General features: G+C 46.0%; 8 protein-coding genes across 34 annotated transcripts; 3 read left to right on the forward strand and 5 right to left on the reverse strand.

Annotated features, from left to right (window-relative positions):
- Positions 1-19,669: 19,669 nt before the first annotated feature.
- CAVIN3 (caveolae associated protein 3) lies at positions 19,670-22,098 on the reverse strand. Its single transcript, XM_069469445.1, has 2 exons — positions 21,669-22,098; positions 19,670-21,109 (listed from the first exon to the last, which is right to left on the reverse strand). The coding sequence occupies exons 1-2, from the start codon at positions 22,050-22,052 to the stop codon at positions 20,684-20,686; spliced, it is 810 nt and encodes a 269-aa protein (XP_069325546.1). The 5' UTR covers positions 22,053-22,098; the 3' UTR covers positions 19,670-20,683.
- Positions 22,099-76,348: 54,250 nt separating this feature from the next.
- SMPD1 (sphingomyelin phosphodiesterase 1) lies at positions 76,349-80,398 on the forward strand. 5 transcript variants are annotated; one of them, XM_069469451.1, is made up of 6 exons: positions 76,349-76,830; positions 77,310-78,122; positions 78,603-78,774; positions 79,008-79,084; positions 79,296-79,441; positions 79,603-80,398. In XM_069469451.1, the coding sequence occupies exons 2-6, from the start codon at positions 77,953-77,955 to the stop codon at positions 80,010-80,012; spliced, it is 975 nt and encodes a 324-aa protein (XP_069325552.1). In that variant the 5' UTR covers positions 76,349-76,830; positions 77,310-77,952; the 3' UTR covers positions 80,013-80,398. The 5 variants fall into 5 exon arrangements, with proteins under 5 accessions (XP_069325552.1, XP_069325550.1, XP_069325547.1 ...); XM_069469449.1 differs by having other exon boundaries at positions 77,310-78,082; positions 79,583-80,398; XM_069469446.1 differs by having other exon boundaries at positions 77,310-78,082.
- A 129-nt stretch (positions 80,399-80,527) lies between these two features.
- APBB1 (amyloid beta precursor protein binding family B member 1) lies at positions 80,528-102,519 on the reverse strand. Of its 7 annotated transcripts, none has more exons than XM_069469452.1 (15): positions 102,410-102,519; positions 94,794-95,525; positions 88,998-89,173; positions 88,844-88,900; positions 88,673-88,758; positions 88,500-88,563; positions 87,927-88,076; positions 87,431-87,558; positions 87,326-87,331; positions 86,918-87,032; positions 86,687-86,771; positions 86,331-86,414; positions 81,522-81,637; positions 81,193-81,369; positions 80,528-81,110 (listed from the first exon to the last, which is right to left on the reverse strand). In XM_069469452.1, exons 2-15 carry the CDS (start codon positions 95,509-95,511, stop codon positions 80,943-80,945), a joined length of 2,130 nt encoding a protein of 709 aa, XP_069325553.1. In that variant the 5' UTR covers positions 95,512-95,525; positions 102,410-102,519; the 3' UTR covers positions 80,528-80,942. The 7 variants fall into 7 exon arrangements, with proteins under 7 accessions (XP_069325553.1, XP_069325555.1, XP_069325554.1 ...); XM_069469454.1 differs by lacking the exons at positions 94,794-95,525; positions 102,410-102,519 and adding exons at positions 90,060-90,099; positions 90,446-90,728; XM_069469453.1 differs by lacking the exon at positions 87,326-87,331 and having other exon boundaries at positions 102,410-102,466.
- A 7,804-nt stretch (positions 102,520-110,323) lies between these two features.
- HPX (hemopexin) lies at positions 110,324-117,857 on the reverse strand. The gene is made up of 10 exons (XM_069471115.1): positions 117,714-117,857; positions 117,506-117,564; positions 117,335-117,406; positions 117,034-117,155; positions 115,236-115,389; positions 114,754-114,966; positions 114,363-114,494; positions 111,044-111,174; positions 110,798-110,960; positions 110,324-110,661 (listed from the first exon to the last, which is right to left on the reverse strand). Exons 1-10 carry the CDS (start codon positions 117,794-117,796, stop codon positions 110,402-110,404), a joined length of 1,389 nt encoding a protein of 462 aa, XP_069327216.1. The 5' UTR covers positions 117,797-117,857; the 3' UTR covers positions 110,324-110,401.
- A 7,784-nt stretch (positions 117,858-125,641) lies between these two features.
- Positions 125,642-149,314, reverse strand: TRIM3 (tripartite motif containing 3). Of its 3 annotated transcripts, XM_069469461.1 has the most exons (13): positions 149,147-149,314; positions 148,454-148,619; positions 140,887-141,054; positions 134,627-134,858; positions 134,245-134,396; positions 133,829-134,009; positions 132,846-133,578; positions 132,641-132,744; positions 128,216-128,383; positions 127,847-128,015; positions 127,577-127,647; positions 126,340-126,480; positions 125,642-126,215 (listed from the first exon to the last, which is right to left on the reverse strand). In XM_069469461.1, the coding sequence occupies exons 3-13, from the start codon at positions 141,015-141,017 to the stop codon at positions 126,063-126,065; spliced, it is 2,235 nt and encodes a 744-aa protein (XP_069325562.1). In that variant the 5' UTR covers positions 141,018-141,054; positions 148,454-148,619; positions 149,147-149,314; the 3' UTR covers positions 125,642-126,062. The 3 variants fall into 3 exon arrangements, with proteins under 3 accessions (XP_069325562.1, XP_069325560.1, XP_069325563.1); XM_069469459.1 differs by lacking the exon at positions 148,454-148,619; XM_069469462.1 differs by lacking the exons at positions 140,887-141,054; positions 148,454-148,619; positions 149,147-149,314 and having other exon boundaries at positions 125,776-126,215; positions 134,632-134,697.
- A 2,243-nt stretch (positions 149,315-151,557) lies between these two features.
- ARFIP2 (ARF interacting protein 2) lies at positions 151,558-156,355 on the reverse strand. Of its 15 annotated transcripts, none has more exons than XM_069469472.1 (8): positions 156,257-156,355; positions 155,318-155,418; positions 154,964-155,060; positions 154,165-154,235; positions 153,766-153,987; positions 153,079-153,236; positions 152,756-152,930; positions 151,558-152,311 (listed from the first exon to the last, which is right to left on the reverse strand). In XM_069469472.1, exons 2-8 carry the CDS (start codon positions 155,414-155,416, stop codon positions 152,156-152,158), a joined length of 978 nt encoding a protein of 325 aa, XP_069325573.1. In that variant the 5' UTR covers positions 155,417-155,418; positions 156,257-156,355; the 3' UTR covers positions 151,558-152,155. The 15 variants fall into 15 exon arrangements, with proteins under 15 accessions (XP_069325573.1, XP_069325567.1, XP_069325570.1 ...); XM_069469466.1 differs by having other exon boundaries at positions 153,079-153,233; positions 154,165-154,283; XM_069469469.1 differs by having other exon boundaries at positions 153,094-153,236; positions 154,165-154,283.
- Positions 156,356-156,513: 158 nt separating this feature from the next.
- On the forward strand, positions 156,514-157,923 carry TIMM10B (translocase of inner mitochondrial membrane 10B). Its single transcript, XM_069469479.1, has 3 exons — positions 156,514-156,590; positions 156,791-156,886; positions 157,080-157,923. The coding sequence occupies exons 1-3, from the start codon at positions 156,555-156,557 to the stop codon at positions 157,254-157,256; spliced, it is 309 nt and encodes a 102-aa protein (XP_069325580.1). The 5' UTR covers positions 156,514-156,554; the 3' UTR covers positions 157,257-157,923.
- Positions 157,924-169,611: 11,688 nt separating this feature from the next.
- DNHD1 (dynein heavy chain domain 1) lies at positions 169,612-240,435 on the forward strand. The gene is made up of 43 exons (XM_069471116.1): positions 169,612-169,859; positions 170,103-170,949; positions 174,843-175,016; positions 179,292-179,495; positions 179,572-179,682; positions 180,497-180,653; positions 190,539-190,793; positions 190,901-191,038; positions 191,150-191,201; positions 195,419-195,681; positions 195,771-196,014; positions 199,953-200,110; positions 200,614-200,739; positions 200,830-201,106; positions 205,542-205,669; positions 205,771-205,969; positions 206,438-206,532; positions 207,121-207,328; positions 211,834-211,959; positions 212,286-212,383; positions 212,506-215,380; positions 215,572-215,749; positions 215,917-216,109; positions 216,344-216,632; positions 224,124-225,729; positions 225,917-226,125; positions 226,330-226,534; positions 226,610-226,712; positions 230,556-230,705; positions 230,936-231,118; positions 231,248-231,679; positions 231,887-232,349; positions 234,412-234,732; positions 234,978-235,130; positions 235,311-235,489; positions 235,618-236,583; positions 236,778-236,964; positions 237,174-237,296; positions 237,383-237,584; positions 238,434-238,525; positions 238,685-238,834; positions 239,058-239,854; positions 240,060-240,435. Exons 1-43 carry the CDS (start codon positions 169,796-169,798, stop codon positions 240,408-240,410), a joined length of 14,331 nt encoding a protein of 4,776 aa, XP_069327217.1. The 5' UTR covers positions 169,612-169,795; the 3' UTR covers positions 240,411-240,435.
- Positions 240,436-250,535: the final 10,100 nt, after the last annotated feature.

Below are 250,535 nucleotides of genomic sequence, written 5' to 3' on the forward strand. Positions count from 1 at the left end.
TGTAAATTGCAGATAACTGACAGCAATGCTAAATCATTCTTGCCCACAGACATGCAAATAAATTCTGTCCAGTGGAGAAGCAACCAAAAAAACCAATTCTGGCTCTATTTATATAGTCATTGCAATATTCCTGATCTATAAATGTGTATGTTCTTGGGATTTTTCTTTGATTTGGTTGTAACACTTCACTAGTTTCTTCATGAATTAGTTAAATAAAGTCTTTAACTCATGTTTATTCTAATCTGTTTAAGTGTCTTGGTTTTACCTGTTCCCCAAAATTATCTTTTAATGCCTACTTGGAACTAAACCATCATTTAATGGCTTACTGGGTGTGCCCTGTCTTCACCTAGCCACAGAGGGCCTAAAGGCTTTAAAACAACAGTGTCAAAGAGACTTTTGAGGCAGCCCAGTTTGGTGACCTTACCAGCAACCTAACACAGGAATTTTCTAGAATCTTTATGGTGGCAGTCCTATTCAGAAGCCACTTGATATTTTTTTCTGTTCTACTGATTAAGGTGGCCTGACATTTCTTGGCAGACATTGTCCTGTCATTCAGCTCCTCTTAAAGTATACTTTATACTTTAGTGTACTTAAAGTATACCCCAAAATATACTCCAGAGTAATAATACAAATTTAAGAGCCTCGTGTTCTTATTAACTCTCACAGACAAGTTTGATATAATGCCGAAGTGCTGCCACATAGAGTTTTATGAGCTTGTTTAAATCAAGCCCATGCAAAGCTTCATGTTTGTGTCCAGATGGCAGATAGGAGGGGTGGTCATGTTCTCCTCAAGGACGGCCAACATACTCTTTAGTAGTTTTTGGTGAGAAGTGAGTGGTAAGGGAGGTCACCTGACCAAAGGGAACTATGTGTTTCTCTTTTGACACACCAGTCTAGCATTTTATAAAGAAAGCAAGAGTCGATTTTTAAAAAAGAAATCTGGAAAATAAGACAGTTGCCTTTACAATCAAGAGGCAACTAAGCAAAGCAGAGTTTCTTGGGGGCCCTGCTGAGTTTGGCTGCAGCCTAGGCCACAAGTCTTTTGACCAGTCACTAATACAATGTGAAAAGAAGTAGTCCCAGGAACTCCATCAACAAAATAGAAATTTTTAAAAGGCTGTCCTTAGTAACCCCTGAGATTATGGACCCAACTTTAGAGATGGCTAATGCAGCCTGTTGTCAATGCCTAGGTGATAATGGCTCGCTGAAAGAATGCTGAGGACGCCTGCCTAGCTCACCTGCATCTTTCACCATCACGTATGCCCTTCTGGGTCTTTATGACTTGCTTGAACGTGTATAGGACCATTACCATTACCAAAATATTAATTTCTAACAGCAGAGAGTAGGACCCTCTAGGGCCATCCCTTAGGACAATACTAAGCAAACCCAGAAGACAATGCTTCCTTGGGAGCTCTGAGTCATAAAGCCCCAAGTCAGCAGATGGCAAGTCCATCATCAAGATTAAGGGCATTACCCAGAAAGCCAGAATAATTTTGACAATTTGAAAAACTTTGTTTAATTATCGCTCAGGGACAAATCACCCACAAGAATCTCAGTTTAGCAGAAGGCTTCTGTGACAGGTGAGTCACAGTAAGTTAAAAAAAAAAAAGGAGAGAAAGAAAGAAAGTAAAGCAAGGAGTTGTACCACAAGCCTGTCATATACAACCTATCAGGACTGAGTCCCTTGTTTCGGAATCATCTAATTTGGGACAAAGCTATTTTGTACTGGGAAAAAGAATCTTCTAGAAAATTGAGAAAAGATACTGTTAGTAGGGGAAGTCTCCTTTCTAGTGCCTATGGTTTTCATTAGGATTTTTTCCCCTAACCCTCTAACCCTGGGTCTTACTCCTCCTCTCAAGTGAGTTGCCTGAGTTTGGTAGGGGAACTGCACACATAGGGTCCAGCCCTGCCCTCCTGCTCTCCTCTTTCATTCTGGGAATTTTCCTATTTGCAGAGAGCAGGAGCCCTGATGGCTGCTAGACCCTGTGGTTTTATTTTAGGTCAGACTATAACTAGGTAAAAGTGCCTGATACTGAAGGAGTTCAGGATTGGGAAGCCTACTGTTGCCACATACCATAGCAACGTACTTCTACCTGAGCTTTATCAATGAAAATGGATTTTCACCTCCGTCTTTTTTATCCCTTCAGAAGTCAGGCAGGGAAAAGAGATGCTATTTACTGGGTCATCTAACATCCATATGCTTATTACCAAAGTTTCTTTATAAAATTGCCTGGGAGATTTACCTTCTGGCAGTCATTGTATAGAGAGTTGCAATATCATTTACCTGATGTCCAAATTAGAAAATAGCCATGGAAAATCATGTGGAAAACCAATTGCTATAGATACCGTGGACATGGTGACTGTGGGTATACAATGGACAGAGCCCATGGTGAAAGTGTAATTGAACGATGCTTTTCCATGTCCAGAATGTTCAGAGTTTCAGAATCCCTCACATCATTCAGAATATATCCTGCCAGGGCAAGAGAAACAACACCACAAATATGAATTCTGAATACCTAACTCTTGTTTAAAAAACTACCACAGCTGGGTGCAGTGGCTCACACCTATAATCCTAGCACTCTGGGAGGCCGAGGTGGGCGGATGGTTTGAGCTCAGGAGCTCAAGACCAGCCTGAGCAAGAGCCAGACCCTGTCTCTACTAAAAATAGAAAGAAATTATATGGACAACTAAAAATGTATATAGAAAAAATTAGCCGGGCATGGTGGCGCATGCCTGTAGTCCCAGCTACTCGGGAGGCTGAGGCAGAAGGATTGCTTGAGCCCAGGAGTTTGAGGTTGCTGTGAGCTAGGTTGATGCCACAGCACTCTAGCCTGGGCAACAGAGTAAGACTCTGTCTCACAAAAAAAAAAAAAAAAAAAAAAAAAAAAAAACCTACCACAACTAGGCTGGGCGTGGTGGCTCATGCCTGTAATCCTAGCAGTCTGGGAGGTCAAAGCAGGAGGATTGTTTGAACTCAGGAGTTCAAGAGCAGCCTGAGCAAGAACAAGACCCTGTCTTTACTAAAAATAGAAAAATTAGCCAAGTGCAGTGGCATGCCTGTAGTCCCAGCTACACAGGAGGCTGAGGCAGGAGGATTGCTTGAGCCCAGGAGTTTGAGGTTGCTGTGAGCTAAGAAGACATCACTGCACTCTAGCCAGGGTGACAGAGCAAGACTGTCTCATTCCATCACCTTTCTTTCTAGAAGAAGAATACCACTAAGAGCCGCTTTAAGATATCCTCTTGGTAGATTTAAAAAGTCCCTATGCTGACAAGTACTGCCCAAGAATCAGTCTCACACACCTGCTTGGCAGGCTGTGCACACTCAAAAACTCAGGGGAACATGAAGGAAGGGGTGTGATCCTCCAAGATGCTGCTGTCAAGCATACAGCAGAGTAAACTGGAATTACTTGTAAAACCATCCCCACAACAGCCACAATCCTTACCATGTGTTGCTTCTTGTGGTTCTAGAAGTGATGGGTAAATGGCACACCTATAAAAGACCTCAGCCAGGGGATGTCCCTTCCTGATCATTTTTGTTCTTGTATGTAACTGTGCCACCCAAATTAACAATATACCAGAAACCTGAGGCTGTCCACATGGCAAGATCTGACCTACGTTCTGTTGTAATGTTGCTTTAAGGTGATTTGTTTTGCAGGGTTGTAGTCTCTTACAGCCATAGGAGGGTCAGAGAGCGCAACCATTGAATTCAAAGGCAGCCCTGGTTCCTCTGATCATTGCAAATCCATCCTGCAAAGCCAAAGTAGCTCCTGACAGACCCTTCCCTCCTTGGCAGCCCAGGCTGCTAGATAGCCCCTCCTCAACTGTGGGCCAAATGGCACAGTCTCTGGATGAAGAGGAGGAGCCATGAGGGGTAATAGAGTCAGTTTTTAAATTTTCTGGTGAAAATTAAGATGTATATAGGGCCATGAGGATGGACAGCAGAATAACATACTGAAAGGAGTCAGTGTCTTATGTTTTATTCTCCTCATCTGCCCAGGGCTGTCATTTTGAGAGTTGGCTCAGGACGCACATAATGGTGACTCAGAGCCATATTAAAAGATGTGAGAAGTTCTCCCTTATTCTCCAGAAAGACCTTGGCTTCCATAAGCTTCAGGGAAGATTAAAGAGTCCATAAAGTAGCTGCTTAAGGTCTTGCCTGTGTGTTCAACAGCTTCCCACCATAGATCACGTCAACTGCCCCTCATCCTCCACCCCAGATAATTATAGTTCACAGGATGTGTTGGTGCACATTACCTGACGAAAAATGCTTTCTCTGTCCTCTGTTCACCCCTTTTTTTTCTAATAGTCACTGTTAATTTGGACAACACGTCGGCAACAAGTTCCAAATTACTGTCATATGTTTGAAATGTGCACCGGGACAGTTCCTACATATAACTCAACTGCCATCCACACCACGAGAACAATGATTTGTTTGACCCTCTCCAATTTATGGGAGCTGAATGCAATATTCAGCACTTATTTACTTCTGGGTTTTATTCAGAAATCTCTGCATATCCCTCTTGGCCACCTTTTAGGATGTTAAATTAAACAGAAACAAAATTTAAGAAATATTTAGCAACTTCAATGTGATCCGTAAGCCTTTTCTAGTACTTAATGTTTTCCAGAAATATATTATCTACGTCCCAACACGATTCTTAAGGGCCCCAGGTACCATTCAGCTTCCCCTAAGCATATCAGCATTTTCCCGTCTCAGAAGCCCTCTCTGCTCCCTCCGCAGGGGCCTGGCTAGGTTGGACAATCCACCACGCCAGGCACCATGGACAGTGATGCAGCTGCCATGACAGGCTGTGCAGGTGGCCTTTACACAATAACAATGTTTGTGAGAGGCCTGATTTGCAGGCATGAGGCTGTAATTTACTTGTTACTTTCAGACAAACTGCTGACAAGCCTGGTCAGCAAACACTGGCCTGAATGCCCTTCTCTACACCATTAAGCGCCTTTGTAACTTCCTGCTCTGGCGATGTGATGACACGTGTCTGTACTGGATCCACATTATGTCTCTTCCCCCTTTCTGTGTAATCACACCTAAATTATAATCAGAAAATAATATTTAAAATTAATTTTAAAAATGCACACACATATACATCTACCTATCCTTTTGTATCTTGCCCTAAAAATTACTTCTTTAATCTTATATGTTTTCACTCCCTTTTGTTTTGCTTTGCTGGTGGCTCTGATATTGTGGGTTCACTGGTATCTTTTTGTGGGAACACTCCAACACCCTGCTCTATTACACTACAAACATACACAGGTGTCCTCATAATAGGTACAGGTATTTCTGAAAATAAAACAAAGAACAAAATTGCCCCACATCCCTATGAAAATATTTTCTCACATTCCTGGGATTTTTCTGGTGTAATATCATTGGCAGCAGGGTCGCCCCAAGTTAATTCTGCATCTTTTTCCATTATGCACCACAAGCAGAAGCCTACATTGTAGAGTCTTCACAGCTGAGATAGCTTGTTCTCTATTGCAAGATGCCAGATTGAGAGAGAGATTCATCTTGACTGACAATAAATATTGTTAAATTAATGCTTTAACAGTCCCACATTGAGTACTGTGGGAAAATAGGTATAGGATAAGTTTATTACTAGCTAAGAAAAAAAATAAACCCAACTTCACCAATTTATCTGAATTACAACCTTCTCATTGCAGTGTTTTTATGAATTCTAGGCAATGTCTTCTAACTTAAAGAACAAGTAAAACTTAAAGCTCACCCTTCTTACCCTTCATCACATGCCAGCAGAATATTTTTCACCCAATTCTTAATTATATTAATAGATGCTTAAATAATAAATAGATGATGTAAGGCTCATACCAGGGATCAATCAAATGTGAGGTTTACCAACCTCTGCACTACTGACATTTGAGACAGGCTAATTATTTGTTGTGAGGGAATGTCCAGTGCATTGTAAGATGTTCAACAGCATTCCTGACTCTACCTACTAGATGCCAGCTGTGACACTCAAAAGTGTCTCCAGACATTGCCAAATGTCTCATGGAGGAGGAAGTTGCCTACAGTTGGAACAACTTGTCTAGAGAAAGGCCTACAATAGACCCAGCTTGGACGGAGTGCATAGTCCTGGGCCAGTCAGCTGTGACCAAGGAAAAGATATCAGTAAATTACAACATAACTCGAGCCAAATCTATGTGACAGCTACTTTAGGAGGTGCTGAAAAGTCAATCCACTAAGTGTTTACCACATTGAAGAGATTTCCTCTAGAGTTTGGCTTTTGTAGCTTTGCTCTTTGCAGAAGCTGTGGTATGGTCAGAATGTTTGTGTCCTCCTAAAACTCCTATGTTGAAATCTTAACAGCCAAGGCGATAGTAATAGGGGATGGAGCCTTTGGGAGGTGATAAGCTCATGAAAATGGAACCTTCATGAATGGGATTAGTGCCCTTATAAAAGAGGCCTGAGAGAGACCTCTCATCCATTCTACCATGTGAAGACACGGAGAAAAGGCACCATCTGTGAACCAGAGAGCAAACTCTCACCATACACCAAATCTGCCAGCACCTTGATTTTGGACTTCCCAGTTCCAGAACGGTGAGAAGTAAGCTACCCAGTTTATGGTATTTTGTTATAGCAGCCTAAATAGACTAAGACATGTTGTTAAAGTTTTTAATTTATTGTATTTGGTTTTTATTTTTATATGTAGTTATTTAAATCTTTTGTCTTGTTTTTGAAGTTTTTCCTCTGTTTTTAGGTATGCATATTATCCTTATAGTTTCGGTAGTCTACTATCTTCAAATAAGCCTTAATTTGATTTTTGTTTAATCTAAGTCAGAACCTTGTTTTCAATTCTGTCTCATTAGTATAACCTAAAAGCTACTAGGCAAAACTTATGAGTCTTATTGTGTCTATCTTTCAGGGAAAAAAAGGTAGGTGTCATCATGACCAAATATTTGTGGTTATTTTCTTATAAACCTTGGAAGTCTGAGGCTATGTTAGTAACCAATAACAAAGGCTTAGAGGAACAAAACCCCCCACTCTCATAAGGTTCAGTGTATTTAATGGTCTGGCTGGGCAATATGCTTAAAATAAAAGGACCACGAATCTGGGTAAGGTATTGTCTCAGATCCTCCAACCCAATGACCTGGAGAAAAGACCAAGATTCCAGCCCTTTCCTTGAGACAAAGGTTGCGAGCTGAGTTTTTAGTAGGGCAGGAGAGAAATCCCATAACACGGAACTTCCTTTTGAAACAAGAATGCTTGAAAGAGCTGGGCTTCCAGGGACATGGTGAGATCAGTAAGATTTGCCTTTGAAATCATTCAACCCCAACCCTGGTTGGAGAAAGGGCAAGGGGGTTCAACTCTATAGGAGAATATTGGAGTACTGGCAGTGGTAGAGTGGAAGAGAGTTTGAGGAACAGAGATTCCTAGTGAGAGCAAATAGCTTCCAGGAATGTAAGCAGAGCATCCTGTGTGGTGGTGACAGTGTGACAGCAGTCATTCCAGAGTTGGGTGCAGTCAAGAGCTGTTGTCTATCAAAGTACAGCAGCTGCATCTACTTGTGCCAAGTAGAAAGAACTTCGTGTGCATTGGTCCCCAAAAAAGATGGAGGTGCTAACACCTACCAGCAAACAGACAGTTATGAAAAAGGGATGATAACCTCAGCCTATTTTGGATGAGCTTAGCATTAATGTATTTCCATCATTGATTGGTGATTTGGGGGAAAACAAGTGCTCAGATGGTAGATTTTATGATTCAGGGACTACACATCAGCTCCATTTCTCTTACCTAAGGTATGATTTTGGAAGGAGCTTCATAACACTTGGGGAAGAGAGGAGAGAAGCTAAGTTAATAATTACATATCAAGGGCCCACTATGAAATGGAACAAGCATTTTATGACTTCTAAATATACATGTAGCATCATTAAGTTCTGAAAGATAAATTCAATATATCCTTACCCTCAGGGAGCTTACAGGAGAGTGAGGAGTGGAACAATTACACAAACAGAAAATCACAAATGTCATACAAGAATGCTACCTTGACTAAGAGGAAGAAAAGATCACAAGTTTTTGAGAAAATCAAGAATAGTGTTCTGACAAACAGTATATAAAATACATTCAAGTACAAACATTTAAGAGATGACTTTAGGAGCCCATGTGAGAGGCAATGAGATTCTGTACTAGAATAGTGGCAATGAAACAGAAATGAGGGAATGGATTTGTGAAATGCTACATAGCGAGCTTCTGCAAGATCTGTTGACTAATTGCATATGGGAAATGATTGAGAGGGAGGAGACAAAGTGTTCGAGCATTGGAATTGGGACAATAGAGGTAGGCTAACAGAAGTAAAGAAGAAAAAGGAAATAGGGCAGAACATGGAAAGCTTACTTTTTGAGATCCTGCTTTAAATACGGTATGCTGAATATACAAAAAGTTAGTGATTATATGGGATGGTACATTGAGTATACAAGAAGTTAGTGATTGTATAGGGTTTTGCCCTCTTGTCTTATTTTCCCCCAGTGAAAACTCCTGTCTTTTAATTCTGTCTATTCACAGACAGTACCCCTGGTTTAAAGATACTCCGAGAAACTAAATATTTATGCCTTGAAAGCCACTGCTTAGGATTCATGCCATCACCATTGCCTCCACTCTGTCACACCTTTATTTGGGTTTAGTTTCCTATGAGTAACCCAGATGCCTGCAGTTTTATTTTCCTATATGTGCCGGGTGATTTTCCTGTATGATAGGGACAAACCAGCTCAGCTGCAATGTAGGAGTGCTCCATTATTAAAGCTCTGTTAGGGAGGAATGACTGACTGCAGCAACTCAGGATCTGCATTTGTTTTGTCTTTTCAGCACAATCTGAGCTTACCTGACGAGGATGTCCGAAAAATAAAACTTACAGTCTCAAGACACCATTCTCTATAAATCAAACAAGACACTCTTACTAACTTGAGTCTCTTCAACTTTTCTGTGAATTCTCCACGTCAGCACCAAATTGCCTCAATCTTCCTTCCTCTACTTTATGCTCATAAATTTCATTCTCACTTCTGACAGGCATTATTTACTTGGGTCTATCTTTTAGTGTTGCTTAATGTTTTTAAATTTTTTTTCCTGTTTGTAAAAGTAATATGTACTCATTGTAAATATAACTTGATTTGAAAACTGAGAAAAAAGTATAAACAAAAAACTGTGTGACCTGAACTTCCTTCACTATTAACATATGGATTGAGTCTTTTTCCTCTCATGCACATTTTAATTTTAAAACATAATTGAACCCAGGCACAGTGGTTCACACCTGTAGTCCTAGCACTCTGGGAGGCCAAGGTGGGAGGATGCCTTGAGCTCAGGTGTTCAAGGCCAGCCTGAGCAACAGCGAGACCCAATCTCTACTGAAAAATTTTCTGGGTGTTGTGGCATACACCTGTAGTCCCAGCTGCTCAGGAGGCTGAGGCAAGAGGATCACTTGAGCCCCAGAGTTTGAGGTTGCAGTGAGCTACAATGACAACACTACACTCTACCCAGGGTGACAGAGCAAGACTGTGTCTCAAAATATAAATAAATAAATAAATAGAAATAAAACATAATTGAGATCATACTGTGTAAATGATTTGGTTTTCTGATATTTTTAACCATTATATTCTGAAAATTTTCTCATATTATTAATATTACTTTGAATCATTTTTGATAGCTGCATGAAACTTCATTATTGTAGATGTATTTTTCTTTGTGGTATTAGCTTCTGTGCTGATTGCCTAACTCTTTATAATAAAATTTTCCTGGACTATGCATTTGTCTATATATAGCTACAAGAGGAAAAGGAAAGAATAAAAGTCAAAATTTATGTAAAGAAAAAAATGACATAATTCTTAATTGAAAATTTCTGTTTATACTTCTGCTATGAAAGATATATACAGTTTGGTTAAGAAATGAACAGTTATATTTTGACAATGAGTATGTGAAGTATTTATATATGCCTTGAAACTTAGAAAGAAATAGAAAGCCATTTTACTTATAGCCTAGGGGCTTATGAGTTAGGTTTAAGTAAAGCTTTCTCTTTTTTATTGCCAAAATTAATACATACTCGTAAGTACAAACAATTGGAAAAGTATAGCAAATGAAAAATGTAAGTGTATCTTTCCCCATCCCATCACAAAGTATTTTTCTGTTGCATATATATTATATATTATACTTCATATAATATATGTACATATATATTTGATGGAATCACACAATTCATATGGTTCTACATTTGCTAAGTTAACAATATATTAATATCTTTTCATATATTTATACCTTTTTCTTGTCTTATTATATTGGCTAAAATTCCCAGAATAATAATGTTAAATAATAATAATTATAGTGGACATCCTTGTCTAGACATATAGAGGGCCTTTTCCATTAACCATGTGCTATAAGCAGTTCACCTGTTCACTGAACAGACAGGAGGCTGCTTTGGTAGTGGGGAACAGTTTTTCACATCTCTACAAATGTATCACATGCCTGCCACAGTTTTCATTATGGCATCTGGTGACTCTGTACCATCATCGAGGGATTAGCAATTCCCCATACCAATACCTGTTCTCAAATGAGGTTAACAGGTGGTGACATGGTCTTTTAAGGGCTTTCCCTGATGGATACCATTTGGGGTTTTTTCCCTTTGTCATGTTATCTCTAACCCTCTGATCACTTTGTGTATTCTTGGGCACATCAACTCCCTGAAAGCCACGTTATGTTCTGCAAATTTTAAAGACAAATCTCTCTCAATTAAAGAAGTAATGATTCCTAATTTATGTAAAATGTCCCTCCACGTGTCAACTTTAAATTAGAAAGGATCTGAAATACTGAAGAATCCCAAATTAAAAAAGGAAATTGGATAAGTCAAGGTTTTGGGTGTGACAGTGGAGATATGTACGTATTCTCCAAATTCACCGACCATTTCTAGATGAACGGCAAAGAAAAGACTGGAAGCAAGCTAAAACATGGAAATTGTAGGTATTTATGCCTGTGCTGGTTGTAAATTGATACTTTTAACTCTAAATTACTCTGTTTGGAATGTGTATGTTCAATCTTTCCACCCGTGGAGGAAAGGAATGTCTGACAGGAGTTGGGGGGAGCAGGGCGAGGAGACGCGTGCTGGCCTTGAAATTACATGACAGCATCTCCAAAATGCGTTTGCTTGCATAGACGCCTTCTAAGCAAATGTTTTAAAATACTTAATTGGGAATAAGAAAATTCCATTTATAAATATAAGAAACTTATTTTTGAAACTTTTTAAAAATTATAGACATGGGATCTCTCACTGTCACCCAGGCTAGAGTGCAGTGGTGGGATCACAGCTCACTGCAGCCTCAAACTCCTGGGTTCAAGCTATCCTCCTGCTTCAGCCTCCATGAAACTTATTTTTTGAAGAGTATGTTTTGGCCAGAATAAATGTGTGATTTATATGTGTGAGAAACTGAGAAATTGTGAATCTTACCAGTTTTGGGTTAAATATGTGGTTTGTCTGTGAAAACTTTAAAAAAAAAAACTATTAGCTTTGTCTATTCTGGAATGATGTATGGCTCTCAAGCATGCTGAAGTAAGATGGACTCTATTCAAGGAAAGTAAAATGCCACCATGAGTTAAATCATGTCTAAAGCCATAACTTTTTTTTCAGAATGGTTTTCTCCATGAATCCTCTCTTTTAAGGATAAGAAAGATCTTGATAGGCTGAATCAAGCAACATATCAGGGAGAAAAAAAAAAGAAGATACTTAAAGTGAAACATACCCTAGCAATTAACAAGAAGTTTCTCCCATATATAGATTCTAATGGGAGAAATGACAGGACAGTGGAGGGAGTTTTTTGAGACAGTTAAAAATTCTGCCTTGAGATGGTGCTTCAGAATCAAGAAGGGGAAAGAATCTATCACAATTCTCATTTTAGCAAAATTTCTATGTGACATTTCTTAAATCAATTTGTATAATTTCAAGTTTGGTGACTTTTATACTAAATGTTTTGTTTTAAACCCAAAAATATGGTCATAAAAGTGTATAATATAATTAGAAAACATAATACCTCTCAATTTGGACATTTCCTCATTAGATGTTGTTAATTGTAATAGAAAAACATTTAGTGGTGAAATAAGTTGTGTAGGGACCTTAATTCTTAAAGATGGCCACAGGTTTTATCTCTGACATAATCATGCAAATTATTACAGAAAATGCATCTGGGGAATATAAAAATGACATAATTTAATCTACGCAAAAAGTCAGTTATTTTTATATTAAAGCTGAAATGACAGAAATTTCTTGTAACTAAGGTTTTCAAATTCTCTATTTGCTTTTGTATTTTTATTTATTTTTTGTTTATTGAGACAGGGTCTCACTGTGTTGCCCAGGCTAGAATACAGTGGCATCATCATAGCTCACTGCAACCTCAAACTCCTGGACCAAAGCAATCCTCCTGCCTCAGCCTCCCAAGTAGCTGGAACTACAGGTATGCACCACCACGCCTAGCTAATTTTTTAAATTTTTTGTAGAGATGAAGGTCTTGCTGTTGCCCAGGCTCATCTCAAATTCCTGAGCTCAAGTGATCCTCCCACCTCAGGCCTCCAAAAGTGCTAGGATTACAGGCATGAGCCACTGTGCCCAACCTGTATTTGCTTTTATTTAAAAAAATTATAACATCTGGCTTGATATTTGTGAGAACTAAATGTAAATGAGAACATGACTGACTTATCTTTTGTGAATTGATTTTGTGAAAACTGCCCGGATCTATAGATATTATTCTATACAGATTTGCCCATAAGTTTTCAGAAATGTAATTTTATTCATTTTTCTAATAATTTTAGTATTGATTTGATTGTATTTTAATGTTACATTAATTGTAACTTGACATTCTTAATTGGTTTTGGGAAATTTATGAACTATAACACTGAGGTATATATGTGTGGGTATGTATATATAATATGTAAGTGTATATATGTGTGTGTATTCTTACATATGTATATGGTTATACATACCTGTGTATGTATATAAAGATATAGATAGAAAGGTCTCCAAAGGTCTTCCAATAAATTGGAATTTAACTAAGGTACATATTGAAATGTTTTAAAATCTATCTCCCTATGTGTGTGTATTAAAAAAGTAAGCAGTTTGAAGTTGTGACTCAAAGAAAAAGTTGAGTCTGTATTTTAAACCCCCAAAATTATAAGCCCTAAAGAGTTTTAACTAAAACTCCATTAACATGTGTCTGACTGTAGTATCTATTCATCCCTATTCTCCATTAACTGTACATGAATCCTGCATGAGAAACTAGGTGCTCTGGCTTTATGTCCTCCAGCGTTCCCCTAGATGAGCTTGTATTTTTCTTTAATTTTCAGAGAGATTTGTATTAAGTTCAGATGATGCTGACACCTGTTTGGATATATAGTCTATAAAATCAATTTTATACAATTGTATCAATTTATTACACTATGCCCCATATTTGCTCTACCAGTGCATTTTTACCTTGTTACAGAGTATATTAGTTCTTCTGAAAGCCCAAAATGAGTATTCTTTTATAATATGCTTGGATAAAGTGAAATTGTGTTTTAAAAAATAAATATCAGGTTTCTAATGTTTTAAATAAGCGTATTACAAGCAAATGATTTTGATCTGAGGATGTATAATATTAACTCACCAAAGTTTGTGAAAGTATATTGTATTCGAGTAAAAAACTAGTTGTTCTGAAAAAAATAAATTGAAAATGTTAGACTAAAGTAAGGAATAATTTGAAGTTAAATCAAAACATCAGAATAAACTCATGACTCTAAAAGACTTCCATTGTCATAAGAACACTTAAGGCAGCCTTTGGTGTCACCCTGACTGCAGCCAGGAGTCATGGGAAACAATCCACTGGGTACTCTGACTTGAGTCTCTTATGCTGATTTGCAACAGAAGAAACTAGGGGATAATTGGGGCCAAATATTAGAACAAAGAAAATCAAGATAAGTCTGGAATAGACTGTTGTTACAAGAAAACAAGAATGTCTTCATATATGACTCTCAAGTATTTAAGGAAAAAAAAAAAAAGACAACGAAGCTATCTTAGTCTGTTTTGTGCTCCTATAACAGCCCAGGACTGGGTAATTTATAAAGAACATAAATTTATTTCTTATAGTTCTGGAAGCTCAGAAGTCCAAGATCAAGGTGCTGCCATTTGGTGAGGGTCTTCTTGCTGCCCCCTCCCATAGTGGAAGGTAGAAAGGGGTGAAGCCACTCCTACAAGCCCTTTTCATAGCAGCATTAACCCATTCATGAGCCAGGAAGTAGAGCTAGTGACCAAGGGCAGGGTGGAGTAGGGCTCTGTGGATCAAGGAAAGACATAAAATGGGCCCTGTGCATTTTTAATAGAAATATTTAAGGCTAACTCTTAATAGTAGCCAAAAAACATAGAAATAATAAGTGTTAGACCAAGGGGAAAATTATTATAGAATCAAATTCAGGGACCAGATATGTGAGGATGAGTGTAAGAGGAAGAAAACATGAAAACTCCATGGAGGACGAGGACAGAGGACAGGCAGAGGAAACCCTGTGCATTTTGGCCCTCATGGGCTCCATCCTCCATTAAAAACAAAAATTATATTTTACAATTGTGTTGGTATAAAGATAATGCATTAATATTATATATTAACACATTTTCTCTTACCAAAAAGTTCATTTTTTTTCTTCTGACTTAAAAAAACTTAAAACAATTTCCTGAGCCCATAGTATTGTGGACCCTAGGCACTATGCCTACCAGGTCAGCCCTGAGAGAAAGCAACAGAGATTCGGAGAAGAACAACAAATAGTGCTAAAGTGTGAGGGGCTCCTTCAGGGCTCTTGTTCGTCCTTATACCCCTAGCACCTCTCTAGAATAAACATGTATTCTCCAAGTATTCAGTGAGCACCTACTCTGTGCCAGGCACTGCTCTAGGTGCTGGAAATACAAAAATAACTAAGATGCTGCCCTTGCCTTCAAATTGTTTCCAGTGTCAAGGGGGCTGTATCTATTAGGACTCTCAGTTGCAAAGAAAAAACAAATACTAAAAAAACTGAAATTGGGGTTAAGCAAAAAGCATATTTTTTTAGCTCACATAAATGAAAATGTTTGTGGTAAGAGCTGGTTTCCTGCATGACTGAATTTAGGCATCAAATGATCATAACAAAAAAACAATAAACAGTGAGCTCTCACATGCTTGGCACAGTCCTGCACATTTTACACACATTCACTCGTACAACTCACAACCAACCTACTAGGTAGGCAGTATCACTAGCTCCATTTTACCAATGAGAAAAGTTCGATACGCGACTTCTCTCCATTTCTCAGGTCTGCCCTTCAGTATGTGTGTTTTCCTCTTGGGTCCCCACAGTAGCCCCAAATTTATTAGAGTTATTTATGAGAGAAAAATTCTGTTGATAACAGGAGTTGTCAACAAAGAATCTGCAGGGCTTGGTGACTCACTGGATGTGGGGTTTGGAGCAGAGGTGCCAGTAAAGGGTCAAGTCTTTGTTACACTTTATAAGGTGAATACAGAGGAGAATCTTGACTTTGGAGAAAAGATGAGTACAGTTTTGGATATGTTGAATTTAACATGTCAATGGGATACTCAAATGAGTGTAATTTTTTTTATTATACCTCGAGTCATTCTAAAAGTCACTTGAGAAATTTACACAAAAAGAAATAATACAACAGGATAAAAAATAAATAGAAGAGGAAATCAGGTTGCAAAAGATTATTTCTCCTTGGGAGACCTCCTCTATATTGCTACCACCCCTGCTGGGTTAGAAGACCCATCTGCATGCTTCTATAGCACCCATATTTCTCTGATCATAGCACTTATTCAAAACTGTATTGCAACTGCCAGTTTAAGGTGAGTTATATAAAGGCAACATTCTTGTCTATATAACGTAATACACCATCGATCTCCATCACCTAGAACAAAATATCAAATAAATGAATGAGTGAATAAAGAGTCTTATTTAATTCTCATAGTTGGCCTGGGAAAAGGGAATTGTCATTCACCAGCAATCAAGCTCAGATATCACTGACTATGAAAGCCATGCTTTGTCCACCGCACCTTGCCACCTTCCTATTTAAAACAGATACAGGATCGCATGCAGTACTGCATACCTATAATCCTAGCACTTTGGGAAGCTAAGGAGGGAGCATTGCTTGAGCCCAGGAGTTCAAGACCAGCCTGGGCAAGAGAACAAGACTCCATCTCTACAAAATAACTTTTTTTTAATTAGCTGGGCTCCTATAAATAAAAAAAAGTTTTTAAATAGTGCACCTATATAGCCCCAGCTACTGGAGAGACTGAGGTGGAAAGATCGCTTTAGCCCAGGAGTTCGAGGTTGCAGTGAGCTATGATTGCGCCAATGCAATCTGGCCTGGATAACAGAGCGAGACTCTATCTCAGAAAAAAATTAAATAAAACAAACACAGGTGAACCAAAACAATTAAAAAAAAAAAAAAAAAGGATGGCCAAGACTTGAAGGAACAGGAACATACCGTGAGGAATAGCTGTATAAACCAGCAATGCCTGGACTGAAAAGAGATGGTGGAGCAAATGCTAGATGAGTCTGTCTTGTGTGCCTGGCTGGAGTTAGACTCTAAGGATATAAACACATAGAAATAAAGGACTCTTATTTTAGAGATGTTGCTGAAGGAGGACCACATATCGGAAATCATAGAGACAGAGTTTGCTCTCAGTATAAAGAAAAGGTTTCTATCAGTCAAAGTTGTCCCAAAACAGAGTTGCCGAGATATAGTGAGTTCCTTGTCGCTGGAGTTTTTCAAGTCTTGGTCAGTTACGGATAGACAGCAAGATGGTAGAGGACACTTTCGTGCTGGCAATGCTAGTGGACTAGTACCCTAGCCTGGGCTTTTGAGTTAGTTCTCTTCAATGCTGGGGTTATATTATTCCTCCACTCGCAACAAAGGAAAGTCGAAAGGATCTCCAGCACTTAACTAAGGAAGAAATTTCCTACCAGGAATGTATATATTTTTACCCATGTTAGAGGACTATCACAGCAGAAAATGGGCATACTGTGTTAAATAAATCCTGCCCATTATCTTTACCCAGTTTCCACTACTGCATTTCCTTATGCTTTAAGATCGTATCTTGGCTTCCCATGTAGACTTTGTTGCAGGATGAAAAATGTTCCGACTAGCTAGACTATTCTAGCCACTTGGCAGTTAGATTTCTAAGGGAAATTAATGAATCCAGCACTCAAATTAGTGTTTTCTGAGTTTGGTTATTGCAGATCAGCCTGATCGTGCTGGATTGCATAATAAATTTGTACTTCTGGCCTGATAAGCTGAGAACCAAACTCTGAATTTTAGTAATCCACCAGCATCCCCTTCACTTGCTCAAAGCAGCTTCCTAAATGCTACACATGCTGGATAACAAGTAGGTACTCTGTGTCAGTGTCTTAACTCCCTTTAATTTATAATAATATTAGTAAAAATAACTAGCAGCGACAATGGAGAGCATCATGTAACAAAATGAGCTATTAATAAATTGAACTAATTTTGTTTTAACTTGATTTTATTATTTGCTACTGTAGACAATAAAATATACCATTCCTCTTCCTCCCAAAATTAGCCAAGCCTTCCGGTTTCTAGGGGTCGAGACATTTTATATGGGAAATGTACAGTTAAATTCTTAATTTTGTTTGGTGGTTGAAATGGGAAAATCAGGTAGATTGCCAGGGATTTGGAAAAACAAGAATTTATTTTTCCTTGAGGATAGAGAACTGAGCCTGTTCATACCACCCCCTCTGAGACGGCAGAGCCTTGAAAGGGGTGGCTGCTGGGAAGCTGGTGCATTTTCAGCACGAGTCTTGGAAGACTTCAGGAGGATCCCGAATTTTCCCATATGGAGCCATTGCAGACCCATTTCCCCGACATCCCCTCTACCCCGCAGAGCTGGACAGGCAGACCTCGCGGTAGTTAGATGAGGCATCAACCAGCACACTGGCTCCCCAACAGTGACATCGTGTGGTCAAAAGGAGCAAGAGCAGCAGAGAGATGCAAAAGCTTAGAGATGGTGAGAAGCCCTTGGTATAAACTGTACAATCTAGGAAACGGGAGGATAACTAAAATAACTGATAACAGACTTCCCATCAATTGTGGCAGGTAGGGGCTTAAACTCCTCTTATTGAATTAACGAAACTAAAAATGTGACACTACTTGAACTCAAGTGTTGAGGAGTAATTTATCCATGTAACTCTGGTCCCAATTTTAATCCCCAATGTCTTTATCTAAACTATACCCCTCTCAGTCATTATCTGTATTCTTAATCTGTTTTCTTTTCTTCGGAGGCCTTTGTGGTTCATATGATTACTTGTTTATTATCTGTCTCCTCCTGCTAGAATTTAACTCTATGAAGGCAGGGATCTTGTCTTTCTTATGTGCCACTGTAACCTCAGGTTTTAAACTAGTGCCTGGAGTTGGGATGGTGGCTCACACCTGTAACCCAAGCACTTTGGGAGGCCGAGGCAAGAGGATCACTTGAGGCCAGGAGTTCAAGACCAGCCTGGGTAACATAGCAAGACTCTATCTCTACAAAAAAATTTAAAAATTAGACATGGTGCATGCCTGTAGTCCTAGCTACTTGGGAGGATGAGGCAGGAGGATAGCTTGAGCCCAGGAGTTAGAGGTTACAGTGAGCCATAATCACAACCACTGTACTCTAGCCTGGGCAACAGAGCAAGACCCCATCTCAAAAAAAAAATTAAAATTAAAAGAAATGTTTTTAAAAAATAAAATAGTGCCTTTTATACACTGAGTTCAGTAAATGTTTGTTGAATGAGTGGACAAATGAATTGTGTACCTGAAATTTGTGGAGCAGAAAATGTGCTCCACACACTGTGTTAGGCAGTTTGACTCATGTCACTTAATCTTTGCAATATTCCCATAGGGGCTATTATTATCCCATTTTATAGATAAAGGAACTGAGAACCCAAACTAATGACCACTTGTCCCTCACCATTCCTGTTTTCCATCTCACTATTGATCATTTCCAAAAACACTTCCAAAACATCCCCCACTTACCCTCCTTCGGGTTGGGTCATGCTCCTTCCCTGTGTGCTCTCAAAATAACCTACACATAACTTTTGCTGCGTGTATGTCATTCATTAAAATTGTTGGTGTCTGTATCTCCCACATAACTCTGAACTCCCTGAAGGCAGATATGGTCCCATCTTGGTGTTCACAAGCCCCAGCATAGGACACGGAACACAGTAGGTACTCAAAAATGTTTTTATATGACAGTGACTGAAGGGCAGGTGATCATGCTCCCCCATCCTTAGCCACCCCTCTCTCGCTTCTCACTTGTCTTCTTCTGTGATGTTCTTGCTTTACTGCTCGTGGGAACAATCCCCAGCCCCTCACAAGCGTCTGCTGTGTGCCAGGCACAGTATTTGGAGTGGAAAATACAGAAATGAATAAAAGAGTCCCTTAATGCAAGGGAGCCGTGGTCTAGTGGAGTGGGGTGGGGGAGTAACCACAAAGAATCACAATCAGTGCAGTTAGCACTCGGAGTGCAAGTGGTGCTTTGGGAGCAAGGAAGAGAAACACCTCGTCCTGAGACAGGTGTGGCTACAAAAATGGGTAGGGACCAGATAACAAAGGGCTTTGAATATAACGTTAAAAAGTTTGGTCTTTATTCTGAAGATGGTGGAGAGACATTGAAAGGTCTAAATCAGGACATTGATGAGATCAGATTGGCAGTTCAAATACCAATTGGGCAAAAGACAAGGCCTTAAATGGGTCAGTGGCCATGGGTATTAAGAAAATCGAGCAGATGGCAGAGGTCAAATCAACAGGATAACTGTTTCCACATAGGGGGATGAGAGAGCATCCTTGAGCCAACGAGGACTCCCAGGTTTCTGTGCGGATGAACGTGCCATTCATTGGTAAATAAAACACAGGAGGGGGAGAAATTCTGAACCTTGCATAGAAAGGCCTGTCACATATTGAGTAGGTGCTCAATAAATAGCTGTTGAAGGGAACTTAAAGGCAGTAGACTTCTGCTTTTGAAGTACATTTCAACTGCTACTCAAGACAGTGGTGCAGGGTGTATGTGGCTGGTGGGAGGGGCCAGGAGTGAATGTCAACCTCAAAGTACCCAGAGTGAAAGGAGGGCTGAGAAGGGAATTCTGGAAAACTCAACTTTTAAGAGGTGATAGAAGAAAAGACTAAGAGGAAATCCATTGGCTGCCATTTATTGAGCACCTACAGCAAGGGACTGTACTGAATGCTTTAAAAATTGCAACTAGGTATCCCAAAGAGAAACGTGTTTACGGAGCAAGTGCCCAGCAGGATACTTCTATGTACCGTTAGAGTAGAGCCCAGGATTCCGTGGAAACTGGAGAAATCGTACAATGATCTATTAATATTTGACATTAAACCCACATTCCAGGTTCCAACACTTACCTTAGTCCCCCACCTCCCCCACCCCTTCACATGGAGTCTGGATACGGTGAAATTACTTTTATTCATGGCGAGTGCAAGCAGGTGTGAGTAGCTGCACCTCTTTTAGAGGACACAGGGTACTGAGCTTAAGGAACTGGGCAGGGAGAGCCCGAAAGGGGCTGCAGATGCAGGACTCGCTCCTTATTAGGGCGCGAGTGCTACATTCTCAAAGGATTTATTTTGGGACAAGGCATAGGCACAGAGGAGGCGGGCAGCACCAGCCATCAGGCTGCACCCTCTATTTGTTGCAGAGCCTCTTTGGCAGCCCCAGGTCTCCCGGGATCTTCCTCGGTGTCCTGCGAAGGCTCTGGCTCCAGCGGGGATTCCAGCGCAGGCTGGGCTGCAGGCTGGGCTGCAGGCTGGGCTGCAGGCTGGCCTTCAGCGCTCCGGCCAGGCCCGAGGCGAGGCGGCTTGACTGGCGTGGGCGGTGGCGCTGCAGGGCCTTTCCGGCCCGAAAGAGCTCTTCGCAGGCTCTGTACCTTCTGCAAGCCGGTGCGCCGCAGCCGCCGAGCCCGGGACTCCACCGGCTCCTCGTCGGAGCTCTCTCCAACTTCGGCCTCTGGCTGCTCTGGGCCCAGCTCGGACTGGTCTCCCGGGCCCAAGGGCTCTGGTGCTTTCTGGAAGGCGCTTGCTGGGATTTCAGCCTCCTCCTGCATGTGACGGACAAGGCACTGACCCTGGCGGCCCCTTAGCCCAGAGCAGCCTGAGACTCACTGCTTAATTACACAAGGGGAACCCGCCCCACCCTCTACTCCCCAACTGGAGAGGGAAAGAAAAGGCGGGCCCGGAAAGGTAGGGGGCGGGGGAGAAGGGAGGGAGGGAGAGCTGCGGCCGAACTGCAGAAATTTGTCAAGTGGGTGAGACCCGGTGAGGGACGCGAGACGACGACGGTGGCCGCAGTCATGGAATGTGCTTGCACCACCGTTACTTTGGGGACGCTCTGGGACTTAGACCAAATTGTGCGGACGTGGCCTGAGCTAGAGCTGGGCGGGCGTGGATTGGCCAGGCTGGGCTCAGGCGTGCGAGGGAGGGATGGGGCTGGGGATGTGGGAAGTGGGTGCGGCTCCTGACGTCTGTTTCCACGGCAACCAAGGGCGGGTGGGGACAGGAATGTGCCTGTGGTGGGCGGATGGGAAGAGGGATCCCCGACACGGTGGCCCAGAGGCTTGGACAGGCCCCGGATTGGGGGGGACGCTGGAGGTCACTGACCTTGAAGAGCAGAACGTGGAGCTTCCCGCGCGCCACCAGCAGCCCGTGGTTGGCCTCCAGCCGCCGCACCTGGGCCGCGCGGCGCACCGCACGCTCCTGGGCAGCGTCGGCGTGCGAGCCCACGCGCTCGGCCTTGGCCAGCAGCTGCGCCAGGGTGTTGCTGGTGGTGTCGTGGCTGCGACTCAGCGCGCCCAGGCTGCTCTGGATGCGGTGCACCGAGCCCGCCAGGCCGCCCTGCCTCTGAGCCAGGCCGCCCTGCCGCTCCCGCAGCGTCTCCAGCATGGTGGCCAGCTTCTCCAGCAGGGTCACCACCGTCACGGCGTGCACGGGGCCCCCCACCGGCACCTCGGGCACAGGCCCCGGCTCCAGCGCGCTCTCCCCCATGATCTCTGACCGCCTTGCCCGCTCAGCCTGCAGCCACTGGCTACACTGTGGGCTGGGGCCGCCTTTCCCGGGCTCCTCCCCAGCTCCAGCCGTGACTCAGGCAGGCGGAGTTGGCCAGGCGGGGGCGGGGGCCGTTGGTGGGATGTGGGCAGCGGGGTCCTTCGGAGGCACTCCCCCTTCTGCTGCCCAGCCCCGGGGACCCGCTGGGAAGCAAGGAGACCCCAGTCCGCTCCCCACAAACCCTCTCACTCTGAGTTTGAGTTCCCCTCCTCCTCTCCAGGGTGCCTCTTTCTGGGACGTACGCTCCCTACCCGCAAAGGGCGAGTCACGGAAAATTTTATTTCATGCATCGAATGGGCACAGAAAGGGCTGGAAAGAGATAACCAGAGGGGCTTCTGCTGCCGCCCACCCTTGGCCTCCCACACTGCTGACGAATGTAGCTTCGCGCCCGCAGGCTGGGCACGACAGACAGGGAGGCCCTGGAATGTTCCGCTACTGATCTAGGAGGCCCCGCTTTGTGACTGAGCTGGCTGCACAATGTGGGCTGGCGGGCGGGGCATCCTCTGGTATTTTCATAACAGTCATTGCCAAGGTTTAGCTGCAGGCTGCAGGCTTCGTTAACTGCTTCTCTATTTCTTTTCTTGGGTAACATCCTGTTGTCTTTCTCTAGTTCTCTGCCCTCTCTTTCTTTAGGTTTAAGGGTAAGCTCAGCAGCATCTAGCTCCTGCACCCAAGCTTGGGTGACAGGCAGGACACCTCTTCCTTTGAAACCCTTAGAAGGGTTAGGGTAGGTACTGGTATGTCTTTGTTTTGATGGAGGTTGGTTGCAGCTCCTGCCTAATGTCTTTTGTTTCTCGTTTTTTGTTCTCTCTGGAAATAGGTGATAATATCTGCTAAAAGTTTGAAGTTGCTGCTATAGACAGGGATGAGCATGGAGGGTCCAGTTAATGATGTGGATCATGAATTTGTAATGTCATCAGTTGGGGAAACCCCGTGCCTTGTCTTTGGCTATACTTTGCAAGCCGTTTGTAGTCTCACAAGTTCAAGCAATCTGTTGATCCTGATACCTCTCTTCCTCTTCCTCTCCTCACCCAACCCGTGAGGGCCACTTGATAACAACTGTGGAAGAAACTTGTGTCACTCAGGAAATAGTTATGTGGGCCTCAAAGGACCCAAGATCAAAAGTACAGCAGACAGTGGGCAACTTATACCAGAAATCTGGTGATGCTAAGTTGATGCCTGACTTCTGCAAATACAAGGTCAAGGAGCCTGGTCTCCCTGCTTACCACAAGAGAAAATGGATTCCCTTGAGAGCCTGGTGGAATCACCATCTCTTCCAGTGAAACTACATTTGCCCAGAGAAATCCATCGAGGATGTGCCAGTTAAAATGTTTTCAGACTGAGGGGACAAAAACCGAATTCAAACAGTTCTTAGTAACAGGAAACCCAATCCAAGCATAATTGGAAAAGACCATTAGTAGAGTGATGATTAAGTGTGAGTCACTCATAGCTCCAAAGCTGGTTCTTTACAGTTCTCTCAACTGCTCAACCCTGAGCCGCATCCCCCACCCCCACACCCCCCACACACAGGTTTCAGCTTCATTCTCAGATTGGGAGTAAGGTAGCCACAGCTGCTCCAGGCCTCACAACTCTGCACAAGATCTAAAAGAAAGAGAAGGCCATCTTAAAATTTAGAACACTTATTTCCCAGAAGCCCCCTCTAATTTTTCTACTTGCCTTCCACTGGGATACATGGTCATTCCAAATTCTGTGGCTACGAAAGTGTCATACATTGATGGGTTTAGGCCTGAGTTCCTGAACCAATCACTGACAAGAGAGCTAATAGTTACCTTTTGACAAATTAGCTCCACTTCTAGAGCAGGGTAGGTTCAGCTTCCCCAGGAGCGTATAAGTGGTATGGGAGGAAAAGAGGATATCTGTACAAGAATTGGATAGTGCTAGGAATGGGTAGTCAATCATAAATACCTGCTTCAGAAAGCCTGTGAAAGAATCACCAGCCTTGAGGAGGGGAGCTAAGGGAGTCCAGTGCATTTGGAAGCAAGAACTCCTTAGATAGGTTTTTGTCTTTTCACAAGACAGCCTACCATTGAATGGATAGATCTTTTTTAAAGACCTGCTAAATCTCTCTCTAGATAGGTAGGACCTTAAAACCTAGGAATAGAGCCAATGATGGTTCTGACAGCCTCCCCGAAACCTCAAGTATAAAAGCCATAGGAACTGGCTGATATTGGGAAATGGAAGCCCGTGCAAGGTGTATAAAAATAACATGGGACATCCCAGAAGAATGCTGAGTCAACAAAGCCCGGATTGACAGAAATTGTAGTACAGTGACCTTGATCATCCAGGAGTATGCAAGGAAAAATCATGTTGCGGTTTCCAATAAATGTGGGAAAAGAAGAAAGAAAACAAGGATGCAGTATCCTGTGTTAAAAGAAAAATTTAGGCACATTAAAATTTTAAAGAGTTTATTTGAGCTTTTGAGTTTTTTCATAACTTGGGCAGTGCTCAAAACCAAAACAGGTTCAGAGAACTCTGCTGCAATAGCATGGGCAGTGAATGTTTATACATGGAAGTAATACAAAATATATTTGATTCATTAGAGTGGAAAGTCCCTAGTTAGAGGTTAGTTGGTGGGTTTTGATTGGTAAAGTCTCTAGTTTTGCTTTACTGTTTACATTAGGCTTTGGTTTGCTTATGTAGAAACCCGAAGTGCTGGAGCTGTCTCAGCCTGATGGCCTCCCAGTTGAAAAAAAATTTTAACACCCCTAAGACAGTGATCATAGTTTAAAGATTTCTAAACCAAAGTTGTGGCTAGAATCCACTCCCTCAAACCCCTTAATATGGACATGAAACGTGGAAACCTATTGTTGTCGGTTGGTTCTGTCCCCAAAATGATACGTTCAAGTCTTAATCCCTGGTATCTATGAATATGACCTTATTCAGAAATAGAGTCTTTGCAATGTAATCAAATTAAGATAAGGTCATAATGGAGTAGGATGGGCCTTTCATCCACTATGACTAGTGTCCTTACAAGAGGGAAAGAGACACATAGGGAGAACACCATGTGACAACACAGGCAGAGATTGGACCTTTGCTGCCACAAACCAAGGAACACCTGGGAGCAACCAGAAACTGAAAGAGGCAAGGAAGGATTCTCCCCTGGAAGCTTTGAAGGAACATGGCCCTGCCCACACCTTGATTTCAGACTTCTAGCAACCAGTACCGTGAGAGAATAAGTATCTGTTGTTTTTAGCCACCTGGTTTATCATAATTTTTGTTTTAGTATCTCTGGGAAACTAATATACCCACTGATTAATCACAATCAGTATCACAGTATCCCTTTGCCCAGGATATCCCCCCAGAAGGCCTCTCCAGTTAATTCTCCAGAAGTATGAAATTCTCTGTAAGAAAAGTTAATAGAACCTGAAGACTCCCAGTAGAACATAGACAGTTAAACTAATAATTGCACAGGTAGAATGGGTCTTGCAAAAATTAGTGGAATGTTATGGTAGTTGATGCTTTAAAAAATCAAAACAAAGGTATTTCCCACCCTGCTTGTCAAGAGTTCCTTTTATATACTGGTCCATCTCCTCTCCAGAGCACAGCATACTATGAGGAAGAGTTGCTTCTATTAAGAAAAAAAATTCACTACACCTTTCATCAGGGCTGGGCCTACCTGGAATATATCTGCCTAACAAAGACTTGCTCAAAGTGGCCCTCTGTCTCTACCTCTGTTAAGAACAGCTAGGTGCTTCTTTTACTTTAAGGAAACCACTGAAAGAGACAGATTGGTGAAACACGTGTGATACCTCCCACTGCAACAAAGAACAACAGTTAATGGATGTTTGGATTTTAGAGTCAGCACATGGTCAACCTTGGAATTTTTACACACTATATACCTCGGGTCATCCAAAAGGGTATATACTTTCAGTAGAATTGAGAGGAGCCTCAGTGGCTGACCCTGGCAAGTTACAAGTTACAGTCTAGTCAGTTCTACCCCTTGAACCCAGTAAGTCAGAAAGATGAGACCTGAGGCTCTGTGATTTCTGCCTCTCCCACCAAGGTGGTTTGGGGGTAGAAAAGGAGAGCAGATCCTATAAGGGGAAACATAGCAGAAGTATTTAGGATTTTGGACTAAGGTAATGCTTTAGCAGCTTTTGAAAAACAATTGCTGCCTTATTACTGGATGCTAGTGTAGAGATTCACCAGATGTTGCTGGATGGTTTTATGTATTGGAACCCTATGTCTCACATAGCAATATATTCTAAAAGTCTTTGATTATTAAAGAGAAAAATCAAAATCTAAGAAGGGATGAGAGCTATCTATGTGAGTTCATTACACAAGAAATATCCCTGACCCTGAGCCTACTTTTAGCTGCCGAGACAAACTGGACATCCTCCAGGGACTTAACCTTTGACTCAAAAGTAACAATGTTGGTGGGGAGTAATGGCTCACACCTGTAATCCCAGCACTTTGGAAGGCCAAGGCAGAGGAATCACTTGAGGCCAGGAGTTTGAGACCAGCCTGAGCAAAATTGTGAAATCCTGTTTCTACAAAAAATAGAAAAATTAGCTGGACATGATGGTGCACACCTGTAGTACTAGCTACTCAGGAGGCTGAGGCAGGAGGATTGCATGAGCCTGAGAGAGTTTGAGGTTGCAGGGAGCTATGATGACACTAGTACTCTCTAGCCCAGGCAACACGACCCTGTCTAATAAAAATAAATAAATAACAATGTGAGGCACAAACATAGCCACCCATTTAACAGGGAATGAGCCTCAGTAGACACGCACCACCTTCCACCCTTTGTCATAGACATCCTGTCTACGGAAGGGATAAGCCGTTCCACACAATGAGAGAGTTCTGTGTCACTAGCAATTAAAAAAGCTGTAAATTTGAGGCAGCAGGAAGTGAATTTGTATTGACTCCAGAAATCAAAATATCCAAATGGAGGGAAGATCTGGAAAGGTATATTATAACCAATAGGTTTGGGGATATTTTTTATGGCAAGAATCAGGCATATTATTCACTCAAATGACTACTTTATATTTCATATTTTAGTGGGTCAAATGGTGTCTTAGTCCATTTTCTATTGCTATACCTGAAAACCACAGACTGGGAAGTTTATAATTAATAGAGGTTTATTTAGCTCATGGTTCTGGAGAGTGGGAAATCCAAGAGCATGGTGCCAGCATCTGGTGAGGGCCTTCCTGCTGCATCTGCACATGGTGAAGGACATCACATGGTGAGAGGGCAAGAGCATGTGTGTCAGAGATTTCTCTTCCTCTTCTTATAAAGCCACCAGTCCTATCATGGGAACCCCACCCTGATGACCTTATCTAATCTTAAGTACCTCCCAAAGGCCCACCTCCCATTAACATATGATTAGGTTTCCAACACATGAAATTTGGGGAACACATTAAAACCATAGCAAATAGCATCCCCCCAAAAGATATGTTCAAGTCTTATCCCCTAGTCCTGTGAATGTAATCTTATTTGAAAATACGGTCTTTGCAGATATAATTAGTTTAGGAATCATGAAATGAGATCATTCTAAATTTAGTGTATACCCTAAATCCAATGACTGGTACCCTTATAAGTAGAGGAGAAGCTACAGAAACACAGAAAAGACAGTGATAAAGGCAGAGATTAGAGGGCAGCCACAAGCCAAGGAATGCAAGAATTAATATCCACCAGAAGCTGAAAGAGGTATAGAGTGGACTCTCCCTGAGAGCATTCTAAGGATGCGTGGCTCTGCCAGCACTGATGTTGTATTTCCACCCTCTTGAACCTTGAAGGAATACATTTCTGTTTTTTTAAACTACTAAATTTGTGGCAATTTGTTACAGCAGACCTAGGAAACTAGTACACATATAGACACCTACCAAACAGATTAAGAGCAGAAAAAACAATTTAACAACAAGTAAATCAATCAATATGTTGTGGAGGTATGTTGTGGCCAAGGCACACTGGGTGCAGCAGAGCACCATGTACCTGAGATGAAACCAAAGTTGGCAGAAGCCCAGAATTGTGAGGATATAATTGCTGCTTAGAGCCCATTGTCAGGGCTCCTCCCACAAAAATGCCCTGGCACATTCCAAAAGGCAAAAAGACTGGAAGCAGTTACTAACAGCCTCTATTGAACCTCTTTCAGAAATCTGAGGAATTCAGTGGGCTCTGACAGCAGGGAGGGCTCACCTGGGTTTGAGCTTGCATTCTTAGACAAATCACTGAGTAGCTGCCATCAGCCCCAAGGGACTACAGCCCTCCACTTTGAGCTAATATGGCATTTCTCAACTACAGCCTTTGATCCAGGGTTATATTTTACTACCCGCATGGTAAAGGGTGGGGCAGGTCACTGGGGAATGTTGTGCCCTACTTTGCACAGGCAGTCTTCTAGACTGAGAGATAGAATGGACCACTGAAGAGGGGCCTACCCATGCCATGGGCAGAAACTCCAGATGAGTTGTGACTTACAGAAGATTGTATACAGCTGTAGTCTTACAACTACTTTTATCTTAGTACAAACATGCCCCTGTGTATCTGGGGATGGGCCTAGGGAACGAGAAGTCATTATGAGCCACCCAGTATCTTCCATAACTGGGAAATAATCTGATTTAAGATTTAGCACTACAGTAGTTGGTGTATAGTTGTGATATTTTGTTTGAAAAATAGCTATCATTTGTTTGGTGTCTGTTCAACTTGCCCGTTTACTCATATATACTTCCACACTAAAATTTGTAAAAGATATGGAGGAGACTTTTTACCTACTAGGCTCCATCTAGAATGGGAACATTTATGGAGACAGAAAAATGTAATGTTCCAATGGTATTGTACTTAGGAAAGTTGTGAAATTGAAATGTGAATCTTCAAAGGACAAATGGAAACTACTCTTTGCACGTGTTAGGACTTGGAGTTTCCTCAGGAAATCAGATTAGAGTGCCACTTGGTGAAGCCTGGAAGACCTACCAAGAAAAGCAAACTTGGATCCCTGCACAGTTAGAAGGATGAATTGGGATCCAGGAAAAAGATGGTCGTGTTCTATGGCTAAGACCACCGGAGAAAGCCTGTGGAGTCTCGATAGGTCAGGTATGTGACTTGTGAGTAGTCATTCTGTGTCTCTACTGGTGCCATAATTACAAAGAATATGTGAGAAGGAGCAAATAAGGTTCTAGTTCAGCATTTCCAATATAAATATAATGTATGTAATTTTAAGATTTCCAGCCACGTTAAAAAATAAAAAGAAACAAGCAAAATTAATTTTAATAAAATATGTTATTTAACTCACTATATCTAACATATTGCCATTTCAACATGTAATAGTATTTTAAAAACATTAATTAGATATTTTAACATTCTTTTCAGTCTTTGATATCTGGTGTATACTTACACTCACAGAACATCTCTATTTGGATACTAAATTTTCGTTGGAAATAATTGGTCTATATTTAGACTTTATAAAATTTGTAGTTGAAAAAGTAGATTTACATACCCAAGTTGTTCTAAATATACTTAAAAGTTTTCAATAACTGAATCAAGTATTTGTTTTTAAATTTAAATTAGTTAAAATTAAATTACACGGGAAGAGAAAGGAAAATCAAGAATCAATCTCTGCAGGGGACTGGGCCTAAGGTTCTCTTATATGATTGATATTCTTATTTTTCTCAATTTTGGTAAAAATTGACCCCTATATATTATAGATTGTAGAGTGACAAATGAGGAGCCCAATCCTACACAGAAAATAAATGGTGGAATCAATGTCCCAAGGCTCTAAATTTCTTTAGAAAAAAACAGTGCTTCATCAGCTGAGCACACTGCTGACTCAGGCAACTGGGCACCAAGAATGTGCTCTCTAGTCTAGAGTTACAGACTCATGTTACAGAGCTTTGGACCAGTCACTAGTTCTTGAAGGTTGTGGGGGAGACAAAAGGTGAACCCCCGGCCCTCCCCAACCCAGCTGACCGATTGCTCCATGCTTCCTGGGCCTCTAGATCTTTCCACCCTCCTATGGGCCTCCTATTTGCTGATTCTATCCTTTTATACATACAGTTGCTCCTCATTATTTGTGGATTCAGTATGTACAAATTCATCTACTTGCTAAAATTTATTTGTAAGCCCAAAATCAATACTCAAGGGCTTTCGTGGTCACTTGCAGACATACACAAAGTGGCCAAAAATTTGAGTTGCCTAATAGGGCATGTTCCCAACTGAGATCCAACAAGGCAAGCTTTGCCTTCTTGTTTCAGCTCTGGTATTGTAAACAAGTGTCCTTCTCAGGGTCTGTTTAGTGCCACATTTTTCACATTTTTGTGCTTTTTATTGGTGATTTCACTGTTTACAGTGGCCCCCAAGCATAGTGCTGAAATACTATCTGGCTGTGCTGTGCCTTACAGGGAAAATGACATGGGTTACATAAGCTTTGTTCAGGCATGAGTTATGGTGCTGTCAGCCATGAGTTCAATGTTAAAGAATCAACAATATTTATTAAACAAGGTGTTTTTAAGCAGAAATACACATAAAATAAGATTATGTATTGATCAGTTAATGAAAATTTTATGATCAAAGGCTTGCAGGAACCTAACCCTGTATTTCCCCTAGAAGCAATGGTTCAATACTCACTAATTCAGTGTTCACAGAAACTTCACAGGTCGTAACTGCAGCAAATAATGAGAATTGACTATATATACACATATAGTTATATATATAGTTATATATGTATAGAGAGTTATAGATATGTGTCTATAACCATATAACTATATATTAATGTATATTATATATGGATCAAATATTAGTGCTCTTTTCCACATAGTCCACTTATAACCCAGGTATTAGCTGGGGCCCCCATTGTCCCTTGGAAATCTCAGCTTGGACCCTCCCCATTCCACAGCCTTTGAAAGCTTAAAGTTCTCTCAGAAATATTTGCTAATTCCCAAGCTCTATTTAAATGAAAAATCAACTGCCTTCTACTTCCTTCCCCCCAGCCCTGGAGGGTAGCGACTTCTAACAATTGATTTTTGTTAGGCATAGTTTTAAGCCTTTTGTGTGTATTAATTCAATTAATCCTCACAATAACCCTCTGAGATACACAATGTTACTGTGCCATTTCACAGTGAGGAGATGGGGAAACACAGAGGTTAGATTACTTGCCAAGATCACACTACTAATAAATAGCAGAGCTGGGATCTGTCCCAGACATCTGCTCCTTAGACAAATAAACTTGCTACCAAAAATAGCACAGCAGCTAGAGAAGTAGTCTAAAGTCCAATAAAATTAGATTTGTTGAAAAAGAAATACTAACCACCACATGACTCTGCATATAGCTTCACGTACACTCTTTCAGTTTCTCTCTTCTCACTTGCCACCCAGTGAGGGAGTCAAGGGGATCAGAGAGGGGAAGGGACATGCCCAAAGGTCACAGCTGTAAGTGGCAGCGTCAGGGTTTGAGCCCAGTCCAGATTAAATTTCCTCTCCATTTCCCATAGGAAGAAACCCAGGCCAGGAGGGGCTAAGCAAGTTACAGTCCCTCCAGAGGGCCCAGCACAGTGCTCTGCATGAAGTTGATGTTAAACATGTATGTCCTGCCTCTGTACTGAATGATTAGATGCTACTCAACTCCTCAGATGACTAGAGGGAGCCCAGAACCTTGACTGCATTAATGCTGATGAAAGAGGATTTGCAGGTAGTTAGGGCTGCCAGATCTAGCAAAGAATATTTGAGTTTCAAATAAACAATGAATTTTTTTGTAGTAGTAAATCCCATGCAATAAACTTTAAAAAAAAAGTTGTTCATTGTTTATGTGAAATTCAATTTTAGCTGGGCATCTTATATTTTATCTGTCAACCCAACCCATGACCTAGGCAGACACTGTAGGAAAGCAAAAGGAGAAATAAGGTGATGAGTGAAACACAAGGTGAGCTGGAAAGAGTATTCTGTGAATTTGAGGATCCAGCAGAGGCTGACCTGTGGGTACTTGGTCTGTCCTGATACCCACAACAACCTTGGGGAAGGGGCAAAACGGCCGCCATGCTGTTCTGCAGAATTTGAGGGCTTCCATCAGCAAACCTGGATTCAAATCTTAGCTGTGCACTACCTGGTAGTGTACCCTGGATAGGTCACTTAATCTAAATCTTGCTACATTTATAAAACTGAGTTGATAGTGATACTGATCACACTGATAGCACATAATGAATTTTCAATACATTTCTGCTTCCCATCTGTATGTTCTCTCTCTCTGTTGAATTCTGTTCTTTTTGATACTAATCTAGAGTAAGCATTACACCCTTGCAAGAGTGGAATGAATTTTTTTTAAATAATTTTTTAATGTTTTCTGAATGCTGGGTATTTTCAATGATTGTACATGACTGACAGCAAGGAGGAGCTAAGATGGATTCAACAAGGAGGAATAATCCCTGGATACAATGGAGAACTGGCTATGAATCCTACCTCTGCCACTCACCACTTACTTGCTGGGTAACCCTAGCCATATCACTTACCCTCTCTGATCTTCAGACCATTCCTCATATCCCCCCCACAAAGAGATGATGGGTGAGAGAGAACTTTGCAAAATGCTGCCAAAGGATGAATAGGTATTATGACTAGGTAGTGGAGAAATGAAACTTCAAAGAGGAGAGAAACCTGCAAGGTGGAGGATTACTGGCATTCTCTGAGTAGCAGCTGAAAATATATCTCAAAACTGTCCCCATCTGGTCAGGGTGCCCCACAGCCTTTTACTGAGATGATGTCTTCATCTAGCCTCAGCTCAGCTGCAGTACCTTTCTGAGATTCAGAAAGAGCAAGAGGAGAGTATAAGCTTGAGAGGGATGAGCTCTCTGCCCACCCGTTCATCCACAGCCCCTCAGACAAGCTTGCAGATACTTCATAAGCACATTGACAAACACAATCCAGCTGCCTGAAACAAGCAGTGTGACCCAAAACCCATTTTCCTAAATTCATCCAAGGGTTTCTCAAGCCCTGCACTGTCTAATATGATAGCTACTAGCCACATGTGGCTGTTTCATTTTAAATTTTAATTAATTAAAATTAAATAAAATGTAAAACTCAGTTCTCAGTCATGCTACCCATACTTCAAGTGCTTATCAGCCACATGGGGCAAGTGGCTACCATATCGGACTTCATCACTCTCATTAATACAACCCACGGGGTGAGTGTGCTGCCCCAGACTTCCAAGTTTCCAATAATAACACCATGGGCTTCTGTTTCTGAAACAAAGAAACAAAGAAATCTTCCATTTAGCCTAAAAGCCATGTCTTGACAAGAGATAATGAATAAGAATGAAATTACAGAACAATTAATGGAGAAGTGATTTTTTTCCATCAGCATTTGGGACCATTTAAAATTGGTAGAAAATGATATAGGATAGCAGTTTCTGAAATTGTCCCAGGCTTTAGAACCTAGATCAGCACTCTCAAATATATCTGCCCTCCAACATGGATTACCTCGATTACGGAAGTATTATTGTTATTGATTTTATCCTTTTTGAAGAAGTATAACAAAAATTGTGTCTGGGAAAGTAACAAGATTCTTTTCTGTCTATATAGTAAAAATGCTCAGAATGTTCACTGTAATCCTGCCTCACCCTGGAAAAGGGACATGAAGGTAATGAAAAAAAACGAGTATGTTTAGTTTGGAGCATGCAATTTTGCATTAAAAAAAGTAAATGTAAATGTAACCTCGCACTTATCTGCAACTGGTTGCCACAGACATTTTAACTCTTCATTTTGATAACAAGTGACCAGTACAGAAGATCCTAGACTGTAAAAGGGCCTGATATAAATTTATTGACTGAAAAAAATAATGTTTACTTTGCTAAGCAAGGTAAATCACCAATAAGAAGTGAATCCTGCTTGCAACAATCCTTAGTGTAAACATGTTAATAAGAATTAAACCTCTGCTTGTGATGTGACAACATTGAGAGAACTAGACCAGTGAGAATCTATGACTGGAGTGCGGGGAACACAGTAAATATACTGAGCCTGGTCACAGGGCAGGGCTGCAGTGTTTGGAATAGATTCTGCTTATTTAATTGCTGTTCCTTGGCTTTTGCTGAAACTGTCACCCTTGTAAGGACACAAGCAACAACCAGTCCAAGGAAAGTCATCAGTCGCATTCATTGCCAAACATACCCACCCCTGCCCCCCAGAACAAGAGTCTTCACACCATGGGGATATTCTGGCAACAGAGGTTGAGAAATGAGAAGAATTAATGCACTGCTTTGGTTTGTGTCTATTTCATCTTCTGGAAATAACCAACTGTCTGCTCTAGGCTCCTCAAAGATTAATTTGTTTTATTTATACTAATAAGTTAGGGGAGGAGGCAAAAATAAGCTTTTTCTACAGCTGAAATATCTACCCCTGCCCCAATCCCAGGCTAGATCTGAGACTTAGGCCTCTATAGGGTTCCCCCAAGAAGCCAAAGCATTAGTTTCTTGGTTGAAACTGGAAGCAAATACGACAAGAGAGACTGCACTTCCCTGTATCATATACGAACCTTGCTGGACCAAGATTTGAGGAGGGGCTGTGCAGAAAGACCTCCGGACTCTCTCATGTGGTCGTCCTCTCAGGCAGTAACCTGTGCTGCTTAGTCCTTGACTGAATTTTGTGTTCTCCAAGTCAAGGACTCCCTCTCTCATTCTTTTAATCAATCTGGGGCCATTAGAATGGGGTGAGGGGAGTGGGGAGAAACAAGATATTTTTTTTTTTTTTTTTTTGGAGACAGAGTCTCACTCTGTTGCCCAGGCTAGAGTGAGTGCCGTGGCGTCAGCTTAGCTCACAGCAACCTCAAACTCCTGAGCTCAAGCGATCCTCCTGTCTCAGCCTCCCGAGTAGCTGGGACTACAGGCATGCACCACCATGCCCGGCTAATTTTTTTTTTATGTATATTTTTAGCTGTCCATATCATTTCTTTCTATTTTTTAGTAGAGATGGGGTCTCGCTCTTGCTCAGGCTGGTCTCGAACTCCTGAGCTCAAACGATCCGCCCACCCCGGCCTCCCAGAGTGCTAGGATTACAGGCGTGAGCCACCGCGCCCGGCCTGAGAAACAAGATATTAAATGCCAAATATTATAAGAGAGAAAAGAGAGAAAGAGAAGGAAAGAAGTAGGTTAAGATGAATTAAAATCTCAGAAAACAGATTGGGTTAAATACACACACACACACACACACACACACACACAAAAGGGCTATCTGGAAAGTATCCACCATTGTTAATATAACGAGAACAGTTTGCTCAGCGTTGATGTAACCTGGCAACCAAGGAGAATGGATTGTAACATGAATGCGTGAACAATGATGGCTTCGCTGTACTAGTCAGTGGGCCGCTAGACGCCACTGAGTGAACATGTGTACTGTATGGCCACTGCATTCAAAATGACTGAGTGAGTAGAACAATGAATCTGCACCAAATTTTGTGTTAAGCTTGAACAATCCTCCCTGAAAACTATTCAGACAATTCAGAAGGCTTTCCGGGACTATGCAATGAGTGCAGTGCAAATGAAAGTGTAGCACAAACACTTCAAAGATGGCCAAGAATCTTTTGAAAGTGATCCACATTCTAGAAGGCCTGACACAAGCAGAACACCTGAGAGTGTTGAACGTGTATGGGTTAGGTTAACAGACTCTGGGAGAGCTGTATGAGGTCCCAAGGTGCCTACTTTAAAGGGGACTGAGACATCATTGTCCTATGTACAATGTTTCTTGTACCTTGTAACTTCTTGAATAAATGTCTCTATTTTTCATATTACATGGCTGGATACTTTCTGGACAGCCCTTGTATACCCACACACATATAAAATAACACAGTAAAAATAAGCTAAATTTAAAGTCAAGTAAAAGTCTGATACCAATTAGATAAGAAATAGATGTATCTAAGAAGTAAAGCTGGTCTTTATTTTATTTTATTTTTTTTTTGAGAGAGTCTTGCTCTGTTGCCCTGGGTAGTGTCGTGGCGTCAGCCTAGCTCACAGCAACCTCAAACTCCTGGGCTCAAGCCATCCTCCTGCCTCAGCCTCCTCAGTAGCCAGGACTACAGGTGTGCACCATTACATCCAGCTAATTTTTTTTCTATTTTTAGTAGAGATGGGGTCTCACTCTTGCTCAGGCTGGTCTCAAACTCCTAAGTGAGCTCAAGCAATCCTCCTACCTCGGCTTCCCAGAGTGCTAGGATTACAGGCATGAGCCACAGCACCTGGCCAGCTGGTCTTTATTTTGTCTGTCCTCCTTGATCCATTTCACATTTCTCATGCTTTTAACTAGTATCTACACTGGTTAGTGTTTCTTTACTGGGTGAACTGACTCAAACCTTTATACCTGAGGAGTCTGAATCCTTGATGAATTAGCCTAGAATTATGTTAATGTGTTAATTAATGTTTACCACCAGACATGGCAGTATAAAAAGTCATGCCAGGGACTCTCTCACATTCTGCTCATATTCCTCCAGGCTTCTATCATCACAGACCCTAGTCAGGCATCACTTTTTTGCAATGAACAGAAGTCTGCTTAAGCCAGAGAGGCCTTATTATTGAGCAAATGCGCTCACTGCCTGATGCATCTAGGAACCAATACTATGCGGCACCCGCTTTTGAGAAAAGAAAGGTTTTTATGGCAAAACTGATCAGTGAGGAGACAGGAACAGTCTCAAATCTGTCTCCCCAGTTTGGGGTCTGGGGTAAATTTATGGGCTGGGAGAGCAAGGGAAAGGATTTAGGAATGTTGATTTGCCAGGGTCTGATTGGAGGGCTTTAAATTGGACCATTTAGGGAAAGATATGTTGAGGTGGATTTTTGCCCCAGATCTTCTGGGCCAACGGATCCCGCTTCTAAAAGAGTTCCAGTGTTCAGGTTCTGGTCATGTCCAGCCTTTTTGGTTCCAAGGGGAGGATTTATTGATTCTGGGTGTTGTTAGAGATCAAAGCTTTTTCTATTGCACATGCCTGGGCTACATGACTTGCAGTTTGGGGCTCTGTTATACCAAGGTAATTTGACATTTTGTTATCAAGAAAGTAGTCCCAGTTTGGGCTGCTCCCATAGTTCCAGCCTCATCAAACTACTCTTCCTAGGATGAGAGAATCTTTACCACTCGGGACCATGCCAAGATGCTGGGGACAGGATCCACATTCTTTTGAGGCTCTATTGCTTGCAAACCTACTTGTCAGAACCCATTTGTCTTCTAGACAGAGATCAGGTCAATTGCATGAAACAGAAACTATCTTGGGTAATTCAAGTGAAGGTAGGTTTATTGTGAAATAATTGGTGGCCACCCCAGCCCCCAATGTAGACTGTTGAAACAATTTATTGAGTCTGGAGCCCTTCCTGAATAACAAAAAGGAGAAGCCATTAAAGGATAATATAGCTTATTTATTATTTCAATAGCTTCCCAGGCAGAGCAGGAAATAAACCAGACCTCTTTTCTACATAATAATAGGGCCCACTTACTCTGGGGAAAAGGCAAGACACCCTTCTAATTGAGGAAATATATCCTTTTTCAATATGAGTTTAGATTGTACTCTCTAAAAATTAATGTCTGTTCCTGAGAGGAGTGCATGCGCTAATATAACAATTCTATTAGTCAAATGAACTGACATGATTCCTGTTCACACATGTAGGAATATTGAAAAGGAAATACAGCCAGGGAGATCTAAATCCACAACTAATTGCAAACCTAGAGTCTCTTCCTCCTTTTCCACCCCCACCCCACCCCTTCACACACAATTCTGCAAGACTTGGATGGCAATAGGCATCATTTTTAATTGATTAAAGTCCTGAGAACCCTAATTCAAATTGGCACACTCAGGCCTAATAAACACCAATCAATAACTCAGCCATGGGCTTCCTTAAGACATTGTCTTTTCCTGACTTTTGAACAGTCTAGGCCTTGAATGGCAGTTCTTCCCACCACATGGAAATCTGTTTTTCTAACCTATTCCTCTAGGTTTTATTTTGTGGCTAATAATTAAGATATGAAACCAATAAATTCCAGTTATGCCAAAACCAGGACTCACTCTTCAAAAGTTCCCATCCAGAGTTGGGTAATCCCATCCAGGAGGTATTCTCACAACAGACCAGCAACCAACCAAAACCTACACCTAATTCATCATTTTTCCTCCTACTTCCATATTAACATGTCACATCTCTGCTATGCTTAGAACCCCAATTCATAAATAATTCAGGTGTGTTCTCTCAGGATATGGGGAGAAAACCTCCACATACAATAAGGTATATTATCTGGAAACTCCTAATGATGCTTTGAGTACTTTACTATGATCTTCCTGGTCTTCCTCTCAACTCCATTTAGTTTTTCTATAATCAGTGGGTGTCTCTATCCGCATCTTGAAAGGATGAGTCCCTATTTGCTCCAACTATTCTCTCTCTCTCCCTGTCTCTCTTTCATTTTGCGATGCTGCATCTTAATAGATTTCTAGATCTGGATGCCTTTTGAAGGAGTCATTCCAGCCAGCTCTGAAATCTAGGCTTCTTCATCTACTTAGATTTATTTAAGACCTAATCACTGTTTCTGAGCGAATAATAACTCAGGCAGCTCATCTTTTTCTGATATCCTCTTTGAGAGCAATTAAATCTAGTTGTATCTCCTTTCTCTGTTTTGATTCATCTATCTTTGTCTTCTCAACTTGTAATAAGAGATAGCACTTGAGCCTGAGATGAGGTTAATAATTCAAGGTTAGTCTCTCTGTGGGTTCCTTTCTCGGATTAAGTCATTTCAAAATATTTTAGCAGATCAGATTTGGAGCAGCCTATCTACACTGGTGAATACTACAACTAATAAATAATTGTTCTGTACCCCCAATGTCTAAAAGACTCAGACACAAAAGGACTCTCTTTTCTCTATGACAAAAGCCCTGTTTCAGCTGCCCCTGTTTACTAAGGTCTGCAGCTCACCAGCATTTCCAAGGCCCTCACGTGGCCCAAGCACATATGCTAACTCTCATGCTCGTGTAGTTCAAAGATAATCTGCAGCACATCATACCCAGTGCTCTTTGCTGAGACTAGTATGGCTGGCACATACTTGCTAGACCCTGTGTAGCAGACATCTGCTGAGGTGAGTGTCAGCTGAGTTATCCCCCCACCCTTGTGTCTGTCTAAGACCTGCCCTTATGAATAATAAGGCCACCCACAGGCACCTTGACAGAGGCATTTTGGCTAAAAGCAGGCAAGACCCACCTGTGGTTTCCCTAAGGTCAACCCACAACCCTGCCTCTACAAAAACAGATCTGCACCTGTGGGTAAAGTCTGAGAGTTGTAGGGACCCACCAAGGTGAAAATCCCACATGACTGACAATGAAAACTCAAAGCTTCCTGCTCGGTTACAACTGATAAAAACCAACTACATCCATTAAAAAAGCCAGCCTCATGGCTTAATGCAACCTTTCACAAAACCACTGCAATCTCAAACACATGCTTACTAAAGTCCAAACCAAAAGTCTCGGACCTTGACCTCACCAAAAGCCTCTTCACATGTTAATTGGGTCCCCAAATTCTACTCCCTATTTATTTCTTATGGCTCCTGGTCCAATGACTCAGAGGTTTTAAGTTCTGTGGACCTCAATAAATAGCACATCTTTCCCTCTCCTGAGTTCAAAACCAATTAAAAGTTAGAAACCAATATAGTACTTTTAATACTAATAAAGTTAATATTGGAAAAGGTGGCTTATATCATTGGATAAGTGAACTTTCTCATAGTGAATTCCAGAAATAGAGAGAGGTTCACCTACCCATTCATAGATCATCCTAGTAAACTGAAGTCTCCCCACTGGGGCAAACCCTGTACAACATCCCACAGAATGCATGCTTCCCTGGTCAGCTTGGCTCCCAAAGAGATAATTGGAGAAGCTGAACCAATATGCTTAGTCTGTTCTTCCCAAATTCATCATTCAACTAAGTCATTGACTTCTCTTCTGGGGAAAGAGGCCAGTATTGGTACACTAGAGGAGCTCCCTCAACACGAAATAAACCATTTAGAGTGTGAGAAAAACACTTTTCTCCAATAGTAGTCAAGATTAATCATGCTAATGGAAAAAGACAATGTGATATATATTCAGCCTTTATAAAGAAGGAAATCCTGTCTTTTGTGACAACATGGAGGACATTATGTCAAGTAAAAAAAGCCAGGCACAGAAAAGATAAATACAGCATGATTTCACTTATATATAGAATTTTTAAAAGGCTTACTCATAGAAGCAGAGAGTAGAATGGAGCTTACCAGGGGCTGGGGTTGGTGTGGGGGCAGCCATCAGAGCTGGGAGATTGGGGAGATGATGGTCAAAAGATACAAAATTTCCTCCAATTAGACAAGAGGAATAAGTGCAGGAGATTTATTGTGCATATAGTAACTATAGTTAATAACAATGTATTGTATACTTGAAAATTGCTAAAAGAGTAGATTATAAATTTTCTCACCACAAAAAAAGTATAAGTATGTGAGGTGATAGATATGTTAATTAGCTTGATTTAACCATTCCACAGTGTAGTCATGTATCAAGATACCATGTTGTACACTGAAAATCTATACGATTTGTATTTATCAATTAATAATTAATTAATTAAATCATTCTAGACAACATTAGGACACATTTTTTCCGTTTCTGCTGTGCATAATGAGAAATGTGAAATGACCAGTTTCCAGATTCCAATTTAGTGGAATCATTATATTACAGTCCTCTAGTGGAAATGTTCTTGACTGGGGAAGTAAAAGAGTCTTGGTGTCAGAAAGCCAACGTTTTAAGAATGATTACTAAAGTATAATTATGAGTGGTGATACTCCCATCTCCACCTCTTTATCTGTGGGCCTAAGTATTCTGACTTTGGGAAAGTGATGAGGATAAGACCACCAGGCCTTAGGGACCCCATTTCTGAGGCCGTGGGAGGAGAGGAGGTGAAGGAATGCTGCCTGAGCAGGCGCCAGAGATAAGGGCAGAAGTTAACTGCCTAGTTGGGGACATTCCAGCGATCTGGGAGTACAAAAAAGCAGACTCCCACCTTAAAGCCTGAGGGGCCTCATGCCTAAAAAGCTGCAGAGCGGCTTGACATGAAAGCCACCCATGGCTGTAAAGGAAGATTGCAAAATGTCAGCCCGGGTAAGGGATCCCAGACTCCAACTCTTAAAAAACACCAGGTTGAGCTCCTTCCCTCCCCTTTCTCAGTAGAACGCCTCAGTTAATGGGGAGCTAACCTCCCAGTAAGAAGTACTAATCTCTTTGTTCTTCAATCGAATGGGCCACAGCTGCTGAGTTCAGAGATACTATTTGTATAGGCGTAGTTGTGCTTAGTAACGAGCTATGTGTTCCCGCTTCTATAGATAAAAGAGTAATTAGCTAAGACATCTTGTGACTACTAGGGGAGACTTGAAACTTCTACATAGTGTAACCCACGAGCTTTCCACGTGAAATCATTGTAATCTATAGCATGAAAAAGAGAATAAAAACGGGTACTAGATTTCAGTCAGTGCCACCGGGCTCACGGAAATGCTGGTGGTCCCCTGATCTTCCCTGCACCTTTTCACCTTACTTTTTGTGCTCGTGTCTTTGTCTCTCCCATCTCTTGCAGCGCACACTGCCTGGGGACCCGGATATAACGGGGGCGTCACGAACCCCCGATAGGAAAGAACACTGGAGACACAGATATATTAATCTAGCAGAGAACATAAATCAGCAGCAGCAAGACAAGGTGTCAAACTCAGGAGAAATCGTCCCCCAGCTAGTGTCAAAGCGGAACACCCATTTCTCTACAATGCTAGCAACTTGTGCTGCGTGGGGTCTATATTAGCTTCGTAGGGCTGTAGTAACAAAGTGCCACAAAGTTGATGGCTTAAAAAAACAGAAGTTTATTCATTTATCCTCTCATAGGTCTGGAGGCTAGAAGCCCAAAATTAAGGTCTTAGCAGGGAACTCTCTCTGGAGGCTCTGGAAAAGATTCCTCTTTGCCTCTGGTGGCTTCCAGCAATCCTTGGAATTCCTTGCCTTATAGCTGTATCACTCCAATTTCTGCCTCCATCGTCACATGCCCTTCTTCCCTCCATATGTGTGTCTCCACATTCCTGTCTCCTTATAAAGACACTAATCATTGGATTTTAGGGTCCTCCCTAATCTAGTATGACCTTATCTTAACCTGACTGCATCTGCAAAGACCCTATTTCTAAATAAGGGCACCTTCACAGTTACCAGGGGTAGGATTTCAACATCTTTTTGAGAGACACAGTTTAACCCACTGTAGGTCCCATAATGAAATCAGTGAATGGCATAGACACTGGTCCATTGTCTTACGTCTTTTTCTGTGAAATAAATTTCTTGATAGAGGTGTGATATATTAGTTACAAAAGTGGACCCTATATTTCCCCCCTCGCCATATTCACACCCTTTGAAATATGACTTTTCAGTCCTTCCCATCAAGAAGTAGAGTCTATTTCCTCACCTGATGGATAAGGCTTGCTTTGGCCAATAGAATGCAGCAGAAATGGCATTGTGCCAGTTCTGAACCTAAGCTTCAACGTTTCGATCTCTCTTTTGGGACCCTGACCCTGCCATGTAAACAAGGCCAGGCTAGCCTGATGCTTGATTAGAGACACATGACCCAGTCTCCCATATCACCCCAGCTATCAGCCAGCCAACTGCCAGGCAAGTATGACACATGTGTGACATGTGGCCCAGTCTCCCATGTCAGCCCAGCTATCAGCCAGCCAACTGCGAGACATGTATGAGTGAGACCAACATAAACTAGTCAATCTCCAGCTGACCAACCACTTGACCCATAGATTCATGGGCAAAAAACATACGGTTGCTGTTTTAAGCCACTAAGTGTTGGGATGGTTTGTTATATAGCATTAGATAATTGATAACAAGAGGTAACAGTGTATGTGATTCATGACAATACATAAGGCTTTCAGTAAGTTCACAGATGTCTGCTGGCAGAAGCATGACAAATAGAGAAGAAAGGCCAGGCACAGTGGCTCACATCTGTAATCCCAGCGCTCTGAAAGGCCGAGGGGGGAGGATCACCTGAGGCCAGTTCAAGACCAGCCTGGGCAACATAGCCAGACCCTATCTCTACAAAAGATTTTTTTTAAAAAATTAGCCAGGCATGGTGGCACATGACTACAGGGAGGCTGATGCAAGAGAATCATTTGAGCCCAGGAGATCAAGGCTACAGTGAGCTGCGATCATGCCACTGTACTCCAGCCTGGGTGACAGAGCAAGACCCTCTCTCTAAATAAAAAGATCTTTTAAGTTCTACTCTGAGACAGTGTAAAGAAGACATTTATGAAAAAAAAATTTAATTTAAAAAAGAAACAGAGAAAAAGTAGCCAAATCCAGAATACCTGTCTATCCCTATGAAGACAAATCTCTGCCACTTGTGTAATATAGAGCATATCTGAAAAAAAAAATCTAGCTGGTACAAATAGCTGGTTGATCCCCTTGTAATATAGTCCCATAATATGGACTAAGAGTTTGTCACTGTTAACTGGCAATTTGGGTTCTTGGCCATGGCAGTGGCCAAATAAGACTTGGCCAAGATAATCCCACTGTGAGCCCAAACCTAGATGACAACCCGAATCCCATTGCCAATTTATTCATGCATCCACTGGGCAAGAACTGGAAAGTTTAGGGAAGCAGACTCGATAGATGTGTCAGATACATCGTGTGGTCCCAAACTACATCTTCCTGGCTCACCTTTTTCTCCAGCCATTGGAGAGGCTCCAGCTACATATGAATGGAGTCTGTCAGCAGTTTGACTCTGCTATACTTTTGGCCCAGGGCACAAAGTGTGAGGCAGCTAACACTCAGGGTCAACCCTTGACCAAGGAGGGATGGAGCCAGTGGATAAGCATGTGCAGGAGTATCTTATACCTATTCTCAGAAAATCCTGGCAGATGGAGCTCAGCTGCTCACAACAGTGATTAACTCAACTATACACCTCGAGTTAGCTCTCCCTCCTGCTTCGCTGCTCTCTGCCCTCATTCCTGCTCTCTGGATCATGTCCCAAATAAACCACCTACTCCAAAGCTCTTGTCTCAGGCTCTGCTTGGTGTATGTGATGCAGGGAGAGGTGGTGGGACTGAAGCGGGGAGGAGGATACTCAGGATCTGACAACTGACATCCACAGACTGAGTCATTCTGCCCACACAATCATTAAGAATGTCTTCTGCAGTGAGAATCTGCTGGTACGCGTTCATAAAACATGAATATTTTTAGTCTCTGGGCCCACTCTGAGAGGTTTATCCGCACAGCCCTTCTTCAAATCTTATCAACAATTCTCCAGTCTTGCCCATCCCAGTCTCTGACATCTGATAAAATCACCAGACACCACCCAGGAATTAGTGTAAATCTGTCTCTAGGAAATGTGTGGTAGGCAGGGGGAAAGATGGATTTTCCTTCCCCTACCCACTTCCTCCTGGTGGCTGTGTCTGTGCAGAGCTATCTGCACATCAGGTGTGAGTTTTCTCCTCCTCTATCCACAGGTCCTGGGAGGAATTTGAGGGAGGGTGGCATGAGTTCTTATTCATTTTAATGACTGCATTATATTCTATTATAAGGAATAGTTAACAACATTTTATTTAACCAATTCATGGTATTTCTGTTGTTACAACAAAACTGCAAGGAATACCCTCAAGTAGCTCCCCACCACCTCAAAGAATATATAGTCCAGTGAAAGAGACTGACATTGAGCCAGTAATTATGAAAATAATTACTTAATTATTATGGTGATAAATGCTATAAAAGTACTAAATGCTGTGACAGTATATTATACATACACCAAACCTCATGGAGGTGAGAGTGAGTCACAAAGCCTACCCTGAGGAAACAACATTTAAGGCAGGACTTGAACAATAAGTTCAGACAAGGGGGTGGGAGGCAGGTGCAGAGGAGGCAGAAGTGTGGAGGCTTCTGGATGGAGTGCACCTTCCAGCGGGCACATGCGCTGTGCACACAGGCAAGAAAGGTTGGCCTTTTAGGGAGTTGCCAGCAGCCCCGTCTGCCTGATCTTTGGAATGGGGTGGGGTGGGGAAAGGCTGAGGGTGGTAGGGAACGGAGGGCTGAGGACTCTGTGTGCAACTGTGAAGTACACAGTTGGGGGTCATTGGAGAATTTTAAGGAAGGATTTCCTAAATCTCACTCTGGAGGGTGGCCTAAGGAAGGATAAGGCTGAATACAGGGAAAACAGGAGGGGGACAGAACTAGCTGTGTGGCCTTGGATAAATCACATGGCCCCGCCATCCCCAAACCCAGGGCGGTGGACCGGTACTGATCCGTGATCTGTTAGGGACCCAGCCACAGAGCGCTGCCTCCCCTCCATCGTCCATCCCTGTCCCCCCACCCCCCGCCCCCGTCCATGGAAAAATTGTCTTGTATGAAACTTAGGAACCAGGGGGCTGCACAGCAGGAGGTAAGTGCGGTGAGCCAGTGAAATTAAATCTGTATTTACAGACACTCACATCACTGCCTGAGCTCCGCTTCCCTCCCCTCCACCCCCGTCCGTCCATGGAAAAATTGTCTTCCATGAAACAGGTCCCTGGTGCCAAAAAGATTGGGGATCACTGAAGCTTCTCTGAGCTCCGGTTTCCTCATCTGAAAATGTAATAATTCCTACCTTAGAAGGTGCTGTTATGATTTTGAGATGAAGTATTACAGATGTTAAATGCTAACATTTATTATTTTTCTAAATTCCTCATTCTCTCTTACTTTTCACATCTACTTTGACATGAAATCCTATTCATCCTCCCTCCTAAACACCCCTCAAATCTCTTTTCTTCTTCCTATCACCTTCTTTAACTCTCATCAATTCTAACTTGGTTGCCTAACTGGGTTCCTGCCTGCAGTCTGTCCCTCCTCTAGTCACAATTTTTCTACCAAAGTGATTAAACAGAAACCTGAGTATTTCATCTGCCTAACTGAAAATCTGCCTGATTCTTCACCTGTTTAAGGTCCATGACCAAAGCCCTAAATATGTATTACAAGCTTCTTAATGATCTTCCCCCATAGATATCTGTTGTTCCTACTCCTTGCCCTCCTCCCAGCCCACCCCTGTCCGGTTTCTTCTATCCTAGGCATCCTGGACTGCACTGAGATCCCTCAACACCCCAGGCTCTTGCACAAACCCCACGTCCTAGCTCACACCTTTGCTTCTGCCCCAGATACCTTCCCTCATTTGTGCCTCACAAACAAAATTCCTGTTCCTACTTTGAGATCCTGCTTCAATGTCACCTCTTTCTCCTCACGTGTTCACAACTGGTCAAACTGTGTATTCAGTCCTTCCCTGGGTTCCCAAATCATTACGTACATCCTTGCATTATAATCTTTATTATATTTATTATAATTATGTTATTTATATTAAATTGTCACCTCTAAGACTACGGGCTGCTCAAAAATAGTGACCTTGCTTAATCACCCTTGTATCCTCAGTGTCTAGCACAAATTCTGTTGTATATTGGATGTGCACTTGTGGAACAAATGAATGCACGACTGAATCAAACACAAAGTCACACTGCATTTGGAACTAGTTGGTATGGTGATAGCAGGACTTGGCCTCTAGGTGGCCTGTGCTTAGGGGATCTGCCTGAGGCTGTCAAGCCTGGTTCCTCTCTGCCTCCAAGGAGTCCGGTCAGAGGGGCAACTAATTTCCTCTCTGTCCCACGTCTCACCTGCCTGCACCTGGGCCCCACCTTGGGACTTAAGCCAGCTGCGCCCTCCACCTGTGGAGCTGCAGTGCCATCTACTGGTGTTGGGAAGACTCTGCAGGTCAGGCTGAAGGACGAAGAGGGAGGAGGAATTAAGGACCAGGATGGCTTAATCCTGTCCTGGAATCTCAGCTGTTGGGCCCCACTCTGGGCAGTTTGTCCCACCTATGTGAGCCCAAACCTGGTGGAGGGATCCCCTCACTTAGACTTCCTGTTGACCAAAGACCCTCAGTCATGTCTCAGTAAACCTCTCAGAATCAGGGTACCCACCGCACCCAGTCTTGTTAGAAGCTAGTGACCCTAACTCAGTGACCTGGGCATCCTCCTGGGTCCTCTCAGTGGCAGAGCATCTCACTCAGGACTCACTGACCACATGCAAGAATCTGTGACAGGAGCCTCTTTTTTGGGTTTGGTGACAAGATGCCTCCACCAAGTCCCTCAGTAAGTAGGGCCCCTGACTCAGACCCCTTAGTGAGTAGGGGTTTTTCCTCAGGTCCCCAATAACCACAGCATCTTTTTTCAGGTCCCTTGCTGACCAGAGCCCACCCTCAGTACTGTCAGTGACTAGGGACCCTCACTGAGACATCTCAATGACAGAGCCCCAGCTCAGCCCCCTCAGTGACCAAGGGGCATCTCAGGCCTCCCAGGGACCCTCCCTCAGGCCTCTCAGTGAACCAGAGACCCTCTCTCAGATCTTTGCCGTTTTCATTCGGGTTTCAGTGACAAGGACCCTCCCTCAGACCCCTCATGAGGGATGAATTGTTCAATAGGCTGATATGAAAGAGCTTATGGCATTACGAAAGCAGAAACACCAAAACAGAACAGGAAAAAAAGTATTTTTTAAAAGAATTCAGTATTTGCAGAAAAACATCAGTGTGGCCATCATGAGGTAAACCTGAACTTTATTGACCTTCTTTGCACTTATGTTATGGTTTATACTGTTTTATTTTGAATAACACATGGAAATCAACCAGACTCTTTAAAATGTTTACACTTTTCACAGTCTCTATCCAGCCCCATCCCTCAGGGACCTGGTGCCCTTCACTCAAGGCTGTGACCAAAGGTCTTTAATTAAAGTCTAGTGAGCATAACAAGAGGTAGGCAGGTCTCTTCAGGCCACCCAACAGCCATCTGCTTCCCTTGGTCCCCCAAGAAGCTGTCAGGGCCTCTTTCCTCCAGGGCTCTGCCTCCTGCTTTCTCCCTGGACCCTTTGTCCAGAGAGGGACCACAGCTGTGCTCGAGTCTCATGAGGAAGGTAGGCCCTGCTGGGCTAATTGGTGCAATCCCAGGGTTGTCCCCCAGAAGGCCGGCTCTGGCCACCCCGACTCCAGCCCATGTGATTAGCAATCAGAAGTGATTAGCAATAACCCTCTGAAATGTTTCTGCCATACACTAATCCACATGAACAAAGAATAACAAATAAACAAACCAATTTCCACTTTTACCCCGAAGCCTCTGGGAACCGTAGCACAGGGTCCAAAGTAAACATGAATTGTGGGAGAAATTGGTGGGTCAGATACAGGAAATTGTGACTCACCGTCCCCGTTCCCATGCTCAGCCCTCCCCGAGCCCTTTTTTCTCACTATTTTGGCCCATGCTGGGCTCCCCTACACTTGACTGAGCTGTCCATGGAGTCCCTTTAAACATTAACCATGGTTCTTGGTTGCCAACCGCCCCAAGGCCTGTTTCCCCTTTCACAAACAGAACCTTCAGCGTTAAGGCCTCTTTCCAGAGAGACAAAACCATCCCCAGTTTATCAAAGGCATAACAAGTCAATCACGCGGTCGATTCATTCATTCATGCTTTCTTACCACACATCTTTATTGAGCTCAGCTGGGTGTTGAGTCTTGTGCTGGGTGTTAGGGCTACAACAGTGAATGAAATAGAATGCTGTCCTTGTGAAACTTAACTCCAAATGAACTAGTCACACAGATCTTAGACGAACTACATGGTTATCTATTCAATAGAACATGTGATACATGCTACAAAGGAGATGGACCTAACTTGTTTCTAGGCCTGTGCTACATGCTCTGGGCAATATAAAAGAAATGGATAAGGCATAAATCCATTGTCAAGGATTCAAAATTGAGGTAGAGAGCCAACTTGGAGCTCCTGCTAGAGAATTTGAGAAACCTCTCACTCTAAGTTCTTGAGAATATCTCAGGGACTCCTGAGAACCAGAGAAAGACAAAAAGTGCTGGGTACGGAGGCCCAGGAAACAGGGCCAAGGGGTCTGGACCAGTATATTAGACTAACACAAACAGGCCAAACAAGAAAGCAAACTGCGGTTAGGAAACGTAGTGGAGAGAGCTGCTGGTGGGCTGGCCAGGGAGAGAGGATAAAAGGAAAGACAGGATTTCTTAGCGTCAGAGCAAGGGGCTTACAGGATTCACAGCAAAGTAGGATTGTTACTCAATCACTGTCTTTTTCTTTTAAGGTCTCACTCTGTCTCCCAGGCTGGAATGCGGTGGTACAATCATAGCTCCCTGCAGCCTCGATCTCCTGGCCTCAGGCAACTAGGAAAACAGGGAACACAGGTGTGCACTACCACACCCAGCTAATTTTCTATTTTTTATAGAGGTGGGCTCTCACTATATTGCCCAGACTGCTCTTGAGCTCCTGGCCTCAAGCAATCCTCCTGCCTTAGCCTCCCGAGTCTCTGGAATTACAGGTGTGAGCCTCCGTACCTGCCTAATTGTTGTCTGCTGATCAACGTCAGGCATTGTGCTGAGCACTAGAGATACATTAATTAACAGAAAAGTTTAATTGGGAAAACAGACATGTAAACAGACATACAATAAGGCACAATAACTGCTATTAAAAAATATATGCATGAGGTTTAGTGAGGTCTCACTACTAAGTTATCCCCTATAGCAATGTCCTCTGCATTAACTGGGGAAGGGAAGGAGTGGTGTCCCAGCCAGCGCTCAGGAGCTGCTTCTCCACAGCCTGGGCTCCAGGCGCAGCCAGCAACAGTGGGCAGATTGCTAACACACCAGTGGTCGTGCCAATTTCAAATCATCGTATTGCATTTGAATGTAATGGTTATTTTTGCCATTGGCTTTGATTTCCTGCCAAAATTCTTCCCGGGCTTAGATAAAATTGGGTTTAACCTTTGAAAGGGTATATGAATATGGATGTCATCCACCGCACATGGGAGAAGATTGAGAGTGGTCGGCGCACACAGCTGAGGATGAGTCACGATCCTTAGACCAGAAAGGGAGCTGAGTGGGAGGCGGAGCAGGAAGGAGCTGCAAGTATGAATCGGGGTTTGTGGATTGAAGGCAATAATGGTGTCAGGATGCCTCTCCAATGTGGCCTCCCAGTGTGACGCGGGGATTGAGCCAGCCCTGGAACCTAGCAGAGAGGTGCAGGGAAAGCCCAGAGGCCCAGCGGGGTCTCAGACCTTATTGTGAGGTCTGAATGCCCTGCTTTGGAAATTTAACTGTTGGGGAACTATTTGTATTTTCTGTTTCCTCTTCCTCTCTGTTGCTCAGAAAAACTTTCAAAAATGCCATCTACATCTGTACTTTCTCCAGTGAGTATGTATTGCTTCTTTAAATTTTTTTAAAAGATATGGATTCAAAGTAATACAGTATAAAGAAAAGACCCTCAAAATGAAAGTGCCACATCGAGCTGTGTTCAGAGGAATTGAAGCTGTGTCCACATTCCTGGGAGAGTTGTAAAAAAGGAACAGCCCAACCCCCATTAGGAGTTGGGGGTAGGCATGGGCAGGCAGTTAGTTCTGACATCAGAAAACTCTCAGGCTGCTGGGGAGGGTGGTGGGGATAGGGATGGGAAGGGTCGGGGGCCCTTGGCCAGCCACCTACCCCCATTGCCACAGAACTCTCCTTCTAGAACGCCCCTCCGCTGGACCTCCCTGAGGTTCCATGGAGGTATGCTTCTTTCTATGAGTAAAGTTGTTTCCATTACAGATGGGTTGTGGTAGCCAGAGAGACACTAAGGAGAGAGTCCAGCTCTAGTCCTCAGAAGCTCTGCAAAGTCAGAGGGGACCAGGAGAGCCTAGTGAACAGGGAAGACCACACAGACATGTAGCATCTCTTTCCTCCATCTCTTTAAAGTCTATGTCTTCAAGTAAAAGCCCACAATCCACCTGAGAAATTCTCCCTGACTCTTTGGCCACCACTGACCTCTCCTTCCTGGAGTTGTCTTTTAATTATTAAGATTAAGCACCACTTCGTGTCTTTTCTCTTTTGGAAACCATCTGACCATATGTTCTGCCTGTTTATTGGTGCCTCCGTGTATTCGTCTAACATCAATTTATGGGAGTTCTCTATGTAGCTGACTGCAAATATTTCCCTAGTTTGTTTGCCTTTTTATTTTGGTTACCTTTTATTTTTTGACACACTAAAGTTTAAAATACTTTTATAGCCAAGTCAGTTAATCTTTTCCTGTGTGACCATTTCTATTGCATCTAAAATGGAAACATTACTTCCTTCCAGAGACTTGATAAATATTTTAGCATTTCTGAGAAGTTTTTTTAAGCTCTTTAGTCCATCTGGAAAGACCTTGGTAAACAACGTGAGGAGAGGATCTAGATATTTTTTCTCTGATACTAACCAGTTTTCCCAGAACCATGTTTAGAATAAATTTATTTTTCAATGATTTCTAATGCCATCTTTATGGTGTATTGAATTCAGATATAGCAGGGCCATCTTTTTCCCAGCAACATATTCAGCTCCATGCAAAGATTATTTTAACACTTGACTGTACATTCTGTATTACTCTCTGTTAACTATACCCAAAATCGTTTAAAAGAAAAAACCACATACTTTACTCCCAATTATTTGTTCAATAAATATTTACTGAATTGTTGACTATGGGCCAGGCGCTTGCTGGGTGCTAGAAACAGAGTGGAGAGTAAGACAGGCACAGTTTCTGCCATGACTATGATCATAGTCAAATAAGCAACAATAACAAAGTGCAGAAAGTGTTTAGCGGCAAACCATACATCTTAGACATGATGGGAGGGAAGGGTTGGAGAAGGCCCCTGGAGGCTTCCATCTGACCCCTGAAGGATGAGTGGGCGCTAATGCAAAGAGGAGGGGGCTGGTGGAACCCAGGATGTGATGAGATCTGGGCCAGTCAACGCCTACTAAAACCTTGATTCCAGCTCCATGGAACCAATGCAGCCTGGAGGGAAAGAAACAGGTGAAGATGAGAAAACCGATAACCCCAAATGAGCAAGAGCAAGAAAGGGGAGCTCCCATGTAATTATCATTTCATTCTCAGAATCCTCCTGGAAGTTGTGTTATTTACCCCACTGCATAGATGGGGAGACTAAGGCCCAGTGTTTACATTACCCACTGCCTGAAGCCCAGGTCACAACATCAGCAGGATGAAGCCCTGAATCCCGAACACATCCACCTTGTCCTGCTCAATTCCTCCTTCCTTGGGGGAAGTGTGCTATCTCTGACCCTTTGTGCTCCCTGATCTCATGTCATTTGATCTCGGATGTAAGTCTTTATAAAATAATGTTGACTCACCAGAGTCCTTGGACTGGCCGGGGCCTGGATCACCCTTTGGAATCTCCAGGGCAAACTTTGTCTTTTTATTAACAAATTCTAAATTCTCCACCCAGACACCTTTATAGCTCAATGAGCTCATAAACAGTCATCAGGACCTACTGCTTGTTGCAGATATTTACACTAAAGCTTCAGCACAGTGCACACAAACGCACACCTGCAGGATCACAGCCTTACTGAATATCTTTTGGGATTTCACGCCCAAAACTCCCCATTTTCCTTACTCTGTTCCATGCAGGCCATGGCCAAGGCCTACCCATATTGGTCACTGTCTTTTCTTCCTCTGCACCCCGTGCTCTTGTAGTAAATGGCAGTTTGTTCCCACCCCTTCATTCCCCTGCCACATCGCCATAAGTGGGACAACTGGTCTTTATAGCAGCTCTGCTCAGCCAGTCCACAAACTGTTACCAGTCCATAATAAGTTCAGAAACTGAGAGTAAGAGCTTAGAAACTTTTATAGTAATTTGACAGAATAATTGTAAACTATTTGAATTGAATAATAAAAAGTGCACTTAATGCCATGTGGTGTCCTGGATTGGATCCTGAAATGGAAAAAGGACATTAGTGGAAAAACTGCTAAAATCTGAAGAGTGTAGTTTAATAATAGTACCGTACCACTGTTAATTTGTTAGTTTTGACAAATGTACCATAGTTACCTAATATGTTAACATTAAGGGAAGCTGGGAGAGGGTACACAGCTACCCTCTACTCTCTTTGAAACTTTTCTGTAAATCAAAAATTATTTTAAAATAAAAAGTTTATTTAAAACGTAGGTTTATATTTTGTGTCTTTATTTCAATTTTTTTTTTTTTTTTTTTTTTTTTTTTTGAGACAGAGTCTCATTCTGTTGCCTGGGCTAGAGTGAGTGCCGTGGCATCAGCCTAGCTCACAGCAACCTCAAACTCCTGGGCTCAAGTGATCTTCCTGCCTCGGCCTCCTGAGTAGCTGGGACTACAGGCATGTGCCACCATGCCCAGCTAATTTTTTCTATATATTTTTAGTTGTCTGGTTAATTTCTTTCTAGTTTTTTAGTAGAGACAGGCTCTCATTCTTGCTCAGGCTGGTCTCGAACTCCTGACCTCAAGCAATCCTCCCACCTCGGCCTCCCAGAGTGCTAGGATTACAGCCATGAGCCACCACGCCCGGCCTTTATTTCAATTTTGTTACTCACGTAATTTAATTGCATTTTACAAGTGTCAGTCTGCAACAGATTTGAAATGCAGATTTTAAAAATGAAACTGGTCTTGTCACCACAGATAGTTTGAGAAGCTGCATTATATCCTCTGTATCCCCCATAGTACTTGTCACCATAGTTGTTGTGGATGCTGATCATGAATACTTGTTGATGATGGCCAAGCCAACAGGTGTGAGTTTTGGAACCAGTTACTGTCCACTTTCAACAAAGTCACAGCCCGGGGGTCTGTCATCCCTCAAATACAGGCACATTTCAGGGCTCTGTCATCTACACAATGTCACACCCCAGGGCCTTGTCACATCCCAGCTGTCACACATCAGATACTGTCACAGCTTAGGGCCAAGCATAGGCTGTGACAGGACCCTAGGAAGTGCCAGTATATAAATATTGGCAGGTCAGGCCCTGGGTTGTTCTGTATATGAAAGGTCCTGGGATGTGCTGTGCTGTTATTTGAGGAATGACAGGGCCCTGCTTGGTGCTGCATCTAGGATAAGAACAGGCCATGGAATATAACGTGGTTCTGGAATGTGACCAGGCGCTGGGATGTGAGGTATTGATGAGTTCTAGGCTGTGACAAGTTCCTGCTGTGACAGGGTACAGACTCTAATTCCGCCCAGTTTCGCAGGGCCTGGAATACTGAGAGCTGTGGGAAAGGACAGCTCTAACGTTCAGGGTGCATCTAGTTTGTTTTGCATTTGAGGTGTAACAGGGACAGCTGAATCAATCCAGAGATGAAAGCATATTTGGGTAGGTTGGGCCACATTTGGAGTAAAGTTTGTTCTGATCTCCAGAGCTATTGACCAAGCCTGTCCTGCCTCCTGAGATGTGGACGACACACCCAGGCCTCCTAACCCACAGCACAGATTTCTGTGCTGCCCGGGGGTCTGGCTTGGGCATCTCCCCAGAGAGTTCGGTCAGGGTCTGTCTTACAACACTCCCCCCGCCCCCAAGGCTCTGCAGCTCCCAAAGCTGCTGGAGGCTGCACCTGAGCCTGTCTCAGCTGGGCTTGCTCAGCCCAAGGACAGCCTGCAGCTGCCCCCATCTGAGTGCAGACCTCATGCAGAGCCACAGTGCCATCTGCTGGCTATTGTGAGCCATGCCGGTCGGGCCCGGAACACGCAGAAAGCAGCACACTGGACTAATTGGGAACACGGAAAATCCGTCCCCCTCTCAGTTCCAGATTAGTAGCGGTGGCCTCTCCTTTAAGCCTCTAGTGACCAGGGCTCCTCACTCAGGCTTCAGTAACCACAGCCCCTTGCTCTAGTCCTTCAGTGACCATGGCCTCTAGGTCAGTTTCCTCACTCAGCCCCCAATGCCACCACCCAGTGACCAGGGCCTCAGAGATCAGGGTCCCTAGGTCATGGCCCCCAGTGACCAGGCCTCTTGCTCAGGCCCCATGGTAACCAGAACCCCTCTCTTAAGATCCACAGTAGTGAGGACACCTCACTCCAGCCCAGTTTAGTGACCTGGCCTCATACTCAGGCCACTCGATGACCAGGACCTATAGCTCATGACCCCTAGCCACCAGGGCCCCTCAATCAGCCCCCATGGCCAAGGTCCTTCAGTGACCTGGGCCCCTCCTATAGGACCCTCTGTGCCTAGGTAACTAGAGACCATTACTCAGGGACCAGTGGGCATTTGGAGTGGCATTTGTGGGGGCTCTCAGATCGCCTGGCAGGTCCCATCTATGTCCCCATCTATCACCCCCTCCCCCTGGTCTCCAGAGAAGCCAAAACAGAGGCCTCTGGTCACCAGAGCTTTCCATTTTGTTTTGCCTGGGCTCCTGGGTCCCTGCTTCAGATACGGCCACAGCTGTGCCCAGGTGTCATGAGGAGAGTGGTCTCTGCGAGGGTTATCAATCACATCCCAGGAACTCTGGCCTGAAAAGACCAGCTTTTGTGGCATGGCAGCCCACCCCCCACCACCTGGGCCTCACATCCACTGGCCCTCCAGCACCAGGCCACACACCTCTGTGCCGTCACACCCCCTCCCTCGTAGACCTAGTGCACAAAGGCCAGACGCTTTCAGACGCAGCACCTCACCTGTCCCCCACACCTGCCCCAGGCCCTAGTGCTGACTCTTCCCATTCTCCTTTCTTCCGGACCCCAGCACAACTCAGGCCCTGCCCTTCCCAGTGCCCATCCCACTTGGGTTCATTTATTTATTCAAACAAGCATCAAATGCATGCCTACGTGTGTTAGGAATCACCTAAATAGGGGGGTAGGGTCAACATACAGAGGACAGCAGCACAGAAGAGGCATTTAGGCGGAGATTGGAAGGATGAGTGGGAGTTTGCCAAAGGGGCAGAGGATAGGAAGGCATTTGAGAGAAAAGGAACTGCATATACAAATGCACAGAGGGCCGGAGTGTTCAGGAAACCAGACACCCACGAGGCTGGAGCACAAAGCGAAAAGTGGGAAGGGAGAGGGAAGAGAGACTTGAACAGGGAGGCAGGGGCCAAAGGAGGGATGACTTCGGGGCTGAGGAGGAGTGTGGATGTGTGCCTCCTTGGATGGAAAACCACCAAAGAACTCCACGTAGGAACTAATATGACTTTTTAAAAACTCTAATTAGAAAGATCAGACTAGTGGCATTATGGAAGATGGATTAGAGAGGGGCACAAAGAGATGCGGGGAGACTAGTCAGTCTAGCTGGTCAGCCAACAAACATTTGTTGAGTTCTGTAGTGGGCTGAACGGTGCCCCACCCACCCATCCACCCAAAACAGATGCCCATGTCCCAGAACCCATGAATGTGACCTTATTTGGAAAATGGAAATTTCAGATATAATTAAGGTAGGGATCTCAGGATAATCCTTGATTATCTGATGGGCCCTAAATCCAATGACAAGTGTGCTTATAAGAAACAGCTCCAGGAGAAGGTCACTGAGGACAGAGGTGGGAGTGATGAGCCACAAACCCAGGAATGCCTACAACTATTAGAAGCTGGAACAAGGAAGGATTCTCCTTTGAGGCCTTAGAGGAAGTATGGCCCTGCCAACAACTTGATTTCCAACCTTTGGCCTCCAGAACTATGAGAAAATAAATTTCTGTTGTTTTAAAGCACAAAGTTTATGATAATTTCTTACAATAGCCCTAGAAAACTAATACAAGTGCCAACCAGATACTATGGTAGGCATTGGACATACAATAATGAACACAATAGATGTATTTCCTGTCCTTGCAGATCTTAACAGTAAGCAAATTCACTTATTCATTCACTCAACAAATATTTATTTAGCATCTGTTATATGCCAACCACTGTTCTAGGGGCTCGGGCTACTTCAGAGAAAAGTCTGTACTCTCATGCAGTTTATTCCTAGGGAAAGAGACAGACAATAAACAAAGAATAGAAGAGAATAAAATAGAAACAAAAGAATAGAAATAGCAAAATGGAATAGAAGAGTAGAGTAAAAACACTAGAACAGGAAAAAACAAAACAGAACCTACTATTGCAGAATAGAATAGCACAGAACAGAATGGAATACACTGTGAGTAGGGGTAAGTGCCCTGAAGGAGAATAAAGCTGGGTAAAAGGACAGGGTGAGGCATGTGCTGATCCTCAGGTCCCCTTCCTGCTCTGCTATGAATTAATTGCGAAGGAGCCGATCTCTGAGGCTGCGTCTCCCAGGCTCCTGCGTTAGCCGGTGACTTTGACCAATGGGAGGAACTGGTAAGAGACCAGCAGTCAGGACCAAAGGAGCTGCCAGGATCTTTCTCCACATTTCCCTCTGCCTCGGCTGTCACTGGACAAGCCTACAATGGTTCTACCTTCTACAGAGTGACCTTGTTCCTCCTGGGAGAAACCTCCCCTCTTTGTCCCGTCGGCCTCAGGGGTGTAGTGATTCCCTGCTGTTGCTAGTCTCTGGGTCACCTCAGCTCTCCTGGTTGGAATCTAAGCCTTTTCAATCACCCATGTAGCCAGTTCCTTGTATTAAACTTTATCTTATTAAAAAACACAACATGGTTCCTGTTTTCCTGGTAGGACCCTAACTGTTACAGAAGGAAGGCGGGGTCCTATTTTCAAGCCTGTGGTCAGAGAAGACTCACTTGGCAGGGACCTGAATGATGCGAAGGGGCGGGCCATGGCATAAAGATCTCAGGGGAAGAGCGTTCCAGGGAGAAGGAAGAGCAGCGTGAAGTCCATAAAAGGGAAATATTTTAGTGTGTTTAAAGAACAGCATTACGCATGGATTCAGTGTAGTGAAAGAGGAAAGGAGCCAGAGTAGCTGAGGTTGGAGGGACAGGCAGGGGCCACCTCTCTGTTCAAATGGTTCCTGAGAATGTCCTCGAAAGCCCTGCATGATTTAGCCTCCCATTACCTCTCTGACTTTGGCCCTTAGGACTCCTTCCATTGCCTGAGCCTCTCCAGCCACTGTAGTTTTCCTGCTTGTTCTCAGCACTGCCCAGGCGTGTTCCCACCTCAGGACCTTTGCACTTGCTGTTCCTTCTGCCTGGAATGTTCCCCTCAAGATAGCCATATCACTTACTCTATTGTTTCCTTAAAATCTTCACCCAAATATAGTGAGACCTCCCCTAACCACTCTACTTCAAATTGCACACCCACCCCAGCTCTCCCTAATCCTTCCACAGCACTTGTCTTCTCTGTGGCATTATTTGCTTTTTTGTAAACTCCGTGACAGCTAGGATTTTTGAATGTTTAATTGACTGATGTATGCCCAACACCTGGAACAGTGCCTGATACACTGTGGGCCTCTGTACTAATTTATTGAATTAATTAATCAATTAATTTTCATCAAGGGAGTGAAGTGACCCAATATACGATGTCAAAAGAGAAGAGTAGGCTGTGGGAAATTGACCATGGGGTTAGGATAACTTGAAGGAATCTAAGCAAGAGAAAATAGCAGCTTAGGCTAAGACAGTGGCTGCAGAGATGGTCAGCAGAGGTAGGATTTAGGATAGATTTTGGAAGAGGAGTAGACAGGACTTGGTAAAGAATAAAATTTAGGGGTAAAAGGAGAGGAGATGTCAAAGATGACACCAAGTGCCTGGTATTTTGAGGTGCCTTACCCCCACATAGGGAAGACCGGAGAAGGGTCAAAATTAGGAAGAAAGATCAAAAGTTCCATTTGGACCTATTTGAGTTAGAGATGTCTAAGCTCAGAAGAGAGATGGGGACTGGAGATTTAAATCTGAAGCTCACGAACCTATAAAAAGCATATGGGGCTGGCAGTGGCTATGACCATCTGGCCCTCGGGGGACGTAGGGATGCCAGGTTCTGTGTCAAGCTGACTGAAAGAGATCCCAAAATATGCATCAGGTATGCTTTATCATTCTGTGGACAGCTAGATTCCCCTTATCTTAATTTTTCTCCCGTGGTCTGGAGTGAATCCCTGCATTCCAGTGTGGCTCTTAGACCCTGTAGGGGACAAGGCCCTTGGCTCCCTGAAGGTTTGCTGAAATTCAACTCTCGGAAGAAAAATTGGACAAAAGGCACACAAATTTATTTAATATGTATACACATGGCCCTTCGGAATGAAGACAGAAAGATAAAGGGAAATTGTTCATTTTTATGCTTAGGTTTAACGAAGTAAGGACAGCTGAGAAATATGATTGGACAAAAAGGACACGATCTAATGCTAATAGACTGAGTGGAGAAACCCAGCAAGGCCTGCGTGTCTAGATTCTTCTTGGCCCCTCTGAGCATGCATTCCTGTCACCAAAAGCTTGGCACTTGTCCCCAAGGCCACATCAGAAGAACGAGGACAAGTGGTTTGCCGGCAAATGAGGAGGTTGGCAGACTTCTCTCTTAAATTACCAATGTCCTGCCTCTGAGCAGAAATACAGAGCTTTTAAAGGGGAGGTTTTTAGCTTCAGGCTACTGCTGGTTCAACTCTAGTTGATGGCTTTTTTTTTCTCACTCTGTTGCCGGGGCTAGAGTGCTGTGGCGTCAGCCTAGCTCATAGCAACCTCAAACTCCTGGGCTCAAGCAATCCTCCTGCCTCAGCCTCCCGAGTAGCTGGGACTACAGGCATGCGCCACCATGCCCGGCTAATTTTTTCTATATATTTTTAGTCCTCCAGCTAATTTCTTTCTATTTTTTTAGCAGAGATGGGGTCTTGCTCTTGCTCAGGCTGGACTCAAACTCCTGAGCTCACATGATCCTCCCACCTTGGCCTCCCAGAGTTCTAGGATTACAGTAGTGAGTCACTGTGCCAGGCCATAGTTGATGATTTTAATTCATACCATCTTTTGCTAAGACAATCTCATGACCTCCACCTGGACAGTTCCCTTGAGCCATCTCCTATGGTACAAAGAACAAAGGATGGCCAGGGGCGGTGGCTCATGCCTGTAATCCTAGCACTCTGGGAGGGTGAGGTGGGAGGATTGCTTGAGGTCAGGAGTTCAAGACCAGCCTGAGCAGGAGCAAGACCCTGTGTCTACTAAAAACATAGAAAAACTAGCCAGGTGTCATGGTGCACCTGTAGTCCCAGCTACAGCCCAGCTAAGGCAGGAGACTCGCCTGAGCCCAGGTTTGCTGTGAGCTAGGCTGATGCCATGGCACTGTAGCTGGATGACAGAGCAAGATTCTGTCTCAAAAAATATTTTTTAAATAAATAAATAAAACCTTGGGGGAAAAAGAAACAAATGACACTCTCCTGCCCCTATGACCAATGGCCTGAGACAGGGAGGCAGGTTTCAATTCCCAAAGGGAGTAGGGGAGGTTTTAGAGAGACAGAAAACATTTTTACCCTTTTTCAGGCCATTCTCCCTATTACATTCCTTCATTCTGGGAGAGGAGCAGGACCCTTTTGGAATGGGGGGGGGTCTTATGACCTACAGTCATACAAGTCAGGTCAGATAATTTCTTTATGGTCAGTTTTCACATGGAAAGGTGGAGGGAAAGTTAGAGTAATAGAGCAATATTTTTAGGTTTTATGGCTGGCTTTGGGGAAAAGGAGTTCTGGTTTCTATGACCTGCCTTGAGGAAGAGGGATTCTAGTTTCCACGGCTAACCTAGGGGGAGACTGGAACTGAGAGACAGGAGGACAGAAGGTCAGAGAAAACTTTTGCTGCTGAGGCCTTCATTTGGGATATTATTTTCTGAGCCCAGCAACCCCTACAAGCAGAGATCCTGCCCAACCCTACATCTCAGAGGATCTCTGCTCTGGAGTGACTTCCTCTGGTGCTGGGGGCCAGCTGGTGCCAATAGTGCTGCCCCCATGGGGCAGACTGTGGGGGGACCTCCCAGTGGGTCCCCGCAGGTCTGCATGAGGATCCACGTGGCCACAATTCCTAGTTCTTCTCTTCAGGAGAAGAGAGTGGGCTGCTCCGATGGCAGTGGGTTATCAGAACTTACTAACATTAGTGTCCCTAAAGTTGGTATTCAACCCCCCACTGCTAAATTGGACTGGCTTTAAAAACAAAAAAAAAAAAAAAAGAAAGAAAGAAAGAAAGAAAAAAAAAAAGAACAGAAAAAGCAGCAGAAGAAAGTGTAACAGAGGTAAAGTTCAGGCAAAGGGCAACAAAATGTTTTACGAGTTGTTTCTCTGATACCACCACCCTTTTTGGGAATTAAAATGGAAGAGGAGAGAGGAGCACAGAAGCTGATCATTTTGTTAGATTATAAAGATGATTTTAAACGGATAGGAAGGACAGGAAGAGGCTCACGTCTGTAATCTTGATTAAGAGGAAGTGCCCCAATCCAACCCAACCCCCATCCCAGGGAAAATGCAAGTGTATCATGGGCTGGTTATGTCAGAGTGGAGCAGTCTGAGAGGAGACAGCATAAAGCCAGAAAGCCAACCTAAAGGGGGGCAAGACTGGGGACTGAGTATCAGAAACAGGACCCAGAGCCTTTGGTGCTCTTTGAAGCTGAGAGCCTGATTGTGTTTATCAGGCCAGATGACTTTCCTTGCAGCCTGACCCCTCTACTGACGCTAGGCTGGGGCTAGCAGGCAGCCAGTAAAACCAGGGTCCTGCTACCCACAAAGGGATATAGGTATATATAGGAAGGTGAAATAGACACTGTGTGAAGAGCACATGCCACCCTGTGATTGCCACACCTCTTCCACAGTGTGGCTTCCTGCAGGGCAGGCACAGGAAGTCAGAGTAGGGCTCTAGGGTGTAGTCAGGGGAGCTGAGAGGAAACAGGGGTGGGGGAAGAGAAGCCAAGACTGAGATGTCAGACACACCCAGAGAAAAGAATGTTGAAGACAGTGAGAGCAATCAAATGCGTCCAGTTCTGCTATCAGATGCAGGAGAGAGACTGAAAAACGTCTCTTAGATCTATTAACGGGGAGGTGGTTGGTGCCTTAGCCACTTTGGTCTCTTGGTGGGGGTCAAAATGATGAAGAGGTGAGTGGATGGAGACAGCATGTGGGGAGAGCTCTTTTGAGACGCTCCCTATTTTAGAGAGCAGAGAAACAGGGGTAGTGAAGGAGAGTGGGTTGGTCCAGAAAGAGGCTTGCGTTTGCTTTGTCTTGGTTTGTCTCATGTTGATTCTTAAAGATAGAATCATAATTGGATTTTTGAGTTGAGTAGGAGAGGTTGAAGATGTCAGAGAGGAAGAGTGTGGCTAGGAATGCCATTGTCCTCTAGTGGCCACTCTCCCATTGTCTAGGGTAGTAGAGTCTATGAATTTCAGCAGGGTAAATAGCCTCCTGGAACAAAAATGACATTTCTCCACCTCCCTTGCAGTTCTGTAAAATAATGTGACCAAGTTCTAGCCGTGGAAGTAAAGGGGAAAATGTTGTGTGCAACTTCTGGGAAGGTCCTCAAAGGGAAGGGCCCTGCCCTTCACCTGCCCATTTCCTCCTCCTGCTGGCCAGAATGTAGATGTGCTGGCTGGAGCGAGAGGGGGCCCTGGGATGAAAGCCACATTTTGAGGATGGCAGGCAAGATAAAAGCAGCCTGGGTCCCTCGTGATATATTATCATACAAGCCCTGGATGGGCTATGTCTACATGAGGGAGGAATATATGTTGACTTTGTTTAAAGCTGCTGTTATTTTCAGTTTTCTGTCACTCATTGCAGAATTTAATATTAACTAAGAGAGGAGAGATCCTAATATAGTCAGATTCCTGAGTAGAATGAACTGAGTGAGGCAGAGAGCGATATAAAGGTATCAGCCATTTGTAGGACGAACACTTCCTCTTTTGGAAACTGGCTCCACCACTTGCTAGCTGTGTGACCTTAGGCAAGTTCCTTACTGTCTCTGCACCTGTGTTTCATCATCTGTGAAATAAGGTAAGGAGGGATGCACGAAGTATGGAGCTATGGTATTTGCTATGGCTGTTAGGATAGAACACAAGGGAAAGGGGAGAGGATGGCTACAGATGCAAGTAGGTGTTAATTTGTTATCACAAAGACAAAGGAATTTCTGTCTGGGTGGCTCCTAAATTACCTAAAATAGGGGGGGAAATCATTAAATGAGAGTGGGTGGTATGGGGGCAGAGGAATCAGAGATATGAAAAGATCTGCAAAGTTATGGAATAATTATTGTAGAAATAGATAGAGCAAGCTGACTAGAGAAACAGAGAAATTGCCAGGCTGTGCCGAGGGCCCATGTGAAGCTGAGGATCATGCCTTTATCATCGAATCACTTTTTCCAGCTATGGAATTTTCCATAACAATTTTAGCCACTCAGATTCTGGAGTAGAAAAGGGAAGTGATTGGGATCATATGAGACTGGAGCTCTGCCAGATGAAAATGGAAGAGGAGAGAGGAGCACAGAAGCTGATCATTATAATGTTAGATTACAAAAGATGATTTAAAATGGATAGGAAGGCTAGGAAGTGAGTGGCTCACAGCTGTAATCTTAACCCTGTGGAAGCCTGAGGCAGGAGGATCACTTGAGGCCAGGAGTTCAAGACCAGCCTGAGTAACATGTAAAACCCTATCTCTACAACATGTTTTTAAAAAATTAGCCAGGGGCGGTGGGCCTGCCTGTAGTCCCAGCTACTCAGGAGGCTGAGGCAGGAGGATCGCTTGAGCCCAGGAGTGTGAGGCTGCAGTGAGCTATGATGATGCCACTGCACTCCAGCCTGGGAGATAGAGTGAGAATCTGTCTCTAAATAAATAAATAAATAAATAAAAAGAAAATGAACAGGAAGCCAGGAGTGGGTGGGTAAACAGCAAGAAAAAGGAAGAAAGCTGGATTGGCTGGCCTGATGGTGTCAGAGAGCTATCGAATTGTGGGTGGGTGCCCATCCGAGCCTACCCCTCATGCACTCATGCTCCCACAAACGTGCACACACAACCACATGTATTGGTTTTCTAGTTTAATTCCTATTTGGGGGCTGAAAAATGCCCGGATTGGCTTGCTCAAGGAATAGATATGGTAAGAAACGTAAAAACTCTCTAGGTTTCGGGACTGGATTGCACCCTTGTTCAAGCCCACCCAAGTACAGAGCTGAGGCATTTCCTTCCACATTACACTCCCACTCCTGTGTGTCAAAGATCTGACCATCTGGTTCAGTGGCACTTACAAGTATCCTGAGTCATTGTAAGTGGGGTGCCCGCGTGGGACAGTGTGGTTGGAGTGTAGCGATGCCTCAGGACACAGAGAGGTGACTTTCATCTTACGTAAAATGGAGGCTGCTGCGGCTAGAAAGCCTCCTCCCAGGAATGACTAGAAGATCACCTGTCAACACATGTGGAGGCGTGCAGGGGAGGGGACAGCTTCTGTGCAGTTTCCTCATACTGACTGACGGGGGTGGGGTGGCCGCTCAGTCATCTGGCATCACAGCCTGACCTCCCCACTCCAGACCTCCAACCCACCTCACCACCACCCTCCTTGCTATCAGAGCCCCAGGATCCAAGTTTCTCCAGGGCAAGGGTGGGGATTTGAATTACCTGCCTCTCCCTGTTCTGTTCCCAGCTATTGTAATGACATAAACTCTATTCTTTGATCCTCTTTCCTTTTTATTCCCAAAAACTTCTTTGGAAGTAAACATACACTCAGATACAAACACACACACATACACACACACACACACTACTCTAAACATTAGACCTTTCCTTCTATGTGCCTGCTACTAGAACAGTCTTAATATTCCTTGGGATAATGTGGCTATTTCCCCCTGTCTAAAGTAGGAATTGGCGAACTTTTCCTGTAAAGGGCCAGATCACAAAAACTTCAGGCTTTGCACATCATACCATCACTGCTGCAGGTAGATAAAATTATTAGATTAGATATAAGAAAAATGTATCTGGTTAAGGTTATTAGGCTCATCATATGACTAATGGGCAGCTGAGAGGGTTAAAGTTTAACTTCTCAAAGGAGCTTTTAATCAAATCAAAAACAAAGTTACTGGCTGGGCGCTGTGGCTCATGCCTGTAATCCTAGCACTCTGGGAAGCCGAGGTGGGAGGATCACTTGAGGTCAGGAGTTCAAGACCAGCCTGAGCAAGAGCAAGACCCCCATCTCCACTAAAAATAGAAAAAAATTAGCTGGGCAACTAAAAATAGAAAAAATTAGCTGGGCATGATGGTGCATGCCTGTAGTCCCAGCTACTCTGGAGGCTGAGGCAGGAAAATGGCTTGAGTCCAGGAGTTTGAGGTTGCTGTGAGCTACAATGACACACTGCACTCTAGCCCAGGCAAGAGAGTGAGACTCTGTCTCAAAAAAAAAAAAAAACTCAAAGTTATTTTCCATTTAGTCTATCATGATTGTTCAACTTTATTGTCAGTGCAATAGCATGTAATTTCCCCTTTTCTTGGTTCTTTTTTTTTTTACTTTCAACTATTAATATGTACTTCATTACCTATATTCTCACTATGGTGTAGACGCTTATGAATTACTTGCTGAATAAGGGAATAAATGGCTTCAGTTGCAATTTCTTGCACTTCTTATCATCATAAACAGGCAAATAAAGACAGTATGTGTGTGCATATATGTTAGCTAAATAGATAATAACACATTCAACTAATAATGTTATTTGTACCAAAACACTTTGTAGAAGTTAAATAATAGGTAACTTGACAGACTTGAGGAAAAGAAGTCCTCGACAAGGCACCAGAATAATAAACTCTTGTTGGTGCTTTTCAAATTTTAAGGTCCATGTAAATCACTTGAGGATCTTGTTAAAATACAAATTCTGATTCACTCAATATGGAGGTGGACTGAAAATTCTCAGGTGATGATGATGATGATGGTCTGTGAGCCACATTTTGAGTAGCAAGGCTCTAGTCCACCTGGATTTAGGTAACTTCATTTCCACAGCACCTAAACAGAGTTCTTTACTGTGGATGTACAGTTCATGAGCACTGCACGCCTCTGGGTGAAAGAAACCACATGAGCTGCCACTATCTTAGCCATCTATATGCTTTTGGAAACCTCATATATGTGGAAACATTCCGTATTTGTCCTTCTGTGGCTGTCTTATTTCACTTATCAGAATATCCTCAAGGTTCATCCATGTTGTGCATGTCACAGAATTTCCTTCCTTTTTAAGGCTGAATAATATTCCATTGTTATATATATTTATATATACACACACACTATATTTTCTTTATCCATTCATCTGTTGTTGGACATTTAGGTTTCTTCCACATCTTGGGAATAATGGGAATAACTGGGAATAATGCTGCCATGAACACAGATGTCCTAATATCTCTTTGAGATCCTAATTTCAATTCTTTTGGATAAATAACCATAAATGGATTGCTAGTCCATATGGTAGTACTATTTTTAATTTTTTGAGGAACCTATATATCGTTTTCCATAGTAGCTGCACCATTTTGCTTTCCTCCCAACGGTGTACAAGTGTTGCAATTTCTCCACATCCTTGTCAACATTACTGCCATTTGTTTTTTAATAGTAGCCATCCTGACAGGTGTGAAACGTTATCTCATTGTGGTTTGATTTGCATTTCTCTGATGATTAAGGACATTCAGTATCTTTTCAAACACCTGTTGGTCATTTATACATCTTCTTTGGAGAAATGTCTATTCAAGTCTTTAGCACGTTTTTAATTGGATTATTACCTTTTTACTATTGAGTTACAGGAGTCTTTATATATTTTGGCAATGAACCTCTTATCAGATATATGATTTGCAAGTATTTTCTCTCATTTTGTTGGCATATAATTGTTGATAGTAGTCTCTTATGATCCTTTGGACCAACTCTTTTCCTCCTTAGGGAGAAGCTGGAAGCTAGAGCTTTTGTCCACTTACTCTGTGTTGAGCCAGGGTAAGGGGTTATGGCAACTGCCAGCCCAAACCATTATCTTTGTTCCTCTCCAAGCAGCTAGAGGGGGAGATAGATCCTGTCATCACTCCAAGACAGATAAGACAGAAGCCAATTCACTGGGCAGACCCCAGAAAAGGTGGGACATAAAACACACGGTCCAATTTATTTGTTCCCCAAGAAGAATCTTGGAGCTGGGGTTTCCTCACAGTCATAAAGTGCTGTGCCAGGGCTGGGATTCTGGTGAAAAGGTATCTTGAATTTCCCTACTGGGTTCAATGTGTCTGGTTTCATGATCATCCAAGGTGCAGGAGCCTCTCAAGTGGTTTCTGGATTTCTTACAAAGAGCATTCATTCATGAAATGTTGTTGAATTTGGATGCTCGTGGGGGAAGGAGGGTCCAGGGCTTCCTATTCTGCCATCGTGCTGAGTATCTCAAAACAAAAACAGAACCAAAAAAGAAACAAAAAGAAAGAAAGAAAGAAACTCAGGATTTTAGAGATTGCATAGAGGAAGCAGGGGAAGAGACAGAGAGAGAGAGGCTTGGGAGAGGGAAACAGGTATTTAATGGAGAAATTTTCTGTGCTGTGTGTTGTAATCCTCCTTTTCCCTGTCTCCATAAAACCTGCAATAAAAGCTACATTACTCACCAAGGATTTGTTTGGAGAAACTGAATCTGTCCCCAGATTGAACATGGAGCAAAAGTAGAGGCTGCCCTAAAGTGATCAGTCACATATAGATTGTTCTTCACTGTCTCTCCCCTAGCTGGGGTCTCCTGTAGAGCAGGCCTTTCCTGCTAACAAATGTGTCCCCAGCTTCCTGGTCAGGACCTGACACAGAATAGTGTGTGTGTGTGTGTGTGTGTGTGTGTATTGAATGAATGATTAAAAGACTGCCTGGCAATAGAAGGAGCTGAGTTATTGTCTGTTAAGTAAAGGCTCCCTACATCTTCCACAGGAAGAGGGAAAGAAAGGACTTTTCAAAGTTTTCCCAAATTTTTTCCTTTGGCCTCCACCACATTGCAGCCACAGAGTTCCTCTCTCCTGACAATGGACAATGTGGGTGGGGCTTGGAAGGCTGGAGAGAGCTGGAAGCTGGACCTCGTTAAATCAATGACAGTCAATATAGATCTAGCACCTATTATGTGTAAGACAATGGTAGATACTGTACGGTTGGTGAGGAAATACAAGATGCAACTTAAAGAAGTTGCATCAGAAGAGACTTCCTCTGCCCTATATATTGCCCTGAGCACTCTCTGTCTCATTGAAGTCTCATAACCTTGTACTATTTATTATCTCCATGTCACACTGGAAGAAACTGAAGCTCAAATGTGATATGCTTTGTCCAGGGTCACACAGCTAGTGAGTGGCAGAACCAGGATTCTAACTCAGATAGCCTGAATTTATTCTTTTTTTTTTCTTTGACTCCCAGATCGAGAAGGTGGCCTGAATTTAAACCTCGGCCCCTACTCTTGGGGATTCTATATACATTACGTTGGAATTGCCTGTTAGAAGATAGATTTTCCTCTGCGTCTGTCCCCTTAAACTCATAGGTTACTAGCTCTGTGATACTTCCTAAAAATTCCACAAGAGGGAGAGCTTTCCTCACTAGCTCTAGGCTGCTGTCTCTGGAATTATGAATTTAATTTGCAGTTTTGTAGGCGGCTCAAGAGTTGGCTGGTTACCTGTACAGAATTGTATGGGTTTCCCGACACAATGGAACGTAGGCACTCTAAGGGGATACCTGATCAAATTACCCCAAAGCAACTAGGAAGTTCTCTGTCCCAAGCAGGCAGCCCATTTTATCCCTCTGCCAATCACTCTCCAAGCTTAGCACCTAATTTGACATGGTGGCAGGGACTGTATACACCTTAGATCTTTAAACACCAGCCTCCTCTTCCCTTGCCCAAGTTCTACTCATTGTTCGGTAGCCTGGGAATCTCCACAATAGGTTTCAGAGATTCTAAAACCCAGAGAAAGTCAAGAATAAAGTTGTTCTCACCACTCTCACTACCACCCTGCGGAACCTTGTTCATGATAACTCACTGGCCACAGGACAACCCAGTTATTGTGCTCTTTCCTGAGACAGACACTGAGAATAAGAGTGTGGTGGACACTGTGTGTGGCCCAGTTTTCCCTTTGGGAAGGACTTACTCCCCCAGCTGTTGGGCGGGGGTGGAGGGTGTGGGGGGGGCGGTCTGGAGTATGGCTCACAACTGTCAGCCCCTACAGGGGCCTCTACTGATGAAGGTCAGCTCACTCAAGGCCATATCCCCTTTCTGGGGCAGCCCATGTCCTATAACTAATCAATTTAGAGGTGAATAAAGTCTCAGTCCCTTTGCCTCAGCTTGGGACAATTAATTCTGTAGGGTCAGCGGAGGCCTCGGTAGGTACTGCATCAAAGCTCATCCTCTTCCTCTGCCCAATCCTATTTTCTTCCTTTCCTTCACAGGCGGTAATTCGGAGAGCACTCCCTAATAAGCCTCCTACAAGTTAATCACCCTCTTACCTTCCTGGGTGACCCAGCACAGTTGGAGTGTCCTGAGAAATCAGATGCTGTGTTAGGATTTAGGGGCTGATCACTCAGCACCAGCTGACAATGAAGACCCCATCCCCGGTTAGGTGGAGCCTGGGTAGTCACCAGTAAACGGGTGGAAAGGAACGCATTAGCTGGTTCAGAACTTTGAGAAATATGAGAAAAATACTAACTATAAGGATAGGAAAATTGAGCAGCTATTGCTAAGCTCAATGAACACCCTGGAAAAAAATAATAAAAGGTTGAAAGTAATTAATTGGCAATTCAAAGCACTTGAAAAAGTGATGTGAGGTAGAAATGCCATAACTGACAGGATTAAAAGCCTCATAAAAGGTGGCATTCAGAAGGTACACACTATATATGGCTGGAAAACCCACCAAACAACTGTGTTCCATGGGAAAGCCTGGAGGATACACAATTTACTGAAGAAATAAGGAATGTGTGGTGAGAGAATTAGCATCCCTAAGAAGCTTTGTAATGGCTTTCCTATTTGGGCCAAAGCCGACAGTAGGAAATGCCACCACTGAGCTGTACTCATTGACAGCAAGAGATGATAGGCTGTTCCCCCCAAAATAGATGCTAGGTGGCAGCACAGAACCAGCAGAAGCCCACTAGCATAGGCCCAATAGCACGGACTCCCACTTCCAAGGCACATATAGCTTTTGCCACTATCGAATGTCCAACCTGCCAACAACAAAAACAATAGCCAAATTTCCATTACTGCATCATACCTCAAGGAGACCAGCCAGCTTCTTGGTGGTGAGTTGATATTTAATACATTGGCCTCCTTCCACTGTAAGGATTGTGAAGCAATTTGTTTTGGTGGGAATGGAGACATATTCCAGCAAATTGGTAGAATACATATTTCAGAAAGGGGGTTGTGTTTTATGGCTTCCGGGCTTCAAACATCACCACTGTTCAAAGCCTTTCAAGGTGTTTGCAAACCAGTGTTTGAACAACAGTGTTTGATCCCATTGTGTCAGACCAGGAACCACTTCTCAGCAAAACAGGTGTAAAGCAGGCACATGGCTATAGTATCCACGGGTGCCCTTACATCACACCACCCAGAGACAGCCAGCATGATACAGGGAGGGAAACGAGCTGGTGAACATACAGTGGAAGCACAAGCTTGGAAGTTACAGACAGGGTACCATCTTCCAGCATGCAGTATACACTTTAAACCAACAACCTGATATGGTGCCGTGTTCCTGACAGGTAGAACATATGAGTCCAGAACCAAGAGGGGAAGGCAGGAGTGACCTTGCTTGCCATCACTCCCAGTGATCCACTTGGGAAATTTGTGCTTTCTGCCCCTACAACTCTAGGCTCTGCAGATTTAGAGGTTCTGGTTCCCACTGGGGAAATGTGTCTAGTAGGGGAAAGGGTTATAGCTGTTGCCTAGGAACTTTGGGCTCTTTGTGTGAAGGGGACAGCAGGCAAGAAGAGGCATGGCCATCATGGCTGTAGAGTTGCTCCTAATTGTCAGGAGCAGGTAAGGCAGCTGTCACACATGGAGACACGGGGGAATATGCTTGGCATCCAGCTGGTCTCCTTGGCTGCCTCTTAGTACTTCCCTGTCCCTGGTAAAAAAGACAAGTGCAGCAGCCATAGGTTGAGGAGCACACAGTTCCCAGGACTCAGACCCGCTAGGGGTGAAAGTCTGGGTCTCATCATCAGGTAAGCCACTGAGATGAGCAGAGATGCTAGCTAAGGGCAGAGGAAAGCCAGAATGGCCAGAGATCAGCTGCAATGAGCTGTAATCCTTCCCCCGACCTTTCTTCTTCTCAGTTTCCACCATGGAGGGACATTCATAAGTATGCTGGAGAGCTGCTTCCAGAACTTTTGGGGGTGGGGTCCCAGTGGCACAAGAGGTAGTCTGCTGTGATGTGCCCCCTGGATCAGGAATGAAGGACTTATTTCTCCATAGCTGCTTGGAGTGGTCTCAACAGAAAGTCCTCAGCTATCAGCCCTCTGCAGAGATTTCCTTAAGTGAAATAAGCCCTCTCACCTCATTTCAGGACAACCCTGAAGGGTTGTCCCAGCTTCGTAACTCCCATAGGGTCCAATGAGGCCTCTATGAGACAGCATCACAGATCAACTCCGCTTCCTTCCCTCTCCTTTCATAGTTGTTCTTTCCAAGAGCACCTTTGAATAAATTTCTCACTTGTTAATCGCTGTCTCAGAATCTGATTCCTGGAGAACAATATTATTCAGGTCAAAGGAAGAAGGGCTTTTGATCCTATATCCATGTCAACAGAAAAGAAGCCAAACTCTGTAAAATAATTTAAAGAGGCTTATTTTGAGCCAAATTTGAGGACCATTGTTGCCACCCAACCAGGTTCATTTGCCTGCTGCCCAAGAGGAAGCCAATATGCTGAGACAGCAGGGTTTATGGCAGAGAAAGGAGACAGGAGAAACCTCTCAAATCCACCTCCCCCAGTTTGGAAGACAGGGTTTTTAAAGACAGTTTGGCATAGGAAATGGAGTCTGCTAATTGGCTGGGTTCCGGGCGGAACCATAGGGTTGTAGAATTGTCTTCTTTGCTGACCAGGTTCTTGGGTGAAGATCACAAAACCAGTTGAGTCAGTTCCTCAGTATAGGATGCTGGTCTGTGTGGGTCACCTGTTCCACTGGAATGCAGCACCTGGAAGATATCTCAGAAACTAGCCCTAGGTTTCAAAAAGGTGATATTATTAATATCTATGGAGAAAGCTAAGAATCTTTATGACCATCAGCTATGTGGCTCCACAGTGGCAATTATAGGGAAGCAAACAGGGGACAGTGGCTAATTATTATCATTATTTTTAGCTAGGCCTGTGCCTTATTTTTAGCTAGGCCCTTACCACAGTTCTTGCCCTGCACCCCTTTTTATTAATTTGTAAGGGCAGTTTCACCATGACCTGGAGCCATGCCCAAGAAGCCTTGAGCAAGTGGACTCTTTGTGGCTGGGTTACAGTTTGGTTTTATACATTTCAGGGAGACAGGAATTACAGGTAAAGTCTTAAAATCACTACATGGAAGGCATACATTGGTTTGGCCCCAAAAGGAGGGGCATCTCAAAAGGAGGGGTGGGATATAGGTGGGTTTAAAGACTCTTTGACTTGTAATTGGTTAAAGAAATGAAGCTTTGTCTAAAGGCTTGGAATGTTTTATGTTAAGATAAGGAAGTCTGAGGCCTGGGGCGGTGACTCATGCCTATAATCCTAGCACTCTGGGAGGCCTCTTGAGCTCAGAAGTTCAAGACTAGCCTGAGCAAGAGCTAGAAAAAATTAGCCGGGAGTGGTGGCACAAGCCTGTAGTCCCAACAACTCAGGAGACTGAGGCACAAGGATCGCTTGAGCCCAGGAGTTTAAGGCTGCTGTGAGCTAGTCTGATGCCACGGGCACTCTAGCCTGGGCAACAGAGCAAGACTATCTCAAAAATTAAGAAGATAAGGAAATCTGTTAATCAGAGACAAGCTACCAGCCATATATATATATATATATATATATATATATATATTTTTTTTTTTTACATTCTTTTTTTTTCTTTTTTATTTCAGCATATGATGGGGGTACAAATGTTTAGGTCAGGCCGGGCTCGGTGGCTCACGCCTGTAATCCTAGCACTCTGGGAGGCCGAGGCGGGTGGATCACTCAGGTCAGGAGTTCAAGACCAGCCTGAGCAAGAGCAAGACCCCGTCTCTACTAAAAATAGAAAGAAATTATCTAGCCAACTAAAATATATATAGAAAAAAAATTAGCCAGGCATGGTGGCGCATGCCTGTAGTCCCAGCTACTCAGGAGGCTGAGGCAGTAGGATCGCTTAAGCCCAGGAGTTTGAGGTTGCTGTGAGCTAGGCTGATGCCACGGCACTCACTCTAGCCCGGGCAACAAAGCAAGATTCTGTCTCAAACAACAAAAAAAAAAGGTTTAGGTTATGTATATATTGGTTGTGTAAATTGAGGACCTGTAGGTTTGTCTTGTATAGCCTTAGGCCTGCTAATGAATTATAAAGGATATCTACAGGAAGGGAGGGGGACACGATGAGGAATGTCTGACCTCCCTTCTCATGGCCAGCAACTCAGTTTTAGGGTACCCCCTTGGCCAATAGGGGGTCCATTCAGTCAGCCAGTGGAGGGTAGCCTTATGATACGCAGCAATCAATAGTTCTATCAAGAGCAACAATATGTATAAAAACACTGTCAACCTAAAATAATCAAAAGGGGCAGAATATAGTTTAAAGAGAGTTTGTTCAAGGACAAAGTTTGAGGATGGGCTGCCCAGGAAGTACAGATTCCAAAGAATAAAAGTCGGTGTTCCAAAGGGTAGAAGTTTGTCATCACTTATATGGACAAAACTTAAGGGCATTTGATAGAATTTCAACATCTTTCTATGTAAGGCTTAATGCATAGTTACAAAGATCTGATTAGTTGAGGTGATTTTTTTTTTTTTCATTCAGGAAAGGTACATTTAACATTCCACACTGAAGCTGTAACTGTCATGGGGTCTTGGGCACCATCTGGTCTGAGTTGGGTACAGGACAATAAGGTAGACAGTTAACCTGTAACAAATATCAGTGATTGGAAGGGGGGAGGTCTGGTCTCACGTCCCTCCTAGTCATTTACAGAAGATGAACAATGAGGAAGAGTTAAACTATAATCTGAAAAGCAAACTTGCAAACATGCTACCTAACTCAGTCTCCAGAGCTTAACTTCTCCCTTGGTATAATAAATTTAGAGGGTCCTGAAATTTTATTTTCTTTTACAACACTATGTAAAAGAAGATTGGGCAAATGATAAAGAAGAAAATGGTCAAGAAAGATATTATGAAGGAGATGGGATATGAGCTAAAGTCTAGGAGAACAGGTAGAATTTGGACCCTGGGGTCATTGGCGTCCTCCAAAAGGAAAGACAGATTCAGAGCAGTAACAGTTAAGGGGAAATGAGGCTACTTGAAATCCCCGACAGTGAAATGGGAAAGGGGAGATTACGTTTCATAGCAAATGTACCAGGCTCTTTCATGCCTCGTGCTTTATACAGAAGTTCTTCCTCCCTTTCCTTCTGCCAGAATTTTAATCCTCGAAGATTATAGATGCAAGCCTACAGTTATAACAAAGAAGTAGTTGTCAAGGAGGAAAAACTTTTTCCTCTACCCTCTTAGGTTCAGTGCCCAGGCCTGTGAATTAGACTGAGAAAGACAAATTAACAGGAGAGAAGAGTTTATTTGTATGCACAGGGGAATCAACAAAAGAAGTAGCTGGCTCATTAAATGGTTGAAGTTAAAGGCTTATGCACGTATTTTAGCAGGGGAAAGGGGAGAGGGAGAAAACTAGGAAAAAAACAAATAGGTTTCTTTAGGAACTGCAAATGGGTTTTTAAGAGAACAAAGGGGAAATCAGAAAGTTTGTGATATTCTTCATCTCTACCAGTATGAGTGGGCTTTCTGTCCTCTTCAGGGCCATAAAACTCCCCTGGAGAGGGTACTTATGGTGAGTTTACCCACCTGCGAATAGAAGCCTCCCCAAAGAGGAGATTTATGACACTCCTCATTTCCCAGAAGTTTTTGCTTTTTAGTCAGAATAAGGGAAGCTCCAAAAAGGTTTCCTTTCTGCATCTATTGAATCTGAAATGTCTTCAGCTTAAAATAATCTGTATACCAACTCAGGAGTTCTGAGTGGATCCCCACATAGCAAAGCATAGAGCCAGAATGTTGCATTCAAATTCCAGCTCCAGCATTTACTGGCTAGCTGTGGGATGCTGAGCCAGTTACTTAATCCTACTTTCCTCCTCTGTAAAATGGGGAAAATTATAATACCTACCTCCTAAATTTGTTGTGAGGATTGAATTAATGCTAAGCCCTTAGAAAAATACCTAGTACATTATCTTTAAAATACATGCTAATTATTACCATGATTACTCTGAGATGATGCACACAGAACTGGGGGAAAAGAATTTTCTCACTCGGAGAAAATTCTCAAAGAAAAGAACTGACAGGACTTGATAGCTCTGTGGATCATGGTGAAGCACTAGGAAAATAGCTTAGGTTTTAACTGATCGTCTGCCACTTAACTTTTCCGTGCCTCGGTTTCCCCATCTGTAAAACAGGGGTAATAGTAATGTACGCACTTCTTAGGGCTGTTGTGAGAATTGAAGATTAGTAACTATAAAGTGCCTAGATCAGTGCTTGGCACTGGTAAAAAACGCAATAAATGTTAGCTTTTACCAGCGTGGATACACGGTGAGGGACCTAAGTTCTAGCCGATGTTCTTGGCCTTCATAACTGTATAGTCTTTATTGCTTAGTTACTTCATCATCTCTAAGCCTGAGTTTTCTCATCTGCATCAAAGGTGACTCGAGCTGGGCATGGTGGCTCACGCCTGTAATCCTAGCACTCTGGGATGCCGAGGGGGAGAATCGCTTGAGCTGAGGCCTTCGAGACCCCCTGAGTAAGAGCGAGATCCCCGTCTCTACAAAAAATACAAAAATTAGCCGGGCGTCGTGGTATGCGCCTGTAGTAGCAGCTACTGGGGAGGCTGAGGCAGGAGGATAGCTTGAACCCAGGATTTTGAGGTTGCAGTGAGCTGTGATGACGCCACTGCATTGTACCCGGGCGACAGAGCGAGACTGTCTCAAAAAAAAAAAAAAAAAAAAAAAAGTGACTCAAAGATCCTCAAGGGTGCTGGTGCCAGTGGCAGAGCATGGGAAACCAAGGGGAGGCGCTGCCTTAGCAGGGGCAACACATCCTGTGGAAGGATCCCTGCCCGGCCCTGCTCTCTCCACTACCCCGCCTCCCTTCGCGAATTAAATGCCCGAGTCGGCCTGGCAGTTATTGCAGGAATCTGAGTGCAGATTTGCACAGAGGGGGCGCCTAGGAGCCTCTGAAGGGCCTCCCACCAGCTGCCCTACATGGGGCCCCAGAGCACGAGCGCGGCGGCTGGTGCGGGCTGGTGCGGGCTGGTGCGGCCGTGACCGCAAGGCAGAGCCCCTGGTAACCGCAGGGACCGACCGTCCACACCAGCTGTCCCAGTGGCCTCGGTCCCGGCGGGGGCGGGGGTAGAGGGGCGGGAACGGGGCGGGAACCGGGGCGGAAACCAGGGCGGTCCCCGGCTAACCCCGCCAGCTCCGCCTCCGCGGCGTTGACAGGACTCGCTGCCGCCCCCAGGATCAGCTGCTGGGGACCAGAGGAAGAGGAAGGGGCGGAGCTGCTTTGCGGCTGGCCGCGGGACCATCAGCCGACCACAGCGAAGGGTAATCGGGTGTCCCCAGCGCCGCCCGGGTCCCTGAGGGCCAGCTGGGGCCTAGGCCGGGGGGCCTGGACAGTCGAACCGGCCCTGTCTAGGAAGCCCAGCAATGCACCGCCACAGAGTATCACTCTGCCAGAGCCACCCCAGGTCCGGCCGGGAGCAGGGACTGGACAGCTCCACGGGAGCCCTCCGACTCCTTTGGGTGGGCCTAGGCCTGGCGCTGATGCTGGCTCTGCCTGAGTCCCTGGTTCTATGGGCCCCGGCGGCAGCCCACCCTCTTCCTGCCCGAGGCCATCCTGCCACGTTCAATGCCATAGTGCCCCAGCTCCGGAATGCCTTCTTTGGGTGGCGGAATTTCACCTGCCCAGTCTGCAAAGTCCTATTCACCGCCATCAACTTCGGGCTGAAGGTGAGCTAAAAGGGCTGAGGGTGGAGCAGGCCAAAGGGGAGCCCTGGCGGTGGGGGCTGGGGCCAATGTGGGAGCCCTGGGGGGGTCCCATGGCATTCCCAATGGAGAGGGCAGCATCTACAAGCCTTTACTGAGTTTGCTCCCCTTTGGGGACACCCATGGCTATGTGCCACCACCATCCCACTGAGACCTTTGTGAAGTAGGAAAAGAATGCAGACAGTGCCTGAGAAAGCCAGTAGGTGAAGCAAAGGCCTGAAATGCCACTGGCCACTGAGCTAAAGAGGAAACGATGGCCTGGTGCTGCCTCAGTCACAAGACAAGGTCTGGGAGGCAGGGGGTGCACTGAAGTTCCTCACCACGGTGGCACTGAGTCCAACTCAGCCCCAGTTTGGATATGGAAGCCCAGGGGGTGGTGGCCAGGGGTTAGCCTGGTTCCCCGGCTCTCTCTGACATCTCACCACTCATTCCTCCCACCACAGAAGGAGCCCAACGTGGCCCGGGTGGGCTCCATGGCCATCAAGCTGTGCAAGCTGCTAAAGATAGCGCCACCCACTGTGTGCCAGTCAGCTGTCCAGCTTTTTGAGGATGACATGGTGGAGGTGTGGACACGCTCAGTGCTGAGCCCATCTGAGGCCTGTGGCCTGCTCCTGGGCTCCACCTGTGGACACTGGGACATCTTCTCATCTTGGAACATCTCTTTGCCAGCCACACCGAAGCCACCGCCCAAGCCACCCAACCCCCCAGCCCCAGGCGCCCCTGTCAGCCGGGTCCTCTTCCTCACTGACCTGCACTGGGATCATGACTACCTGGAGGGCACAGACCCTAACTGTGCGGACCCACTGTGCTGCCGCCAGGGCTCTGGCCTGCCGCCCACCTCCCAACCAGGTGCTGGATACTGGGGCGAGTACAGCAAGTGTGACCTGCCCCTGAGGACTCTGGAGAGCCTGCTGAGTGGGCTGGGCCCAGCTGGCCCTTTTGATATGGTGTACTGGACAGGAGACATCCCCGCCCATGACGTCTGGCAGCAGTCTCGACAGGACCAGCTGCGGGCCCTGACCACCATCACAGCCCTCGTGAGGAAGTTCTTGGGGCCAGTGCCAGTGTACCCTGCTGTGGGCAACCATGAAAGCACACCTGTCAATGGCTTCCCTCCCCCCTTCATTGAGGGCAACCATTCCTCCCGCTGGCTCTATGAGGCAATGGCCAAGGCATGGGCGCCCTGGCTGCCTGCTGAAGCCCTTCGCACCCTCAGGTACTCAAGGTCCATGGAAACCCAGGCAGGGAAAAGAAATGTGGATTGAAAGTGAAGGGAGGGAACCTGGGGCATTGTCTCTGACTGCTCTGGCATGAGTCCTCAGTGCTCTTCACTGGCGCCTCCTAATCCGACCCCACTTTCCCGGCCACCATCCTTCCAAGGGCTGGCAGCATACCCTCTCCATGCCCCAGTCTGTGTCTTTGCTCATCCCCATCTGCCCACCTTACCCCCACCCAGGTCCCAGGAAGATCCCTCTGCATGGCCTTTGCTTCCCACTCTAGTTCAGTCTTGCTTCTCCCCCGAATTCCTAGAGCCCTCGGCCCTCTGAGCCATTCTCTTCTGCCAGACAGGCCCTACAGTTAGCAGTGTTTGGTGTTCAGCTAGAATGTGAGCTCCTTGAGGATGGGGATGATGTCCTGCATGCCTCTGCCCCCCACCCAAATGCCCCGCACAGGACTGGGCAGGCAGGACCAGGATGATGAACGAGTGTTGACCCCTCGTGTTTACTTTGTTTCAGAATTGGGGGGTTCTACGCCCTTTCCCCGTGCCCTGGCCTCCGCCTCATCTCTCTCAATATGAATTTTTGTTCCCGTGAGAACTTCTGGCTCTTGATCAACTCCACAGATCCTGCGGGACAGCTTCAGTGGCTGGTGGGGGAGCTTCAGGCTGCTGAGGATCGAGGCGACAAAGTGAGGGAGAGTGGTGGGAACATGGTGGTGGAGGTGGTGTGGGGAGCTGGGGGAGAAGCAAGCTCGGTTGGGCTAGAGCACCTGTGGACAAACAAGCCTGATTTTCTGCTGCTGTTCCCTGGGACTTCAGCTCCTGGTTGCCCCTGGCAGCCCTTTCATTCACTTCTCCCCTCTCTGGCCAGGACTCTCTGGCCCCTTGATGCCCTGATAACCACCCTTAACTCTCCCTCCAGGTGCATATAATTGGCCACATTCCCCCAGGGCACTGCCTGAAGAGCTGGAGCTGGAATTATTACCGAATTGTAGCAAGGTAGGAGGGAGATGAGGGTGGGAGTGGGGTTGGGGTGAAGGGATGAAGTGTCTCAAGGTTGGAAATTCCCTTGAGCATCTCACCATCCCCGCCACCCCATGTGGTGGGGAGGCTACTTGAACAGGTTGGAGAAAGAAAGCACTCCATCTCCCCAGACCTCTTCCTCCCCCTCCCTAGAATCTTCTGGATATAATTAGTATCTTCTGGTCAGGTATGAGAACACCCTGGCCGGACAGTTCTTTGGCCACACTCATGTGGATGAATTTGAGGTCTTTTATGATGAGGAGACTCTGAGCCGGCCGCTAGCTGTAGCCTTCCTGGCGCCCAGTGCCACCACCTACATCGGCCTCAATCCTGGTGAGTGAGGCGGAAGGGAGCTTTCCTCATCCTGGAGTTGGTGGGATGGGGGGTACGGGGAGGGGGGTCCAGGGGGTCAGCAAAGGGTGGGCAGGATATGTGGCCCTTCCCTGGACTTGCCTTTGCTCCTTTCGTCTCCAGTCAGCCCTGCTTCCTTGCAGGTTACCGCATCTACCAAATAGATGGAAACTACCCCGGGAGCTCTCACGTGGTCCTGGACCACGAGACCTACATCCTGAACCTGACACAAGCAAATGTGCCCGGAGCCACGCCGCACTGGCAGCGCTTCTATAGGGCCCGAGAAACCTACGGGCTGCCCAACGCACTGCCTGCCGCCTGGCATGACCTGGTATATCGCATGCGGAGCGACACGCAACTCTTCCAGACCTTCTGGTTTCTCTACCATAAGGGCCACCCGCCCTCGGAGCCCTGCGGCGCACCCTGCCGCCTCGCTACTCTGTGCGCCCAGCTCTCCGCCCGCGCCGACAGCCCTGCTCTTTGCCGCCACCTGGTGCCGGATGGGAACTTCCTTGATGTTCAGAGCCTGTGGCAGCGGCAGCAGTTCTGCTAGGGCCCCAGGGCCCAGAGTTGGGACAGTTCTTTCAAGGAGGGGACGCCACGGAGCGCTGCAGTGGTTCAACCTGGCAATCATGTCTGGTGGAAGGGCCCATCCCTGGGCCCCTAGGTACGCTGGGAAGCAGGACCTTCTCCCTTCCTGGAGCTGGTGTAGCTGGACGTGGGAGGGGGTGGCTGCTCTGCCTGTGCCCAGTATCTAGACTGCCTGGGAGCTGCTGTCCTTCATGGCCCTGGAGCTGAGGAATAAGTGGACACTGCCCTGGGCAGACCAGACAGGAGCTGTTACCCGCCAGGCCTGTGCTCCCCAGCCAGGAACCCGGTACTGTGCTGCTGCCTGACCCTGCCAGGCTGTTAAAATAAAGATAAGAGACTTGGACTCCAGAGACCCCTCTGTGACTATCCCGATTTCTTCTTTCTAAGCAGGCAGGGCAAGGAGACCTTGGGAGCAAGATCATAACTGAGGTGCAGGGCGATGGGGCTGTGGCATGGTGTAGGCATAGGAAGGCACACAGCAGTGCAGACAGACTTTATTAGTGATATCAGTACAGCAGAAATGCCCACAGACCAGAGAGGAAGGGACCCATGACTAGACCAGTCCCCTCCCTTCTGTCCCTGCTGGGCCCTAGGAGGATGGGGCCTGGCCTGGACCAGTTCCTCCTGCTCCACCTGAAACACAGGGGGATGGAGAGCCCGGGGCTGGCCTTGCTTCCTGCTCCTCTTGTCATCACTCCAGTGTTACCACTTTCCTTGAAGGGATTAGATTTCTCCCTCTCCAGCCCCTAGGCAGGGAACCCCAGCTACTGGGGAGGGGCAGCTTTGGGGGGGCCCTGAGGCCTAGGAATAGCCTCTAGGGCCCCTCCCTGCCCCACACCCTTTAGTTCCCTGGGGCTCGACACAAGCAGGTGGAGGGAGGATGGGGGCTTCTTCATGGGGTATGGGTCCCCAACCGTTTGGGCTTAAGAGAGCCCCACAGCGACTGAACGCCCCTGCGGACAGTCCAGCCTACACGCCGGGCAACAGACTCAGCAGGGGGTGCTGGGAGGCAGGAGGTGGAGGCCTGTGAGCGGGCATCCAGACACTTCTGGTAGCGAAGCTGCAGGGAGGCAGGTGGCACAGTCACTCTCCAGCAGGTCCCACGCGGGGCACACCACCACCCCACCACCCTATGGGCTTACCATGCACGCAGCCTGCACAGCCTCTGAGAGGCTGGCAGCATTGGGCTCGCACCAGAACATGTGGCAGCAGAAGGAGGCTGGGCCGGCAGCCATGATGAATGCAAACGTGTGGACATCTCTGCCCACAGCCAGGAAGGAGAGGAAGCGCACCCGACATTCCCCCAGCACTGCCTCTGTCTGGAGGAGGGAACTCAGTAAACGGGAATACCCTCTGGCCCCCTGTGTTCCGCTGCGGCACATCCAACCTATTGGCAGCTCCTCCCCTCACCCCACTCCCCTCCCCTCCATGGCAAGGCACAGCTGTGCCTTCCCATTCGCCAGCTCTTTACCTGCTGGTGCAAGATGGTAAGGGTAGCAGGGGCCACGCTGACGTGACTTGGGGTCCACTGCTCACGGCTGCTGGAGGACAGGACTGACTCCAGGGCCCCATTAATGACGTCCACCCCTAGAAGATATGGACATAACATGACACCACTGAGGGCAGGGAGAAGCTACCCCAGCTCTACCCTAGACCTTCCAGTTCTGCTCAGTCAAACCCAGGGCCTTCGCTAATCCCCACTTCACCAGCCTACAGGACTGAGGATGATGCTATCCAGGTCGCCCTTCCTTGCGGCTCTCCTCCTTGGCTTCAGTGACTTGACACTTTGTTGCTTTTTTTCTATCTTGAATCCTAGGCTTGGTTTTCTTCACTGACTCTGCCTCTTCCTCCAGCCTCCTAAGCTGACTGACCCCTCAAAGTTCTGACCTCCCCAAATCTTGTGCTCATCACATTCAGACACCACACTGCTTCATGCCACAGCAATGATTCCCAAATCAACCCCTATAGGCTAGTCCTCTCCCAAGACCCCAGTTTTTTTTTTTAAAGATACCTACTTGCACTCTGCTAAGTTATTACAGCATATTATCTCATTTATGCCTGAACAATGTCACAATAGATTATTTAGTTGCCATTTTAAAGATAAGGAAACTGAAGCGTAGAGAGACCAGGTAATATGCTGTAGGCTACACTGAGAAATGGGGATCTGAACTCAGGCAGTCTGATTCCAGAGCCTGGGTTCTTAGCCATGCCTTTCTGCTACCTCCTCTATACTCCTAGTTTTTGGAACTATTAAAGAAGGGCTTTCAAAATCTTAATTCTAACCAAGAATGTCTATAATGTGCTCCAGGGCCAAGGAACCCAAGATTCCTTTTAGATCAATCAACTTTCCCTTATAACAGAAGTCTCCTCCACCTTGAACTGCTGTTAAATATTCTGCTCATGCATCCCATTTTTGCTTGCGCTCAGCAGCAAACCAAGACAGGAGCACATGGCATGGCAAAGGATGGGTTCTAGTCCCTGCTCTGCTCATAAACTGGCTGTGTCACCTACTGTGTCTTCACACAATGCCAACACAAAAGGCATATGCCTCTATTGTCCACTCCCAGACCCTCTACCCCTTCCAGTGCCTCTCAGCTCCCGAGAAGCAGACCATGTGGACCTTTTGTGGACAGGACAAAGCAGAAGACAAAGGTCTTCCTTGAAAGTCCTGCCCCATTTTGGCCTTGCTCATCTTACCTCTGGCTGGACCAAGGCCAAACTCCTCTCCCAGGCATGCAAGTCCTCCAAAAACTGGCCTCATCTGAGCTGTCAAGACTCATATTTTACTGCTCCCTGAGCTTCAAATGATTTTTGTAGCATTTATTAACATCTAATCTTGGCAAATGGCCTGCTAGGCAGATGGGGAATACAAAACAAGAAAAGAAGATGCCTTCAAGGGACACAGACTGCAGCTGAGGGAGAAGTCTCTGTCTGGAGTGCCTCCCAACCCCCCTTCCTGACTGTCTGAGAAACTCCGGATTCTCATCCTTCAGGGCTCCAGGGCTCCACTCAAGTGCTGCCTGGGAAGCCTTCCTGCTGCAGGGCAGGGAGCGGACAACTCTGAGACAACTCTTACCACAATATCTTGTAACTGCTGGAAAACCTTTATCCACACTGGACTGAGGCCATCTCAAGAACAGGGACCAAGTTTAATTCATCCCTATGTCCAAAGTCCTAACACAGGGTTTACCTGCTGAAGGAACTTCAGACACATGAGCCAGTCATCCTCAAGGCAGCATGGGCAAATGCACCCAAACTAATAAAACCAAATGACAAGGAGTCCACAGAAAGATGACAACACAGGCAGGAGTGGATGGGCCAGGTTAGATTGCTGAGGGCTTCAAAAGCAAGGCAGAGGGGTGTGATGTTTATGACATTTAGGCCAGGGCAATGGGAAGTTCAATGCTCATGGGTGTGGGAGGGACATCAAAGTCAAACTTCTGAATAGATGAGGCTGCGGGGGTGGAGCCGACCTCAGTGTCTTGGGAAGTTTCACAGAGAAGCAGCAAAAGCAGAACAACATGGTCTGGAAAAAGGCTGTTAGAAAGGCTGTCAGATTTGGTAACAATCCACGACTGAGAACTATACCCTGACCTCTACCCTCACACTCCCAATCCCCTTATCCTGATGTGCCTTTTTTTTTTTTTTTCATGTCAATTGTTGCCTTCTAACACATCAGCTTACTTATTTTATTGTCTGTCTCTCCTTGCTAGAATGTAAACTACACGAAGGCAGGGATCTTTGTCAGTTTTGTTCACTAATGTATGCCAAGAACCTGGAGTAGTGCCTGGCACAAGGCCGGCATTCAATCATTTGCTGAATGAATGAATGATTAATGAATGAATACTGCAGCTTCAGGAGGAGCCGGTGTTAAGAAACATTAAAAAGGGAACATGAGATAACTCAAACAGGGCAGACCCATGGAGCTGATGGGGTAGTCAGGGCCGCAGGCAGCTGATCTGGCACAGTGAGGACCAGTGTAAGGTGGCAGATGGAAAGGAGCAGATATGGGAGTATGAGTAACAACTAGAAGAGCCAACAAGGGTTTAGAAGTTCAGAGTGAGAAGGAGGGAACAAAACAAAGTTATGGGGGTCAGCCAAGCCTCCCTTCTCTCCCTGAGCATGCTTTTCTCACTTCCAGCTCTAAGGCTTTGGTGGCACTATCAAACCCAACTGGAATACCCACTCCTCTCTGCAAATCTGAGCCTTCCTTCAAAACCCCAATTCAATCCCCACCTTTTCTAAGAAGGGCTCTCTCTTTGAATATAATGTTTTGGTCATTAAAATCAGCATGTTATGAGGGAAAGAGAAGAGGATTGAAGATGACCAGGGTTTGAGCCCTAGGTCGACCTTTCCTGGCCATGTGATCTGAAGCAAGTCTCATTCATTCACTAGTTTGTTTGTTTCTTCATTCACCAAACATTTCTTGAGCTCTTCCTAAATGTCTTTTGACATGATACCCAAACACTCCTTGAAGCAAGCAGTCCTTTTCCTTCCTCCCACTGCTCTCCTGCTCTCACCGTCCTTGGCAATTTCACCCCCTCCCATCCATTAAATTTTGGAGGGCCTCAAGGCTAGGCCTACCCTCATTTTCCTTCTCACTTCAGGCTGCCCACACTTTCCGAGGTCAGGAGTCATGCTACTCCACACCCGTGGCTTTAATTACCTCTGCAACCCAATGATACCCACACTTCTATCTCTAGCCCAGATTTCTCCTCTCAGTTCTAGACCTGCAAATCCAGCTGCCAACTTGACTTTCCCACTCAGTTTTCCCAAAGGCACCTCAAATTCAGCAAATTTAGCATGTCCAAAACTGAACTCAATCTCTACATGAAAACTGGCCTCTTCCAGCGTCTGCCACCTTTGGAGAATGGCACCACTACCCAGGAACCCTAAAAGCTAGGAACACAGGAGTCATCCTTAATGCCTTGTTCCTCACCCCACATTCAACCTATCACCAAGACCTTTTGACTTTAATCATCTAATCCTCTCTTGAACTCACATACTCCTCTTCAGCTCTACTATTGTCCAAGGTACTCTCATTACTGGCCACACTACTGGAGATCCTCCTCACTGAGCTCCCCACATCCACCTCCACCCACTTAACATCCTCCTCCATGGTATAGCCAAAGTGAGCTTTACAAAATTCAAATCTGATTAAGTCAAATACACTCCTGAAGACCCTCTGATGCTCCTTGCTGCCCTTCGGATGAAGAACACATCATTAACGTAGCCTATGAGGTTCCTGAAAGTCTGACCACTGCCCAGATCTTAGCCTCATCTTGCACCACTGGCCTTCTCTCTGCCAAAGTACCAAAGTGCCTCCCACTATGACCCTCACACACACTGTTCACTCTGCCTGAAATGATCTTTCCCTGTCCTGCTTCTGCCTCCATCCCACTTTACCACATTCATTTCTGTTCATTATTTTTTTCACCTTAGTTCAAATGTCACTTTCACAGGGATGTCTTTTCTGACCACCCAGACCAGATGTTCCTCTTTTACATCTTACTACTTTCTTTCAGTGAATCACTCAGTTTATAATTATAGATTTATTTGTGTGATTATGTGATTAATTTCCTGTTTTTTCCTACTGTAACCTCTATGAAAGCAGGACTGTGGCCATTGTTCTCCCAGTCTTCCCAGTTCTCCCCAGCCTAGCACAGGTCCTGGCACACGGTAGGCTTCAAAGGTATTTGTTAAGTGAATGAACAAATCAATGACAGATACCATGAAAATGCTGGGAATATAACAGCTAACTAGATAGTCTCTACCTTTGTTTCCTTATCTATAAACAGGTGTTATCATAATCCCAACCTCGTTAGATTATCAAGAACTAAATGACATAATAAAAGGAAATACTTTGCGACAATAAAGCATGTGACAATTATGCTCACTGCTTCCTTCTCTAGACGCTCCCAGCCCACAGCTGGTGCTGTGATACTGAACCCAGCTCCAAGCTGCTGCCTGGTGTCTCCAGTTATCTAACACCTGCCCCCCAACCCAACCAAAGCTTTTCCGGGGGATGCAGGAGTGTTTCCCTCTGTGCCCGGCTCAGCACCAGTCACATGGCTGACACTGAGTACAGGCGTGCTGACTGCTGTTATAGGCAGGACACAGAGTGCAGCTGGGACAGAGGTACAGAAAGGTAGGATGCATTTTGAAGGACAGGGAGACACCAAATATGAGGAAAGTCTGGTAGAAGAAGCACTAGAAGGCAGAGGGTGAGGGCAGAGCTTTGGGATAGAGGTGGCGGTCCCCGGGTGAAGAACACACATACCAACAGGTTTAGCAACAGGCACATTCCCCAGGTAATAGACTTGGAACTTCTGTACCAACTCATTCTTAGGTGCTGGGAATTCCACTGTGGGAAGAAGAGGAGGGTCAATTGGGGTGGCAGACCTTGCTCACCCCCAGTCCCCACCAGCAGGGCGTAAGCTGGACACTTGCCCAGCCAAGGCGCCACCTCCTTCCTTCCCCCGGCCTCCCTTTAATCTAAGTCCTCCACTTATTTGAGTATTCAGTCTCCACGTGTTCATTTTTCTATCATATCTGTCCAGGAACTTGTGGCTCTTCTTGGGTCGCCCACCGCTGCTAACAAAGTTGGGCTGGACCTGGTGGAGTTTTGACACTGACCTTGGAAAGGGACATCCACAAGCTTAGAGTGGTCCAGAGAGAGTCCATTTACCAAGCAGCGGGCATTGCGCCGTTCAGCCATGATCTGAGGAAGGCGGGAATGGAGGGAGGAGTGAGGGAGGATCTATTAGAGCCTAATCACCCTGGAGCCCCCCACCCGCACTCAGTTACCCCACCCACACCCTTGTAGAGCAAAGGTGCAGCTAGTCCGGGGAGCAAAGGGGGCTGTGCCTTAGAGCAGATCTCATGCAGGCTGGTGGCGATGTTCTTGGCGGGTGCCTCACAGCGAAACACGTGGCACTTGAGCATCTGGGTCAGCTTATCTCGAGCTACGTAGGCAAAGTCCCTGTTGGGGGAGGGAAACCTCAGTGTCTCCCAGCGCCACCCAGTGCCGAGCCTGGCCCCCATCCCACCCACATCCTCCCGGCCCATCACAGCTCCTCCAGGGCTTCTGCCCCCAGATGGCGTCCTGTAGGCGCTGCCTTCCGGAGGGAGGGTGGACAAGCAGGCATGCTGAGGTGGGGGTAATGGTTGAGCACAGCGGGGAGTGGGGGCAGGGCAGAAGAGGGGAGCTTGGGTGCTTGGAGGCATCTGGTCCAGGTGTGGGAGGGGCACAGTGAAGCCAAACAGGCATAATACCTCTCTCTGGGTCCGGCAGCACAAGAGAGGTAAAGAACAGGGTTAGAGAGGAGGACTCTGACTGCGGATGAGCCCCCAGCCCCAAATCCCAGGCCCTGCTCCCACCTTCCACTGTCCCGCCCGACGCCCCACACGCGGATGCTGACGATGGGCTGGGCATGCAGCAGTGCCTGGCTCTGTGGCTCCACCAGCTTCAGCGTCTCGTCCTCCAGCTGTAGCAGCAGATCCTTTCCCTGCAGGCCCGGCAGGCACTCAGTGGCACCCCAGCTGAAAAGGCAGCTGATCTCCCCCACTTCCAGCTCAGGGGACATTAGCCACTGCTCTGGGACCCCTGCTCTAGCATCAGAGCACCCACCCTGTGGGCCTCAGCCTAGTCAAGGTTGCATGTCATCTCTCACTTGACGCCTTTTATTATCCTCCTCACTGTTGGGCTGCCATCACCCAAGGTCCCAGAGTCATTCATCCATCCCACAGGGCTGCCACTTGGGGTGGGCCCACACCCCTCGCCCCCAGCCCTCTCCTGGGCATGTCAGATCTCCCATCTCTCACGATCCCCTTCATGTTCCCAGGGCACCACCACCCCACTGGCTCAGGCCCTCACCTCCCCCCAGCCCCCAGACATGGGGTCATGCAGATTGTTTTTGTGGTAGGAGAGCTGACGGATGCAATTGTTGACTGCCACACTGCTACGTCCAGGGGCCAGCTCCTCCTCGGTCATCTCCACCCAGCCTAGGGAACGCACGGCGAAACACTGCCAGACACAGAAGAGGGGCAGGAGGTAGAAGGTCTGAGCTAAAACTGCAGGAGCCTCCAGCACAGGACACAGAGGAGTTCCCAGCTCAGAAGGTGGCGGGAGAGAGGGCATTCTGAACTTAGACTGAGAAGCTCCCCAAACAGAACGCGGTTAGGGAGAGGGAGATCCCAGAGAAAACCCCCATTAGGACAAGGAAGCCAAGCCTAGAAGGGCCTCCAACTAGGCTGCTAGGCTGGTTGAGTTAAAACTGAAGTGCCTCCAGCTCAGATACACGGGCTCTGTGCCGAGAATGGAAGAACTCCTAACTCAGGAACTGGGAGTAACACTGAGACCAGAGGCGTCCCCAGAGCACAACACAAGGGGCTGTCCTGCACACAGAGGGGCCCCAGCCTGCAGAACGGGTATTGGTCTTCAACAAACCTTGATCCCTGGGTTGACATTCCGTGGGGGAAGCTTCTCCTCCTCTTGGGGCAATGGCTCTGGGCTGAAGGCAGATGGTAACATTTGGTACAGGGCCCCCATACGTCGAGCTGTCCCCAGGCCCTTCCAAATAGATCCATCCCACTGCCAGCCCACTGCATCTGGTGACTCACCTGAGGCTCTGGGCCGGAAAGGGCAATGTCCCCTCCTCAGGGCCCTTCAGTCCCAACTCCATCGGGGCCTCCTCATTGGGTTCATCCTTGGGAAGGGCATTGAGGAATCAGGATCAAAATCATACCCCTTCTCCAGCTACTCCCATGGTAAAGCCAGATCCCCTCACCCACCTTCCAGAACTCTCCATCCTCAAAGCCTTCTCCATGGGCGAAGCCTGTCCAGGTGAGCTAGAAGGGATGGGGGAAGTGAGTGGATGGCTCATCCTGCTGTAGCAGCACACCCCCTCCACCCCTGGTCAAAAAACAACAGGCCTGGGAGCCTCACCTGGGACTCCTCTTGGGGGCTGCTCCCCTGTGAGGGGGAGGCCTGGCCAGGGGGCTCCCACTGGGTAGTTCCGGTCGGGATGTGCCAGTAGTAGGTCCCTGAGGTGTCCTGGACCCTCATCCATCCAGCCGGCAGGTCGGAATCCGTCTCGAAGGCGTTGGGGTTCCAGAAGGAATCTGCCAGGTGGGAGGCTTGGTGAGGGTCAGCGCCAACAAGCAGACACCAGGTGCCTGTGCCCAATCCCCTCCCTGAGACCCCATGGTTCAGAAGAAGGGCCAAGGGAAGGGCTACAGCACAACATGGTTCCTGCTTCCTCCTCGAGCCTACAGTCTGGAGTCACCACATGGGGGGCTACCAGTAGGGGACACGGCTCAGGTCTCCTCCTGGGCCCTGCTACTGACTAATGTGGCCACATGTGGGGAAGAAGAAAGGCAGGAAGGAAAGAAGGAAGGGAGGGAGGGAGGTTGGGTGACCCCAGTTAACCTCCTTATACATATCTGCATCTCAGCATACACGAAGGTGAACACACCAGCTCCATACATGTGCACACAGACACACAACATATATAAGCCTTACCACACACCTGTGCAGCCACAAACACCAGGGTGTGCAAAACACAGAAAATGCCAGCACAGATGGCAGGTATCACCTACAGGTGCACACGTGTGCTAGGGCAAACACACACGAAGTCCAGCCGTCCACTCATGCAGACACCACAGACAGAGGTATGTGCACATACAGCTATATATACAGCCCCTGCCACACAGATGTGCAGACACCACCCCACAATGACCCTGGACACATGTTTGGGTACCACACATACAGGTGAACATACACTCAGACACATGACATACGTCAACCCCTGCCACATGTGTGCAGACACCACAGATATTCACACCTTGACCCTTGCCACACAGATGCAGGCAAACATTTCATGTACATACACACGTACTGCACATCTGTGACATACACCCTTGTCTGCCGGCAAAGCTACACCACCCCATCCCTGTAACCCACTCTGCTCTCCCTGCCAGCCCCGCCCCACATCATGCCAAGCCTCACCTGGGCTGCTGTCCTGCAGGATGATGGCCAGGAAAAAGTCCTGGGAGAACATGGCGCTCATTCTCAGCCCCTCCTGCCTCTACCCTCCCTCCTCACAGCCCCTCCAGCCCAGCCAGCTGGGCTCACAGCCTGGTACTGGGCTGCAGAGAAAAGCTCATCCCGCCCCCTTCTCACCAGGGCAGAGCGTCTGCCAGGCAAGATCCTCCCCCGCCTGGAGCTCACTAGGGAGGGGCCAGGACCACCAAGCTGGGGAACCTCCTTGGGGTGGGATGGGAGGAGGAAGGGGGTGCTCATGAGACCCCAGCCCCTCCTGTTCATACCTCTTCTTCTTCACCCTGGCTCCCCTCCCCCAATCCTGAACCTCCATCCCACCCTCCAGAGGTCACGTTAGTGTTATAGTCAAGCCCAGTCTTAGGGACACGAGGAGGAGACTCAGCCCCTGGGAATACCCCAGCCGCGTGGGGCCCTGCCGAGCCTACAGCTCTCAGCATAAACAGGGTGTGGCTTCAAGGCCTTCAGGGATCCCTCCCCTGCCCAGAACCTGCCCAGCAGTTTGAACCCAAGGGTGGGCCCTGAGGGCCTGGGCCCCAGCAAGCTTCAGGCTGGGCTTGGGGCTTCCCAGCACCACCCCCCCTCACCTGCCAGGGCCCAGCTAGGCTGCAGCGTCTCCTCGGCAACCGCAGCACCAGGACCGGCTGGGAGCGCCCAGGCTGCTGACGTGCTTCCCGTTGCCAGGGAAACCAGGAATCCTGACTGGTCCAAGAGGCAGCACTGAGGGACAGGCAGTCCCAAGACCCAGGCTGCTGGGCAACCAGACACAGAGGGGCTGGGAGTGGGCGTGGTTACACCAAGGTGGCTGCACACCTGCTGTGAGAGTTATTCAGGCAAGGTGCCTCACCCGCTCCGCTCCGCTTCCAAATGAGGTGGGCCCGCAGACATCCAATGGGGAGGGGCCCTTCCTGCCCATCCACCTTCTAGGCAGTCATCACTGCCTCTCCTACCACCGGCCCCCAGCTCAGACCCTCAGAAATAAGGTCTCCAGTGGGCACCTGACAGTGGCTGAGGCTCAGGGCATGCCTGCTTTTCCCCAGAGACCCTCCATTGCTTTCAGGGCTCTCCTGCCCAAACCTTCCAGGAACACCACACTCAGGGCCTCCGTGCCCTCCACAGCCACAGCCTGCCTCATGAGGGTCAGACACTTTTGGAATCTGGGGACCAGTCCACCATCTCCTGACTGAGTCACACTCACTAATCCATCTGCCATCCCTGTCGGCCTGTACTTCAAAGAGCTTCATCCTTCCGACCTGTCGTGGAGGGGCAGTTTCTCCCCCCGTGACCATCTGGGAGGCCCGTCTGGAGCTTGGCACATCTCCCCTCAAGCACAGCCCACCTGGGCCTTTGCTTCCACACGCATGCACTTATTCCGGAACATACACCTTCACTCCTGCATTGATTCCTGCAGGCATGCACGCATGAAATGCTCATGTATCATTCCTTCCTTCATTCATTCATCTATGAATGCCTTGGCAGCTAAGCTAGGTGTACTCGTTTGCTGAGGCATCAGTGATTCACTTAATGCTCTCCACCCACGGCACTACCACAGTCCAGGCTACTAGCATTTTTCTACCTGGATCGCTGCCACAGCATCTTAACCGGTCTCTATCTTCCTGTCTAGTCTCCTGCAATCTGGGCTGCACACTACAGCCCAAATGATTCTTCTGAGATGCTAAACTAATCACGTTACTGTCCAGTTTAATCCTCTTAATTGTTTTCTCATTGCCCTCAGGATAAAATCCAAATTCCTCCCCAGGTTTTATGTACTGTCATGAACCTGCAACTGTCTGCCTCTCAGCTATCTCTGGCCACTTCCCCCCCTTCTCTCTCCTCTCTCTCTTCTCTCTCTCTCTCCCCCCCCCCAACTCTCTCTCTTGGCTTGGAACATATCCTTTATCCCTGCCCAGCCCAGCCTCCCCTAGATCTTCACCTGGCTATCACCCACTCCTCCTTCAGACATCTGTATATAGGTCATTTCTCAAAACTGACGCACTGCCCTCTCCCCGACCACACACAAAGGCAGGGTCAGGGACCCCTCCTGTAGCTGCCCCTGCCTCACAGCTCATTGCAATGATCATAACCACCTGTTTCTTTCTCTGTCTCATCACCAGGCTGTGAGGGCCATGAGGTTAAGAACATCTTTCCCCCATAGTACACATCTCCGGCATTTAGGACAAGGCCTGGTACAGAGTAGTAAAGTTCATTCATTCATCATTCATTCATTTAATTCACACATTCACACATTTATCCATGCAATCAAGAACTTGTGGAGATCCTAGGATAGGGAGGAGAAAATAATTTTTGCTCAATTCTAGCCTCATTCCCACAGGAGTTCAAACCTCCTCTATGGCCCTCATGGTCATAGGAACACAGTCACAATAGAGTAAGCAGTCACTTGGCCCCTCCCCTGGGCTGGCCCCACACCTCTACCCTCAATGCACATGGTCTCCACCAGTGCATGATCTTTGAGAATCCTCTCGCCACTCCTAAGCCCTTGCTGAGGTCACTGCCCGTGCCCAGCAGACCACTCCTAGTTCTTCAGCAGTTCTGTCCTCCTACTCCCAGAATTAGGTGTGGCCACCACAGTGACCACCCAGGGGCCACTGAGCAACCAGACCTCTATCTGGCTGCTGACTCACACCCCTGAGGGCTGCAAACTAGCAACCTGCAACCTGCAGACTGATGCAAGCCTCAGACAGATTTTGTGTGGCCTGTACAATGCTTTTAAAAAAACAGAATCAGTTGCTAAAGTTTAGAAATTAAAGTATTTGACATCAATATCTAGTTTTCAGTTTCCCTTGAACTGGCTCTGTTAAGACTACATTTTCCCCAACCCTGACCTCAAAAATAACCAGCTGGAGTGGAGTAGGGGCTGTTCTCTTTAAAGGGAGTCAAGGCAATGACCATGAAAGGCCACTAACCGCACAAGAAGAGCACAATCAGACTTTGCCTCTGGTAGCAGTATTCAATACCACCTACAAGCTCTTGCACAAACAAAACACAAAAACCCTCAAATCTGAATCTGACCATGGCTCTACAACTAACTACCAATTTACAGGAAATTCCAGGAAGAGGAACATGTTAAATACCACCACAGGGAGAGAGTCTGAAAAATTCTAGACCATGGAAAACCCAGGACAAACAACATGATTCTTCAGTTAAAACAAACAAACAAACAAAAAACTGCAAGCAAAAAAAAAAATAAATAAATAAAGAGAAAGAGTTGGGGGGGAACTTACAGATTAAAAGAAACTTTAAGTAAAAGACATATCAACCATAGACCTATTTGGATACTGATTCACACACACAAACTTTTAAAAAATGTAAACATTGACTGGATATTTGATGATATTAAGGAATTATTGTTAACATTTTGTAGGTACAATAATGGTATTGTGGTGTGTTTTGTTTTGTTTTGTTTTGTTTTAAAGAGCTTTATCTTTTAGGAATGCATACATAAACATTTACAGATGAAAGTATGTGCCTGAAAATGACCTAGGCTGCGGCCCAGGGGTGGGTGAGGGTATACACGCAGCAAGATCAGCTTTGTATTGATAATTGCTGAAACTGTGTCATGGGTAAATCAGGCTCATCATTCTGTTCTCTCTACTTTTGTATACGTTTGATAACGCTCATAGGAAGCTTTTTGAAAGCGGACGGTGTGCAGCCCCAGGCTCATCAGAACCCCGTGCTCCCTACAAAGTTTCACAGTTTGGGGTCTGGGTATGGTGTCTTCGACCTGGTGCGGATGGGAGTCTTTCCTGATCTTTATTTACGCTCCCAGGAACTCCAGGGCTGTGGCCACAGCCTGTTATCTTTGCCCTTCGCTCTCCAGCTCTGTCTGTATTTCTACATGACATTAGCAAATGTGGAGACTCAACTTATTTAAATGGGACACATTTAATGGCCAATCCTTGGAATCCTAACATCCATTCTCCCCCCACCCCAAAAAAAGCACGTTTCTTTTTTCTTTGTTTTCTAAGTTTTAGTCAATATCCTATTCCTGACAAAACTGTATCCTTGCCAGTGTGGTGCTCTGCATGGGGCATGCTGAGTGTAAGCACACGGCATCCCCAGTTTTTCCAGGTAGACCTGGCTGGTGGGAAGGTGCTGGCTGCTCCCTCCAGACCTGGCCTGTTAAAACAGGGCAGACTGCCCCAAACACCTCAGCGCATCGTGCTGTGTGCATTGGTGGCCGCGTAACACGGGGGCCAAGAGCTCGAGCCTCGGCTCGGATCTAGTTTGGATCTCAGTTCTCTTGTGATCTCAGACCGTCTGTGACCTTGAGAAAGCTCCTAAACCTCCCAGGTCTCTTTTCTGTCATCTGTAGTATGGACATAATAACAGCATCAGCCTCACTGCATTGTTGTGCAGATCAAATCCAAAAATGCTGACTGAGCAGAGGGCCTATTACCTAGTAAGTGCCCAGTAAACGACGAGTCCACATGCCAACCATGAGGGCACACACGAGGGACAGATCCACCCGTCAGGGCATGCATGCTGGGAGACCTACCAGACTGCCCAAGCACTCAAATGAGAAGGCCTGGGCACGGCCTGCTATGGACTGAGGACACACGTAGCTCTGCAGCTCCTATCAGGCTGGGGCTGGCCTCTGTGTGGACAGGCCTGACTTCTGCCCTCATGCCCTCCCACACGCCCATGGCAAGCTCCACCAGGTACCTGTGTCTTCCGGGGACCCATAGGAGGGGCTGCCCTGGGATAAGGTAGCCCAGCTCGAGTCCTCGTCACTGGCTGCACTGTTCCGCATGCCAAACAGGAGGCTGGCACTCTTGCTGTGTTCCCGGGGGCCATCTGTGAGGGCCTGGGGCCCCGGGGGGACCTCCACACTCTCCAGGGGCTCTGGCAGCCCTGGGGGAGAAGACAAGTCCTCCTCCTCATCATCATCCTCATCCTCATCATCCTCTTCGGCCTCCCCTGCTGCCTTCTCCTCGCCGTCGTCTGGCCCCTGCTCTTGGGTGCTGATGATTAGGCCGGGTCCTCGGAGCCCTCGGTTGGCCGCATTGTGGGCTGAGAGCTCCAGCTCAGAGTACAGGTGTATCAGGCCTTTGGGGCCCAAGGACGCCATCTCAGGTTCCTGGCTGGCCTCCTCTGCCAGTGTCAAGGTCACGTTGCGATTCTGGTCACGGTGCGCCGTGGCGGCCCGCCGGAGCTGGTTCTGGCCCTCCTTTAGCCACTTGGCATTGGCGGGGCCTGGCTCAGGCCCCCCACCCTCCCCCATGGCGCTGCGCAGGTCCTTGGGTCCCACAGCTGTGGCCTGCAGCTTGGCGTTGAGCAGCTGGTTGTGGGCAGCGTGCAGGGGCAGGGGTAGGCTCAGTGCAGGGCCTCCGTGGCTATTGGCGTTAATGGCCGACTGGCTCAGTGACGATGGAACAGACATGGCCGTGGCAGATCCTGCAGGGTAGGGAGGAGAGATGCTGTTGAGCCTGTGGGCCAGGACGGCAGCCTCCCTGCTTCTGCCCCAGGGCTATGACCTGCATCTCCTCATCCCCCCAGGAGCTATTTTCCTATAAGAATGACAGGACTCAACTTCTGTCCCCGCATCATCACCACCATCACAGCCTGTCCCATCCCCAAATCCCCAGCTCTGAGTTTTCTGGGATGGCACAGCTGGCGCCTGCTTTGCCCTCACTCCCACCAGCAGAGCATCCGGACAAAGGCTCTCTGTGTGGCCCCACCCCCAGCTCATCCAACTGGGGAGTACTGTGCCAGGGACACCGCTAGCATAGGACTGGCTCATGAGCTTTGGACACTGGATACCGACCGCCCCTTTCCTCCTGCCACACTGCCTTCCCTGGGCCCCACCACTGTGAGCCCCCTAGACTGTGTCCCTATCACCGTCATCACTGAACTCAACCAGCCCCCAAGCCCACCCCACACAACTGAGAGGACAGGAGGGAATGAGCTACAGAACCAGCCCCTTAGGGCATGGCACTGGGAAGGAAGGGCCCTCGGCTCCAATTCACAGTTCCTTTGGCCAGCGAAAGCTACATTTGGTGATGATTTCTATGAAGCCACTCCCCTCGGGTACCAGTCCCCCTGCCAGCCCTCACAAGGCCCCGTTCTGGGTCAGTGCAGGAACCTTTGATCTGGACCCTCCTGCCCTTCAGGTCTTTGCCCAAATGTCCCCTCCTCAGTGAGGCCTTCCCTGAACACCCATTTTAAAATTGCAGGCTACCTCGGCCCCTCCTCAGCAATCCCCAAACTCTTCCCTAGCACCTGTCATCATCTGACAAGCTCATTTATTATTTACTTTGCCTAATTATTGTCTCCTCATTTATAATTTCCACGTTAGTGAAGATTTTGTCCTTTTTTTCCATACGGCATGCCCAGTGCCTGGCATAGTCCTGGCACAGAGCAGGAACTCAACAAATATTGATGAATGAATGTATGACTCTTTCCCGTCCTCTCCCCACCCCCATCTCCTCTGGGCCCCATTTGGCATCTCCTCTGCCAGCGTCAGAAAGCACTGGTTACAGTACTGCGCCTCAACGTGGCTCATGACACCTGACCAAGCGCCAGCTGCCCTCCAGGTATGAGGATCTCCTGTTCCACGATGACGGCCCACCCCTCCTGACCCCTCAGGCTCCCTCCTCACAAGCCCTGCGTGGGTCGCCTTCCCCACAGTGCTGTGAGCCCTTCTTACCCTTCCAGCCCACACCGAGGGATTACTCTCAGGCCCATCCCATCTTCCCCACCCCCCTGACCTTCCACCGCTCTGCTGCGCCCATACTGAGCCTCACCGAGACCCCTCCCTCAGACAGCCCTCCTGTATCACTCTCTCCTTCCTGATATCTCACTCAGAGTTCTCTCTTCCTGCCCGGCCCTTCCCCACCCCTCCCTCATTGACCGCCTCAAAGAACCCTGCAGTGCCCTTTTTCTGACTCCCACTGCACAGCCTTCTCCTGGAGAAAGTTCCCTGTCTCCCCCTTCCTCCACTAAGGAGGACTCCCCGACTCCCCACTGCCCCAGTTCTCTGAGCACAGGTGCTACAGGCTGCCTGAGCAACACCTGCCCCCCCTCCCCCCGCAGTCTCCTCAGGGGTGGCGCGTGGTCCTGAGGCAGGAGCCACAGCTCACCTCCCTGTGGTTTCTAGCTCCTCAGACCCAAGCACAATGCTATGCGGACATCTGTAAAGGGAGAAAGGTTTCTGTCCACGTGTCTGCCCCACGTGTAACTGCTGGTCTGCTCAGTGTGGCTCCACCTGGCCCGTGAGAACACTCATGGTCACTGGCATAAGTGAAGAAAAAATAGACGGCTCTGCCTCCACCCAGAACCACAGTAATCTTCCAAAAATGGAAACCAGATTGTGTCACTCTGGTTCAAAAAATTAGAGGACTCACTGCTGCCTTTAGGATAATGTCTGAGCTCATTAGCAGAACACCCAAGAGACCCCTCAAGCTGACCCCTGTGACCTCTCAGGCCTCCTCCCACTTCCCGCCTCCTTCATACCTTCTCCTCCAGCCACATGAACGTGCAGTGTGGCATATTCTGGAACACGTCACACACTCTAACAGCCCTGGCTCTTTGTTTACACTGCTCCCTCGGCCTGGAATCCTGTCTCCCTTTGTGCGAACCCCTGCTTGTGTTTCAAAACTAGGCTCAGTGGCCACAGCTCTTAAGTAGTCTTTCCTGTTCTCTCTCTCCTCTGTGTCTCACAGCACCCAGTACCACATTCTATCAGAACGTCTGAGACCATGACTTATTTAATTTCGTATTCCCATTTCCAAGGAGAGCGCGCTGTGTGCCTGCCACAGAGTGGGCCGCCGTGTGGAAGGAAAGGAAGGATGGAGGGGACAGACATGGGGTGGGAGGAACCAGGAACTAGGAATCTCGGAACTGGCCGGGAATAGATACCAAGGCTGTGTGGCCCGGTGGGCTGGGCATGGGCAAAGGGAGCGTTAGGGAGGGTGCTGGAGAATGAAGCGTTCCTGAGAGGGAAGCAAGATGGGGCAGGAGTCTTGGAAAGGTGAGGGTTTAGTTCTAGGAAGAGGAAGGGAGGGAGTTAAGCTAAACCAACATCCTGGCTCAGAGACTGTTCAACAGTGGTATCTCCATGAGTCTCAGGAGGTGGAAGACCCCAGGACTCTGCCAAGCTCAGAGGAACTTAGGGGTGGTGAGCCCTTCTCTGAAGCGGTGGTGTATGGAGCCAGGTTTCTCAGAGATCAGGCTGGGACCAACCTCCTTAGCACTGGGAGGCGTGCCCTGAGAAGGGCATACACAATGTGAGGCTGGGACAGTGAAAAGCCAGGCTGACTTCAGGGCAGCCCTGCCAATCTGGTCACTAGGGCAGAAAGTACTCCGGGAGGAATGGGGAAGTTCTGCTGTAAGTGCTGAAGCCCGAGCATGTAGCTGGAAGAAGTGTGGTCTCCATCACCTCACTTTCTGAGGTCAAAAAGATGACCAGTTGCCCAATTTCTTCAAGAAGGAGTACCATCCAATCTCTCCACTCTCACTGGGGTTATCCATACCTGGAGCATCTCAAAGGATGCCAAGAGCCGAATGGGTTCTCACTCAAGGCAGAGAGCTGGGCAGGGCCTGCAAGGCAGGAAATGCCGCTAAACCTGAAGAAGCTGATATCAAACCACAGGGTTAGGTGCTGAGTCTTGCTCAAAGTAAGGGGTCTTCTAATTTGACAGCTTACTATATGCCAGGCACTGTGCTAGGCACAGGGGAGAGTGATGAATAATAAAGAAAGTGTTCTTCCCTTCAAGGAGCTCACATGGGAAAACAGTCACTGAACAACTCATTACAATGCAGTGTCATGCCAATAGTGCCTGGCATCCATAAGTACTCTCTATTTTTTTGAATGAATGGTTGAATATCATGATGGGGGAAGAACAGGGCATTTCAAGAGCCTGGAGATTACCCTAGCCCAGAATCAGTGAAGGCCTGCCTGAGAATGGAGCACAACTCTCCTTGGACCACTCCTCTCAGGGAGTGATCTCCCCCCAGTCCACAGAGGAAAGGGAAGCCATCAGTTGGAGAACATCCTCAAACATACAAACCTAGTAACTTCAGCACCTAGCTTTTTCTCTCCTTCTTCCTAAAACCAATTGCTTCACCTAGAATTTCAATCCCTCCTGCCATGCCTTTTTAGGAATTTTACACCGCTGTTAATCTACTTTCTCTTCTATGTAATCAACCCCTCCTTCTCAATAGGATACACTATCTCCCAACTTGAAAACAAAACATTTCTTGACCTGACACTCCTCCAGAGCCACTCACTGCTCCAGCTCTTTCCTCCCCCACACAGGCAAACTTCTTGAAAGAATTGTCTCTACTCCATGTTGCCATTTCCTCACCTCCCACTCACTCCTCAACCCCTTCCAAACCAGCTTCTACTCCCAGCACGACTCAGTAACAGCTCCTACTGAGGTCAACACAACCCCTATGTCGTCTAACCCAACAGACTCTTACAGTCTTCATCTTGTTTGTCCTCTCAGCAGCGTTTGACCCCATGAATCTCTCATCCAGCTTTCACCCACGGCTTCCACACTCTATATTTCCCGGTTTTTCCCCTACACTTCTGGTTACTGTTTGTTGGCTTCTTCGACTCCTTTGCCGGCTCATCTTCCTCTACCGGCCATTACATGCTGGAGTTTCTCACAGCCTAGTCTTATGCCCTTTTCTCCTTCTCATCCTATATTCAGTATAGGTGTTCATTCATGCCCACAGCTTCAGTTACTACCTATACACTGATGATTTCCAAATTTACGTTTCCCTTTCAGACCCCTCATCTGAAGTCCGAACATGTACCTTCAACTTTCTACCTCATATCTGCACATGCATGCCTCAAAGGCCTCTCAAACTAATATGCCGACTCGAGTTTCTCACTCCCACCCCCTAACTGGTCCTCTTTCAGGCTCCTGGCTTGTGGAATGATATGACTACCCATCCTGTTGTGTACGTCCTTCTCCCTCATTCCCAATATTCAGTCCATCCCCAGGTACCGATCATTTTTTCTCCAAGAAAATTTCTGGACTTCATCTACTCTCCATATCCATTACCATTAGCAATCGACACCAAGGACAAAGACCTTACTAAAGACCAAAATTGTTAACACAGCCTAAACGGCCCCACTCAGTCTAGCCCTGCCTTGCTCTCCCTATCCTCAGCTTCAGTCACTCTGCCCTTCATCCTCAGTGGCCTCCTTTTGATTCCTCGAAGACATCATGAGCTCCCCCTACAATGTGTTATTTTCCTTCTGCCCGGGACCTTCTCCCCTTGCTCTCTCAGCCTAATTAACTCCTATTCATCCTTCACATCTTAGACCAAATGTCATATTTCCAGAGAAGCCATCCTTGACTCTCTCTCCCTATCCCCCAGACCAGCTTAGCTGTACCATACAGCTTTCCTTTGTGAAATTTATCACATTTTTCAATGTTATTCTTATTAGATTTCCCTCCTAGATTGTCAGCTCTATGGGGACCCAGTATATTTTGATCCGAATTATATCTTCAATACCTGAAGTAGTGTCTGGTATACATTAGGGCTCAAATCATATTTGTTGAATGAGTCATCAGATGCTTTTTTTTAGAGAGAGGGTCTCCCTCTGTCACCCAGACTAGAGTGCAGTGGTGCAATCAGAGCTCATTGCAGCCTCAAACTCCTAGGCTCAAATGATGTTCCTGCCTCAGCCTCCCAAGTAGCTAGAACTATAGGAGCATGCCACAACGCCTTGCTCATTTTTTTTTCAGAGAGATGGGATCTTGCTATGATGCCCAGGCTGGTCTTGAACTCCTGGCCTGAAGCAATCCTCCAGACTTGCCCTCCCAAAGTGCTGAGATTACAGTTGTGAGCCACCATGCCCAGCCAGATAGATGCATTTATTAAAGGATCACTCTGTGTGCTGTGTTGAGAATAGTTAAGGGGAGGTAGGCAAGAGTGTACTATTAGAGCAGGCAAGGAAAAAAGGGTGGTGGCCCAGATTAAGTTTGATGGCAGTGGGGATGGAATGATACAAATGTATTTAAGAAATATTTAGGTAATAGACATGACAGAACTTGGTGAAATTAGATCCAGAGGGTGAGAGAGAGAGGTTAACCTCAAATCTTGCCCAGGATTCCAGCTTGGGTAACTGACTGGAAAGCAGCCATTTCTGATATTTGAAAGGAAGAATAGATTTGGAAGTAGGGTAGAGAAGAAGCCAGGGAAGGTAATTCAGTTTGGGATCTGTAAATTTGGAATTCCTATTGGTCTTCCAAGGGGGATATCAAGAGGACAGCTGGATATAAGTCTGGTTTTCAGGAAAGAAGTCTGGGCCAGATACAAAAATTGAGAAATCATTAGCATATATATGAAATTTGAAGACTTGGGAGTGAATAAAATACCTGGGGAGAAAGAGCAGAATTGGAGAAGACAGCTCAGGACAGAACCAAGAGCTTCACCAGCATCTAAAGAGAGAAGAAGGAGGAAGCAAATGAGATTGAGAGGGAGCAGACAATGCCCTAGGAGAGAAACCAGGAAAAAGCTTCAAGGAGACTGAATCGACATACACCACCGAATACTACTAAAAGGTAAAGGGGATAAAAGAAAATGTCCATTGGAGTTTGCCACACCGAGGTCTCTGGTGACCTTGGTCTGGACAGTTCAGTGGGTGTCAGGAACAGAAGACAGAGTGGAGTGGTTTTAAGAATGAATGGGAAGTAAGGAAATGAAGACAGCAAGTGTAGACAAGGTTTTGACTTTGAAGGGTGGAGAGACCTAGGACTATAGCTGGAGGGGCTCAGAATGCAAGAGACACACAGGAAGATTCAAAATAGGTTCGGAATAACCTCTGAATTGGCTCTGGGAAAACTGCTCTTAATGAGTGCTAGGCCTCCGGCCGAGCTGGGGACACAGCCGCCCCAGGGCACACCCCTCGGTCACTGAGGGCAAAAGAATGTAGCCTGACAGATCTCAGGCCTGGGACCCTTGCTGGCATCTGTCCAGCCTGCCTTCCCACCCCACCTTGCATCCCTTCCCGGCCCTTGACCTCCCCTCCCCCATCCCCACCGCCCCTCGCCTTGCGTCCTCTATACTCGCCCCCTGGTCATCCCGGAGGGGCAGGAGGTAAAGATCAGGGGAGGGGGCGGTGTGAGGACCGCAGTGGACCCTGCGGGGGGGACAGAAGGACGGTCTGAAGGCGCGCGGTGGAAGGGCGGCCCGGGGATGGGGGGGATGGGGCCTGGCTGGGGGACCCCAGACCGTCGCGGGGAAGGGGCTGCAGGATCCTCCCGCCGCCGGAGGTCGGGATCCAGCCACCGGGACTGGGCCCGGGCAGGGACAGCTCCTACCTGCGCGGCGAGGCCCCAGGCCCAGATGGCGGAGGTGGCTCAGGCTGCGGGGCTCGGGCTCCGCCGCGGCTTCTCCATCACAACATCCCCCGCCCAGGAGCGCGCGGGCCGCGGGGCCGCGCCCCGAGCGGCGGAGGCGCGCGCGGAGGCCGGAGAGGCGCGCCATCTTGGGGCGGGCGCGGGAGCGCGAGCCCCTCGGGGGCGCCACTTGCCGCAGCGAGCTGGGGGCCGCACCCTCCAGGGGACCCTCGGCCCTCGGTCAGCCCCACGGCCCAACCTCGTTGATCAGCCAACATCCCCGCACCCGGCTCCCTGGGACCCCTGCCCAGCCGGCACCGCCCTCCACTACGATTCCACGGACTCACCCCGAGCGCCCCGCGGGGCGACGCGCGGACGAGGCTGGAGCCGGAGCGCCTGGGGCCGTGCGGGGGCCGCAGCCGCGCCGGGAGAGGCTCCGAGCCTGCAACCCGCTCCGCTCTTGCCGCAACACTGCCTGACGTCCTGGTGGGGAGGCAATGAGGACACAGCGTTGGTGATAATAACAGCTCGTATTTATTGATCGCTTATACCGTGTCAGGCTCTGTGTTAAAACGTTTACATGCATTAATCTTCACATCAGCCGTGTGCAGTCGCCACGGTTATTATCTTCATTTTTCAGAAGCAGATGCTGAGATTTAGAAATGTAAAGCGACTTCCCCACAGTCACGATAAGTGCTGAACTCAGACTGGAACCCAGATGTTTCTTAACACCCTAACCCTGCTGCTGAACATAAAGCTGTGACACCAGGGCCTCGCAAAAGTCAAGAATAAATTGCTCCCCGGGAAGAAATTCATAAGGAAGGGGAGACTGTGAATGGAAAATGTCAAGGAAGGGATGGTGGGGTGCAATATTTACCGCAGACCCTCGCTGGATAGTGAGATAGAGCCCAGTGGTCAGATCAGTGGCCCAGGGGCCATCAAGGATGACAAGGGGCTACGTTACCACTCAGAGAGCCCCTAAAGGCTCGTGCAGAGGCAGAGGTTTTAATTTGCTGAACCTGTTAACCTATTGAACGACTGACTGACTGGACATGCTCTCAAGGCACCTAAAACTAAAGATGTCCAAATCTAAATTCATTATTTCATCATTTTTTATTTCTCTTCTAAGGAATTTCACTGAAGTGAAAAAGAACCTTCCCCAACATGCACACACACGCACACACACCCCTCAGACTGGACACAGCTCCACGTCTCCATTCCAATGAATGGCACCACCAACTACTAGCTTGCTCAAACCAGAAGCTTCAAGGTCAGCTTCGAATATACTTTCATTTGATTTGGGGTGAATATAAATATTTTAACTTTTTATTATGAAAAATCTCAACTATATACTAACCTATAACGAACCCTCATATACCCATCACTCAGTTCCAACAATTTTCAATTTATGGCCAAAAGTTGATTATCATTTAAAAAATACCTTTGGTATATGAACTATGTGTCAGGTCTCAAGCCAGGGATCCAAAGATGAATCAGATTTGACTATAACTCACTTGGGGAAGATAACATCTGATCTGCATCCTTGAAAGATGAGCAAGAGTTACCCATAAAAAGAAAGATATTCTCATTCATTCATTCATTCACCCATTCTCTTTCAACAAATAATTAATGTGTGAGGCACTGTCCTTGGTGCTAGGAACAGGTAAAGAAACAAGATACAGTTCTTGCCATCTTACAGCTTGAAATTTAACAAAGGAAAGAGACGTTAAACATGTAATTAGAAATGTGATGAGTACCTTGAAGGAGATGTATTTGAGTGGGCTTAATTTGTCCTGGGAGGTTTGGCAGGCATTCACAGGAAGTAACACTTTATGAAGAAGGTAGAGATGAGCCAGGAGAAAAGAAAATCATTCCAAGTGTGGAGAGAAGTGCAGGAAGGCCAGCATGGGTGTGATCATGGAGAAGAATGGCATGAGATGAACTGGAAAGGTGGGAAGGTGCCAAATCAAGGAAGACCTTGTATATGTCAGGCTAAGGGTTTTGAGCTTTAAGGGCAATGGAAAATTATTGAAGGGTTTGAAGCAGGAGAGTGGCATGTTCATTCTTGCATTTTAGAAGATCACTTACAGGGAGACTAGATAGGAGGAGAGCAAAACTGGAAGTGAGGAGACCAGTTAGGAAGCAATTAAGGTTGTCTAAGTGAGAGATGACAATGGCATGGACTATAGTGGTAGGACTAGGGATGGAGAAAATTGCATGGGTTTAGTAAATATTCAAGAAGTAGAATTCACGGAAACTAGTGATCAACTGGCTATGGAATTGTGGAGAAAAGAATGATTTCCAGATTTTTGCTTGGGAAAATGCAAAAATCCGGAAATATCACCCATTTACAGATAGCTTATCAGAATACTTGTCTTTCCAATCCCATTGAGCAGGAAGGCTGCAGTATTCAGGAAAATATCTTCAGGTAACCAGGACACAGAGAACATGATGAGGATGGGGAGAGGGGTCTAATTAGCGAGGGTGCAAAAAGGAAAATGTGCAGTTCACGTGCATCTTGTCTCTGATGTTTTTGGCCCCCACACAAGTCCTCCTGAACTCTTGATCTCCTCTTAGGTTTAAAAAGCCTCCTGACCAGTGAGGACTCAACCTATGCCCTTCACCCATTTTTTTTTTTTTTTTTTTTTGGTCCACTGTCATCTCTGCTTGCTTCTGATCATTCCTATGGCATAGGCGCAACCAATAGCCTATGAACCAAATCAGATACTGCATATGGTTCTGACCAATGTGGGTCCCTATAAGGCATCAATCTTTTAAAATTATTACCTTGGACCTATCAGGAAAAACTTGAATTAGAAGCAAATCCATCCAAAGTCACTTACCAAGAGTAATGGCTTACTGCTATTTGGTTTGATAGGCCAGCCAATTAGCATTACCGGGCAGTTGGCACCCACCAGGCCTATGTGAAAGGACAGAGCTTTCATGTCTGTTAACAGTAAAGAGACTTCTGGAGCAAAGGCAGATTTATTCTCCACTACTTGTAAGTATTGCTTTGATATTGTAATTTTTCTTTCTTTCTTTCTTTCTTTTTTTTTTTTTTTTTTTGAGACAGAGTCTCACTTTGTCACCCCAGCTAAAGTACAGTGGCATCATCATAGCTCACTGCAGCCTCAAACTCCTGGGCTCAAGTGATTCTCCTGCCTCAGCCTCCTGAGTAGCTGGAGCTACAGGCATGTACCACCATGCCTGGCTAATTTTTCTATTTTTTTTTTTTTTTTTTTGAGACAGAGTCTCAGTCTGTTGCCCAGGGCTAGAGTGCCGTGATGTCAGCCTAGCTCACAGCAACCTCAAACTCCTGGGCTCAAGCAATCCTTCTGCCTCCGCCTCCTAAGTAGCTGGGACTATAGGCATGAGCCACCATGCCCGGCTAATTTTTTCTATATATATTTTTAGTTGTCCATATAATTTCTTTCTATTTTTAGTAGAGACGGGGTCTTGCTCTTGCTCAGGCTGGTCTCGAACTCCTGAGCTCAAATAATCCTCCTGCCTCGGCCTCCCAGAGTGCTAGGATTACAGGCGTGAGCCACCGAGCCTGGCCTAATTTTTCTATTTTTAAGTAGAGACGGGGTCTTATTCTTGCTCAGGCAAACTCCTGAGCTCAAGTGATCCTCCTGCCTCAGCTTTCCAGAGTGCTAGGATTACAAGTGTGAGCCACTGCTCTGAGACAGATATTGTAATTTTTCTTGTAGTTGATCTGATAAACCTCTCTTCTTCTGGGTGGTGGTTTTCATTTGGAAAATCTGTAAGGAGGAGTAAAATCTTCCCACATATTACATGAAGTGGAATTTATAAATCAGATTCAAGGCCTGGCAAAAACTCTCTCAACTTCCTTCTTCAACAGGACTACTCTTACACACAAGTAGAAGAGCACACAGGGTAAGAAGAGAAAAGGAATGAGAACTGAACTTTGGGAATGCCAACATTTAGGGAGTCAGCAAAGCAAAAAAAGGCCAAGAAGAAAGCTGAGAAGAAATGGTAAAAGAAGAATCAGGAGAGAGTAATGTCATGAAGAAATCCAAGGGAGGGAAGACTTTCAAGGAGAAAGAAGTGGTCAACAGCATCAAATACAGCAAAGATTTCCAAAAAGGTCAAGGCAACAATGTATCTTTTGAATTTGGCAACATGGAGGTCATGGTTCCGCACGATTTGATCTGTATCGGCAGAAAATGGAGGCAGAAGCCACAGTGCAATGAATTGAGCAAATGGAAAAGGAAGAAATAGAATAAATAAGTGCAGAACCCCCTTTTGAAAAATTTGGAAGAAAGACAGTAGCTGAAAAGTGATGTGAGGTTAAAGATTCTGTTTCTACAGTATGGAGGTTCCTCAAAAAACTAAAAATAGTACTACTATATGATCCAGCAATTCCACTGCTGGGTATATATCCAAAGGAACTAAAATCAATATATCAATAGATTGAAGGGATATCTGCACTCCCATGTTCATTGCCGCATTATTAGCAATAGCCAAGATATGGAATCCACCGAAATGTCCATCAGCAGATGAATGGATAAAGAAAATGTAGTATATATTAATATACATAATGAATATTATTCATCCTTAAAAGGGGAAAATATTGTCATTTTTCAACAATATGGATAAACCTAGAGGACATTATGCTAAGTAAAATAAGCCAGGTACAGAAAGACAAATACCACATGATCTCGCTTATATATGAAATCTAATAAAGTCAAATTCATAGAAATAGAGAGTAGAACGGTGGTTACCATGGGTTGGTGGGTGGGGAGGGAGGAAATGGGGAGTTGTTGATCAAAGGATACAATGTTCCAGACAGACAGGAAGAATGGGTTTTGAGATCTACTGCACAGCAGGGTAACTATAGCCAATAATAATGTATTGTATATTTCAAAATAACCAAAAAAGTAAATTTCAAATGTTTCACCATACAAAATGATAGGTAGCCAAGGTGAGGGATATTAATCAGCTTGATTTAATCATTACACATTATATACATACATCGAAACATTATATTGTATCCCATAAAGGTATAATTATGATTCTCAAAGATAATATTAATAAAAAAGAAAGTAAAAAATAAAATGAAGTTCATCTCTCGGGTTAAAAAAAACCATTCTGTTTGTGTCCTTTTTTTTTTTTAAAGATGGTAGAAACTTGAACATGGGTATAAAACTACCAAAAGATACTAGTGGAGAAAATCAATTTGAAAATAAAGAAAAAAGAAGATGAGAAACAGAAGGAGACCCTAGAAGTGATGATAGAGATGAAAGGTGTGGGATCAAGGGCTCATAGAAGAATTGGACACCTTAATAGATGGAGGGATGGGGTGAGAAGAAGGTTGCATACAGGGCAACGTAAAAGGTCGGAGCAGGGAAGAGGTCATCATATTTCATGCCCAGTGATATCAATATTTTCAAAGCCTTTAGCTGAGGAAGAAAAGGAAGGTTAGATAGGGAAGAAGGAAAACCTCACAAGATAGGTATTATCCTGTCATGAACATCTGTTGTTGTCATTGTTGTTGCTATCTGCCCACCATCCGTTCCCCCTTTTATTGGTAACATCACATCAGTTTTCTCTGGAGACCCATCCCCTCCCCACTCTTTGTCCATGTGGCTTGGGTGGGAATCATCCCCATCCCACAACCCACTTCAGTGGTGGGCTCCTCACCCAGGATTGGCCTCCTAACCCAGGATGGCCTCTGCCCATCAATTCAGAGATGGGCGTATGATGAAATTTGAGCCAGTGAAAATCAGATTCAGGAATTTTTCTGAAACTATTTGGCAGGAGGTGCTGATAGAATGTAAGCTTAGTGGACATCTTGCCACTAGGAAGGATGAGCCTTCCTGAGAACGAAGCCAACTCAGAGAAAGCAGAGCTAAGGGATGGAAAGAGAGAGATGCCTGATAACATCAAGTTAACACCTATATTTTCCTCTGCCTGAAGTCAAAATCTGCCGCTAGACTTTTTAGGTTCACAAGTGAATAAATTCTCCTTTTGCTTATACCACTTTAAATTGGGGGTTTTTTTTTTTTTGTTTTTTTTTTTTTTGCTTGCAACCAAAAGTTATGATGAATCTGAATACATGAGGCAGATATTGCCTATCGGTGCTCATTTCCACATCCACTCTTCTATAATCTCTCCTGTACCACCAAGGCTGGAAATCTGAAAACCACATTTCTCAGACTCCCTTGTCAGCTTTGTTGAAGTTAAGACTGAAGGTGAGAGAAAGGGAAAAGCCCTTCTATATCTGGCACTGCCTCTGGCAACGTCAGCAGCAGTAGCTCCTGCCCAGGGGAAGTGGAGGTGGTTCCAGCAGTATCAGCAATACAAGCTCCAATGGCATCAGCAGCTGGGGCACATTTGCGCACTCCAGCTTTCTCATTTGAGGGCTGTACCTTTTCTCCCATTTGCACCTCTAAATGAAGATTTGTAGCAACTTCCTGATCTTTGGCTAATACTGTTTTCCCTCTTATGTGTCTCCAAACTTACCCACAAGTTTATAACTAATTCCTTGTATCCAATCCTTCTCTACTGGGAATATCTAGAGTGGTTTCTGTATCCTGATTGAACAGTGATTGATACAATGCACATTCCCATTTCGTGTACACACACGCACACATGAAGCTCAGAGAGATTGTTTCTCAAATCTACAGAGTTAGTAAGTGGCTGGGCTGAGACTGGAATTCAGATATGTCTGACTCTAAAGTTCTCACTCTTTCTCTGACCTACAGTTGGTTTTTGTTGTCGTTGATTTCTTTTCTTTTTTATAGCTAGGTAAAATAGAAGTTAAAGGGGGAAGAGAAATAAAAGTATTGTTAAGAAAGTTGTTCAGGTAATCAAACTTGATGTTCAATTGGGGCAGGAAAAAAAATAGCTTTTAAGAGATGGAAGACTGTGAGGGTAACAAAGTCAAAGAGCAGGAGGGTGGGAATGAAGTTGTAAGGGAGGCAGAAGGATGAGTATAAGAGGTTGTACTCACAAGAGAGACATTGGAATTTAAAGAATGTTTCCACAGGTGGAGGAATTGTGAGTGATGGCTACAGCCAGGGTTTGGCCACAGTAACTGGGTGGCTGAAGTAGGAACTTCAGTCTGCAAAGCCTTCAGCAATTGAGAAGACATAGGAGGGTGGTGGATGATGGCCATATGAATAGCAGAGAGAATGATTTGGCTTACTTGCATGATGCTAAAAGAGGAGTAATTTAACCTGCATAGAAAAAGAAAGAAACATGGTGCAGATGTGAATGGAACTCATGCAGATGCTGACGCAGCTTCCCATCCACTGGGACAGCTACAGGGAAAGGAAGAGAGCCCTGGGGTAGAGCTGCTCTCAGTTAAAGCTGGAGGTAAAGAGGCAGGGAAGATTATGAACTATGGAGTACGCAAAGATATAGGGAAACTTAGTAGCCATTGAGTGTGACTTTGAGAGGATAAAATGGAAAGTTTGGGAAGAAAAGGAACAGTGATGTACCAGGAAAAGGGACCACAGAGCAGTTTGGAGGTGAGATCCCTCATTCTCCCTCACCTTCACATCCAATCTATCAGCAGGTCCTATAGACTATGACTTCTAAATATTTTTAATCAGCCCACTTCTCTTCATCACCACTGCCACTGTGTCCAGGCCTTCATGATCTACCACCTGAACCACAGCACCAACCTCCTCAGTGGTATGCCCACATCTTCTGGAATCCTCTTTTCCCCGCCGTGTGTAGATAGTCTGCAACAAGCCAGTTTATGACCTGGATCTAAGAATCATCTGTGCAGAAATGAGGTTTGCCTCTTAGCCCTCCCCTCCCTTGCTTCCTACAGCCTTGTTTGAGCTTGAGAGACTCAAAAGAGAAGTTGCTAACTTTTCAATTAAAAGAAAGAAGTAAGATGGTTCAACAACAAAGGTCCCTTGATTCAAGTAAAGAAGCAATTTGGCTTTATTATGAGGAACGGGGAGGTGGGGCTGGGCCAGACTGAGGTCAGAAAACCCCTCAGTGAGTGCAGCCCAGGAGACTGGTCACTTTTTGGGGCTGGGGAAGGGCCTTGGCTGCAGTCAGTTTCTCCACATCACTGTAGCAGTACAAATTGGGGCCATGGATGAGGTACAAGCCGGGGCCATTGGCAGAACACGAGTTGGGGCCAAGGGACTTTTCCATACACAAGGCCCCGTCAACCTTCTCATGGGGCCAAGGAAGCTCTGTCCACATGGCTTGAGCTCCTAACTGCAGGTCCAGCCACCACAGCCGCCGTCCTGGAAAGAAGGCACCAAACGTAACATGGTTCCATGTCAAGGGGATCCTGACCTAGCCCTTCTCATGCCCTTGTGGGGATCTGCCATGGAGAAGCAGCAGAACAAGTCACCCCCTGAGCACCCAGAAGTCCCTCACCTGCCATGATATGGAGCCGAGAAGACCCAGGACAGATAAAGGCTGCATCCAGAGCCTCAAGACTGATCCCATGAGGGCTCCCAAGTTCCTTTTCCAGCCGCTTTGGATAACCACTTACTAGGGTATAGCCTCCCTTTGTCAGGAAGACATATACCTGGGTGCCCTGGAGGACAAAGGACAGTAATCAGCACAGAACTGGATAATTTTATCCCAGTCTCCACCTCAAGCCTCTTCCCCAACACACACCTGGACCAGATACAGTTTTTCCTCCCAGGAAAAGGCAGCGTCCACCGTTGAAGGACTCTGGGGCCACTGATGAGCAATGGGCCAGCTATGCCACCCATCCCGGCTGGTGTCCAGACGCCAGTAGTGGGACCCTGTGGGGCATCATAAGTTGTTCTAGTTGCTGGTGGTAAAAGCTCAGGCAGAGAAGAGTCTAGCAGCAGATGCAGTCATGAAAGGGAGAGAATGCAGCCAGAGGCCAAGACAGAAGAGGGCAGGAGAGAGGGAGAAGTAGAGCAAGACTTGGTCAGCAATGTTGGGCATTATGGCCTGGTTGGAACTGGAGTCAGCAGGGGCCTGAAAGAAATACAAGCATGGGGAACAGTGGTCGAGCTTCCAGGTAAGGCTAACATCATGGTGCTTGGTGGGAGCTCCCATAGGGTCTCAGGTGTCCACGTGCAGAGCTGTGGTCAGAGGCGATGAGATAGCATGGCCAGAAGCTGAAGGGGAAGCACCACAAGGAGCTTGCACTGAGTGTTCTCACTCTGGAGAGTGAGAGAATAGCCAGGCCAGTATCCCATTTTCTTCTCGACATTTCCATAACAACTTGTTAAGAAATTAACTAGGCTCCTGTTTATCCTTTTTTGCTCAATTCTCTTCAATTACACTTCTGTTTCCCTCTTTCATTGAAATTGTTCTTATAAAGGACACCAGTATCCGCCAACTTGCCAAACCTTATGGTCAATTCTCTGTCTTCATCTGACTCTACTTCTCTGTAGCACTTGCCTGTGCACCACTCCCTTCTTCTCTAAATATCGTTTTTGGATCTTGGCCTCTGTAATGCCAGACTCTCCCAGTGTTCCCCTTACCTTCTTGACTTCTCTTCTCTCCAGGCTGATATCTAAACGTTGAAATCCCCTAGTTTGGGCCTCTTCTCTTCCCTGTCTACCCTCACTTCCTTGGTGAGCTCACTTAATCTAGGGGTTTCAAATGCCATCTATGTGCTGATGACTCCCAATCTGTTCTCCTCAGCTCTGACTGATCCCTCCTTTGAGCTTCAGGCTCAAACTCAACTGCCTACCTGGTATGCTCGTTTGGTGCCATTAGGCACCAAAAACCTAACATGTCCAAACTGATTTCTGCCTCCACCAAACATGCGCGCGCGCGCGCGCACACACACACACACACACACACACACTACCCTATTCCCTAGTCTTTTCCAATTTTAGAAAACGAAACTACCAGCCACCCAGTTGCCAGTCCCAAAAAGCTGAGTCATCCTTGAAAACTCTCTTTTCACTTCCCCACTCCAACCAATATCCAATCTATCAGTTAATGCTGTCAGCCCTACCTTCAAAATATACCACGATGACCCCTCACCACCTCTGCTGCTATCATCCTAGTCCAAGCTCTCGACACCTCTAATCTGGAAAACTGCGGGAACTACCGGCTGGCCCCTGCTTACACAATCGTAGCTTTGTGACTGATGCTTCACACAAAGCCAGGATGATATTTAAAAAAAAAAAAATAAGTCAGAACATATCACAGCCCTGCTCAAGACTTTCTCTTGGCTACCTTTTATGGTTGAAAATCCTTACCAGGCCTAGGTAACCTGGCCCCTGCCTCCTTCCCTCTGTCCAGCCACCCACCTGCTCCTTCCAGCCACATCAGCCCTCTTTCTTAATTCCTCAAAGTATTTCCTACTCACCTTACCCAAAATGCTTTTCCTCCAGTGCTTTGTGTGGCTAATCCGTTTTCATCACTGAAATCTTAGCTCAAAAAACAATCTCTTCAGAAGAGGGGCCCTTATTCTCCTCACCTCTATCCCATTCTCCTGTCTTATTTTCTTCACAGCTTTTTATTTTATTTTATTTTTTAGAGACAGGGTCTTGCTCTGTCACCCAGGCTGGAGTGGAATGGTATGGTCACAGCTCACTGCAGCCTCAAACTCCTAGGCTCAAGCAATCCTCCTGTCTCAGCCTCCTGAGTAGCTAGGCATGCACCACTATGCCCAGCTAATTTTTTAAAAAAATTTTTAGAGATGGGGTCTTGCTATGTTGCCCAGGTGTATCTCGAACTCCTGGCCTCAAGCAACTTCACAGCTCTTAGTACTACCTGAAAGTATTCTCTTTCCTTATTTCTCTTTCTTATTGTCCTCTCTCCCTCTAGCAGGCTCTATGAAGGCAGATGTCTTATCAGCTATCTGAATTGTATCCCAGTGTCTATCGGGTGCTCAGTAAATAATTTGTTGAGTAAATCCTTGGTGTTCTTGCTGCAGCTACAAGTTCTCTTTATAGCTGTGCACTGAGTATGTAGTGGTGACTGACATATCCACCTCTCCTTCTGCTGAAACGACTCTGCTCAGGGCCCCTATTTGGAGAACCAGAGCTATGCTGCTCTTTGTGCAGAGGAAATAAGCGATGGGCCCCCAACCCATCAGTAGCCAATACATAGGCTGGCCAGAAACCACTTTAATGTAGCCTGGTCTGAAAATATGGGCTGAACAATTCAGATTCCCTCTCTGGAAATCTTCCTAGGAACATAGAGCAACTGAGGGAGTTATCAGTTGAATCTGAGGCTGAAAGATCAGGAAGTGGAGAGAAGGTGGATGCGTGATGGTCTGTGTGCCAGCCAAAGTTGTGAAGAAGCAGAGAGAATGGATAAGAAGCCATGAGGTAGAGAAAGCAGAAAGATTTGTTAGCAAGAGGAGAGGATCAGCCCCATGCTGAGTAGCTGGATCACATTTGTGTTTTCACCAAGATGGTGTGTTCTCACCTCAGCTGGGTATTTTTATCATAATGATATTCTCTCCATGGCTGTGTGTTCTCTCAACAGCCATGGAACATATATGATACTTTTCATTTAGAAATTCAGTTGCATTCTCTTTATGGCCACATGGCCTTGAAGTTCTGTGATCTCTGCATGGCTTAATGTTTCTCTATATTTCTGTGTGGTTCCTATGGCCCTGCTTTCTCAAGCATGAGAGAGAGAGAGAGAGAGAGAGAGAGAAGGAACAGAGACACAAAGAGGTCCAGAGAGCAAGGGAGAGCCAGAAGACTGAGCAGGGCATTGACCAAGGAGAGCATGAGGAGTCCACAGAGGGCACAGGCCTGGGAGTAGACGGTAGACAGGTGGATGAAGTTAGAGGCCTGGGCAATCAGAGGCAAGCTTGAGAAATATGCACCAGAGGAGATGAGGAATGCAAAAAGGCATGCTAAGGATAGATACAGAGGGGACAAAATGAGTGACACTGTGATGACAATGCTGAAAATATGCCAAGGATGGGAGACACAAGTGAAAGAGTTGGGAGGGCAGAGATGGGGCAGTTGGGGGCATCTCTCACCACTGAAGGCATAGGTGGCACCATGGTGGTCAGACAACAGTGCAGACAAGACTAGGTCTGGGCTGCAGCGCATATACTCAGGGTGGGTCCTATTCCCATGGCCAGTCCCATTCCTGTGTCTAGTGCCATGGCCTGGGGGGAGAAATAGGTGAGGGGAACACAGAGGGAAGCCAGAGGTCAGTGAGGTCGTGGTGGAAGAGATGGCTGGGGTTAGTGGGAGTGTGGGATTCCCCCATATGAGGACAATGGGAAGACCCCGAATGGAAATGGGGCTACAGCAGGGGCCAAGGTGTTACAACACAGAGTTAAGGTGGGGGCTGGGGCACATGGGATCCACAAACTCGGGGAAGGTGGATGATTTCGGCAGGTCCCAGGGGCTGGGCTTTCTCACCTCTGCCAGGACAGGACATGAAGTAGTCTCGGGCATCTAGAGGGTACCTGGGAGGCACTTCTCCCGTGACAGGGTTGAAGCGCAGGAATTTGTTGCCCTGGAAACAGTAGTAGCGGCCGAGCCATCGCAAGGCGGAGGAGCAGTTCCCCACAGCCTGCCAGGGACGCTCTTTTGAAGTTCTCGTAGCCAAGTCCCAGAACCACTTGCGGTTACCTTTGTCCAATCAATCAACAAACATTTGGTGAGGCCAGGTTACGCCCTCCCTTGTGCTTGCACTGGGCACTATTACCAGAATCGCACCCATTTACCTTCACCAGAATGACTTCCTCTCCTTCCCCCACTTGACCTCTAGACCATAACTGGCCTCTCTATTTCCCTTCCTTAGAGAGCCATACAGTTTCTCCACCACCACCATCACTACCACTACCACTGTCACTATTGGCACCACTACTCCAGGTTCTTGGATCCCAGTCTGGACGAACCTTGGAAGAAGAGGATGCCTTCCTCTTGGCATTCTCCACGGTGACATTCCACAGCTGCGTCCAGTGGGGATGGGATTCCAGGAAATTCATCTTGGAGTGACTTTGGATATGCTTTTTCCTTCTTTTCAGGAGGGTACACCCATACTTTGTCCCCCTGCATCAAAACATACTCTCTTTTTAACTGTGTACCCCAATTTATTGCCACTCTGTATTCACACACAATATTTTTCATCTATTACACTTACACCACATCCTCCTGCAGCCTCACACGTTCTGGGTCCATCTGTGGACAACAATCTGCAGTCCTTTTACACAATACACACCCTCAGTTTGTGCAAATCCAGTCACCATTACTATGACACACATATCTGGCTACGTATAAGCAGACACTCCTGTGGCACACTTATCTCCAATACCTTCAGTCTTGGCAAACACATCCACAAACAGTCATCCTGCAATCATCCATACATGCATTTGTTTAATCATTTATTCATTCATTCAAGAAACAGTTGCTGAATGACTACTACATGCTGGGTATTGTGACGGGCACTAAGGATGACAAGACCCTGTCTTTGACTTCAAGGCGTTCCCTATACAAAAGCAGAAAGGATTCCTACAATTCCTACAAGATGCCTAGTCATGCAACCACCAAGGCAGAAAGTGTACATAGTGTACTGGGAATATAGGGGAATTGTCTAAGTGTGTCTAGAGAAGTTATGGAAGTCTTCACAGCAGAGAGGAAGCATTTGGCCCAAGAGTTGAAAAATGAGCAGGAATTTTCCAGGTGGACAAGTGAGGAAAGGATGTCACCAGCAGAGGGAGCAGCATGTAGAGCCCAAACATGAAGGAAGCACATTGTGCTCAAAGAATTTCATATAGTCTCATGTGGCTGGCACACAGCGAACGTGGCAGGGGAGGAGATAAACCTGAAAAGACAACCAAGGCCCAGATCATAAGACTCCATGTGCACTTGGCTTGTAACCAGGCACATTTTGGTGCCATTTACTGAAATAGAAAATACAAGAGGAGAGGTTGGTTTATAAGAAATATGCTAAGCCCAGATTTGGAGATGCTGAATTTGAGGTGCCCGTGGAACATCTAAATCAGAGATTTCTGCCAGGAAGTTGGAAGAGATGTCTGGACCTCAGGAGAGAGACCAGATCCAATGTCCACAGCACAGAGTCCTCAGAGCCATGGCAAGGGTTGAGATCACCCAGGAAAGGTGTACAGAAGGGGTAGGATGGATCCCCGTTCAGGGACTGGCTGGGACAGGATGAGACACCTGAGAAGAGAGAAAAGAAGCAGGAGGGAAAGCAAAGCTGGCAGTCAGGGCCACTCCAACCACACAGCACCTTTGGCAAGTTAGAAGGTGCGTGGGCCAGGGCATGGGACTTGCTGAGCACAGTAGGCTGGGTTTCATACTCCACCTGCCCCATTGGCCAGGTGCCACTGTGTTGGGAACAACCTGCCTTCCCTACAAAGAGGACTCAATGCAAGGTCATGGAAGCCAAGGGAAAAACTTGCCAGGAAGGAAAGGATAGCCAGCAGCGTGAGGTGCAGCAGAGCAGTCTAGAACTAAGATTAGGACTAAAGAACAGCCCCCGGATGTTGTGCCTGCCAGGCCCACATGCGTACCACACACAGTCCCTGAGCTTGAGCTTTTTTGGGAAAGGAAGGCAGAGGGGAAGGAAACCTGGTACCTATTGCTATGAGCTCCATGCCAGGGCCACTTAGGGAAGGGTCTCTAGTGTGGATTCTAGGACTTTCTGGCCTGGCCCTGACCTTGGCCCAGCAGTACCTTAATCAGGAAGACACTGTTGTGACCACGGCGGAATGCAGCATCCACAGGGCTGGTGAGATTCTTCCACCTCTCTGAGATTAACTCCCGGTCCCATTTGGGACTCTTCCACACGAACTCCCCTGAAAAACCCACACTCACTGAAGGACCCAGTGGCAAACCTCTGGCCTACTGAGACAGTTACAGAGAAGCCGTCAGTGATACCTTCAGACAATTCCTAAGCCCTCCCACAGATGGAGACACCCTCTGTGAAGGGCACCAAGTCTGAGGTCCCAAATACCCCAGCCTCCGCCCCTCCTACCTTTAAAAAATAGCATGGTCCCGTTGTCATCCAGGGTGGCAGCATCAAAGCTCCAGCCATCTGAGCAGCGTTCTGGGGTGGAAGTGGGGAGATGGCAAAGTAAAAATCCAGTAAGATGGTAAAATACAGAGACACAACCAGACAGACAGAGTCAGGCAACTGGGGCCTCACCGATCACATCTGGGTCTGGCTCGGTCCCCCCTTCAGACGTGCTCCCATGGGCACCAGTCCTAGAGAACACAGATAGATGTCTGGGTCCACTGGGACCAATCCTGCTCCCTCAGCTCCTCACCCCAAACTTGACCCAGGCCTAAGAACTGGCTCTATCTTATCCTGCCCCAGACCCCCACCTTCTGTCCCTAGTTTCAGCTTTACTCACGGAGGAAGAGGGTTGGCAATGGCTAGAGACCAGCACAGGCCCAACAACCCCAGTGCCACTGGTACTCCCAGTGCCCTAGCCATGCTGAGCTGGAGAGGCCACAGGACAGCTCTGGGCAACCAGCTGAGCTCCTTATACAGAGCTGGCAGCTGTACCACCCCCACCTCCAAGCCTACTGGGAATGAGCTGTCTCCCAGGACTAAGCCAATATTGGCTGATTACATCACTGCAAATAAGGTCAGGGTCTGGGCACAAATCTGAGTCCAAGACTCCCTCTTCCCGGCAGTAGCCCCCAACCCCCTTCAGCAACTTTTGAGCAGTGACCAGCCTATGCCACTGATGTCCAACAGTGACTCTCACCCCACTGGCAATGGGTCTAGGTGCCCATAAGTTAGGGAAGGGGGTAGATTAAAATCACCTTTCTGTGGCTGAGTTTACCTCTACAACAGGGGAAGAGAGAAGAGGAGGGGACTAACATTTTTGTGTACCGAGTGTCAAGCCCTACTCTAAAGCAGCTAGAGACACTGATAACTTATATACACTTAGTAACCACATGCATGGATAAAGGTTTTTAGAAATACTCAGAGAACAGCTTTTCCCAAGCTCCAACAGGGCCCTTTCTGGGGCATCCCCAAGACTCTTCAGCTTTACCCTTGGACTAATGAGTTTCAGGGACAATAAGTCTTACCGTTGCCAAATGTCCAAGCCCCACGCCCAGCCTCAAAACCCACTGGCAAAGAAAGAGATTTGCAGAGATTGCCTGGGAGGGAAGGGCTGACAGTAATGGGGCAGGAAGAGGAGGTGTCTGTCTTCAGAAGGCGCCACCACTGCTAGTAATTAATCTTTCTTTGCAGCTACCACCTTTGGGGAAAATGCTTTATTTACCCATCACAGAACAAACTGAACTGTAACTGGGGTTTCACAATATTTACAGCTGATTCCTGATTAAATGCTACCTTCTCAATGAAGCCTTTCCTGACCACCTTATCTAGCCATTTCACACTCTTGTTTCTTTTATGTCACTTTCTGAAACTTGAAATTATTTCATTTACTCATTTGGTAAGTAATTTTTTCTTTGCTTTGTTTATTTTATTTTATCTCTCTTGTTTACCATTATATCCATGTCCTCTAAAATATTGCCTGGTACATGACAGTTGCTTAATAAATATTTGTTGAATAAAAAAGATATTTCAAGTACGGACTAATGTTGCAGCCAAATTTTGACAATTTCTCCCCTTCTGGGGTAAGGGGAATATTAGGAATTGGGGGTAGGTGATAGTAGGGGGCATATTGAAATCTGGGGGTCAATGTCTCTCATCTGATGCTCCTGTTCCTTTCTCCAGTGTCCCAGCCCCGCACCCCTCTCTTCCTGGGATCTCACCTGCTATCCCCAGTATTCCCTTGAGCACTCCCAAAGCCTGCCCCTTTCCATCTGAGATTTGGCTGCTGGGTCAGAAGAGAATGGTGGTTGGAATCAGCTATGGGCCAGGCTGAAGGTCCAGGACCCCTGCTCCCTAGCCAGGCCTGAAAGAGCCCTGATCTCTCGCAGGGGGCTCCATACCCCTGATACCCCCTACATAACCTTAGCAAAAGTCTCAGATCCCTTTTCTACTCTGCAAAGATTCCTCCCAACAGGAAAACAAAGATTTCTGGGACCTCTGGGACAACATATCACCATGCCTCTGCCATCAGGCTCAATGTCCCCTCCTGACTTACAAACGGAAATGTTCTGTTAACATCATTCCCTCCTCATAGGTCGGTGGGCAAAGCTGGACTCTCCAAGTCCTTGGCAGCAGGGCCAATACCATTGCTCCTACGTACGATGCCTCACACTCACCTTCTCCCCATTGCAGGGCATCTCTGGCTGCACCTGCTCTACCCCAGCTGCTGGGAATTGGGCAATAGAGCTGCTGCTCCCAGCCTCTTCCTCATCTTTTCTTTTCCTCTCAGCCTCTTCCCAGCAGTAACCTTCAACCCACTTTAGCAATTTTTGAGCAGTGACTGGTCCAAACCATTGATGTCCAACTGTGACTCTCACCACACTGGCAATGGGTCTAGGTGCCCCATTATAGAACTTTCCTGGGATTCTACCTCCTGAGCATGCAGTCACCCTCCAGCAATCTCCTCAACAACTTCTCTCCAGCTGTCAGAGCCCTGTCTATATGTCCTACAGATTTTTCTGGGCCTGCTTAGGGAGACAGAAGCTTTCACCCAAGTCACAACCCCCCCACACCATCCCCTGAAAACCCATAGTGAAATTCTTCAGTAGTTGTATTAGCAGGGTCCTGCACTGACCTGCTGGTCCCGGGAGGAGTCTCCCTCTGGCTTAGCAGGACTCTGTGAGGGGAAATGGCACATATACTGGAGGATAGTTTTTCAGCTTGGCCTCCTCTTTCCCACATAGCTCTAGTCCCCCTCAGAACACCCATAGATCCATCTATCCCAGAAGAGAGCTTTATGGCCCCCTTTCACGGCTGTTTCCCCATTCACTTGCCTGCCCCAGCAGGGCTTAGATAGCATATGGAAGCCTCCTCCGCCCCCGGGGACTAGGCCGGCAGAGTCTCCTGCACTGCAGCCAGCCCAGGCTGAAGCTCAAGTTCTAGGCAGGAGCTCAGAGGAAGGGCTGTGTTCATTTGGGAACCCAGGCCTGTGGATATGTTGGCCACCCTGGTGCCGGTCATGGGGCACAAGGTAACTCTTCTCAGGGTACCCAAGATAGAGCTGGCCTTGCTTCTCTTCCACTCACTTAAGGTCTCTTCTGCTTGTCCTAAATCCTTCCTGCCTGGGCTGAAGGGAGAAGCGTGCCCGTACTTGGGCATGAGCGCCCCCTGGAGGCCGCAGGAAGCAGTGCACTCCCACCCTTCAACCAGATGCCAGAGCCCTCAAGTTTTTCCTCCCTGAAACTGTCTCTCCACAGCCTTCCTCCCTCACTCCTCTCAGCCCCACTGTGCAGCCTTAGTGGCATGTCCCCTTTTATGCTCCTTTCCCTTCTTCTGCAAACCTCTGCTGTCCAAAACGGGTTTGGGAACCTCAATCTCTTACTTGATTTCCTGGGGAATTCTAAGCCCAGAAAAATTCGACTATCTCCTTTTCTATCAAGTCTTCTCATCTACGGCCGTACCACCCGAACGCGCCTGACCTTGCCTATCAAGTCTTCTCAATCTTCCTAACCAGCAGCTTTTTGACTTCCCCCAGAGGGGGTCTGAATGTGGACCTGCAAATGTCTTCATGGACAGAGCCTCCTTCTGCATTGCCAGGGGCCAGTCTGAAGCTGGACACTGACCCACTGTCCCTTGGAATGGCTGTGTTCAGCTTGCCCTGCTGTTGATCTGAGCTCTCTGACCTCAGTCATTTTCCCTAGGGCCCACTGGGTGCAGGGTGTGCTGGGCCTGATGCCTGTGGCTGTACACTCCAGGGAGCAGAGACTGGATTCCCCCTTTCCCTAGGGTTAGAAGGCTTAGGGATAAAGCTTCAAGCAGCCAAAAAGAGCTCGCCCCTCTCAACTGACCCCTCCAGCATAAACATTTTCTCTTGCTGTGTCTGCAATGGGCCTTCGGAATAGTCCATTCTTGCTTCTTTATGAATAAATTATAATATGCTTATACTGGGCATATGCATGTGCCTGGCACTGTGCTAAACACTTGATATGAATTATTTCATTTCGTTAAATATATATATATAGGAATTTCTATGGTTTAGATGCTTTTTTCACCTCCAAATACACATGTTGGAAGCTTAATTACTGACAAGGCAGTTTAGAGGTGGGGCCTAATGAGAGGTGTTTAGGTCATGAGGGTTCCATCCTCATAAAGGAATTAATGCTGCTATAAAAAGGGGCTTTCAGGAAGGAGTTCTCTCTCTTCTGCTCTTCTGTCATGTGAGAAACAGCATTTGTCCCCTCTGGAGGATACAGCATTCAAGGCACCATCTTAGAAGTGAAGACCAAACCCTTACCAGACACCAACATGCGGGCACCTCGATCTTAGACTTCCCAGCCTCCAGAACTGTGAGAAATAAATTTCTGGTGTTTATAAATTACCCAGTCTCAGATATTTTGCTATAGCAGCTAAAACGGACAAAAGACAGTACTATTAGTTCATTTTTTGAATGAAGTAGACAATATTAGGTATCTTAGCTCAATCACATTGTTAGCAGTGACTTAAACCCTGGCTGCCAAACTCCTCAGGGTGGTTCCTGTCCCTAACAAGAGATGTGCAGGTAAATGTTTAACAGCTGCTCTCTAGGAAAAAAAAAAAGCACTGATTTGTAATACATGCTGATTTTTGTGGTGTGAATACTCCAACCAATGACCAACTTTAAGCTACCAACAAGACATCACCAAACACAGAGTTGGGAAACAATGTGCAGTAATGTACTACTATAAGGTATTTCTACCACACGGATATGGTAGATATAAATAACTGCAAGAACACAGGTAACCAGTAAAATATATTCAAATTATTAGGAAATGATGAGTTTTGAGTATTTGTTATCTTTGGTTTTAATAAAATATATTTAAGTTTATATAGTTTAATTTTTAGTAATGGCTGTGTTTTAATAAGCAGCTCTCAAAATTCCTGAAAATCCAACAATCAGCTCTCATGAGCCAGTAGGCGCCACCTCTAGCACCCCACTGTCCACTGTATTAACACACAGAACAAGGATCTTATCTGCTTTATTTACTGCTATATCTTCAGCACCCAGAACAATGCCTGAAATACTGTATGTATTTAATATTAAACCATGTTGTTCCTACTTCCTAATCATAGATAAAATCTGTCCATTTCTCTCTGCCTCCTTAGTAGTGCAAACACCATCTTTTCTTGTCCGACCACTGAAACAGCCTCCCTGTTTCTCCTTTCCCTCTGCAATACATTCTTCCTAACAACTACAGTGATCTTCAAAAATATATCTGAGATCACCTTATGTTCCTGCTTAAAACTCCTTTTCTTGAAGATAAAAGTCAGTTTAGTTCTAACAACCAGGAAACACCACTATTAACATTTTATTATCTATTCTAGCCTTTTCCCACTCTTACAATATCCTTCTTAAAACAAAGACAGGATTTATAAAACTTTCTTTTCCTTAATATTGTATCTCAGACATCAACATTTTTTAAAGATTCATATAATTCCACTATATGTTTAAACAAAACTTTATATAACAATTCCCTGCTGATGGACATTTAGGTTTTTCTGAGATTTTCTATTATAATATAAATAAAGCTGAGCAATAGCTGGGTACATACCTCTTTGTGTAATTGCCCAATATTTTCTCACAGTACAGTCCTAGAATTGGAAGACTAGAGATGATTTCAGTGTATTCAGTCTTCAAGAGGGGCAGTTTAAAGATGTTGAATTGTTTTGTTTTTCATTCTCACTTCTCATCCAACCCCACAGAATCACTGTCCAGCTTCCAGTTTGTTTCACAGGGCATCCCTATTGCTTAAACTGCTCAGTGGTTTACTGAATGTACAGCAATCTTACTCCAAACCAAATCCAAACTCTTTACCTAAGTGTCCAACTTAGGCTTAACTTTCCAAACTTGTTTTGTTCCTCTTTCCCTCTAACCTCTTCCTCTCCAGTCACCCTGGCCTCCTTTCAGATCCTCAAACACAGCAAAATCTTAACCCCTTAGGAACCCTGTACCTGTTCTTCCTTTGTCTGAAAATCTCTACTTCCTTCTCGAGCCACCCCCCTCCAAACCTGCAGGTCATTGCTTAAAGAGACCTTCTTTGTCTACCCTATTTAAGACCACATTCTCTATCATTGTACTCTATTCATTGCCTTCACTGCTTGAACTCAAGCTATTAACTGCACATTTTGTTCTTTGCGTTGCTTGTCTGTCTCCTTTCCCCACCAAACTATAAGCTCCAAAGGGCAGGGACCATTTCTGTCCGTATTCCCAGGGCCCATCACTCTGTCTGACCAATAGTAAGTCTCAACAAATACTTGCTGAATAAATAAATGAACCTGCAGGCCACGTAGGACTGTTCTGAGCACCAGACAGCCCTATATGAGCAGGGTCTGAACACTTGCAGGATGACAAAATAACTTTCTGACCTGTCCCTGAATGGGCTGTTATGACCCCCAAATCTATGAAGATCTTCATGACACATATCTTCTGAGTCAGGGCATGGTCTCCACTGTTTACCACTTCCACCTACTTGAGCCCAAGGCCTGAATTGGAAAGACAATGCCCACTACGCACGCACACTTTTAACTCTGACTCAAACATTACAAAAGCGATCCATGTAACCAAAAACATTTGTACCCCTGTAATACACTGAAAAAATAAAAACATAAAAGATTGTAAAATATTCTAAAGATGAAGACAAATGTTGATATATCTTAAATGCCCAATTATAATAACTTGAGTTCAAAATCCAAAGGAAAAAAAGAAAAAAGAAACAAAAAAGATGCCCACTGTGGATGGATTTAGGAGGAACCAAGTGACCTCACCTTGAGACACCTTTTGCATGGCATAGGAAGACTACCTAATCTGCTATGTACAGAAGTCAGCCCTAGTAGCCTGTTCTAGGGGAGTCACCCTTGGCTTCCCACCCAAGAAAGGTCACCCTTATTTCCATTTTATTCCCCTGCCACCTTCAGGTGTACAGAATGTGAGCATGTGAGAGGCTGAGGGCTGGCAACTTTGAGTTTCCATTCTGTATCACTGCTGGTGCTTTGCTCAAGATGGGGGTGCAGGGGAATACACCATCACCTGAGAGCTCTCAGGGAAGACTCCATTGGTCCTGAGTGATTGGTAACTGAGCACACCATCTCTGTTGGCCAGGGCCTGTGCTCAGGCAACTCTACTCACAAACAGAGGCAGAAGTGCAGGCCCTATAAGGCCTACCGTAGAATCTTCCGGGTGTCCATCTGTCCCTCCATCTGCCTGCCAGCTCTCAACTAGTGGGACAGCGAGGACCAGGGAGGTAGGTATAACTGAGGCCTCCCTATGGTTCAAGTGGTGTCCCCTTGATCTCTAAAAAGCGCCTATAATCTTCCATAGGTCTGTGGATACCCTTTTCTATCCTAGCCCCAGGAATTGTGCTACATGCACCAGGACAATGTTTTGATCTTTCTCATGACTTCTCATGATCAGCCTTTCCAGATCCAACATTCTCCAAATCTTGTCGAGTGCCTTTTCTACCAGTTGTCATGCTAGGTGCATGGGACACAAGGTTGAATACGGTGCTATAACCTACCGGTTAGCAGTATGACAGCTACAGATTCAAATCTGGCTTCTGCTCTTCATCAACAATATCATGTATTTGTCTGAGCTTTAGTCTTTTGTAGAGAAGGAGAAAACATAGTTCCTACCTTCCAAATCACTGAATGCTGGTCTTAATTATCTCTGGAATTGGCAGCCAAACCCTGGCAGACTAGAGCTCAGGAGTGAGGGCCCTCATTCCACTGTGGGGAAAGGGCAGTAATCGTGGAACAGAGAACAGGGGGTACGTCATGGCTCCAGGGCTTCAGGGCTGACCTCTAATATTGGCCATGGAGTCTCCATATCCAGCTTCCACCTAGGATAGCGTCACGTCCCCAGCCCAGCTCTGGGCTTCAAGGATTGCTTTCATACCCTGACTATTCTCCCTGCACCTGCTGGCTGTGTGCTGGGCAAGAGTCATTCCCTGCCCCACCCCCACCTTCAACCCCAGCTCCTTCCCAACCCCAGGGCAGATAAGCAACAGACTTGCCTATCTCTGCAGGAGATGCAGGGCCTGGGGATGGGGACTTGCCTGGTGGCTCAGGGTCCCAGGGGTCCACCCTCTCTTGCTCTCCTCTCCTGAAGTTTCAAAACAACAGGACCCATTTGGGAATCTAGTTTCCTGCCTGCCTGCTTGTTCACCTTTTAGTCCAGAGCTAGTCCCACCACCCCACCCCCTCACAGCCCTGCCCCACAAGAACCCAGCAAAAACATCTTGGTGAAGACATTTATTTAAATATGGGGGGTGTGGTATTGCTGTCTCTGTCAGTGTGTATAGAGTGGTAGGGAGACAACCAGAGGGACTTCTGTCCTGGAGAAGGAGGCTGTTCTGGCCCCAGGCTAAGGGGTGGGGAGCAGACTGAGGGAGCAGGGGAGGTGTGTAAGGGGAGTAGGGTGAAGCTCTGCACACATCCTTGGGACCACAGTCCAGGCCCACCCAGTCACCAAAGCAAGAACCGAATAAATAAAGTGCAACCGTGGGGTTGAGGAAGGGGGAGAGGGAGGGCACCAGGCGTACCCACGCCCACAGCCCACATTCAGTGCTGCCAGGTCTGGCCCACCTCCCAGCCAGACCTTCTTGTCCAATCACCCCTACGTCTGTCCCTTCACAAGCCAGGCAGGGCCCCTGTGCAGCTACTGGAGGTAGCGATAGGCTTTAAAGCAGTGGTTGCCAGCATCAGCCACCACCACGTGGCCATCCGAGGTCAGTGCAAGGCCCTGTGGGCCATACAGTGGCTCTGCAGACGTGTTGATATAGGATAGGAAGGAGCCAGAACTGTCGAAAACCTGGGGAAGGAGTGGAGAATGGAGGGAGAGGTGAGACCAGGCAGATGAGAGGCAGTTTTGAGGGAGGGGTACATGAGGCACGGCAGGAAACCTCACCCTCATGCCATCCCAGAGCCTTACTCACCTGGATGCGACTGTTGCCCCAGTCGGCCACGATGATGTTCCCGTTAGAGTCCACAGCTACTCCTGTGGGGGCGTTGAACTGCCCATTGCCCTCGCCGTGGGAGCCAAACTTGAAGAGGAACTCTCCGTCGGCACTGTACACCTGGCGGGGCAAGGGGCTGGGGACTGGGGTCCTGGCCTCAGGCAGAGGGTGGGGCCTTGGAGGAGGACAGGGTGAAGCTCAAGGGCTGAGGACCCCCAGATCTGCAGCTCTACCCCAGATTTTCTTCCTAGGCTTCACATCCATGTACCCTACTGCCTACTGGACATCTCCAGCTGATGTCTTTTGAACATCAAATTCAACAGCCCATCGTCTCTGGGAAGTCAGTTGTTCTGAGTTCTCTGTCTCAATGACTGGTACCACCCAGTCGGCCACGAGTCATTCTCAACCCCATCTTCTTCTCTGCTTGATAACCAATGAATTAACACAACTCTTGATTCTATCTCAAATCCCCCTCTCAAGTCTGTACCCTGTGTACATACTGCCATGCCTTTATCATGGTCCAAGTTCTTATCATTTCTCATTTAGATCACTGAAAAGACTGATCTTCCTGCCTTGTGTCTTGCCACAGCCTGAGTGTTCTCTCTAAGGCTCACAGGATTGCTTCACTCCCCTGCCTGCAATCCTTTGGTGACTCCCCACAGCTCTTGGGAGTAGAGCAAGCCCCTTTACCAGGCACACACACCTCATCCTCACCTTGCACCTGTCCCCGCCTCAAACCCAGCCTGAACTGCTCGTGGTTTCTAGAACATACTCTAAGGGGTCTCACCTCCTATTCTGGGCTCCTCCTGTGTCCTTTGCCTCAAACACTCTCCTCCTTCTCTATCTTCTGGGTAATTCCCACTTGTACTTTAGGTCTTCCTCAAATAGCCTCCTCTGAATCAAATACTTCTGCTACGCCCTCCCACAGTTCCCTGCACCGCCCTATCACAGAATCTATCACATCATACTGTAACTTCCTGGTTACCTTTTTCTCTTCCCTACTAGACTTTAACCAAGAAGACTAGGAATGTGTTTGCTTTGTTCATTGCTGTATCTCTAGCCTCTAGCATATGCCCGGGACAAAGGAGCCACACCATAAATGTTTATTGTTTGAATGAATGATCTCAAGGGAAAGAAGGAGGTAACGGGGTGAGGAGTCTTGTGGAAGAGGAAAGGATTCTGGGACAGTGGCCATGGAGGGAGGGAGGACACTGACCTTCACTGAATGGTTGTGGAAATCCGTCACTACAATCTCATTCTTGTTGTTCACAGCCACAAAATGGGGCCCTGAAAATATAAAGTGGCCACAGGGCAGTAAGCTGGGATACCCACTGGGATGGGGAAGAGTACCTGGAACGGTAAAGCTAGGGTGCTAGGAAATGGGTGGGGTCTCTGGGATGATGGGCCAAGATACAGGAGGAGGGGTCTTTAGAGCTAGGTACCCAGGGGAGTTCTTTGAATAGATATTGGTGTTGTCCCCCCATACCTGCAAAGTGGCGGTCAGTAGCCCCACGGCCCCCAAAACGGCCAACCAGTTTGCCATTGGGCTGGAAGGTGAAGACGCAGCAAGATTTGTTATCGACCACAATGATATGTCCATTCCGGTCGACGGCTACTCCCTTGGGGCCCATGAGGCGGCCAGCTCCAATCTTGGTCTGGAGGAAGAAAATACCCATGAGGGGCTTTATCCTGACGAGTAGGGAGAGCAGTCCCAGCCCGGCATCAAAGCAGAACCTGGGGATGGGCCAGGGAATAGGAGGAGGCAGGACGTCCAGGCCCTGACCACCAAGAGGCACTATACTGGTCAGCTCAGCGGGTCACCAGGGTATGAGGACAGCAACAGTAGGCCTCTCACCTTGAACTTGCCCTCAGGGGAGAAGATGCTGACCCAACGGTTGTCATAGTCTGCCACAATAATGTCTCCATTGGTGTCCACTGCCACGCCTGTGGGGCGCTGTAGCTGCCCAGGTGAGCGCCCTCGGACCCCAAAACGGAACTTGAACTGGCCCTCATTGGAGAAAACCTGGAGCAGAGGAGCAGGGGAGGGAGCAGGGAGGAGGGGAGACACTGTGGGCACAGAGAGAAGGGAGTAGGATCCTGAGGAGAAGACCCCCCCATTTATTCAGTCACTCAAGAAGCACTTACTGACACCATGCTGGGGGTACAAAGAGAAATCAAAGATGGCGACAGGCCCAGGGCACATGCAGCAGAGGTGTGAGGTGTGAATGGGACTGTGAGAATACAAATGGGCTGAGGGAACGGTGAGGACAGGCTATAAGAGAAGCTGGTATCTGAACTAATGGTCTAATACAGACGCCAAATGATGAGCCGAAGTCAGCCAGAAAAGGAGGAGGAAAGGCATTCAAGCAGAGTGAATAGGTAAAAGGCACAGAGTCCAATATGGGCACTGCTTGAGGACCTGCCCAGTGTGGCTGGAGTGCAGGAAGCACCCAGGTGAACAACAGAAGAAACTGTGTTTTATCCTGGGTATCATGAGGAATCACTCAAAGTTCCTGGGCAGAGAAGCGATAAGATCAGATTTGCTTTTAAGAAAGAGCACTCTGGCTACGGGGAGGAGTCAAGACTGGAAGCTAGCCACCCGGCCAGAGGCTGCTGCGGTGGTCCAAGTGAGAAATGATGATGGCTTGGACCAAGGAAACTGGCTGGGATGAAGCAGACGGACTCGAGAGATATACAGAGGGCAGACTCAACAGGAATTAGTAGCAGACTGGAAAGGGGTAAGGTGAGAGGGGAGAAAGTATACAAGGATTAGTCTATCAGGCTATGGGGCTGACAAGGAAACCTTCCTCCTAGATAGAGTGAACCTTCCAACTTCTCCCTTCTCCCACCTCCTTCATGTTAGCCATCTAACACACTCAGGTCTCCTCATCCCAAACGGACCTCCTTTGTCTTCCTTTCCCCTTAAGCTAAGCCTGCTGGCTTCTTCTTCACAGCCAAAACATTACTCACTGCGTAAGTCTCATATGCTCTGCTTTGTTATAACCTCTGGGGACACAAGATGAACGAGAGCCAGGAGCAGCCTTGGAGAACTCAAGTTCTGGGCCTCGGCCTTGCTCTTTGATCCAGACCCACTGCCTTCTTAGTGGACTGGGCTCCCCGCCCAACCCCACCTCCACCCCCATGTTGTAGTCCCACACAGCCTCTTTAAATTGGTCTTACCAACAGATACCACTTCCTCCTGATGAGGACCTTCCACAAGCCCTCCCCTGGCCAACCAGCACAGCTGCTGGGTTCTGTGTTGGTCCCCTGTGGCAGGACAGCACTCATCAGTATGAGAAGGGAGGTACCATGGGCTAAAGTGTCCCACCAGCTCAGCAGTGAGGTAACACATCTGTACCCTCCAGTCTGAGCAGATCAGTTTTAGGCTAAACACTGATGAGGCTTTGGGAGGCCTTGTTCTTCCCATCCTATCCTATCCTACTCCTTACACTTGGCCAACTCCTATTCATCTTTCCATTCTCAGAATTTCCAGGTCATTTCTTCAAAGAAGCCTTTAATAATCACCCCGCCCCACCCCCGGCACTCACCAAATACACATAAAGTTAGGTCCTCGTGATATATGCTTCATAACTCTCTTCATAACAACTGTTGCTTCATAGCTAAATAACTGCTTAATGCCTGTGTTCCCCTTTAAAGATGTAAGCCCTGTGTGGGGCAGGGACTGCATCTGTTTTGTTTGCTGCTGCATTTGCAGCACTGTACAGCACCTGGCACTTAGTAGACATTCAACAATGAATGAATTGCTTGGCTCAATCTCAGACCCGAACTGGACATCTCCACTTGGGATGCCACAGCTATCTCAAACTCAACACGTGCAAAAGTAGATTCATCAACTTATACCCAGGCCTGCTCCGTCTACCCAGTCTGGATCCCTCCCTCTTCCTTGACATCTGATGGCTCATCAAAATCTGCCATTCTATCTCTAGAATCTGCCGGTGTCCTAGTTTGGTCCTTAACATCTCTCTCCTCTACCATACCATCAGTAAGTGGATCCCTGACTTCAGGCATCTCAGAATCTAGTGGGGGAGAGAGATTAAAAACAAAAGAAAACAAAACCAGACAAAACCAGAAAGTAAAACAACAAAACAATCCAATGATTCCAGGAAAGTCTGAAAAGTGCTACAGCAAAAGTCTAAAGGCACTCAGAAGAATGTGATTAACATTCTGCCTGAAGGGAAAGAGAAAGTTTTCACAGAAGAGCTGATAAAATTTCAGGCTAAGAAAATTATACACGGACATAATATATATACAATCAAATTCTTCTTTCAAAACCACAAAATTGTTTTTGTCTTCTGTCAGCTGATGCTACTTCTGCTCAATGAGGGGATTTGCCTCACCCTCCACTACAGAAGGGTCCAAAGAAGGAAAAGTTCACAAGGACCCCAATCCTCATGAAGTGAGGGGGTTGTGACACCCATCTGGGAGCCCAGCCCATACCAGCCCTGAGAACTCCACAGTAAGAGAAGCAGAAACGCAGGTTAGGAATCCGAGAGCCAGGCTCCTAGCAGCAATGACACTGGGGTGTGGATGGGAGTGGAAGCAAGGAGGAGGACTGCCATAGGAGTGGCAGGTGTTTGGAAGGGAGGGGGCTATACCAGGCCCTCACTCTCAGTTCCCCATTCTGAAACAATGGGCAGGCACAGCCTCTCACGGGGGAGACAAAGCAGCACCCATCTTTCTGTGCATGTGAGCAGTGAGCACAACAGGGAAGGTGTTCCAAATTCCAACTTTTAAGCCAGGAAGCATCCCTAGCCTAGTGAGGAGAAAAGGAGCTGGAAGGTAGAGAGAGTACCTGAGTAGGGCCCAGCACCCTCCCCGGCCCCCCAGCCTTCCAATCCCCTCCTCACCATCCAGGCTGAGCCCAAATGCCTTCCTGTGCTGCACTGGGCCTCTCCATTCCTCTGCTCTTAGAAATAGGGTAGAAATAAAGGTGGGCTGGACAAGACTAGGAATCTGGCCATAGAAGAGTTCTGGGCACTTTTAGCCTGCTGGGTGGAAAGCATGGTCCAGAGAGGAGCTGACACTGAGGAGAAAGACCTTAGCAAAGCTAGATCCATGACAGGAGTACTCAAGCAGGGTCAGGAAGTTTAAATGTAGAGGTGGTGTGGAGTAAAGATCCTCAGGGAAATGTTTTGCTATCCAATAAAATGTTTCCAAGTGTATGGTAGTTAGCAACAATCCCCTATAGGATAAAACGAAAATTCCACAACATCATCTCCAAAGCCATTTAAAATCTGACCTCAGCTACCCCTGGCCCTAATACTAATCTACCTCCAGCCTGCTGGGATCCTTCCAGTTCCCTAAACAACCTCCAGCACTTTCCCACCTCCTGGCTTTTGTTTACAGCCTCCACCTGGACAATGGTATTTTTAACAATAGCTAATATTAGAAGGTTGGCTAGGTGTCAGGTATTGTACATTACATCATTTAATACTCCCAGCAACCGTATGAGGCATGCTTTTCCTAATTTTACACATGAGTTAACTGAAGCTCAAAGAGGACACGTGACTTGCTAGTATGTGGCAGAGCTAGGATTTGAGCTCAGGTGTGTGGTTCCAGAGCCTGAGCTTTTAACTGCTATGCTGTGTCTACCCACAGTGTGTGCCCACTTTGTGAGGCTCTAGGCTCACGACAAGGAACACAGAGAGAAGAAGCCATTTTTCCTAGTTTTAAAAAGAAGCTCATGGTGCAGCAGAGACCAGGCCCACTCAGCAGGGCAGGACTACCTGTGAGGTTGTGCTACAACTTCTAGCCACTGAAAGGCACCCCTTTGGCCAGGCTACCCCCATTTGCCTGTCTAGACAACGGATGGCTGCAGAAACTCCAGACAGACAACATATATTCTGGAGCCAGGCAGGCATGTTGGAAGACAGCAGGAGAGGGCAAGCCTGCATCCTGACCACCAGGAGAAAAGGGGAGAAAGTAAGAGGCTTAGGTAGAGGCAGCGGGGAAGGAGAAACAAGCCAATCCTTAGGGTCCAGAAGCTGCTCTGGCCTGAGTCATGGCCTGGGAGGTAGAGGCCGTAAGCACAGTAAACACTGGTTGCTGACCACCAGGTGCTGGTTACTGTTGGGGCCTGTGGGGGGCATGGTGGCTGGAAGGTGGGTGTGGGGTGGTGCTTTTATTCATTGCTCTTAAGGAATGGAACTATCTGCAGGGTTTCATCTTTCAGGAGGTGACCTGGACACTCTATCTTTTCAGGAGGCTGTAGCTTGAGAACCCTACTTTGGTGCTGGGGGAGAGCGGTGAAGGTGCTTACCTGGATACACTGGTTGTTGCTGTCTGCTACGACTATGCGGCCGCTGCTAGCTGCGGACACACCTTGTAAATTGGTGAATTCACCCTTCTCCCTTCCACGGCTGCCTGTGGGGAAGGGAGGGGAGGGAAAACAGAAGAATTCACTGGGAGGTCATTTTGAACCTCCCTTCCCCACACCCACTGGCTCTGTCCTCGGCCATCTGTACCAACACGGAAGACGAGCTCATCCTCGATGGGGTTGTCCTTCCGCTTGCCGCCTGTGCTGTACATGGAGCTGGGCCTACGCACCGCCTTCTGGCGCACGTGGCTGCCAGGGCCTCCGGGGGACTTGACGCGGCGCTTCACATCGTCTGGGGAAGGTGGCAGGTCCCCAGGTCGCAGGGCGCGCACGCGGAAGGGGCTGCCGCGCACCGGCTGTCCGTATAGCAGCACTGAGAGGAACAGCTCGCCTTCAGTGCGCGCTGTGTACACCAGCTCATACGTGCCATTCTTGTGGTCCACCACCGGCACCGGAAGGCGCGTGCCATCTGGGCCTGTGATCTCGGCGCGCAACTCGGCGCTGCCTGTGCGCACCAGCCGCCCATCCTTGTCTTTGGTAGTGACGGTGAGCGAGGCGGGCTGGCCCACTAGCGCCTGGCGCAGGCCTTCGCCCGTGGCCACCGTCTCATGTGCTGTGGCGCTCGTGGTTAGCAGCGCGCCCAGGTTGAGCACCGATCGCCGCAGCCCGTCAACCTCAAGGACCAGTTCCAGCTGTGCATTCTCGTGTGGCCGCTCCGGGAAGGCCTGCGCTGCCAGTGCCGCCAGCCGCTCTCTCATGTGCTTACGCACGAGCAGCACTTCCGGGGCCGAGCCCAGGCGCAGTGCCTGTTCTGCGAAGCTGCAGCTACTGCCGATGTGTTCCTGACCCTGGCGCAGTGTGTCTAACTGGGTCTGCAACACCTGAGAGGGGTAAAGGAGGAGCAGGTGAGCAGACTGGCACGGAGGGACTCTCGGTGATGACTGATGAACTTGTACTACTATGGCATGAAAGAAATATGAGGGTGTGTGTGGATAGAGGACACAGGTGCAGCCGCGTCAGGAACCAGAAGGTATAGGCTGGGGAAAGGGGAGCGCTGGTGTGGAAGGCAGGAAAACTGGGGGCAATAAAACCATCTCACGGTAGGCGATCGGGAAGGGTGAGCAGACACACCTTCTGCTTGGCCCCACAAATGGTCTCCAGGTCGCTGACCAGGGCCTGCTTGCGCTGCTGCAGTGCTTGCTCCAGGTCCTCGAAGGCTGCGCTGATCTGGGCCAGGGCCTCTGCCTTGCGCTCTTGCAGCTGCTGGCTGATGCCCCCCACTAAGGCGATCGCTGCCGACAGCTGTGGCAATCTGGGGAGGAGGAACATCTCATACCAGGGTTGCTGGGGATGTCGACACCAAACCATCCCTTCTCCCTGGGGACCCTGCTGCTGTCCTCCTGGAGATCCCCTCCTTAAGACCTCTCTGAGACTTCTATGTCTGCCCTTCACAGGCCCTTTCTATCTCCTCCCCAGGACTCCTCCCCTGCCCCTGTTGAGATACCATTCTGGTGGCCTCAACATCCAGGTCCCTGCTTGGTGCCTACCGGCCGCGCACAGCCTCCAGCTGGCGCTGCAGGGCTGCCTTGTGCTGCTCCACCACATCCCGCAGCAGCACCGTGCCGTGCTCCCGGTGCTCCCCTGCACGGCACTCGCCACACATGGCTGTCTCACAGGCCTCACAGTAAAACTCCATCGTCTGATGGTACAAGGACTCCAGTCAGGCAATGGCTAGACATCACACTTCTTTGTCCCTCCCCTCCCCATCTGCCCTCCTTGCCCCTCACCTTCCAAGCGGACCCCCTACCTGGACCACTCATCCAGAGAAATACCCTCTCACCCACAGCCACTTGGCAGCGCCCCCAGCCCCCGATGCCTCTCCTCCTCCCACCCCAAGTCCTGGCCTCACTGGGCCTCGCTTGGGCCCACCTTGCCTTCATGGTTGGGGCAGGAGAGAGGGCGGCCAGCCACTGCACTGAGGGGGTGGGGGTCCTCGGGGTCATGGGCCCCATCAGGTGCCTGCTGCATTGCCTCCATGAGGCTGCTGATGAAGAAGTTGTTCTGCAGTGCCGAGACGCCCTGCTCGGGGAGGATGGACGTCTGCCGGCACACTGGACAGGACAGCGTCAGGCTCTGGGCAGGGATGTAGTTCTGGAGGCATCTGGCCAGGGAGAAGGAGGGATCAGAGGAACGAAAGAGTGAGGTGGCATCAGAACACTTGTCCTTACACCTCCCATGGGTGCTGACCCCTCCTCCCAGGTGTGCCATGACACTTCATTTGGAAACCTCTCTGGCTGACACATCTCATCCACTAGCAGACGTAAAAGGCCTCACCTCACAACTGAGTAGGAACACATCCCTGACCTCTCTCAGAAGAGCAGACTCTCACAGTATGCACAAGCACAGGTTCACCTTTCACAGGTGTTTACAAACTCTTCTCATAGAAAATGTGCAACCAGCCCCGCCTCCAACTTCTTTAATTCATTATACATTTACTGACTGCCTACTCTTGCCAAATTTGTGTCAAGCTCTGGGGACAAAAAGATAAAGTGCAATGCCTGCCCTTAAAATACTTCCAGTCTATAGAGAAAAAAGAACCATAGAGTTAGAGTTTAGAGAAGTACATAGAGTAATGATTAAGGGCATGGGTCCTGGAGCCAGGCTGCTGGGGTCCAACTCCTGGGTCAGTCACCTATTATACTGTGTGACCCCTGATGTCACTTAACCTTGACTCTTCCTTTGTAAGATGGAGACAGTGCAGACTTCACAGGGTATTAAAGATTAAATGTAAAATACTTACTTACATTTAAAGAGAAATAAATGTCAAATGTCTGACTCACAAAAGCACTATATATGGCAGGCTACTAGTACTGCTTATCATGAATATAAGGCATACAGCAGATGCATGATAAGGAAATGCAGCTGGTTCAGGTGGGTGGAGAGGGTGGCCAGGAAAGGCTTCAGAGGAGGTAAAGTAAGCTAAATCTTTTTTTTTTTTTTTTTGTTGAGACAGAGTCTCACTTTGTTGCCCAGGCTAGAGTGAGTGCCGTGGCGTCAGCTTAGCTCACAGCAACCTCAGACTCCTCGGCTTAAGCGATCCTACTGCCTCAGCCTCCCGAGTAGCTGGGACTACAGGCATGCGCCACTATGCCCGGCTAATTTTTTCTATATAGATTTTTAGTTGTCCATATAATGTCTTTCTATTTTTTTTTTAGTAGAGACGGGGTCTCGCTCAGGCTGGTCTCGAACTCCTGACCTTGAGCAATCCACCCGCCTCGGCCTCCCAGAGTGCTAGGATTACAGGCATGAGCCACCGCGCCCGGCCAGTAAGCTAAATCTTTGTGGATAAATAATTGTTAGCCTGATCAAAGAAAGGTGCAGGGAGAGGAGCAAGGCTGTTCCAGACACAGAAGGCAGCTAGAAATGGCATAGTGTGGGTAAGGAACTACAAGCAGTCCGATATGGCTGGAGACGAAGTCCAAGGCAAGGAATGGTGAGAGAGGTGAAGGAGCTTAGAAGTTACCCCACCAGCAACAGGGAGCTGCAAGAGGGTGCACAGCCAGGCCTACATTTTAGCAGGCTGCTCCTCACCACCTCTGTGTGGCAGGGTGAATTTAAAGGGGATGCGACAGCAGACAGGGGGCAGTGGAATCATCAACTAGTTATCATTTATTAAGCACCTATGTGCCAGGTGCTTTGCTTTCCACTTTATGTTTTTTTTAAACAGGCTCAGAAAAGGCAAGTGGTCCAAGGTAACAAAGCTAATGAGCACTGGAGCCAGTGAGGAAGACCTGAATGTAGGCAGTGGTGATGTAGACTCTGAGGAGGGAACAAATTTGAGAGGTTATTAAGAAGTACAGGTGGGAGGAGTTGTCTGATTAGATGTGGAGAGTGAGAGAATCGATGAGTCTTGGTTGACTTCTAGCTTCCTAGCTTAGATAACTGAGTGGACAGTGGTGGCATTCACTAAGATGAAAACCAGAAAGAGGGGTAGTTTATAGGAAAATTTAGCTCTGTCCTGGTTAGATTTACTGTTAACAGCGGAACATCCAGGGAGAGGGCACTGGTAGATAGTGGGGAGAAGGCAGCTTAGAGACAGAGGACAGAGATGGGTGTGCCATCCCCATTTAGATGGCCTCGGTGGCCATGGGAGAGGATGAGATTGGCCAAGAAGGGTTAGAAAGGGACAGAGCACTTAGCAAGTCCTGAATCAGGACAACAAAGAGGACCAGGCGGAGAGGTAGGAGCAGTGGCAGTGTCAGGGCTACAAAGTGAGTGGCACGTTTCCAGGACAGAATGAGCAGTCATCACTTCAAAAGCAGCCAAGCAGTCGAGTAAGGTAAAGACTGGAAAATGCCCACTGAATTTGGCACATGTGAGGGTACTTTTGTCTGTAAGGAAAACAGGGTGAGGGAGTGGCCGGGATAGGAAAGCTTGACTGCTGCAAGTTGAAGAGTGAAGGGAGGTTAGAAGTTTGAATGAGAAGGGGGTTGAGAAGTTGGATGGTGCCAGAAGAGGGACAAGGGGACAAAGGGTTTTTATCTGTTTGTAATGGGAGTTTTGAGCATGTTTATAAATGGAGAAGGAGGCAGGAGAGCGGGAGAGGTAGAAGAGACTAGAGGACTGATAGGACAAGGACTTGGGGATGGGGGAGTGGCTTGGCCCGGCCTGAAGAGGAGGAGTGGACCCCAGCCTCTGGATGGAGGGATGGGGAAAGGAGGGAAGGACACAGAGGGGAACAGGGGACACTGTTACAGAGAGGGTGCTTAGTTGCCTCAGGCAAGATCAGCTGCCCAGAGTGAAGGAGGGAGGATTCAGGAGCATGGTGATGGCTCAGATTAGTCACTGAAGGGAGTGGGGAGGACACTTACTAGAAACAGACATCAGGGCCGAAGGAAGCTGTGCTTGGAGACCACAAATTTGTGGAGAGAAGATCTGCGTTGTGCAAACTCTCCCATATCCTCAATCTCTTCTCCTAATGTTCCCTATACCTTTTGATCTTAATTAATTAAAATCTGACAAATACTATGTGCCAGGCATGATTCTAAGTGCTTCACAAATATTAACTTATTTAATTGTGACCTACTTTTCCCTGCAGTCCTCTCAAGTAGAGAGTGGTTTTTGTTTCATACTCCACATTCCTTAGGGCCAGAAGGTGGGGTTGAGCCCTCCCTCTTCCCAACTGGAACATTCTAAACTATTCTTCTTCAGCTCCTCTGAAGCTCATGCCTTCTGTCTACACCACCCCTCCTTGTTATTTTTGCCATTAACCTAATGGCTACTCCCCCATTCACTTTAGTCTTTCTCCTGGCTCACTCTCTTCTATTACCTGCCCCCGCCACACACACTCTGCCATTGTTCTCAGTGGCGTGACATCCATCCATCATCATGATTTCTTAATTCTTGACCTCTGCAGCCCCAATGATCTCTTCCTCCACGTCACCTCAGCTGTCCACTCCCATGCTGCCACTGCCACCTATATCTTATTAACAGTCACTGCATCAACTGTGAAAATCTGCATTTCATCCATTCCACTCTGCTCTTCCGCAGCTCTCTTCTAAGCTAGCTCACTGATTCTAGCATTTCTCCTGCAAAACACCTTATAACTCATCAATACCTCCTTTCTATTTGTTGAGCATACCTAGCTTATAATAGCTTCCTAACTGGTCTCCTCTTTGCACCCTTGCTCCCTCATAACCCATTCTCCACACAACAGCCAGGGTGAACTTTTTAAAGAGTCTAATGTATATCACCTTATTTCTCTGCTTAAAACATGATCCTCAAATAGTATCCCATTGCATTTAGAACAAAATCCAAACACTTTCTTTAAACCTACCAGCTCCCCCATGAACTGTCCTGGCTCTCTCCGATTTCACTTCATCCTACATTCCTCCTCAATCAGCCACACTGGCTTCTTTTCTTGTCTCTGAACCTGCCCTGTCTGATTCTTCCTCAAAGCCTTTGCACAGATTTTTCTGTTGTCTGGAACAATCTGTATGTCTGTCCCCTTCTCATCCTCGGGATGCAGGTCAATTGTCACCTCCTCAGGGAAGCCTTCCCTGATGACTATAGAATAGTCTCCCAACCCCAACCACCCCCACTTACTCCCTGGCCATTTCCTGCAAAACACTTAACACAGACTGCGGCTTGCTTGTTTATTTGCCTGCTCACTGTCAGTCACCGCTCAGTAGAACATAAGCTGTCTGAGGGCAGGGACCAAGGGATACATGCATGAGTCCTAGTTGAGAGCGAAGGCTCTGCAGTTAAACCTAGATTCAGACCTTAGCTATTTACTTGCTGTGTAGCCTTGGAAATATTTCCTAATTACTTACTGACTCTGAACCTTAGTTTCTTCCTCTCTAAAATGGGGATAATAAAGGATCTGTTGTGGGGATTAAGTAAATTAATAAATGTAAATCACTTAGCCAGTCCCTGGCAAATAATAAGCAATCAATACATGGTAGCAACTGTTATTACAATTTCTCAGGCACTGATTTTCTCCATGAGTGCTCAGTGGTCTAGGCATAGCAGAAAGTGCAGAGGCATCAGTTACAGCTCTGATCCCCTATTGAGCTTCCACTGAGTCTAGCACAGGGCAAAGGTGTGCAGGAATTGTGGGCGTGGGCAGTCAGATGGTCAGCCATGGGATCCAGGATGGGCAGGAAAGGAAGGGAGGTCGGGATGGAGCTGGCAACCAGGAAAAGAGGGAGCAGTTGAAGGGGCTAGATGTCTCCACTGAGTCAAAAGTGGTGCAGTGGGAGTAGGATAATGGGAGCCAGGAGTGGAATATTGGAATTTAGGACCACAGAAGTGGTATCATTCTGCATGATGACAACATTCAGGGCATGGTTGGGAAAGAGCGTTACTGAGGTGGAGTGGGGGACGACCCTGGAGAAACAGTCAAGAGCCAAGAGGCATAAGTGGGTAGTGAGGTCTTCAGGCTGATGGAAGAACTTGAATGGGCAGGAAGCCTAAGACTGTTTCCAGTAGATGAAGGAGAAAGGGCAGTAGAGCCAGAATCTCAAAGAGCAGGGCTGAAAGGGAAGCAATGTCCCTGGGGCAGAGCCAGGTTTCAATGGAGGAAGGAGGCAGAGGAAAGCTTGGACGGAGGTAATAGTGAGAAGACCCAGGGACCAGGCAACCCAAGTCAGAGCAGGAAAAGATGAGGGCCTGAGAGATAATGTTATCAAAACACAGATGTGATCATTTATAAGACCCTGCAAAGGCTTTCTGTAGCTCTCAGGGTAAAGGTGAAATCCTAACAGGTCTACAAAACCCCAAGTGGTCTGGCCCCCACCCACATACATCTCCAGCTTCATCCCATGCCATCTTCCTTTCAATCACACTCGCTCTGCTCCAGTCCCACCGGGCTTGTAGGCCCTCTTACCTGACACATTCCCTCATGCCACATGGCCTCCCTGCCTAGAACGCTTTTCCAACTCCTTTTACCTAGCTAACTCCTATGCATTCTCCAAATTGCACCTCAGCAAAACCTTCCCTGATTGTCCAAACTATAACAGATCCTATATGTTAGTCTCTGGTGGCTTAGCACTTTATTTGCAGCATTACTAGGGGTGCAATATTATATTTATCTACAATCTGACTATATGATTATTTGATTACTTTCTCCTTTATTATATTGTAAGCTCTTTAAGAGTAAGGATCATGTCTGTTTTTGCTTATTACTGCATACAATGCTTGGGACAGAGTCTGGTACAAAGTAGTTGCTCAGTAAATAGGTATGTGTAGAATGAATGAATGACAGACAGAAGCCTAGAGATTGGGAGGGGATCCTTTCACTCAGTGCCTGAGGATGACAATGAAGACAGGCAGGGAAGGATAGACCTAATTTCAAATATCCTCCCCCTAGTCACAAACTGTTGATGCCAGAGCTGCTTGAGGAGTCTCAGCACAGTCTGATTTCTCTGGTGGCATCAAGAGCTGCCCTGGGGTTTGGAAAGGGGCAGAGAAGGCCCTATTCTGGGCAGGGACCATGGCCCAGTGTCAGGAGCTTCCGGTCCTCTCCCAGGTTCTTGCCCCCAAACCCTCACCTCCTGCAGGTTGGGGTTTACCTGCAACCCTCCCATATATTCATGTTTCCCTCACCTATTACAGGTTTACACATGCTGCTCCCTTCCCAGGGGAGCCTGCAAGGTACTCATCCCTCCCCAGTTCACACACCCCCTCACCTCTCACAGAAGGTATGCAGGCAAGGCAGAACCTTGGGGCACTGGTACCGATCCAGGCAGATGCTGCATACCAGGAACTGCTTGTCCATTGGCTGGACCTCTGGGCCAGGGCTGTCCTCCCTCTTTGCCATGGTGCCCACAGATGGCTCCTGCCACTCACACCAGCTTCTGTATGGAGAGATGGTCAGCACCAGGGAGGCCAGCACTCCCTCTCCCTGCCTGATCCCCACCACTCAAAGCCCCTGCAGAGAATCCCCCCCACCGCACTGCCCCCGCCTTCCTTGCCAGGGGCAGGACCGGGCAGTGATTGGAAGGAGCAGAGTGAAGTAGGAGGGCTCAGTGACCCCTGAGCATGGTATTCTGCTTAAGAGCACAGACTTAGGATTAGACTGGGTTTTAAACCTGGCTCAGCCTCTCACCAGCTATGTAACCTTGGGCAATTCATATAACTTTGCTGAGCCTCAGTTTCCTAATTTGTAATTGCTTTGGTTTAGACATCTGTTCTCTCCAAACCTCATGTTGAAATTTCATCTCCAATGTTGGAGGTGGGGCAAATGTGAAGTGTTTGGGTCATGGGGGCGGATCCCTCATGACTAAATTAATGCCCTCCCTGGGGGTTGGGGAGTGAATGAGTTCTCACTGTTAGTTCCTACAAGAGCTGGTTATTAAACAGAGCCCAGAACCCTCCCCTTTCTTCCTCTCTCGCCATGTAATCTCTCGGGCTCCCCTTCACCTTCTGCCATGGGTGGAAGCAGCCTGGGGCCCTCACCAGATGCCCAATCTTGAACTTTCCAAGAACTTTCCAGCCATCCAGAATCATGAGCCAAATAAACCTTTTCCTTTATAAATCACCCAGCCTCAGGTATTCCTCTAGCAACACAAAATAGATTAAGACAATAATTATGGGGTCAATAATCCCTATCTCAAATGGCTATTTAGAGAACATGAAATTGTGTGTTTTGAGTGCATGGCACAGGGATGCCTGTTTTCGCTGACATAGCCACCCTTCTTCTCCTCTGCCTGCCCCAAATCCTCCTCCAAAAGGCCTTTTCAGTGGAGCGTCTCTCCTCTGACTACCTGCAGCTCTTCCATCTACGTTAGCACCACTACCTGGGGTTGCACTCCTTTTTATATCCAGTCGGTACTGAGGTCAGGATTGCCTCCCGAATATCTAATCCCCTTCTCTCCAATCTCACAGCTACTACCCCCAGTTCAGGCCACCATTGGGTTTCCCCTGGAATGCAGCAATAGCCTCCTAACTGGTGTCCTTGTCTCCTCACTTCTACCTTCTCATATGTACCCCCTGCAGCCAGAATGAGGTTTCTAAAACACAGATTTGATCCTGTCACTACTCCCTGTTTAAATTTCTTCAATGGCTCGCCATTGTCCAGAGGACAAAGTCCAAACTCCTTAAATTGGCCAACAAGGCTTAGCTTTGTCTGGCCCATACCTTCCTCTACAACCTCATGTCTCATGACTCCATGATCAGTCACAGTGGTTTCTTTTCAGTTCCTGGAAAACTCTTTGTTCTCCTTTGCTTCTGGGCAGTCCACATTGTGTTCCCTCTGCCTGCCATCCTCTTCCTATCCCCTTTGCCTGGCCGATGCCTACTTACCTCTTATCTTCCAGGTTCCGTGTACATGTCACTAACTTTAGAGGACCTTCCCTGATTTCCCAAAGTCTGGGTTAGGTGCTCCACCTTTGTGTCCCTCGGCACCCTGCGTTTCCTCCATTCTGGCACTTACACACTATGCTATAATTTTCTTGTTACTTCTCTGCTTCCTCCACTCCATGCAATGTTCTTGACAGCAGGTATTTTATTTTTTCATTCCTAGCACTTAACACAGAGCCAGACATAAGGATGATCTATATTTATTGAATTAATTCAGTAATTCAACAAATATTTATTTACTAGGTACCTACTTTGTACAGGCATTGGGAGTGGACTCATAAAACAGATATAGTCATTGTCCCTGTGGTAGGGAGGTGGTGACCAATATTTAAAAAGTAAATAACCAAGTAAATACATAATTACCAATTGGTGGCATGGGAGTGCTATAAAGAAAAAAAGGATGCTATCAGAAAGAACACTTTGGGTGATCAGTGAAGGGCTCTCTAAGCAGGTAACTTTTATGTAGAGCTCTGGAGGATAGGAGAAAAATGGGGTGAGAGCAGAGAACACTAGGGAGTCAGAGAGGGAAATCACTCTGGGCTGAAGGAACTGAGGGATGAGGGTTCTGAGGCAGGAGGCTCATCGAGAACCTGAAAGAACTGTGTGGTTAAAGCAAAATAAACAAAAGCAAGAGCTGAGTTTGGGGAGATAGGCAGAGATTGAGATCATGTTGGACCTTGTAGGGCATGTTAAGAATTTGATTTATAGGCCAGGATTGATGATAGGAGAAAAGAAAGAATTTGATTTTATCTAAGTTGGGAATGGGGATGTTGCATTGTACAAACAAATACAAATAAATGTGAAAGCTACTCCAGCAGCTATGAGAATGAAGAGGAAGAGAAGGACGAGTGGAATCAGGGAGAGCAGTTAGGAGGCTATCAGAGTTCTTCAGGTAAGATAACGTTGGGTGTTAGCAGAGCTACAGGCAAAAAGGTAGACTGATTTGAGAAATGTTCATGAGGTTGAATTAAAAGGACATGATGATAGACTGCATGTGAGAGGGGAAAAGGAATGTCGATAATGCCTCCCAGGTTTCTTGCTTGAGCAAACGATGGGTCATGAACAGAGACAGTGAGAGCTGAGCAGGAGCTGGTTTGGGGCATTCTGGTCTAGGCATGCTGAGTTTGACGTGTCTCTGTGATGTTCAGGTAGAGCTGTCAAGTAACGAACAGAATATAGGAGCTCAAGAGAGAGACCTCTGGGCTGGTTATTGATTTGGGATCATTGGCATATTAATGGCACCTACAGCAGTAAGAATGGATGAGACTGCTAGGGACAGAGTGGACAGTGATAAGAAAAAGGCCCAGCACAAGGGAGGGAAGCCAGCAAAAGCGACTGAGAAAGGGTATAGAGGAAAATCAAGAGAGTGTGGAACCAAAGAAATTAAGAGAGAGAGCAATTCAAGAAAGAAGAGGGGGGAAGCAAGAACAGGACTGGAGAGTGTCCACCAGATTTGGTGGTGATGGTGGAGTGGTGGGGACAGAAGCCAGGTCAGAGTGACTGCTGAGTAAATGGGAGATGAAGTTAACACAGCAGATGCAGGCAGTTCATGGCAGAAATTTGGTCACGAAGGGAGGCAGAAAAATAGCTGGACTACTGCAAATTAGGCAGTGCCCAGGGCCAGGTCACCACTGTCTGTGCCCAGTTAGCAGCATCATGGACCTCTCTAAAGAGAATGAATGAATAAACAAATGAATGCAGGGGGTCTGGTGCAGAGCCCTGGGCTGAGGGCTGAGGAGAAGGGCTGAGCTGCACATGCTTTATGTTTGCGTGAGGGTGGGTGTGCATAGGGTGGGGAGGGCATGCCTGAGAGCATCTTTCCCTAGCATGGGCACTGGGATCCTGAGGTTGTCTCTCCAGATGTGACAAGTTCTGAATCTGGAGACTTAATATCAGGACAACATAGCAGGAGGGAGGACAGATTGAGGGTTGGCGGAAGGACCAGGAGGCCGACGCAAGCTGAGGCTTCTGTCTGTTGAAGGGGAGGGCTGGAATGAAGAGTAGGAGTGGTCCGCTGGGCCCTGCTGGGGCAGCTGGATATCAGGCTCCGCCTTGCTCCAAGCCCAAAGGGCTGTCCCAGCCTGTCACACAGGGGCGGGGATTGGGCTATGTCCAAGGACCGACAGCTCCTCCCTCCCCTCCCCTTCCTGCTTCAGTTCCCCACCCAGATTTACTGGGCATGCAGCCACTGAGGCCATACCCCAGCCTGAAACTAAGATCCCCTACCTCTCATGGGCTCCTATTCCCTCTCTCCCATCCCACTGTGCCCTATAGATCTTCCCCCAAATTACTTCGGGCAGTGGTTCAGGTGGATTGTTTATCACAACAGACACTTGCAGGGCCTTGGACTCAAAGTTGGACTTCACCCTCTTTCCTCAGGCTGCCTTCTACACTCCCTTATCTCACCCATCCTTTATGGCTCAGTTCTCAAGGCACCTCATTCCCTCATTCAGCATTCACTCAACACCTCTGCTAGGCCTGGGGACACAAAGATAAATAGTCACAGCTCAGCCTTCATGGATTCCACAATCTAATAAATAGATTACTGTAATGCAATGTGGTAAGGGCCATGATGGGGAAGCACAGACTGCTCCAAGAGTACAAAGAAGGTTACCTAACCTAGATCTGGGGCAGGGGTGGGTCTGGAGGTTGAAGGCCAAGAGAGTTCTTCTAAATAAAGTGACATTCAAGCTGAGAACTACAAGATGAGTAAAAGTTAGAGAGCATGGTGCCTTCTGCATCAGCAGGCTGCACCACACACTGTGACAGGGCTAAGAGATGAGATGGAGAGGTAGGCAAGAGCTATCTCATGCAATGCTTTGTCAGCCTTATTATGGAGTTTAGACTTTACCCTTCTCTGTTAGGGGATGAAGACTTTATCCAAAAACCAAAGGAAAACTTTGGGGGGGGGGGAGTTTAAGTATAGAGTGACAAAAGTATTTGATTTCTATGTAGAAAATAATTTACAGGGGTCACGAATAGAAAGTTAAGAGACTGCCTTGATTACAGGAGTGGCAAAGGGAGGTCAAGAGAAGTGGATCTCATAGGGAGGACTCGACAGAACTTGGTGACTGGTTGGTTTTATATGAAGAATCAGGGGGAGAAGGAATCAGAGATGATTCCTAGTTTTCTAGCTTGAAAACTCTGGAAGAGCAGTTTGGGTGAGGAGGTGATAAGCCCAGTGTTTAATATGATGATGAATCTGAGGTGCCTTTGGGACATAATTCAAGTGGAAAGGTTCAGCTGGCAGTTGGAAAGACAGGCCTCTCACGAGAGAGGTCTGGCCTGGAGATATAGATCTGGATGTTGTTGGTGTAAATATGGTTCCTGAAGCCATGGAAGTGGAAGACATCACATGGAGAGGGTAAGGTGAGAAAGGAGGGCCTATGACTAAGCCCCCAAGAACCTCAATATTTATTTAAAGGACAGGCCAAGGAAGCAAAGCCTACAAAGATCAAGAAGGTATGTCCAGAGAGGCAGGACAAGTAGGAAAGAGAGATGTCATGAAGGCCAAGGGAGAAGACAGATTCATGAGCAAGGCAGTGAAATGCTGCAGAGAAGTCCCATGACTTAAAGCTCCAAAGAAGCTGTAAGAGAGTGTGGCTTCCAGGGGCTAGTAGAGAGGAAGGCAGATCCAGAGATTAAGGAAGAAGTTGACTACGAACAAAGACAGCCAGTGCTGACTCCACTAGATCTTTGACGTCTGCCATGGATGTGCTTCAAGGCTTTTCAGTTTCTCCAAATTCTCACACAGCATTAACTTCCCCTAAGACTTCCTCTTACAATCTCACAAGATTCCTACTACACAAGATTTACACAGCTGTGAGTGGAGGTGACTAAGGCATTGTTGCAAAAGGATGCAAGAGGTCAACTAGGCTCACTGGCTTGCTAAAATGACTTAATTCTACTCACTAGGTTCCAGGTGTATTCGATTATTTGAGACTTCAGCAAAATGACAAATGACTGCAGGTTACAGTTTTTGGGTTTTCCCTGAAACAAAAGAAGCCTTGGATGAGGTAAAGTCCTAAAAGCCAAGGAATCCATTAAATAAGATTGTTACAGAAGGAAAGTGATAAAATTCACAGTACCATCTTCCTCATCACTGCCAGACTGAGTAGGTGAATGAACCATTCAATCAGACTTCCCCAGGCACACTCTAGGCCAGACCCTTCAACTGGGAACTGGAGACACATTCCCTGTTTTTCACAAGTTTTTAGACTAGTGTGGGAACAGACATGGAAATACTTAACTACAATGTGATATGTTCAAACTGCAACAGCAGCAAACAGGAGGAAGTATCTAACTCTGAGAGTGGTAGAGAATAAAGAAGGCTTCCAGAGGAAGGGATATTTGGCTGAGTCTTGAGTGACAAACAGGTGATTGATAAGTACATTGGGAAAACAGCGAGTAAAGAAACAGAAGCATGAAAAATTAAGAAATATGGACCAGGTTGGCAAGAGTGCAAAACTCAAAAGGGCAGAGGCTACTTGATTTTTTACTCCAATCCACGTGGGTTCTCCACTTGCCTCTCTGGTTGTCCCTCCCCTGCCCATTCCTTAAAAAAAAAAAAACAAAAAAAATGTTTATTTCCACAGGGTTTTGTTTTAGGGCCTCTTCTCCTCTCATTTTTCATCCTCTGCCTGGGCAATCTCATTATCTCCCCTGGTTTCAGTTAACACCCAATTGCCAATGACTCCCAAAGCCTTATCTCCTGTATTTGATGACTCTCCTGAATCCCAGACCTGTACATCCAACCACATCTTGGGCATCTCTACCTAGATGGTACACAGGGACTGGTCCAAACCTTAATTCATTTTTCCCTAGCCTACTCTTCCTGTTATGTTTCTCATCTCAATAAAAGGCACTACCATTCACCACACCACACAAGCCAGAACCCTAATAGTCTTCTCAATTACGCCTTTTCTTTCACCTGAGATACAAACTATGACTATGTCATTTATTCCGCCTCTGAAATGTGTCTAGGTTTAAAAAGTCAGGAGATGTAGGATCTAGTCCTGACTCTGTCACTAACTCCACTAAGGCAAGCTCCTACCCCATTCCCTTACTTGTAAATTGGGAAGGGGGGTCTTTTTGTTTTCAAAATCTGAGATTTCCAAGGTTCCCTTTCAAGCCAAGGGTTTTTACAGATTGTAATATGTGCCCATGATTAAATCCCGTCTTGTACCAACTTGATGATCTGATTAATAGTTTCACCGAAAGGCTAGGTGTGTTACAGGGTGGTCACAGTTGCCCCCTCCTTTCAAAATAAATGTTTGCTTGGTTTTAAGTCATCCATGACACTCCCTATGAGCACCCTCTACTCTAGCCATACAGTTTTTCTGAACCCAAGCTGTATCTCAACTATGGGCCCTTTGCTCAAGTCCTGCTCTCAGCAAGAATGCCATTGTCCCCTAAGTGGCTGCAGAGGTACCTGGCACACAGGAGGTGCTCAGTGTATGTTGGTGACAGGAGAGCCATGTTTAAATCTCTGTGGTTCCCTTTCATCAGAGAGAGATGCAAAAGTAATGGCAAATAACAAGACAAGTGAATAAAGTTCCAAGGAAAGATACCTCTGTTTAACATAAGGAAGCTTTGCCACAGCAGAAGGTAGTAAGTGCTCTGTCACTGGAGGCATGCAAGCCTAGAGAGGCAGGGCACCTGTCAGGCCTGCAGCTCTGATTCCAGTTCTGCAGCAAACCAGAGCCCTGCTTAGGGGATGAATGGGCACTGGTGAGCTGGACAGACTGGCAGGGAGAAACCTGTGAACAAGACCTCTGCACCTGCTCTGATCTCCCAAATCTGATCTTCCTGCAGGGTCCAGTCCTGGGTTTCTGTTGTCCATCAGAGACCCCCACACCAGGAACAAGCCCAAGGCCTGCCCTGAGTCGGACTGACCTCCCTGGGGTGCAGCCTGCCCCTCCAACCTGCAACCATCTGTCCCTGCAGGTTTGCAGCCCAGAATCTCCAGCCAAGTCCAGGAGGGAGGAGGTCAGAACCCAGGAGGGGCCTGGGGGTCCTCCAGGCGGGGCCTAGGCTGCAGGGGAAACAGAGGGGTCCTTTCCTATGAGAAACAGCCTCTCCATGAGGCTTCCTGTCCGTTGAGCAGTGCTAGGGGAGGAAAGGGTGTCCTCCATCCTGACTGGTGGGCCTGTGGGTGCCAGAGGACGGAGGGGGTTCCAAGGGGTGGAGGTGTCTGCACCAGGGAGAAAGGGACCCCTCAGACATGCTGGGTCACAATATTCCAGAGTCCCACTCAGCAACCCCACTTCCCCTCCGCAACCCCCCCATCCTTGGCCCGTAGCGTTCGCCACCCTCCGCCAACACACACGAGCTCCCAAGCCCCGCGCTCCTCCAAGGAACCATCACCCATCCATCCGCGCCTCCCCCCTCAAAACATGGACCTCACGTGAGCAGCCACAGCCCGAAGAATCCCCCTGCTGCTCTCATGGACACGCCTCACGTGGACACAGACAAGCACAGCTTTTGAAAATCATCCGCGCCCCCACCCACAGAGACGCTCGGACCCGAACCCGGACCGAGGCAGACAGGAATACAAACGCACCCCTGGGGCCCGCCCTTCGCACTCACCGCGTTGGAGCAGGATGGGAGGGCAAGGCCCGAACTGCGGCCACTTGGAGGGGCCCGCGGCGCTGCCCCCGCTGCCAGCGCCCGTCCGCCCGGCCCTGCCCGCGGCGCCGCCCCACCTCCCGCGCCTCCGCCCGTCCCCGCGCCGGCGCCGCCAGACCAGCCGCACAGCCGGAGGGAGGGGCCGGGGCGGGGCTGCGGACCGGCCGGGGGAGGGGGCGACTCGAGTGGGGAAGACCAACCCACGCCCCGCCCACCTCCACGGGGGCCCGCCCACCCCGCCTCCCCGCCTCCCCGCCTCCCCGCCCCTACCCCACCCGCTCGGCACCCTCAACGCCCCTGCAGCTCCTGCGGACTCTGCCTCCGCGGTGCGGCTGGGGAGCCGGGGAGCCGGATCCCGGATCCCGGATCCCGGATCTCCGCCAGCTGCCTCCGGCTCCCGAGGGCTCTGGGGGAGGGCGGTGTAGTCGTTCTCAGGAGCTGGAATAAGGCTCCGTCTAGAAAAGGCAGCTGGGGCAGCAGGGATTTTCAGACTGTGAGAGCCCGTCTCGGCTGCCTCCTGGAGGTGCCCTTTCCGGCTTTCTTGGGGTGCTCCATGGAATATGCTAGTCTGGTCTCCGCTGACCGCTCAGCAGGGGGAGACAGGGACCGTCAGTACCTCGGCACGGATCTCTGGGCGGCCAAAGGGCTGTACCCAGAGCTCTGGGAGAAGGAGCTGACGGAGTAGAAAGGTGGAAGACTTGATTCGGCTCTAGGTGTCTCAGGAGTCCCCTCGTGAGGAAATTATGGTTCAGACCAACCAGCGACTCCCTTCCTCACACCAAAGACTCTGGGCAATTCTCAGAATCATCGCATTATGGAAAAGCAGCCCCAGTGGAAAATAATAAAAATTAGAACAGTTAACAGGGACTGAGTGCTTATGTGCCAGACACAGAACTAGTCGCCTGACATATTTAATACTCATAACCAAAATAGGTAGCTTCTTTTATCAGCCCTGTTTTACAAGGGAAGAAACAGGGCCCTGGCTCCCCAGATGTTAGTCCTGATCATTCAGCTAGAAAGTGAGGAACCCAGATTTGAGCCCTGCTTTTAGGCTCTGCCTCCAGCATTTGGAGATTCAGTACCTTTCATATTGAAAAATAACCAGTGGTCCATGAAGTGGCAGCTTATATGAGGGAACTCCCCCTCCGCCCCCCCCCCACACAAATCAAGCTCTAGAGTCAGGTGACTACGGCTGACCAAAGTCCAGGAAGCCTGCCTGGGAGCTGCAGTAGCAGTGACAAAGAGCTAAGTCAGGCCCATGTGGACCCCAGTGCCATGAGAATCTGCTGACTGGGTTGTCCCATTCCTCCAGCCTTCCAGAGGTGGGGAGAATGTTGAAAAATTTTGGAGCTCTCCTTGGCCAAAGGGCATATAGGTGATGACACCTGGGCCCTGACTAAACCAAAGTGCTGTTAGGGAGCTTTCTTACAATTTCCTCACACCAGGTTCAGATTTGGGCTCAACACCTGGGTGCAGCCGGAGCCATGGGAACTGCCTCATCCACACACGCAGAAGAGGGTGCTCCAGTGCTTGTGAAGGAGCCTCAGTGTTCACACTTGGAGTTTTTGGCTGGGGCTTTCTAGACTACCCACAATGGCAGAACTGGGGTATATATGACACTATCTTAAGCCTCAGAAGGACTACTTTCCTCAATCCTAGACTTCTCCCATGCTCTCGAATTTCTGCTTAAAAAGCTTCACAGCTCCCTTTCTCTGGATGGCAAAAGTCCTCAACCATTCCTCCTTCATTTTTCATTCCAAACTGAATTCCTCCCATGTTGGCCTCTGTCTAGGATGCTCTTCCCTTTACTCTTGGCCAGGCTGTCACCTACTAACCCTTCAGGCCTCAGCTTTCAAACTGACACCCCCATTTCCACCCTAGCCCAGGCTAGATGCCCCTCCTCTGTACTCCCATAGCTCCCTGTTCTTCTGTATCCTAGTACTTATCACTGTATTGTAGTTGCCTGGTTACTTGTCTCTATCCCCCACTAGGCCATAAACACTGTGGGCAGGGACCGTGCTTTATTCACTGATGTTTCCCCAGGGTCTAAAGCAGTGCCTGGCAAATAAAAGCACTCAGTAAATATTTGCTGTATGAATGAATGCATGATGAAAGTCAGCAAACCCAACCCCCTCTGGACCCTGTGCTCTTAAGATCCATAGCTGTCTTGGTGCTGGCCGAAGGACAAATAAAGCTTTGGCTCCAACTGGGGCTGAGGGAGATTGGGCCTTCAGACTGTTTCTGAAACTGTGACTTCAGCTGCCTGGCACTAGCTCTTCTTATTTGATAGGATTTTGATCTATGTTCAGACTATGCATTTCTTTACCCACCCCACCCTCCTAGAGTCCCCCACAAATTGACCTCGCTGGGCCTGCTTTTATGAAAGGTTTATTCCTAGTGTTAGATCCCAATCTTCCTGGGCTCTAAGCACAGTTAAACTGGGTGGGTGGGTGAGGGGAGGCCCATTTAGATGCAAAGCCAGAAATGGAGCTCCCCATTATCCCTACCCCTTTGGTCCCAGTCCCCTTCTCTGCAATGGGCACGCATAGAGGAGAGACAAAGGGTATTGGAGGCAACATCATTGGCCCAGGGGAGCCCAAGAAGAGCTGCCATCGGCTGACAGTGCCTTTTGAGGCTCTGCCATTGGTCAGGGGGCACACCCCAGCCTGAGGAGTGATGCCATTGGCCTGGGAGTGGTTTTGTCGTAGCCTTTGGCTGCGGAGTGGAAGGAAAAGATCTGGGAATGAAGCCCAGTGGCCAGGAAGATAAAGGACAGGGCAGCAGCTTCTGGGCCTCCGGGCCCTCTTCCCACCACAGCAATGTGGGCAAAACTGGTGTCAGGTCCCAGCCAGGAAAAGGGAGCCCAAGCCAGAGGGCATATGGCAAGGGATGTCCCAAGTCCAATCTCCCCCACCCTGGGGCTGCCCCTCTCAATGTCCTTCTTGATAGCCAAGTTGGGCTGGGAGCAGCTCACTGCTCCTCTAGCCAAGAGGGTTTCTCAGCTCCTGGAGGCCGCAGCTTGATGTTGAACTGCTGCAGGGTCTGCTCCAGCTGTTTCTGGTTCCCAGCAAAGTAGGCGGACACGGCATTGTGGAAGAGCAGCAGCTGCTTGTGCATCACCTTGATCTGGGGGTCCAGCAGGGTCAGCTAAGGCTGGACTCAGGCGCCCTTCTTGAGGGTCTATGAGCCTGAGCCCAGGCACAGAGCAGGGGTATGTGGACTCTGCTCTGATGGTGCTTTTGGGGTGGGGGCTGAACTCTACCCAGGGAATCAAAGGAGATAGGTCAATCTGATGGAAGAAACCTGACTTGATTTGCTGGGCCTAGGGTTCTGGTATCCCAGCTCAGGAAGTGATTTATCCCAATTATGTTCCAACCAAATCACCCAACAGGAAAGGGCCAGGGATTGGAGGGAAGGTGACCTGGAAAGGCTCGGGCTGAGGGGGCTGGAGAGAACATCCCACAACCTAGACAGGCTGCATTTCTCCATTCAATGATGGGGAGGACTTGAGGGGAAGATTAGTGTCACAGGTGGGAAGGTGGGCTAAGGTCAAGGGGGTGGGGTTGGCACCTTATTTTCTTCCAGGAACTTGAGCTTGATGGCCACATCTCCCCGCAGCTTCTCATACTTGTCCCGATGGGCCTGGAAAGTGGCCTGGGCGCTCTCGAGTCGACCACGTGTCCCTGCATCCCGGGGGCCTAGGCTCAGCTCCTCTAAGTCTGTTCGGTAGGCATCATATTCCAGCCTGGGGAGGGGGTGATACAGGCTGGTCTCCACCCCTTTGTCCTCAACACATACTTTCCTTTCCTTCCTAAATTCTTATGCCCCATTTGCCTAAACTTCCACCCATACCAGCCAACTCCCCAAACTCTAGGCCCTGCCAGTGCCCGCACCTGGCAGCCTCATACTGTTTCACAGTCATGAGTGTGTCTTCCATGGTCTTGGTGACCAATGTGTTGATGCTAGAGACAAAGAAGTTCACAGCCCCTAGCAGCGTCTCCCCATTCTTGCACAGCAGTTTTTGTGTCTCTGCGTTGTAGCCAAACTCCTCCTGAGGGCAGAAGGGAGGAACAGGACTTGAGTAACAGTCCCTACCTGACTGGAGCTGTAGAGCCCCTCACTACCCTCCTCCCCCAAAAGGAAAGAGCCATCAAAACTGGAACCACTAAGGACTGCCTCCAGCAAGGCTCTTACCCAGAAAGTTAGTGGGCCACGCTGGGGATGCCTGGGGTAGGAATGTGAGGGGTGGGAGTCCTCAGATAAGCTCACAAGACTGGAAAAGGGAGAGCTAGTGCAGCAGGCAGGGGATTAGGCTGAGCACTGAAGGCATTCTCCCCAGTGCAGACAGGGATTGCTTGTGAGGCACCTAGTGTGCACCCTCCCGCAACCCCTCCAACTTCTGGATCTCTGTACAAACCCTTAGGCTGCCTCCACAGGTGAGTGCTGCTGGGGACAGGGCTGGGCCCACCCTGGAGGGGTTCTCCCTGTGGGCTGCAGGAGGGAGGGAGGGAGGCTGAGGAGTGACTGCCTGGGAGGGGCAGGGCCCAGTACTCCCACCCTCTTTGGTCTGGCTGAGGCACCTGAAGCTCTGGGGACTTCTGGCTGAGGTCGGCAAAGGCGTCACCCAGTGCATGCTGGGTCTGCAGCAGGCTGTAGAGGTGGGCTGTCAGTGCCCGGCCCAGCTGCAGGACACTCTCATACTTGCGCTTCGTCTCACGCAGCAACTCAATCTGTAGCTCTAGCTCCAGGTCCACAGTCCGGGAGCCTCGGCCAAATCGTTCTGATAACAGCTGCTTTGTGCACTGATCAGGAAGTGGGGGAATAGGTCAGAGACCCTAGCACCCCCCTCAACAACAGGTACCTACCCCAGCACCCCCAGGTTCCTAGTCTCAGCCATAGATAGGATATTAGGATCTGGGGGAAAGGGGAAAAGGTACTCAGAAGGAGTTTTGGGGAAAGGAGAGGTGCTTAAATCCTACCTTATATGTGTTGATGCCCCATTTCTTGACAATGTCAAATTTCTCTCCAGCGATGCCCCGAGCCACCTCATCTCCAGGGCCAGCAGGAGTGGTGCTGTGAGATGGATGGCGGCCAGACCCTAAAGGACCAAGTTCTCTGACACCAGCCTCTCAGATACACCAGACACCTGTGTGAGCCCACCCATACTTCCTTTCCAGCACATGAAAATGACTTCCCTGAAGAAGCAGCTAGAGACAATTGGATTCTCCTGCTCACTAAGAACTGGGACCTTGTGCCCTGAGAACCAAATTCCAATATACATCTGGCCTCCTTGTGGGGGTGTGGGGGAGGAGAGTGGGGATTTGCCGGTGTAAAGGAGCAAACAGAAGAAAATACACTGAGTTTGGGGGTGGGGAGTCAAGGATGGTAGGTCCTGATAACAGGAAATCTAGTTGAGATTCCCATGTGGAATCTTAGGGATTCAGGGCTGTTTGTTATCTAAACTTTAGAGTCTAAAGTAAAACCCTGAGAACTCTTGCAAATTTCCAATGCAGCCTCAAGCTTTATAGCAGGGTAACTCCTGTGGAGGTGGTGGCAGGGAAAGAACAGATGGGCCATCTCAGGGGCTAAATGTCAAGAAGAAAGCAGATGGACAACCCTAGGAGCTGGTCTTGGTCTAAGGAGAGTCATGGGGTTCACACGAGCAAAGTTCCCAGGATCTCCAGATATAATTCAAGCTTTCCTAAACATATCCTGTGCTCTCCAAAACCATTCCTGTCCCCCTCTCCACTCAAGCTTCCTCTTTCTGATCCTTCATACCTGTGGGGATGAGTCCATCACCAGAGCCCCCATAGCCACCAGACACAATACTGGTTTCATTGAGGTTGGGTCCTGACACCATCACCTGCTGGAGGTCCTATAGGCCAGAGAAGATAAGGGGCTTCAGGAACACAGGGGCAGCTGAAGAATTTTGGGCGTGGAAACAAGTTTGTATTGAACTATCATAAAGAGAGTTCACAAGGGAAGGCTGCACAGAATCAGAATGAAGATTTGTAAAAAGAATGAAGGAAGTTAGATAAGTTAGGGGAAGACTATTGGAATGGGGGTGACAGTCCAGGGTTTATAAATTGGGATTCCTAAATTGAAACAATTACAAGAATCCAACAGAAGCACCTGCTCCAGCCCATCGTCTTCAGGAAGCTGCCCAGCTTCACCGTTCCCATGGATGGGGATCTCCATTGTGGCTGCCTTCCCTAGGATCCCGTCCGTCATGGCTAGGGAAGGTACTGGAGTCAAAGTCTCCACCTCAGCACCCTGCAAAGCCCAACACAGATAGTTCTGGAAACCAGCCAGCACTCAAGAAGACAGAGACCTCCTCTGCCATTTCTGAGGTTTTAGAGGTTGTCCCAGGGCTTGAGTGTCCTGGGGTTCGGCCAACCACACCTTTCCTCAGGTATAGGTATTTGTCTCCTCCCTAGTGCACAATTGTACACGTGTGCACCAAAGCCTGGGTGTCTTCTCACAACCCCGCAACCTCACCAGGACTCCGGTTATCATTCATGCATTCACTCATTCAACAGACATTTAATGAGTACCTAATATGTGTCAGGCACTATCTGAGGCAATGGAAATACAGTAGTGAACAAGAGAGAGAAAGTCTGTGCTCATTTGTAACTTATCCCCAAGCATTTGTGTTTACTCTCACCAGGAGACGAACCCCTTTCGAGGGCTCAGGTGCTCACACACCATTCAGGTATGTTCTCCATTGCTTGGCCTTTCACACTCCCTTAGTGTTTCTTCCCCCTTCCTTCAGGCGTTCTCCCCCTCCTCCATCTCATGCACCTCCTCTTCCTCAGGCCCTCCCTATCAGGCCTTAGTTGAATCAGTTGGTGTATGTTCCCATGTATGTCTCTGGTAGAAGGCTCTCTGTCCCAGGATATAGGTGATCCCTTCCAAAGTCAGTTATGTCTCCCAGGTGTGTGAGTCCCCGCCCCCCCCATACACCTGGACATCAGGTGTGTCCCCATCCTTTTTCCCAGGGCTCAGGGGCATCTTGCCCTCGGGACAGGTTCGTGCGTTCAACTTCCCCTCGCCCAAGTATGTCCCTCTCACCTCGGGCCGGGCCGCTCTTCCCCTCAGGGCGCCAGGCCCGGGCCGCGCGGGGACCTCGGGCTCCAGTTCCCGTCGCGATCCTAGCAGCAGGTCAGGGACACGGCGGAAGTGACGTCCTCTCCGGGCAGATGAAGCCGGCCACGTCGCAGATTATAAGGGCGGAGGTGACGTTGGCAGCTGGAGGCAGGGCGATCCTTTAGCCCACCCCTCAGTCTTTGGGGAGCTGCGAGAGACTACTTCCGGGGCGGCGCCGAGCCCGTGTAAGGGAAGTGTCGCAGGGGCGTGCGCCGGTGCCGTGATGGAGCAGCAACAGCAGCAGCAGCAACTGAGAAACGTGAGTGAGAACTAAGTTGCTCCAAGGCCGGACGTGCCGCTCTCATCACTGTCCACATCGCGGGAACCCCACAGAGCTGGGGATCCGAGGGCTGGAAACACCGGGCTGTGGTGCGCGGTCCTGGGAAACCTCGGGTGGCGGGGCCTTGAGTTGAAACGTGGGGCCATTATCGCTGAGTTCTTAGTCCCCTTTTCTCCCAGTTGCGGGACTTCCTGTTGGTCTACAATCGGATGACAGAACTCTGCTTCCAGCGCTGTGTGCCCAGCCTGCACCACCGAGCTCTGGACTCTGAGGAGGTGGGAACTGTATAGGGAGGTGACCCTCGACCCCCAAGAGTTAATGGCAGACTGCTTCCCTCCTCTCCCCGCTTCCCCTGCCTCTGGCCCTGGCCTTTGCAGGACTCTCACCCCTAGGCTGGGGATGGGAAAGGAAGGAGGTGGGCATGACAGGACGTCTTTTGCCTCTACTTCCAACCTGTCTTCCTTCCAGGAGGCCTGTCTGCACAGTTGTGCTGGGAAGCTGATCCATTCCAACCACCGCCTCATGGCCGCTTACGTGCAGCTCATGCCCGCCTTGGTACAGCGCCGCATCGCGGACTACGAGGCTGCCGCGGCTGTGCCAGGTGCTGCTGCTGAACAGCCCAGAGTCTCGCCTTCAGGCAGCTAGCTGTTCCCAACCCCAGGAGAGGAGGCACTAGAAGGACCCTCAGATTGAAGGATCCAGTGGACCTTGGGCTTGGTGAATCCTGTACGTAGAGAATGAGGGTTTGCCTGAAGGCTGGGTACTGTTGCTCCTTTTCCTGGAGCAAATAAACCTGCTTTTTGCTCTGTTTGGTTTCTGTTCTGGACAGGGAAACTTTGCCTACTTTATTGGCACTATCCTTTGTTCGGTCATTTAATGGTGGCTTCAGCCCTGGCAGCTGAGAAATTGTCTTCTACATGTAGAAGGAAAACCTCAGAATTTCGAGGCATCTGGTTAAAGCAGGGTCTGTATGTACAATTTTAAGGTTGGCGATAGTAACAGGAAATTGGTTCCTGCCCAGAAGACAGAAAATGGGCTGTCTTCTGTCTGACTTAAATGGCTCACCTGTGAGCCGACTGTGCATTGGTTCATAACTGTTTTTTTGTGGACTATGTCTTCTGTGAAATAATTCTGCTGGATCTAGGGAAAGAAGGAAATATCTAAGTACAAAAGTTCAAAAAAATCGCAGAGCTTTTGAGCACTGTCTTCTGGGAAGTTAGTGGCCACAGAAGAGAGTTGAAACCTGTAAGAATTCCAAGGTGTTCTGGAACTCCAGCCATTTCCGCAGGTTGTTACTTTCCTAGTATTTCCTGTCTTCCCAGGCTAAGCAATAAAACTTTTGAACAAAGAAAGTCTGTGTGCTTGTCATCAGGAACCATCAAGAAGGGGGAAACTTGGGGACTATATTCTGCAGTATAGCCAAAGTTTTTTTTTTTTAATTTTTTAAAATTTTAGCATATTACAGGGGTACAAATGTTTAATTTACGTATATTGTCCTTGCCTAACCTGAATCAGAGCTTCAAGCATGTCCATCCCCTGGGCAGTACGCACCACACCCATTAGGTGTGTGTGTACCCATCCCCTCCTCCCCTCTCCCAGCTGCCCGACACCCGATGAATGTTATTGCTATACGTGCACTTAAGTGTTGATCGCTTAATACCAGTTTGATGGTGAGTTCTTATGGTGCTTGTTTTTCCATTCTTGTGATACTTAGTAGAATGGGCTCCAGCTCTATCCAGGATAATACAAGAGGTGCTATATCACCATTGTTTTTTGTGGCTGAGTAGAACTCCATGGTATACATAATACCACATTTTATTAATCCACTCATGTATTGATGGGCACTTGGGTTGTTTCCACAGTTTTGCAATTGTGAATTGTGCTGCTATAAACACTCTAATGCAGATGTCTTTTTTATAGAATGTGACAGTACAGCCCAACCTGAGGAAGAGGAAACCCAAGGGAGAAGTAGATGGTTATGATAAAAAGGATAAAATGAAGCCTTTGGTTACCTTAATGTCTCACTGCTTGTTTAGAATCTAATTTCGGCTTTCCACCCTTTACCCCACATTGTTCCTGCTGTACGTGTTCTGTGAGTTCTAATTCTAGCCTCACCATTCTTTTCTCATTATTGCTTCCTCCTCTCTTGTGGAATTTATCTCCTCTATATTCAGCAGTCTGAATAGCATATCATTCTATCACCCTATTTTCTTGCTATCCTTGGCCTCTTTTTTGGTATCATTCCATTTGTTTTTTCTACACTTCCATTCAAACTGCTAGAGAAAAACAGTGTAATGAATGCCTACTATAAATATTCAAGGTCTCCAACCTCAGCTAAGCCCACACTACCAGCACACAACCCTCTATGGGTTCCTGGTCCATTCCCTCCTCTAATCACCATAACAGTTATTTTATACTTTCACTGCTCTTCCTAATTCCATGCCCCACCCTTATCAGGTGACCCTGTTTCATTTTTTACAGAGAAATTGAAGGTCCTAGGCATGGGCTCCCACAATAATAAAAAAATTCCTTACAAAACCATCCACAAAGCAGATGTTCTCTCCCATCTACAGATCAGAAAGTTGAAATTCTCAAGAGGCAGACTATTAAAATGCAGATCTGACTGTAAAGTCCATGTTCTTTTTATTATATCAGGCTGCTTCTCAATATCTATTGAGCACCCACTTTGTTGTATAGGTTTTGATATTGATAGCCTTGTTTTATCTTAGTAAATCTTTACAACAAAACTGTAAGTAAGAGGTATTATCTCCACTTCACAGATGAGGAAGCAAGAAACCAGAATATGTCAGAAACTTGTACAGTTACCTTTTGAGAAAAGTGGCTCCAGTGTTCTGCCCTCTTTAGCTGCTATCTCTTGAACAAATCTTGAACAGAAAAGTTTGTTGGGCAAGCAAAGGTTGATGACCAAGCCAAGAGCATTCCTACTGCGTGGCTTTATGTCTACCCAATAAAATTCTCCCTTTGGGAAGTACAAATGCAAGTAAAACAGTTTGTGAACTTCTCAACTACCAGAAGACCAGAGAATGGAGACCTGGGATATTGTGCTCCTGGTGGGAGAATTTTTCCACGACATCATTTGTGTGTATCCTTGCAAGAAACTTCCATTGTCAATTATCTGTGCTTCCTCTCTTTCCATGTCACATAATTAGTAATTGCTGGAGAAGGGTTAAAACCATAGAACTGTCTGACTCTAAAGCCTGTGATCTTTGAACTTTCAGAGCTTTTATCTGCAAGCTCATTTTTACCCAACTCACCTCTAGGCATTGGAAAACAAGTGTCCCTCGGTCTGACTCATCAGTTAGTCCCTTTCTTAAATTTTCAATCTCTTCTGTCCTGGTTCTTTCTGTTTATAAATGTGTTCAGTACTTAGGAGAAAAACCTTATTCCTTCCATTCTACCTTCCATAGTTGCTGGTCTTCCTCAGGTCTTGCCACAAAGTGATAGCCATTGGCATAATGTGATGTTCCAAGCACAACACCTAGGAATAAGTGTTGACAGAGTTTTATTACATTGTCACAAACATACATACTGGAGACATTTTGGTGTTCTTGCCATTGTAGCTTCAGAACTTAACTGCCCACTCCTTTGTAAAATCTCATTCCTTTGAGGCTTTTCATCCATATAACCTTTTCTCATTACTTGCCTACCAATCTCATTAACTACACTCTCCTGCCACTTTAAATACCTAGCCCTTGGTCTTCCTATCTACCCCTTGATACTTTATGTCTACATACACAATCCATTCAGTATTTTGGTCTCTTAGTTCCTCAACTGAATCTCCAGTGAATTCCACTGTCTGAGCCACCCACTCCGTTAGTTATATCCTTGCCATTGCCATCCCCTAAACTGCTCCATCTTCAAAACACTTGCATCTTATTCATTGGCCATATTCCTTCCACTTTGTTTATTGAACTGTTCCTGTACTATGCTTCTTTGATTTCACAGCAGCATTTAGGCCATTGCATCTACCTTCTCTCCATTAGCACCTTCTTTAGATTCCTATCCAGCTTAAACTCTAGTGCTTGTCTTCCAATAGGCTGAATTTCCTTGCCTTTCATCTCTTTTGGAGCCTTAAATAAAATGAAACATTTGTCTGTGTCTGCATTTGGACAGCTAAATGCCACCCAAGGGAACAACTAGAGAGCAGATTTATACCACTGAATTTATTGCTACCAACTTCAAATGGAGCCTCAGCCCTTATAATCCTACTAGATTTTTCTAGTCATCTTTACCACTTCCTACAATGACTGTTTCAAACCAATAGTTTGTTATTACCCCTTACCGTTCTCTTAACTTTCCACAGGTAACCCTGTTTCTTACTTTATAAACAAAAGTAGAAGCTATTAGTTGGTGATTGTCTCCACATCCCACGACTTATTTACCCTCATATGTCTACATCATTCTCTTTTCCTCCTGTCTAAACAGAGCAGGCATCTGTCTCATCTAAGCCCAATGCCTCTTCCTGTGTTCTGAATCCTAGTCCTTCCCTCTGAGGATCTCTGACTTCCTCCCACTATACTGAATTCTTCTCATCAGTGTTTAAACATGCTGAAGACCCCTATTGATAAGCAAACCACTCTGTACCTCATTTCCCCTCCAGTTACCATCCTATCTTTTCTGCTTTGCAGGTAAATTTCTCAAAACAGCTGGATACTTTGGTCTTCTCTATCTTACAAGTCACTCCATTTCCATTCCTTAACCCAGCCCATTTTGACTTCTACAACCCTTATTCTATAGAAACGGTTTGAATCCTGTGGTTATCTCCTTTTTTTTCTCTCTCTCTTTTTTTTTTTTTTTTTTTTGAGACAGAGTCTCACTCTGTTGCCCAGGCTAGAGTGAGTGCCGTGGCGTCAGCCTAACTCACAGCAACCTCAAACTCCTGAGCTCAAGCGATCCTCCTGTCTCAGCCTCCCGAGTAGCTGGGACTGCAGGCATGCACCACCATGCCTGGCTAATTTTTTGTATATATATTTTTAGCTGTCCATATAATTTCTTTCTATTTTTAGTAGAGATGGGGTCTCGCTCTTGCTCAGACTGGTCTCGAACTCCTGAGCTCAAACGATCCGCCCACCTCGGCCTCCCAGAGTGCTAGGATTACAGGCGTGAGCCACCGCACCCGGCCCTGTGGTTATCTCTTAGTCCTCAGCTTATTTTACTTCTCAGTGGCATTTGGTACTATTTTCTAGTTTCTCGGCATTGACACATTTGCATTGGTGTCTGTGATTTCACTCTCATGGTTTTACCACAACTTTGACCTCTTTGACCCCACAGCTTCTTTGCCTCCTTCGCAGGCTCATCCTCCTCCTAGTCTTTAAACTTAAAAGTTTCTCTAGGTCCTGCTCTTTCTCAGTCTAATTTTTCTAGGATGGTTTCATCCCCACTTTGAGCTTTAGTTACTGATGATTTCCAGATATCTTCCAAGCTAGTTGACATCTCCACTTAGGTATCCCAAAACATTCCAAACTCCATGTTTCCTCATAAGCTCTCCTCTTACTCCTGCTACTCATCTGGGGAATTTCCCCCTTTCTCATCCCCTCATTCAATTGCCAAATCCTATCAGTTTACATTTCTAAATATCCCTGATTCTGCCTGCTTCTCTTCATCCTCATCATAATCTGCCACCAGGATTATTGCAGTTGCTGCTCCTCCCTATACCCCATCCATTCTGTTCCCTACTCATCAGCTATAAAATACAAACCGATGCTTAAAACTTTGTAATAGCTTTCCATTCTTAGGACAAGAGCTGAGATTCAAAACATGACCTACAAGGCCTTGCATGGTTCAGCCTCTGCTTACTTCTAGCTTTATCTTATCCATGACTATCAAGTACTGGACTGTCAATACTATTTGTTGAATTAACTCAAATCACACTTCACTCTTTCCCTCTCTCTGCTCTAGCCACACTAGCTTTCTTTCAAATCATCTAAGCCAGGGGCCTCGAACCTATGGTGAGTTGTATAATTATTTCATTATATATTACAATGCAATAATAATAGAAATAAAGTGCACAATAAATGTAATGCACCTGAATCATCTCAAAATCATCCCCCCCCCACCCCATCTCGGTCCATGGAAAAATTGTCTTCTATGAAAATGGTCCCTGGTGCCAAAAAGTTTGGGGATCGCTGCTCTAAGCTATCATGTGCTTTTCCATCTTAGGGCCTTCATACTTGCTGTTTCCTGGCTTGCAATGCTTTTCCCCTTACTTTACCTACTTCTATTCATTCTTGAGATTTTAGTTCAAATATTATTTCCTTAAAGAACCCTCCCCAGACTCCAGCTCCCATAATTCCTCACACTTCTGGTGTGTAGCACTTTTAACAGTTTGTCATTATATACCACATGAGGGCAAAGTTCACAGTCTGTATTGCTCACCATTGTAGTGTTAGCACAGCACCTGTCACGTAGTGTTTGCTCGACAAACATTTGTTGAATGAACACCTTTCAGTCTCCTCCCAGCTTGATTTACTATTAACAAGTAAGAGAAAGGCCTTTTATCAGAAGAGAAGTGAACCTGCGGATTTAACTTTTGACCTTTTGCCAATGATTTAGAGATGTTTTTCATTCAGACTTGCACTAGGTAGTATCTTCTACCCTAAATATTCACAGGTCAGTCAACACCTGAAAGGCCCCATCTGGAGCAAAAGTCACCCTCTGTCATTCTAGTTTCCACTCAATTTCTTTTTGTTGTTGTTGTTGTAATTTTTCCTTTTTTAAATTAAACTTTTAAAAATATAATTAATAATTTTAAGATTTTATTTTAAGTTAAGGATATAGATTGGTGGTTCAAGTATGTGTTCAGTCAATAAATACAGGCTTTCTGATACAAATGGAAATGCTAACATATTAAAGGAAATGTACAGCCTGAAAGCATAGCTTCCACTCAATTTCTAAGTCCTGTAGTTCTGCTTCAATATCTCTGGAACCCTTTCCCTTTTCTCCATCGTTATTGTTACCACCTTAATCAGGCTTTCGTTAGCTCTTACGCAGATTGCAGCAGCAGTCCCCTAGCAGCTTTTTGTCTTGAGTCTGGACCTTTTTTAATTAGCTAGGAATTAGCTCAGTTTTATGTAACAGAGACTCAAAATAACAGTGACTTACAAACTTTTCTTTCTCTTTCAAGTAAAAATCTAGGCCAAAGCTGGTGTGGTAACTTTCTAGTCATCTGAGAACCAGGCTACTTAGCAGCTTTCTGATTGTTGTGTCTGGGGTATGACCCCCATTCTTGTGTGACCCAAGATGGAGATTTCTCCATCACATAAACATGCCATGACTGAAGGATGGGACAGGGAGCGGTGGTGAAGGGACATGCCCTCCTTCCTTTAAGGATACGTAAGGGAAGTTGCACATCAGAAATTTGTCATGTGTCCAGATCTTGTTACAAGGGAGGCTGGGAAATGTAATCTTTTTTTCTTACCAGTCATTTGCCCAGCTAAAACTTGGTGGTTCTGTTACTAAAGAAGAAGAGAATGGCTATTGAGAGATACCTACCAATCTATTTTCCACACTAGCCAAGAGGGATGCTTGTAAAATGTAAATGTAATCATACACTCATCTGTAATACCAACTCCTTCCATGATGTTCGGGCTCCTTAGCACTGCAACTGAGGCTTTCTCTGATCAAGTCCCAGATGACCTCTCTGGCCTCATCTTCAACCCTCTTTCCTTAGTTTTTGATTCTCATAAACTTAGTTATAAAAGGATCACTTTATTTGTGATGCTTGGATACATCATGCTGATTCTGGACTCTTTCCTTTTCTGAGTGTGCCCCACATTCATCCATATATTCACATAGTCCAAAGATATTTGAGCGACTGCTTTTACCAAGACTAGATTAAGCTATGCAGAAACAGAGGTGAATGAGAAGATGCAATCTTTGTTCTTTTGGAACTCAACGTAGATATATAAAGGTCAATGTAGGACAAGTAGTCACAACTGTGATGAATATTACGAAGAAGAAGTGTGTGTTGTAAGGGCAACATATAGTAGTACAACTTTGGGGGATGAAGGAGAGCTTTTCTGAGGAAGTGATTTTGAAGCTGAGATCCAAAGGAAGAATTAGAACTAACCAGACAAAAGACAGGAGAAAGGACTGCTCTCCTTTCCTTCAAGTCTTTGCTCAGATGTCATCTTTCTATTAAGGATTACTCTGATTATCCTATTTAAAATTGTACCCTTAGATCCTATGGGGTGAAAGGATGACAACAGAAAATAAATAAAATAAAATAAATGAAATAGAATAAAATAAAATCCATGCTCCCCTCAAACAATCCTGATTCCCCTTATCCTGCTGTTTTTTTTTTCATAGCATTTTTCACTTCTTACATGCTATATAGTTTACTCATTTTTTATTGTGTCTCCCCTACTAGAATATAGGCTCCATAAATAAATAGTTTTTCTTAATTGTTTTGCACCTTGATGTAACCAGACACCAAAAGCAATGCCTGACACAGGCGATGCTCAATAAGTATTTATTGAGTGAAAGGAGGCAAGAGAAAATGGTCCCAGAGCAAAGATGTAGAGCTTGGCTTCAGAGAGAGCAGGAGCACCTCTGATTGGTAACTGGAAGGAGAGAGGATTGGATGCAAGCAGATCTAAGTAGTATTTTGATTTGGTATTGGGAGATTGAGAGAATTCCTTTTAAATAGCATGTGTGATGGTTTTGTGTGTCAACTTTGCTAGGCTATAGTACTCAGTTGTTTAATCAAACACTAATTTAGGTGTTGGTATGAAGGTATTTTTATAGATATGGTTAACATCTACAATTGGTTGACTTTAAATAAAGGTGATTACTCTTGATAATATGGGTCAGCCTCATCCAAGCAGTTGCAGGCCTTAAGAGCAAAACTGAGGTTTCCAGAGAAGAAGAAATTCTGCCTCAAAACTGCAACATTAACTTCTGCCCGAGTTTCCAGCATGCCAGCTTGCCCTACAGATTTTGGACTTGCCAGCCCCCACAATCATGTGAGCCAATTCCTTAAAATAAATCTCTTTATATAAATACATATATCTTATTGGTTCTGTTTCTCTGGAGAACGCTGATTGATAGAGCATCTTTTTTTATTAATAGGAGGTAAAGTCATCATCTGAGAATAAAGCAGAAGAAAACGGAATATGAGAAAGTACAGGAGGTTTGAAATAGTCTTTGCACAGAATGGAAGAGTGAACTGACAAAAGAAACTTAATTAGATTTTTAGGCAGTGTTGAGGGCTCAGCAGAGGTTACTGAACAGAATTCCCTTCTGTCTTTGTCTATCTGGGAAGCTTCTGTTGTTTTAAGGACTTAAACTTGAAGGCTTACTGTGACTCAGGGACTCTTGCTTGCCTTTTCCTGGAAGGGTTGTCCATGCTTATTTTTTTCATGCCCTCACTGAACCCTATTATGTCTTGTTCATCATTATGTCAAAATGAACCGCAACCAAACACATATCAATTCTATCAAGTGCCTACTATCTACCAAGCTTATTCTGAAGTATTTTATGCTCATTAATTCATTTAATCCTCACATCAACCCTATAAAGTAGAAACTATTATTATCTTCATTTTCAAAAAATGAAACTGAGGTGAAATATCCCATGACTATTAAGTGGTTAAGTCAGTATTTCAATCCAGCCAGTCTGATTCCAGAGCCTATCTTCTTCCTCATTAAGATTGTTATACATTTACGTATTTTTTCCACAAATATTTTTGGATCCCCTATTTGCCTCACACTAGGAACTGGGGATAGAGTAGGGAGAAAACAGAATCTCTGCTGCCATGGAACTTATATTTCTAGCCAGGGTAAATAGACAATAGGCAAATAAATATTTAGATGAGATGGTAGTAAGTGCTATGGAGAAAAATAATGCAGGGTAAGGAAGATAAGGATGTTGGGGAGAGTGTCACTATTTTCTGCTGGGTGCTTAGGGAAGAACTCACTAATATCGTAGTATTTGAGCAGAGGCTTGAAATGAGAGAGTAAAACTTGAGGGCACCTTGGAAGGAAGAGTGTTTACGCTTCTGCTCAGCTAGTGGTATAAGCCACTAGTTGTCCCCTTCTTTCTTTAATAGAACCCCTGAGTTGTATCTTGGCACATGACCACTGAAATAAAGATTAAATTTTGTAGCTTTCCTTACAGCAAGGCATGCCCATGTGATTGAGTGATGTGTGCAGTTGCCAGGTAGTGCCCTTAAAAGAAAGGGTATCCCTTCTTTCTCTTTCCTCTCATCTCATCAGTTGGTATGGGACCCAGCAGACATAGTGGTGAACTCTCTTGGATCCTGAAAACAAGGACTACTTCCTTGGAGAAAGTAGAATAACTAAAAGGCTACCATGTTAGCCCTTGAGTATTTATACTTGGACCGTTATGTGAGAGGAAAAAATAAACTATCACGTTTAAGCTATGGTATTTTGGGTCCTTTTATTACAGCATATGTGTGGTAGGCAGAATTTTAAGATGTTCTCTGAGATTTCCTGCTCCCTAGTATATAGCTCCCTAGTCTGCCCTGCAGATTCCCTGGGACTGTGAATGTGACAGATTTCACTTCTGTAATTAGGTTATATTATATGGCATCAGAAAGAGATTGCCTGAGGGGGGGCTGAGTTAATCACATGAGCCCTTTACAAGCAAGGAGTTTTCTTTGGCTGGTTGCAGAAGGGGACGTCAGATAAATCTGAAGCATGAGAAGGGTTTGAGGCACTGTTGCTGAATTAATTGAATATGGAGGGACAATGTGGCAAGGAAGGCAAGTGGCCTCTGGGACCTGAGAGTGGCCCCTGGCTGGTGGAAAGGAAGGAAACAGGGATATCAGTCCTAAAACTGCAAGGAGCTGAGTCCTGCCAGCAACAATAATGAGCTTGGAAGTGGATTTTTTTCTCCCAGAGCCTCCACATGAGAACTCAGCCCAACCAACACCTCGATTTCAGGCTTCTGCTATCCTGAGCAGAGAACTCAGCAGTGTCATGCTGGACATGTAATCTACGAACTGTGAGATACTGCATGGATCTTGTTTTTCAAGCTGCTTAGTTTGTGATAATTTGTTACACAGCCACAGAAAACTTATGTATTAGTGAGCATGCTCCAGATAGAACTGATAGGCTGAGAAGTCCCACAATACGTTGTCTGCAAGCATGAGAACCAGGAAAGCCAGTGATGTAATTCAATCTAAGTTTGAAGGCCTGAGAACCAGGCGTGCTGATGTCCAAGGACAGAAGATGGATGTCTCAGCTTCAACAGAGAACAAATTCTCCCTCTGCCTTTTTGTTCTATTCAGACAACAGATTGGATGATGCCTGCCCACGTTGGTGAGGGTAATCAATCTTCTTTACTTTATAGTCTACCTATAAAAATACCAATCTCCTCTAGAAATATCCTCATAGACACACCCAGAAATAATGTTTACCAGCTACCTGAGCATCTCTTAGCCCTGTCAAGTTGACACATAAAATTAACCATTGCAACTTGTACTATCGCCTAACTGATACACAAGCAGAGAGCACAGCATGTATGTAGGCTCTGAGGTGGAAATATGTTTGGTGTGATCCAAGCACAGCAGAAGTGGAGTGAATATATAGAGAGAAGGCCGCAGAGGAAGCAGGCAGTTATGAGATAGCAATTTGCAGGTCATGGTAGGACTTTGGCTTTCACCTGAAGGAATGAGATGATCAGGCAGTAGTGAGCTTTGAGCAGAAGAGTGCTGGATCTGCCTGTGAAAAGGGTCACTGGCTGCTCTGGGAAGAATAGATTGTAGGGGCAAGGGTAGAAACAAGGAAACCAGTTAGAAGGCCTTGGAAAATCCAGGTGAGAAATGATAGCAGCTTAGACCATGTTTGTAGTGCCTAAGGTGGTGAGAAATATTAAGTAGTTGGATTCTGGATATATTTTGAAGATACAACCAATAGAATTTCCTGAAGGAATTGTTCTTGTTTGTGTGTGAGAGAGAAAGAGGTGTCAAAGATGACTCCAAGGTTTTAGCCAGAGCAATTGGAAAAAATGGACTTGCCATTTACTGAGATGAGACAGACAGTGAAAGGAGCAGTTTTCTCTTGCGGGAGGGGGTGGTTTGGAGACTGCTTTTGGACATTTTAAGTTTGAGATACTTATCAGCTAGCCAGGTGGAAACATTAAGCAGGCAGTTGGATATCCTAATCTGTATGTTAGAGGAGAGGTGGGGCTGAATTTCTACTTTTTAAAAATCATTCAGCTGAATTTTTAAAAATCATTCTGCCATCCCCGGACCCCTCACCCCCGCGCCCAGCTAGATTTTGAACTCCCTAAGATCAAGCATTTTGTCTCATTCAGGCTTGTTTTTAGGAGGTGGGGTAGGGCATGAATATGTTGGGAGGAGGGGGAAGTCCCAAAGGGTCCCTGCTGGGACCTGGCACTAGCTTAGACACTCAGTAAGTGGCTAAACTGAACCCTGCTCACGACGCCCTCTGGATTGCTAGTCTCCTGAATCAACCGTGTCACTCAGACCCATCCTGGTCCTCCACAGGTCCCTGTGCCGGGCATGCAGCAGCCCGCAGGTTTGACCTGGGCCCCGCCCCTCCCGGTTTGGCTCTGCCCTCTCGGCGCCGCCCACATCCGACCCTGGCCCCTCCTCCTTCTGGCTCTCAGGGACGCTACTGGCCAGGCTCGGGCCTCTGGGGGTCTCGTAACGGTCCTAACAGCTGGGGGCGGATGGAGCTGCCGGTGAGTCCTCGGCTCGGGATCCGCCTGACTTCGTCTTTCGGGACCTGCTGTCGCTCCCGCCTCCAAGGCTGCCCCCTCCCCCGGAGTCCGCCTCCTCTTCCCCCTCTCCCGGCCCACCGCTTTGCCCCTTCTTCCTCTCGGCTGCCCCCACTCGCATCCTGACCAAGGAGTTCGTTGTGCCAGCTCCTTGGCTTTCTGTCCTCACGACCTCCTCAGCCTCTGGACGAAGGCGCCGTGGGACTGCGGCTTTGCTGCCTCTGAGTGACGACCTGTTCCTGCCCTTCAGGGGATCGCCAGTTGGAGTGAAGGTTCGTTGCTGGGACCGAGGCTCTCCGAGGTGCTCTGAGTGAGCCCTGTCGGTGTGTCAGTTTGCCTCTTCAGGTGATGACACGTGTGTGCGCCAGTCTCTCTGTGTGGGGGTGGCTATGATTAGGGTGAGCCTGTGACTGGGACCCGAGTGCAAGCTCATTCACTTCTCCAGCAGGCACTCCCCAATGAAACCGCATCAGCAGACCGGGCTGTCTTCCCTTCCCTTGCCTCCTATACCCCTTAGGCCAGGTGAGGGGGACAGGGTGCTGGGAGGTGGGAAGGAACTCTTGTGCAGGGAGGGCTCTCACCTTTGTCCTGGGCCTGCTTCTTACTAGGGTCTTTGGGGGAGGGCTTGAGGGTCTGACTCTGCCCTGCAGCTCCATCCATTTCCCTGTCCTAGGATCCTTCCTCCCCCTCCTCCCAACCCCACTGACCCTGACCATCCCCTGCCCAGAGCCTGAGGTCCTTCCTCCTGCCCCTCTCCTGGGCTAGCCCACACAGGTGAGGCCCGGCAGCCAGGAACCTGGAACTGGCAGTTGGAGCCTGAGCTGTGGGCAAGGTCACTTCGACGGCAGTTGAATGCTGAGCTCCTCCTGGTCTCGGAGGAGAGGAGGGTAGGTTTGTCTCCTGATGAGGCATCATCTGATGCCCTTGAGTCTCGGCACTCTGTACGTGTCCTGGACAGCAAAGAACAGCCCGGGGCCTGTCAGAGGAAACAGAGGCAGTTGCTGAAGCCAGGGACTGAGTCAGAGCATCCCACAGTGCTGGAGCTCCTGATAGCTGAGCTCCGAACTCTATTCTCAGCTGTGCTACAGGATGGTAGCCCTGCAGCTTGGCGCTACCTGCATGCAGTATTGGGTCTGCTGCCTCCGTATCGTGAGTTGCTAGTTGGTCACCTTGATTTACTGCCCTTCCTGGAGCAGCTGTATTGCTGGGCGCCCCGGGTCCAATCCCAGCTCCAGCTGGACCTGCTAGAGGCCATGGACCAGGCCTTTCCTCCAGACAACTCTTTGTTAGACAGTGCCTCCCACACTGACTGCCGTCCTCAGAAGCAGAGGTTCCATCGTGGGCCCCCATGCCCAGCCTGCCCTTTTGTGCAAGCCCGGTGGGGTGCACAGCAAGTCAAGGAGGAGTTGGCCACATGGTTGCGACCATTGACACTGCCCGAGCTACAGCGCTGCCTGGGCATTGTTGGTGCTGAGGTGGCCCTAGAAGAGGCCTGGTGGTTGGATGGCCTTAGTCTCCTTCCCTTGGCACTGGCGACAGACATCCCTGTACAGTATGAAAGCAGTGACGCTGACAACATTGAGAAGGAGCCTGTTGGAAGAAGAGACACTAGGTAAGCGAGGGGCCAGGCTGGGGCTTTGAGCAAGGGAGAAAAAGAAGCCAGTTTATGGTGCCTCTAGGGCCACTTGGATGTCTAGAGCCAGCTCTCTATTGATAACAGGGATTAGCCTGACCCCAAGCTGAGCTGGTGTGAGGCTGTTCCTCTCTTCCTTTTTGTCTATAAAATAAAACCAGTGATCTTAATGATAATCCCCATAGGGAAATGTAGAAATTAATGAAAATCAAAAGTTAGCCATGAGGCAGCCAAAGCTTTAGAAAACAGCTTGACTTTTCAGTTTCCAGGCTTCTTTCTCAGATGGTGCTGAAAGTCTCCTAGTTCTTTTTCTAATTCATTCATAATCACTGAGCCTCGCTTCTGGGCCTATCTTGTGCTGGGTCCTAGGTGCTGGGTGTAGGGTCCTTCCCTCAGGATACTCCTAGGGAGCGCTTGTCTGAGCGGCCTTCTCTCACGTGTCTATGTGAGCTAAACCAGCTCTAAGGCAGAGTAGAGTCGGCAGCACTACTGGATGGATTTCAGCCTAACCCCTCCAGAGGTCAGTTCTTGAGTAACTTCCTTGAGTGATAATTTTTTATTTTTTTTAAATCTGGCTATCAGACCTCTCTCCAGGATTTCAGAATGCCTCCAGAGACCTCTTCTGAGAGTTCTTTAACTTTAGTCTTGGAATTCTCCTCACCCTCTGCTCTCATTTTCAGGGTGCTTTGCATCTTGTCTGTGACATTCACTATCTAGGAAAAAGGCTAGTTACGCCTTTAGTTAAGCTTAAGCTTGGCTTCCTCAATTTTTTTTTTGAGAGATGGGGTCTTGCTCTATCACTCAGGCCGGAGTGCAGTGGTGTAGCTTACTGCAGCTACTGTAGCTTATAGCTCACTGCAGTCTTGAACTCCTGGGCTCAAGCAATCCTCCTGCCCCAGCCTCCCAAGTAGCTGGGACTACAGGTGTGTGCCACCATACCCGACTAATTTTTTTTATTTTTCTTTCTTTATTTCTTTTTTTTTTTTTTAGAGATAGGATCTTGTGATGTTGCCCAAGCTGGTCACAAACTCCTGGCCCCAAGCAGTCCTCCCTCCTTGGCCTTCCAAAATGCTGGGATTACAGGCGTGAGCCACAGCACCTGGCATTAGTTTTTACTCTGAGTTTATTGCTGGGTTAAGTTTTCCCTGAAGGCTTAGAGCACTAATGTTGGACAGATAGGCAGGTTTCTGGGGCCCTGAGAGAAGGTGGCCAGTGTCAATAATTTATGCCTTCAGTAGCCCCAGCAGACTTTTTTCCTTTTTGAAAGAGCTGCCCTGTGCCATGAGTACAAGTTTTCTTTCCTGAGGAAACTTAACTGAAGTGACAGTGAGCTAAGATGTTGGAGAGGGGTCAAGTTCTCTGCTCTCTCTTTGAACCTGGCAATAAACCTCTGAGGTGTGGCTAATATGGTGTAATTTGCATTAAGTTCTTCAGGACTATCCTCCCAGGCATTCATTCATTCAATAGGTATTATGGGATACCTGTATGTATCAGGAACTGCTAGATGCTGGGGATGCATAAGTGAATGAGACAGACTCAGTTCCTTCCCATGCAGTCTTTTAAGGAAGATAGATATAGGTAAATTGATTTCAGCAAAATATAATTACAAGTTATAATAAGTGCTATAAAATAAAAGAACAGTGTTTTGCTTGGCTGCTCCTCTGGAGTGTCTATTGTATGCAGTTAGGGGAAAACACATCAAGGAGTTTGGATCTAGATTAGTTTAACAAAATATCTTGCAGGTTAGGAGGTGAAGTAAGGGGAGAGTTTCAAGGAGGAGGGAGAAGTCAGTAGTGTTAAGGTGTTAAGTTCTACTGAGGCAAGTAAGAATCTGAAAAATGTTCATTGGGTTTAGCAACAAGGAAGAGGTTGGTGAAAGCAGTTTCGGTGGAGTTTCGTGGGGGGGAAGCTAGATTGTAGTGCATTGAAGAGTGCATGGGAGATATGGTAGATGAAGCGGAAATTATGAAGCTTGGCTTGAAAGGAAAAGAGAAATACTAGGACAGCAGTTTGTGGTACCTGGGTAGGACTTTTTTTTTTTTTTTTTCTTTTATTAAGATAGGTGTTTCTGCTGCTAATACCACCCTAAACAAATACAAGTAGAAAACAAATAAGCCAGTGGCCAAAAAAAAAAAAAAAAAAAAAGATAGGTGTTTATAGCCCTTAAGTCATGTTGAGAAGTAGGTGCTCAATAAATATTTATAGACTGAATGAATAAATAGGCTAAGGTAAGAAGAGGAGATTAAAAATATATTATAGAAAGAGGATAAGGGATCCAGAGCAGTAATGGAGGAATTAGCCTTGCAGAGAAGAAAGGATTTCTCTTCCTCCCAAATTGGGGGACAGATAAGTGTGTAGGATGGGAAATGAAGTTGAAGGAGTTAGCTCATGGCTAACTCATGGCTGAGAACTCAGCTTTCTCCAGGGGGAAGGAGGCAGAGAATGAGATGGGTCTGGGGGCTTGGCAGGCTGGGCATTGGGTTAGGTATAGCAGCATGTGAGGCCTGAAAGAGGTAGCTGCCTGTGGACTTGTACTAAGACATCAGGATAGAATGAGCCCACAGTTGAGACTGGACATCAGAGGTCTGCAGAGGAGCCAACATTCTTGATTCTGTTACATTCTGAATCTGCTACATCATTTAGATTTTTAACTGGTGAGGAAATGAACCTTTAATAGCAGTTATACCACTTAAGAGGTCCTTGATCCAACATCAAGGTCATAAACCCTATTGGCTTTGTTTGTTTATTTTGTTTTTGAGTCTCACTCTATTGTCCAGGCTGGAATGCAGTGGCATGATCACAGCTCACTCTCACCTCAAATTCCTGGGCTCAAGAGTGATCTTAAGTAGCTGGGACTATAGGTGTGCCCCACCATGCCCAGCTAATTTTTTTTTTTTTTTTTTTTGTAAAGATGAAGTTTCGCTATATTGCTCAGGCTGGTCTTGAACTGCTGGCCTCAAGCGATCTTCCCTCCCACCTCAGCCTCCCAAAGTTCTAGGATTACAGGTGTGACCCACCACGCCCAGCCATAAACCCTATTATTTACATAAACTCTAGAAGAGGATTGCACTGTTATCCCTGGGGTAACTTGTTCTGTTGATCTAAATTTGGGTCAATTAGGGATAGTAGTATACTTTGGTAAGTCCAGATTTAATCATTCCAAGGGTTTTTTGTTTTGTGGGGTTTTTTGTTTTTGTTTTTGTTTTGGTTTTGTGCTCTGAGGTCACCTGAATCAAAATTATTAGGCCAAGTAATTTACTTTTGGGTTCTTGGTGACTAACTTTCATGACAATTTTGTTGACCAGTGTGGCAGAAGACTGAAGGATGCACCACTGGATCTTGGCAGGAAAGGAAAGGATATGAAGTTAGAGGTTGGGTGATAATGGGGGGAAGACCACTAAAGAGGACAGGCATGGAGTTCATGCAGAGTTGGAAAGCAGACATAACGAAAGCAAAGATAGGATATCAGATCTAGGAGGCTAGGGAGATTGACAGAGAAAATCCAGAACTGTTGGTTTACAGGGTGATGAGTTAGGAAAATAGTTTTCCCTTTATTTGTACATAGTATTATGTAATAGTGACCTCACGGTAATCACAATCAATCCAGAATGATTCATTTATCAGAAAGGGAGGGATTGTTCATGCACATATTTGTGTGAATATAGTTGCCTGACTGTTGTACAATGTCTATATTTGCTCAGTATGTGACATCTTTGAGTATAGGTGGTAGACAGGCTCTGACAATGCCATGTCAGGTCCCCTCAGGCACCTGATCTAGCTCCTCCTTTCCCTGGCCAACAGTGGCAAGGCCCACCTCTAGCTCCCTGACCTCTTTGCTCTGCCTTTTCTTTCCTAATTTTGTTGTCATACAGGTCTCAGCTTGACTCTGAAGTTCCTGGGGAGAAGGCCTTCCAAAGGAGAAGCACTGGCTTCTTACCTGATATTTCTTCCCTGGATGGCCAGATGGTGACCATTCTGAAGACAGAGGGATACCTGAGGAAGATCCATTTCCTCTATCTCAATGTGGCTCCCAACCGGTACTTTAGGTAAGAGCCTATGTCCAGACCGCTTCTACTCCTCCCCCTGCCTGACTTCCTCCTGTGCTGTCTTCCCCGCCCCCCACTTCCCCACGTGCCCATGCCTTTCCCCTGTCCTTTCTTCACATACTCCTCCTCTGTCTCCTAGTTTCCCTCCCTCTTCCCTTCTACTCTCCAGCTCCTCTTCACTCCCCTTTACTCTCACAGCCTTTTGTCTTAGTCATCCTTTTCTCATTTTTGGCTCTTCTTTATTCTATCCTAGAATGACAGAAACATTTTGTCATAGCCTTAGAAGTGAATTTTATGGTGATCTCATCCAACTCCAATGCAAGAGTCAGGTGTTTGTTTAAATCTTTGCAGTGTCAAGGAAACTGTTTATCCCAAAGCATCCTATTCCTTAGACTGAATCAAACCCTGCTTTCTTTTAACTTCTACCTCCTGGTACTAGTTTTATCTTGGGGGCTATAAAAACAAGCCTCCTTCCACACGTCTTAAGAGGCATTCATTCACTTTCTCCAGTTAGATCTCCTGCCCACACTAGAGTGCAGTGGTGTCATTATAGGTCACTACAAAATCAAACTCCTGGGCCCAAGCAATCCTCCTGCCTCAGCGTCCCAAGTAGCTGGGACTACAGGTGTGCAGGCGTGTGCCACTGTGCCTGGCTAAATTTTTTTTTTTTAATTTTTTAGAGACAGGGTCTTGCTATGTTGCTCAGGCTGGTCTCGAACTTTTGGCCTCAAGCAATCCTCCCACCTTGGCCTCCCAAAGTGTTAGCATTATAGGTGTGAGCCACCATATCTAGCCCAAATCTTACCTGTTTTTAAAGGCCCTATTCAAGTCCCATCTCTTCCCAGAAATAATAGTAATAATTACCACTAATCAAACTCTTCTATATTTCAGTCATTGTAGTAATAAACACACAATATGTGTTATTTAATCCTCACCTACCAGGTAGGTACTATTATTATTTCCATATATGAGGCCAGTAGACTGATGCATAAAGAGGTTAAGTAACTTGTCCAAAGCCACATGGTAAGTGGTGGAACTGGGACTTGAACCTAGGACTATTTTAACTCAAAAGTTCATGCTCTTAAGCAGTATCTGATACACCCTCCAGGAGAGCCTTATTTCCTGTACACACTGATCTTTCTCCTGAACTTAGGTAGCACTAATGATCTGTATCATTCATTCATTTACTGATTGGTTCATCTAACAACCATTCACTGAGAGCATCATGCCAGTTATTAAGTGATTGTCTCTTAGCTCTAATTCTACCTTTCTCTCTCTGCTTTGTGATACCGGGGCCGGTACTCTGCAAACATTAGTTCTCCTTTTTCAGCTGGCCTCCTATTAGGTTTGATTAATGGGGGTTATTAGAAGTAGACTAGACAGCATAAGAGGACAAGGGACTTGCTCCTTCCTTTGCTTGCCTTTCCTGTCATTGTTGCCCCAGCAATGGTCCTTCATCCTCACAGCAGCAGGTACTTTCTGAACCAGCCTCTTTATAACCCTGAGGGGTACCAACACCAGTTGGTGGCACCTTTCCTTCAGAGTTCTGAGTCTCAACTCTGCTAGGCCCTTCCTTTAAACTCCTTAGGTCTAATAGCAGCCACCCAGCATCTCCTGCTTAGAAATCTGAATCCCAACTCTACAAGGCCTTCCTCCAAACTCATAACATCTAATAATCCAAACCTCTTCCCTTTGTTCCTCTAGACCTAGAGCTGTTATTTCCTCAAGTTAGTATCTCTGTGCTACCTTAGTGTTCCCTTTTTTTTTTCTTTTTCAGTCCTCTGACATCTTTTTAAAAATAACTTCTCTTTATTAAATTGACTTTGTTGAAATGCCTAGTATAGTTTCTGTTTACCTGACTGGACCCTGACTGATGTAGTGCTTGGTATTATGAGTGGTCCCAGGAAACTATCCTTGAATGTGAGATTCTCATATTGCTTTGGTAGAGTCCTTGGCCTTGAACTGAAATGACTTCCTTGCTAATAGGAAATAGGGTACTAGTAATCCACATGTAGTGGCACCACAATTAATTAAATTATCATTTGTGGTTGAATGTGGTGAGCTCCCTACTGACACCTAGTGGCTGCTACGCTTGACCATCATGGCAGTAATGATAGTGGTAGCAATACGGGATGGCATGCCTGCTGACCACAGTGAAGAGCTTAAAGAAAACAAATGACAAATTTTGGGCTTTAAACTATCATCATCAGTCATAATCAGGGAAGCATCACAATCAAAGATAATTAGGCACATTAAAGAGAGAAAGAGAACTAAAAAGGGCAGTGAATGATTACATGGCCAAGATCTGCCAAAAAAGGAAAACCCGGAGCAGTGAGTTCAGCATTTGGTCCTGCTTTTTCCCAGACAGAAGCACCTGTTGATTCCAAGAGTTAGTTGTATGTCAGTTTAACTACACATTTGTGACAGACTGAGAAGAGAAGCCAAGCTTTCAACAGACTCAGGAAACTAAACGAGCAAAAGTTGCAGTTCGGGCCCCACACCAAGGGAGGTGTGTTTCTGGTTCAACTTTACTCCTATGTTGTGACCACTCGGGGTCCCAACCTAAAGTCCAGGAGATTTAATTTGTGGGTTCCCTGATGGGTTCATACAGATGGCTTTTATATTTTATCCAGATATTTGGCCTAGTTTTTCTAGTTGTTCTCAAGTGAGAGTGTTGATCCAAATTTCTAATGTATCATCAGTAGAAGTAGAACTCTGTCACTTGTTATTTAATTTAATGAATTTATTTATTTTCCATGTAACAAGTTTTTAAAAATGTGTTTGAATTTATCAAATTTTTCTCGTATGTGTTCTCAAGTTTGATTCATACTTAGGAAGGAATTCTTCCTTCACCTACTTAGAATCTTTGCCCAGCTGTCATTTCCCCACCTTTAGCATGCATTTAAAATTGCATTCCCTTCTCCCCTGGCACTACCAATCTTCCTTTTCCTGCTCTTTTTTCTCCTCCCTATCATTTGTTACGTTTATCATCTTTCTTCTCCAGTAGAACGAGAGCTCCATCAGAGTAGAGGTTTATTTGTTATATTTAGCAGTGTATCCTCAGGGCTTAGAACAGTCTGACGGTAGAAACTCAATAATATTAATATTTGAATGAATGAATTGTCCAGATTAGGAACACATTTGGAGGGGTTGATGATGAGTTTAGGATAGAACTTGCTGTGCTTCAGATGCATGCAAGAGAGTTTGAGATGTTTTGGAAACAGGTGAATGTTTGCATCTGGCACCCAGGGAGGTCGTGATTTGCCCCATTTACTCTCTAATATCACTAATACTCCAGTTGGTTCTCAGCCCTTTGAGGTAAAGGACTATGTAGTAGTCATCTTTATGTCCTTGTCGCTGACCACAGTACTTGAACAGAGGGACAACTTGATAAATGGTTTAACTAAGTTCCACGCAGTCAGGGACTGGATTTTTCTCATACAGTGCCATATCCTCAGTGGCTCTCACAGTGCTTGGCCTTAATAAACATTTGTAGAATGAGTGAGTGTCCCCCAAAGGAGCAGTGGCCATTGGGAGTGAGGAGAATACTCCCCACTCCTCGCCCTGTGTAGAAAGAGCACCTCCATTAAGTAGGTCATAGGGAAAGGAGTGTCCCATGGGGAGAGCCAGGGCTCCTTAATACAAACAGCTGCCCTGTGGGAAGCTAAATGGTCTGTTGGTTGAGGGAGGGGCTTGAGTCAGGTAGATTTGGTTTTAAATTCTATATTCTTCCATTAACTGTCTTGGGCAAAGTTTTTATTTCTCTTTGTTGCACTTTTCTCATTTCAATTACTCCAAACAGCATTCTCCAATTCTCTCTGAATGTCTTTCAGTACCCAGGTATATATTAATATGTATTTTATCATTTCTAGTATGAGTATCTTCATATTTCAACATCTCTGAAATTGTGATGCATCTTACAAATTGATGGAATATCACATTAGAAGCATTTTTTATCTTAGTGTTTCATAAAATAATGTTATAGCTTAGGATCGATTGTGATTAGATTTGATGGGATATAAGCCATCTGGGTCTGGAGATACGAACTTCTTGGAACTGGCTAGGTACCTTTCCCTTTCTTGCCATCTATCTTTGGCTTTAATTTCTTCTGAATAATATTTGTTTCATCTTTCTGGTTGGAAAATCATTCTGCTCTCTTTCCCTCTTCCTACTTCGGCCTGCCTCCTTTTTTCATCTCCTTCATCCTTCTTTTGCCTCTTCTTGAAGGCTGCACAAGACCCCCGGGCTCCCACTGACCAGAGCTATTTTTTAAAGGCCCTACGACCTGGTGGTGGTGCCACCCAACACGGTGAATCCCGAGCACTATATCTTCTCTCCCTTTGGAGTCCTGCACGTACATCCTGTGGAAGGCAGTGACACAATGACACTGGGCACCTGGCACCGCCACTCTGTTCTCTGGCAGCAGCTCCAGTGCATTCCGTTCTTTAAGTATTGCCTCTTACGCAAGTCCTTGACCTGGTAGGTGATGATGAGTATGGGATTTGGGGGAATTGGAAGAGAGCAACAGCATATTATCACTGACCTCAATTTGTAGTTGGAAGAAGAATGTGAGATTGCAAAGGTTGCGTCGGCTCCAGACTTTCCTAGGGAATCATCTGCTCTTTGCTGCGCCTCACTTTGGAGCTGGGCTACTCCAGATTAGCAGGTAAAGTCTTAAAAACACAACTTCAGTAGACTTTTAGAAATTAGTTTTACAAAAGGTCATAACGTGTTCATTGTAGAAAATTCAGAAAATACAAAAAGGCACAAAGGACAAAAACTTTAATCCTACCACCCATAACTAACCACTACGAACATTTTGTTGTATATCCTTCTAGTCTTTTTTTAAATCACATGTGCAAAATGTGATCATACCTTACATACTGTTAAATAACTAGTTTTTTTCTCTGAATCATATATTCTGAGCATATTTCCATACATGCTTATGATCATCCTGTCTGCTTATTTGGGGGTTTTCATCTTTTTCAAGTATATTTAGAGATGTGGAGTTTGCTGGGGGGTAGGGGAGATTGGATAACAGAGAGTTGGGCTTCCTCAGGTGTGATTAACCCATAGAGAAGTTGCAGTTTCATCCACCTTTGATCCTAAAACTCACCTGTCCTCCTAGACTTTTAGGGCCCTCAGTTTCCCCTATTTCAATGAACAGGCCTCTGCAGTCTCTCATAAGTCAGACCTTGAGACCTATTTGGCCTTCTCTCCTGGCAGAGAGATCACTAGTTATAAACATTTACACATACCCCGAACCTTTCTCAAAGAATTTCTTAGCCAGAAACTTTCTGGGCTTGTACTCTTCTGAAGACCTCTCAAGAGGGAATTGTCACTGTTGGTCACTGTTGGGAATATCACAAGCTTTGTAAACATTTTCCCAGTCTGGGGTAAGCTGGGCTAAGAAGAGGTCAAAGGTGTCCAAAGAAGAAGGCTGGGATGCCAGCTCTGACCATCTTTGCCCTTGGTTCCAGGATTCTGCAGGAGCTACGCTCTGTGTCCTGGCTACCCCAGGAACTGGATCGGTGCTATGAGCTGTTGGACCTGCAGAAGGCTCTAGCCAAGGAGAGGCACAAGGCTGCACGGCTGCTCCATCGTTGCCTGAACCTCTGCACATCCATTCTTCACCTGGTAAGAGGCTCCAATTTATGGTGAACTCCCCAGAGTTCCAGCCTCTTCTTAGTTAAGTTCTTCCTGTGATCCACTGCATGACCTGGGCTCTGCAACTGGATCAGAGCCACCGTCCTTCCCAGCAACAGCAATTACTGCTCTGGGATGGATAGATCAGTAACAGGTAGGCAGAGGCTTGGATTCAACCTTTTTCTAAGGGTTGGTCCTGGCCTGGGAGCAGGGAGGAGGAGCATGACAATGTCTATTTTGTCATTTGTCCTGACATTAGAGAATTATGGAATTATGAAATTTGAGAACAGGAATCCTGATCTTTCATGCTGCTGGGCTTATCTTTGAACCTATCTTAACCTTTGGCAGGCTACTGTGCAGGTAGAAGCATGCAATGATGGAGTCCCTCCTAATTAAGCCTACCTTGCATCGGTGAGGCACGCCCCCTGCCTAGGGCTCTGGGAGGCCCTGCTGGGTACTTGCCTCTTGTCCTTGGCCTGTTATCATGGTTTTCTTCCAGGTGGGGCTGGATATTTACACAGGTCCCTGGCTAATCACAATGTATAGATAGTCCAGTTCTGAGAGAAGAGGCCCACTCAGATTTTGTGAAAATGAGTAGTAATGTGAAGGAGGTACACATTGCCTGGCTTGAGCCAGGTTTTGGATTCTGCCTGTTGCCCCTAAACTTCATCAGAGGTGGTTAATCACAAAGGACGGAACTCTGAAGTCTCAAAGATGGCCTTGACTACAAGGAATTTATATTCCTAGGAAACTTACTGAAAGTTCGGCACTTGTCCTGGAGGGTGCCTGAGGCCTCATCAGAAGAACAAAGACAAATGGTTTGAGAAGGAAAGATAAGTTTATTAATTTGCTGGCAAATGAGGAGGTTGGCAGACTGCCATCTTAAAGTACCAACATCCTGCCTCGGGGCAGAAATACAGAGCTTTTAAAGGGGAGGTTTTCAACTTCAGGCTGTTGCTATTCAACTCTCGTTGATGGTTTTGATTCATCCCATCTTTGACTAAGACAATATCACAACCTCTGCCTGAACAATTCTCTTGAGCCATGTTCTGTGGCACAAAGAACAAAGGACACTCCCCTGCCCCTCCTAACCACTGGCCTGAGGCAGGGATGCAGGTTTTCATTCTCAAAAAAGATGAAGGGGTTTCGAAGAGACAGAAAACATTTTCACCCTTTTTCAGGCCATTCTCTCTGTTACAGGAGAAAGCAGTGACTTTTATGGATTGCTCTTGGTTGAAAGCTTAAACATTTTAAATACATATGATAAAAAAAATTTCACAAAATTTTAAATAGTCAAATCCCTTACTCCTCCCAGAATTACCTGTCCTCCTTGTCCTACTCTGTATATTCCTTTGTCTGTTTTCCCTCTCGCCTTCTAAAATACCATATCATTTACTTATTTTTTATGCTAATTCCCCAAGATAGAATGTAACCTCTACTAGGGTAGAGATCTTTGTTTTGTTCGCTAATATATCCCAGGAACCTAGAAGAGTCTTTGCTCAAAGATATTCAGTAAAAGCTCCACAGAGTTTAAGAGTTTGGACTTAATAGAGCCTCTGCATATTTGATGAGTTTGCACTGATTGGACACTTCTTTTTTGGATGTTTTAGAAGCGTTGTGTTAAGAGGAAAAAAACAAACTCTGTACAATAATTTAAAGAGGTTTATTTTTAGCTGAATATGAGTGACCATGTCCTAGAGCTACACTGCCTGAGGCAGCTGGGTTACAGTTTGGTTTTATACCTTTTAGGGAGACAGTAATTGTAGGTAAAATTATAAATCAGGCCAGGCCTGGTGGCTCATCTCATGCCTGTAATCCTAGTACTTTGGGAAGCTGAGGCTGGAGGATTGTTTGAGCCTAGGAGTTTGAGACTAACCTAAGCAAGAACAAGACCCCATCTCTACCAAAAATAGAAAAATTAGCTGAGCATGGTGGTGCACACCTGTAGTCCCAGCTACTTGGGAGGCTGAGGCAGGAGGATTTCTGGAGCTCAGGAGTTTAAGGTTGCTGTGAGCAATGATGATGCCACTGTGCTCTAGTCCGGGAGACAGGGCAAGATCCTGTCTCAAAAAAAAAGAAATTATAAATCAATACATGGAAGGTATACATTGGTTTGGCCCAGAAAGATGGGATATCTCAAAGCAGGGGCTTATAAGTTATAGGGCAGTTTAGAGAGTCTTTGATTTGTAATTGGCTAAAGAAATAAAGCTTTGTTTAAAGGCTTGGAATCAATAGGAATGAATGTTTTAAGTTAAGAAAGTCTGCTAATCATAGAGCAAGCCACAATATACCAACTAAAGTGATATGTTAAGCAAATTGATGGCCTGCAGGTGTGACTTAACGTTTGCCTGGCATGGCCTTAGGTCCTATTTGTAATTAGTCTAAACTCCAAAAGGGAGAGGGTATAATGAGCCTGTGTCTGACCTCCCTTTCATTTATGGCTGATAACTCAGTTTTAAAGTTTTTCTGGGGTCTCCTTGGCTAAGAGAGGGCTCAGTTCAGTTTTAATTTTGGTTTACAGTGGCTAAAGAGCAAATTTATAGTCTCTCTTCAAGGAGGTGTAGGGGAAAGGGGCAGCCAATGGCAGCAGTGTCAGGATCTAGAGCCACGGTGCAGGAGTGAAAAGGACACAATGACCTTTAGCCTCCGGAGAGCAAATGCAGAACCTGCCATTGTACCGAGTGGAATGGGGCATGAGACGGGAGTGAACTGCTCCACTCCACCTCTACCTCCCAGTTCCTAAATCCCAGCTCCGTTTGTAATGTTACAAAAATACTCGTAACTTTTTGAAATTCAGTAGTTAATTTTTTATCTTAAGGTATAATTTACATACAGTAGCGAAATTTTAACTATACAGTTTGGTGAATTTTGTGCATTTGTATACACCCTACAGCCTCATGTGACCATACCCAGATTAGGATAGAGAACATTTGCAGCACCTCAGCAAGCTGCTTGGTGCCTCTCTTGTTGATACTCCCACAAAGGTTACCACTACACTGACACCTGTCATCATAGATTAATTTTGTCTGATTTTGAATTTCATATAAATGAAGTTGAACAGTTTGTGCTCCTTTTTGTCTGGCTTTTTTTCACTCAACATTGTGTTGTGAGATTTATCCATAATATTGTAGATAGCAATGGTTCACTCTGTATTGTTACTGCCCTGCTGGGTTCCTCGCCCACTGCCCAGGAGGAAGCCAATACACTGAGAGAGCAGAGGTTGCAGCAGAGAAAGGGTTTAATATCATAAGGCACCAAGCAAGGAGATGGGAAGAATTTTTTCAAATCTGTCTCCCTGAGAATTTGGGGGCTAATTTTTTTAAATGTAGTTTGGTGCACAAAGGGCTACGGAATTGGGTCTCTGATTGGTAGTGGATGAACTCATGGGGTTTAGAAGCAGAGATTGTCCTCTTGGCTGAGACGGTTCCTGAGTAGAGGGTCGCAGGACCCTTATCCTATCTCTTACAATGTTCTTCATACATTCTAAATATGAGTTCTGTATTAAATATATATATTATAAATATTTTCTCCAAGTCTGTGGCTTACCTTTTCACTATTTTTTTTAAATTTTAGATCTTTTCAGTGACTTGGAACCTTTTCACTATTTTAATAGTGCCTTTTGATGAGCAGAAGATTTTAATTTTTTGAGGTTTATTTTATCTATTTATTTTGCGTTTTTGAGCCTTTTGATTCCTGGTTTAAGACATCGTTGCCTACCCCAAGGTCATGTAGATATTCTCTTATTTTTTCTTCTAGATATTTTTAGTACTTTGTCTTTCACATTTAGGTCTGTGATCCATTTCAAATTAATTTTTATGTATGGTATAAGGTAAGGGTCAAGGGTTTTCCTCCCATTTATTGATAAGACTATTCTTTCCCAATTAATAGTAGTGGTATCTTTTTCTTAAATCTGTTTCTAGACTCTATTCTTTTCCATTAGTCTGCTTGTTTGCCTTTTTGTCAATGTGACATTGTCTTAATTATTACAGGTTTATCATGAGGCTCGATATCTGGTATTGTCAATTCTGTAATTTTTCTATTGTTCAAGATTGCCCTGGCTATTTTAGTTTATTTGAATTTTCTTATAAAGTTTAGAATCCACTGGTTAATATCCACAAAATAAACAACTTGAATTTTTACTGGGCTTGCTTTGAGTTTATAGATCAATTTGAGGAGAATTGATATCTTAATATTTAGTTTCCTAATCCTAAACATGGATTTCTTCATTTATTTTGTCTTCTTTATTTTCTCTTAACAAGGCTCAGTAGGTTTCCTATAGAGGTCTTGGACATATTTTGTTGGATTTATTACTGGATATTTGATGGATTTTGTTGCTATTATAAATGGTATTTTAAAACATCATTGTTTTCTGATGGTTGCTACACCATAGACAAAAATTAATTCATGGTAGAAAGACGTAAGTGTGAAAGGAAAAAACAAAAGCTTTTAGAAGATAAAACAGGATAATATTTTTATCTCAGGATAAGAAAGGGTTTCTTAAACAAAGTATAAAAATTATAAACTATGAAAAAAGCAATAAATTTATCTATATTAAAACTAACTTTTTAGTATCGAAACATCATTTTAAAAAATGAAAAGACAAGCAAATACAACACACAGAGCCACTTTCTATGCTGCTGCATGGAATGTAATGGAATGGAATAGAACCTGTCCCTGTTGGCGTTCACTTCAAAGGAGAGAGTATGGGAGGCAGAGATCAATAATCATCACAGCAGTAACTAAATTGTTTCATAACCAAGCTTGTAATCCATCTAAATAAAAGCATTCTGCTGCCTATGAAAATATAGAATTACTGAAGAACTGAAACATATTTGAAACACAAAAAAATGCTGTCAACTATGGGTGTTTGGTAAATGCCTTTTATCCATTCACTGAGATTTTATCATGAATGGTTGTTGAGTTTTGTGAAATGATTTTTTTGTCTGCTTCTATATAGAAGACCATGGGATTTTTCTCATTTACTTTGTTAATGTGGTGAATTATCAATGTTAGACCACCTTTGCATTATTGGGATAGACCTATTCCCTCCCTCCCTCCGTCCCTCCCTTCCTTCAACTTTGTCTTTTGATATAACTTCAAACTTATCTGGAGAGGTGTAAGGATAGTAAGATAAGCTCTCTTGTAGCTTTTATCCAGGTTATTATTTTCCCCCCATTTACTTTATCACTTATGCTCTTTCTCTTTTCTACATATATACCATTTTTTTCTAAATCATTTGAGAGTAAACTGCAGACATCAAGTCCCTTTACCCCATCTGTTTGTTTTCTGCTGCTATAACAGAATACCAAAGACAGGGTAATTTATAAAGAATAGAAGTTTATTTGGTTCGTGGTTCTGGAGACTGAGAAGTCCAAGAGCATGGTGCTGGCATCTGATAAGGGTCTTATCCCATGGCGGAAAGCATCATGTGGTAAGTGAACACTTGAGACAGAGAGAGAAGAGAGGAAATCAGGCCAACTCATCCTTTTTATCAGGAACCTGCTCCCAAGATAACTAACCCACTCCTGCAATAAGGGCATTGATGTCTTCATGAGAGTCAATAGTAAAAGCCTTCATGGCTAATAATCTCTTAAAGGTCTTACCTCTTAATACTGTTACAATGACAATTAAGCATCTAACACATGAAGTTTTGGGGGACACTTTCAAATCATAGCAACCCTTAAATATGCCAGTGTGTTTTTCCTAAAAGCAAGGACATTTTCTTTCATAACTATAGTACAATTATAAAAGATCAGGAAATTACACTTTGGTAGAGTTCTGTTATTTCATCCCCAATTCTTATTTAAAATTTGCCAATTATTCCAATAACATTCTTTGTTACTGTGTTTTTTCTTGCTTCAAGATCCAAACAAGAACCATGTGTTGCATTTAGTGGTCACTTCTCTTTAGTTTCTCTCATATGGAACACTTCCTCAGCCTCTTCTCGCTCCCCTTTTTTTTATTTTGGCTTTTGCCTCAAGGCATCACAACTCTACAATATGATGAACATTCCAAAGCCTCATACCCTCTTCAGGTAAGACCAAGAATGGACTTTAGCTGAGATCTTGCTGGGTTCTTTCCCCTTCTCTGTTCTGCTTCCGTCATTCCCTTAGAAGTTCTTTTCCCTGAAGATCTTTCCTTCAATAAATCACATTTCCCCAAATCCCTGTCCCAGAGTCTGCTTCCAGGGAACCCAACCTAAGAAAATATGTATTAGACCAAGCTCATTCATCGTTTAATCCAAATATTCTATATTATAAATTATTTTAATAATTTTAACCTACTTACACTTACCTTTGAGTTTCTGAGAGATATATGTTAAATATCCCCTTCTGTGACAATAGATTTGTTCATTTCTCCTTGCTATTCTTTCAGTTTTTGCAACACGTATTCCAACATCATATTATGTGCATAAAAGTTCATGATAATATTTCTCGGTGACTTGCTCCTTTTATCAATATGAAAAAGTCTTCATTCTTGTTACTGCTTTTCCTTCAGAGTTCTCTCTTTTGTTTGATGTTAGCAGTGTTTGCTTGATCTATCTTTTCCTATTCTTTTGTTTGCAACCTTCCTTTATTATTTTGTTTTATGTATATCTCATAAATTTCTAGAAAACATTTAGCCTGAGTCTATGTCTTATAGTAGGTTTATCTCATTTATTATGATTACTGATAGGTTTGGACTTATTTTTCCCATCTTGTTTTGGTGTTTTCTATTTCCTGTGATTTCTATTTGATTCTTCCTTGTGTTTCTTATCTTTCATTGGATAGTTTACATTTTTGTTGCTATTATTGTCCTCTAATAATTTAGATGTTATACATTTTATTCTTCTCATGGTTGCCCAGCTACTACTCAGTATCTACTCAGCTTTCTTAGTTTTGGAATCTTGATTTTGTTTCTTTTCATAGATTCTCATAGCTGGGGGAGGCCATGTGACTCAGTTAAGGACAATGAAACCTGCGTGGAAATCACCGTATGGCTGCCTAACAGGTGTAGCTGTTCAATTTAACATTTAATAATAATGTCTCGTTCATATCTTTTTCAAAAACACTTTCCCAGAGAGGCCTCTCTGGTCACCCTATTTATTTTGCCAAATTATCCCAAAGGGTCACTCTATTTAAAATTGCCAACCCCCACTACCAACAGCACTCCCCAACACTCTTTCCCTGCTCTTTAGTTTTTTTTTTTTTTTTGTAGCACTAATCACTTTTTACATGCAATATAAATTACTTACTTATTATGTTTATTGTCTTTCACCCTCTTCCAGAGGGCAGAGACTTTTGTCTATTTCTTGGCTAATATATCTCTAGTGCTTATTATAAGGTATGCCATATATATAGTAGGTGCTCAATGAATGTTAGTTGAATGAATGAATGCCAAGGGTGAATTTGTGTCCGTATCTTTCTCCCAAGCAGAATAAGAACCTTAGCATTATCTTACTTTCTTTCTCTTCTCTATTCCTTTCTCTATCTTTCCTATTAATATTACTCTTATATTGATATCTCCTGGAATTTTCTTCTAGATTGTTATAAACATTCTTGTTTTGTAATCTGCCCATTTGTCTTAGTTTTTCCAGGCCACTATAACAAATACCACAATGTGGCTCAAAAACAACAGACATTTATTTCTCACATTTCTGGAGGCTGGGAAATCTAAGATCAAGGCACCGGTAAATCTGGTGTCTGGTAAGGGCCCAGTCCTCATAGATGGGGTACCTTCTTGCTGAGGAAGGAACTATATAGCTCTCTGAGGCCGTTTTTTAAATTGACAAATAAAGATTGAATATATTCAAGGTATGCAAAGAGATGATATGATCTAGGTATACACTGTGTAATGATTACCACAATCAAATTAATTCACACATCCATCACCACCCATGCTGGACATTAGATCTCCAGAACTTATTCGTCTGATTACTGAAAGTTTGTACCCTTTGAATAGAACTACCATATGATCCAGCAATCCCACTTCTGGGTATATATTCAAAGGATGAAATCAGTATCTCAAAGAGATATTTGCACCCCCATGTTCATTGTAGTATTATTGACAATAGCCAAGATATGGAAATAACCTAATTGTTCATCAATGGATGGTTAAAGAAATTGTAATACATACATACAATGGAATATTACTCAGCAATAAAAAGAAGGAAATTCTGCCATTTGCAACAACATGGATGGACTTGGAGGACATTGTGCTAGGTGAAACAAGCCAAAGAAAGAAAGACAAATACTGTATGATCTGGAGCCTTTTTTATAAGGGCACTAATCCCATTCATGAGGGGATTGAATCACCTCCCCAAAGGCCCCACCTCATAATACCATCACCTTGGGGGTTAGGATTTTAACATAAGAATTTCAGAGGGACACAAACATTCAGATCATAGCACCATTCAAAATTAACAATATGTTTCACAAATTTCTTTGCCCATCAAAGCTTCTTGTAGACCACACTTTATTCTCTTGGATTCATTTTCCTCTGTCTGAAATATTCCTTTTTTTTTTTTTTAAAGGAGAATCTGTAGATGATAAATTTTCTGAGTCTTTGTGTATCTAAAAATGTCTTTTTCCTCAAACTTTCATGATACTGTGGGTAGGTATGGAATTCTGGGTTTAAAACATTTTTCTCATAACTTAGAAGTTATTGCCCCTAGTATTGATATTTTAAAAATGTATACTGTAAGATGAGAGCATCTAGTGAAAAAAAATTAAAAATTTATACCAGTTATGTTCTGTTGTAGTAGTAATTATTATTGTTGTTGTTTGCATGGTTTTATCCTCATTGGCACGCAGTAGGCCCTTTCAATGTGAGAAGACGTACTCTTTTTACAAGCATTTACTGTGGAACTACCCCATGTCAGGCACTGTGTTAAGCAATAGAAAAATGAAATAAGGTATGACAGAGGCCCCCTCCTGAAGGAGCTTATAGTGCAATAGATAAGATAAGTAGATAAGTAACTAGATAATAATGATGCACTGGACTAAGGGCTGTGAAGTGGGAAGCACTAAGTATCAAGAGTATTGTTAGAATATGGAGGAGGACAGCTCGCCAAGCTTAAGGGCATGTTTGTATATGATGTGCCTTGCTTGGGGCTCCACTGTCTTTTACCTGGGTCTCAGGAGACTGGGGCTTGAGCTCATGGAGAGCAGAGGTATTAATACAATTCTCAGACACCAGTCAGTTCTAATCAGCAGCTCTATGGAGCATCAAAAGGAACAGGAGAGCAGCAAGGACAAAGGGTCCATCTGGCCAAACAGCTTTCTGGTGTCTCCCCTCTGTTCCTCAACAGGACAATCCCAAAGGGTTGGCAACTGTTAGTGGCTTTATAGGCTGAGGAACCTCCCAGATCTGAAAAGAACCCACAAAGAGGCTCCCAGGCTTTTATCCCACGTCCCCCTCCCCCAATAGAAAGTCTATGTTGGGGCCCAGAAACAGCTGCTACTATAACATAAAGCAGTATTATGCTTCTCAGCGGGCCATGTCACCTCAGCCTAGTGGTTGAAGTCCATACACTGGAATTATTGCTTAGCCTTACTGATCCGATCTTTTTCTTTGTTTCTTCTATGCATTGTGAACCTCTCTGTTTACATGTGCACAAATTTTGTATTTGAGTTCCACCCTGGGGGCTGTCAGTAGATAGGCCTGGCCTAACACATTAGCACATTGTAGCCTCGGAATATATGTTCTCCATTTCACATCTCCTCTGGGCACTTAAAAAATTGGGCTGTAATCTCTACTAAGAAGGAGCCCTCTGTGTGCATATCTAGGTTCTAGGTTCCAGGCTGCAAGACCTGAGAGTTTGCACAGACCGGTGGGTGGCCAGTTTGCTCTCCATCCCCCTTATCTCTGGTGAATTTCCACTCTCTGTGCTGACAGATTCACGAGGACACATACCACATGCAACAGGGCCTGCAGGAGCGAGTGCAAAACTGCAACAGGATCAGGACACGCCAAGGCTCCATATACCTTCAGAGGGTACAGCGCCAGCAGCTACAGCAGAAGCTGAAGCAAGCAGAGGCCTGGTTGCTGCAGCTGGGAAAGCTTGCCCGCCTAGTTGACTACATGATTTGTCAGAGCCTTGTTTCTATCTTGGAAGAGGATATAACCTCTTTTGTGGCCAACATCCTGCAAGTGAGGTGGTGGGTGGCATGTGTGGAGGTGGGCAGGCAGTCAAGGGGCAGATGGGGAATGTATACTGTCATCTAACCCCTTGGCCTCTCACGACCCTTCTTTTCTAGGCCCCAAGGCAGAAACCCTTCCTCTTATCACAGCTGAACTTCGATGATTATGGCCAGCTGTCTCATGTGCCCTGTGTTGAAAATATGACCCAGATTCTAACAGAAGGCCTACAGTCTGTAAAGGCCTCTGCCCTGCAGGTATTCTGGATTGAGCAGGGGGTGATGTCTGTGTAATCAGATGCTCTCAGCCCTATTTGGATTCCTCATTGTTTTCCTATTTCTGCCCCTTCGCCATATTCTGGCGTGAAGGTAATACAGTCTGCAGATCTGAAGACCTCCTGGGATTCCCTGTATTTTGAAGGTATTTAAGGAGACCCAAGAAAGGGGTAGGGAGGCTGAAGGAAGAGACGGGCATGTGTAGAGTGAAAATGGCATGGGAAGTGGGCAGGAGGCTCAGCCTATAGAGTCAGGCCTTGGGTGTGGATGGAGCAGCAGCTATAACCTGAGTACTGCACTTGTGTTTTGCGGGGAGAAGGGTCGGGGGTGTTTTTGCTCGCTAATTCATGTGCTTAAGTGTATGTGCATGTACTGAGGGGTGTGTGAAAGAGTGTGAGTACATTATTCTTCTCCTGGTTCATCCAGAACTCTGTGAGGTTCTTCTCCAATGTCATAATTGCATTTCATTTACTGTTGAATTTGATTGCTAAGTTAATTTGTACTTGTTTCAAGAGCTCTGCTTGTTCAATATTTGCTTTATTTCATACAGCTCTTTTTTATTTCATGTAGAGTAATTCATTAGTATTATTGAGAGATTTTATGGTTACGAATTATCATTGGTTAACAATAAAATTGTTAAATGCATTAGTCACATTTGATATGTTGATGCTTTTTAATTTTCCCAACGAACTGGTATGTATTCATTAAGATGATTTAAAGATACAAAGATAATTTTAGGAAACAGCTGACAAGGAGGAAAACAGTTTATAGAAAGGAGCGTGAGTCTTTTTCAAATTACACCAGTTGGGGCACATTTTTTCCCCAAATGCATTTAGGTTAATTGAGACTATTGATATTTGTTTTACATAGTGCAGTGGAAAGAAGAAAGGCTCTGGAGTCAGACACATTAGTTTACTAGTCTGCAAAATGGGAATGACAAAAATACCCAGCTTGAACGATTGTTTTGAAGATTAAAAGAGATAACATGTCTAGTATTGTGCCCAGCACATAGTATTAATAATATATGCTACAGATAGTACCTGCTTACTATTATTGGTATTAAAGACTTAGATAAATAAGTCTAAGTCTAAGTCATTAGATTAGACATAATATTTAAGTTCACCAGCAGTCCTTATGTTGATGTCTCTCTAGTAATTTTGTTTGTCTGAAGCTCATTCTCTATTAGATTCCTCAGGAAGGGCCTGTAGGAACAAAATTCTCCAAGTTCTTCTATGTTGATAACAGTTTGTACCTTTCGAAAGTTAGTGTTGCTGGATATAAAAATCACTGGCTCATACTTTTATCCTTTGCATATGTCTTAAATATGTTACTCTTTAGTCATTATGAATTTCTATCAAAAAGTCTAGTGATAGGCTGGGTGCAGTGGCTCGTGTCTGTAATCCCAGGACTTTGGGACACCAAAGTGGGAGGATTGTTTCAGGGTAGGAATTGGAGATCAGGCTGGGCAACACAACAAGACCCCATCTCTACAAAAAATAATAAATAATAATAAGTAAATTATCCAGGTGTGGTGGCACAGACCTGTAGTTCTAACTACTCGAGAGGCTGAGGTGAAAGGACTGCTTGAGTCCAGGAGTTTGAGGTTTCAGTGAGCTATGATGACCCCACTGCACTCTAGTCTGGGCAACAGAATGACATCTTATTTAAAAAAAAAAAAAAAATCTAGTGATAATCTAGTTTTATTTTCCTTACAAAGTCACTTACTCTTTTTGCTGAGATTTTTTTCTTTTTCCTTGAAATCTAATCATTTTATAAAATATGTTTTGGTATTGAACATTCTGGGGCAGAATTCTCAAGTACCTTTTTTCAGAATATAGCTTTAAATCTTTTTACTTCAGGATAATTTTCTTGAATTACAGCTTTTAGTATTCATTCTCTTGCCTTGCTTTGGCTTCTTTTCTTCAGGGAATCCTGTTACTTATGATAGATTCTTATCACCTATATACCAAATATTTGTCCCTTTCTCTCAAAACCTTTTTTAAAAATTTTATTTTCATTTTAGTTGTATAATTATCCCTATTTTTCCCTTGTATTTCTCTTGAGGAACTATCTGTTATGTTCATTTGCTCTTACATTCCTTTTTTAGTTAGGTTTCCATTTTGAAATTTATTTCTTTTATTTCTAATTATTTCCTTTAGTTCTGTCACATAATTTCAGAGTTTTCCTGATATGTGTTGTTCTCTCATGACTTACATCATTTTCCTAGTGTCTTGTAGCTTGTTTTGAAACGGGCTGTAGTTTTGATCTGTTTCATGACATGCTTTCATTATCTCTAGGGATGTTATTCTACTCCTTACTCTCTTTTTTTCTTATGATAGCTTTGTATGGGGTTTGATGTTGATACTTTTCTGTTGCTCATATTGAAAAAATTAGCTTTTCTTAATTTTCAAAAGGAGGTTTTGTTCAGAATAGTTTTCTAATCTCTCAGTTTTCTTTTCTATTGTTTTTCTGTAGGGTTGAAAAGAATGATGTCTAGCCTCCTGAGAGTTCCTGGTTTCTGTCTCCCTCCCCCACGTTTATCTGGACCTTCTTTTTTTCTCTATTGCTTCCATCCTGCTCAATTTTTATTCTACTCCTAGTAGTTTCTCCATGTTGAGCTCTGTCCCAAAAGGGAGCCCTGGCTGGTTGGTTTCAAGGGTTTATAGGGCACAGATTACTTCAGCTCCTACAGACCTCACCTCACCTGCTATTAGAGCAGGTAAAACCCCTTCCAGTTTTACCTGCTGTCCTTAAACAGTAAATGCTTGTTGGCTGTTGGGGGTTTCCCTATTCTCTGGTCTGTCTGGTGCCTCCTTGTTCCCCTCTGCTTCCTTCCTCATCGATGGCAATACCATGTGGGTCTTGAGGCTGCAAGTAGTTTGTCTCCACCCATTTTTATTTTAGGATTTGTAAGGATCCCCTGTCCCCATTTTGTTAAAAATGTCATCTATGGATTTTTGGTTTTGCTATCTAATTGCTCTGTCATTTTTATGTGAGGAGTTGGCAGAGATTTCAAAGCTATGTTGTCACCGTCATCATCTTCTCAGAATCCCTTCTGGCATTAGTTTTAAAGGATCATTCTTGTCCTTATGTGCAGCAGAGACTGTAAGGTATAGGAGGCAAAGGCCAAAGCAGGGAAAAGTGTCAGAAGGTATTGCAATAATGCAGTGAGAGATGATGGTGACTTGGGCTGGGAAGAGGAGGGCAGATTGTGGTAGAAGTGGTGAGAATTGGTTGGATTCTGGATACAGTATATTTTGAATGTAGGGCTGATGGCATCTTGTAATGGATGGGTGTGTTGTGTGTGAGAGAAGAGTCAAAGATAACTATAAAGATTTTGACCAGAGCAACTGGGAGAATTGAATTTCCATTTACTGAAATTGGAAGACTGCAGTTTTGGGAGAAAGAAATCAAGAGTTCGTATTGGGCCCCATTAAGTTGAAGATGCATGTTAGACATCCAACTAGAGATATGGAGTAGGCAGTTGTTTAAATGAGATTTGAATTCAGTGAGAGATCTGAGCTAGAGATAAATTTGGGAGCAGATAGATGGTACTCAAAGCCATCAAACTGGATGAGAGAGATCTCCTAGACAGTGGAAAAGAGAAGAGATCTGAAGTCTGAGCCTTGGAAGCACCATAGTGTTTAGGTATGGGTAGTATAGATCTGATTTCTGAACACTTTGATGTTTTTTCCTTTTTTGGTACAACGTTTTAACACAAATACTGAAGTTGGCAAATAACCAATTCCTAAAAAGTTAATGGGGAGGCCAGGTTCAAGGATACTGAGCACTGACATGCTCAACGTCCTTTCCCACCTCATCCTCTGTTCTTCAGATGCAGGAGTGCTGCAGACTGCACTTCCCAGACCCCCTTACAGCTAGGTGTCATGTGTGATTTAGGATCCACCAGCTAAATCTACAGGAGACTTCAATTCAGAATTGAGTTACATGGGGGAGAGAAACAGAGTATATGCCATCCATTCTGTGGAGCATAGCAGAGGCAGTGTGTTTTACAGCTGATGATGTGACAGTGACATCTCAATTTGCTAGACAGCACAGAGCCCTAGATGCTCAGCCTAGAGCATTTTTTTTCACTGCTCCTAATTACTCTGCAACCCATTTAATATTCTATAATAATTTCCTTCCTGCTTATATTGGCTAGAGTAAATTCTATTCTCTGCACTTAAACCCTAGCTAATAAATTCCCTCCATGGGTCTGGTATACTGTGTTTGTGATAGAGATGTATGTGTGAACTCAGTCGTGAGCAGAGAATGGGTGTGTGTGTGTGTGTGTGTGGGTGTGTGTGAAGGGTTTGGGCTCTGGAGGGCACTCATGGATAATTATGCCATATGCTCCACTAGAAGATGAAGAGGAGGACTTGAACACAGAGTTCCCGATGACCAAGTTCCAGGGTCAGCCCAGCGATGCTGTGCGTATCTTCTGCGGCCCGAATGTAGGATTGGTGTGGCCCTGGAAGTCTCACCCAATTGCTGGTCTCCTGGAGGTCCGTGGGTACCGGCTGCGGGGTCAGTACTTGCCCCACAATTCTGAGCAGCTGCAGGAAGACCTGGACAACAGCTCTCGAATCCAGCAGGCACTGACTATACAACAGGTGCTGATGGAGGTAAGAACAGAAGTTTAAGGAGTGAGATGCTGCCCACCGGTTCCCATCATAACCACTGCGTCTGCCCTAAGCACCTTGTCTGCCCTTAGGGCATGCTGCGGGAGGTGCAGGAATTCTGCAGGGAACATCACTGGCTAACGACCATTTATGAATTCCTGCAATCCTGGGGGCCTCAGAAGTTGGAGGACATGAGAGGCTGTCCCGTCAGGAACTATGTGAGGCTGGTGAGCCTCCTGAATAATTGGCAGGCCCGTGTCTCCCATATGCCTATCAAGTTGCTCACAAAAGGCAAGTTGCTGCTGCTGAGCTGCCATGATACACAGGTAGAGATCGGTGAGTGTTGCTTGTCTTCCCTCCTTTCCTTCCTCCTTCCTTACAGCCATCCACGTGGCCTGCCTTGGGCCTGGAACCTTTGGTGCAGTCCCCTCACTGGTCCTATGGAGGTTCCCAAAGCTCCAGGTCCCAGGCCCTTCTCTTTGCTATCAAAAGTATGATCACCACAGAGGGCAGCCTCTCTGTTTTGGCTCTGCTCATATCCTGCATTCCTTAGGAATCATGTTCCTGTCACCTGACACTTTCTATTCCTTTGGTGTAGAGACAGCTTAAAGTTCAAACACGACTGAGAAAAATCTTAGCCCGCTCCTTGAGCTACCGAGCTGTTTCTTTACGGAGATTCCGGGAATCTAGGGTGCCTCATCACCACCTGTAGCAGTCTAAATTTATACCACAATTTGCATATGTAAAAAGTTACTCTCTTTAACTGATTTTGCCTTACTCTGTAGTCTTAACTTCTGCCAGGGGTGAAAGAAGAACATAACCTTCCCAATTAAAGACAGCACTTTTCATTTAAAGCAGTCACTTTGGGTCTAATTTGGTCTATTTGGGGTTTTTGGTTAATTGAAAATTTAACTACAGTTCTGGGTTGTTTTTCTTCTTAAGCGTTCTCTCCTCCCTTTTCCTTCCCAGGGTGTTATCTGGCACTGGGGAGGGCTGCTGGGCTGTGTGCTCTTTGTTTGCTGGCTTCTGAGATAGAATTCATCCTTTCCTGTTCTCTGCCCTCCTGACATTGCTGTTTCTGGTGCTGCTGTGTCCTGGGCTGTTGTAGCTGGGGCGTGTTCTCTTGGCCTAGTAGGGCCTCAGAGTTTCAACCTTTGCTGGCTCGGCCCCGCCTTGGCTCCAGCTGGCAGGGCAGATCCTTGGAGTTTTAGTGAATCCTTTATCCAGTCTCTGCCTTAGGCTGGCCACCCCCATGGCTTTTGCTTCAAGATCCCTTGCCCCTCAACACAGGAACCCCATCCAGGCCTGCTGGCTATCAACTCTCTGCTATCTTCCGTACCCCCTGCCATCTGGGAGCTGTGGGGGACTTGTCAGCACTATAGCTGGTCCTCTGTTTACCATAACACAGCCCACACTGGGATTTCTATTCTGCTATGACTATTTCATGTAAGCACAGGACACCCTGAAAAGTGATCTTGTCCCAAAGTTCCCTGTGGAAAGTGGGGCTCAGGAGCCGTGTATTATCTGTTTCCTCCTCAACCCATCTTGGTTTCCCTCCTCTTGCCACTTCATACTCCCGCTAGGCCAAGGCTGTTTTGGTATCTCCGGGTCTCTGAGAAATATGACTTAGTCTTGTCCACTCTCATCTTCCATGAGAGGCATGGCTTATGCTATGCTGTACTAGCAAGTGCCTCAGCTAGGAGCTGGCCTTGGAGAGGCTCAGAATGGGGTAGATTGCGAAGCCAGTGATGTGTTCTTCTAGGAAACAGGGAGGTGGTTCTGTTTCCTCACCTAGTCCCCAAGGATGACAATAACCAATAGTATCTACTTCTGCAGAGACTAGAGTCTATTGGACCCCTGGCTCCCCAGGCCTGCTTTCTTTATGAAGGTGAGAGGCCTGGGAACTGGGGCCTAGAAAGAGTTAGTTTGAATGTTGCTGCTTGCCTAGCCCTCCCTATGAGATAAAATCACATGCATGCCTCATTAGGTATCTTACGGGCCACTAAAACTGCCTGCTCTTGTTCAGGGGATTCAGGCTGGCAAGGCAGCAACAGGGGAGGCCTGTGATGGGTCTGCTTTCTCTCGGGCTCTGTTTTTGGCAGGGTTTGCTCCACTTTTTGCTCCAGAAATTTGTGTTCTCTTTCTAGTTTGTTAGTTTCTTGATCCTTAGTCCAGAATCAACTGGCCTCTACAAGAGAAGCAGATGGAGAGAAATAAGCACTGGGTTTAGAATCCTGGGCCTGTTTTTTACTTGCTTTGTAACTTCAGATCACTGAGCTTCAGTTTCTTTATCAGTAATCTGGGCATGATAATGCATTGACTCACAGGTTATATTAATAGTAAAGAGATTTAAATGAGATATTATTTATAATACTCCTAGCTTTGAGTATGGCATGTAATAAGTACTTAAAAATTTTTTCCATTTCACCTTACCCCTTCTGTCTACTCTCATCCTTCTTGCTGATGTAATTTTATCTTCTTATCCTCTGACTCTGTTCCTCTTCTTCCTGGGCCCCCTTGAACAGTGAGTGGTATAATTATCCACTCCAGTGAGTTGGCCTCCTCAGAAACTTGGAGCCATCCTTTACTCCTCCCTCTCCTTAACCCTACTACATCTAACCTGTTGCCACATCCTTTTCATTCTTCTGCCTCCTACGTATCTCTCAAATCTGTTTTCCCATCCATCTCCAGCTTCTAATCTCATGGAACTCTGGTATGTTATCAACCCATTGCTCCTTTATACCATACGGTGTTGCTGTTGAACTCCTGTCTGCCTTCACCTGCCTGATGCTACTTGTCCCAAAGCGGCACTGTTGCAATGGCCTAGCTGCTGTCCCGGGTCAGAGGGATAGTCTGACAAAGGATGAGTTCCCATCTCTGAGTTCTGTTGAACACAAGGTGCCCCTCGACAAGTTCCATCCCGACAGGTTTTCGCAGTCTCAGCTCTTAGGACCCAGTCCTTGTGATTCCTCCCTCCAAGGCTCTGAAAGTCCCATACCTAGTATGTCTCAACTATCTGCTTCTCAAACTCACTATTTTACTTTCCAGTTGCAGAGATGCTAATAGGGGGTAGGCCAGTTTACTTTTAATATAACATAAAAATATATGTACATTTAAAAATATTTATATAAACATATACTTTATGTTTATATTTGTAACATAAAATATAATGGAGTAGAGCCAGGCTGCCTGAGTTTGAATTCTTGCTCTGCCACTGTGTGATGTTGATCAAGTTACTCAACCTCTCTGAGTTTCAGTTTGCTTATTTGTAAAATAAGGAGAATCATAGTATTTACCTCAAAGGGAAATTGTGAAGATAAAAATGGTTTAATGCAGTTAAAGTACTTAAAATACTGTCTGGTATGTAGTAAGAACTCTATACTATATTTGGTGTTATACTATATTTCTATGTTATATTTTGCTGTTCTGTGTATATTTTAGCATCTCTGAACTTAAAAGGTGTCTTATGATGGCATGTTAGAGTCTAGATGGTATTATTTTTTCTTTTTTAGTGGTATATAAAATAATGGTGCTCCTTACAATTACTAGTGTCTTAGATTTGATGAGGTATCATATGGGTGTTATTCCTGCCCCCTGGGGCAATGAAGTTGTTCACATCACCAAGGGCGGCTTCCAGGATTATCTTCCAGCCCTTTGTTCACCTGAGAGCTTCTTTCCTTTAATCCTTAAAAACCAAAAGGCAGATTACTCCCTCTTCTCGGCATCTCTTCTACTAGAGCAGAGGCAGTAAGACTCCAAAAGCCGATTTTTATCTCTGACAGGGCATTCTGCTGTTCACAGACATGTCATTTCCATGCTCTTGCACATGCTTTTTCATCTACTTGGAGCATTGACTACTCAACACATCCAACCTCAATGTCCCTTCCCTAAGGAGGCCTTTCCCAGCCTTCTCAGGCCCCCCTCTCCCTTCGCTCTGCTGGGTTGAAGGCTCCAGGGCACTCACAGAGGATTTATGACACCGGTTTGTGATTGTCCATTTATATGTCTATCTTTGCCATCATATTGTGAGCTTCTGAGGGTGGAGAAACTTTGTGTTTTACCCATTCACTCTTGCTGCCAGTGTAGAGCACCGGCCTCAGCGCATGACAGCTGGCTGGCCACCATGCAGGGATCCAGTAAGCGTTAAACGCGTGAGGGAATGAATTCAAGGTCCGGCCTCCCCTTTAGCCTGCTCCTTCCCTGGACCCACAGCACTGCCCCGAGCACCCCTTCTTTCTTGGGCATCCCCTAACACCTGGCTCTCTTGTCTCCAGAATCCAAGCTGGACAACATGAAGAAGGACATCCTTGCACAGGTGCAGAACGAGTGTAGGATCCGCAGTCAGCAGCTCATGACAGAGCTCATGGATTTCACGCGCGTCTTCCAAACCATCAGCTCAGACATTCATGCCATCGGGAAGTGCTCCCGGAAGGTAGATTTCCCTCCTCCATTTCCCCCAGCTTATCCAGGGCCCATCCTGCTCAAAAGCTCAGCACACTCTCTTCAGGTCTCTGCTGAGTTTCCAACGGGGCTTGATGCTCTTCAACTGTGCTCACCCAAGTTATCTGCCCTTGTTAATTCTCAGCCTGTTCACGTGGCCCTCAGCTTCCTCATGTCAAGGGGAGGCCCTGATGTGATGAGAGAGAGAGAGACCTGCTTTTAGAGATGTGGTTCCGCCCTTTGTGACAGTCATTCAGATAGGGATACGCTGCCCTATTATCAGGGTAGTGGTGTGGTGGGTAAGAACTGGACCACCTTCAGAGAGACCTGGGTCGGGGGGGGATCTGATCCCAGATTGCCCCTGATCCCAGTGGGTTAAAGGGCTGCAGCCGGGTCTGCAGCCCCCACTCCAGAGGCAGGAGTTCCCCTTGGGGATAGGCCTCCAGAGGTGTGCAGGGCTGTGGCGGTGCTGTTCTCATGCTGTAACCCCTGCAGTTGGATGAGGCCAATGAACAGTACATGGAGCTGGAGAAGCGAATGGAATACATACGGGCACTCCATGAAGTCATCCGCAACCACTTTAACCTCTTCAGTGCTGAGAATGAGGCACTGGACATCTCGGTGAGGGGGCAATTCAGGGAGTCACCCATCCCTCCCAGTCCCCCTCCCCCACAGCCACATCGACTGCATTACCCTCTGCTTGCCTCACAGCTTCTGGATGTATGGGAGGCGTTTCAGTTTGAGAAGAGCCAGGCCTCAGAGTTATTGCTCAGCAAGCAACATGCCATCGTGCCTAAGCTGCGGCAGATGATAGCAGCAGCACTGGCAGAGCTGGAAGGCCTGCTTGAGAAAGCCCTGTCCGGTCCCTTCATGGACCCCACGCAAGAGCAGAAAAGCACCGAGAGCCAGCTCATCTCCATGGAGCGTCAGTTCCAGAACACAGTCAGCCACCTCAATGAACTACAGCATGCCTATGCCACCTTCACTGGTACTGAGGATCTCTGCCCCTGCCCCCATCGCCCTGCGATAGAGCCTCCAGCTGAGATAAGGGTTGGGACTCAAGGTTCTATGTCCTGCATGACCCTAAGCAAGCCTCAGGAATCACATGCCTTTATTGGTCTCTTTTATAAACAAAAATTATAAGACAAAAATCATCATTTATTGACCATATCAGATGTGGTGTTTAGGGTGGGGATACTGGGGGCTCATGGTCTGGTATCGAAGGCAAATAAGTGGATGCTCCATTAGAATGTGATGGGGTCAGGGGCTAAAATCCCATGTAGGAGAAATGTAAGGGTGCCCGTGTTGTAGAACTTCGCCTTTGTGTAGTCCTGTTCAACACAGTCCTATACCAGGCGGCATGCCCCAGATAAGAATAGGTCTTGAGGCTCCAGTAGCCACTGCCTCCAGCTATGTGGTGTAGAGGAGGCTGCTGAGGCCTCACTAACACACGGGAAGAAACCAGGGTAGAGCTACTGGTCTTAGCCCTTCCCTACAGTGGTGCAGCCAGGCTGGATCTCTTCTGCACACACAGAACTTTGTGGGCTCAAGTTTCCTTTCTCAGATGCAGTCACTTATATCCCTTGGAAAGACACCTTGTTTCTGAGTTGCCCCTTCGCCAACCACCAACTACTACCATCTCTACCTGTGGGCATCCCCCAGCCCAGGGCCGTTGGTCTAGATGGAAGGCGGAGGATGCTCTGGAACCGTCCCCAAGCAAGGAGCTTTTTGTTTGGCAGAGTATTGAGAGGCTCTCATACCCTAACTGACAGGGACCACAGTCCTTGACTCCTCCTACTGGGGTTGAAGATATTTGTGAAAAAGCAGAGTAGAGGAGCTCAGGCCTTATAGCGCGAGGCCCAGGAAACTTCATAGCATTGCTTTTACTTCCTCCTCACCAAACCCTCAGTTTTTGTTAAAATAATCAAGGATTTTAGATCCAGATAATTAATAATGACCCCTTATTTTACATTGTTTATTTATTTTACTCATTACTTTTGGCATTCGCTTTGTTTTATAACCATTTTAACAACTGTTTTGACATATGAGGTTTACTGATTTATTTACATACAACTATTTTTTTTAAAAAAATCACATCTTTATTTTCATTCTTTCCTCAGATGGCTAGAGTATTTCCCTGTAGACCTTTTTTTCTCATAAGGGAGTTAAAGGTATTAAAATTTTTGAGTTACCTGTATGCTGAGAATGACTTTATAATGTCCTTATATCACAGCTTAGCTAAATATTAAATTCTGAAGTCAAAAATTTTTTCTTCAAACTTAAATATTAGATCACTATCTTCTGACATTCCACATTGTGAACAAATCTGATGTCAATCTGCTTTTTTTAATAGGTAATCTGTTTCTCAGTTGTTCGGTAATGGCTCTTATATTTGCTCTAGTCTCCTTCCACAATTCTTACATGTTCAGGTTCTGAACAAATCTATATTAAAAGAAAAAAAAAGAATTCTTATGTGTATGTAGGATTTACTGGATCTCTCATTCATTTCTTTTATCATCATTGTTCCTTTATTCTTTTTCTCTGAGTTCTAGAAAAAAAGTTGTGATCTTATAAACTTCCATTTTCTATGGTATCTACTCTATATTTTCCATTGCATTTTAAAACACACAAACATTTTGTATGCATACATGCTTATTTGTACATGTGTATGCATGTAAGTACATGTTTATATGTATGTACCCAGGCATATGTTTCCGAGCTCTATCTGCTGAAGAGCACAGAAGCAAAGATACCCCAGTAGCATGAAGCCACATTGTGCTCAGATCTTAGTTTCTAATACTATTTCCCACCAAAAGGAACCAGAGCTCCTCAGAGAAATGGATGATTCCAGAGCTGTGGCAGGAACCTGGATTATCTTTTTATTCTAGAAAGTAAGGAAGTATTAAAAAAAAAAAAAAGTGACGGGAGAATGTCACGGAAAGGGATGTACAGAAGCGATGCCAACTGGCTAAATCCGAGCCAATTCGGGCACCAAAGTACAGTAATAAATTCTAAATTATTGAAAAAAAGAAATTTATCATCTATAGTAAAAATAAATAGATAAATCAATGAGGGAGAAGTGAGAACTTGTGCTTACAGTAGTAGAATGCCAAGATCCAATTGATAAATGTGGAGGGAAGGCTAAAATGGAATAATTATTTCACAAACATCATGGTAGATATCAGATCAGGTAAGGATCATCAATGGATGCCAAATATGGACAAAGTTGATAAGAAGCAGAATATCTGCACTGTCTTAGAGAGTTCCTCCCAGAGACTACTTATTAATTGCAAAGGAAGAAAAAAGAAATAGCAATCAGTTAGTGGAGAAATTGGACAATAATTTGACCAGGTGATCAAAATTAACGTCATGAGTGAAAAAATATGGACATCATGTGCCTGCAGATGTGATACCTGGAGAAGGATACAACATCACCTATCCAGTAGTCCAGCTGAGAATGAATAACATCATTTAAAAAATCATAAAAACACAACATGAGAAACTATTAACAAAAAGGGCAAAAGGGGACTGTATACTTTAAAAATGTCTGTCACAAAAGACAAGGGCTGTGTGGGAATGTTCCAGATCAAAAGAAGCTAAAAGACATGACAAGTAAGTGTAGTACTTCACCCTAGACTGGACGCTGTACTTAAGGGGAAAAAATGCTATATAGGACAGTATTACAAAACTGGAATATGGACAGTATTGTATCAATGTAATGTATGAAGTTGATAATTGTACTGTGGCAATGTAAGAGAACATCTCTATTCTTAGGAAATACACACATGAGTAATTTGGAGGTAAAGGGCCATCATTTATGTAACTTGCCCTTAAATAGTTTAGGGAAAAAAGTGTGTTTGTATGTGTATGCTAACGCCCATATACACATAGAGCGCGTGAGCACAAATAATAAAGCAAATGGGTAAAATGTTAACAAAAGGTCAATCTAGATAAAAGGTATACAAGTACTTGTTTTACTATTTTTTTCTTGCAACTTTAAAAATTTGAAGTCATTTCCAGATAAGTTATAAAATGCAATGAAAATTGCTGAGTAGATACCACAAAATGTCCATCAAAGGTCGTTTGCTCTTAATCCCCAAATTTGTCTTTATCTTTTCATGTGTTTGGAGATATCACATCTGCTCCTCCTTATAGAGAAGTTTTTTATTTTTCCAATATTTGATGTTCAGACAACTGCTATCAAAGATAGTATGTGTCTCTAGGCAAATCTTTTGAGTTTAGAAAAAGAAAGATGGGAAGAATATAGATTTACTGTCATTTTATTTTTTGTCAGATCAGAGCTCTGATAGCCTAGTGATTCCCATCTTTTTAATATTCTAAGATCTCCATGATGCGTGACATTCGTGTGTGTAAGTTGCATGATTCCCAGCATTTGGATATAATGCTATCACCTTTTCTCCCACTCAAAAAAGTGTGCTGGAATTCAAGTGACTAAGAATGACAATCTAATAGTAATAACCTGGACTGTAGTCTGATGTCTTTTAAGTAAATTGCAAGCCTCAGTACTATAATTGCTGTTAATTGTGGATTACTTTTGATACATATCTCACAACTTACTATAAATAATTGGTTAAGAACGAATGCAGCAACTTGTGAGAGGAAGGAGGGAATAATTGCCAAAGACAAACACAACAGGGATCATCACCATCTACCCCTTATGGCCCTCTGTGTGGGCCTGATCTTATCATATTCATCTCACTGAACTTTCTCTTGGGCTGACGGTTCATTCACTCATTCATTCATTCAACACGTATTTGTTGAGTGGCTATTGTGGACCAAGCTTGAGGTACATCAATGAACAAATGACAAAACCCTTTCCCTAATGGACCCAACATTCTAACTGGGGGAGAAAAACAATAAATAAAATATAACTAAATTATGTAGAAAATGATAAATGGCATAGGAAAAAAAACTGAGCAGAGAAGAGGCGTTGAGAATGCCTGGGAGGATAGATGGCAATTTTTAGTAGAATAGTCTGCATCTGCATAGGCCTCATTAACAAGATGCTGTTTGAGCAAAGACTTGAAGTTGGCGAGGGCATGAGCCATGTGGTTCTCTGAAGGAAGAATGAACTCTGACTGCAAAGGCCCTTAGCAGGAGGGAGCATGTCGGGTGTATCTGATTAAGGAGTCCAGTGTGGCTAGAATGTAGTAACTGAGATGGAGACTAATGGAAGAGAAACCCTTCCCTTTCACTGTCATCACGTTTTCCCAGATATTCTTTCCTTGAAATAACTGTTCCTTGGATTGACCCTACCTCATTGCTGAACTGAACAATTTGGAACTCTGTGCCCTCCATCACTTTCCAGACCTTCCCTTCTGTCACCATGGCCTCTTGACTGACCATTCCCCCAGCTCCCACCCCCTCACCCCAAATAGGTCTCAGCCAGCCCTATTCCACAGGGGATGAGAGTCCTGTGCCTTTGCCTATCTGTGGGACCCGTCCTATTGTGCAGCAGCAACGCATCTGGCACCTGTACCGAGTCATCTCTGAAAACATCAGCGAGTGGAAGTGCATGGCTTTTGTCAAGGTGCCAAAACCATCAGTTGGAACTCTTTCCTGGGAGTGGAGGACTGCAGCGGTGGGGATGGGGAAGGGTCTCAAGCTGACAGTGAGCCCTTCTCCCTGCAGTTCAGTCTGGCTATGGCCCAGGAGAAGACGGACGGCTGGCTGACAGAGGCAGCACGGATGTACACGACCCTGGGGCTGCACAGCCCAGTGCTGCAACGCTGCATGCGTATGCTGGAGGAGTTTCGCAGCTGCCTGCCCTTGCTCACCAAGCTGAGCAGCCTCCAGCTGCATAACCTCAACTGCCAATCCCTTCTGCGAGGTGTGTTTGGTTAGTCTCAGAGGGGTGGGGAAAGGAAGAATGGAGGGGTTAGAGCAATGCAACAACTCAGTTCCCTGCTGCTCCTGCTGGAAACATCTTTCCTCCCTAAGTTGCTCCCTACCCTTTCCTATGTATTACAACCTCTTTTCCCTCACAGGGACAAAAATTTCTAACTTCCCTCACTGCCGTGTGGGGTCTTCTCTGCTGATGGTGGCTGGGCTCAGAGTCTTAGCTCTGGGCTTAGCTCTGGGCTCTGAGTTGTGCTCTGGACCTTGGGCTCTAAGCTCTTGGCTCTATGTTGCTTCCTGGAATCCGCTGTCCAGGGTCTGAGCTGGGTTAGGCTGGGCTCTGGGTCCTGGATCTGGGCTCTGGGTTTAGGGGCTTAGGGTAGGACTGGGCTCTGGGACATGGGCTAGACTCTGCCATATACTGGGTGTTGCTCTGACTTGTTGTCTCCTCTACCTCCAGCCTTAGGGCTGGGCAGTCTCCACAACATAGAACTCCTAACACTGGGCCAGCTGCTCACTTGTCCACTGCTGGAGTTTGCAGATCGAATCAACCAGGTGGGGCCCACGGGAGGAAGGAAGGGAGGGGGCGAGGGAGGTCTGAGATCAGGACCTGTAATAAAGCCAGTCAAGTCCCAGAAGCCCCTTGAGACAAGGGGGCAGCAGACGTTGGCATGTACGTTAGTGGGGATTGAGACTGCTGACCCGCCTGGAGGGTAGGAACAGTTTCCTTCAGATGGGGATCTCGTGGGTGGTTCCAGACACTGTGACTGAGAATATGTTTCCCCCCAGCCGGGGAAGGAAGTGGGTGTCAGCCCCGAAGTTGTGGGTCCACAGAATGGCAGATGTCCCCCAACACTTACCCTTGGCCCCAAAGAGCACAAGCTGATTGAGGTATTGTCTGCTCGGGTGGAGCCTTGCAAAATGGTGGGTTTCAAGACAGTGACCACGGGTCTAACTAGTTAGATGCTGCCGATGGCCTGTCTTTGAAGCCTGGTGGTCTCACTCCCACTTCATCTCTGAGACATCTACTCCCCTGAGCACTGCCCTTTGAGTTCTGCCTCAGACTCAGTCCTCAAGTCCCAGCTCCAAGGCGATCCCCTAAGCCATTATGCAGTTCTGGTTCCTGAGACCCAGCTCTTCCAGGTCTGGCAGTACGAAAACGACCGAATTCACACCCAAGAGACCCTACGGAAGCTACAGCGGTATTGGGAAGTTCGCCAGCTGCGCCTGCTCAGCTTCATCCTGCATGTCCCCTATGAGCCACCAATCTCAGAGCGTTCCAAGAGGCAGATGCTCCACAGCCCCCAGTGGGAGGTAGTGGGCAAGGATAGTGGCACCTTCATCCTCTCAGGTGAGACCCAGCCCTTGTGGCTTAGTGAAAGCCTCCTCCTTGGTGCCATTTTCATCCACCACATCCTCCAAGCCCTGCCAGATCTGGCTTCTCTTGCCAGGGCCCCATCCTTACTGGGCAGCCTGAGACATCAGTCTGTTCTGAAACCGTGTCTTCCATGTGGCTCCTGTACTATCTTTATCTCCTTGGGAACCCCCTACACACCTCCCTCTCTCCACCCAATGCCTGGCTCCTTCAGGAGAGGTCCTTCCCTTTCTGGTTGTACTCAGAAATTCCTCATAGTCACTTCTCTCCACATTTCAATGCTCTGTCGTCTAGATTGTACCCTGTTATCTGATATTATGCCTCACTCCTTCATTCATTCCTTTATTCTTTCCCTCATCAAAATCACCTGCCTGCTCTGTGCTAAATACAGGAGACCCTGAAATTTAAAGACAGCAGCCTTGTCTCTCAGGAACTCCTAGTCCAGTGAGAGGCAGACTATAGTACAGGGATAAGTGCATGATGGAGCACGTTACTGAGGGCAGTAGGACCTCAGAGAGAGGACCAACTCAAAGAACCAGAGATAATCAGAGAAGTCTTCCCTTAAGCAGAGGTGTCATGATGACTTTTGAAGGAGAAAGAGTTTGCCAAATTTTCAAGGTGAGAAGGGCATGCCCGATATAGGGGACAGCACATGCACAAGCATCCAAGATGATATAGTTGAGGAATTGCTGGTGGAGGAGAAATTCTCTTGTCTAACACAGTTGGAACCCAATTAGTTAATCCCAAAAGTTAGTTAAATAGAGAAACCACAAAATATGATGTATACATAGTTTAAACATATACAGGCATATTTATTTACTAAAAATGTACATGTACATTATTAGCTTAAAAGTATACATGTGCATTTAGCTTAAAACATATACATGTACATTTATTTATTAACCTTTTAAACTAAGGACACCCACTGATAGTTCCTCACTGGCTTTCTTGCATTAATGTATTGTCTACTATTTCTACTTTCATTTTCTGTAAAGTGAGGCAACAACATAAAGACACTTGTAAAGTTACCTGAGTCCAGAACTTTTCTAGATTTTTATTATAATTTCCTGATTTTATTTTATTTTATTTTTTTTTGAGACAGAGTCTCACTCTGTTTCCCAGGCTAGCGTGAGTGCTGTGGCGTCAGCCTAGCTCACAGCAACCTCAAACTCCTGGGCTCAAGCAATCCTCCTGCCTCAGCCTCCCGAGTAGCTGGGACTACAGGCATGCGCCACCATGCCTAGCTAATTTTTTCTATATGTATATTTAGCTGTCTATATAATTTCTTTCTATTTTTAGTAGAGATGGGGTCTCGCTCTTGCTCAGGCTGGTCTCGAACTCCTGAGCTCAAATGATCCGCCCACCTTGGCCTCCCAGAGTGCTAGGATTACAGGCGTGAGCCACCACGCCCGGCCAATTTCCTGATTTTTAAAAATTAACTTGCCTATATCCAATAGCATGTTTTTATCAGCTTGCCTTCACTGAATGAAGCCTTGCATAGTTTCCATAGAAACAGCAACTCTTTTCCCACCCATATTATCGTGGTTAACACAATATTAGATTAATTATGTAATTAAAATTACAACTCAAATTGATTTGCAAACACACTCTGACTCTTGGCAAGCATATAATTCAACTAGTGGAAGCAAAAATGTTTGAGTCTTCTAAAGAATAGCTTGGGACCTGTGAGTTTCAGTTGAATTTTCAGCATTATTTGGGATATTTTATGGTAAGAATGGGTAGCATTCACGAAAGGAGCTTCTAATTCTGGAGCCCAAAGGATAATAGAGGAGAGTATGGGACTGATGGAACTGGAGAGGTCAGATCATGCAGAGTCTTGTGGGCCACATTAAGAATTTACTCACATAACATGAAAACAATGGAGAGCTCTTGAAGTATTTTTTTGTGGAGAAGTGACATGATCAGATTTTAGTTTAACAACATCACTCTGGTTTCAACATAGAGAATAGATTGAAGGGTGGCAAAGAATGGAAACTGGAAGATCAGTTAAGAGATGATTTATTATATAACCCAAGTAAGAAGTAGTAGTGGCCTAGACTAGGATGGTAGCAATGGAGAAAGGGAAAAGTGGGTGGACTTGAGCTATGTAGGAGTCCAGCCGGGGAAAACATGTAACTGGTCCAACTTCTGTGTGGAGGAGAAAGTATGTCCTTCCTGTTCTAACATGGATGTTCCTCATCACCCAAACGCTTTATCCTTATCACCTCTCCATGTCCAATATTTGACTAGGGATGCCTTTTCCAGCTATTTACAGGACATTGATAAGGTACCCAGTCTCCTTGTTCACATCTTCCTTAATAAGGACTCATAAGTTTTGGTGCTGACTGATACAAAGGCTGGATTTCTGCAGTTAACATTTTCCCAAGATCCAAAGGAGATTCTCTTCCTACTTTTGTCCTGAGCACATTTTTTTTTTTTTGAGAAACATTGATCCATTGGTTTATTTTTTATTTATTTATTTTTATTTCAGCATATTATGGGGGTACAGATGTTTCTAAACACATTTTATGCTGATCCTTTTGCCCATCTCTGACCCTGGTTCCACATCTTACAGGTCTACTACTGTTAATACTTCAGTGGTCCCTAACTGTTTTGGCACCAGAGACTGGTGTCATGGAAGACAATTTTTCCATGGACCAGGGCGGGTGGTGGTAGTGGTGGTTTTAGATGATTCAAGAGCATTACATTTATTGTGTACTTTATTTCTTTTATTATTACATTGTAATATATAATTAAATAATTATACAACTCACCATAATGCAGACTCAACAAGCCCTGAGCTTGTTTTCCTGCAACTAAGACCACTGCTGATCTGACAGGAGGCAGAGCTCAGACGGTGATGTAAGTGATGGGGAGCAGCTGTAAATACAGATGGAGCTTTGCTCACAGCTCACCTGCTGCTGTGTGGTCTGGTTCCTAACTGGCCACAGACTGGTACCAGTACCAATCCATGGCCTGAGGTTTGGGGACTGCAAAAGTGGTCTCCACCACTTTTCTGCATCATCTTTAAATTCCTATGCTACTAAAAGTAATAAATAAAAATTCACAGTAGAGTATAGGCTCTGGATAGTCTGGGACTTGGGCTGTCTCTGAGCATAACATCAGACACCAGTGTGGGTCCTCCCAGTCTTTACTCGAGCTCACAGCCCTTCCCACCACCTTTCCTCACTTCCAGTTTTCCCTTCTCTCCCTAAGCTGGCATTTGCACCAAGCACATGTATGGTTGGGATTTCTCCCTACAGGTTCTATCCTTTCTCTGTGCCAGGCTTTTTTTTCCTATTAACTCCAGGCATGTTAACCAAGGACCACATCTTTGTGGTGGCCACACACCATGAGGCTGGTGACTTCTTTCACCCAAATGAGCCCAAGACCATGGAACTTCTTGCGCATTTAATTTCTACCCCAGGAAGACAGATTGTTGTAAGGTTGAGCATAGTGACTAATCATTAATTATCCCCTTTAGATTGCTAACCAAATGAGAACAAGGAAATACATAAAAATGAGAGTATAATATCAGAACTATTACTCCCAAGAAACTGTGTGCTTTTTATGTACTGTGTTGACAGACACAGCTTAGATCTAAGTCAAGTGAGTCTTCACACTGTCTTTTCACAACCTTCTCCAAATCAATTGAGAACCTGAGATCTGTGTAGATATGCAGAGGGGAGTTGAAGTACATTCACTCAGGTAGTTGCGTGGAGGATTATGGCCTGCCTCATGTCCCTTAGAGAACAAGAGCTGGGCCTTTTTACCTCCTCACATGAGGAGGAGCAAGTAAAGGGGATAGACAGAGGTGCTAAAAATATTACACTTACAATGTTTCTCTAGAGAGTACAGTACAAGTTCTTTCACTCTGAGAGCAGAACACTGAGTATTTTCTCCCCAGCAGGGGTGTTTGGAGATCCTCCATTGGTCTGAATCAACCTCCTTTCTCGATTCTTCTCCCATTTTCACCCTAGTTAGTGTCCTCACCTCACTTCTCTCATGGCATGATGGCATAAATCTTTAAGCAATACCAGGGAGCCAAATGCCAAGACTATGAGAGAAAATTTTGATCTCAGATTTTCTACCAGGACCTCTTTCATGCCAGAATGGGCATTCTTGCTATAGAAATATAATATTATGTAGGGACTTGGAGCCATTGAGCCCTCTTCCCAGGCTGGAGGCTCTAGTTCTTCTATGGGACTAGGTGGATACCCATAGTATCTAGCCAGGGAAATCAGCTGGCCAGCCTGGAGTCTGCCCACAGTGCCTGGGGAAGGGGAAGTTTCTCCTCTCCCTATTTTGAGACTCTAGTGCTCTACTGGTTCTACAGTATTGGCCAATGCAATCCTTGAAGATAGAAAGAGTACCAAGTTCTCTGTAACTGCCTCCCCTGGAAGGTCACCTGGTCTGCTCTTCTCTGCTTCAGTACCTGCCCTTGCCCCATCTGGCTACCAGCTCAGATTTTTCTTCCTTAGACTACAGCAGCCTTCAGGATTCCATCCAGGAAAGTCTTCAGGTGTTGTTCAAGATCCTGGCCATCCAAAAGTCAGGAGACTTATACAAAACATCTCTGGAGTGGGTGACCATCATGCATGGCCTGAGTGAGTTTAGGCCTCTAGCTGGGATGATGGGTGGGACCTGAGGCAGGATGGCCCAGCATGGTAGGGGCAGGAGGTAGAGGTTGGGTGGGGGAAGATACAAAGGACAGAATGAGGACCACCTTCAGGACCTATTTCTTGGGATGAGGTGACGAGATCTTTATTCACAATAAGAGTTTTATCTCCCCCAAGTCATGCCCCTGGGTCCTGCTGAGCAGAGTATTTTGGTTGGCCTGGTGGGACACCAGAGAGTTCAGGAGCAGGCTGGACTCCTTGCAGAAGCTAACACCTTAGTGTCTCCCACCAGTGTTCTTCTGGCTTTTATACAGGTGCCCTGCTGGAGGTATGGGTAACTTTCCAGCAGAAGTGGATTTTTCTGAATAAAGTCCTGCATGAGATGAAGATCCAGTTTCCTAGTGCTGACCTGGTAGGGAAGGAGGGGGCTGAGGCAGAGTGGACAAGACGGGCTTGTGAATAGTGGGGCTCAGGGTGGGAGGGGGAGCTGTCACTTCACATTTGTCCTCGCTTTTACCCTTTCTCTTGCCGTAGAACTCTCGTTTCAAGGCCATGGATGATCAGTATCGAACCCTGATGCGCATCTCTATAGCTGACCCCATGGTTCTGTCACTTATAGTGCCCAGTGCCAAGAGGAGCCCTTACTTCCAAGGCCAGCAGCTGCAACAACTGCTGCAAGCAGGATCAGTGGAGCTGGAGGGTATCATCATGGCTTTGGAGAATGTGCTTTATGGGGTGTGTGCTTACTTCCCCCGCCTCTTCTTCCTCAGTGACAGTGAGCTGGTAGCCCTGTTGGCTGCCCCGCTGGAGTCATGTGAGGCCCAGCTATGGGTACAACGCTGCTTTCCTCACGTGCATGCTGTGAGTTTCAAATCCTGCTCAACTGATGAGAAAAACAGGGATGACCAGGCGTCAAGCCCAAGCACACAGACTCAGGTGGAGGCACTTGCAGTGCTAGGCGTGGCTGGGGAGGTGGTGAAGCTGCAGGAGCCCCTTCCTCTGCATCCAGAGCTCCCTAAGTGGCTGGCCTCTCTGGAGAAGTGTCTGCGCTTAGCATTGGTGCACATGCTGCAGAACTGTGTGGCTGCCCTCCTTGCCCAGGGGCCATCCCTAGGTGAAGCCTTCAAGCAAAGCCAGTTGTCCCAACAACTGTATGTCTACCAATGGCTGGATTTAGTCGAGGCCTTCCCGTGGCAGTGTGTGCTGGTGGCAGAGGAGGTGGTATGGCGGGCTGAGATGGAGGAGGCTCTGCTTAAGGGGGGAACCCCAGCCATGGTCCCCATGCATACACGCAAGCTTGAGGTACTGGTATATTTTGTACGGGCCCAGAGGGGCTCCCAGGGTGGGCAGCCCCTTCCCTCTGTCCGCCAGGCCAGCCTGATCAGTGCCCTGCTGGTCATGGCAATGACTCACCGGGATATAGCACAGTTGCTGGAGCAGCACCAGGTCAGTGATCTGACAGATTTCCACTGGGTTCGCCAACTCAAGTATCACCTGGGTTCACCTCACATGATCTCCCAAAGCCCCCTGCAGAGTCTCAAGGCTATTGCACCTACTGAGCCTTCTCTGTCACCAGCTGCGTGCTGGGTAGATGTGCTGGGCCGGTCCTTCCTGTACAATTATGAGTACCTTGGTCCCAGACTGGGGCCTCTACCCAGCCTGCTGCCAGAGCAAACAGCCCTGGTGCTACTTTTGGCCCTGGAGGAAGTGGCCTGTGGGACCCTCCTGGGCCCTGATGGTGTGGGCAAGGTTGCTACAGTGGAGAACCTGGCACGGGCCCTGGGCCGCCAGCTGGTGGTGATGCTCTGCTCACCTCAGATAGAGGCCCAGTGCCTGAGCAACTACCTGAATGGTGCCCTGCAGGGTGGTGCCTGGCTGCTGCTGGATGCAGCTCAGCACCTGCCCTCTGGCTTGCTCTCTGCCTTGGGCCAGCGCTTGGCTGAAGTGCACCATCTCTATGCCCCACTGTATCAGGAGGCTTCCCAGACCATCAGCACCATAGACCCCACCCAGCCCCAGCTCCTTGGCAGTGGCTTCTTTGAGAAACATCACGTTTCTATGCGCCTTGGCTATGGCTGCCTCCTGACACTGCGTGCCCTGAGTCCTGCTGTGCCCGCCAACCTGCACTTGCTACTGCGGCCTGTGGCATTGGCACTGCCTGATCTCCAGCGAGTGGCAGAGCTGACCCTGCTAGGTGCGGGGATGCGGGATGCCTCCCGCATGGCTACCCGCCTATCCAAATTCTTCTCCCTAGAGCGTGAGCTGGGGTCTGGGCCCCTGCCCTGCCGCTTGCCATTGCTCAAGCAGATACTAGAAGACACAATACAGACACTAAATGAGACCAAGGGGGAACCCAAGGCTCAACAGCCCCGAAGCCAGGCTGCCATCGAGGAGGCTGCCCTACTGCGTGCCCTGCTGCGCTCACCACTGTTCAGCATCCTCAGTGGGCCCCGCCTGCATAACCTCCGAGAGCTGCTCTGTGGGCTTTTCCCTAGCGCCAGCCAAGTGCTGGCAGAGCCCATGACCCACAGGCTGCCAAAGCCACTAATGGTGGAGGAACTGAGGCAGGTAGGCCTGCATCCCAACCCTGACATTTTGGGGTCCCTGGAACAGCTGAGCCAGGCCCTATGCCGGGCCTCAGGCATTTTGCTCCTGGGCCCTGCAGGCAGTGGCAAGACCAGTTGTTGGCACAGCTTATTTAAGATCCAGAATCGGCTGGCAGCCATGGAGGCCACCTCAACCCATGGTTACCAGTCTGTGGAAATTACCCACCTGTACCCCAGTGTCCTCAGCCCCCAGGAGTTCCTGGGATGGCTAGAGGGCCCCTGCTGGCACCATGGTGTCTTCCCCAGGGTACTTCATGCAGCCAGTCAGTGTAACAGCATGGGGCCAAACGGGCAGAAGGAAGAATCAGTGGGGATCCAGCACTGGATAATATGTGATGGGGCCTCTAACGCCGCTTGGCTGGACTCCATCACTTGCCTCCTGAGTAAGCTCCCCCAACTTAGTCTCCCCAATGGACAGCAGATAGCACGACCTCCAGGTACCTTTTTCTTGATGGAGGTGGCAGATGCAACAGGCATGTCTCCCAGAGTGGTGGGCTGTTGTGCCCTAGTCTGGTGTGGTGGGGAGCAGACTTGGCAGTGCATGCTTAGTGTCCTGATGGCATCCCTGCCCCGTGAGTACCGCCTGCAGCAACAGACCGTCACTGAGCTCAACCGCCTGGCTGAAGTTCTGGTGCCTGCCACGTTCCGATTCCTCGCCCACCAGGGTGCCAGCTCTGTGCTGCAGGTACATGGGCAGCAGGCTGTTTGCCCAGGTGTGGCAGAAGTCACCAGCCTGGCCCGCATCTTGCATGCTCTGCTTGACCCCCACCTGCATCTAGAGGAGAAGAAGGCACATGGCCCAGGTGAAGAGATGGACGGGCTGATTTGAGAGAGATGGGACCTTGAGAGTGGCTAGGGTATAGCTGGGTAGAGCTGGGTCAGGGGGACTAAAAGTGAAGAGAAATAATATAGTTAACCTCTACTCTTTCCTTTATCCCCCCCCCCCCCACTTTTTCTACTGGGACTCCTATTCTGGCCATGATGACCTTTGCAGAGGACCTCAGCTTTAGCGATCCTGTGCCCCAAAACATCAGGTCTTCAAAAAGCAGCTCTCTGAACCAGTCCCAGGCTGACAGCAATGACGTATCAAATAAGCACAGGGAACACTTGCTGGCTGTCAGCAGTTTTCTCTTTGCCCTGATCTGGGGCTTTGGAGCCCACCTTCCCTCCAGGTGCCTACAGGGAGGGGGGATGGGAGATGCAGAGGGCTGACATGGACTGGCCCATGAAAGTCAAAACCCATGGGACATCACTGTTGGGGTATGGTGGGGTGTGTGTGTCTCACAAATTGAAATGTTGTAACCGTCTGACACTTTTGCCTGTGTGTCCATCTGAGCAGGCTCTGGCCCCTCTTTGATACCTTCCTGAGGGGTTCCATCAGCTGCCTCTCCAACTACCCTGAGCTACCACCCTCAGCCTTGGTGTTTGATCTCCATGTAAGCCCTGAAGATGGGACACTGGCCCCCTTCACTGGACAATACCTGAGCAACCACATGAAAGTGAATCTGGGCACCTTCCACCCTTCTACTCAGGTGTGAGGACAGTGGGGCAGGAGCTGGGTTTGGCATTTAAGGAGCTATGCTAGGGATAATCTATGTCCAAAGCTCCACTGAGGCCCACTTGTTCCCTTTCTTTGATAAGTTTTCAAAATCACAAGAATACATGAAGTATTTTCTAAGTACAGCTCCAAGACAAGTCCCCTAAACCTTTATTTTCAACTGTCCTACACTGGAGCTGCCACAGTAAGCCCTGTTTCTGTTCTGCAGACTGAACGGCTCTTTTATGTGGTGGACCTGCTTCTGTCAGCGGGACAGCCAGTACTGCTGGCTGGAGAGGCAGCAACAGGAAAGTCAACATTTGTGGAGGTGCTAGTGGAGCCAAGTCACCCTTACATACACAGCACCATTCACCCTGCCTTCAGCTCCGCCCACCTCCGTCTACTGCTGAGTAGAGGGGTCCAGGGCCAAGCCCAAGCCAGCCTGTGGTCTAGGCATCACCAGGATTCTAAAGGCTCCCTTCTCTTCCTGCTGGAGGATCTGCACCTGGCCACTTCTGGTGAGGAGCTGGGAGGAGGGAAGGAAGGAGCTACTGTCATCTCTTGAGACTAAAATCCCTAGCAATATTCATTGATTCTCAAGTATATGTCTGTAGGTCAAACTTTAGTGTTCCCTTCTTAATATCTTCTCATCCCTGAGCAATCTCACCCACCCATGGCCTTATCCACCACTCTTTGCTTTAACTGTTAAACCTCTCTCTCCAACCCAGGTTTTTCTTCTAAGCATCAGACCTATTTATCCAACTACCTACAGTACCTCTCCACCTTGTTGTCCCATTGGTAACTCAGACCCAACCCTGAGCTTATCATCTTCCCCCAGAAAATCTGCTCCTATGTGTCCTCTTAGTAACTGGTTTCACCATCCAACCAGTCACTTAAGCCAGAAATCTTGCTGACATCTCCTTCTCTTTCACCAATGTCCAGTCACCAGGTCTCTCAATTCTGCCTCCTAAATATCTCTTGAATATTTCCACCTATTTCCATGGTTCAGATGATCATTACCTGGAACTTTGGCAAATGTCCTTGCAAAGATTTTTGTGATGAGGCATTCTTCTGTATCCTCTTATACTCTGTGCCCTAACTGGACTCAACAAGGCAGGCTTCCTCTGGCCTCTGGGGTTGCTGTCCTCTGTGTTTTCTCTCCTCTATTTGGCTAAATCTTATTTATTCTTTTATTTTTTGAGACAGAGTCTCATTCTTTTGCCCTGGCTAGAGTGTCGTGGCATCAGCCTAGCTCACAGCAACCTCAAACTCCTGGGCTTAAGCAATCCTCCTGCCTCAGCCTCCCGAGTAGCTGGGACTACAGGCATGCACCACCATGCCTGGGCTAATTTTTTCTATATATTTTTAGTTGTCCAGATAATTTCTTTCTATTTTTAGTAGAGATGGGGTCTCACTCTTGCTCAGGCTGGCCTCAAACTCCTGAGCTCAAATGATCCACCTGCCTCGGCCTCCCAGAGTGCTAGGATTACAGGCGTGAGCCACTGCACCCGGCCAAATCTTACTTATTCTTTCTAAATTATCTAAGGCAGTAGCTCCTCCAGGAAGCCTGAGCTCCAGGCTAGGTTACACATCTATCCTGTGTTCTGTACAATAACCTATGGTAACCATGATTTTAGGATTGTATACCTACTTGCCTTTCCCTTTCACTACACTATGAACTTTATGAGAAGAGGAATTTGTCACATTCATTCTGATAGGCCCAACAGGAAGTAAGTGCTCAATAAGTTTGAGGAAGAAAAGATAACAAAGGAAAAGGAAGAATTTGTGATGAAAGTTTGGAATATTGAAGTTTAAAGTTTCTAAAGTGGTGTACCTCCACATAATGACAGGTTCTAAATATGGGCATGAGATTGGGTAGGAGTGAAGTGTATGTGTAGGTTGTTGGAGTCAAGGGAGTCAGTGGGCTAAAGCGTTGGATGGGTTGTTGAGTCAAACAATGAATCCCTTATAGGGTGTAGAAAACTTGAACCAAGTGTATCACTACTTAATAATAGCAGGTACAACTTGAGTATTTACTTTGTGCTACATGCTTTATATATGTCATATTCAGGGTTCATAAAAGCCTAGTAAGATGGAGATTTTTTTTTTTTATTTCAGCTTATTATGGGGGTACAAAAGTTCAGTTTATGTATATTGACCATACCCCCTCCCCCATGCCCTCAAGTCAGAGCTTCAAGCGTGTCCACTCCCCAGACAGTGCGCATCGCACTCATTATGTAGGTATACACCCATCCCCTCCCCCCGCCCCCCCACGTCTGTCCAGTGATATAGAATCTCTTTTGTTCTCCTGGAGAGAGTTGGAACCTATTCTATTAAGTGAAGTATCCCAAGAATGGAAAAATAAGCACCACATGTACTCACCAGCAAATTGGTTTCCCTGATCATCACCTAGGTGCACATTTGGGAATAACACCAATTGGGTGTCAGACAGATGGAGATTTTTAATGATTATTTTAAAGATGGAGAAACTGAGACAGCTTTTATAACTTGCCCAAGACATCCTAGCTATTAAGTGTTAAAACGAAGATTAAAATTCAAGTCTATCTGGTTCCAAAACCTGTAGTTCCTTCCAACTGTAATATATTAGTTAGTCTTTGCAATGAATTTATACAAATAATTAGGGAGTCAGTAGAAAATAGAAGGGGTAAAGAGTAGTATAGGCACATATGTGAAGAGATGTCAGCTAAGAAGAGATTTCAGCTGAGAAGTGATTCCAATACCAGTGTTGAAGACATTGCAACATTGTAGAGTGAAATGCTGGCAGTGTAAAAGGTGTCTTTGATTAACCACCACCAAAACATCCAGTATAAAATTAAAATTAATAGATATATTAAAAAAAGAACTGGAAAAAATGTGACCCACTGTCAACAAGAAGCAGTAAAAGAAAAAACTGACCCTGAGATGGTCTAGATGTTAGGTTTAGCAGACAAATACTAAACATTAAAGACAAATACTACTTTAGAGCAGCTATTATAAAAGTATACAAATACTTAAAGAAAAATATGATCTTAATGAGTAACCAGATAGGGAATCTCAGCAGAGAAATGGAAACCACTAAAAGGAACTAAATGGAAATTTTAGAACTAAAAAATGCAATAACTAAAATTAAAAATTCACTGGATGGGTGTCTTTGTTTTCTGTTGCTTATAACAGAATACATGAAACTGGGCAATTTATTTTAAAAATGGAATTTATTTCTTACAGTTATGGATGCTGAGAAGTCCAAGGTCAAGGGCCACTTCTCATGAGGACCTTTTTGCTGGTGGGAAGTCTTTGCAGAGTCCCGAGGTGGCACAGGGCATCACATAGTGAGGGGACTGAGCATGCTAGCTCATGTCTCTTCCTCTTATAAAGCCACGAGTTCAACTCTCATGATAACCTATTAATCCATGAGTAGATTAATCCATTCCTGAGGGTAGAGTCCTCATGACCCAATCACCTCTTAAAGGCCTCACTTCTCAATACTGCTACAGTAGGGATTCAACTTCAACATAAGTTTTGAAGGAGACAAACATTCAAACCATAGCAGACTGGAGATGGCAAAAAAGAGTCAATGAACCCTGAAGAATATGAAAATATTAAATATGAATAGAGCTTCAGTCTAACACATATGTAATTGGAGTCCCAGAAGGAGAGAGTGAGAATAGGGTATAAAAAATTTTTGAGGAAATAATTACCAAAATTTTCCCAAATTTCTTGAAAAATATTGACTTTCAGATATGAAAAGCTCAGTTATCCTAAAGCAGAATAATAAAAAGAAAACCACATCTAGGCACATTATAGTCAAACTGCTGAGAACCAAAGAAACAAAAACTTTGAAAGTGGTCAGAGGAAAAAAAAGATAAATTATTAATATGTACAGAGAAACAACATTAAGAATGATGGTTAACGTCTCATCAGAAACAATGGAGTCCATATGATGGTGAAAAATGTCCTTTAAGTACCAAAAGGGAAAAAAAAACACCTGTTAACTTAGAATTCTCTATCTAGTAAAGAGATCCTTCACAAATGAAGGTGAAATAAAGATATTTCAGACACATGAAAGCTGAGAAAGTTCATTGCTACTAGAACTTGAGTATAAGAAATGCTAAAAGATTTTCTTTAGGCAGGAGGGAAATAATAGCAGATGGAAACTCAGATCTATAGAAAGAATAAGAGCATCAGAAATGATAAATATGTGGATACATATAAATGACTATCTTTTTTCTTCCCTGATTATTAAAAGACAGCTAATAGTTTAAAACAAAAATAATAACATTTTTAGGTGGGGTTGGTAAGGTAGGTAGAAGTAAGAAAGACTATAGCTAAAAGGATGTGGTGGGGAGAAATGAGTAAATTGAATTATATTATTGTAAGTTTCTTACATTTGTGAAATGGGAAGTATTAAATATGAAGTGGAGCTGGGTGCGTAGCTCATACCTGTAATCTTAGCACTTTGGGAGCCTGAGGTGGGAGGATTGCTAGAGGCTAAGAGTTCGAGACCAACCTGAGCAAGAGCAAGACCCCATCTCTACAAATATAGAAAAATTAGCTGGGCATGGTGGTACGCACCTGTAGTCCCTGCTACTCAGGACACTGAGGCAGGAGGATTGAGTGAGCCCAGGAGTTTGAGGTTGCTGTGAGCTAGGCTGACGCCACTGTACTCTAGCCCAGGCCACAGAGTAAGATCCTATCTCTAAAAAAAAAAAATGAAGAGGAAAGGGTGAAATAGGAAGTGGGAAAGGTGTCAGGTATGAAATGTAAAGTGGTACAATATTACTTTTAATATTATTAATAGTAAGTTAAGGACGCATATCGCTAGCCCTAGAAAAGTCACTAAATAATAGTAATAAAGAATATAGCTAAAGAGCTAATAAATACAATAAGATATTACAAGTATTTACGTTATACAAAAGGAAGCATGGAAGGAGCAACAGAGGCATAAAAAATAGAAAGGACAAAGAGAAAAGAAATAACAATATGATAGACTTTAAATCAATCATATCAATAATTGCATTATATTTAAATGGATTAAGCATGCCAAATAAAAGGCCAACACTGTCAAACTAAATGAAAAAATTAGACCTAGCTATATATATGCTGTCTAAGGGATGTACTTTATAAAAACACAGATAGATTAAAAGTTTTTTTTAAAACAACGGCAAAATATTTACCATACAAATAGTATGCATAAGTAAGTTGGTGTGGCTATAATAATACCAAAGCACTTTAAGACAAAGTGTATTAGCAGAGATAGAAAAGGACATCTCATAATTAAAAGATTCAAATCATCAGAAAGACATAAAAGTTCTAAACATGTACACACCTAAAACAGACCTTCAAAATATGTGCAGAAAAAGCTGATAGAAAAAGGGAGAGGCTGAGTGCAGTGGCTATCACCTGTAATCCCAGAACTTTGGAAGGCCAAGGTAGGAGGATTGCTTGAGACCAGGAGTTCAAGACCAGCCTGGGCAACATAGTGAGATCCCATCTCCACAAAAAATAGAAAAATTAGCCAGGCAAGGTGGCATATGCCAGTAGTCCCAGCTACTATAGATGCTGAGGTGGGAGGATCGCTTGAGCCCAGAAGTTTAAGGCTGCAGTGAGCTATGATGACACCACTGCACTCCAGCTTGGGCCACAGAGTGAGACCCTGTCTCTTAAAAATCAAAAAAACCCTATGGCTAACTACATACTTAAGGGTGGGTGAAATATTGAATACTTTCCCCCTAAAATCAATCAAAAGGCAAGAATGTACACTCTCACTCCTTCTAGTTAATACACATCAGTGCAATGAAAAGGAAAAGGAATAAAAGCCTTTAAACTTGGACAAGACAAAGTAAAATTGTCTGCATGGCATACAGCATGATTGTCTATATAGAGAATCATAAGGAATCTATCAAAAAAACACCCACAAAACTGCTAGAATAAAATAGTTAATTTATCAGGGTCACAGAATACAAAGTTAGTCTACTGAAATCATTTGTATTTCTCTATCCTGGTAACAAACAATTGGGAATTAAAATTTTAAAATATTGTTTGAATGCCATTTAAAAGCTTAAAATACTTAGGAATAAAGTTAATAAAAATATACAAGGTCTGTACACTGAAAACAACTATATATTGCTGAGATAGAGGAAACTTAAATAAATGGAGAGATATATCATGCTCATGGATCAGAAGAGTCGATATCATTAAGATGTTAATTCTCCCCAAATTGATCTATACATTCAATGCAATGCCAGTATAAATCTTAACAGGCTTTTGTGTGTGTGTGTTTGCGTGTGTGTGTGTGTGTGTGTGTGTGTGTGTGGAAATTGACAGGCACATGCTGAAACTTATATGGAAATGCAAAAGACCTAGAAGAGCCAAAACAATGCCTAGTGTCCTGGGGAAAACTCAGCCTGGAGTAGCCCCTGGTTCTCTAGATGGAAGGGGAAAATTCAATACACATATGACCCAGCAATTCCACTTTTAAGTATTCAGCCAAGTAAAATGAAAACACATGTCTCAAATAAACTTACACATGATTGTTCACAGCAGTATAATTACCGACCGGCCAAAAACTGGAAACAACCTAAATGGCCATCCACACCCAAATGGTTCAAGCTGATGGTCAGAGATAAGAACTTAGGGGCATCTCTCCTGACTGGCAGACTGGGCTCCCTGCTTTCCTGCTTTTCTTTAAATGGACCATTCAGGCATTTGCCCAAGAACTTACTAATAAGTTCTTACCACACCCTATTCCCTTATATACACCGTCTGTCTCTCCCCAGCCCTTTCTCCTTCTCTTGGCCTGACACTTCATTCTCGCCTCATGTGACCCAGGGATGGACTGCCCTCCCAACTCATTATGCCCTCCTTGCACAGGATTTGTACGTAAAAATCTTTGACTTAGTTCCTATTGTTGTGTATTGAATTTTCCCCTTCCATCTAAAGAACCAAGGGCTACTCCAGGCTGCGCTTTCCCCAGGACACTGGGGAGAACACAAGGTTGGGCTCTTGGTGCCAGAGCGATGGTCAGGCAAGCATAAAATGGACACGGTCAAACAAGAGCAACAAAGGTATGGGCCAGTGAAAACAAGCTTCCTGTGTGAGGAACCCCCATGGGTCAACTAGGTCAACTAGGCATTAGGCTGTCAGTTAAAAGAAGTATCCCACGAAAGGCACACTATAAACACCCACATCAGCTCCTCTTCATTTCCTGTTAGGGCAGGGTTGCTAGCTGCTCTGGTACAACTTAGTTGGGGGACCTCAAAACAAATACTACTCAGGAATAAAATGGAACAAACTACTGACAGACACAAAAGCATGGATGAATCTCAAAAACCTACCGAGTGAAAGAAGATAGACATGATCAAGCACATACTATATGATTCCATTTATATGAAGTTCTAGGACAGGCAAAACTAACCTATAGTGATAGAAGTCAGACCAAATAACAATGCCTGTGGCAGTGGTGGTAGGGAATTGGCTATAAAGGAGCATGAAGGAACTTCCTAGAATGAGGAAATATCCTAAATATCATTGGGGTGGTAGTTACACAGGTGTGTACACTTGTCAAAACTCATTGAACTAGACATGTAAAATGTATGCGTTTTATTTTATGTAAACCATGTCTTAATAAAGTTGATTTTTAAAAAGCATACACGTGATATAACTCCACTTTCTGACTGAAATGATTGCACTTTCTCCCTAATTTCGATCAAATCTGGTTTCTATCATCTCAGCTTCCAAATCTTACCATTCATTAATTTTCAGTTAATAATATTTGGTCATAGAGGTAGAATCTGGGGGAGAAGAGAGAAAAAAATTACTCAATTTTAGGGAGAATATGAGGGAGGCAGAACAACTTAAACCTGACCAAGTCCCAACACATCTGATGCATAAAATTCCTTTAAAATCCTATGTGTACCAGAAGCAGACTCAGGAGGCAGGAATAGGAGGAACAGGGTGACACTCTCATGTGAATTGCACACAACCTCACCATTATTTTTCATGTCCCACAGACCCAGAGAAGAGCTGCCAGCCAGTGTTGGAGACTCTGCGCCAGGCCATAGACGGCACTGTGTATGCCCACAGCACCTTGGAACTGCAGACACTGCAGCCTATAGTCAACTTCCTTGCCACTGCCACAGTGCCAGGCTACTGTGAGCGTCCACTATGCCCACGCCTCTTTCGACTCTTCACAGTGCTGGCCCTGGAAAGCATGACCCAGGCCACCCTGCTGAGCAGGCATGTGCCTGGTATCCAGACCTGGCTTGAGCGCTTCCCTTCTGTGGAGCGGGAGAGTGTTCTGGCAACAGCCCTGGTCCGGGCCTCAGTGGAGGCCTGGGAGGCTGTGTGCAACTGCTTCATGCCTTCACCTCTCTGCCCACACTACTGCTTTTCCCTGCACTCTGTGAGCCAGCTATTGGGCAGCCTGCAGCTGCTGCCCACCAGAGTAGGCTCCCGAGGTTTTATGGACTGTCCCAACCACCAGGAGCACTTGCGCTGGGTGTCAGGCTTGCGTGGCACTCACCTGACCATTATGGTGACTGTGCGCAACATCGTGCGTCTTTGGTTGCATGAGGCACAGAGAACATTTTGTGACCGGCTAGACAGCCCTAGGGAACGCTCCTACTGTGCCAACCTGCTCCTAGAAGTAGCTCAGAGTGTCTTCTGCTGTGGGCCGGGGCCCCAACACCTGGGTAAGGACCTTGAGGAGGATGAAGAGGAGGAGAAGGTGCCTGAAGTGGAATCTGAAGGGGAGCTGGCCCAGTGGGAGGACTCAAGCAATAGCAACAGTGAGACAGAGGAGGAAGAGGACCCTTATGGCCTTCAGATCTTCAGAAGCTTACACACCACTGATCAAAGTCGAGCACCATCCATAAAGCCAGCAAGCAGGGAGACCAAAGAAAGCATCAGTCACAAGATAAGGCAGAGGGAAGACACAAGAGCTTCCAGCGATCAGTTCCAGGGAAAGAAATCATCCAAGTCTTGGTGGCATAAGGCACCCCAGATGGACCAGATCTCACCACTGTTGCTACCAGTTTTACTACTCCGACCCCAGGAAAAGCCCTCAGATCTGGTCTTCAGTCTGGAGCTGATACTGGGGTCTAACTCTGAGAGCCCCAACCTGTACCTGGAACGACAGTGGGAGAGCCTGGAGGAGCAGCTGGCCACCTCAGCTTCTCAGCTGAAGCTGAGCCCTGACCTTGCCCGATGCCACTCCATGGCCCAGCATGTAGCCCGCCTGGTCCGCGTGCTGGCCAGGCCCCGGCAGCATGGCCTACTGCTCTCAGAGGCTCTGGGTACTGGGCGCCATACTGCTATCACTCTGGCTTCTGGCATTTGTCAGGCCCGCCTCTTCCATCTGCCCTCTGGGTCAGAGGAGGCCATTCTCCAGTGCCTACGAGATGCCAGCTGGCATGCTGGCATGTTAGGCCAACCAGTGGCCCTGCTGGTTCCCAAGCACGTGGATCTTATAACCCTTCATCGCCTGTTGGCCCTGGCAACCTCAGGCAGTTTCCCTGATCAGTACACAGAGGCAGACCTGGGCAACATTGAAGAATACCTCCCCAAGGAGAACACTGGTGCCAAACAGAACATCAGGAAGGAAATGGTGTTGCAGAGGTGAGGCCAGGAACCCCATACCCAAGTCTGCTCTGCTCTTACTCTATCCTGGCCAAAAGGTCACAGGGAAATCTATGGGCTGCTGTGAGGGCTCAGAAGATCAGGGGTAAGGGGTCAGGGTCGGGACTAGGAATGAGGTGGGCAAGCAGGAGAAAGGGAGCACAGCAGCTGAGCCCCTGGCCTACAGGTTCTACCAGCAAGTGTGCAGCCACCTGCACATGTTCTTCCTGATTGAAGAAGAACAGGCCCGTAAGCAGAGGCCCTCCACCCTTTTTCTGAGGCTCCTTCAACTGGCCACTGCCAACATTGACCGCTATGAACCCTGGGACGAAGCTGCCCTGGTCAAGGTGGCCCAGTACCACCTGGAGAGTGCTCAGAGTCTACCCCTTGATGACGGTGAGCCCTTTCTACCTGTCCTCACCACTCGTCTTAACCAGGCTCTAATGAGGGTTATCATCTAGGTCAGTCTCTGTTTCTCTCTTGAGCCTACTGAGCCCCCTTCACATTTTCTACCCTTCTTCCTGAGCTAGGAAAGGGCCCCTTTCCTCTCTCATTTCCCTACAAGCTCACAAGGCCAGGTTAAAGCCATTCCCATTTCAGGTTCCTGGAAGTGCCCAGACCTCCAGGCTTCAATTCCCAGTGTGGTCAAAGCCATGGCTCGTATCCACCTTTCGGCTGCCTACTACCAAGAGCAACTGTGCCCTGTATTGCCACTCGTCACCCCCAAGACCTTCCTAGACTTTCTGGATACCTTCCTGCTGCTGCAACAACAGATGATTCTGCAGATGAAGAACAAGGCTCAGCGGTGAGTGTCCCCATCCCCTTCAATGTACCTCCTCCTGCTTCCTAGGGTGTACTCACTGGCACATTTTATCTCCAGGATCCAGAATGCTGTGGAGAATCTGAGAATGCTGGTTGAGGAGCACAATGCCCATGCCAACCTGGTCTTAAGCTTGGAAGAGAAGCTGAAAGACTCCCACAAGGTAAGGGAGAGAATATTGCAAGGCTTACACAGTAGTGTCAAAGCAAGACCCCAAAAGCGGGTTTGGGAAGAATCAACCAGAGTGAACCATAGTTTGGAGTCTCCCTAGGGTCCCTCTCTACCCGGGGAATCTCTCTAATCCCTGCTGCTACCTCCTTTAGAGCTCAGGCTCAAAAGATCCCCATGACACAGCAGAGACAAGATTGATTCTTTATAACACATGAAACCCAAGTGTCTGCTTCTGGCTGCCCCTAGGCCCTTGACTGTGTGAAGTTGAGTATGCTCCCAAGATCTCTGTAGCTTCCCCAGCGGGTGGGGCAGGGATTACATCTCACAGTCACCTCTCACTCATGTCTTCCTCCTCCCTTGAATTCTTTATCACTGCTGGTTGGTTCACCTCTTGTGTTTACCCTCTTTTCTCATAGTGCTTTGTCCCTGCACCTTTTCCTTCTGCAAAGGCAACAAATACAGTGTAGTGAGGAAAGGTGGATGGGTGATGGCAATAGGGGGAAATTTACATTATAGTATAAAACCAAAAGTAGATATATAATGGTGTACTAGACACCAACGTCCTGAATTTTCTTAGTCACCCTCCTCTACCAGGCATTTCCCAGTGGCCAACTTTTCCCTTCCCCTCCTATCTCCCCAACTCCTGCTCTACAATATTATTCAGCCATTGCATTTTTCCTTTAGAGCTCCCCACATACAGGCTCATGTAATAAGAGATTTTTTTTCTAGTTGAAGACTCAAATCCTTTTGCTTTCTTATACAGAGCAATTTTCTTCTTTGAATAAACAAATCTCTCATATCTGGCTAAAACTGGTGGGCATGGGGATTATCACACCTTCTGTAGCAAAATATTCCCAGTTAAACATGTTTTCCCAAACTAAAGAGTTGTTTTGTTTTTAATAGGAGGAATTCTAAAATAGCACTCCCGCCCCCTTCCTGCTATTCAAGACTTTGATAAATGTTCAGGGATAACTACGAGAAGTGAACTAATGCCCATCTCATACTTGGATAATCTGACTGACTTTCTACTATGCTTTCAGGCCTTAAGCTCTTAATGCCTAGCCAGCCTCCTCTGATGGGTGTCCTCAGGACTGTCCCCCAGTGTTGCACAACTCCAGAGGCATGGCTTATGTTATGTCTGCCTACATAGTTTTCATTGTGTTCTGCGTAAATGGTGTCCCCTGAAGTTCTCAAGGTCTTACTATCCACACCTAGGATGACCAGCTTAGATGAAACCTCAAGATTCAGTTGAGTTGCCAAAGAAAAGAATGTAAGAGGGCAACAAGAATCCCCTTTCCCATATTTTCCAAATTCTTACCTTTTCCCAAAATGATTAAAACTAGGAATTGTTGACCCGGTTTAGGGGTGCTACCATTCCTTGATTTGTGGATTTACATCAGAGCACAACATAATAAACTGAGGCATAATCTCACGGGTCAGGTAGAGTCAGATCCCTGGGTCATTCACTCAACACACTTAACAGTCTGTCTTCAAATAATACTTCTAATAATACTTCTTCCAATGTTCCCCACCCCAGGAAATGGCATCACTATCCACTTAATCATCATTCTGGGCACCCCCATCACTTTTCTCTCTCATATTCAATTGGTTCATTAATTTGTTATTGTACTCAACAAAAACTAATTGAACTCTATATTTTTGTCCAGGCATTCATTAATATTTATGTATATATCTACATTTCTGTCTACATTTACATTTAGATAGAATCCTTGCCACAATTTTCTGAAGTGGCTATCCTTTCTCTGTTTTCCAGATGAGAAAACAGAGATCCAGAGAGGTTGAGGAGAATTCTCTAACCTCATAAGGATGTAATGAAGATTAAATGAGATCTTACATGTGAAGCATTTAAAGGGGCTGGCCATAATAACAGCTCAATAAATGTTGGTTACTATTAATATTAGGCTACATTGCCTTCTAATAAGAGGAGATAAGGCACTGTATTTGTCTTCACAGTGCCTACAGTTTACTGGAAGGTATAGATTCATCCAGGCAATTACAAAACAGTGTTATGACGAGAAGGTCTGAGTCTTCTGAACTATCAAGAAAAGCTTTCTAGAGAAAGCATAGTACCCCACTGTATAGCACAGAACATGTATAGCACATGGTAGGGGCTCAAAATATGAATTCCTTAAACATTCCTTAAAAAGTGCATCAGGCCAGGCATGGTGGCTCATGCCTGTAATCCTAGCACTCTGGGAGGCCGAGGCTGGAGGATCACTCGAGGTCAGAAGTTCAAGACCAGCCTGAGCAAGAGTGAAACCCCGTGTCTACTAAAAATAGAAAGAAATGATCTGGACAGCTAAAAATATATATAGAAAAAAATTAGCCGGGCATGGTGGCACATGCCTGTAGTCCCAGATGCTCTGGAGGCAGAGACAGAAGGATTGCTTGAGCCCAGGAGTTTGAGGTTGCTGTGAGCTAGGCTGATGCCATGGCACTCTAGCCCAGGCAACACAGCGAGACTCTGTCTCAAAAAAAAAAAAAAAAAAAAAAAAAAAAGTGCATGAAGTACATCAAAGTTGATGCCTGAAGGTTAGGTAAGATTTGGTCAGTCATATAAGGGGAAGAATGTCCCAGGCTGAAGTAACAGCATATGCAAAGGTGTAAAGGCAAGAGAACGTGTACCACATTGGGGGAAATGAAAGTAAGGACTAGCTGGAAAGCACAGTGCTGTGAGAGAGAAAAGAGATGAGATTGGAAAGGTGAGTAGGAGCCTGGTCACAAAGGCATTGTCAACCAAATGTAGAAGTGACAAGTGTTAAGGCCCATGATGATGATGAAGAGATTCATTTTTTAGAAAACCAGTCAGGCTGCAGTGAGGGAATGGGAGGGGGAAATAAGAGTGGAAACTGAGAGACCAATGAGGAAGCCGGTGCAGAAGGTCAGGAGTGAAGGAGCCAGAGCATGCATGATGAATGTTGGGAATGGGAGTGGACAGGAGAGGCATTTAGGAGTTAGCATTGAAAACCTTCAAAGATAGGCTGAGTTTGGGGGAATAGAGGAGATAGAGCCAAGGGTAATAACTAGGTTTCTTCCTTGGGAAACCTGAATGTATTTTGCTACAGTTCTCTGAGAAAAAGAACACAGAAGGAGAGGAGTCAGATCGCAGGGGAGCGGATGGGGCATAAGCAATACATCCAGTTTGGGGCATGTGGAATCTGAGGGCCCGTGAGACCTGTAAGAGATTTCCACTAGCAGATGGATACATGGTGTGGGGCTTGGGAGAGAGCCTGGCTGGAGAGTGATTTGGTAGTTTTAGAATCTAAGTGGCAATCAAAGCCATGAGATTAAGGAGGGTGTATAGAAGTATAGAGTGAGAAGAGAAGGGGGCCCTGAAAAAATAGCTGAGGAATAGTTAAGGGATGGCAGAGGAAGAGACTGCAAATTGCAGCCAGAGATGGCTAGAGAAAGCCCAAGGAGAACATGGAGTCATCAAGGCCGAGGAAGGCGAATGCCTCAAGAGGAAGAGAACTGTCTTCTGTGGCAACGGCTCCTAATGGGTCAAGCTACATAAGGAGTGTAGCATAATAGTTACATACACAGGTTTTGGTTTCAAATTGCCTGAGCCTGTATGGTAAAGCAGCTGCAAGAAAAGCAACCACTACCTTAGGACTGTATTTCTAGGTGTATGTCTCACAGACCCATAAGTGACAGACCCAGAGCTCAGACTCTATCTGTGGCCTACTTGGAGTTCAACTTGGTCACCCTAGCAAGTGAGCAGTATGCTGGAGTCCCAAGATCATGGGGTCTTCCCCTGGGGTGTTCCCACATGGCCCAGGATCTGGAGCTGCAGGGCCTGGATCTCTTTTCTCAGAACCTCAGCATGTTTCAGCAGCAGCTAGAGCAAAGCAAGCTCCAGTACAGGCAGCAGCTGACAGAGTGTCGGCATCAGGAGAACCTCATTCAGAACCTGGCTAAGCAGCGAGATGCCCTGCAGGATCAGCATGAGGCATTCCTGGAACAGGTGGGCTCTTCCTGCAGCCTGCCTTACATTGCTCCTCTCTTGGAAAAAGGCAAACTCTCAAAGGATGCCCAGAGGAGAGGATGGGGTGACTCATTATGGAGTCTTCTGGGGGAGGGGACAAAGGTAATAGCATGGCTTGGGAGTGGCCTCTCATGGGAACTCCTAGGAGGAGATGATCCCTCCTGGAAATATCTCAGGAGCTCACTGCAGAATGCATCTTCCCTATTTAGATGGGCAAAGCATTTCTGGGGCCTCTGAGCCAGCTGCAAGTAGCTGACTTTGAGGAGATACGGAGCTATCGAGCACCACCAGAATCTGTGGTCAAGGTGACTGATGCACTGTGTGACCTCTTCCACCGTGAAACAGGCTGGGCCAGTGCTAAGCAGCTGTTATGCACTGAGGATTTTTATCAGGTAGGGAAGGTGGGGTAGAATGAAAGAGGAGGGAAAGACGTAAAGGGGAGACTTGGCAGGGCTAGACTGTTGGGTCAAGGTCCAGGGCACCCACGTGTTCCCTCATCCCTTTACCACACATCCTCCCAGGAGCTGGTGTTCTTCCCCAAGGAGAAGATGACAGACTCAGAGCTGACGAAGTTGCACCTAGCTCTGAAGGCTCCAGGTATGAGCAATGCAGCCCTGCAGGCAGTAAGCGCATCTGCGGCAAGCCTGGTGACCTGGCTCTGGGCCGTTCTGCATTACGGGCTGGCACAGCGCCGGGGGCTGCCCACTGGCCTGCTGCTGCAACAAGTGGAGGCAACACTGGCTCGGGAGCAGGCTCGCCTGGGCTACTACCAGTTTCAGGCCCAGGAGCTCCTGGAGCAGATTTTGGTCCTGGCTAAGAAGGTGGAGGATGCCCAAGCTTCCTATAACTCTGTGGTGGAGGCCCTCAATCGGGCACTGAGCGGCCACCATCACAAATGGCCCATACAGGCTGCATTGCTCATGCCCATGCACTCCTGGACTACACAGCTCCAGGTAACCAGCCCCCTCCCAGATGTCTTCCCCAGAGTTCATTTCATGCCATTCCCCAGCTCTGCCCTGTGCCCTCACTGCCTCCCTCTGTCTCTCTCTGCACTCCTTGCCATGCTCTCCTCCATATCCTGCTTTGCTCCCTGTCTTCCATACCTCTGCCTGCACCCCCTCACTGGCCTACACACCCTCTGGTCTTCCCTTCCACTGCAGAAGTTGAAGGAGCACTGCATTACTGTGTTTGGAGATGCCCTCTTACGTTCAGCTGCAATCATCTACCTGGGTCCCTTCCCACCACTGCGGCGCCAAGAGCTCCTGGACAAGTGGCTGGCTCTGTGTAGGGGCTTTCAGGAGGCCCTGGGCCCGGATGATGTGGCACAGGCACTGAAGCAGAAGCAAAAATCTGTCAGCATGCCGCCAAAGAAGCCCCTGCTGCCCACACGCTCTCCCTTTAGTATTCTGTCCTTGATGAGCTCTGCGTCCGAACAGTGCCAGTGGGACCTAGATCTGAAGCCCCAAGCAAAGTCAGCCCGCCTGGCAGGCCTGCTTCTGCGAAGCACCACCCACTACAGCAGGTGCCGTTGGCCTTTGCTGCTTGACCCCAGCAACCAGGCCCTCATGTGGCTGAACCCACTGCCTCTGGAAGAGAACAGCTGCGTGGTGCCAGCGGGTAGAGGTAAGCAGGGATAATAAACACGAGTCTTCTGGAGTGTCTGAGCTGCCTAACACTCTCAGCCTCATGTGGTCTTCCCCTTCATAATGGAGACACTGAATTTTTGTAACCAGGATGTCTCAGATTTCAGCAGCCTATACTGTATTAATAAATTTGGTCACATTTACAATTTTTTTCTGTATATTACAATGATTCTGAATCTACATGGCTGATGATCGTCCACTTCCCTGGTCTGCTCAGCACTACCCAAGTTTGTCCAATTTTCAGAAATCCTGGGGGAATATTTCTGTTGGCTTTGCTTGGATCAGGGACCCATCTGGGTGGAGTATTGGAAAGAACATTTTCTAGGAGAAGGAAGAGAGGGTGTTTATTCCCCAGAAGGAGGGGCTAGGGATTGAGTAGGTAAGAAAAATGTGACCTTATTTGGAAAAAAAGGTCTTTGCAGAGGTAATTAAGTTAAGAACTTTGAGTGAGATCGCCCACTATCTGGGTGGGCTCTAAATCCCATGACAATTACCCTTATAAGAGAAGAGAAGACACAGATACACCGAGCACAGAGGAGGAAGCCATGTGAAGATGGAGGCAGATATTGGAGTTACGCAGCCACAAGCCAAGGAACACCTAGAACCACCAGAAGCTGGATGAGGCATGGATGGATTCTCCCTTAAAGCCTCTGGAGGGAGTGAAGCCTTGATGACACCTTGATTTCAGACTCTGGCCTCCAGAACTATGAGAGAATAAGTTTCCGTTGTTTTAAGCCATTGTTTGTGGTAATTTGTTAGGGAAGTCCTAGAAAACTAATATACACATCATAGTTGCAAGATGTTTGCTACCCTTCCAAGCATCACATCAGAGTTGCTGCTAGCCATTTCTGTCCCTTTTGTCATGAAAGCAAAAGACCTTCCAGAAGTCTGCATAGCCAAATGGAGTAGGAAGAATTTTGGGCCCTGTGACCTTTGCCTTCTGGTGTTACTCCCACGATTATGTTGTATTACATGGCAAGAAAGACTGCAGATGTAATTCAGGTTACTAATCAATTGACCTTAGAGAGAGATTATCCTGGATTATGTAGGTAAACCCAATGTAATCAAATGAGCCCCTCAAAGCAGAAAGAAGGAAAGAAAATGAAGAGATTTGAAACACAAGAAGGATTCAATGCACTGTTCCTGGCTTGAAGGTAGAGGGAGCTACAGGGCAAGTGTGAGAAAATGAATTCTGTCAAAAACTAGTAAGCCTGGAAGAGGACCCCTAACCCCCAGATGAGAACTGCAGCCCCAGCTGAGAGATTGATTTTAGCCCAGTGGAACTCTGAGCAGAGAATCCAGCTGTGCTGTGCCAGACTTCTAATCTACAAAACTGTGAGATGATAAATAGGTGTTGTTTTAAGCTGCTAAGTTTGTGGTAATGTGTTAGCAATTTAAAGTGAATGCACCAAACTGTGGACCTGGCAGCCTCCACTTGCAAGAGAACCTAAAAAAAAAAACCCAAATATTTATCTTTTCCAGCCCTTGCAGTAGAGGAGGCAAGAGAGAAAAGGGTGAGAATGGCTGTTGGTGTGGTGGGCAACTGCGTGCAGCCACCACACCAGCCATGGCTTGGCTAATCCCACAGTTTCTGGCCTTTCACTTGTAAGTCACTACTTCCAGGCAGTGATTTCTTTATTAGTGAGGACTGTCTTAGTTGTTAAGGATAGAATTAGCTCAGGCAGAAAAGGGAAATACACTGACACTTCTAACCAACCTACAGAAAGGGCAGAAATGGAGCCAATTTCAGAGATGAATGGAATCCCTCACTGGTATCTTAGAGCAGTAATTATGATAGCCAACATTTATTGAGTGCTTACTCTGTGCCAGTATAAATGCTTTCTATGTATCGTTTCATTTAAACTTCACAGTAACCCTGTGAGGGCATCACTAATACAACCCCATTTTCAGATAAGAATTTGCATCATAGAGAGCTTAAGCAACTTTGCTAATACGTCTTCCTGCAGACCTTCCCTGCTGAAATGGAGCTCTTGGGTGAATTCCTCCCCTAAGAAGAGCTCCTCTGCATCTTTCTGCCCCAGGGAAGGGCCTCACAAGAAACCAAAACAGAGAGAGTAAAGAGGAGGACACGAAAGAGGAGGAAGATGACAGTGAAGAGAGTCAGAAGGCTAAGGACCAGACAAAAGAGCAGAAGGAGGAAGAAAGGGAAAACAAGGAGGAGAAGAACGTGCAAAAGCAAGAGCAAGAGGAGAAAAAAGAGCGAGAAGAGAAAGAGAAGGAGACGGAGAGCCAGGGGTCAAAGCCAGCCTCTGAGACTCAGTCTCCACCTCTTTCCTGCCTTAGTGTGCTCTCAGGTGCTGACCCGGAGCTGGGTCCTCAGCTCTGGGGGGCAGCTGCTCATGGTGAGAACTGGTCCCCACCCACCCTGTGCGCCTTTTTCCTCCCCCGATTCTGTGACCCCCACAGGCCTCTCACACCCCAGTGTGACCTCAGCTCCACCCTTCATCCCAGGCACTATGTCGAAGAGTCTTGAGGGAACCCTCCTGTCAGCCAGCAGGCTGGTCAGAGCCAGATCTCATGCATGGGGTGGGGGGCGCGTCATGGGTGCTGGCATTGTGGGTAGGGTGTCTTTCCCTCCCCATCACAGGCCTGCCCGTGCTACTGACCAACGTGGAGCTGGGCCTAGAGTGCCAAGAACTGCAATGGTTGCTGCAGCGGGAGCAGCTGAGTCCACCCCAGGTGCAGTCTGGCTTCTGTCTCTATCTGAGCACCACTCTGCCCCTACATGCCTTGGAAAAAGGTGAGGTCCAGAGGGAAAATTACCAGGGCAGTTTTGCGAATACACTCAGCCCCCAGGGCTAGCCCTTCACTCAAGCTGGCTCACAGCAGGCTCAGGATGGTAGGGAGCCATATTCCTGTCCACCCCATCCCCTGAATCTGCCAAGGGGAAGGGATTAAGCATCTCTCATGTGACCTCAAGTGCTAGGTTGTGAACTGGTGAAGGGGCTGAATGTGCTGGATCTGGGCCTGAACATGGAAATATTAGAAGAACAGATGCTGCATGAAATCTTGTGCAGAGAGCGTCCTGAGCTTGAGACCCGCTGGCAGGACCTAAAGATCAGAGCCCTGGATGCTTGTGAAGCCATGGAGGCTGCTGAGGTACTTGGGGGCCCAGTCTGTGGGTTGGTATGAGCATTGGTGGGCTTGGGTATGGTGGTGGAGATGAATGTAGATGTTGGAGGACTATGGGAAAGGGCCAGATTCATCTAACAAATGACTAAATGCAGGAGCAGCTGCTGATGAGGCTGCTGCTCCAGAATCCGAAGTGTCAGAAACCAGCTAAGTTTCTGCGGAACATGGTGAGGGCACAGGCAGAGCTCTGTCAGCTGCATGCTCGTTGCGAAGACGTAGAAGAGCAGAAGCTACAGGAGATGGTATTATGGGCACCTTATCGGCGTGTGGCTTGGCATGGAATGGCCATTGTAAAGGCCCTAAGCCAACTGCAGAATTTGCTGCCACTTTTCCGTATGAGCCCAGAGAACTGGCTGGCAGCCACCAAGCAGGCTCTGGACAGGATGAAGCCATGTGAGATTCATCATGGGGAGGAGCTGGCCAGCCATCTGCTGCAGCTGAGAACACACCTGACCCGCCAACTGCTGGGCAGTGCTGTGGCCACACTGGGCCTGACCCAACTACCCTTGGTGGGTGCCTTGGCTGCTTTGGCTTTGCTGCGAGTGACAAGGAAGGCATCAGAGCTGGAGAAGTTGGCACTCTGGCCTGGATTGGCAGCCTCTCCCAGCACGAGTCACAGCAAGGAAGTCCCGAGGGTGGCTCGACCTGCCTGGGTAGGGCCAAGAGCTTGGCATGAATGTGAATTGTTAGAGCTGCTTCCCCCATTTGTTGGGCTGTGTGCATCCCTGGCAGGCCACTCCAGTGTTTGGCAGTCTTATCTGTCACTGTCATCCACAGTGCTGGGTCCTGCACCTGGGCCTGGTTTGGAGCCACTCAGCCTCCTCCAGAAGCTGATCCTGTGGCGTGTGCTGCGACCTGAGTGCCTGGCAGCTGCCCTGGCAGACTTCACCACCAGCCTCCTGGGCCGGCCCCTGGATGAAAACTTGGGTGCCCCCACCATGCTGTTTAAACATAGTCAGGCCACTCAGCCCATGCTGATCTTGTTGCCACCGCCTGGTCACCCCACAGCCACTTTGCATCCCTTGACTGTCATCCAGAAACTGGCTGCCAAGCATGAGCAGGTTTGAACCTAGTTTCTTGGCCACAGAGTGACTGGGATCCAATGGGCTGGGGTGTGGGGTTCCCCTCCCAGCATTCTCATGCATCTTTCTGGATTACTCAGGGACTTTTGGGATCATTGTGGCATTAGTCTGGGTCCTTCAGGTCACCCTAGGATCACTTTGAATCACTCTGCCATCTCTTTGTTGGTCACCAGGGGCAGAAGGATCTGCAGGTGATAGCCCTGGGCTCTGAAGCCTGGGACCCCGTCTCAGTCGTGGTCAGGACTCTATGCCAGGCCATGAACAAGGGGCACTGGCTGGTGCTGGATAACTGTCATCTGATGCCTCACTGGCCAAAAGAGCTGCTACAGCCCTTGCTGGGACTGTTGGATGGAGCCAAGGGTGAGTTTCCTGCCTAGAGATGGCTTCTAGATCCTACCCTACACGTGGGCCTGAGCTTGAAACCTCAGGCCTCATGCTCAATCCCCTAGCTCCAAGCCTGTCCACTTTGCCATGTATCGAACTCCTGACCCCCTAACCTCAAGTCTGATTCCTAGACTTTGTATGATCCTTTACCTGAGGACTGATCTCAGCCCCATGTCTGACCCTAGTCATCTCAGACCCAGAATTGGAAGTGCTTTTAGCCCAACCTCAAAGCAGGAATGTGGCCACAGTCCACAGAGATTTTCGTCTTTGGCTTATTGTGTCTGCAGAGTCTACTGCTTCCTTACCAGGTGAGGAGCTTCCCTCTACAGGCTCTCAGATTGGAAAGGTAAAGGCAACTGCACTGTGCTGACTCCGCACTCTTCTTCCTCCCCAGCTGTGCTGACTCAGCACTGCATGCCTGTCTTCTGGGACCAGTCCCTGGAGCTGGGCCACGTTTTGATTGACAGCGTGGAGCTAGCCCAGCAAGGACTCTACATGCAACCCCCAACCCAGACACTGCCTCTGCTCCTCCTACATGGCCTTCTGCTACACCGGCAGCTCTACAGAATGAGGCTGCAGGCACACAGGGGCCGCTGGTAAGGGACCCCACCCACCTTGCTCAGTTACAAAAGCAAATACTAAGTATCTTCCACATGCTGGGGTGAGTAAAACTAATTCATCCTTGGGGGCTCTAAAATGTGAGGGCAAGGGGAAATCAAGGAAGCCTTCTCCAAGGACTTTGGGATCTCATCTTGAATTGAGTCTTCAAAGCAAAGGCAAATCAGGTGGAGATGGAGCCTTTCTGAGCAGAGGGAACTAAACTCAGCAAAAGAGAGACTTCAGTGTGGCTGAGGTGGACATGCTGGAGGCTGAGTAGGAAGAGGTGAGGCTCATATAAAAGGCCTTTAAGACTATGGCAAGGGACCTAATTTATCCTGAGGACAGAAGGAAGCCACTGAACGGTTTTAAGTAGGAAACGGAACGTGATCCTTTTTGTCTGTTGGAAAGATCACTCTGGCTGCAGTGTGGAGAACGGACCAGAAGAGGCAGGACTAGAGGCAAGCAGAGCACTTTTAGGAGGCTCTGGTAGTCTCCAGAGAAGAGACCATGGTATGGGTGGTAAGGACTGGGCTGGTAGTCACAGCAGGGATAGAGAACAAACATGGGGTATGAAAGGAGGGGTCGAGGATGACTCCCAGATTTCTGCTTTAGACAATTGGATGGCTGGTGATACTTCTCACTGGGATGGGAGATGGAGCAAGTTTTATAGGGGAAAATGATGATTTCAGTTGAAAGCAAGTTGCCTTTGAGGTGCCAAGTGGCAATGACTAGTGAGCCCTCATGAGCCCAGAGCTCAGGACAGAGGTTTGGGATGAAGAAAAGATTTGAGAGTCCTCAGCATATAGATGATATTTGAAACCCTACTTTCTGCTCCCATTCCCCAGGAGTCAAGTGACCCTAACCCAGGTCCTTAAGATCCAAGATCAGCTGTGGGCCAGTGTCAGCAATCCCAGTGCTGCCATGCAGGAGCTGGCTGGTGAGACCCCTCCTTGCCCCATGCAGTCATCAGTCTCCAGGAGGGCCTGCAAAGGGTTGGGGTGGGAGTATTAAGACTGGATCATAATTCACAACTTTTGTTTTGGGGGTGGTGGAAACTGGAAGGGCTGGAACTTAGAGGCTCTGACCTCATTTTCAGCTTCAGTTTTCTATGGGGGTCCTGTGGGGGACACCGAGGACAGGAAGGCCCTGATTAGCCTCACACAAGCCTGCCTGAGTCCCAGAAGCAGGAGTTGGGTCCAACCACACACACCGCAGTATCTGCTGGCCACACTGATGCCCAGCCCAGGTAAGCCGCAGCCAGGTATCTGTGCTGGGGTGGGGAATAGTGCAGTGCAATGCCACCCCGCCCCCCACAGGAATGTGAACAGCAGTACCAACGAGGGCATAGAGGGGACAATATTCTCATAGTTATGGGGGTGATGGCATAAAGGATCAGAGGAAGGCCTATTGCCTGGGGCCTGGGGTGGGGCAATCCACTTCATCCCTCACTGCTCACCTCCATCCCAAAGAGCTAGGGGAGCTGGATGCAATGGCAGAGTGCAAGGCCCAGATGCACCTACTGCCCACACCATCTGAACCCCGGATCTGTGGCCTGAGTGAGGGCCCCCAGGTCTGGTTGTTGCGACGCAAGAGTCGCGCTCTCCTGAGAGCTCTGCAGCTGAGTTCACCTGCGTGGGTTCCTGCGGCTAGCGGAAGCACCCAGCGTGCAGAAAGGCGACTGCGGCAACGCCTCGTGCAAGCCACGCGGAGGCTGGAGTCACTGCAGGTACTGCTGACCAACGCTGTTCACCAAGAGTTCAGCGCCCCATGGGCAGTGCTGGGCCCGAATGCGCGGCGGCCTCTCGAGGGCTTCCTAGAGGTCGAGGCGCTGGAACTGAGCCAGTTGGCTGCCATGATACAACGGGACCTCGACTGCCTGTTGCAGCAGCTGAAGGGCGCACCCCCGTGCGCCTCCCAGCGTTGTGCCTCAGTGGCCCACGCTCTCTGGACTGGCCGCCTACCACAGCCTTGGCAAGCTCATGCGCCCGCCGGTCCGCAGCCGCCCTGGCACTGGCTGCGACAGCTGTCGCGTCGTGGGCAGCTGTTGGTTCGCTATTTGGGCGTGGGCTCGGACACCGATGTACCAGAGCGCGTCTTCCACCTGTCCGCCTTTCGCCACCCGCGCCGCCTGCTGCTGGCACTGCGCTGGGAGGCTGCCCTTAACCAGAATGTGTCCAGCTCAAATTTTCCTGGTAGCCAAAGCTCCAGTTTCAGTCAGTTCCCGCATAAACGTCAAGAGTTAAACAGCAGTCCTCTGCACCTCCAGGTATCTTCCCGCCGCCCCTTCGTTCTCGGTTCCAATCCCCTCAAGTTCCTGATTACACCTCACAGTTACCCCAACCTGCCCCTTGGGATCTTGCCCCTCAGTAACCGGGCTCAGCTCGCTTCTCTGATCTAGCTCCACCACGACACCCTCCCACTCCCAAACACCAGCTTGATAGCCTTGCCTGACCAGCTTCTGGCGCCCCCAGGTGGAGAATGGCCCAAATCCCTCGGTTCCAGAGAGTGGGCTGCTGCTGATCGGGCTACAGCTCCTACACGCCGAGTGGGACCCCATAGCTGGGGCCCTGCGGGACGGTCATTCCAACCAGCCCAGCCCTCTGCCTCCAGTCAGCGTCAGGACACAGGCCTCGGACGCCACAGACCTTCCACGTCCAGCCGGCCTGACTGTGTACTCCTGTCCTGTGTACATGGCAGGGCCCCTTGGCACCACGAGGCTGCAGAGCAGGAACATCCTGATGCACCTGCCCCTACCCACAAAGCTCAGCCCTGCCACCTGTGTCCAACGGAGAGTCCATGTGTGCAGCCCACCCCTGCCCTGAGCCTCTCTACCAAAATAAAGTTGTAGTTATTCCATGAAAGATTTCTGAGATTTGGAAGGAGAGCAGGGTGTGTGCACACCAAGAAGGCAGAACATGAATGACACACTGAGGGGCAAGCACAGTGTGCATGACTGAGGAAAGAGGAGGTGTAATTGGCACTCAAGGTAGAAGAAGGCATGTGCCTGGCAACTGGGGAGGGCAGTGTGGGTGTACTTCCAGGTGAGGGGCTGGGTGTTAATCATGTATCCAAGGGGTAATGTCCAGCAATAGCTAATACACAATCCAGAATCCTTGCCCTGCTCTTTACTGTGGTCTCAGCTCTTGTGCTAAATCTGCAAGGGATAGGTGTTTTTTTTTTTTTTTTTTTTTGACAGAGTCTTGCTTTGTTACCTGAGCTAGAGTGCTGTGGCAGCAGCCTAGCTCACAGCAACCTCAAACTCCTGGGCTCAAGCTATCCTCCTGCCTCAGCCTCCCGAGGAGCTGGGACTACAGGCATGCACCACCATGCCCGGCTAATTATTTCTATATATTTTTAGTTGTCCAGCTAATTTATTTCTATTTTTAGTGGAGACGGGGTCTCGCTCTTGCTCAGGCTGGTCTCGAACTCCTGACCTCAAGTGATCCTCCTGACTCGGCCTCCCAGAGTGCTAGGATTACAGGCGTGAGCCACCATGCCCGGCCCTACAAGGGATAGTTTTGAAGGGAGAACATTAGAATTCAAAATGCTTTCTGTTAATGCCCCAAAGCTGCCCTACTACTCACCCCTTCCCTATGATGGATTCTCTGAGTGAGTCATACACACGAAAAACAAAAAGCCAAATAAGATACAAGATCATATGTTCATTCAATAATTATTTATTGAGCAATCCTCAGAACCAGGTGTTCTTCCAGGCACTGATGAGGTTGTTCTGATGTAGGGTGACAGGCAATAAAAGGTCAACATATAAATAATTTTGATGATTTTTAAGTACTATAAAGAAAACAAAATAGACTGATGTGTTATAGAGTGACTAGAGGGGAGCAGTTAATATAATTTGGATGGTTGGGAAAGGCTTCTTGAGTATTTTAGAGCTATTTGAAGATCTAAGAATATTTTCATTCACTCCACTGAGGTGGAGCCCTTAGTAGGTGCAAAAGACTAGAGGCAGGAACAACCTTGAAGTATTCGCGAAACAGAACATGTAACTAGAGCATGGTGAATGAGCAGTGGAGTGATCCAAAATAATGGAAAGGTATAGAAAGGGACAGATCACATGGTCATGGTAATGAGCTTGTATTTTTCAAAAGCATAATGAGACTCTCTTGGAGAGAGTAGTAGGTGGGAGGTGACATGATCTAATGTGTATTTTTCAAAGGTCACTCTGGCTGTTCTGGGGGGATGGATGGTATTAATAGCAAAGCCAGAGTAACGAGGAAGATCTATTTGGAACCAATTGTAGTAATTCAAGTAAGAGATTATGGAGATGGGAAATTTGAGGGAACAACAGGCTGGAAGTAAGGAATCAAGAGTTCTGCTTTGGCCGGGCGCGGTGGCTCACGCCTGTAATCCTAGCACTCTGGGAGGCCGAGGTGGGCAGATCGTTTGAGCTCAGGAGTTCGAGACCAGCCTGAGCAAGAGTGAGACCCCATCTCTACTAAAAATAGAAAGAAATTATATGGACAGCTAAAAATATATATAAAAAAAAAAAATTAGCCGGGCATGGTGGTGCATGCCTGTAGTCCCAGCTACTCGGGAGGCTGAGACAGGAGGATCGCTTGAGCTCAGGAGTTTGAGGTTGCTGTGAGCTAGGCTGACGCCACGGCACTCACTCTAGCCTGGGCAACAGAGTGAGACTCTGTCTCAAAAAAAAAAAAATAAATAAATAAAATAAAAAATAAAAAATAAAAGAGTTCTGCTTTGATAGGTTCAGTTATTATTAGTTGCATGATTGCATGCTATTCCAGGGCAAGCCTGTCTGACCTGGGTTGGGTTAGAGTATAGCAGAGCTAAAGGCCTACATGAGCATCTCCTTGCCCCTAAGCACCAAAGCTTACAAAGTACAACTTAGCTCCTTCACTGTGTGGTTAGGTTCCAGCTACATGGTAGGAGGAAATGCAAACAGCAGTGTATACAGGCATTACCTTGGAGCTATTGTGGGTTTGGTTCTAGAACACCACAAGTAAGCAAGTCACATGATTTTTTTTTTGTTTCCCAGTACATATAAAAGTTATGTTTACACTATACTGTAGTCTATTAAGTGTAAAATAGCATTATGTCTAAAAAAACAATGTACATACCTTAATATAAAAATACTTTATTGCTAAAAAAATGCTAACAATAATCTGAGCCATCAGTAAGGCATAATGTTTTTGCTGGTGGAGATTGCTGAGCAATGAGATAAATGGCCAATAACTGTATGAAAAAATGCTCAGTGTCACTAATCATCAGGGAAATGCAAATTAAAGCCACAATGAGATATCTCCTTATACCAGTCAGAATGGCCTTTATTAAAAAGTCCAAAAACAACAGATGCTGGTGTGGATGCAGAGAGAAAGGAACACTTATACACTGTTGGTCGGACTGCAAATTAGTACAACCTCTATAGAAAACAGTATGGAAATTCCTCAAAGAACTAAAAGTAGACCTACCATTTGATCCAGCAATCCCACTACTGGGTATTTACCCAATGGAAAAGAAGTCATTTTATAAAAAGACTTGAATGTTTATCACAGCACAATTCACAACTGCAAAGATGTGAAATCAACCCAAATGCCCATCAATTTATGAGTGGATTAACAAAATGTGGTATATGTATAACATGGAGTACTACTCAGCCACGAAGAAGGATGACTTAATGCCTTTTCCAACAATTTGGAGACCATTCTCCTAAGTGAAGTATCTCCAGCATGGAAAAACAAACACCACACGTATTCACTATTAAACTGGAACTAACTGATGAGCACACATGTGCATAGAGGGAAGTAAAACTCAACAGAAATCAATCAGGGGAGGAGAGGAGGGGGGGTGGGCAAAAACCTACCTAACAGGTACAATGAACTCTATCTGAGTGACAGGCACACTTATAACCATGACTCAAGCATTACAGAAGTGTTCCATGTAACCAAAAATATTTATACCCCGTAATACTTTGAAATTAATAAAAAAGAAAGAAAAACGAGAGTCAGCCTATCTTTGATGCTTTGAAGCCAGGCATTGAATTCTACTCTCTAGCTATGAAAGTCCTTAGATGGCATCTTCTTCCAATATAAGGCTATTTCATCTACGTTGAAAATCTGTTTAGTGTAGCCATCTTCAATCAACGATCTTAGCTGGATCTTCTGGATAACTTGCTCTAGCTTCTGCATCTACTTGCCGCTTCATATTGCACTTTTATGTTATGAACATGGCTTCTTTCCTTAAACTTCCTGAACCAACTTCTGCTAACTTCAAACTTTTCTTCTGCAGTTTTCTCAACTCTCTCAGTCTTCACAGAATCGAAGAGAGTTGGGGTCTTGCTCTGGATTAGGCTTTGGCTTAAGGGAATGTTGTGGTTGCTTTGATCTTTTATCCAGACCACTAAAACTTTCTCCATAACAGCAATAAGGCTATTTCACTTTGTGATCATTCATGTGTTCACTGGAGTAACACTTTTAATTCCTCCAAGAGCTTTTCCTTTGCATTCACAATGTGGCCAACTGTTTGGTGAAAGAGGTCTAGCTTGCAGCCTATCTCGGTTTCAACATGCATTCCTCACTGAGCTTAATCATTTCTCATTTTTGATTTAAAGGGAAAGACAGGCAACTCTTCCTCTCACTTGAAAACTTAGAGGCCACTGTAGGATTGATTATTAATTGGCCTAATTTCTATATTGTTGTGTCTCAGACAATAGGGAGGCCCAATGAGGAGGTCAGCGGAGCAGTCAAAACACACACATTTATGGATTAAGTTTGCAGTCTTACATGGTGCAGTTTCTGGTGCCCCAAAATAATTACAATAGTAACATCAAAGATCACTGATCACAGATCACCATAACAGGTATAATAATAATGAAAAAGTCTGAAATTCTGTGAGAATTAAAATGAGACACAAAATGAGCCAGTGCTGTTGAAAACATGGCACTGATATATCTGCTTGATGCAGGGTTGATGCAAACTTCAATTTTTAAAAACCACAATATCTGAGAAGCACAATAAAGCAAAGCCCAATAAAATGAGGTATGCCTATACTGAGCATCACTCTTTACAACCTCTTCACAAACAATAATTCACCAGTGACAGTGGTACAACTGATGTCTTTTAACAAAAGGCTAAGCAGAGAGGCAAAAGCTCCCACTCTTCTCAGAAACCCTTCCTTTTTCTTTTCCATAGTCGACCAGAGGCATGGCTATGCTTTCAGGAGAGGAGGTTAGCAGAGTGTTAAAAGAAGTCCTTTTGGATAAAAGAACCCTCTATCCATGTTTACCGTCACCATTATATGTCCTCCAGTGGGTGCAGGGAGCAATAGTGAGACACATGTAAAAACATCTGAAATTGGTTGGTATAGAATATTTTCTACCATTCTCTAGACCAAAATGATTCTTAAATTATGCTCAGCCAAATTATTAAACTTTGTCAATTAGAGATTGTAAAATGAGTACCATATGACAGCATAGCCCAAATATTAATACAATGACTGCCATGGAAATATGTTCCAGATCTGACAATTGCACTAAGTCCTACTAGATAAATTAACATCCCATTAGGAAGTTAAAGTCCCAAACAATGAAAGGGAGGAAGAAGTAAGACACTTGACAAAGGGGAGAAATATGTCTCTTCCCAACCTGATGGATGTGGGCAGATGAAGGAGTAGAGACGGGAGAGGGAAGAGTATGACATAATCAACCTGACCTGGGACTCTGAAAACCCCAGAGCGGGAAGGAACAGGACCGGGGCATAGAGGCTTTTTGCCTTTTCCCTACTGGGACTCTGAAAGGGAACTGTTCTGCATCATGGACTCACTGTGGCGCCCAAGAGCATTAAGAGGGTGAAGTGGCATGGTCAGGGAGAGGTGTCTTTTAATCCCTATATGGTGTGGACACTAAGTAGAGAGCCTATAGATTCGAAAGGGTATGAAGCAGAAAATCACAGGAGTCTGCAGCACCAAAGAGAGTTGTTGAGAGAAGGATTGGTAGGAGGGGTTGGAGTGGGAAGACAGGGGGTACAAGACCCTGACAGCTAAAAAAGACACACAAATTCATCAGCTTTAGAAGCAATGTTGGCCAAGTGCCCAGGTATGGAACCGGGCCAACCATACCAAGAGGATTCCAACTTGTGCACAGACAAGAACCAGTATTAGGCCAGGGAATCCCTTCATTCTGACCTGAAAAAGTCATATAAATCCTACCCTCTATACCCAGATGCCACTTTAGAAAGGAGCAGAGGTAGAATGAGAGGAATTTGAAATTCTGAGCATTTATTTCAAAGAAAATAAATAAAACCTACATACACTAATAATTCAAAGACCAAAAAATCTCATTGACTAGTGCTCTGTAACTCACCTGAAACTCATTATTTTTGCAGCTTTATAGTCTAATTTTAAATCTACATTCCGAAACAGGATATGGGGGAAATGTATGAAATTTTTTTTTAAAAAGTACCAGTTTCACCCACTAATGCCTATGAAGCCCTAGTGTCTATAAAATAGATGCTATTATTGTTCCATTTTACAGATGAGGAAACTGAGACACAGATTCAGTAAATTATCCAAGGTCACACAGTCAGAAGATGGTAGAGCCAGTTTTTGAACCCAGGCATTTGTCTTCAGAATCCATTATCCCCACAGAATTCTATTGCCTCTACCGTACCAAGTGTTAGTAAGATCGTAGAAAACCAGAATCCTTATGCACTGTTGGTGGGTGGGTATGCTGGGGTAGCTGTTCTGGGGACCAGTCTGACAGCACTTAGTGAAATTAATTAAATATACTATGTTGTAGCAATTCTACTTCTGGGTTTATGTCTCAAAAGGTCACATACAAAATGAGTTAGGAAGTGTTCTCTCCTACGTTACTTTCTAGAAGAGTCTGTGTAGGATTGATATTATATATTTCTTCCTTAAATGGTGGATAGAACTTATCAGTAAAACCATCTAGGACTGGAGAGTTTTTTGTTTTGTTTTTGTGGGGAAGGTTTTTAATTACAAATGCTATTTCTTTAGTAGATATAAGGATATCAGGTTTTCTACTTCTTTCTGAAGTCAGTTGTGGTAATTTCAAAAATTTCATCTTAGATGAAATCTAAGTTTTTTAATTTGGTGGCATAAATTGTTCATAATATTCCCTTATTATCCTTTTAAGATCTGTTGGTTCAATAGTGAAGTCCCGTCTTTCATTCATATTGCTGTTCTTTTCTCTTTATTCTTGATCATTCTGACTACAAGACTTGTCAATTCTGCTAATCCTTTCAAACAATTCACTTTTGGTTTCATGGTCTTTTTTTATATTTTCTCCAGTTACAATTTCATTGTTTTCAATTTTTATGTTTATCTCCTTTCTTTTACTTATTTTTGTTTCAATTTTCTCTTTTCTAGCTTCTTAATGTGGAAACTTAGATCACTGATTTTAGTTGTTTCTTGTTTCCTAGATAAGCATTTAAAGCTATAAATTTCTAGGGATTGCTTTAGCTGCATCTCACAACTTTTGACATGTTGTATTTTTCATTATTTCAGTTTAAAACTTTTTCTAATTTCATTTGTGATTTTTTGGTTTGTGTGATTTATTTTTTAGAAGAGTATATTTATGATTTTCAAATGTTTGGAACTTTTCTAGATATCTTGTTATTGATTTCTATTAATCCCATCATGGTCAGGAAACATACTCTGTAAGATTTCAATATGTCGAATTCATTAAGATATTTTCATGACCCAGCATGTGGTTTATTAATATCTTGCTGTATGTTTCATGTGCACTTGAAAACAAAAAAAGTGCATTCTGCAGTTGTTAGTTGCAGTAGTCTACAAATACCAACTATATTAAATTGGTTAATAGTGACATTCAGATCTATATCCTTTCTGAATTCTTTGGTCTAGTTTTATCAACTACTGAGAGATGTGCTAAAATCTCCAACTACAATTATGGATTTATCTTTTCCTCCCTTTATTTTCTGTCAGGCTTTGCTTCATGTTGTGAAATTCTTTCGTTATTGCATATATATTTTTAATTGTTATAGCTTCTTGATGTTTTAACCATTTTATCATTGGAAAATATGCCTCTTTATCTCAAGTAACAATCTTTGTGTTAAGTCTATGTTATTTCATATTAATATAGTTACTCCAGCTTTTTTATGCTTACCATTTGCATGATATATTATCTTTTTCTATCCTTTGACTTTCAACCTATTTGTCTTTGTGTTTTTCTTATCTATTATGTTTTTAAAATTTTAAGATAATTGTAGATTTACATGCAGTGTTTTTTTTTTTTTTTTGAGACAGAGTCTCACTCTGTTGCCCGGGCTAGAGTGAGTGCCGTGGTGTCAGTCTAGCTCACAGCAACCTCAAACTCCTGGGCTTAAGCGATCCTACTGCCTCAGCCTCCCGAGTAGCTGGGACTACAGGCATGCGCCACCATGCCCGGCTAATTTTTGTATATATATATTTTAGTTGTCCATATAATTTCTTTCTATTTTTAGTAGAGATGGGGTCTCACTCTTGCTCAGGCTGGTCTCGAACTCCTGAGCTCAAATGATCCACCCACCTCGGCCTCCCAGAGTGCTAGGATTACAGGCGTGAGCCACCACGCCCGGCCAGTTTTAAGAAATAATACAGGGAGATTTTATGTAGCCTTTACCAAGTTTTCTGTATTGGTAACATCATGTAGTACTATAGTACAATATTATAACCAGGATATTGATATTAACACAGTCAAGATACAAAACCATCACCACAAGGATCCCTCATACTACACTTTTATAGCCACACCCACTTCCCTCCTGTTCCACCAAGTCTATCCACCAAGACTACACAAGCTTGATCACTGTAGTGATCACTGTAGTTAAATAGTAAGTCTTGAAATTGGGCAGATTGGTTCCTCCCATTTTATTCTTACAAAAGTGTTTTAGCTAGTCGGGTTCCCTTGCCTTTCCATTTTAGAATAATCTTGTCTATGTCTATGAAAACCTTGCTCGGATTGTGACCAGAATTGTGTTAGACTTCTTTATGTATGTAGGGACAACTCATGTTGAGTTTTGCAATCCATGATCTTCTTTGATTTCTTTCATCAGTGTCGTATAGTTTCCAGAATAGACGTCCTACACGTTTTGTTAGATTTACAGCAAGTATTTCATTTCTTTTTAAGTGAGTATAAACGGTATTTTATTTTTAATTTTGGGTCTATATGTTCATTTCTAGTATATAGAAATACAATTTATTTTCATGTATTTACTTTGTATCTTGCAGCCTTGCTGAACCCATTTATTAGTTCTAGAAATTTTTTGTAGATGCCTTGTGATTTTCTGTGTAGATAAACATGCCATCTCCAGATAGGGATAGTTTAATTCTTTTATTGCACTGGCTAGAACTTCTAGCACTACATTGAGTAAGAGTAGTGAGAAAGGAAATCCTTGCCTCCTTTTCAATCTTAGTGAAGAAGCATTCAGTCTTTCACCATTAAGTACAATGATAATTGTAGAGTTTTTACAAATGTTCTTTATAAAGTTGAGAAAGTTCCCCTGTATTCCTAGTTTTCTGAGAGTTTTTATTATGGGTATGTGTTAAATTTTGTTAAACGCTGTTTCCTACATTTGGTTGATATATTAATAATTGTGTGATTTTTCTTTTTTAACCTTGAAATATGATGGATTAAATTGATTTATTTTCTACTATTGAACCAGCCTTTGCATACCTGGAATAACCTCTGCTTGGCCACGGTATATAATTCTTTATATACATATATAGCTGAATTCTATTTGCTATTCTAATAAGAATTTTTGTGTCTATATTCATGAAAGAACATTGATCTGTAATTTTCTTTGTTTATGCCATCACTTTCTGGTTTTGGTATCTGAGTAAAATTCACTTCATAAAACGAATTGTTAAGTGTTCTCTTCTATTTTCTGAAAAAGACTGTATAGAATTGGTATTATTTTTTCTTTAAATATTTAGTAGAATTTCCCAGTGAAACAATCAGGACCTGGAAATTGTTTCCTTGAGAATTTCTAAACTATAAATTTAATTTCCTTATTGTTATAGGGCTACTTAAATTATTGATTTCATATTGCATGAATTGTGGTAGTTTGTGGGGTTTTCTTCTTTGAGGAATTCTATTTCATCTAAGCTGTCAAATATATGTACAGAGAGTTGTTTACAGTACTATCTTATTATCCTTTTTTTATGTCTGTACAGTCTGTAGTGATATTTGCTGTTTCATTCCTGATATTGAAAATTTGTCTTTTCTCTTTTTTGTGAGTCTTACTAAAAGTTTATAATTTTATGGATTGTTTCAAAGAACCAGCCCTTTGTTTCATTGGTTTGCTCTCATGTTTTTGTTTTCAGTTTCATAGATTTCAGGTCTTTTTTTTTTTTTTTTTTGAGACAGAGTCTCACTCTCTTGCCTGGGCTAGAGTGAGTGCCGTGGCATCAGCCTAGCTCACAGCAACCTCAAACTCCTGGGCTTAAGCGATCCTACTGCCTCAGCCTCCCGAGTAGCTGGGACTACAGGTATGCGCCACCATGCCCGGCTAATTTTTTGTATATATATATTTTAGCTGTCCGTATAATTTCTTTCTATTTTTAGTAGAGATGGGGTCTCACTCTTGCTCAGGCTGGTCTCGAACTCCTGAGCTCAAATGATCCGCCCACCTCGGCCTCCCAGAGTGCTAGGATTACAGGCGTGAGCCACCACGCCCGGCCAATTTCGGGTCTTTATTATTTACTTCCTTCTGCTTGGTTTGGGTTTATTTTTCTCTTTTTTTTCCAGGTTATTGAAGTGGGAACCTTCATTATTGATTTGAAGCTTTATCTCTTTTCCAATGTATATACTTAGTGCTATAAACTTCCCTCTAAGCACTGCTTTAGTTGTGTCTCACAAATTATGTTTTCATTTTCATTCCATTCAATGTATTTTTTAAAAAATTTCCCTTGTGAGTTCCTTTTTGACCATGGAATATTCAGAAGTC

This window comes from Eulemur rufifrons, chromosome 6 (genome assembly GCF_041146395.1).
Source record: "Eulemur rufifrons isolate Redbay chromosome 6, OSU_ERuf_1, whole genome shotgun sequence".
In the NCBI taxonomy this organism is placed as follows: domain Eukaryota; kingdom Metazoa; phylum Chordata; class Mammalia; order Primates; family Lemuridae; genus Eulemur; species Eulemur rufifrons.

Bases quoted from the DNA above. Each gene is read 5' to 3' on its own strand.
- HPX (XM_069471115.1), bottom strand. From the start codon at position 117,796: ATGGCTAGGGCACTGGGAGTACCAGTGGCACTGGGGTTGTTGGGCCTG. The intron at 111,175-114,362 runs GTGAGAGATGCC...GATGCCCCACAG, and splicing joins TGCCACCTATGCCTTCAGTG to GGTCCCACTACTGGCGTCTG. The intron at 110,961-111,043 runs GTGTGTGTTGGG...TTTGTCCTCCAG, and splicing joins AAAAACTGTATCTGGTCCAG to GGCACCCAGGTATATGTCTT.
- DNHD1 (XM_069471116.1), top strand. From the start codon at position 169,796: ATGAAACCGCATCAGCAGACCGGGCTGTCTTCCCTTCCCTTGCCTCCT. The intron at 206,533-207,120 runs GTGGGGCCCACG...CAGCTCTTCCAG, and splicing joins TTGCAGATCGAATCAACCAG to GTCTGGCAGTACGAAAACGA. The intron at 236,584-236,777 runs GTTTGAACCTAG...GTTGGTCACCAG, and splicing joins TGGCTGCCAAGCATGAGCAG to GGGCAGAAGGATCTGCAGGT.
- TRIM3 (XM_069469459.1), bottom strand. From the start codon at position 141,017: ATGGCAAAGAGGGAGGACAGCCCTGGCCCAGAGGTCCAGCCAATGGAC. The intron at 133,579-133,828 runs GTGTGTCTGCTC...TACCCCTCTCAG, and splicing joins TTTGTGGGGCCAAGCAGAAG to GTGTTGCAGACCCAGTTAGA. The intron at 127,648-127,846 runs GTATGGGGGGAC...TTATATTTTCAG, and splicing joins TACTGACCGCCACTTTGCAG to GGCCCCATTTTGTGGCTGTG.
- ARFIP2 (XM_069469464.1), bottom strand. From the start codon at position 155,416: ATGACGGACGGGATCCTAGGGAAGGCAGCCACAATGGAGATCCCCATC. The intron at 154,284-154,963 runs GTATGAAGGATC...TTGGTCCTTTAG, and splicing joins TGATGGACTCATCCCCACAG to GGTCTGGCCGCCATCCATCT. The intron at 152,312-152,755 runs GTGCCAACCCCA...CTGGACCCCCAG, and splicing joins AGTTCCTGGAAGAAAATAAG to ATCAAGGTGATGCACAAGCA.
- APBB1 (XM_069469452.1), bottom strand. From the start codon at position 95,511: ATGTCTGTTCCATCGTCACTGAGCCAGTCGGCCATTAACGCCAATAGC. The intron at 81,638-86,330 runs GTATGTGTGTTC...CATATCTTCTAG, and splicing joins GCCTGTTGCTAAACCTGTTG to GGGTGGACGTCATTAATGGG. The intron at 81,370-81,521 runs GTAAAGAGCTGG...TCCCTCCTCCAG, and splicing joins TTACCATCTTGCACCAGCAG to ACAGAGGCAGTGCTGGGGGA.
- CAVIN3 (XM_069469445.1), bottom strand. From the start codon at position 22,052: ATGGGGGAGAGCGCGCTGGAGCCGGGGCCTGTGCCCGAGGTGCCGGTG. The intron at 21,110-21,668 runs GTCAGTGACCTC...CGTCACATGCAG, and splicing joins TCCACGTTCTGCTCTTCAAG to GAGGAGGCTGAAATCCCAGC.
- TIMM10B (XM_069469479.1), top strand. From the start codon at position 156,555: ATGGAGCAGCAACAGCAGCAGCAGCAACTGAGAAAC. The intron at 156,591-156,790 runs GTGAGTGAGAAC...CTTTTCTCCCAG, and splicing joins AGCAGCAGCAACTGAGAAAC to TTGCGGGACTTCCTGTTGGT. The intron at 156,887-157,079 runs GTGGGAACTGTA...TCTTCCTTCCAG, and splicing joins GAGCTCTGGACTCTGAGGAG to GAGGCCTGTCTGCACAGTTG.
- SMPD1 (XM_069469446.1), top strand. From the start codon at position 76,528: ATGCACCGCCACAGAGTATCACTCTGCCAGAGCCACCCCAGGTCCGGC. The intron at 78,775-79,007 runs GTGAGGGAGAGT...CTCTCCCTCCAG, and splicing joins CTGAGGATCGAGGCGACAAA to GTGCATATAATTGGCCACAT. The intron at 79,085-79,295 runs GTAGGAGGGAGA...TCTTCTGGTCAG, and splicing joins TATTACCGAATTGTAGCAAG to GTATGAGAACACCCTGGCCG.